Raw genomic sequence first — 251,255 nt, forward strand, 5'->3', positions numbered from 1 at the left:
GCAAACATGAAAATCTACTTTAAAGGGGTAATATTTGCTTTATAAAAAGTTTAATTACCAAAAGAATTGTATCTTTTTAAAATCAATCTCTCTCTTCCTTTCTCTGGGCCAAGTACAGTCCTCACAAAAGACAAATAACCACCTCTCACTGTGCTGTGAGAAGTGGGCGCTCCGCCTCAAGGTGACCCTCCCAGATTTAACTCCCTCTCCCCTCCTCTCCCAGTTTGGACACTTCGCCAGGTTGCTGTCACCTTCTTCTTGATTCTTCTCACCTTTCAGAACATTGTCTACTTTCCTTCTGCCTGGCTTATGTCAGGTGAGGAGCTGATCCGACTCCGTCACACCAGGCAACTGGCGCTGGGCCGAGCAATATTGTCCCTTTGCTGCTGGCAGGCGAGAGCAGGAGGAGAGGAGGGGTGACCTGCCTTGCAGCGCTGACAGCAGGGGAGGGCTGCCAGTGGCAGGGCTGGGATGGTGCCAGGACCCTTGCTGGGACAGCGCTGGGTCTGCATTGTGAGACCTCTGCAGGAAGAGAGCAACTTTGCTGATATCCCCGACAGGCACTCACATTTTATCCTCCCAAGGGTAGTCCTTGAGTTTAGGAGCCGATGAAGCAGCTTTCTGCTGCTGTCACTGCTTCTAATTACCAGCTGTAATATGGCTTCTTCCTGATTCCTTCTCCTTGACTTCTAAAATGATCTTGTGACCTCCTGGATGAGTGGGCTTTCCTTTCTGATAAGCCAGCAGCAAGAGCAAATCTACAGCACCTGTTTGAATATGAACCACACTAGCTTACGGCAGAATACAAATGCAGAATGCTGTGCAAAACAGAGAAATTAAGGTTTAATACAAATAGATGATGGGAATGCTATGCAATCCTCTCCCTCATCTGTGGTTTATTTAAATTAATCATTTCAGGGAAATTTTGATCAAGAAGAAATATCTTTATATGCTGTATACTACCCTCTTTTTTCTGAATATAGATTTGCTTAAATAGACCATTTGTCTTTGATAGTCATCTGAAGGACTTCTGATACAGTCACCTTGTAAATCTGCAAACTGACAATGCTACAGAACTTGTCCTGTAGTGCACAGATCTTTAGATGACACTCAAACTCACCCCATAGACTCTGTGCCATTAGATTTTCAGAATTTTTCAAAGTGAGTTTTCTTCTTTCTTTCTCAGTGACTTGATTCACCGAGTCACAGCATTTACTTCAATTTTTTATAAGATAAATCTGAAGGATAATTTAAATTAGCGCAAACCCTCCAAGACACGCCAATCAATTCCAAATGCCATCTGTCACAGTACACTCAAAGTGGAGGAGACAAGAAAGCACCCACTGGTTCAGTTCCTCCACACTAACCGGCAGGTGCCTGCCTGTCTGTCAGCAGCCCTGTGTTTTCCTGCTTTCTGAAGCTTAATAGGACAACCAGTTGTCCTGATTAATTCTGGGACCCAAAGCAGACTTTGTAAAAATTACATCCAAATCTAAGATTGAATTTTCTCTTTTCAGAGCAGTCAGAGCAGTAAAAAATCTCTTAATTTCTTTACCAAATATAGAGGGTAATTATCTTCTTATCTCTCCGTTCTTTACAATTAAACACATAAATATATCTGCCATGCAGTTGGTATGTACACAGCTCCTTTTTCAACCTCAGAGCATCTAAACTTTTCATTTTGCTGGAAGGGTGAGGTCTGCTGCCCCAGAGTATCATTCACCTTTCTACTTTTATGCTTCCAAAACAAAAGTGCTCAAGAATAATGGTTTCTGATGTTCTGTCTCCATGTTTATTTTGGGTTTGCAGCCACAAGTAAGAAGGGTGTCTGGCTTTTTTGGTGGGGGAAAGTGGTGCACATGTATAACAATTATTGTTTAAATACTGACATGCCTTGCTTTGCCTCCATTCTCTCATCTGTACAGGCATCATCTGTAACCTGGACGCTTGTGCCACCACCAGTACCAATGACACCAAGAGTAGATTACTTGGCAGAGATGGACCATATCCAAGATCATTGCTTCCTGTCTGTAAACCAGACTGCATTTAGTGGGCTACTCCTCAGAAATTTTTCTTCTTCTTTTTCCCCCTCTGCTGTTATCCACAGCCACAGTAACACTAATACTGCAGCTGGCTCTTCAGCAAGAAGAGCTTTTCTTAGATTTTCCAAATCTTTTCCCCAGGATGTCTCTGGTCTCTAAGTGGACCCCACCAGCAAGGCATTTTTCTGCTATTCCCTGACTATTATTAAAGGACAAACAACATATGAAACTCATGTCATTTTTATCCCCAACTTTCCCCAGCCAGCTCTCTTTATTCAGTCACTCAAGTGATCTATGAATTTATTACCTTCATTCCCTCATGAAATTAGGAACTTCAAAATCCTTTCCATCTTCTCTGAACCTTTGATGAGTGCTAATGATCAAAGCAGCATTCAGGTTACTGGGATTTTGGCAACAGCAGAGAGCACTGAAATGTCCTTTCTTTGCCTGAGAGGCTTGCTTGGAGTGGGTGAATTTCTTGATCTCTTTTTTCTCACAGGACCTTTAATCTAGGTTCTCAGAGGTTATGTCTTATGCCTCTGAAGGCAGGCACAGGGAATAAAAGTGTCCTCTTCCAAAGTCTTATCTATTTGCTAGAAAAAACTATCACTGCAGTGTCAACAGCTAAAGTCAGAGCTTCACTGTGCAAGGAGAAGAGGAAGAGCTAGGTATTGTCCTAAATAGTTGCACAAACAAATAAAACAAAAGAATGGTAGAGGAAAGGCTTATTAGACTCTTAAGAGTCTGACCATCCCTTCTTCTGAGTTTTTATGGATATTTTGTAGCTGTTGTCAACCAGATACTTTTTTCAAATATAAATATAAAACACAGTTATGCTGGAGATCGGGACAGCTACAGGTCATTAAACAGCATATGTTCACATGCACTGATGCTATGAAGCACCCACTTAGGGGATGATGTACAAGACACAAACTAATTTTATATTTGATAAGCAGAATGTATATTAAGAGTGGGCAGGTTGAAAACAGCATATTTTTAATAGCAGTTGTTTTTTCCTAAACAAATAATATCTGCTTTCATTAGAGAAGCAAAATATGCAAACCTTCAAAAATAATTTGTAGATTTTAATTTGTAGAATTTCACTAGACAATAATAAACTATCTTAACTATATTAAATGACATAGAAAAGCTTTTTTTCCTCTTAAACCTGTAGCTTCATTCAACTTAATATTAAGTAGTATTAATTATCCCACAATATTTAATTCTGTAGGCTTAAAAAAAATTTCTGCAGAACTTGCACAGACCCTTATGACTATTATCACTTTTGGAGGATTGTTTGAGAAAAATTCATAATGACTTTGTAAATCCACTCAGATATGAGTTTCATTACTGTTTGTAGTCACTTCATACACTAAATAAATTAACCTCAATTTCTTTTCTTCTCAGGATGAATCTCAAGTGAAAAGATGGACTCCAAGTTGTTTGTTCTTACCCTTTTGATTTAATTTTCCTTCCACAAACTCAAAATAAAATTAAAAATTATCTTGTGGAATCTTCATATGTTTGGATTGATTTTCATTAACAGGCATTTTCCATTTCCATGGATAAGGTGTCCACCTCAACCTTCCTCATCCCATCTGAACTAGGCATCACATTCCTCTGCAAGGTGTTCTCTGAGGGAAGGAGCACCTATGTATGTTCCAGCAGGTCCCCTTGCCCTGAGTCAGAAAGTTCCTGCACAGCATTCATTCTCAGCAAGGAAAGTGCTGAAACAATCTGATATAAGCATTTGTCAAAGGGATTATGTCTCTTTTTAGTATAGCCCTTCCTACAGAGACACTGCCTTTTCTTCAATTATTTAAAACTAATTTTCTTCATGTTCTTTTATTACACTGTAACATCCCCTGACTTCCTCTACAGAATTCCTTTATAACGTCAGAGAGGTCTAAAAAGGCTAACATCTATCAGCCACATATCAGGCTGACTGATGCCTTCCATGGTCTGCTATGAGCAGCCTCCTTCTCTGCTCCAGGGCTGCACAGCAAGCTTCTCAACTCCAATCAACTCCAAAAGCTGCCTGTGCCTACTGGTGCTCAGAAACTCCACAAGCATGATGTAAAAATATATTATCTGTAATCATGTAAATTTGTACAGTCAGAGAGTTGATTTTTATTTGCTTGGCAGGAGGCTTGCAACACTCCAAAGCTTTTAAATTGCTAGGTAGGACTGCTGTGACATTTCAATTCAGCTGTGTTCATCCCAAATGATAGAACGACCATCTCTGACCTTTCACATGCACGTATACGCATAAAGCTCGACAGAAAGTAAATGTTTGAAATCTCTCTGAGCACCAAAGGCAGCTTCTCCCCTGCATGTATATGTGCAAAGATTTAGGAAGTTCCCATTAATATTCTGCTAAAGTAAGCCTGGGAAATTTTACTGTTAGCAGTAGCACTCAGCTTCAGAGAAATAATAGGTGAAAGACAATATGTGTTATGCATTCACATCAAACCTTGACAGAAAGGCAAAGCATTATCTAGGGCTGAGCTCCTCATGAAGGTTCATTGCCCTCACCCCTGGGCAGAGCTGCCAGGCTGATGTGAAGCTGTGTCACTTGTGGCCCACTCCTCAGCTGCATTATACTGGCAAATGTCAGGCAGAGACCTGCATCCATACTGTGCCACTCCATTACTGCTTTCTTCACTCAGCCAGAGAGCCCAAAGCACATTCCCCAGAAGAGGAAAGTGCTAGCTATTGGAAAAAATGTATGAAAGCATAAGGGCATATGGCATGCAGCAAATGAACTGATTTAGTGCAGTTCCTAAGTAATCTCTTGCAAACACAGATCCTCAGAGGTTCTGCCTGTTGATCAAAGCTTGTTCCTCTACCAAACAACAGCATGTAAATAACGACTCAGTGCCTCTTTCTGGCAGAAGGCTGAAGGGCACCTTTGAGAGCTTTATCTATTAATGTACATAAATTTTCTGCTCACGGCCCCTCATAGGATTTGATATAACAAAAAGTGACCAAAAATGCTATCTTTTATTCTGCCCTCCATAACAAGAACATCCTTTTCTTTAATGTGAAGAATTGACTCCTTAAAGGAATAAAATAAATTACTTTTTAACCATTTTATGAGAAGTGTCTGGTCCAAATCTCTTGGCAATATGTCACACAGCTAAACTGAGCAACAAATCTGCAGCCTCCTCTGTGTGCGTGAATGGAGACAGGATCTTTGGATCATGAATAGAAGGGCCATCACAAACACTCTAGCAGCTCCCTAAAAACATAGGAATTCCAATAAAGACCTTGTCAGCAAATGCATTTTTGATTTATACCATTGCTACTTGTCCTAGAACCCATGCTTACACACAAAGTGTGATGCACATCAATCCCAATTACTTACTCTTGAATCACTAGAGAATAAAGCAGAAACTTACTTTCCTTGCCTGTGATACCTTTTGACACAGCTTTCCAAAAATCTTTTCTATTCTACAATGACAAAACCCCTAGATTTTGAGGTATTCTTACAGTATCAAGCAGACAAAAAACCCCTGTGACTGGCCTTAAAATGGCCCAACAGTTTCAAGTAAAACAGACTTGGCACTGATCCCTAAAGGAGTTCCACAACTATGAAATCATGAACTTTCTGGTTGGTTAGATTGCCTCTAAATTAGATTCTTATCTTGTGAAAAAATAAAACATTCCGGGAAAACTTGCTTTGGTTTTGAGGAATATTCATTTTATAACATAAAAATCCTTTTGGAAATAAAGTTATGACAAGATCACCAAAACAGAGCTTTTCAGAGCAAAATCCAAATAGAAAGTGAATAGAAAGTTCACCACAATTTTCAGCCATGGTAAAACTTGTGCACTGTAATAGTATTTTGGAAAAGCAGGACATAACCATTTAGGCAAATGTTGTTGTCATCTGTATTTCCTATTTAACATGTGACAAATGTGCATTTTCATCTAATTACCATTTAGAACGCAGGATTATTACCTTGATTTTAGCGGTTGAAATGAAAAATTGACTGAGCATTCAGCTGTTTGTCTGCCAGAAGCAGGTACAAAGGGAACTCAAAGATTTTAATTTAAAATATGAAGTGAACTTAGGCTGGCACTTCAGATTATTGTGCTGAGGTGGGGTCTCTCCCCTTTCACTTCTCCTTGCCAAGATTTTTATTCATGGTAGTGAGCACCTAATGAAGGAGGAACCTCTTCAATATAGAGATTTCAGAATGACTATAAGTAACTGCAAAAACTCCAGAAAGCATCACAAATGTCTCCTGAAAAACTCTAAACCCTGAGAGAACAGTCCATTTTTCTGTCACCCTTTTTACTAAAGCAAAAGACTAAAGAGAAAAGGATGGCTGGCTACCTTCCTGTAGCCCTAAAACTCAGAAACTCAGAAACAAGTATGTGAGAAAAAAAAAAAAATATTGTGAGGGCATTAGGAGCATTTTGGAACCCAAGAGGAAGGTGAATCCATCCTCCCAAATCTTAGAAGCAATATGGTTAAACACAAACTTTAACTTGTTGTTTTAACTCATCCATTGAGAGTGACTAGTCTAATTAAGCCATCTTGAACTGAACATACAAGAGAAATATTAAATGTAGCATGTTTAGGTATTTATATTTCTTTTAGGTAGAATAACCCCATGAAGGTGAATTGGGATTAAAACAATTCCATTGAATTAATAGAATAAACAAAAACATGCTCATGTCCTTCGGAAATACCATCTACAGAACTAAAGGGACAGCATCAAAACAACCTCAAACAAATGAAAAACCACGACAAAAAGCCCCCTCCAAACCCCATAAAGCAAAACATGACCCTGTCATGACAGAAATTGAAAAACAAATTTAAAAAATTAGCTTTTAGCGTGGATTGAAAAGAAAAGAGAAAGTAACAAATTATTTGCTACAACTGCAATAATAATAATAATAATAATAATAATAATAATAATAATAATAATAATAATAATAATATGGGGGTTTTGTTTGAAAAGTATCTTAGAGCTGAGGATAGCTTTGAAAAGGTGTATGTTTTTTCTGTTTGTTAGACAATTTTTGTCAAGGTACTGATTTTTGTGAATTCTGTCTACCCGCTGTGAGGTTACTGCATCCAGGTCTGACCTAGGCCACAGCCTTTTTCTACAGGAACATGAGAGCAAAAGTTCTGTTTCCTTGAAATTGTATGAAAGGTCATCATTGTGTTCTGACCACTTGCTCTCACAGTGGATAGTCAAACCTTTATAAATGTAGCCGGGAAGCTGAAGAGGTTACTGGGCCACCAAGACTCTCAGGGAAGTTTGTGAGCACGTGAAGGAGGAAAGCACTGCTAACAAGCACAGAGGTCAGCAGCTTGTCATGGAAGAGCTGCTAAATTATATCTATAAACATCCCTCTAAAACATGCTCTGAACATGCTATACTAGAAAGAGTACAGGAACATAAACATTTCTATAAGGAAAAAAAAAAAAATAAAAGCCATATCTATTCCTCTGTAGCAGATTTCACACCTTTAAGTATTTCTCCATGAGACTACATAAAAATTGCTGGGCTAAAGGAATAAAGGGATAGGAATGAAATTTAGAGGGCTGAACCTACATGGTATGGCTGTGTTGTTATCTTAAATGCTATGACATAACACAATTAAGTATCTGCCTAGATTTTAATTTAGTATTTTTAAATTCTATTTTTATTTGTTTTAATATAGCTTATTGGTTTGTCTCACAGTTAGGGCAAAATCTAACAATGATTAATAGCCACATAATACTAACCTAAGCTAAAGGTGGATTTGATTTAATAATGTGTTCTTATTATTTTCACTTATATTTACATAAATAGAGATTTTACTAATACTAAGACACTATATATTATAATAGCTAGTTGTGCAAGTAATTGTATCATCTATATCTCATCTGGTTGTCAATTGTGACATTTCCTTTATCCTCAGCATTCATCTGAAAGGCATGTTAATCTTGAAAGCAGTTTATTTCATTAAGTAGAAACTGTCGTGGTTTGAGAGGAAATGGTTTTTTTGGGATGGTGTGGTCACGCCAATCGGTGTCCAGATTTTAATATTGGCACCTGGTTTGTCCACTGAGGGCATGGATACGCCTCTGAGAACACAGGGGTTAAAAGCTGTGAACTCCCCCTGGAAGTTCCTTTTGAGTTCCGGCCCTGGACCAGAGGAGACCTCTCCCCTGTCCAGCTGTGAGCTGGGCAGGAGGGAGGGGAGCCATGCGGCCGGAGGGAGGTAGGCCAGGCCTGGGCCGAAGGGTGGAGGAGCTCTGCACTGCGAGGGCTTCGGGCAGCCATCCCCCATTCCCCCCCCCGGAAGGAGAGAGAGAGAGCAGACTGTGCTTGTGATAGCACGGCTGGAGTGAAGGAGAAGGGGAGGTGCCCAGCAGGGCAGCCAGCCGTGGGAGTTCATGAACCAAACCTGCAGAGCCTGGGACTTTTAACCCCTCTTGGGACGATGGAAACCTTGCAAATGCTGATTCCTCCTGGAGTTGGTGAGATTGAGAGAAGTTAGGAAGAATTCTAAGTGGGAGGAGATGATGGAGTGGCTTTTGGCTGGACTTTTCTTGGATAGCTATGGACAGAACCCTTGAGTTCCTGTGGCACAGAGACTGCATCCTAGGGGGAGGCAATGGCTCAGAGCCAGGAGAGTGCGGTGATGTGAGAGTGTGTGAACAGAGACGACGGGTGAGGAGGGTGGTGGTGGTGCCCTCCGTCTTCGATGAAGAAGAAGAGGAAGATGATCTCTGTTCGAGAGACCCCTCAGCCCCAGGGGGTGAAACATGGGGGGACAGGTGTCCCAAAAGGAGAGGGACTGTGCTCTTTTTTGGAACTGGACAAAGCATCCTTAAAGGGAAAAACCCTAGAAGCAGCTCTGGTCCATGTGCAGTGGTGAGAGCACTGGACATGGAAGGAAGAGGTCACGATGGCAAAATGTTCTCCGGGCGGTGCCACACGTGACACGGAAACACGAGAAGTTTCGACTGTTTCCTGGGTGAAGTCTGTAGTGCAAGAGGGACTCCTCTCTTCTCAAAGAACTGAGAATTGATTATCCAAAGGGTGGCAACGGAATTAAGAAATTTGGTGGGGGGAGGAGGAGGAAATTTGGAAGGTTTTCATCCCGTGTTCTGTGTGTTTTTTCCATGTAGTTTTATGTTAATAAAGTTTTTTTCCTTTCAATCATAAGTTAGAGCCTGCTCTTCTCTGTCTCTGATCACATCTCACAGTAGATACCAGGAAAAGAAGTTTTCTCATGGAAGCACTGGCATTTCGCCAGGCTCAGACCATGACAGAAACACAGCTGCTTTAAAGGAGAGAAAACAAGTTCAGAAACTTGTAAAAGTGTGTGTGTGTGTTCCTGGCTCCTGTTCTTCAATTGTGTTGAAAATTATTAAGTATTATTCTAGTAAATAAGATATCCACTAAGATGAGACGCTCCTTTAAATGGTGTTAAATTGATATGCTTGATTAACTACCTCTGAAATGACGCTAGCAAACCACCATACACCTGTACAAGTTAAACTAAATTGGTCATTTTTACTTACCTTGAACACTACTAACTAATATTACATAAATATTAATGGTACAAGGACAACAACTCAGCCTCCTTCCCTGTCATACAGGATTAGAACCAGATCAGTCTTTCAAGCATCCTTGATAACCTATAAACAATTCTTCTTCACAATTGTCATTGCACTCAGAGGTGAAAGATAAATTATTATTTCTACCAGGGCAGGAATGGGAGGAAGATTTTTTGAGATGATGTTATGAACATCCTTCACTTGATTGGGAATGATTGAGAGATTGGCTGATTCAAAGCGACTTCCTGTGTTGAATTTTATGAGATGGATAGTTCTGTGACTGCAGCAGGACAATGCTGACAGAATAACAACTGCAGATATTTCAATGTAAGTACAAAAATACACAGTTAAGTTGTGATCAATATACCTTTATTTCCTGGCAAGAACACATTTTTCTAGATATGGTTAGTGTCTAATCTACCTCCCACACAATAGTATAGATATAACAAAACTGGTACCAAGCTGGAGAGAGTAAAAAAATATACACTGATGGCTGAGCATTAAATTACAACTTTTGAGAATTTCAAGATAAACCTAAAAGAAAAGTATTTCATGCAAGCATGAACAAAATACTCTGGTGAAAACTATGTTTCTTTACACTATTTCATGTGTTTGAATCTACGTGCAGGCAGTACTGGTCTGGATGGCTTGGGAAGAAATTCACACCTTTCGATAAACTCAGGGAAGGCAATTTACACAGCCAGTTGATCCACTTGATTGACATTGAAGTTCATCCAAAACAAAGGTCATTCTCCATCCCCTTTGTGTTGAGATAAATTCAGTTTTCTTTACAACAGCTGTACTGATTCCCCATTTTTTTCAGTTCCATCCATGCCTTACCTTTTGACCTATGTAAACTGTCCACAACCTATCAAAAGCAGATGAACAGCATCATTGCTCTTTTCTCTATGTGTATTTGTAGTAGGTTAGTGCTGGCACCCAGCAAAGCCCCTCACTCACTCCCCTCCATAATTTGGACAGAAGAGAGAAAATTTAACAAAGGTTCATGAGTCAAAGACCAGAAGAGATAACTCATCAAATACCATCAAAGGCAAAACAGGCTCAGCTTAGAAATATGCACTGAATTTATAACTAACAAATCAGAGCAGGATAATGAGAAGTAAAATAAACCCTTAAAAAGACATTACCCCTACCCCTCCCTCCTTCCTGCTCTTCCTGCTACACCAGCAGTGCAGGGAGGGAGGGAAGGGGGGCTATGATCAGTTCATCACCCATGGCTTCTCCCTCTGTTCAGGGAGAGGAGTTGTTCCCCTGCTGCACCATGGGGTCCCTCCCACAGGAGACAGTTCTCTGTGACCCTCTCCAACGTGGCTCCAATCCACCAGCTGCAGCTCCCTGTGAATTGCTGCAGCATGAGTCCATCCCACAGGCAAAGAGTCCTCCCAAAACTGCTGCACATGGGTCACTCTTCCACAGGGTGCAGTCCTTCAAGGACAGGCTGCTCCAGCATGGCAGCAGGGCCCCTCTCCTTGGGTCTCCCACAGGTTTGCATCCTCCTCCCAGGCATCCTCCTGCTCCACTGTGGGGCTCCTCCATGGGCTGCAGATGGATCTCTGCATCCCCGTGGACCTCCATGGGCTGCAGGGGCACAGCTGCTGCACCATGGTCTGCACCGTGGTCTTCACCACAGCCTGCAGAGGAATCTTGGCTCCAGTGCCTGGAGCACCTCCTCCTCCTCCTCCTGGGTGTCTGCAGAGTTCTTCTCCTCACATGTTCTCACCCTGCTCTTCTCTGGCCACAACTAAAACTGTGCAACAACTTTTTGGTTTTCTTTCCTTTTAGACATGTTATCACAGAGGTGTTACCACAATTTCTAATTGGCCCATCTTGGCCAGAGGCACATCCATCTTTGGAGCCATCAGGGATTGGCTCTGCCAAACATGGTGGAAGCTTCCAGCAGCTTCTCACAGAAGCCACCCCTGTAGTGCCCCCACTACCAAAACCAAGCCATGCAAACCCAATACAGTGTTACATGAAGGGACAAGAATCCAATACAGAATCCAATACAGAATCTCAGGGAGCTTTGCCAGTGTATGGAGGTAAGCATGCACAAACACCATTTTCTCAGGGACAACATTTGTACGCTGCTCTGGTACAGGAGAGAAGCCTCTGAGACATCTATATAATCATCATTGCCATCACTCACATTTGGCCTCATTCTCCACCTACTTCTGACCCTGAAAAGCTTCTCAGTTTAAATCCATAGCTGAAATTCCTCTCAGAATTCTGGTATTTCTGTGGCTTATTTTCTGTAAAGCTACTTGCTACAGTTCAACTATGTTCTGCAGTGGGTTCCAGACTGCTCTCATCTAGCCACAGTTCATCAGCCACTCTGTCCTAATTAATTGTTTCAAGTAGTGCCAACCTTAACATTTTTTAAATTATCAGTATTTGGGGGTTTTTGTCTTTTTGGGTTTTTTATTTTCATTTTTATTTTTACAAGACACATCTGAATATGAAACCATTCTGATGAAGAAAAAGTAAAATATTCAGACTCCAGCAAGTTACTTTCCTTCAGTTTAAGAACTTTCCAGGATAATTTTATTTAGAAACATGTTTAGATCAGTGGCCGGAACAGGCTGTACTTGGCACTTCTTATCGGGACAGAAAGAACTGATAAGAACAGGCATTTGGGAATTTAACAGGGAATTTAGTATACCCTTCCATCTTTTTTTTTTTTCCAAGATGAGGAGAAACTGTTTTACATTTCTTATGAGATGCATTTGTTATTCATTTTTAGAGGACTAAAGATCGAAAAATGTGCTAAAACTTTTGGAGATCAAGCCCACCCCCAGCATGTTTTTCTTGGGTTACAGTGCTATATCTTCACCCACTTGATATCTACTGTGGGGAATGCCCTTTTGAAAGTGGGTATCTATTTTGAGAGAATAGCCATGGTTACAAAAAAGGCCCTAAATTTTGCATTCAGCACAGCAAAATGGTCTTCCTTCAAGAGCACATATGTGCAGTGACCTTCCTCCTGCAACACCACAGTCTTGCAGTTCTAACAGTTTAAAAACAAGACAGCAAGTATTTTAATATGTGTCACACTATGGAGAGCCTGTAGCTCAAGTTACTCACTTGTGAATTCACATGCAACTACACAAATTGTGCTAAAAAGGAGACTTCCTTTCCTTCTGTCTACATTAAACAAAGGTTCAGGTTTATTAAATGGGGAAAGGGTCTGTGAAGTTCTGAATTAGGGACACAGGCTTTTGTATAAGAAAATTTTACAGAATGCTTGGCTCCTTATACAGAGAAGACCAAGTGTCTTGCTCAGACATCTGAAAGCACTCTCTCCTCCTGCTCTGAAAGCCTAGGTAGCTCACCTTGACTTAGCAAATTATGGCAAAGAGCCTTGCATTCAGAACATTGTCACATCTGTGTCACAGGCCCAAAATTTATCTGTGTCTATGCAGATTCTGGTCCTGGATGTTTTTCCCCAAGACAGCTTCCACATTTCTCTCTCTGCTACGTTAAAATCTTCATTGCCCAACTGACCTCCTACAGTTTCTTTGACTCTCTAAAGGCTATTTTCTCCCTTCTGCTTAATTCAATATCTCTAACATTTGTCCTATACTTCCTGCTTTTAATTTTGAGGCACTTGGTGCTAAGAGATAAGCCTGTGGCAGATGTAATTATCCAGCAGTGTATTAGTCACTTGTTACTGCCACCTACCTGCCTCTTTCATACTAGTGTTTCCACTGGGAAGGGAGAGATTGGAAAGCCTTTCATCTACCTTGTAATTATTTCTTCATAAAAAATAGCTGTGTGGAAGCTAGACACAAAAATCAGAAGTTTAAACCAGAGACTCATCAGTCTGTAAATCAATAGATTTTATTGCAGAACCTACCTCATGCTTTATCTCTATTGCAGGCATCACCATGTTGACTTTTTAAACTGAAAATAGCAAACATAGTCATCTAGCTTAGCCTTAGTCTTTTACTATTTACTGCAGGCCTGTGCCTTCAGCTAGACCCAGACACATCTTTCAGTAATCCAAAGCTTAAAAAAGCTTAGAAAGCCAGATTATAACTGAAGTATAAGCTTTACTGTTTAGTCTTTGTAATACTTTTGCTTCAGTTCCCTAGTTTTAATTTGCTGTCTTTGCAGGTCTTTATCAGGCTTTTTATCAGCTGTAGCTGAAACTCACAGTGCATTTGGACAAACAGATGATGCATCTGAGAACCACTATTACTCTTCTATCCAGAGTAATGGAGTGGATTAGGACAGATGGGTAAGCAAGCAGGTGAACCACGCTAGATCATAAGGATCCTTGGCAATGCTCTACTGAGGCTTCCAAACACCTCTGTGTAGGCTCCAGTTCACAATAATCACTGAATCACTGGCTGGACCTGTGATTCAGTTGCTTCCTTGCATCAAGCTTCTGGTTTCACATGGGTTAACTACTTCTGATACAGCACTGCTTGTGTGTTGGTTTCATTTTCCTCATTCTGCACCAGAAATGGAAATTTCTGTTAGCAAGACTGATGCAAAGTGTTTCTGCAGAATTTCCCTCAGATATCCAGGACCTCATTCACCTTCCCTCTGTGCCAGCCCATGCTGGATCTGCACTAGCTTTATGCAGCATCACCCTGTGTCACTCTTCTCAGAGTTCTCAGTAATGGGAATGAGTGTAAGGAGACCAGGGCCTGGCTTGCATGCCACAGTTCAGGAGTTTCCGAGAGGCACAGTTACTGACTTGAGTTCCAAACTGTGCAAAGTGAATACTTCCAGACACACACAGCCAGATTCATATGGCACTGCACTTTAATCTAGAAGCCCAACTTACAGAAATTGGCTCTGCACTGAGTTAGCTCACTGTCTTTGCAAGGATTAATGGAGTGATTAATCAGGAACCGGATAAACGACTCGCAGATAATTCACAGTTGATTATAGTTTATCTGCCTCTGCTCCTGGATTGAAATTTTATGTAATGCACAATCTAAGAGTGTTTCTGCTAAATTCATAGTGGATATTTGCAATCAAGATCCCTTAACACAGCTTGGTATAAATGTCAACTTTTGCCCAAGGGAGTATGGAAATGATGGGGTTATTGTAGGTCAGTATAAAATGAAAGGATGTCAGAGGAACAGCCTAGCTTCAGCCAAAGCTGACACTGACATTTTAAAGATCCTGTTCATTGAAGGGAAATCTTGCTCTTTTGGAGATTGCAATTTGCAGAGGTATGGACTTATTTGATTTTAAAAATGAGCCTCCGAGTTGGAAAAAGACAAAAAAACTTCTCCACTTTGTAATGGAAACACATTGTCTGAAAAATATTTCAGTTGTTCAAAATCAATGATACTAAAGGATGGACATGACTTAAAAAGAACCTGTGCTCTCAGGTACACTTGCAGCTCTTTATTATTTCGTCCCCTGATGTTAACTCCAACAAACATCCTGTGGGTCCTCCCTTTGCAATGTTTGAGCAGAACTGATAGCCAACAAATTATCTTGAGAAATATCAAAATCTTACTTAGAAGTTTCTGTGAGAAGAAAAATTACTTTTCTAAATCAACTGCTGATTTTATGTACTTGCAAATAACTGTACAGACTCCAAGAAGATGGCTCAGTTAAAGACCATGCTGTGCTAAACTAATATCACAAGGGGAACAACCTTTAGACATATTGTATTAATGTAGTAAATGAGGGCAAAAGGGCCTTTAGAGACTGAAAAATAACCTATAAAAATTCACAAAAGAACTCAGGTTTGCAGCTGTGCCTATAAGCAGCTTGACAATATGTTTACTGCTTTATCACTCTTGTAGGCATTTGAAATGCCATGGTAACTATAATTTTATGGATAAACTTGCCCTAAATATCAGTTGCCAGCTTCCCCCAGAATCAACTGCAGCCCAGAAGCTGGTAGACATCTTGCTGATTCTTATGACCCATTAATTATATTGCCTCTCATCTTACCTCTAGAATCCAGTCTGAAAGGTGACATCAAAATTCACCTGCCCAAAGGAAAATAGAAAGTAGCGGTGCAGGGGGAGCTGCAGCTGATTGCAGCATCTCATACCCTGTGTGGTAAGCCCATGTCCACACTCCTAACAAAGCACCTCTGACAATAGAAGCAGGTATCTCAGCCCCTGTTTTTCATATGTTGTCCCCATGACAGGAATTCATGGCCTTGTGGAGGTTCTCTCCCAGGGGCATAAGGACAGAAATATGCAAATCTGTCTGAAGTTGGTATATTTTGGATGTAAAGGGAAAATGAAGATGAATGAGGAGTCCATCCTGAAACACCACAAAAAGGTGTTTTTCTACATGGGCTCTGTACGGTTTCCTCTGTAAATTACCTCATCTTATTGGCTGTATGCATCATGTATACATACATATTGGGCCAGGGGTCTGCTCTAGGAACATCTAGACTCTAGTCCCAGTGATTTTGGGTACATTAGACCCAACATATCTTAGGGCACACATACAGAAACAGCAGTCTTGGACCCCTAGTGGGCTGTGCAGTAGAGACTCAGAACTTCCACTCACCTCAGATGAATTATCAGAATTACCAGTTTGTTTTTACCTACTTGAATTCCATTTAGATCTTGTTTGAAAGTACTTCATATAAAAGGCTGTGAAATTAAAAGACAGTGGGATTCGTGGATGAAGATGGCTCTATAAGAGTTATGTGATTTGAGTTATTTTTGGCAATATGCCTTTAACTTGTCCATAAATGTCCCACAATAAGTTAGTACTGCAGTCTTGTAGCAGAGAAAGAGGAAGCATTGAAGAAAAAGAAGCAATAAATACTCAATTTTCTAATCTGCAAGCTTTTAACGCATTTACAGCAGTCGATTTCTTGCCCATTCTACTCATGTTCTTATTAACTAAGCTGCAGTCTTTCTTGGAAGTAAATATTTTATTTTAATAGCACATGCTACCACCTGCTGTAAGCAACTGAAACTGCCTTTGCAATTTCAGAGCTTAGGCATTAGGCAGCCAGCCTTAGATTTAAAATACAGCTAGATTGTTGGCATCTCTTTCTGATGCTAATTTAATCAGCTATTCATCCAAATATTTTCTAATCCTAAAAGTTTCTTAGTTATACATGATTTGTAATATCTAGGGTTCAGCAGTCTCTAAGAAGCATGGAAATGTAGGAAACAGTTCTGTTGTAGATATTAAACTGATAATAAATTATTTAAGTAATAATTATGAAGATTAACCATTTCCAAATAGAGAAAAAATAGTTCAGAAATTAGCAATTGATTCAAGGTGAGCAGATTTTTTTTAATAAATCAAGCCATGAGGGATCAAACATTCAGAATATTAATTATTAAAATATTTACGTTTTTTACCCAGTTGCCCATTTGACTCAAAGAAAGGCTAAGAAATGTGCAAGAAATCAAGATGTCTTTTTATTACTTGTTAGAATAAGAATATTTTAGGGAAAAGGCTATATGGCTATTTTAATATGTATTTCTCTGCGGTTTTTTTCCCTGCTATATTTGTCCAACTCGAAACAAAAAGCTAATTATGAGTAAACAGCTCTTTTGCCAAATCCTCAGCAGGTATAAATCCATGTAAGTACTATCAAGGCATTGGCTTAGGCTGCTTTCCCAGTCTGGAAAAAGGTTTGTTATATGCACTCAAGGTTTTGGAGGAGGAACAAAAAAAGATTGAGTCTAGGCTAGAGAAGAAAGAAGGCAAAAAGAGGTTTATGTTGTAGCAATAATTTGCATGTGTATATGTAGTGCTTATGCTACATTAGAAAGTACAAGTGCAGAAGGGGATAATAAGAGAAGCCAAACACATTGTCCTGCAGCAAATTCAGTTTTTGTTCTAGCTTCTACAGCTTGCTTTTTGTAAAAGAAAAAAAAAATCCTAATCATCTTGTTCCTGCTGCCAGTCATTCCAGCACGTGGCTGTCTTGCAGCCTGTACGATTTTCTCTCTTCTCAGTCCACACAGGGAGCCCAAATCCACACCAGGTGTGGGCTGCCAGGTGGTGATGCAGAGCAGAGTCAGCCCCATGCTGAGATGACCTTGGATGGACACTTGTGCTGCCCTGCTCTCTGGAGCTGAGGAACCCCCTTCTGGTGCTCCCATGGTGTAGGATGGTTTTGCCTGGAATGCAACAGGAACCACCAGAGCCATGAGGACAGCAGGGGGCAATGGCAGCTCCCTCTAGATTCCCTTCTCCTCCTGTCCATGGCAGCAGCCACTTTCCAACAGTGAAGCCCAGCAATGAAAACACTTTCCTAACAGCTGGCACATCTGGTGACACAGCCACATCAGCAGACTGGAGGGAACAGAGGAGTCTGTGCAATGTTCACCCAGACTTGCAGCACATCTTGCACGGAGGCTGATGTAGGTCAGGCCATGAGGAAATGGTTCTGCACCAAGTGCAGCATGAGCATACACACAGGAAAATTTGGGGTTAAGAGTAGTGCTAGAGCCAGGTACTAGTAGTGCTAGGGCCTACCTCTTTGTCTCATGACCTAGGTAGCCCCACACTGCTGAGTTAGAACACCAGCTCCCTCACCAGCATATGCAGGCATTCTCTGAGGTTTTACAGTAGTTAGAACAAAACCAAAGCACAGCATCTGGCCAAAAGCATGGAAAGGATTTCCCACCCCAGTGCAACCTACTGCTTAGGCCACTGTGTGCTTTTTCACTACATACCCATGCCAATGACAGGAACAATTTGTTTAGTTCTAAGTGCTAATATTAATAACAACAATGAAAGTAATTAATTATTCCTTTTCCTTTTATTTATTTTGGTTTTATGATCACTAGTCTTGTCACTTTACTTCTTTTCCTTGCTGCTTTTTTACCCATTAACCCCACCGAAATTGCTCCTCTTGCTCTTTTCTCCCTTTGTCCAGGTTGGGCAGCCCCTGGACACTTTTTCTTGGCAATTTCAGGCATCACTTCAGGCATAGTCTCTCCAAAATGGAATGCCTTCTTTGCTCCCCAAATATAAAACTGTTGTGTTTTTCTTCTTTTTTCCCCCATTATATTTATAGACTTCAAATCTTTCAGTCATAACCATTATCTTGCCAGACTTGATTGATTTCCTCTCAGTTTAGTAACTCTCAAAGCTCCCTTTTTCTAACTGTTACAATGTCAAAACATTTTGCCATATGTTCTTGTATTGCTTTCAAAAGCTCCATTGCCTTCCTCCTTAGAGTAGAACCTCTTTGTATGAATACCACTTCCACAACACTGGAACACACCTCACTTGGGACTTGTCTATCCTGAATATTGAGGAAAACTGCACATGTTGTCTGGGATCCACTGTGCTAGGAAATGTAAAGGTATCTCCTTCCATCTGTTGGAAAATGGGGAGAGGCAAGGCTGCTTGGGTTTGCTTTATTTGCATGTTTCCTTCAGTCTCACGCTGAGAGTCATCCTTCAGTCAGAATTAGCTAAATAAATTGAAGTAAAGAAAGATTCAAGAAAGACTACAAGCAAAGGGTCTGCTGGGAGACTCCAGGTGATTTGTGCTTCTTGTTACCCTCTGAGACAGTTCTGTCAATGAGACTTTTTTGTGAGAGAAGAAATTATGGCTGAAAATTTTAGGATGGCCAATTAAGCTAAGGGACTTTCCTTGTAGGATAAGATGTAATGGAGTTACTGACCATGCCTCCCTTTCCTAGCCATTAATAACAGTAATTCTTAACTTTCTGATCTCTTTTTGATGCAGTCTTTCCCCATTTCATTACTGACCTGTCCCTCTGGGCAGGCTGGATAGATTGGCTGAGACCAAAAGCATGAAGTTCAAGACCAGGCGATCAGATATCGGAATAGGCTGCCCAGGGAGGTGGAGGAGTCATCCTCCCTGGAGATATTCATGGAAAGACTGGACGTGGCACTCAGTACCATGGTCTAGCTGACAGGGTGGTGCTGGGTCATAGGTTGGACTCAATGATCTCAGAGGTCTTTTCCAACCTAATTGATTCTGGATGATTCTGTCCTTAAATTAATTTCCTTCCTTTTTTCCACTCTCCCCTCCATCTTTAAACACGTTTTCCAATGATTTTTCTTATCTTTACCATGAAGCCTAAAACTACTTGTTCCCTTAAGACCTTTCCTATATTCCTATATTTTGACTAACTTAATCTGGGAGTAAACCAAATGTTGTTCCAGGAAACAGCTAGTGCTACAAACTGCACTGTACTAGTAACAGATGCAACAATTAATTATTCAGGGTTTTTGAGTATGAAAAATAAAGATGGAAAAATTTTGGTGTAAGATTCTTTTAATATTTTTTTTTTTTATTTTTACAAAGAGTTACTGTAAAACAATGTGCCAGAAATCCCATCATGTCATTTGGGAGATGAAAATGAGAAACCCACACTTCTTTCATCTTTAGTGATTGTCTCTGTCTTACTCTAAAAAATCCTGCCTCTCTGAAGAGATGCCAAACCTCTTTAACTATATAGGCCATTTCTTGTCATCTTGGTGTCACTTAGAACCGTGATTTTTGTGGAGACATGCCTTGAAGTATTTTCCTTCTCTTTCTGCTCTTTCTACATGTGTCTTATAATTTTGAGGCATGTTTATGCAAGTGCCTCATAAATTCAGTATTTTCATTTTTATGGGTACACGTTTGATAACATGTCAGTGGCAGTGTATATACATCTAAAGCAAGGATCCCTTCTTTCATTTTCAGACAAATACATATTCAAATTATTCAAGAGAATCTCTCTTAATGACATTCTTTCCATCCAAATATTTTTATTTTACCTTGTATTTTGCTTTGGTTTAGTCAAAACAGAGTGACAAATAGACTGCATTTCAGTTTTATTGCTGCTTTCTCTGTTCTGCTGAACTCTGTGGGTTGTCTCCTAAATACTGTCTGACAAGGAAATTGTTTCCACACTGTTTTGTGCTTTCACCCACAGAATCTCTCAACCAAATCCACCAAAAATTGAATCTGCTGTAAACTAAACAAAACAGTTTGATCACAGCTAGCGTAAAATAGTGCCATTCAATCAAAGTCAAACTGTACCATGCTGACTCTTTCAAGTTAAAAGGTTGGCTCAAAACGTCACTTGTGTTTAAAGATGTCCAGAATAATCTGTGCATATCAGATGTGAAACCTAAAATTTAAATTTTAATCCAGTCCTGCAGATGCTTAAACACAAGCCTTCTAAAAATGAATTCAAAAATACATGAGTCAGTAAAGCCACTTCCACACTTAACCATATTTTTAAGCAGTTGGTAGGATAAGAGCAACAAAAATGCTACAAGCCAAAGCACTGAACTTTGGAGATTTTATGGCCTTTGATCTTTCATCTGCTATGAGGATAACACATGAACAAAATTGTTTGCTCTTGATGCACTAACTGATACAGGGGGTCTTTTTGCCTGTGTTGATTTGACTTAGCCCAAAGAGCAAATGCATTTTCAGCAATAAAAGAACAGTATATCTTCAGCTTTTTAAAAAGTGGAAAAGAGAAAAGGTCAGTTACTACTGCAGATGCACTGCTCCTTCACTGATGATATCACCAGAATAAAAGCGATGCTCTCGTCAAGTCAGCACCTAGATACAAAGCAGCATCCTTCTAATTTCAAAGCTGTATTTATACAAACATACAAAACCATAAAGAACATGATTATTTAGATATATTTCTCTTATCTTGTGATTTTCCTTTTCTTAAAATGCCATTTCTATAAACACAGTCATTTAGCTTTCTGCATGACACAAGGTAAAGGTAAATTTTAACTCTTGATTTATATTTCAAATATTCTGCAACTCTTTCAACCCATTAGTAATAATCAGATGGGTCTTCTCACTGAATACATCTTAAAAGCTCTGAGTATCTGTAATCCCTCTCTTGGTACTCATACAGGCATAAGAAAACAAAATTATGCACAGGTGCATGTAGAAAAATGATTGCTTCTTCTATTTTGACTATGAAGGAGGCAAGACACAGTAAGCAAGGATGTGGGCATGCCCGAGAGGTCACCTACCTCCAGGGCTTAGACACAGAACTCTAGGCTACCCAGAAGCATTTCCATCTAGTTAAAATGTACAGGTGGAATGTCTTCTGGATGAGGACACCAGTTTTATACATGTGTACCTATATATACACATATACAGAGCTAATATGTATATACAATATATATATGTGTGTGTGTGTGTGTACATATATATATATATACAGTGACAAATTAATCCATTAGCTTTGTGGTGTTTAAGGATGCAGAAGCTCTAAACTTGAATCTACTTGTGAAGTATTGTTTTTGAATTCTGCATTAACGTGTTAGAGGATTAGGTATATAGCCAGCTCTTGAAGCAGAGCTGGCAATGCAGTGCTCCTGCACAGCTTGCACAGGTAAGGTAAAGAATGCCCATAGCATTTCAAGGCCTCCAGCCTGCTCACCTCTGGAAAGCAGGCACAAGTGACCATGTAGCCTCTCAGCCACAGGATATTTAACACAGGTCACCCATATCCTGCATGTTAGCATTTGTTATAACAACAACCAGCCTCACTTTAAAGAAACAGCAAATTTCATTGCATACCAGGCTGAACCACAGCAGCAGGTTTGCTGGGAAGTGATAACTGAGCTGAGTCCTTGTGGAGCACTGGATGGAATATTATCAGCCTTCATCATCAACCATGCTTAGTGCTGTGAAAACTGACATGCTTCATATTCAAAAGTGGGAGACAAAATATTTTTTTTTAAGGTAAGGGACCAAGGAGCTTAGAATCATAGAATCACAGAACAGTTTTGGTTGGAAACTATCTAGTCTGACCCACCCTGAACAGGGATGTTTTCAAATAGATCAGGTTGCTCAGAGCCCAGCCCAACCTGACCTTAAATGCTACCAGGGATAACTTAAAAAGCATTAGTAGCTTTTGGTAGTAATTAGAGAGGCCTTGTAAATGCTAATTAGAAGTCTAAACTTTGTCTAAGGTGTGTTTGTAACAGCTAAATCCTATTTTTGCAACTTTAACAAAATGAAGATAACACAGGGCTTTTATGATAAAGGACTTGGAAAACAAGAATGATGCAAGGTGAAAATTCTCACATAATTGAAGCTACTCCAAATTAGGAGGTAAAGGCCAGCCTATGCAAGCTGATTGGTATCTTTCAAACATGCATTTTCTCATTAATTGTTTCACTCCAGTGGTGCCAGAGTTCATACTCCGGTCTTGTTCATTTCTGCACTTGGGAATGCCGACTGATGATTCAAGAACTCTGGACTGAATACTTCATTTATTTAACCTTTACAGAGCCTAGGTAATTTCAAAAACATAGAGTAATATCTTTCCTTTATTTTTATGCTCAGGAAGTTAAAGTTATGTTACTTCAGCAGATTTTTTCAGTTATATGTTAGCTAAATTTTCAGGTACAAATGTATTCCCTAAGTATAGTGATTGTGAGACTTTAAATGTCAACTCAGTATTCATGAGGAATCTTTTGTCTGCATTAAGAGCCAGCTGCTGTCAGCAATATTGGGTTACAGAGCACAAGAACAGCCAGCCAAAAGGAAAAAAAAACCCGAAGAAATCCAAAGTCATTGCTTGATTTGATTGTTATTCACTTTTAAGTATTTTCATTCAACTCTGATTGCTGTAGAATTTGTCTGCTTTATGAGTGTCTTTAAAAGGAGACGATGTTTTATGCTGTCTTAAGTGCTAACAATCATCACTGCTAATGAACACAGACTCATTAATGTCTAAATCATTCACAGCACAAGGGTGTTTCTTTCCCTCTTGAGTTTGCTTTTCCTGGGACAATTAATTTTATATTAGCGGCCACATCTGTTTCCAAAGCCATCCATTAATTTTAGTTTATCCTTTGGATTACAACACTAAGTTTTTTGCTGTAAAGGAAGAATTTTTTATTCAGGAGAAGAAGTTTTAGACCAACCCCCCCGCCCATCCATAGAAATACATATTTTTATTTAAAATTTTTGTTTAATTTTTGAATTCTATAACTTACAGCTCTGTTAACTATTTCCTAAATGAAAGCTGATATTATTTTATTGTAAATAACTTTCACTGTGAATCATGAAGGAAACAGAGATACCTCTCGAGCACAAAACTATTAAAACTGACAATATTACACAATGACATTATCAAATCATGTGGGAACAAGTTAAAGAAGAAACTTTATCCTCATACCTGGTTTTATATTTAGATCTTATATTTTGGATCCTGAAGAACATAGCTTTATTTAAAAAATACTTATTGATGACATATTATTGTGACCATTTCAGGAAAACCACAGCACTCCCATAGACTTGTACTGAACTATAGCTCTAAAATTTCTAAGGAAGAAACTTCAGTGTCCTGAGAAAAATGAATACTCTGAAACTGCATTACCAACAATTAATTATATAATTAATAGTCTTCCTGTAGGGTTGGACAGTGCAGCAGCCCTTCATCCCCCATGCTGTCCAGTAACCCTGGTGAAGCACCACCTAAACCAAACCATAAGCGAATCACATGGTTTTGCTGGGATTGTCTGTTGGCTATCAAATCACTATCCCTATGCTGTGAGTTTGGCAATTATGTAGTTGATGGAACTAAAAGGAAAAATCTGTGGAATGTTTTATCTATCTTTTCCTCATATTTGGCTCTTTCTGGTCAGGCAGAAATTGCCTTCTTTTATTGAGTACTGTCCTTTTATTTCTATTTGACTTAGATTCATTGAATATTCATAAAAAGGATGTGCCAGCATTGCATTTTTAGTATCTTTCTCACTAAATAAAAATTACAATCAGCAACATATTACAGCAGACAGTAACATAGCAGGAGTGTGCTAGGTTCTGAGAGTCTGAATAAACAATGCAAATAAAAATCATGGCAATTGCAAGAGTTGTGTGCATCAGCATATGCATCACACACTGCAGCAATGCTGTACATACAGAGTTCCCTGAGCAACAGAACCAGATGAGAGTGGTTTCAAAGAGTTTTGCAGATCAGTGATTAGATACTTTGATGCCTAATGAAGTATGAGATTTTCATGTCATTGGGCATTCACTGCTCCCTCTTCAGGTGAGCACTAAGCAGCAGACTGGAGCAGGAGAGGCAGTGTCACAACCAAAGAAGCTTGTGTTTCTTTTTCTGTGCCTTGGGTGGATTGACTTCATAAGAAAGTGAGAAAACTGGGACAAGTTCTTTTGGCGTCTGAAGTATTTTCTTTCCAGGATAGGTACACAGAGTCTTTCCCTCACAGAGGCCATTACCACCCTCTCTTCTCAGGCATCTCCCATACTGGAGCTTGGGCAGAGGAGTGGGCAAAGAGAAGTATACTGCTATTTCTTTGTGAAATTTGGATAGAACTGGTCCATTGGTTCAGAGGTTGCTATATATGAATAGACAGAGACACAGGCATTCACACTTTGATTGCTCAATGTTCGTTCTTTTCAGGCACCTTGATTGAAAATGTGAAGGGGGGAAGAGAGAACAAGAAAATAATCTGCTTTCTATGTAAAGAGGTCTGACTCCTAACAAGCTGCAATTCCCTTCATTTTGTCTCTGATTTCTCACTTTATGCTTAACAAAATTCTCATGGGGAGGAAAGAAAAGAAAAAAGCAAGTCTCTGGAAAGACAATTTTACTACACACAGCACTAAATGCATGCATCTTCTCTCTGAATTCAAAATAAGTGCCTTGCAAGTTCCATTACATACATACATATATATATATATACATATATATATACACATATATATGTGTTTTATGAATGTATCTCCTTCATACAACTTTTTCTCCCTCACACACAGGATTTCAGCTGACTGTGATTCAAGAATCCAAGGCTTACCTCTGGTAGAGAAACCTGGCTCAGACTTCTGAGGAAATTGCTAAGTTGGAAGACAAAGCTATGAAAACATCTACAGAGTGGAACCATGTGAGATAAGAAAGGTAAAGTGGACAGTGGAGGTAGAATTATTGAAACTGGGTCTATGGGTGGTTCAAAGATTCTGAAGGAAAAAATACCAAGGTGGAAAAGAAAGAATCTGAAGGAAGAAGGAGGTGAAAGAGAACTCGCAAAGAGATGAAATCAAGAGAGAATCAAAGGCCAACCTTGGTGCTTTTACCTGACTCAGGATCTTCCTGACCTGACCTCATTATTGATCCTTGGCAATTCCTAGCTGAAGTCTCTGAGTCAGATAGGAAGGGGTGAAGACTGAGCACACTAACACTTAGCCTAGCTCTTTATTAGGTAGCTAACATCCGTACATGCCAAGTGAATGATTGCTATGTACCTTATATCTGTATGTATTATGGTGTCATAGTCTCTTTGCAAATAGCTAAAGGTGTCCAAAGTGTTACAGTTACATCAAGCGGGTACACCAAACCCAGCCATGCTAAGTTTCTCTGTGTCACAGTCATACTTTTTGAAAAATCCCTGTGCCCAGGATTTTCTCCTGGGAAGCTGAGAAGGCTCAAAGAAAAAGGAAAACAAATTCTTATCTCATTTGCTTTTCCTGTGTTGTGCTCACATGCGGAATGTGTTTGGAGATTGTTTATCCAACAGGTGGTTGTTTCTTTGGTTTCATGTGAATTGTTTTGACTTACTGACCAAACAGGGTCAAGCTGTGTTGAGGCTCTGGAAAGTGTCATGAGTTTTCATTAATATCTCTTTAGCCTTCAGTAAGTATTCTTTCTGTATTCTTTAGTTAGTATAGTATAGTATTTTTTAATGTAATATAGTATCATAAAATAATAAATTAGCCTTCTGAGAACGTGGAGTCAGATTCATCATTCCTTCCTGCCACGAGGGACCCCACAAATACAATATCTCTGGATGCCACCAAAACCCAAACAGACCAAAAGCAATGGGTGTCAGAGCTTGGACAGGGAGAGAATTTTGAGGTATAACTTCTAAGAGGAAAGGAGTTAAATGATCTGCGCTCTTCACTGCATGGTCTGGTCTTTGAAATCTGGCTGTTGAAGGGGAAGGTCTAATTGTAACTGCCCCAGATCGTAATTTGTGGCTAATTAATGACCTGGAATGCAGGGCTAGAAGGAGTAACTCAAGAAAGGGTTACCCCTCTAGAAGCAGGAATGCCAGAGACAGATGGACTTCTTGCAAGGGAATAAAGGTTCTGTGAGTGATGAGTTCAGAAACTTCAACCTCAGCATTGCTTTATAAACCACCCTTGAATGGGAACATTCAGGAGCACAAGCTTAGGTTTGACCTTTGGACAGCAGAGCTGGGCTGGGGGACAGACGCAGAGCTGGGCTGAGGTGCCATCATGACACCACTATCAGGACTAATGCTGATGAAAGATTTCATAAGGAGTCTGCTTATGACACATCTATGGAGACTCCATGTAGACCTGCTTATACTGGTAGAACTCCGGCCAAACCATTATTCATTAACTGTTTCTCTTTTATATTTAAACCCACCTATGTGTTTAATTGAACTCTAGAGGCACCATCAAAGTTCCTGAACATTGTATATATCCCATTTTCACACTGCACCCCTGTACCTTTCAACATTTCCTAATCATTCAGGAGCAATATGGTAGTTGATCAGTAAGCTATTTCCCCAAAATGGAAACTGTGACCTGACACTTTGGAAATTTATATGTATTTTCAATCAGCAGAAGAACTGTGGTGTATGAAGTCTCTCTCTTTTAATTGGAGACTTTACTGGAAATACAGTATTCACATCAGCCCAAGACTTCTCATTGCATCGTGTGAGCCAATGGCTGGGGCATTTATATGGATTGCTGTATCAGTTCTTATCATGATTTCACTATGATGTCAAACAAATAAACAGCTTTGAGAGCAGGGACTGAAACTTCCCATGGCAAATACTTCATTAGTGAATCCAGGTTAAAAAGCCATTCAAAAATCTGGATGTTTACCAGTTCTTTTCAAAGAATAGTTTATGATCACCGAGCTTTAGGAAGAATTCAGGCTCTGTGCCAGCCTGGCTTTAGATATCTAAATTTGGAGGAAAAAAAAGAATGAAGTAAATTTCTTTCAGTTAATGAGATTTTTCTTGGCCCTTAAGAGTGTGTTAAGATCTAATTATTAAAATTATTAGAGAGATGCCACTGCCTAAAGTAAGGTGCAAATGAGACCATATGCTGAAGTCAATAATACAGATTTTTATTTAACAGTAATTGTGAGGTAGAGAGATAGATAGACATATAGATAGAAAGAAATAGGAACGAGAAAGAATAAAAGTAGAAAGGTCTATAGTCACACCCTGTTGGGTCCTGACACAAGACCTGATTGTTGCAACTTCAAAGTCTGTCTGTCAAAGCAATGGTTGCTGTCTCGATTCATCAGGGGTAGGGGAAATTCACAAAATAGCATCCACTGGGTTCAAATGTGCTCCATTCAGGTGGGAATGCCCAGGTACCTTCCCTGGGGCATGAAGGTAGGATTACTGCAGTTTCACACTGAAGGGTATAATGCTGTGGATCACGGCACACTTCAGGAGTTTTTGGCGGTTTAAGACCATACAGCTGCTTCTCAGGTCAGCACAGCTGAGTCAACAATAAACCATCAGAAGGGGCAAATACCTTCAGGCTACTTGTGACTGTCCAGATACTTCCCCAGTGGGGAGTTTTCACACCAGAGTCCTTATGTAAGGGAGGACACTGGCATGATACAAAACACTATCCTGACTCATGGGATTTGCCACTTACCAGCCTTCTCTTTATCTTGTTCAATGCCCAGCTGTAGCCTACTGTGATGAGTTTGCACTGCCCTCTGCACCTGGGCAGTTGAGAGGTAGATTGTTTCAGTCATTAACCAATCCAATCTCTCACACAGTTTTTCACCCAGTTTGTGAGGCTTCTAGAGGCCCCTTTTTGTAAAATGCTCCATTAGTCAGAGAATCAGGCAGCCAGATGTTTCTGTACAATACAGCAGTAGCCTGGTCCTCCCATTTCTGGGAAACACTCAAATCACAGACTGTAAATAAAGTGGGTGGAATATATAGAAGGGTGAAAGCTCTTTTAACTGTTCTCCCAAAACATGGATCATGAGTGATTAATAAAGTCAAGGGGAGAAAGAGGTATGAAGAGTCAAAGGGAATCAGATTTCACTTTTACAGATGTCTGTGAGACAGATTAAGACAGGGTTTCTACCTTTAAATTTCTGGGGTATATGCTGACCATTTTACAAAGAAGGAATCCTGGGAAGAGGACCCACATTATCTTAGAAAGTCTTCACAGGGTACTAAGCTTACAGCTGCAGTGAGCAGGCTGGACACCCAAATCATTGATCTGCACGATACCATAGAAGTGATGGAAGTTTTTGTGCAATTAAGTGGAGACAGGCAGACCTGATTTTTCTCTGCAGATCTCCAGAGGCTGTTTAGCAAACTCAAGCAGTTCTGCTTTGAAGCTAGATATGTCGATGGGTCAGCATTTAAGTTAGAAGGATATATTGGCAAAACTTTTTTCTTCCTTGTGATCATCTTGAACCTGCTGACAGTATATTCATGTATGTAAAACAGCCAGTCTAGTCTATTTGTCTTGTACACAGAAATTATTTCACACCATTTTCAGCACAGCACATACTGCTTAATGCTGGTGCATAAACTTCTTTATTTGCATTTAACTAAGTTCCAAGTCATCTTGATAAGCATATTAATTGGAATAGCTTTTCTCCCTCTTTCAACAGCATTTAAAACAAGACTTAGCACAGGATTCTGCAGGGTGCAACCCCACATAAAAGGAGTAAGTGAAGGATAGAAGAGAGGCTGGGGTTGGAGGTGGTTGTGGTGTGGAGGGGGAAATTAGGCTGACTAGTAATGCAAAGGCTGTTCCTACTTCAATACTGATGAGCCAAGTTATCTATGCTGGCCACCTGCCTAACTATTTCCTGCCAATGTTTGATTGCCTGTGCTGATCTTTGGGGAGCTGTTATTGTGTGAATGCTGCTAAATGATTTTAATCTTTATTTTAATTCCTGTAAGCTTTTAATATAATTGTAAAAGATAATATGTGATTTGTGTGTTGTCTGATTGCTAAAACCTTTGTTCAATAATAAATGAATATTGAAATTCCCTATGGAAATTCAGGAATATAGCCAAAGAGCAGATAACTGTGGGTGAAGGCTTAAGTAAACAGCAGCAAAGTCTTGCCACTGCCCTTGCAGGAGACAGAACACTTTGGTTACATCAACATAGCACTCTTTATCTCTCCTCAGCCTGTGTAAGAGGCAGCTGTGGTCCATTCTCCTGGCCTCTGTGCTCATTCTGTTTTGACATTACCTATAACTGCATGGCCAATTGTGAACGCTTACTTGTCTTCCCACCAGCTCAAATTCCCACAGCAGAGCTGTGCTTGTGCTCAGGCACCACAAAACCCAGCCACCTCCCCATGTTTCTTGTCTGCTCCTGAACATAATCCAGAGCATAGCATGTATTTTCCATTTTCTCTTCATGTCAGATGCTCAACTTCAGGCTCAATTCCTCATCCTGACTAGTCAGATCACCAGCACAGACCTGCCACTACCCTGTCCATAATGTTGTCCAGCTTGGTCTGGACCAAATAATATTCTCCAAAACAGTGATGAAGCACCAGATAGGATGGTCTGACCAGTGCTAAGGGCACAGCTTTTTATGGCCAGACTATTTTAAGAAATGAGAATTTTTGTGTATGAATGAGAAATAGCTGGTGGTGGTTGACAATACAGTTTGCAGAACTGGAACTGGGAACCATTTCTGCTTAGTGTAGGCAGCAGAATGCAAGAAATGGTCTGTGCTGAATCCTGGGAATTTCTTGTTTCTACTGACCAAGTAAAACTTCCACAGTCCATTTTCTGGATGGGGAGGAAGAGGTCTCTGTGTAAGGAACAGTCATGCCAATGGACTGTGTGTAGATGTGTTAGCCTCAGGCAGTCTGTAGGTATGAATTCTGCAACACCATCACAAATTCTTGTTGTCTAGCCTTCCCATCCACTTCTGGAATCTCAAAAAATATTCCTCAGCATTGCTAAAGATGAAGGAATAATAAAAATTGCGGGCATTTAGAGTATATATATATATATATATATATATATATATATTTTTTTTTTTTTTTTTTTTTTTTTTTTTAATATGTGTGTGTGTGTGTGTGTGTGTGTGTGTGTGTGTGTGCACATTTACACATGTTCTAGCAGGTTTTGGCTACTCTGGTTTAGAAATCCCCTTCCCTCCATGCAATTCCTGGAGCTCACTCACATGCTGGACAGACAACCATGCAGTTGCAGAAGTCCAGAGCAGGGTCATGACTGAGCCGCAGTCCATACCTGGGTAGCAGCCAAAACATGGGCCAAGGGTGAAGCACCCCGAATAAACCACAAAATTGTGTAAGTCTGACCAGAATTCATAAACAAAGACAACCCAGGACAAAGCATGTAATTCTAAAAGCATTCTGCACTGAGAGCAAATTGGAAAGGATTTTGGAAAGGTTGAATCAGTCATGTCTTCCAAAAACACAGGTCAGGAAGGCAGGTTATCCTAAACAAATACAGCAGAGTATTTCTCCTGTACTGTTACATATTAAGACCCAGGTCTCTTCCTAGTGGTAAAATGTTTCTTTATATCTCCCAGTCACTAAAAAAAGTTAAATATTTCATTCTTAAAAAATTAAATATTATCTGTGCACTACCTTCGATGCCTTTACTGAGTGTCTGCCAGGAATCTGTATGATATCTGTATGCAGCAGTTGTTCTGTTCATACAGCTCTTCATCATCAAGCATAAGAATTTAATAATTGATATAGAAAAAAAATTATTCTCAAGTTACCACATAATTCAGAGGGGGTAAAAGAGTAAAATTCTGAGGGTTTTACTGTTTTTTGTTTGTTAACTTTTTTAATGTTGTTACCGCACGTGACCCCACTGCTCTGCCCTGGCTGCTGCTATAGCAGTGTGTCATGCAGTCTACTCCCAGCACCTGCTGTGTTTCAGTTACAGAGAGATGTAATCAGCAAAACTGGCTATCCTGTTTATTTCTCTTTCCTTCATACAACCATGTTCAGACACCTGAACAATGTGATACCTGTCATCTTCATATTTACTTTTGCCTTGAATAATCTTTTTTTTACTCCAACAGTAGAGATTTTCAGTAAAAAAATTTTTTTAAAACCCTAAAACAAACAAAAATTTAAAACCCAACAAACAAACAAACAAAAACAATAAAACAAAACAAAAACCTAAACTAACAAAAAACAACCCAACAAAAAACCAAATCCGAGATGTATGTTTGGTACAATGATATGTGAATATGTGTACAGGGCAGACTGAAGCGTAACAGAGAGGTATGAGAACTATCTTTAAACTGTATGTATAAATTCATTCCACTTTGGCAGCACACAGGTCTGACATATAAAATCTATAATACACTAGTCAAAAGAGGCAAATTCAAGAGAGAAACTGTGGGAGATCAAGAAGGAAAAAAGCAACCACAAAAACATAGCTGAGACTAGCTGTGTTACACACCTATTTGCTGTCTTTTACTTGAATACACGTATTTATGCACCAACAGGAACTCCTATCCAACTGCCTTTGACCAGACAGTTATTGCATTAGCTGCAGGTGCAAGATGTGCAGGCTAAAAACATAGATTTCAGAGAACATGTTGGCTCTGTTTGTTGCTGTTGCTGCCAATGCAAAGTCTGCTGAGGCTGTAGCATATTAGCAGCAGGAGGAAGCTTCCATCTGCAAGAACGTGGAGAAATCCTACCTCCTCCTTGGATCTGTAATGTTTATGTTTGCAAAGTATACCATCACAAGGAGGTAGCTGTTACTTTAGCACCCCCAAATCAAGACTAGGCAATCAGATGAAAGTGGTTAAATTACTGGAGTCTGTTTTCACTTTCACAATTGGTACAGTTATATATCACCTCAAATTGAAAACCAGCTTTTCTGTTCTTCAAGATATGGCTAGTATTTAAACATTTATACACAGCACTTAGAGAGTTCTTTCCACTGCTTAGGAGACTGAACAACCTTGAGGTTCATTGTAACTCAATTTGGTTTATGCTTTGGGTTTTCTTGGTTTGCTTTGGTTTTTCCTCCAGTTTAATGTGTAGCTTTAAAAGTCATGCTGATAAAGAGAGTAAGCTATACTAATATCTGTGGTCCTGCAAATAAAAAAAAAAAAAATCCATTAAATTTGCAACATATATGTCACCACTTGACACTTTGACCATCCACAAGACACATAAAATCAGAATGAGAAACTTAGTTTAGACTTGGTTCACAGAACAATTAAGGCTGGATGGCACCTCTTGAGATCATCTAGTCAAACACTGTCCAGTTGAAGGGTCAGGTAGAGCAAATAGTAGGTGACTGCACATTGAATGTCACCAAGGATGGAGATTCCACAACCCCTCTAAATAACCTGTTCCTGTGTTTCACCACCCTTACGAATCTTCCTAGTTTAAGCAAAAGTTCCTGTTCCACTTTGTGCCCATTGACTCTTGTCTTGTACTTTGGCTGGGGATGACAACTCTTCAAGCATTTCAACCAGCTTTCAGTCCACTTCCCTGTTCATTCATCTAGCCCATCTTAGCTGTCTCGGAAAATATTACAAGAAAGTGTCAGGATTCCAAAGGCTGAGAAAAACATCTAGAGCTCTACTTTTCTCCATCAAGCTGATCTTGTGCTATAACAAATCAGAAAACAGTGGAGAAACTATAGAAATTTAAATTAGAACCATAAGGACTTCTATAAAAAATGAAACAAAACAACCTTCTACCTGAATCTATTTCAAAAGGTTAATTTGAACTTCACAAAAGCTCTAGAAATACCATAGTTAATTTATTCTAACTAGTACAACTCTATACAGAACCAGACTATGTGAATTAATTTTTTTCTGGGAAAGACTGAGGATAAAAGAATGGAATACTCAACCCCTCACACCATACCCACTCATTTTGTGTGTAACAATCTTTTTTTTCCCAATATCTTATTTCTAGCAATTTTAGTCTTGAAAAATGTATTTTACTTTACGTACAACAGGGAGAAAAATGAACTGTGGTTTAATAGCTTTACATAGGTCCTCTACCTATAATATTACCAGAATAACAGATCTAAATATATGTCTTTAATCTAGTGACAATTATACATGTTATAACATTCTTATTACATCAGTTTTCAAATACAATCACATATGCTCTGAACAATAATGCTTGCAGTTAGAATATATATTCAACTCCCTTTTATGTTCTCTCAAGATAATCTTCACCAAAATTACAAAGAAAGAAAAGCTACATTTGTTAAAAACATCCAAATATAATGCTAAATATATTTTTCCTAAAAGAAAATAATTTTGAGGTTGATGCCTTTTAATTTCCTTGCTTCTAGAAAGGAACATGGAGAAACATTATACCAAGTTCCTTCACTGTTAGGTTTGTGAAAGTCAAACATACAGAGTTCTCTCATTCCTATCCCCTCATAGCAAAAAATAGTTCCATAAAATTTTACAGGCCCATCTACTGTTTTGTGGTGCAACAGCTGTTACCAGCTGGAGATGCTTTATGCTCAGTTGAACTATGTTAAAAGGCATTTCCCTAGTCACCTTCAAACAAACCTTTTTTAATCTTTTCATGACATTTTATAACTCCAAGTCCCTCTTTTGAAAGAATTCAAGCTGCAATTATATATAGATTGATAAGATAAAATGGCCTTGGATTGTATTTTAACAGAAAGAGTGACACAAAGTATTGCAAAAACCCCACCAGCACACTATAGAGCTTTTAAAAATCTCTCACCAGATCATTGAGAGGCCATAAACAGAACAGTACATCTCACCTGTTATTTACTATAGCTGACAGATTTTGTCTGATTTCACCTGCATAAGTGGATCTTCTGCTTTTCAAGGATATTAATACAGACTTTTAAAACATACAGATGAACTCTTTCAGAAATGAGTAACTGGAAACTGAGCAACAGGAACCACACAGTTTTAAGTGTTTTACCAAGCAGACGTACTACAGTAAAAGGTGACAAGCTTTCCATAATTTTTTAATTTCCTTCTGAAAAGGAGTTCACATCCAAAATTCAGACCTCAATGAACACAGGGGAACAAAAGAAAGGTGAGGATTTCTGTAACAGAGAGAGGCCAGGCTTTCCTTCATTCATTCAAATCCCTGTTGGGTCAAGGGGTGCAACGGGGCTGCTCCATGAGGGAAAGCATGCTGAGGGAACAGCAAGGCAGGCACAAGGCAGGATCCTCACCAACAAAAAGCATGTCCCACCATACCAGCAACACTCAAGAAAAACAGCAAAGCAGGCCTGGTGATGGCAAATTTGTGGACAGTGACTAACACATTTTACCTATTGAGTTCATTTCAGATAATAAGGGAGCTGCTAATACACTAAGAGATATGAATACAATTCTAATTAACCAGTATTTCAATACTTCCATTAAACCTTTTATATAACAATTCCCAATTCTTTTTACAGGAACTTTTGCATGAACATGATCATGGAAAGCACAGAAGAAAGAGGTCAGCTAAAAACTGACTCCGTGTGGTCTGCCTAACTTAATTTCTGTTTGACACCAATGTTGACATAACAAGAAACAAGGCCTCAACCTTTCTCCCCCCAAAGTTAATGCATGAATTATCTAACAGTAAAAGAAAAAATTAAGTTTTGTGTTTTTCAAAAGTGACTGCTTACTAAAAATAAATACCAGCCAGACTTTAAAAATATATTTTATTTAGTAATTGGAAAAATATACATTGACCTGGATATTTGGAAATTAATCCTACAAAAACTTAAGGAGCATTTTTAAAAGATAAACTGATGGTTAATTGTAAAAGCCTAGTCCTGTCACAATTCACAGTTAAACTGTAATAAGCACAGGAGGTTATTACAATTCTTAAGTAATTGATTTCCATTTCATACATATATAGGTCATTATTAATCCATTCTCACCTCAATGAAAAGTTTTGGTTCTTTTGTACAAAGGCTATTTACACAAAGAAACATGGAATCTACACAATATCCTAAAATCAAAGTGCTTCTGAGTCTGTGTGGTGCTTAATGCTAAAACCAATGTAAGCAAATTAAAACAGTCCAGATGAAGTTTATAAATTACTGAATTCTCTAGCATATAGAATACATACAAAACAAGTCCAGAAAAACATGAATGTGACTGCAAATCGATAGCTAAATAATAAACAGCAGAATCTCCATAAAATAATAATTATAAATTATTATAAATTATTGTCTCCACTTTGAACAATGGAGGCAAGCATTATTAAAGCTAGAACAAACTAGCCAGTTTCAAACATATTTTATTTATGTAAAATTTTAGATCTCTCCTGAGACCTGTTTGTGGATTAAAAGCTTTAAATTATTTATCTTGTGGTGGTTTCTTTCCTTCCAACATAGCTTACCATCCTCCTACTTTCACAACAGTAAAATTAAAAGCCTTCCTCTGATTTCAGCAATTCAGTGTTATTGTTTAGCCAAAGCCAGTTTGTGTGAAAACACACAAAAAATTTAGGACAACCTCACAAAATCCAAGTCCAATCGTGCCTTTGTTCCAATCTTAAAAACTGCTTTAAACTAAGTACTGATTTTCATTCTTTGCGACTCCTTCCTCCATTGAGTGGGTTACCCACAGCTCGGATACAATTTTAAATTTTTTCCCAAATGTTCTCCTGAGTGCTTTCATCTCTTCTACCCGTGAACAATCTTCTCCCACAACAACATGGGAGACACCCTCTTCAAGGTGAGAAACTACTTTTGCACCATAAAAACGGAGCTCCAAAGCTCTAATTGAAAGTGTAGTTCCAGGGATTTTGCTTTGGGGCTCGTTAACAACAGCATAACAGTCCACATAAACAGTGCTTCCTCTGAATATACCGAGCTGACAGCTGCTACACCAATAACGCTCTTCTAGCTCTGCAATCAAGTCCAGAGGTATTGCCTTATTGTCTTTCATTCTTGAGAACACTTCCTTGAGCTGCACAACATCTGTGTTTGCTGTGTAGCTGTCTCCATAACAATCATACTCACGAGCAAAATGTTCTTTTGTGTCAGGAGACATGTGAATCATAAAGGCCGGTTGCCAAGGCACCAGCATTTTGGTTTGAAAACACTGAAGGAGCCACTCTGCACTCACGACATCGTATTTGTTGGAAGCAATGATGTTTTTCACTCTGACATTCTCAACTCCTACAATGACACAGTAAGTCTCTGGCCCCGGGTTCTGTACCACACTGCCACCACACTGGGCTATCCTGCTTTCCAGCTCTGATTTTGAGTATTTTCCCATTCCTGTCATAACACAAAACTCAACATCTTCAAATACATTTGAAACCTTGCTTACACTAGAAAGATCAGGAGCTTTAAATTGCTCAGCTATTCCAATTACCTTCCTCACCTTTGAAACAGTTTTCCTTTTTTTCTCATGTGGCTCATCGTACTCATCTATTTGAAGGTGCTTAGATGCCAGCTTTCCTTGAGCTTTGCTTCTGAGGTCTTCCAGCATGTTTGAGGTCATGCACTCATACCATTCTTTGTCTTCCCTTATCTTCTCAATTCGGGGGAATCTCAAAGTACAGTCAGTTTTATACATATCACTGTCAACAATCTCAGCTGCCTTGATCTGAACTATGACAGAGTTGCAAGGTTCAATGTACATTTCAGGTTTTTCAGCTCCACACAAAATGTTACCAGGAGGGTCCTTCCTATGGTAGGGCTTCCAGTGTTTAGACAGTTTCAAGCCTAGATCATACAACTCTCTCATAGTATAGCCAGAGCCAACACGACAAATGGAGTGGAAAACAGTCGGTTTTTCATTCGGAGGGGGCGTCTCTGCAACAGCACATAGAAAATGAGACATCATTCCACCACGAGACCCCTTCCCCCAGTAACCACCAACAATTAAAAGGTCCAGCTCATCCATCAGTCCATTGACATATTCTGGCTTGATTTTTAACCAGCCTTCCCCACGTTTGTCAGGCTTGTAGGTGGACATGGGATCTTTCACCATAATTCCTTCCTCTCTGTTATCTATGGCTTCATTTAAAGCATCAATTACTTCTTTTCTTGTTCTGGCACTTCTCTTATGGACAACATGTATCCTGCCCTTCACTGGGGTAAATACACTACTTAAGATTTCATATCTTTTGCTTAGTACTGCATGCCCCAGCTTCTGATCATTAACCATCAATACATCAAATACACAGAAGCAGGTCTGCAGATCAGAGTCCTCCACCATTCTTTTTATGTCAAATTTGTTTCCTTTTTGCATAAAAGTTTGTGCCTCAGGATTGTAAGCCATCATTTCACCATCAAGAATGCAATTTTGTATATTGCTCTTAAATACATTATGAATAAATGGCGTTAATGAACCTTCAAGGGGTGAAGCACCAAACTGCTGAGTATAGTCAAACCCATTTCGGGAAAAATACTTGTACACATCCCCATCTTTGTGCATCTGCATACGTTCACCATCCAGCTTAGTTTCTATGTAGAATGTCTGGTTACCCATTTGCTTCTCAATTTGCTGGACATCTGCAATAGCAGCAAGCATTGGTTTAAAGGCAGAAAACAACATGATAGAAACATCACTAAGTGAGACAGAGGGATCATGCAGTTGTCTGCAAACTTTTTCCAAATCAGTCGTAACATTGTGCAATTCTGCAGCATCAGGATGAAAAATTGAAAATATAGTTTGTTGACTAACACCAAGCTTTAGATCCTTTATAATCATTCGAATAAGCCATTTTTGTTCCAGTGCTGTGCTCTGGGTAATTAACTGAAGAAGACTTTTCTTTAACTGACCCTTGTTTTTAGCAGCATTATTATTAGCAATCGCATCTAAATGTTCATTGACTTGTTCTACTGTCAGTCTGCCTTGTTTTGGGCTCCTAGGTTTTAGCACAAAGTATGCGATCATTGCAAAATCTCCAGCATCTCCACGTGAGCCCGTAGGTGTTCTGTAATTTAAAAGCTTTGCAGCATCTTTTCCATCTTTTGGTAAACTAAGCAGATCAATATAGAGCTTTGCAAGCATAGTTTCTTTAATTCCATATGCCATCCTTTCTCTTTCCAACTGTGGGAGAATAAGCCGCATAGCTGGGTAAAAGGAATCTGTGACATCTTTCTCTTTTTGATGAAGTGCATTGTGGAATTTCCTCCAGGAATCCAGAAAATCCTTGAAATACTTGGTTTTCTCTGGACGAGTTTTGGACTTCTGTATTCGCTCCAGAGTAGAACAGAGATCTGCAAAAGGCACGTGAGAGGCCACCGTTTTTTTAGGAGGAGGCTGTGAAACAGGTGCAGAAGCCATCAGTCTGTTCTTCTGGGAACAAAACAAAGTTATATATTTGTAACAAAACGCCAGCAGGTTATCCTGTCTAAGAAAACCCCGTATCTAATTAGGATTTATGTTTTCTAATTTTCCTACCTAAGATCTAACCACTATCTTAAAGTTCGCCTGCTAAGTCCTCATTTAAGGGTCAAATTGAGCAGCGAGGCTGCGACATTGAAATCCCGGCATCACCTAGACATTGGTCTGCACGGCAGGAGAAGGCATCGCGCTCCCCTCCCGCTGCTGCTGCGGGACCTTTCAGTGCTCGGTAACCGATTTCCTCCTCCGCTTTCCCCGAGAACGCAGCCTGGCCCCACACCACCCGCCTCGGTCTCTGCCCCCGGCCGCTCTGTGCCGCCGGAGGGAGCGGTGTCCGGCGGGGCCGGAGAGGGGCCGCACCCCACACGGCCCAGCACGGCGCTGCCATGGCCGCAGCGCGGGGGGAGCGGGCACCTCCCGCTCCGCACGGGATCACACAGCCAGGGACACGGAGGAACGGACACCCCGGGCGGACTCACGGTGAGCCGCGGGTACCTGCGGAGCCAGGCTGACAACCGGCTTCCCACCGCCCCGGAAGAGGAGGGCCAGCCGGTGACGCCACGCTCCTCCCCCGGGCCGGGGCGGGGAACGGCGGCGGAGCCCGGGGCGGGGAAAGGCGGGGAGACGAGGGAGAACGGCCGAGCTGTGCCCTGGAAGCGGAACCGCGGCTGCGGTGACTTCCTGCCTCGGGAGGAAGGAGCGGTGGTTGAAGTTGCGCGTCGGGGTCTGCGCTGGCCCGAGGCACCGGCGGCGGCCGCCCGGGAGGATGCGGCGGGTGGGTCTGGCGGGCCTCGGACCCACCGCGGCCGCGGCACGGGACGGGGGCGGTCCCGGCCCCTGAGGCCGCGCCGGGCCGGGGGCGGCGGGGGCGGCCGGCGGGTTTGGGGTCCGGTTTGGGTTCTCGCCGGGGCTAAACGCGGCTCGTCCCTAGGGCGGCGGCAGGCGGGACATTGCCCCGGGCGGTGTGCGGCTCCTGTGCCCGCACGACGGAACGTGGCTGCCGAGGCGCTGCTCCCGTGACAGTGCCGATAAAAGTTCCTGCAGGTGCCTCTCTGCGAAGCCCCGGAGACCTTAAGGTTCTTGGCAGCACGGTCTCGCTCCACTGTTCGGTTTGTCTCCACTGCCAGATAGAACAATTCCTGCAAATGGGTGCCTGTCGAAGGCGGGGCCGATGGTAGCTGTAGTGTTCTAAATGGGCCAAGTGATTGTTTTGAAAAGGCTGAATTGGGTGTTTCTCGTCACTCAAAAAGGAAGCAATTTAACAAGCTTCGAAATTGCTGTGTTTTAGCAGCCTAAGTCCCTAGAAAGTTAAGGTTCCAAGTTAAGGTAGAGCCAATCTTGGTTTGTTGTTGTTTGGGTTTTTGTTTTTTGTTTTTTGGTTTTTTTTACACACTACCATCGTAATTCGAGACATTGAATCACGATGATACTTTGTACCGTTTGTCAGCTGGGAGGAGAAGTATCACGCCAGTTACGGGGAAAACATTTTCAGTTGTCGATATGTACAACTTGATGCAGAGCTGGGGATATTGGCTGTTGGAAATGAGCAGGACAAGTGACTCGTTGATTTTAAAGCCAGAGCCATGAAATGTGTGATGCTTAAATTATTGTTACTGTACTTTTTCCTTTTTTAGGAGTCGCTACTTTGCTGTTGTTTTCCTATTTTTTTTCTTTATTTTTTACTGAATGTTTCTGTAGGAATTTAGTACTAAGAAAGTGTATTTTTCTGGTCCTTATTAAGCTTGTAGGTTTTCTTCCGGATCACTTCCCCCCCTCTGAAACTAACTTCTTATAGTTGAGGACCTAATATTTCTACTTCCGGAGGTCTTCTGAATAAATATGAGTAAATGTAATGCTTGTGCAAATCTTGTGGGCATCTGGAGGAGGTAGAGTCTAGGAAAAGGAAGTGGAGACAAACAGATGTTGTTAGCTATTTCTTAAGAAATATATTTGATTTTGTTTGTTTGTTTGTGTTGAAATCCAAAGGTTTGCAGTGAGTGTTAAGGCTTTTTTTTTTTAAAGCTCTTCAATGAGGAAGCAGCCATTAAACACCTGATTGTGCTTCTTAGCACTAACTTTAAAGCTACTTATAAAAGTTAGTTTTAAGGAGAGAATGTAATGTTTTTAAGGACTATGTATAGATGCTATGTTATTGTTATATATGTATATTATTATAATATTACAGTATTGTAATTGTTATACTTTGTGTTGTGTATATAGTCCAGGACATTTCATTGTGATTCTTGAACTTCATTATAAGATGTTTTCAAGTTCATCAAATGTTTTAAACAAGCATTCAGCTTGAGAGGAGGAGCATGAGATGCACAATTTCATTAGTGAAGCAGTTGTACTTTTTAGGGGGTTTGGCTCTTATCACTTCTTAAACTTCTTTCAAGTAACAAGATAAGCAGTAAATTACATGTGTAATTCAAAACAATTTTACTCAAAATTCATAAATGGAATTGTCTTTCAGGCAGAGATGAAGCCTGGGAAATCATCACATCTAAAGGTAAATGTTTTATGATATGATTAGTGTATGAAAATAATACTGTTTAATATTAAAAATACAGACGAAGGCAAAACAACAGAACCTGGGGCAGATACAAGAGTAATTTCAGCTGCCATTCAAAATGAATGAAAAATTGTTCCCTAGTACTTTAAATATACACTTGAATTTTTGTGGGGCTTTTTTTTTTCAGTTGATAATGGTGTTAGCCATTTAAAAATAGCATTAGGGCAAAGTAGAATATTATTAAAATGCCTTGCTCATAAAGAGGTTTCTTTCCTGAAAATTTTTATTGTGAGTGATTTGTATTTTCAGTGGCTACCTAATTTTGGGACTTGTAGCTCATCTGATAGAGGTCTGCAATAGTTCCTAGGCTGTGGAGTCAGCTGTGGAGATGTACAGATACAGGGGGTGGGTGTGTATGTGTGTGTATCAACAGGTGTGTATATCCCAACTCAAAGCTGAAGCTCACCACTTCCAAATTTCCTTTCTGTTTTGAGAGACAATACAGTTCCATGGCAGTTTAAGCCAAAGGTACAGCAGCAAGTCTTACTTTCCTTAGGTTTTAACCTTGAGTTGGGCTGCATTGCTGTTCCTATGTGGCCATGGTTTCCTCAGTAAAGCTTTGTATTTCAGTACTGTCTTCTGCTTGTTTTGTAAGCTTACGAGCATCGCCAAATAAATAGTTGTAGGAAGTATCGGGATTCCCAAAGTCTCGCCTTTCTAATGCACCTTATCAGAGGGACAAGAGGAAAAAATTATTTTAGATGACATTATACTTATTTACCTAGCCTTTTACTTAGTTTAAATAATCAATGATTGTGAAATACTGTGAATGCTGTAAAATGGGATGTGACTTCTTGTTATAGAAAAATCTTATTTTCAAAGTTACAGCAATTCCATGAAATACAATGCTGTAATACAATATTTCTTCCAAAAACAATATATTTTTTTTTTTAGTGAAGCAAGAGTGCCCTCCAAAAACTTGAAGGGGTGAATGCTTCTTGGTATCACTGGGACATCAGGATGTTATGGGACAAATCCACAACTCATTGTTGTAGTCTAGGAACAGAAGCAGTCTTGTCTAGAGAGAGGATCAGGTTTGTCCAGGCTGGGTGGGTTGGTGGGTCTACTCTGTTTCTCAAGCTGACCGCATCAGACATCAATACACTGTTACATCAGTCTCATACACTGTTCTCCCACTCTCACACCTTTTCCAGATTATTCTGGCCCCCTGTTAGTCATAAAATCAGAGATGCAAGAGAAATGCACCACATGCTCTTTGCAATTCATGATAGAGTATTTGCATCATAAGATGTTACATTGTAAACTGCTTTGATGGTTTATAACTTCCCATCCAGCACACCAGGAGTGGGAAATAAAGACCAAGAAGAAATTTTTTGTGTGTGTGTGTGTGTGTGTGTGTGTGTGTGTGTGTGTGTGTGTGTGTGTGTGTGTGTGTTGTCTTGCAGTATGTTGAACAGTCTCAAATCTCAGCACTTCAAAAAGTGCTGACCTTACTGCTCACTGAATATTACTATATTAGCTTGCCCTTTTTATTTCTGTCCTTGAAATGGAAATTTTGTTCTATTTGTTTCATCTTCTGCTTTCCAAGATAGTGTTTGGAAGGTCTGTTGCTTGGAGCTCCACAAAAAGTGTGGGTTGTAGCTTTATGAAAATGAGATTATATTGATTTGGCTTAGGGTCTCTTCTAGGCTTGTTTGAGAAACCATCCTTTTCTGCTCTAGTGATCTTTTAATTGGTATTTAAAGGTGGGGAGGAACCTAGGAAAAAAATTTTATCATAGTTTCCTAACTTACAAATCTTGCAACAAGATGTGAAGGGCCTGGAAATGAATGGAACAAATGAAGTTTTACACAGATGGGAAAAACATTTTAGTAGTAACGTAATTGTTCAATAAGTCAAAGTGGTCACCTTTTATTTAAATTTGTAGTGAGCATGAAACATTTGTGGCTGTGTAGTTTGCTCTTCCCATTAACTACTTGCTGCTTGTTAAGCTTTAGTTGTAGGATGTACTAGCTTTGCAATTCCAGTAGCTAAATATTTGTTTATACCTATATATATATATATATATACACACACCTATACCTATATATATATATCAGAAGTAATCACACAGCAGCACTATCTCAGTAGTATAATATTTTGATAATATTATCCTGCTGAAATAAAAATAGAAGTGGTGCCCTGCTCGTGAAACTAACATAGCTTATAAAATCAGCTGTGAGTATCAGTCTTCAAATAATAATCCTTAGTGTACATGGGATAGCCATTGCAAAACTTCATCACTTTTATTAATTCTTTGTCTCTTAGTAGTTTTATTTAACAGTGGGTCTCTTACTCTTGCATATATCTTGTTGAGAAAACATTTTTGCAGTTTCTTTCATTTTGCAAGAAAGTCAGCAAAATGTTGAATAGTGTAGGTAAGGAGAAATGGTTTTACTGTCTCATTATCAATGTTCTTATACTCTTGAAATATAATGCAGGAAATGTTTGTTAACTTCTTCAGGAAGTTATCTTAGAAATTAAAGTAATTACTTTATATGTCTTGTAATAATTGTGAGTTTTTTTCAAGGAAAATGGATCACAAGAATTAAATTTTCCTATAGACAGTGTTTGTGCATACTTGGATATGGATAATAAGCATGAATTTATAAATAATATAAGAGAACAAAGTTGAGATAACTGTTCTTTTAGACTACTTTATATTTCACCAGTTTTATGTATTTGGAGTAGATATACTATAGAAAAGCTTAATATCACATTGGGTTTGGTTAATACAAGAATTTTAAGATATGACATATTTATTTTTATTTTGGATTTCTTTCTAATTTTTGCATAAAATAGAGATGGCAGGTTTTCCTGGTCAGATTGGGTGCTCATATCTGTAGAATGCAAAGGCTGTAGCTGCAGAGGTCACCTTTTATCACTCAAGCCTAACAAAATGGCTGGTATAAAATGCTTGCATGCATCTCTGAGTGTCAAACTCCTTTGGAGTTTGAATTCAGATTATTGCTGTGCTATATCATTTTAGGAGATTATAACTTTGTGTCAAAAGTGTACCTATTATATGCTTTATAGCTTAGAGCATATAGTGCTCTTAGTGTTCACACTAAGAGCACTAATCTTAGTGTTCTCAAACAAGTGAGTTTGTGTTGTCCCTTCCATGTAGTGTGATTATTCAGTTCAGTGGTGACTAAATGGTTCTGCAGTTTTTGTGTAGGTTTGGCATATGTTTCCATATGAACTAGGAGTGAATACTGCAAGATCTTGTATGGATGCTGGGAGACATAACTTTTGGTTGGAAAGAAGCTTTAATCCATTATTGTTGACATAACTGTCCTCATGTTATGCTGTGTGTGTGCTTTTGTCATGAGTCTGTTTTCATCTTTGGTATTTTCAGCAGTGCTTTTCATTGACCAGAGAATAATGATTGTTATAAATCAGAAGCAATCAAAATTCAGCAAAAAGAAAAAGCTGTCATAAATGTAAATACAATGTGGTATCTAGAGGAGTCTCTCTCTTCTGAGCAGTTCAGTTGTTGCTTTGTAACCTCAGTTGATTGAGATGCTGAAAGGCAGCCACTAACCCATTGCAGTGCTGGGATGTGTGGTGAGCTTCCACTGGCTGCAGAGTGACGTGCACAGACTTACTGCATGCTACTTAGCAACTTAGAAATAAGGGCTATTTTTGTTTGTGTTCTCTGAATTCTAGAGTTACTTGCATGAGCAGCTTTGACAAACTGGTGATACAGTCTGTGTGGTTGTTCCCTTGTTTTGTAGGAAAGTCTGAGGGAAAGCAGAAGTTACTGTGATCTCACTCAACCAGTCTTCTAGTGCTGTTAATGGACTGCCTGCAGAAATACTGTAAATGGGATTTTGAAGAGTTCTAAAGCCTTTCCTTATGATTGCATTTCTGCTTGTTTTACAGTCAGATGGTTTCCAGAAGTTCAAAGGGAGTTTGCCACCAAATTTTACGTTAATGCTGCAATACATTGACTTGCCATTAATCTTCTGCAAGTACAAATGCTTAAATTGCTACCTTTTTATTTTTCCTATATTTATATGTATACATTTGGGTTCTTTTGCAGGATTTACTTGGAGTAAAAGATCACTGACTTCTACAATGGAAAAATCATGGATGCTTTGGACCTTTGTTAAAAGATGGCTGCTAGCTTTGGCTTCCTGGTCTTGGAGTCTCTGCCGTATTTGTCTATTGCCCTTGATAGTGACTTTTCACTTGTATGGAGGCATTCTACTCCTTATATTAATATTTGTATCAATAGCGGGTATATTATATAAGTTCCAGGATGTTCTGCTTTACTTTCCTGAACAGCCCTCTTCATCACGCCTTTATGTTCCTATGCCTACTGGTATACCACATGAAAACATCTTCATCAAAACCAAAGATGGAGTTCTTCTCAATCTTATTCTGCTGAGATACACAGGGGACAATGCAGCGTATTCTCCAACCATCATTTACTTTCATGGGAACGCAGGCAACATTGGCCACAGGTTGCCAAATGCTTTGTTGATGCTGGTAAACTTGAAAGTAAACTTAATTCTGGTCGATTATAGAGGGTATGGCAAAAGCGAAGGAGAAGCAAGCGAAGAAGGCTTGTACTTAGATTCTGAGGCTGTCTTAGACTATGTGATGACTCGGTCTGATCTTGATAAAACAAAAATTTTTCTTTTTGGCCGTTCTTTGGGGGGAGCAGTAGCTATTCACTTAGCTTCTGAAAATTCCCATAGGATTTCTGCCATCGTGGTGGAGAACACCTTTCTTAGCATCCCGTACATGGCCAGCACTTTGTTCTCTTTCTTTCCGATGAGGTATCTTCCGCTGTGGTGCTACAAAAATAAATTTCTATCCTACAGAAAAATCTCCCAGTGCAGAATGCCTTCTCTCTTCATCTCTGGGTTGTCCGACCAGTTAATTCCACCAGTTATGATGAAGCAACTTTATGAATTATCCCCAGCTCGGACTAAGAGATTGGCAATATTTCCTGATGGAACTCACAATGACACTTGGCAGTGCCAGGGTTATTTCACTGCACTTGAACAGTTCATCAAAGAAGTAATAAAGAGTCACTCCCCTGAAGAAGTGGCGAAAACATCATCTAACGTAACAATAATATAATTGATATTCTCCTTTGGGGTGGAGTGGGGCAAGTACCTGCACTGTACCTTGATTTGTGATAAGTGGTAAAAGGATGTCTGTTTTTAAATGTATGTCATGTCTGTACTTGCCTAAAGAGTGAAATTAAACTTGGAAAGGTCTGATATTTTATTAAGGTGTTCCAGATAACTTTTACATTTGCAGCATTGTAAATGAACCATTTTATGTCTTTCTCATACTTTTTTGGTATCTCTGTCCATATATTCCACTTGTTTGATATGTACAACAGATGCTATTAAAGAAACTTGCTACAAAAGTAGTACAGAATGTATTTAGAACAACAGGAGGCTCTTTGGTATTCACTGCTGTATGTGTGAGCTTTTTGGACAGCCATGGTTAGCACAATAATTACTTGCTTCTCCTAGAGTTTATTTAAAGTGTGCCATGCATGAGATTAGTGTTTTATTTCTTGAAATTTTATATTATGCAAAGTGGGAAGATTTTAATGCGCTAAACAATATAAAATAACATAAATGGTAGAGTATACTTGCAGGTATACTATCCTGGGTTATTACTGGTTTCTATGGTTATGCAAACTTATATATGCCAAACTGCAGTTGAAGATGAAAAGATACTTTCCTTATTTTCATTTGCTGTTTGTATTATAATAGTGCACAGAAGGTTGTATGTGCCTGACATCATGACTTCAGGATTTTACCCAGGCAATTTCTTTATAGGAAATAGAAGTAACTTTTTCTGAAAGAGATCAGTGCAATCTAAGCTCCTTTCTGCCTCAAGCTCTCCTCACTAATGCACAGGAAAACTATTTGGTAGTACTAGTCTGCTTGTGCATTTGAGGTGATAATTCTTAAGGCAAAATGGGTGGTCATACAAGGTAAAAGTAGGTTTTTGTGTTCAGATTTTTATGCTGGGGTAGTTAAATGTTTGTACCTTTATTTATACCTCCTAAAGGAACAAATTCAAATAATTACCAGTGATCACATGATTAGAGATAAATGTGTACAGTTGATACAGTAAGGATAAAGAAAATGAGCAGATGGTACTATCATTGAGGGAAGAAAGGCTCTTCAGACACTGATTGACTCCAGCAACAAGCCAAGGCCAAGGGCACAAGGTTCAGCAAGATGAAAGGCAGGGTCCTGCGCGTGAGTCAACCCCATGCAGCACTACAGGCTGGGGAAAGAGTGGCTTGAGAGCTGCTCAGCAGAAAAGAGACTTGGAGGTGCTGGGCAACACCTGCCTGGATGTCAGCCTGCAGTGTGTCCAAGTGGTCAAGAAGGCCAATGGCATCTTGGCCTGTATCAAAATAGTGTGGCCAGAAGGATCAGGGCAGTGATCCCTTTACTTGGCACTGGTGAGGCCACACCTCAAGTCCTGTGCTCAGTTCTGGGCCCTTCACTACAAGAAAGACTTTGAGGGGCTGGAGCAAGTCCAGAGATGGGTAACAGAGCTGGGAAGGGTCTGGAGCACAAGTTGTGTGAGGAGCCACTGAGCGATATGGTGGTGTGTAGTTGAAAGAAAAGGTAGCTCGGGGGAGACCTCATTGCTCTACAACCACTTGAGAGGAGGCTGTAGGAAAGTGAGGGTCAGCCTCTTCTGCCACATTTCAATTACAAGGATGAGAGGAAATGGCCTTGCATCAAAGAAGGTTCAAATTAGATTTATAAAACAAATTTCACTGAAAGAGTAGTTAGCCAATGGACTAAGTTGCCCAGGCAGGTAGTGGAATCACCAGCTCTGGCATTATTCAAGTCATCTGGATGTGGCACTTGGGAATATGGTTTAGGGGTAATTATGGTTGTGTTAGGTTGATGATAGTACTACATGACCTTGAAGGTCTCTTCCAACCTTGATTCTGTGATCAAAGACATGCTGTTAGCTTAGTCTCTAATGGAGTGTGGGAACTGTTTAAATCTCTTCTGCAGGATTAATTACTCATCTGCTGCAGCTGAGTTTGCCTCTTCAAAATATTTTTTTTTAATAGAACAAATTGGAAAATCTTCCACACAATCTTTAAAGTTGCCCTTTGGATTCAAATTTTTAAGTAAACTTTTCTGCCATGTTGTCCTGATTCAGAAAAGCATCTCAGCACACACTTAAAATCTGTTTCCTGAGGGACAGTCATATTTTAAGCTTGTGCTTGAGTTCTCTGGTTGAATAAAATTGCTTTCCTGAACTGGTGCCTTAATGGTTATGCCTCCTAATGGAATTATAGTTCTTATGTACTTATGTGGGTAGTAGTTGTCAGCAGTTTGTAGACAGGATGATACATCTTTTCATAAACGTGATTTTTTTTTAATAAGCATTCACATACCAGAAGTTGCTGCTTTCTCTGGTAAGTATCTTTTGTGATACTTTTATTAAGGTTTTTGTAGAGTTGATTGGAAAAATTTGATTGTGGATCTATAGACATAAAAACATAGAGCATACTTTTCAATCTGAGTGAAACCAAAACTATCTTTTCAGCCTTACAGTGGTGGTTTTGGGTTTTTTTTCTTCTGGGGAGAGGGGTACTTGGGCACAGTATATTGGAGAAGTCTGGCTGGGGGCTGGGAGATGAGGCTGTGTTTGTACAGCAGAAAGGAGTTGATAGATGTCACATTGCCTTTCCCTGATGTATTCTACAGTGAGATGAGAGCTGCTTGCGTAGGTTGTTTAGTTTACTTTACATTGCTTTAGAATAGAGGTGGAGGGAGAGAAGGAAAACTAGCAGTCAAATACTGCTTTTCTAAAATTCAGTTGATGAAGCCAGAAGAGTAGATTAATTTTTGGAGACAGAATGAAGAGAAAGTAATTGTTTCAGAAGTTGTCATATCTTGACATTAAATACCATTGGGCGCAGTGGGGGGGTGGGGGAGGGGAGGGTGTTCACAAAGCATCAATTTCTAAAGTAACATGGCATTTAACCCCACTTGCCACCAATCAAAACTCCCAACCCCAGAATACCCCTAGTATTATGTGGTACTTGTATGCAAATGAAGTATTCCTATTTGAGCACACAGTTGCTAAGACAAAGGCAAATGGGTAGTGTTAGATTATGGCAATCTGAAACTTCAAAGTGGGCTGTATCTAAACATTACTTTTTATTATCAAGCCATATGTGTTTTCACTGTATTGTCTGCAGGATATAAGTATGAAACTTTAATTTTGCAGGTATTGTGTGTGAGTTGACTCAATTGTCATATATGCATCCTTTACATTTGTGTGGTTTCTTCCACCTTCCACATATGCACAGTTTTGTTTCTCACTTAATGGGTTGGCCACATACATTTGTGAGTGAATGTTATTATGCTGTTTTTCATTGCATTGGTTATGAAGTCCACGGAAGGAAAATAGGAGGGAAGTGATGTTTTTATGCAAGTTTTTCACTGCTCTGCATACAATTCTTTAAGGGAGGGAGGGGGAAAGAAGGGGGAGGAAATTTGTTCTGACAAGTGAAGACTTGTTTTTATTTCATGGACTGTGTGATGGAAACCACAGTTATCTGCTGCTAAAAACTGAACTGCAAGCAACATAGTAATAATAACTTTAAATTGCCAAATGGTGTGTTGTGATACTGTTGCATTTATTTTATTTAATTCCATTATATGTTTTCCCATAACAGTTATCCATTTGTGTATTGATGTTTCCCAAATATTTGTCCTGTGGATATAAATTTTTAGTTTGGGAAGAAGTTGAGTTCTTTTCACAGGTTTGTAAGAAAGTCTTAGTTTAAGTATCTTCATTAAAGGAATTTTCTGTTTTCTAAGAAGAAATTTAAGTTTAAGAAAAAAAATAAAAAACAAGGTAAAAACAAGGTTCCCAGGGAGGGGTCAGGAGTTGAACATCTGTAGCAGTAGAGTTCCTTGTAAGAAAGCATAAAACCTTGTGTGTGCACACATTGTGGTTTTAATTAGTGGAAATACTTGAGGCTTCCTACTAACCCAAGTTTACATTCCCAGAATTTGTTTCTGAACTGTGAAATGCAGAGTTAAGCTGTGCTTTCTTCTGGAGAAACATTAACTGGTTTAGCTGCCCTCATGTCCATTTCTCAGGTAAAATTAGAAATAGAGCACAAATGCGTTTGGTAGGCTATGGACAATCTGTCAGCTGAAGGGCAGAAGGATTTACTATTTATACAAAATATGCATATCAGCATCTCTAAGCTAATAATTGGGTCGTGTTGGATGTTCACAGTGAAGAATGCAAGGCAGAATTGAGAGTCCAAGGTATGGTCTTTTCTGTTAGCAAAAAGATGCAGACGTACCTCCATTTGTATTTCATCAATTCTTGAAAAATACATTTTTATTTTTGTTAATGACAGGCAATTTTGCTAGGGGCACTTCTGCCAAATATAAAATCAGTGCCTCTTGCATGTAGTGGGATCAGCCTAATGTATCCCATTAGGTATAATTTGCAATGCCATCCTGCTTGTATAATTTAGAGTAGAACCCCACAGAAATGTAAATAGAGATAGCATTTTGAAGTTCTAAATAACACTTATGTTTTGAATTCAGAAACAGTCACTGATTATGAGATGCAAGCTTTTTATTTGATTTTTCTTTAATATATAGGTAAGCCAAAACTGTCTTATGAAGTATTCTTAAGTTTTGTAGACAAAGCATAAATGTTATTGTATATGTGCTAATTGTGGCAAAGTTTTACATTATCATTCTAGTTGGTTTTTACAATAAAGTTAATTTTACAAAAAACACTTTTCTATTTTTATGTACTGACATATGCAATAAATTGATACATTAAAAGTGCTGGTAATGTCTTATTCTAGTTTGTGGCCTGTCTTCAGTGTGTTTGCATGGTAACAGATCAACCCCAAGGTATCATTTTCAGTCACTTAACTAAAGCCAGAGCACATGGACTAGACATCTGCATTGTTAGATGGGGACTTTGTGGAAAGCTATTACATCAGGGGAAAAAGCATATTAATAAATATGTTTCTAAGCTTTGTCATGTATCCTCACTTTCAGGAAGTGTTAGTAAGTAAAACTGGTATGTGGTGGCTCTCCATCACTTTCTAACACCTTTTGCATTTCAAAATTTCTCTGGGGGTCTGAGAGATGGTCTAAGTATTATGTCCATTAGAAAGTACGTTGAAGTGTTTCTGACTAGTTTTACCACCGATGCTGGCAATATTTTAAATGTCAATTTTAAATCCTATAATGCCTCTCAGATTTATAGTTAGTTCATACAGTCAGAGTGGGATACTCAGTCTGAAGCAATTTCTACTTTCTTACAGAGAAATGCATTACTAAGCTTGTATCACCTCTGCTCCCATTCAGCATGGTTAATATGCAATACCCAGAAAATAAGGGCTTACTGCTGTCTTTTATGAAGCTGCAAAATTTATGTCCTCTCCTGAATTACTGCAAGGCTTATAGTTAATTTTTAACCCAGTACCTAGGAAACAGGGCTGTGGGTGGGGGGTGTAGGTGTGGTACATTTGGACACTCTGTTCAAGATACCTATAATTTGGAATAAAAAAAAAAATCTTATTTTTGTAAAGGAAGAAATGGCAGTACAGGAACAACTCCAGATTTGACTACTTCATGTGAATTTTGCCCTGAATGAGAAGCAGGTTGCTGTCTTGTGAACTATGTCACTAAAACTTGCTCGTGAAGTAGTGTTCTGGAGATCACAAGTCTTGCATTTGCTTTCTCTTACTTGAAAATTGATAAGCAGCTGGGCTTCCAAGTGCAACATAAACTGTGTCTTGGAGTGTCTCATGATGTTATATTCATTTGCTTACTAGGTGGGTGTAGGCCTTTATATCAGGTAAAACACCATATTTTAATTTTCCACTGAATTTGTGAGTACTGTTTAAATCATAGTAAACTTTTGTGAGGACGTATGAACATCTAAACTAAAATTGGAGCAGCCCTGATGAGAAGGACTCGGGGGTGCTGGTGGATGAGAGGCTGGACATGACCCAGCCATGGGCACTCACAGCCCAGAAAGCCAAACATGTTGTGGGCTACATCCAAAGCAGCATGGGCAGCAGGGCCAGGGAGGGGATTCTGTCCCTGCACTCTGGTGAGAACCCACGTGCAGTGCTGCACCCAGTCTTCAGCACAAGAAGGACATGGAACTGTTGGAGGGAGTCTAGAGGAGGGCCACTAATCTGATTAGAGGGATGGAGCACCTCTTCTATGAGAAAAAGCTAAGAGAATTGGGCTTGTCCAGCCTGGAAAAGAAAAGGTTTTGGGGTGACCTAATTGCTGCTTTACAGTACCTTAGGGAGGCTACAAGATAGATGGAGAGGCTTTTTGCAAGGTCAGGTAGTGACAGGACAAGAGGGAAAGGCTTAAAATTGAAAGAGAGCAGGTATGGATTAGATATTTGAAAGGAGTTCTTTGCTATGAAGGTGGTGAGGCACTGTAACAGGTTTTATGGAGAAGTTGTGGGTGCCCCATCCCTGGAAGTATTCCAGGCCAGGCTGGATGAAGGTCTCAGCAACTTGATCCAGTGGGAGGCTGTCCCTGGCCATGACAGAGTTGTTGGAACATGGCAATTTTTAAGGTCCCTTCCAACCCAGGCCATTCTACGACTCTATGAAATGAAATCTAGACCAAAGACTTGCTGTCTGCTAAAAGGTCAAGTAGATAAGGTTTTGAGAAAATGCTGAACCATTGCCTTAGCAAAAATTATTTGCTCCCAAGATATTGAACATGCCTGGGTTTTAAATCTCTTGTTGGACCCTATTCAAGGTCTTCATTTTAGATTTTGCACCAAGTTCTGTCTCTGTAAGTAGATAGGAAGATACACTGATTATTTTCTGGATTTGTTTTGAAAACATTGATGTGATTAATTTGTTATGCTTCAGCTTGGATGGGGGCAGAATAACTCTTGTATGTTGGGAAAAACAGCAATTTTTCTTTCTCTGAAAGGCAATGCAGCTTAAGAGCAGACTTGGTTTTACTGTATTAAAGAACATGATTTCACTCCCAGCTGGAGATGTATATTTAATAAAGTGAAGCAATGAGCTGAATAATGCAAATCTGCAAGGTGGCTGACAGAAATGTATGTTCACATACCAAGTTCAGAGAGATGTTGCTGCTATTTGACGAGTAACTAAGGAACTGATTGTGCTGCTTGAAGGCAGAAAGAAAGGAAGTCCTACAGCTGGTTTGAATTACACTTAACGTCTAGTGTGGGCTAACTATTTACAAAAATTCAAAGAGAAAGGTCAGGCAGAGAACCCTTTCCTGTCCATCCTCTAGGACTCAGGGACAGGGTAGCAAATACAGCTACAAGGAAATTTTGAAAGTACTTGAATCCTTGTCCTGTGCCCTCTATTGAAGGTCTCCGGACTGTAGCAGCAGCAGAGCGGCCACTCCCACATGAAGGGCCTTAGCTCCGTGTTTATCTTGTTATCATACAAAAGCATTTTCAGCCCATCTGTGCAAAATCTGTTAAGTTGCATAGTGTCAAAGAGGTGGAGAAATGCAGTTCTCCATGTTGCTGGGTAGCAAAGCCGGTGAGACTGTAAGAAGAGTGGGCTTCAGCTGTATGACAGAGCTCCTTTTTCCCTGGGCAGTAAGAAGCAATTGCTGTAACATCATGATCGGGGGGGGGGAAGGGGAAGGGGAGGAGGCTGGCATTAAGCTGCTGCAGTACATAAATCCTGGGTTGTCTTTTAATATTTTATATGTTTTAAAAATTATTTTCCAGCTGGGTCTGCTGCATACTTTGAAAGACACCTATAATAATTGTTTTTCCTTTCTGTGTCAGTTCCTCTTCTCTTTGAAAGCACTGCAATAACCATGTAAAAAGTGACAGTGGCTGCAAGTCAGAGGTAGGTTTACTTTGTGTAGTATGCATTTGGACCCAAATTGTCTAGATATCTAGAGAAGTAATGTATTGCAAGGAATGAAACAAAGATGGCATACCTAAAATATGCAGACACATTTGTGTTATCCTCGGCAATTTTGAAATATTGAGGAAAAGAGAAAATATTACCCTTTCATCTCAGAAAAAAATCATATAATTTTTTGTTTTCCTTTTAACAAGATAATATATCAAATAAGGCTTAAACTGTTTGTATAGCACATCCTTTACTTGCAAGGTATTCAACAGCTCCCTAGAAGTTAGAATAATAAGATGTAAGATAGATATACAGCCACAGGAGTTTAGTATCCAGAAATAGAGTACCTTTGGGATCCATTTGCCTGGATTTGCTGCTGTGTAGTTGTAGTTAATGAAAGAACTAATTAAGTGTTCTTGAAGGGAATGTGTACTGTTTCAGAGAGGGGTTTCTCTCTTAATAATCTTAATACAGATCTCTTCATTAGCAAAAAATTATATACACGATTTAATCTGATCTCCCCCAAAATAGTCCTCCTGTTTTGTTCATCTTCAGAAAGGGCTCGTAATGAAATGGAAAATTTCAGAATGAAGCCTTAGCCTTTCCTGTGCTCTGCACTGTCTTGTGTGGTAAGGCGATATATCTTGGTTTCTTTCTTGGAATAACCGCAGGGAGCATTTTGCGGCTGCTTCAGAAGTATGTGAAGCTGGACCCTTGCCACTGGAGGCGTACTTTTAGTGCAGCCTTCGACACACTTGCCTGGATCTCTGGGCTGCAGCATCTGCACAACCTCCTTTTTAAAAACAGAACATTTGTTTTGAAGTATACTTTGATGTTTCTTCAGTAAATTGGGTTTTTATGCAAGCCTTCACAGTCATATCAACTGCTTCTCTTTTGTACACTGAACTTCGTTATGGGTTTTTCCTCTCCCACAAAGAAGATGCTTTTGTGGTTAAAGTACAAAACTGGATTTCAGGAAATCAAGAATTCAGTTTCTGGTTAAACCACAAATTTCCTGTATGATTTGTTGCTATCTCTGCCTTGGTTCCCCACCAGATGTAATGTTGATCTTGTATAAATTTTCAGATTAGCTGGACCCATCTTTATAATTTAATCTGATCCTCTGCATAATGGAAAAAAATTAATTACCTGAATAAAATTACAGGGCTTGTTTCTGCTGTAACATCTTGGAAGTTTTAAACAGCCTTAATTTTAAGTTCAGGAACTTTTAATAATGGGTTCAGGAGCCCATTTTCCTGTCTTGTAGTGAAATATTATCACCTTTCAGCATCTTCAGTGGTAATGTGTTGGGGTTTGGATTTACATTTATTTATTATTTTGAATTTTACCTAAATTTTTAATCTTCTTCCTGGAAGTAAAGGACTTGGTTAACTAGTATTCTTAGACTAGCCAAGACATTTCTTAATAGTTTTCCTTGGCTAAATTGAAGAGGCTTTTTAGTCAGTTAATCTGAGTGTTCAGCATAGCTCATACTTTGGGTTAAGGAGACACTGGTGTATGCACAGATTATGTACTTTGTATGCAAATTAGGACCATATTTTCAGAATACCTCTGTTATAAGGATTTATTCTTATTTGTTTGCAGAGTTTGATGGCCAGGGCTAGGTTTCTGTGGTTTAATCTAATGACATTTTCTTTTGTAGCAGTAGTTTGGAAAATGCTGCTTTGAACTGGTTTTGAGGCAGCTCCTAAGGTTTGCTGACTAGAGATGTGTTTCTTGAGACCAAAATTGTAGATGAGGTACAAAAGTTTGCAAAAGGATTTTTAGGAAAGCTGTCCAGTAGAAGCAAGCTTCTAGCCAAAACCTGAACACCATTTCTAAGATTAGATCTTTAGGTCTATTATATTAATTCTGGATTTTTGACCTTTTTCACAGTTCAGTTTTGTCAGTCTTAGCTATATGCAAATAGGTTTTGCCAATATAAAAGCACGATGCTGTTTCCCTGCAGCATACATATACAAATAGTATACCTCTATTTCAACAAGAATATTCCACTGACAGCTTGTGTTCAGCTGAAATCATCACCTTCCCATGTCTGCTAATGATTTGAGCAGTCCTTAGTCCTCTTTAGTCACACCTTAGTTTAAAACACAGCAGAAGCAGCATGTGATAATTTTACTGGCTTTGCTTTGCAGATCTGCCAGCAAGAGGAATCATAAGGAGAGTATGTTATGACAAGACATAGTGGCAAACATTGAGACACTGACTCCAGGTTCTAGGCTCTGCAGCTAACATGGGTTTGTTTGGTTTGGGGGCTTTTTTTGGGTTTGGTGATTTTTGGGGGGTTTTTTGGAAGTAATTTTTGTGATTCACTTTGATGCAATTAATAATCTGCAATTAACTAAATCTCCATTTGATTATATTAGAAGTTGTTCAGTTAAGTATATTTCTAGGTAATTCATACAGATTTTCATGATTGACCTCTTATTGTCATTAGCTATTGTTCCACTAGCTGTTATACCATTAGCTATTGTTTCTGTCATCACCAAAGTTGTCTGAATTACACTTTCTTTCAAACCACATAACTCCTTATAAATCTACAGAACAACAGAAGGTTACCAACAAAGAAATCCCTTTGATGCTTAGCTACAAATGCTTATTGAATTTAACAATTTCCCATTTGTGGGCTGTTGAGATTTTCCTCATCTCCCCTTTGAAATTGTCATTGATCAGAATTATGAGCAAGATGGAGCCAGATGTCTTACAGAAGTCCTCTATGTCACCACAATTACTTTGTCAGCCCAAATAATGACCCCATTTAAAGAGGCTGTGGAGGCTGGGAACAGCCTATTTTCTCTAGAAGTGGCTACAGCACTGCTATTTATATACTGGTCTGATATTTTCTGATACATTAATGACTGCAGAGACCTCACAGGCCAATAGTTTCTTGGTATTCCTGGATAGCTAGTTATAACTTTCGTGTTCTCACTCGGTTTCATTTTCTAAAATAGCTCTTCTTTTCCAACAGTCACATTATTTTTTATTTTTGGAACAGTCAGTACTAGGCTGGTAATGTTCTGATGTCTAGGGATACTTGAATGCATGTCTGCTTAGTACCAATAATTGCTTATTCTGTTAAAAAACCCTACAATAGTTCATATTAAATTTACTTCAAAATGCAGCCCCATATACAGCTTAACTTAATCTTTAAAATAGGAACAGATATGGTATGGCATTCTATTTTTTCCACCCCTCACTGATTTCTATGTAATTTCCTCACAGTATGTATGTGGCTTCTAGATGCAAGATACAGGATATGTATTTTTTCCTTTGCATTTAGGGACAGATTTACTTATCTGTGCAGGATGTGTGTGGTTGCAAGAGGTGGCAAAATAAAGAAAAGAGCGCCTTGCACCACAGCGGAAGAGGATAAAGCTTATAATCACATTAAATTTCTCGTGGCCTTAGGAAGCAGAAGAGGGAGAGGCTACGGAAGCTGTCACTCTATTGCTGTTCCTTCTTCCTTCTCCTTCCCAGCAGAATTAATTTGATCTGAGCTGCTCTGTTAGGTGTTGTCATAAGGATTTATTACACAGTGCTTGGACTGACCTGTAAAGTTTTCTCTTTTGCAAAGATAAAGTTTACTTACATGTTAAGAGGGGTTGACCCATTGATTTTAGCCATATTGTGATACTGTTTATAATTTTTCTTCTGCCCCAGGCCACGGGAACTTTTAACAAAGGGGTAAAAGTTGAATTTTTGTGTCAGAAGATAGTAAAAAAATCACATGAACATATGTGAGATTTCTCGCTATCCTTTCTGTTACAGAGAAGAAAGAAATTCCTAATATAGAGTTTTAAGATGAAAAGACTTACAAACTCAGGATTCACCTGAGTGTTGCCAGCATGCATGTTTAAAGTTTTGGGTTGTGTTTAATTTTAAATTCTCTAAATAAATATTTGCCCTTTTAGCCTGTTCTTATTTCCCCCTCTCTCATTCTTTTCATCCCCTAGTTTTCACCACTTCTGGTTCCACCCCACCAAATTTCCTCTCTGCGCTTCTTCACGTTCCCTTTTGCATTAGTGCAGGTTCTTGAGTTCTTTAGAGAGACTGTATTTCTTTTTAGAAAAGTTTAATAAAATGTCATCCCTTTTCAAGTGAGTTTGATGAACTGAACTGCAGAATTAGCATCTTCATACAACTGAGGAACCTGTAATTTGTGACTCATACCTGGGAATGTTTTCCATTATTGTTTTTAGAAAAGGACAAAAAATTATTTTTAATAATTTGTCTCCTCTGTAGGGAGATTGGCACTTTAGATATGAATATAAACATGTTAATTGAAAAGATATAATGTATATACAGAGTACATCTATATGCCTGCACACACAGAGGTACATGCCTGTCGTACGTGTATGTCTTTTAAATACCACTGGATGAAATTCTGCCAGGAAACTTTACATGGTTTCTGCCAGGAAACTTTACATGGTTTCTGCACTTCTAGATAAGGCTCAAAGTCACCGGTGGTATTGGCTGTGCCTGAATTTAAAGATTATGGGAAATGGCTATAGCAAGCTGCCACATAAATAACTGGTGGAAAGTGAAAGGAGGAAGGTAGCTTGTGAGAAAGTATTCATCTCCAAAATGCAGCACAGAGAGGTGGAAACAAAGGGAAGACAGAATCTTAGATGTTCACTCTGTACATTAAGTCTAATGGTGCTATCAACAGCTTCATATGACAGGAAATGATCTGGGCGTTTTGTTCACTTATTCTGGATGCCCTTAGTTTCAGAGAGCAACTGGTAACATGGATTGCACCTCGGAAGGGGACAGCTGAACTCTCCCTCTGGCTTTAGTAAGGAAAGAGCAGCGATGAAATCCGTGGACTGTGTGCACGTCATCCAACAGAAGGATACCGCCTCCTCTCCCTCTGCCCCTCCTGGTGCTGTTTCAGGCGCCACGGGACTTTTTCCTGTCACATTCCTGTGGCTTGCAATGCTCCTGTCCTCTTGTCTTGCAGCAGTGTCTCTTTACCATGTTATCATCCTGAAAACAGAGCTAGAAGCTCTGCGCAGCGAGCTGATCTACAGCATCCAGGCAAGGTCTCCGCTAGACCAACCCCTCGTGTCCCCTGATGAAAACAAAGCAGGTAGCCCTGTTTCTTCCTTCCTGCAAGTGTCTGCAGCTGCCTCCAGGCAGGTAAGCTGGAGGGGTGGGTTTTGACTTGCAGGGCATGGACCAATGTGGGGCTGCTCTCGCTGACTGTTGCTTCTCCTTGTTAGGAGAGCAGGCTTGCTGGTACTGGCACAGCTGAGAGCTTCCAAAAGGAAATCTGGAATGGGAGTAGAAACAGGGGCAGGCGGTCTGTTGACAACACAGAAGAAAAAGGTAAATATCAGCTGATGAAGTGGGTTGGGATGCTGCTGTTGGATACTGTCTAGAGAAATGCTGGAGTGTTTGATTTGTGTTTTCTTTCTCCTGTCAGTTGATTCGTGCTCCCAGAGCCTATTCTGGTTTTCAAAATTATTGGTGGATGAATGGTGTTAACCATAGGCATTTCTCTTAAAGGACAGAATATTAAATCACAGAATGTTTTGGTTTTGAAGGGATCTTTAAAGGCCATGTAGTCCAACAACCCTGTCATGAGTAGGGACATGCTGTTTAAGGTACCAGATATTTATGCTATCTGCAGGCTAAACTTTGAATGTTAGATCCCAAATCTGCGTGATGTGTTAGAGTTGAGAAAGGCAACTTCAAATCATTCAGATTTTTAACTGTTCAATTCTCTCTGATCAAAGCAGGGAGGGAAATCTATTAATAAAAATGCCAATTCACTTTTCTGGGAAACATGCTCACACAAAAAGAGAGAAGTAATAAGAACTTTAAGGAAATAGGAGCTTTTAAGAAGAAAGGCTGGCTTGTACCTGACAAAAGAGGCAGAATACAAGGAATTCAGACGTTTAGCATCATTTCTACATTAAAACAACCTATCAATAAATAGTAAAATTAATAAAGGAATGCCTATGCAGTAAGAGTATTTTGGTCATGGTTCTCCTTTTTAAAAGATTCTGCAAAGAACACTGAAGACTGTGCTCCATAAAAGACCTCTGATGTTTATTATAAAGCTAACATATTAATGGGATATATTTTTTTTTCCTTTGGGGATAAAATTCCTATATTGCATTATTTTTCCAAACACAATGAGGTCTTATAAGATGAAATGCAGAATTTTATTATACCAGTTTGCACATATACTCTAATTGCACTGAGTAACTAGAATATTCCTGAGTTGCTAAATCAGTTCACTCTTCTTATGTATACTTTTATATTATTTTAACTGATATCTTAAACTATTTAGAAAAGTTGAAATGGAGTAAATTATAGGTAAAGACTAAATGCAGCTTTGCATAATATATGTTTCTCAGTGAGCCACTAACATGAAATGTATTTCACTTGAGCTTCAGTAAGCTAAATGAAATTAAAGTTCTAGACTTTAATCACTCCACTTACTTCCAATATTCAAAAAAAAAAAAAAAAAACCATTCATTTAGGACATCACTTAAAATCCATAGGTTTATATGAGATTTATTCTATTTCTATTTCAGTCTTTGATTCAGGATCTTGGCTAAGAAAGATTTCGCAAACAGGACTGAGGTCATGATTGCTTAAATTGTATTTCTTGGAGCCTGTTTCTTACCACAGGAACCACAGAGCTCCCCTGCCCTCCCCACCCTAGGAACTCCCAAATAAAAACAAGTGATCTGAAGTACAAATACCATAAAAAATAAGGAGATGTCTATTTTAAATGAATGAGCATCAATACTCTGCAGGTGATCCAGTTTTCTGCACAATAGCTTTCATCTTTAGTCTTATTGCCATTTGAGGTGAGCAGGGTTTGGGGCTCCTCAGCTGTGCTTTCAGTAGCCTTTTGATTCTTCTCATCATGTAGCCACCTCTGATTATACCTGTTTACCCGTAATTTACCACATAAAATTTCAATTAACTTCTTTTTTTTTTTTTTAAGGCACAGCTGCCTTTAAAGTTGTTTAGGATGGATGAAAGAAAACACAGACTATGAACATTCATTTAAAAGGGAAAAGCTACATAAGTTGACCTAGTACAAAAATATTTTCTATCATGAAGCTCATATTTTTGTATATAAAAAAGAAAAAAGTCAATTGCAAATCTTGCATTTATATTACAGGTTGTCTGTTAGAATTAGCTTTCTACCTGCTCTAATTACAAACAATTTAGCTTTTCAGAGTTTAGTAGCATATTATATTTTCTCAGATCAGATTGCACTGATGACCATGAACCTATTAGTCAATGTTAAATTTTGTTTTAGCAGAGTGAGTTAAATAGAAGAACATGGTGTTGTTCATGGTGCTGAATCCAGTCTACTACTTGGTTATGTACACAGAATTTCAGGCCCTTCATTTTGATCTTTTGACATTCATACATGATTTCCAGAATCCCATCAGTCTCCAAATTGTCCTGCAGATGTGTGGCACTCATTCTGTTATCATGACAAATAAAACGGGATATTGAGTGAGGGGCCTGTTCTTGCTTTTCTTCTGTTTGCTTCAGCAAGGTCTCAAAGTAGAGTCTGATTTCACAATTAATTGTTGACCCATCATTTTACTTTTATATGTATGAATTCCTTAGAAAGTTAAGATTTGGAAACATCACTGGATATTTCCTTAGAAAACTAATATTTGGAAACATCACTGGTATCCAATTGCTTCTCTTGTGCTTCTACAGAGAGCAGAAGTAAAATATAGAACTAATATCTTGTTTATAAATAGAGTTATTGTTTAGTTCTGGGGTTTTTAGACTTTAATCCTCAAATTTCAGGAAAGGATGCCCCATCATTCTTTCTTTAGACCCACTACAGCTTTTCTTAAGTATACTGCATTTTCATTTTAATGCATACAAGTGGGCACAAATAAGCATTTTAATTAAAAGGACAATTGAATGAAAGCGGATTTAACACAATGTTGTTTCTTTTTTCGAGGGGTTTACATTTGTCTGTGCTAATGCATAAAACTATTAGTCATCAGTAGTTGCACATTTGGTGTCTTGCAAAAATTTCCAGCTTGGGTAGGTTGAAGAGAAGTGTTTCAAGCATCAATTCCAAATAAAGCTGCACAGTCAGCAGTCAGAACCAGAGCTGTTGATGCAGTGAGTAGGAGGTAATGGGTGATTTTGAAACGTACGCCTCTGGCAAATGTCATATCGGGACACGTTACAACAGATGTACTTTTTCTTTTTGTCTTTCTCTTTGCAAATTTCATCTGTGGAGGAAAATTGGTGCATAACAAAAGACCTCTCCTGAATTTTATATTCTATTCACAGTTATTGACTGCATTGCCTGTGTGTTTCTTCCTAAGCTGCATGTGTCCTTAAGCATAGGAACAAGATTTAGGTCCCATTGCCTAAGCCAAAGTACGAACGTCAGGTTTCATTTTCACACTCTTTCAGTGCCTCATTCTGATCATTATTGTGGGAATCTGATTCCCATGACCTAGGGAGGTGAGAATCAGGCCTTCTGTAAGCCCAAATGCTGGGTTCAGACTGGAGCCCCCATGGACTCCAGTCTGAACCCAGACTTTGGTGTACTGAGGCTGCCCAACTCCTTGCATGTATGAAGGAGCTGAGGAGCAATTCTATGTAATTCCACAAATCAATGAGGCAGGGTCGCCTGGAATGTGATTTGGCAATTTGTTTTTTACTAGCAATTTTCAGGTTCTACTCCAATAGCAGTCGTGTCCATGGGAAGTAACTATTACCTTCCAAGCATGGTGTTAGAATTTTGCCTTTGCTCTAGAAAAAATTGCTGTACTGGAAAATTGGTACATTTGTTGGATGGAAGTGTTTTGACTGTGTATGTTGTACTTTAGGTATCTGTGACAGAGGGATGGCAAGAGGTTTTACAAGTGGTACTTGGCTTTTGTGATCTTTGAATTGAGACATAAGTTTTTTTTACTAGCTTAAACAAATGCTACATATAAAATTCCCTTACCAAATATTCACAGTACTTCATATTTTATTGTTTGAAGAGGTAAAATATGAAATAAAAATTACAATCAAATTAAAAAGGAAAAAGAAAGGCCTACTTCTTAAAAATAAATGTTACCCTTATTTGTTTTGGCTAACAGTCTAACTCAAAAGGAAATAGACCCCTTTATGAAAAAGGATAGAAAAGTACTTAATGCAATTCCTGCAATTTTACATGAAGAATTGCAGTGAATGAATGAGTGAATAAATCAGTGCTGTGTGTTATGTAGAACACTGTACAGTCAAAACTACACCAAATAGGTTCTAAGTTTTAAACCTAACATTCTGCTATATACTGTATAATAGAAGTATTAATTCCTAGTAAACAATTACCTTGTTTTTCTAAATTTAGTATGTTATTGGCAATTCTGTGAAGGCCAAAATAATGCTACTAATTCTTTGAAGATGTTTGTTAGATCTTAGTCATACATGCAACTATGATCAAGGCTTTATAATGCAGGGACAGACTGAATCCATAATTAATGCCATATAAAGACACCTCTATTAAAAAGCACCAGATTGACCAGTTGTCCTGGTTTCTTCTGTGATAGAGTTCATGAAAACCAGTTCATAAAAATGCACAAGCAAAAACTAGGACATCTCTTGTGATGAGAAATCAAGAAGTTAAGGGAAGAAAAACTGCAAATGCTTCCAGAAAATGCTTGTCACTTATAAATTAAATTGTCTGCTGTTTAAATGTGCTTTGGTAAGCCTACAGAGAACAAATCTAGACAAAAAAGGAACCTATATAAGGAGGTCTGGGTTTGGTTTTTATTTTCAGGGTTAGGGTTTTTCCTAGGTTTTATTTCAGCAAAAATGGGCACAGATGTCTCAGACCTCAGATATCAAAACTTTAAATTTTATACATGAGCTCACAGATATTAAACTTGAAATTTTGTTTGGATTGATCATGAAGTGATATTGCAAAATACTAAAATTATTATGCAATTTTAAAAATAACAAAGTTTGCATGTGAGGGAAAATTTTATTTTACCAATATTAGTTCTTAAATCATGGAGATATGCAGAAATCTAGATTGCTGTCCTTCAGCAAAAGATAGTAGAGTTTTTTTAAAATTGTGACTACATTGCTCAACCAGTAGAGAACACATCATTGCATGAGCTGGCTGGGGTTTATAAAGGCATCTGGACTGTCTAACATCTTCAGTATTGGATCTGCTGTCCATGGAATAAGACAGACTCTGAAATGAGCTTCTGCCAACCCACAGCCAGCAGAGCAATTAAGATCAGCTGAGAAAAAGAATGTTCATCAAAGCAAAGCTATTGTACAAAGTCACAAGAGGATGGGGCATGCTTTGTTATTCTAGAGACACTTTTATAAAGATAGATCTCATGGTGACACTCAGTCTAGATATTTTTACACATTTTCAAGATGTAGTGTATTAATCCTGTATTTTGCTTTCATTATTAATCAAAAATTCTTTAGAGTACAAAGATGTTGCTCAGGTTTCATTCACACTGGGATAAAAGACATTAAATAGCAACTTTTCAATGTGTATTTTGTAATGCATGTATTCTTGATATTGTACTTAAGATTAGGGTTCTTCTTGGAATAGAATTGCTGATGTTTTTTAACAACATTTACTTTTTACTGAAAATTCCTGTAAATTTACGCAGAAAATGTACTTTGTATATTCCTATCTTCTCCTTCTTAGTAGTAGTGTTTACTTGGATTTTTTTTTCAATGAATTACTTAATTTTAGACATGTAAATAGTTCCACTGAAGTCAAAGTACTTGTATATACTAGGAATAGTTATGTGTCAACTTTGTCTTCTGAACATATTTTTGAAGCATGTTGTTCAATCCTTCAAGCACTCTTTTAGATATTGTCTTTTGTAGCTTTGGGCAAAATGGCCATTGTTTCTATTCATCATGGCTAGTTTCTATTGTCATGAAGGACACTATTGCATGCATTTTCTCCAAAATCAAGCTTACTATATTCTGTGGGGGCTTGTTCCTCTCTGCATATATTAAAAGAAAAGAGACAGATATTTTTTTAGAGATTAAGTGCATATCTGATGTCTGTAAAATGAAGTAGAGTTGGTGTGGTTTTTTTCAAAAGATGGAGATGATCTTAAACTGTACTGACCTTGCAGATTTTAATTACTGTGAACAGTTCTCAGCAATGCTGACTAGAATTCCAGGGCTGCAACCAGCTGAAACAGAAATCCACACTTGCAAACTGAGAATCAGGATAGTTTGAAGAATGCCCACCAAGTTTGCAGAGCAAGTTTAACAAGAGTTGCTAAAGCAGCCATAGCTGCAAGAATTAAAATTTTGTTTTAGCTTACTGAAATACTAGGTGACCACAAAATTCCATTCACTAGGAAGGCATTTTTTTCCAAAATGAATTAATAACTTGTGAAATTAATTGCCTGATGTGCTGTGTTGTGTGTCTCCATAAAATTGCATTTTAATTTTATTTAGAAGTTTATTATCCAGAAAATTATTTTGCTCACAAGTGTGATAGAAAAATGTATGAAGTATAATACCTTTATTAATTTTGTGTTGGCTTTAGTTTTTTTTATTTATTACCAGAAGGTAGATATTTCAGATGCCTTTAAATTCTTGGTTTGAAAAATCTATAAATTGTAGCACATCACTGATGTGTATTGATAAGACTCAAGGACACATTTCAGTGTAGGAGACAGGAGTTTGGATGATAGAATTCCTATTACCATGAGGGCTTGCAGATTGTGTGATCATTCTGGAATTGGTGCATTCCCAGATGTGCACTTGAATCCTTCTGTGCTGCCAGTTGGCACTGCTGAGTGCTGGTGAGCATCCAGCCCTCTCAAGCTGTTTTCAAGAAGGACCCCTTATAAAGGAGACTTAGAAACATAAAGAGACTCCTTTCCACCCAAATCCTCTGGCTACCTGCTGTGCAGAAAGAGGTTTGTGTCACTGGACACTTGGCTGCCTGTGTGGGTACCACTGACAGGTGCAGAAACGGACCCCACGTATCCATGGCATTCCCCGTAATAGCAAAATCTGTGTGGCCAAATCTAATCCACAGCCTTCTTGCTTGAAAAGTGGCAAACAAACTGGAGCAATCCATGGCAGAATTTTCTTCTCTTGACTTTTAATAAATTCATTTGGTCTTTGTTGTGTGCAGTAAGTATTACTACTTGGTTTTCCGTCCTTCAAAGTGGCATGAGAACCAGATGTTTCTATTAAAATCCGCTCCAAGCAAATGCAGGTTTTTTTTTCCTTTTATCCTGTTGCCTGACACTTATGCTTAGCAGGTTTTTTTTGCAAGATCTCTGTTTCACTTGCAAATTTATGTTTTAACGTTCTGCAGTATTTTTTTCTGAACAAATACCTAATTTGTCATTAGTGTCACCAATCTTTACAGTTCTGAGCAATGCATTTTGACACATACCAAGTTATTTGTTATGTGAGCATTAATTTGCTAAGGGTGGAATAATTTGCTAACTCTCTCTATTTTCCCTCTTACTATAGGTTGATCTAGTGTAGGTATCTGAAAACATATTGAAAGTATGTATATATGGCCTTTGAGAATTTATTATGGAAGTATGTGTGACTAATATTTTACAGCAACTATAAATAGAAAGTAATTTCTCTAAATGATATGTCAAACATATTTAGAAAATCTGCTGTCTATTGATGGGGTTGGGGCTTTATTCAAGCTTCTTCTAAGAAAATTAATAAGCCTAATTGACCTAATGATTTCTAGCTCATTTGACAAACTGCTACATAATTGTATAAGGGCCAGATATGAAAACAAGCAAGTGTTACTTGTGCTGCTTCCTGAGGCCTCTCACTTGACTCTCTGAAAGTCATCTAGTATATCTTGTGACAGGAATTTTCATTTTGTACATATGAGTAAAATCTGTGTTAAAACTAATATGTTCTGGTTTAAAATAAGTGGTGAGACTGAGAGATTTCTTCCATGACTCTTTTTTTTTTTTCCTTAAAGTAGTTTCATAAGCTTATTCTATTACTGACCTATGTTTCTTTGATTTCAAAATGCTTTCACTTTGCAGTGCTGCAGGCCTGCTTGCAACTGATTGCTGACAGCAAAAGTGATATCCAACAGAAAGGTAAGAATATGTGCCATGATTTATAGTTAACTATTCCATGGGATAACTGTTTCAACAAATTTTACCTAACTTCAAAGCAGTAACTGAGTTTTAACAGCAAATTTGAAAAAAAAAATTAAAAAACAACAACAACAGCAACCAAACAAACAAAAAAACCCAAGGAGGTTGGTCCCTGCATCTGGGAGGTCCCTGTATTTGGATGGCTCTTGCAAATATCATCTTTCCAGTGGGGAGATCCATCTAGGGAGAATGGAAGTTCTGTCTAGAAGACAGCCTTTGTTATTTTTCGGCAGGTGAAAATGAAGAAAATAACATTTCCAAATACCCAAAATAATTTTGTCTTTTAGATGACTCAAGCATTGTCCCTTGGCTCCTGAGCTTCAAACGTGGAACAGCTCTGGAAGAACAAGGAAATAAAATAGTGATCAAAGAAACAGGTTATTTTTTCATATATGGCCAGGTGAGAAAGCTCAATTCATTCAGCACCTGACTTTTGTAAGGATTTTTTAATGCCTCCATACAATAAGTTTAAAGTTTTCACCTCTTCTTTCTATAGGTTTTATATACAGATACAACATTTGCTATGGGACACCTAATACAGAGGAAGAAGGCTCATGTGTTTGGTGATGATCTCAGCTTGGTGACATTGTTTCGCTGCATCCAAAATATGCCACAGTCTTATCCAAATAATTCTTGCTATACTGCTGGTAAATATCTGCATTTTCCTTTTCTTTGTTTGCAAATAAGCTGTATCAAATAGAATCTGTAGTGCTGGGCAATTGTAGTGTAGCAGTCATGAAGAACAGGGTCTGCATTCATGGATCTGGCTAACTGAAAAATTACAGAATACCTTCAGGAAGAACACTTTTATATGAAGTCTCAGCAATTGGAGATTATGCATCTAGCTTGGTGATCTGAACAAGTTTGCTCTCTCCATTGCCTCTGTAATTTGGTTAGACATTTTGGTGCTTTCAGTTACATGCCTGAGGCAGGCAAGAGGAATACCTACTGTCCTCATTGAAGAACTCAGTTTTACTTAGGAGTTGAATTCCACATTTAGTCATCCCTAGAAAATATTAAAGTGATATATTCTCCTTTGAAATGTCATGTATGGATTTTAGCCATCCAATACTTACATACCTTACTGTGATATTTCTACTTCTTATAAAGGCCACTGGATTTTTAGTCTTTGGTTTGATGAGGACCAGTTAATTCCTATAAGCTGGTCTTTATGACTGCACAAATTAGAGACATCACATGAAAGACAAATTAAAATATTTAATGCAAGTCCAGCAGGCTCCATGGTCAATATAAGGGTCTATTCCTGCAGTAGCATTTAAGGAATTAGTGTTAAGGCCTATAAAACCCCACATATCATCTCTTATCTGTCTGTCTTTCCACCTTAATGGTGGATTTGAGGGTTTTCTCTTTGGTTATTTTCCAGCAAGATTTTTTTTTTTTCAATGCCTTATAAAAAGTGGGTAATACTGAGGGATTGAGTTGACTGTCAGCAAGTAATGACATTAAACAAATGGGATGGTGCAGGCAGCTATTTTTTTCCCAATAAAAATAATTCCAACTAACTAACTAACTAACTAACTAACTAACTAACTAACTAACTAACTAACTAACCAACTAACTAACTAACTACTTTGTCCTGGCAATTGAGGCTGTCCAAACATTTCCTTTGATTTTTTTGCCCCTTCAGTCACACATACTGGCAACATAACCACCTTCAATTTCGTCTATATTCTGATTTTACCTTTGTATTACTGCACCCCTTTCCTAACTAGGATCTCTGTCTTGCCACTTCACAATTCCTGCTTCCCAAATTCCCACTGTTCTGTTTTCACCTGGAAAAAAAAGTTCTGCCTGCTCTCTCTCATGCTGTTGGGCTGTGTCACAGCAGGTATTAGATGTGTTCTCAGCTCAACAGCTGCACCTCGAAGGCAACATGCTCTTGGTTATCATATCAGCTGATGTGTGTCTGGCAGGAGGCAAACTTTTTTGCTCTGCAGTTGCAGTGGATCAGCTGATGTGTGTTAACTTCTTTATGTTGGTAAAGCTCATAAGACCTCCTCCAGAAGTGTGGGAACAGAGTAGTCTGGGGCCAGTAGTACTCAATGCTGATTTTGACTGTCTCACCACCACAGCATGAGGAACCTGGGTACACCACTGTTAGAAACTTTTGCTGCATTTGCTGAAGTGAACTGTGCTATGCCGAGTGCAGTGTGGAAATTAAGTCCATCTTCACAGAAGATGTTAAGTGTCAGCTTTGGATAGGCTGTAAACTCTAAGATTGTACCTAAAGATAAAACACTCATCACAAGTAACAAGCTGTGCTTACATTTGGAAGATGACACATAATGACTTTTGAGTACCATTTATAAAGTAGTGTATTTGAGATATTAACTTGAAAATATTCCAAATCTTTTGCCAGGCATTGCAAAATTAGAAGAAGGGGATGAGCTTCAACTTACAATACCACGAAGAAGGGCTAAAATATCCTTGGATGGAGATGGTACTTTTTTTGGTGCAGTGAGACTCCTCTGAAGCCCTTCATTTCTGTTTTTATGCTTAATGCCAATTTCTTCTCTACCTATGCCTTTGTCAGAAAAAATATTGAATTGTAATAAAGCTTCCAATTCAGCCTCTCCCAATTCACCACAGGCTTCTAAGAATTTTTTTCACTTTAATATGCAAACCCAAAACAGGAAACATACCAGACATACTTGTGATATAACCACCATGTGATTACCAGAAAGCCAATTTGTTTTAGACAATGGGACACTCTAGATAGCAACTAAAAAACAATGAGGTTTTGGCTTTGAAACAATTTGTTATCCATATGGTAAACCAAAGGAGGAGTTGACCAAAAATAACAGCATGACCAGGACCACAGACTATCAAATTGTTATCAATTGAAAAGGAAATCTAAAATAAAATTGTATCCTAGATTTGCATTATTTCATCAGTAAAGTATTTAATACATAAAGTGTGGAGAAAAAACACTGAACAGTAGATTCCTCACCCCAAAATGAAATTGCCAGTTGTCGTGTTCTGAGTTTTGGAGTTTTTTCTTTCCCCAGAAATACTGGGGGAGGAAAAATTCTGAGTGTCTGGGATAATTAAAACAAGTATACAGAATTGTAGCCACCGTCTTGCTTCTTCCCTGTGAACAAAAAGTGAATACATTACTACAATCTATTAGCATTCACTAATTAGAATTAATTTGACTGGAAAAAGGACATGTAAAACACTTCAACAGCTCAATCTTCAAAGCATTGCTACTTGTCAAGGAATACATGTACACTTCTATGTAAACGAGGCTGGCACAGGAAGAAGCACAGTGAGATTAGACACAATGCCATGGTTGGAATTGGATTTCTGGCTCCATAATTTCTGCAGTCAAACATAGATGTGTGTACATATACACAGAATGTAGACATATCTGTATATATTTGAGAGTATGTATACACACATTGTCTTGGGCATTTAGGATATAGGCAATAAGAATTTTATCTTCTTTTGAGTAGTTTATCTGATGGAAATACCACTTCATACATATTTTTTATATTTCCCTCACTTCTTGCCATGATCCATTCTATGGAATATAGTAAGAAATAAAATCCAATAGATCTGGAACCAGCCATTAAACTAAGAAAATCCACTTGTATCTCAGAGGCTTATTCTGTGGTTTTGAATATAATGCTTAACTCTGTTTTACAAAAATATTCAGATCTGTAGAAAGAATAAACAGATGTCCTTTTTCTTTTCTTTTGTCTGGCTGCTTTGTTCAGTAGGTAATATTTATGCCTTTTTTAAACCCAAATATTTTATGTTCAAAAGAGCTATTCTACTTTTTGCTCCGCTCTTAGAGAAGCATTGAAGTGCTATAGGAATAGATAAAATGTAAAACCCCAAGTAATGAATTTTATTTTATTTGAAAAATATTTTTTAGGACCTTAGAATTGTGTTATATAAGCTCACTTAGTAAAGAAAAGATGCTCTGCATATTGCAGTTTCCTTGTCTGTTTTTATGAATTGTGATCTGATTGATTTCTCATGGTGATAGACAATAAATAAAAGAGATTTGGAGCTCAGAATCATAAAACATAGAATGCTAATGAAACAATTATTTCATCTTCTCTGGGCTTTGGGAAGACATTTCAGCAATAAGCATATGTGTATTGGATTTTTACACTGGGATATTTGTGAGGTTTAATGACAGTTTCAAAATATCTGCAAGTCCTCCTTTTTAAAAATGTTATTATTTGTTGTGGAGCTGAAGCTACAGCTGCTTTTCTTTTTCTTTTTTTTTTTTTTTTTGATCTTTATTATTATTATGATTAAACTTTGATGTGCTGAATTTGCCAAAAAGGCATTTTAAATCCTAAACAGGAGCCCTCCATTTAACCAGGGTTGTATAATGCTGCGTATAGGATATCTATGTTAGCATATGCATGTTAGCATGTAGCGAGTTGTCTGTTATTACTGAAGTACATTAATTATGCCCAGAATCTCTCATCTAAATTTTGTTGATTTTAGCATGGTCTGATTATAGGAAAAATGATGTTGCTACTGTTGCTGTCCCAGAGATTGGTGGCTAAACTTGCAAATCTAACTTTTATTGTGTAAGCTTCCCCAGTGGTTTTGGTGGGCTTGTGTGTGCTTAGCTTTAGCCATTTCCCAGGCTGTATTTCTTCCTTCTGCTGCTGACAAATGTGTAAAGTGCAGACATTTGGAAAGGGTCTGGTGCATGATTTGGCTTGGAGGTAAGCTTCTGTCTTCTGAAAGAAAAATTTTCAAAGGTGCTCCTTTCCTTAGAAGGTTGAAACTGAACTTCAATTTCTTCACAAAAAGCATGAAGCATGTTACTGTGAACCATGAGAACTCCCACGAGTGCAGAGTGCAAGCTGACAGACTGTTCAGATATTTCTACTGACAAATCCAGCAATTTTGTTGCTGTCAGATTAGCTTTTTACTGGCTTCATGAGACAACTTGTCTTTTCAAAATTAACCTGCTTCTGCACAAAGTTGAGTTTTAACAGATCAGCTTTTTCTGATCAAAGCATAAAGAAACAAAAGAATAGTTCATCCCCTATCATTCTGCTAAGAAGCTGGTGATACAGAAGGTAAGCAAAGTGCATCCAGACCACATCACACATATGTTTCAGTGAGTGGGAGTTAGTGAAGCATTCTGCATTTGGGAGATATTTAAATAAGCATGATAGGCAATAATTTAGTACCTAGTTGGTTCATACAGTATTCTACATTTTTATCAAGGATATCTAGCATTTAAGAGAGGTTTCTGCAAATGCAAAAAACTTTGTGCACATTCTGGTTCTTTTTCACATGGTGTTAAGTAGCACCACAAGGGACTTTTTCTTTCCAGTAAATTTTAACAGAAAGTGTGAAGTTGTATCATTCTTTCCTTTTTAATAATGTGCAGTTGACAGATGTATAGCTGCTTTGAATGTAATGTATTTCATGTAATGTGCATCTCATCTCTTTTATATGATGTACAGTCATACACCCTGCCAACATACAGAGTATATTCATTAAGTGACTCTCCTGTTTCTCAAACTGCTCAGCATTTGCCAATTTAAGACTCATTTCAGAGGTCCATTGTTTTGCCAAGCTCATAGTGCTGGAGCTGACAGTTTCTGTATCTCTGGTTTGTGTCTCAGGTTGAATTATCTTGGGTTGTCTTTAGCCCTCAAAGTTCTACTCTTCTAAAGATGAGGTTAGGAAAAATGCATTCTTTGGAATTTATTTTAAAACTTTGGCTATCTTTTCTTTGGAAAGGACTAGAGATTTTGCTTTAAAAGAAGGAATGTGTATAATGTGGGTTTTCCTTTGTTTTAAAAAGAGTTTTCTTTCTACCTTCCTCTCTTTCTTCTGGACTCTCACAGGGTATATGCTTTTGAACAATATTTTATGCTTTCTAATGTTAAGCATATTCTATCTCTATGGAACTTTCAAAATAAGAGGAAAATGTTCCCAGCAGTTTTGTGTCTGGATGACATCAGGAAGGTCTAAGATTGTTTTTCAAGGGCAGTCAAAACAGCAGTGAGAAGGAAGCTGATGCAAATACAGGGAAGAGGGAAGCTAGATATTTGATGTAAAAAGACTCTCATGGAGTTTGCAGGTTACACAGATCTCAGCAGTGATGGGGAAAACAAATTAGACTTGGAGCTGGATGGCAGGAATTGGAGAGACCTTAGCTAGGATTTAATTGATTGATTTCTAATTCACAAGCTCTCTTATTCATAGCTCACAACTCATAATTCGTGTACCTATGAGCAAAACATAGCTATTGGGAAGAGCTCTGGTTCTTCCTCCTCTGCCATGGCACAGGTGTCACACTGTGAGACATGAAAGCCTCAGCAATCCAGCTGCTGCTGCAGCCACTTCAAACACTGTTTGGGCAAGCTGACACCTTCCAGCCTGGACATTTGGTCTACACCATCTCCAGGAGTCAGCAGGTTTTGCCTGACAAGCAACAGGCAGAGGTGATGGCTGCAGGAGCCGGTGGGCTGCAGGTGACAATGGCTGTGTAAGGGCCTTTAGTCCTCTCTGGCCACTGTGTCGAGCACACGTGGTGCCTTTGCATTGGCCAAACAGCAGTGACCCCAGCATACACAGAGCATGAGCCATGTGTTAGCCAAAATCTGAGCAGGAAGTGAGGGGAGAGCCACACCATGGGGAGTGCAGTCAGCCACTGACACAGGTTGTTCACAGATTTCCAGCACTTTTTTTGGATAAATCTCTGAGCAACATGGTCTGAATTCAGTGTTGATCCTTCTTTGAGCAGGATGAAGTACAGGTCTCCCAAACGATCCCTTTCCCCTGCCTGATTCTCTGATAAGAAAGCAGGAGATGTGAGAGGCAGAGAAAGGACTGAAACTGGTGGGTCAGAAAAGGTCCTGCTGGGGAAGGAAGGTGTTCATTTCCCGAGTGCTAATGAAACACAGGGTCCTCAGTGTGTGCTTCAACAGGATCAGCAAACATTTATGTGCTGAGCAGGGCAGGTTCCAGTTAAGCACAGCAAGCTGCTAGTAGTCATCAGGTACTGCATGACCTCAAACCTAAGAGTGTAAATTGAATCAAACCATGCGGCCAAGTAATAATCTTCATTCACTCTCTTGCAAGTTTCCTTTGACTTTTTTTCCTGCCCCCCTCCCCAGTTCACTAAGTGGATAGGAGGAAGATACTTCATCTTGTGGAAAATAGGATATTGATGGAAAGTGTTTTAAGCTGAAGGCCAGAAATATATCTCAGAAATGTTGAAAGGAAGTAGTAAATGAGGCAGAACATGCAAGAAGAGACATTACAGTGTCCTGTTTGAATCAGAATTGCATTGCCTTTCTGTCAGTGAGAGCTGGCTGAAAAGTCATATTTACTTTCCACAGATGTTGATTTTTCTTCTCTTCTTTTAAGGCTAGAGTTTTTTCAGTTTTGACTTAAAGCATCTTCTACTAAAACTTTTTTTGGCCAATCTACAGGTCCTATCTGTAGTCCTGATGAATGTCAGTTATTCCAATGGCTGTGGGAAATCCTGTATCAAAATGTATGTGAATTCTCCTGACTGTGCTTAGGCTACTTGCCTCCCAAAGCTTCTAAGCCTAGGGAGGAGTCTTGATGAGCTCCTTTGAATCTAAAGACTTCCACTTTCAATTTCCCTGGCTTAGAAGCCAACAGCCCTTTTGGAAGTCTAAGCTCAGTTCTCCCCAGGCATAATTTTCAGTTTCATAAAAGTTTGTTCAGTCTGAAATATTTTAAGGAGAACATGCTGGCTCTACAAACTGTGGTTTTGACAAAGCTCTGTTTTGTCTGAAAATTTCCAGACTGCCCTACCCTTTGCTGCAGAGTTCCTTAAACAAGATTTTTCACAGGTGGTCACTGAGTGAATGTTCCTCATTCTCTGTCTGACTGACTGATGCCCTTGTGGTCTCATTTGCAGAAGTGTTGAAACACGCAGCTGCAACTGAAATTAGCAGGAGCATGCTTTGAATACTGGAGGGCTGTGTATTTCTGCTAGAATCCTCCTGTGGAAATACTAGAGCAACAAATATTCTGAAAAAGCCCCAGGGGAAATAAATTCTGATCTGGAGACAAACATAGTTAGAAGTGTGCAGTCAGCCAAGAGGCATGTTTTGGAAAAAGTGTGAGGAAAAGTTCTTAAATTATTGCTTGGGTACTGGACATTGTGTGCTTTGAACGTGATGGGGATCTTAACGGGAAGGGCGATGTGAGAGCATATAAAGTAACTTCTGCTTCTAAGAAAACTTTGTCCCATCTTCACTATGAGCATTTAACTTTGCATTGGAACATTTGGTGGAGGTTGGAGACAGAATATCTAGGGGTCTGTTTCTTTTACTCCACTAAAAAGGGAAGATCCACTCCCCACAAACCTAATAGAAACTACTCCATGTAGCTGTGGAAGGGTTAGTGATAGTTCTACCTGTGCTTAGAAAGTGTTTGTCTTGACATTAGGGGAACTTGAAAACAGCCTCTTCATAATTCCTTGCACCACTGGAGAGCAGACCTAGCATTTTTAAAGGGAGAAGAGTAAGGGGGAAAGTTTTGCCAGAGGACAGCAGATAAGCACTCTCTGGTGGCAAACTGCTGTCTCAGGATTTCTTACCCAGCTTTGTCTTCTGAACAGGAAAGTCACAAGGATGGCAGGGATTTGAAAAGCTAAATGAGTCTGCTTTGGAATAGACACAGTTGATTTTTTTTCTTTCATTCAAAGAGTATATTTTCCATCTCCCCATCAGCCCAAGAAGGGGATAATAAGAGCAAAGTGAGTGGATAGGGTGAAGTGCATATCTGATGAGATGGTAAGTGGGAGAGGTAACAGAGATGCCGTTGTGTGGAAAGGGTGAGAGAAGACGAGACAACAGCAAGAAAACTGTCATACTGCTGCTGCTGCCCACCTTCCCCCAGTGACTCCATTGCCCTGTGCAACATTTCAGTCCTGTGTTGGTCTGGCATTTAATGGCAACTGGTAATTTTTTTGAGAGGAAGTTCATGATGGGTCACACTTACGTTTCTATCCAATTATCGGTTGCAAATATCAGACAAATTTACCAGTGTTCAACCTGCAAAATAATACTGATGATGCTCTGTTGGGCTGCTATGCTGGAAGTGAGTCAGGGCTGATGCAAACAAGCAGAGAAGGCTGATGAGAAATGAGGTTGAGTCTGACATTCTTTGTCTGTAAAAGGATGATGGTATACCTCTTAGGCTGCCAGAAATACATCTTCCACCATCAGTGTACGCAATGAGCAGTGGAAACAGAAACATGTAGTCTGCTACTTTTTCCATCTCTTATTTTATTTCTTTCTTTACTTGTTCTTTCCAAAATCCCTTTGTCCAGCTTTATTTATCTCTGTACTCTCTTGCATTTATCACCACTATACTCAGAACATGCCAAAAAAAAAAAAAGGGGGGGGGGGCGGGGGGGAAGCAGACAATTTCACTGTTTTTGTTGGATAACCTCGCGCAGTCAGCAGCAGCACTCCGGGAGAGCTGGGGCGCGGTGCCGACGGTCGGTACGGCCGGTCCGTCCCCACCGGAGGGCAGCAGCGCACGCTCCGAGCCGCAGCCGCCGCCGCTCCCCATCCCGGCGCAGAACAAGCTGCTCGGGAAAACTTTCCCTGCTTGGGAAAACTCCCCTCCCTTCTAAACCCGGTGGATCACTTCTGACCCTGCCAATGGAAAAACAAAACGAGAAAAGCAGAAAGGAAAAGAGAAAAAGAAACAAAAAGCTTCTGGAGCACCAGTGGCAGTGAAGGAAGCTTTTCTGCCAGATTCTAGGATTAATTATGAGTTAATTCTATGAATAATCATAGAATATCCTGACTTCAAATTGACTTACAGGGATCATCAAAATCCACCTCCTGGTCTTGCTCAGGACAGCCCCAAGAATCACACCAACACATACAAACATTTTAGGAATTTTGGTCACTATTCTAATTGGATTAGGCCCACCTTGTTATTAATTCTCTCTTCCCTCTATTCACATACCTATGTCTACACATTCTCAAAACACATGTAAGATCAGCCTGGTATGAGAAATTATCATTTATTCACCCATAATTTCTCACCATGAATGGATTCTTCTCCAACCTCTGAACAGCCAAATGCTTTGTTTTGTTTTTTCTTGCTAACCATGTTGAAAAAAAAGGGTGGAAAGATAAATTTTTTTTTCTGTAATTTAGAAGCCAATGTTTTGAGAAATTTTCTATAAATCCATTTCTTCACCTTGATTTAATATCATAGAGGCAAGAAGAAAAAGGAGTCCTTGTATTGCCCTAAGTATCTTACCTCTTTGAAGGCATTACTTGAGTGCCTGTAGCTACCTTCACATTTTATTAGTTTCTAATGCACCTTTCATTTCAGCTGAAAACCTCTTTTCTGTTAGACTGGGAATAATGCAAACCCCATCCCTTTGATTCTTCTCTCTAATTCACAGCTTTAGAGCTGATATGTTGTTTTAGTCTGCTCAAATACTTGCTTCTTTGGAGATAGTGATTGCCTATATGTATTCATTAGTTCTCTTCACAAAGGAATTGTACTAAAACTGATCCCTTGGGATGCACAAACTTCTGGTCGTGCAGAGGAGCCAGGCAGAATGGCAACATTACACACCATTGTGGCTAAACAGTGCCTCATTGTTCAATTTTCTTACCCTAATGGTTATGAATATAGGAGATCACACTGACTTTCTTTAATCACTCAGGGAAAGGTACTTCTGAGTTAATGAAGACATCAGCATCTGCCATGAGGAGGCCCCCATGTTTTGAGGTAACTCTCTGGTACCTGACCTTAGCCCATGGGGAGAAACAGGCACTTCTGTGTCTGTTTGACTTTTACTTAAGTAAATGATTCATGGCTGAGGTGAATCATACTGAAAATTACCTTTTTTTTTTCTCTGTGACCAAAAGACACTCAAGTTAACACCTCACACAATGTAGCTATCCAAATTGAGAATAAGCAGATAATGGCATATAAAAAACAAATGAAAGAGGATAGTCTTCATGGCATGCTTTGTAACTTGGCATTTAAAGGGATAAACAGGTCGAGAGCAGCCTGGCTGAAAAGGACTTGGAGGTGGTGGTGGGTGAGATGCTGGACTCGACCCATCACTGTGGGATGGAACCAGTCCACTTATGGGGCCCTCAGTTCCCCTCAGAAGGGAGTCAGTGCTTATCTCAAGCTGAAACCTCTTTGACATTCACAGACCAGTCACCCCTCCTGATGAAAGCCCAGAGCATGACACAGTTTCATTCCAAAACCTGGCCCACAAGAGGAGGAAGTGGTGTGCTGACCTGATTTCAGATAATAGCCTGGTGGTTAGCGCACTTGTTGAAGAAGTAGGGTGCTGTCCTGAGCCTGGGAGGGGAATCAAATGTGTGCCTCAGGTCTCCTCTCTCATCACTCCAGCTCTGCAGAGCAAGCCCAAGACATTCCATCCCAGCTGAGGGAAGATTTAGCTGCGCATGTGAGGACAAAGGCAGCAATGGTGAAACTTGGCCTTATTAGAATTCCAAAAGCAATGATAGAGATAAGTGTCAAAATCCTATCTGAGAGTTCCCAAATTTATGGTAATGGCGATGAGAAAGCTGAATGTTTACTGCTGACTGCTGTGAGCCCCACTCTGCTCTGCCTACCTGTGTCTCTCCTAGCTCTTTGCTTAACCTCCCTCAGCTGCAAATGGTGAAGGGTTAAGATACTTTCGGTATGAGTTGCTTTATCTTTAAACATTATAATAAAAACTTTTCCTACAATTCATTCATTCAACCAAAGTAAAATCAAAACCCAAATGTTTATTTCAAGGAAATTCACAGATCTCTCAATCTCTAAATGCTTGTACTGGCACAGCTACCAGTGGCTAACAGAGGAAATTAAGAGAGAATGTTTACACTATGGAGATGAGAAACAACTCATATCTGGTAGTAGGGACATTTTTTTTTATTATTGGGAGCCATGATTTCTTAAGTAGGTTGCATTTATGATGGGCTTTGTTTCTCCCAAAACTGATCTCCTTGTCTTTAGGTAGTAAAAAATCAGAGGAAGAATGTTTCCCAGCAAAATCTGTCTCATGTAACTTCCAGAAACTCTTTTCACTGTAACTATTTTCATTATTTTGTTTATATTGGAACCCACACATTCCCACTCAGACAGAGAATCAAATGATTGTTAAGGCTGGAAAAAACCTCTAAGATCATCTGAGTCTAACCATTAACTCAGCCTGCCAAGTCCACCACTAAACCATGTCCCCAAGTGTCACATCTACATGTCTTTTAAATACCTCCAGGGGTGGTGACCCAAGCATTTCCCTGGGTAGCCTGCTCCAATGCTTGACAACTCTTGCAAAGAAGAAATTTTTCCTAATATTTAATTTAAACCTCCCCCGGCACAACTTGAAGCATTTTCAAGATCTTCTCTGATTATTTAATTTGATGCCTGGGAGAAGACCAAGTCCTCTTGCCTTGCTACAGCCTCCTGTCAGGGAGCTGTAAAGAGCAGTGAGGTCTCCCCTGAGCCTCCTTTTCTTCAGACTAAACACCCCAAGCTCCTTAGCTGCTCCTCATCAGACTTTGCTCCAGATCCACCACCAGCATTGTTGCCCTCCTCTGGTCATGGTCCAGCACCTCAATCTCTTTCTTGTCATGAGGGGCCCAAAACTGAACACAAGACTCGAACTGAGGCCTCATCAGTGCTGCAGGAAAAAACAGTGATGTTTCTCAAAGTACTCACATGGGGCTCCCTTGATCTCATGTATGTGTCACTGCCTTTTTATGCCTTGAAGTTGGATGCTTTGAGAAATACACACCAAGAATTCAATGCAAAGTATATCTTCCTCCAAAGATTAACTTTCTAGTCTTCTGGAATTTTAGGTCATGCTTATTTCCATTACAGTTCAAAATATAACGAAATACTTCACTTTTAACAGCTTCAATTCCAAGAGAATAAGAAGTATACAGGTTTTAGAAATTAAATTAAAGGCATCTCCTTTGTTCAAATAGTAAGATTGTTTAATTCATATCAGATGATTTTCCTTAAACTTAAAAAATAAAAACTCACCTTTCAGAATATTATTGGAAATGTTGTAATAAAAATAGCTTTCATAAATTTTTTTATGGTAGTACTCATTTATTTGATATCTTACTAGAATGACTAACTGTATGGTTTGGTATCACTTTAACCAATTCCAATCTAGCTTAAATATAGAACCATACAAATTCTCTCTATACAGGTATTAAAGACAGACTGGAACCTTTAAAGGATGTTTCATCTAATCCTAGAACAGTACTATAGGACAGCTGGGCTGCCCTCAATGTGACTGTCTTTCCCCATTCATCACAGAGTCTGGAGGGCAGGCTTAGATGTGAACAGGTAATTTTTTGTAGTGAAACCCAGGTGATCTGAACCCATTCTGTGGTGCAGGAGTAAACAGCACTGGATTATGTCTCCTGTTGGAAACCATGTGGACAATTAATTGCAATACAGCCTTCTAAGTGCATTACTCACCAGCTATGAGGTAAGCCCTTGGAAAGGAATTGGGGTATCTAAGTTACTACTTTACACCAGACCAGGAGAGCAATTTTGAAGCATCTGTCCCACTCACCCCCACCTCCTGCAGTTTGGCTCACATGTCAGAGCAGTCCTGGAATACATGAGCCAGGCTTCTTCCCAGCGTTGCAAACCCAGGAAGACAGGAAAGGCTCTGCAATTGGGCATCCTTGAAGACCTAGTGTAAATCAGAGATCCAAGAAATAACATCACATCGTCATTGTGCGATGCATTTTAGAGAGCTGAGCATGGATCCGCTGTGCTCTGAAGCAAACCGAAGGCAGAAGTCGCTAGAGGGAGCCCCTAAATCATCAAATCCTACACCAAACCCCACTCAGCTGTTAGCTGTTGAAGCACTTTAATAGTGTCACACAGTGTTACTGCCTGCAGTACTCAGGAAAGAAAACAAGGGGGAAAGACAGGAGTATGCAAGGGTTCTGCAAAATTCGACATTCATTCCAGCTTCTGAAGAAATACAGGATTTTTAAATACTTCCCCACAGAAAACCAGCAAGTGGAAGTTCAGTGCATTAGGAACAGAATTAGCTTTGCCTAGACCGTTTAAAAATGTCATCTTCAAGCAGCACCAGTGAGAGTGCATTCACCTTTCCCTCCTTCAAAGATCAAACACCAAAACGGGCACAAGTTGTCACTCTGAAAATCTTTGAGCCACAAGAACAGCACTCTTTCCTTTGACTTCATAACACCATAGGTGTGCCCAGTGGCAATTCCCAGCAGCCAGACTTCAACAAGTGCTCCTTAGAGCAGCAAACTGGTCTGGCTCTCTCTGTGCTTGAAGAGGGCTGTGCAAAAGCCAGCAAAGGCATGTCCCTGTTGTGTAACTGCAGGCATGCATTCAATCTTCTGCTATATTCTAAATTTAGTAAATAACATAGCAGTTACAGCTTGTGGTTTTCTCTGTTACAAACTCTACAGAATTTTCAAGAAGTCCTGGAAAAAAAACACAACAAGGATATGAGAGCTGTGGAGACAGCCCCAGCTGCAAAAGAAGCTCTCACAGTCAGCAGGGCCCTGCAGGGATTGATTGCAACCTGGACAGAAAAACCCAGAAACAGCTCAGAAGGTGTTTTTGTTAGAAATCATGCAGCAGTAGAGGGCATCAGACAACAGGAAATGCTGTAGACCTTAGTGTATCCTTGAAGTGCTGAAGGCCCAAAGAGGGGAATGGGCACTAGAGAGGTACAGATTGGGATTCTGTAATGCAGGTGGAGACCAGAAAGCAGACACTGAGAGAAGTCAAAACAGACACATCGCTCCTTCTGGGCATGTTGGCTGTAACCACCCCAGCACCTTAATGCTGTGGTTGGAGGGAAGAGAGAAAGGATCACCTATGGTGCTCTAACTTGCCTCAGAGGTGCTCCACTAGCAATCCAACCTGAGCACTGCCATTTATACCACCAACTCACCACAACATCTTCCTTCTCTATAAGATACAAAAATGCAGGAAACGCTTGGTAAAGCAAGATTGCTCTTGGGTAATGCCTCATGCTGTCCCAAAACACTCAGTACAAGAGGACTCACATAAGAAAAAACCAAGAAAGTAAGCACTAGCCAGCATGCAACCTTAATTTGTCCCTTTGAGCGATGGCTAGGAAACAGGCAGCACTCAGAACAGAAGCTGAATGACTCATTTTCTGAAAAAGAAAATTCAAGCCTCTTACCAGCATTTCCTCCCCACCCTAGAACCATTTGTCCCAGCATGTGCAGAGACAAACACCTCACTGCACCATGCACTCAGGTTGGCCATAAAGTGAAGAAATTATCTCAATTTCTGTTTCTACAACAAAGAAGTGCTGCTCCGTAAGTACAGCGATCTTCTCTTTTCCTTGGCGGAAGTGAGGAAATGTTTATTGGGAACTGTTATTTATAGTACTTTTCATGGGAGTGTCTCAGACTTAAAGGAGATCATTCCCATCCCTTGAGAAACTGGTGGTTAGGCAGAAAGCCTTTTAGCTGCATCTGTGGTGCTCCCCAGCCCGACCCTCAGGTCCTGTGTGAATGTCAGAGCTGTGCAAACAGCAGGGGGAAGTGCAGCTTGGGACTCCATGGGAAGCCAGAGCATGCAGCTGCTTGGAAGCTCTGGCACCACATGCTCTTCCTGTGGTGAGCTGTGGGACGAGCAGCTGGGGCACATTTCGGGACTGCCTTCAGAAACGCTGCGCAGTAGCAGCAGTCCTGAAAAAATTTTTCAGCAGTGCTGAAAAAATTTGGAATCATTTTAAGTCACCAGTCTATCAGCTGCCTGCTTTGAACACAACTTGACCAGGTACTGTATTCCTCCCTTACTGTGTTGGGAAATACACAGCAAAATGTTAATGGCTATTTGGATTATTTTTTTTTTCCTTCTGTAGATAAAGATATCTCAAGGGAGTTTTTTAAATACAAAAACAACATTCTTTAGAACAACATTCTTCTCATACAAGGCTATGTACAAAGTGAGAGCTGCAGGCTATGTGTTTACAAGTCTGGGTTTGCTTTTATCTGTATCAAGTCTACCAAATAGGAATTTTTAAAAGAAATTTTCACAGGCTGAACAGTACTGAATTAAGTGGTATTAACTGTGTGACTTTTCACTGAGTGTTGCCAAACTGATGCCACAAATGTGTACTGTTTTTAAGAAAAGTGCATATGAGTATGTCTAAAACAATGAGTATTTCCTCCTATGAGATTTTAGTATCTTGTAAGCATTTTGTTAGAAAGGTAAAACTGATTATAAACTTTGAATCAATACAGGAAAACAATTGATAAAATATGAAAGATATGCAAGCTATATCCCCCAGGATTATTAAAATAGATGAAGAAAGGGACAAAAAACTAAATTCCTTTGGGGGAGGGATTAACAATGGGAGAGGGAGGAAGAAGTTTTTCTTTAAGCCAAATTCAGTTCAGAGAGCAGTGGGGAATGTTTGCTTGTGATTTCTGTGCCTGGGCTCCCATTACCTTTCACAGAGGAAATGGCCTGACAGGGATAATGCCAGTCAGCACAATAAATCAATAGCTGTTTTCTGTATAGGGCCTGCAGAAGGCAGCTTCTGGGGAGGTTCAGCCTTGAGCTCCAGCTGTGCTTTAAATCTGTGTCTCTCTACTGTGTGGCAACCAACTGCACAATCAAATCTGATTATGTCCAGCTCCCTTTTACTTCAGCTGTTTTGGAGGCTTATAGGATATAAATGTTAGAGATGGCTGAGGTGCTCTCTTGTACTTTTCCTATAACTACTTAGGATGTAGCAAAGGCACAAACTCACATGCAGAGGAGTGAGTATCTCTAGGTAGCAATGCTGCCTCAGCTCTGGTTCTTGCAAGTAAGTGTTTGGATGCCAGTTTTCTAAGCACAGAAATTTAACTTTTCCCACTGAAGCTTGTAGTATTGATGGATAAAATTCAAGAACTATGAATATTAACTAAACTGCTTAATACATCAATTCTGGAAAACAAAAATACATATGAAACTAACAGAATTCATAAAATTGAGGTGCTTGGGACAGTCGAGCTAGGCATGGGATAAATTTCAAAGAAGTCTATTTTAAAGCTTTAGAATGAAGCTCACTCAGCCCCTACTTCAAAGTCTTCAAATAGTTTATCTCACTGTCCTGACAGTGAAAGGAAAACCCCCAAGAGAAACCTCTTCATCCTCAGAGTTAAGTAACAAGAGGCCATGAATTCTTCCAAGAAATTATGATTGTTGGAAAAAGATGACTAGAATTTCTACAACTAAAAATTCCTCTTAGAAGCCTGAAAAGAAATTTAGCACATTATGTGGAAAAGCACAATGCTGCTACTGTCTATGGTTATAGAAATGTAAATGATATTGAGGACTGGATTTTAAAGCACTATTTTTACCTTGCTGAACAGTAAACATTTTTTATATAGATGATTCATGTAAGAAAATATAATTATTTCACTATTTTGAGATAAATGTCTTTAGTCAAAAAGAAAAATCCCTCTAATAAGGGACGGGCTAGCAATAAAAATAATATTAATTCCTTTACTCTTCTTCATTTAGGGTCTGATCTGAGGTGCACTGTAGTAAATAAAACAGAATGTTAACAGGCTTTGAGTAAGCATTTAATCTATTTTTATTGCAGTTACTACTAGGAAGATGTAACTATGACAGAGTACTCTTGGTTTTGCAGGATTTGAACACTCCAAATGCAGAGATGATTTGGCAACTAACATCTCACTGGTAAGAAAAAAAATCATGAGTTACTGTTGTATCATACTTAGATCTAAAGTGAGTGAAGCTTAATAATGACATAATAGTGTGTTATAAAAGAGTAGTATTGTTTATCTCACAATGTGATTTTTTCTTTGTTTTTCTTGTAATTAACTTTTTCACGACCCAAAGATCCCAGTTCATGCAAAAACCATGTCAGAGGAAGTTGATCCCATTCTCAGCTTCCCAGAACAAACCCTTTATAAACATCCAAAGCCATGAAGCAAAATCACTTGTATTCCATCTGCTGCATGAAAATTCCCATGTGAGACTGCTCACAGGAAACTTGGAAACAATCAGGAAAGGAGACTTTTAAACTTATGGTACTGACATTTTCATCTTCATGACAATGGTTTGGGTAAATGATAAACACTCAGCACACCCTCTGTGTCTGGACAGAGTGGTCTGGTCTGCAGCCAAGCTCACGGTGGAGGGCGTCTGGCCACGTGCAGGGAGAGTGATGAATGGCCAGGTCACTGGCTTCTTTTACTCTTCTGTGTTTCAGGTCAGCCCTGGTTGCATCCCTGATTTTTGCTCTGCTTCTGCAAGCACCATTCACACAGCCCTCCACCATCACACAGCCAAACTTTGTCCTGTTGCTGGCTGACGATCTCGGCATAGGGGATGTAGGTTGCTATGGGAATGATACCATCAGGTAAGGAAACTGACCCTAAGGGTGAACAGAGCTGGTGAGATATTTAATGCTAACCTGAAACCCTCTGCCCAGCATTATCTCATAGCCTGGAGGGCATTCCCAGGGCCGGCTCTGCTGTGGGGTGCTGCTTTACTGTGGGAATGTGACAATCATTCTTGTGTATTCCTTAACTGCCTAACACTTAAGAAACAGCTGCACCCAAAGGTAGAAACATTGTCCCCTCTTCCAACACACAGGCCTCATTAACTCATTTTAATTCTGTTACCATTTTTTCCCAGTCTCACCTCAAAATACAGTTCAATGACTGCAATGAGCAATGTTACCAGGAAATATTTCTCTTTTCAGCTTCAAGGACATAGAATTTGCCTCCTCTTTGAAAATTGTGCCACACTATTGCCTGCTGGCTTGTAACATGCATGAACAAAATGAAATTTGCTACAATCCCTCCCCTCATCCAGCAAAGTTCTTGGAATCTCACTCTGAAAGGCTTCAGTCAGCCTGACGGACACCAGGTGATCACAGGTAGCTGATAGGGTTCTGCAAAGCCAGGCCTCCACAGCATCATCCCCAAGGCAGGGAGTTTCTTTTTGCATCCAGGGTGCCCTAGCAGGGTGAGAAGCATCTGGGCTCTCTTAGCAGCTGGTTCTCTGCAGTGCAAAGAAGGGCAGGATTTCGAAACAGCAGTTTGGGACTCCTAGTGCTCCTCTGAGGAGGAATGTTTATCAGCTAACTGAGATGGCAATTGTGCTGAAGGGAACCACACCAACTGCTTTGCCAAGTTACCCTGGACTGCACCTCTGACCAAAGGCTGTAGAGAATAAGAAATGTTGCAGATGTTGTTTCCTGGCAGTGTGTCTTTGAGGGAGGAATCCATAACTGTGCAAGTACAAAGCAAAAAAACATCCAGGATCTTTCAAAATCCTACTGAAGGTTTTGACTTCTTGTGAACACCATTCAACTGTTAATTGCAAAAACAAAATTGTAAAACTGAATCCCAATCTAATCTAAAATAGAAGTAGGCACACCTTGAATTGGAAGAGGGGGATATTGTATTCTGAAATGTAAGATATTGCCTGGTCTGTAACTAGTGTGCTAGGCAAGCTTGTTTTTGTTGGTTGCCAGTCATTTGCAAAACATCCTCTTCTCACCTACTTACTGATGTGTGGCTTAATTCATATTGCCTTGCCACCAGTGTGAAAACATGCAGGATTTCTTTCCCTTTTTCTCCTTCTCCCTTCCCTACAAATGTCACGAGAAGCACCTTGTTAGCTCCCTTATCGGTACAGTAAGTCATGTAGCACCTTGTCTAGTCAAGCACCCTGTGGCAACTGAATTACCATTACACTGATGCACTGGGGCTGATACACAGCTCTGTGGGAAGCTAGGGTAGGAAAGGCAGCTCTGGGGAAATGAAAGCCTTTGCTGCGAGGGTGGTGAGGCACTGGGACATGCTGTCTGGAGAAGCTGGGGATACCCCATCCTTAGAAGTGTTCAAAGCCAGGTTGGATGGGGCTCTGAGCAACATCATGTAGTGGAAAGTGTTCCTGCTCATGGCAGGGGGGGTTGGAATTTTGTGATTTTTAAGGTCCCTTCCAGCCCGAACCATTCTCCAATTCTATGATTTCTGTAAGACTCTTCATAGGGCAAGGGAAAAAAAAAAGGTCTCAAAATTAATCCAGATACTGATTTTTAATGAAGAAAGAAAAAGAGAAATATTTCTCCATCAGTTGAGAAAATTTAAATAAATTACAAAAATATTTCCTGGCCATCTTCAAGTAGAAGAAACTTCTGAAAATAAAGATAAGTATATAATTTCTTATTCCCCTGAAAGACTCTCTGGATGATACATGGTGGCGTTGGTTGCTTTTTTAGGACCCCGAACATTGATGGCCTGGCAAAGGAAGGAGTGAAGCTGACCCAGCACATCGCTGCAGCCCCGCTCTGCACGCCCAGCAGAGCAGCTTTCCTCACTGGCAGATATCCCCTCCGATCAGGTTTGCCTTGCAAAGCCTCACACCCTTGAAACATTGCTCTCTTGCTGGAGAGAACAGTGTCCTACAATGGACACAGAAGAAATGAGGCTGTGCAAACAGGGGGGTCACAGACACTCCATCCTCACTGAGACACATGAGGTGTCAGGCTGTGATGTGGCTTCTCTGTTTATAGAGTGGACTGGGGGGAATCAGAGCAGAGAAGAACCAGCTCCTCAAAGCATCTTGGTCTTCCCCAAAGCACAATTTTGGCTACATTTTGACATTCTGTGGTACAGATTGCAGCCAGAATGGAGTTAGAGCAAGCTGTTACATTCAAAAAGTCATTATGCAAAACAGGAAAAATAGTAACAACACACTTACAAAGCACTAGTTAAATTAATTTCTGTCAGAGGTGACTCATAATCAGAGGTCAGAAGCAGCTCAGCCCTGCAGGGAGCAGAGTAGACCCGTGCAGATATGTGTCCATTCCCTCCAGTCAAGGTGCAGAACGAGTCATTCTTTACGTAATGAAAGCTTCTTTACGTATCTGTCAAAATTAATCTGTCCTAGGAGATAAGAGTTTGACAGCAATATTATTTTTCCCAATTGTGTTTTTGAAGAAAAAGCACTATCCTGTCAAACTGCATCCCTGAGATGAAGAGGTATGAAAAACAAATAGCTCTACATGTTTCTAACAGCAACCCTCAAATGCTTGTTCTATTGCAAATTATCTTCGGAGCTTTCATTCCTGAGGCATTTTGAAGCTGATGTGTCATCCTACTTTTATCATGACAGCTCCCACTGAGACTGGTAGTTTGAAAACACTAGTAGTTTGAAAGGGCTTGTGCAGACCTTTTCCCACTCAAGCAGCAGGGCCAGAGATGTTCAGTGCTACAATGACAGATTGAACTTTACACAGCGCTGTATGATGGGGTTACACCAGGGTAAAATACTAAATGGTAGGGTGTAAACCTGCAGGTGAGGAGAAGATAGCTACCCTGCGGGGCTCAGAGATCAGATACCAGCCATGCCACTGTGCAAGGAAACCCTGAGCTCCCTGGCAGCCCTCAGTGGGCTGGAGTCTGAGACTGACAGGGGGCTGAAGTCTCCTTGCTCTCCTCCCTGCCCTCACACACCCTAAGGAAGGGCATTTCATACAGCCTAGATGCCCCTGTGACATATAAAATCTCCTCTAAAGCCACGTAATTCCAAATGAAATTAAATTAAAGAAAAAAAAAAAGTGTCAATATGAGATACAAAGATGAAAGGGTAGGCACTATGGGTGGGTCTTAACTCTTTCTTAATCTTGTCCAGGGTATTGGATTCATTTTCCCAAACAAACAGCATTACGACAAATGTTTAACACTACCATTTCAATGAAGTCAGGAAACAAAAAAGTATGTTGGATTAAAGTACTCAGCCTTTCATACTGACTCAGGTTGTATTTTATTTGTAGGGATGGATGCTATAAACGATTACCGTGTTATATTTTGGAATGCTGGCTCAGGAGGGCTTCCTCCAAACGAAACCACTTTTGCCAAAATACTACAGCACCAAGGCTACAGCACAGGACTGATAGGTATGGGAACACCCCTCTTCTAAAGATGTTCTTGCATGTGTTTCACCAGCATATCTCACTCAAACCATTTGTTTTAGTTAATAACTGCTCATACTTCAGTTGTAATATTTTAATTTGCTGAATAAGAATAATATGTAAATAGAAACTCTGACCAAAAAACACCTCTCTTGAAAGAACAAGCATATGATAAAGAGGGCAATTTTACATTGACCCACTTTCAAGCACAGCTGTGGTTGTTAAAATACATAGCAGAAAATTTTATTCATTCATGAATATTATTATGTCAGGTATAAAATACTTATTCCAATACTATTTCATTTTAACAAAGTAAAAATATGAGTGTCATATAAATATGCATGATGATCTTTTATACAGTTCAGAGCAGATTCACACAAAAGGGAACAGCTGCTACTTAAAACATCAGAGATAGTTAACAGTGTCACAAAATTGGGCCTTTCAGAAAGAGAAACAAAGCAATTATTTCCTTCTTCAGTCACAGCATGTCACTGTAGCGCACCACGATTTCAGTACAACCCAAAAACACTGCCTCCTTCAGCATCAATGTGGATTTCATTTGACTTTCTATTTTATAGTGCTTTTTTTTAGTACAGTTGTAACTTTTGGTCATGATCTTGTTCCAAATAATTATTTATCTTAGATGTGTCACATAGTTCCACAGACTGATAAAGCACAAACATTCTTGGCTGAGTTTTCAGCTATTTGCCCTACCTCAACGGAGCATGCAAAATGTCAAAATCCAAAATCTATATCTGGGACATAAAAATATTAGCTGCACAAACCAACTGAATTTATTAATAAAACTTCCTGCAGAAATAGATTTGTATTCATTCAACAGAATAAATCTAAACCACCCCAGAAAAAACTAAAAGAAGCCTTCCGAGCAATTTAAACTCTGCATTACTGAAGTTCCATCTCCTGTTAGTTTTGTAGTGATATTATTTTAGTTGTTTAAATCAGCTCATAAAACAGATTGTGCATGCATCATCTTGGTTTCAGCATGTTATCACCAGCAAAACAATCAGATTTGTCTCCACTCTCCCCAGGGAATTGCCCTGCAGCAGAGTCATGCTGCTTGCCTCCCAGAAGAAAAACAGGGAGGCATTTTCCCTGTGGGCATCTCAGCTGAAATCACACCACAGGTGCCAAAAGCATCACTTAGATTAACCAGATTGACAGATCCTGATTAATTGCACCATGGGGGATGATGGAAAGCACCAGTGATGGGTGACACGCAGAATACCACAAGAATTTTACATTCAAGTCATGAAGCAAAAAATCTTAACACAACATCTACTCATGTCACCACAGCTGAATGAGCACTAAGTAGTCTCACCTGAATTGTTTGTGATTGTTTTGCCCTGAGCACAATCAGTTTAATTGCAAAGGTAAATCCTATTAATAACCTGCCGCCTGAGGTGATAATGAGATTTTTTGTTGGGAAATGCTTTGAAGGTTCTTTGCAGTCAGAAAACCAATGCTGTATAAGTAATGCCCTCAGAGATTAATTTATCTTAATTATACACGTAGTTTAGCTTCTGGAGATTTGATTCTTTTCTAGCATGTCAGAAACCTTTATCGACCTCAGCTGGAGATTTAGGTTTTGGAGTGCATCTGAATTCCAAGAATACTTTAACTGCACCTGTATTTATGACCAATGCATTTATGTATTGATTACAAACCTGTTTCATTTCAACAGCTGGCTCTAAATATGTCAGGAGTAGAGATTTTAGCTGAAAGCAATTCATCCACCTACTCTGGAACTTCCATTCTTCCTTTATATTTACAGCTGAGAAACAGCAATTTTTTCTCCTCTGGGGAAGATTTTCTGCTCCTATTGCAATGCACTGCAATTCTATTGAAACCCACTCAGGGTTGGCTGCTATTACACATACTGATAACATACTGAACAATTTCTTGAAGATAAGATCATCCTGGAAGTGCACAGTTCCTCTCCCTACAATAAGAATTAGTTTCAAATTAGTTTTCGAGTAAAGTTCTTAAATACCTGGATGCTCTGGCATCCAAGATCTGCAAAAAAATGCATTAAGCCTCTGCTGAGTGGTAGATTTTATTCACTCAATTCAGACATTCTCAAACCACAGTGTTTGAATCAAACAAGCCAACTTATTATGTCACCACATAAGTGCCTAACCAGGCTGTTTGAAGAAGCTGGAGGGGAAGCAAAAGCAAGGTTTTGATGCGCCATTCATGAAAGTAGTTGGTATGCTCATAATGAAGAACAAATTGTGTTCTAAAAGGTCAAGAGATGTTCCTTCTGATAAATGAAGACTTCGGTATTTAAAAGAAGTAGGCTTTCACTTTTTAAAATTTGATTAAATCCAAATAAATGGCAAAAATATTTATTTAAAAAAGTCTTTTATTCTCCATCAGTATGTGGAGATATACTGATCATCAAAGTTACTTACAGATGTACAGTTTCATGAGAAATCCTGAGCTCAAGTTTTCTGGATCCAGTGGTTTGTCTGGAAAACAGTTAGATGAGCTGCTAGTTTAACTACTCTATCCATATCTCCCCTTATCAATCTGGCACTGACACAGTCTTGCCATAGTCCTGACACCAAGCACTTCAAAACCTCCCAGGAACAAGTCTGCATAGCACTTTGAAGGTAAAGGGACAACAAAAGAAGGTTATTTCCTCCTATGATTAACAAAGGAAAGCTTCCTTCTATTATCCCTTTATATTTTAATAACCTCTATTTTCAGGGAAGTGGCATCAAGGTGTTAACTGTGAATCCCGTAATGACCACTGCCATCACCCTTTAAAGCATGGATTTGACTACTTCTATGGGATGCCTTTTACACTGATAAGTGACTGTCAGCCAACAGAAACACCAGAGATGGACAGAGCCTTCAGAAGGAAGCTCTGGCTTTCCACTCAGATGATTGGCCTCATTACACTCACTGCTGTCCTTGGGAGACTGACCGGCCTGATTTCAGTCCGCCGGAGAACACTGACCTGCCTTGCTGGGTTCAGCCTCCTGTTCTTCATATCCTGGTTCTCAAGTTATGGATTTGTACGGTACTGGAACTGCATTATGATGAGAAACCATGGAATCACTGAACAGCCAATGGTGACAGACAGAACTACGTCCCTTATCTTGAGAGAGTCCATTTCATTTATTGAAAGGTGAGGTGAACTTGCTCTGATCAAAAATTTTCTGGTTCTTGCACATTTTGCAACTTGTAAACAGCACTTTCCTCTTTCGTGTCTTTATAAGTTTTTATAATTTTTACAGTATTATGTAGGATTATAAGTACTGTTATTTTTATTATTTTTAAATAATATCAATAGGTATATCATGTATTTAAAAAGGGAAAAAAGCTTAAGCTGCTGCTTAAAGGTGCCCCTTATTCCTAGTTTCACTAAGGCTGATAATACTTCCCGATTTTCATGGGTTGTGTTGAATATTTCTAGGCTATATTTAAGAAATATGTATACCTATCAATGAGAGCAGCATTGCAGCTTTAAGGAAAGCAGGTGATGTCAGAAATGTGTGTGTGGGCCAGGGAAGGAGAAGCAGAGCTGTGATGTAGCCTTATCATATGGACTGATAAGTGGGCAACAGCTGGCAGGGGATGAGCCTGCTGACTTCACTTTGGTAGCACAGTGGTGCTTCACAACAGCAGAAAGTGGATCTTCAGTCTGGAAGTTTTCTATGATTCAGAGTAGAAAAATAATAATTTTATATAGACCCAAAATTATTCAATGGGATCCTTACCACTGGGTTAAAGTATCTTACAAAGTAAGGTTTTTCTGAAGGGACTGTTGAAATATCTATACAAAAATAACACCATTTTTCACTGCAACTGATCTGCATTGAAAGCCTTCCTCCCTTATAACACAGTGTTGATTTCTGTTTTGTAGAAATAAGCACAAGCCATTCCTCCTCTTTCTTTCCTTTTTGCATTCCCATACCCCTCTCCTCACCACAGAGAAGTTTCTTGGGAAGAGCAGACATGGTTTATATGGAGACAATGTAGAGGAGATGGACTGGATGGTGGGTAAGTCAACAAGGTATCTAAAAATGTCTCCAGCTATCAAATACCTAGGTCTAAATAAACAGATTTTTATTAAAATAACAAGGAAGATGATTAAAAGCATGTACCAAAAAATCATAAGCATTTAATGAACATCTGTCAGTCTTGTGTGAGCACTGATGATTTATAGTGTTGTTTTTTTACTTCTCCAGTCTTGGGCCAAATGTTCACTCTTTTTTTTTTTTTTTTTTTTTTTTTTTTTTTTTTTTTTTTTTTTTTTGATCAAGTGTTTACCACTTTTAACCATGTTCCCTTAGCTCCTGTCAAGGAGCTCTCCTGTTCTTCTTACAAAAATATGTGACAATTATTTCATTTTCTATGATTAGTAAGGACCAGGTCATTTCAGCCTCTTATGGCCATTTCTAAGCAGAACATGTCAGAAGGTGATAAAATCGATCAGAAAATTAATTTAAGATGAAAAACAGTGGGTTATTTATTTGTGACTGCTGCACTAAGCAGAATACTGGATATTTTTCAGCCATGATCATAAAACCAGAAATGTTCATCAGTGTCCTCCAGTATGCCCCCCACAATAAGATTCATGCTATTTTTCAGGCTGTTTTCTGTAGGGGAAGGAGAATTATTTATCATTCAGTCATGATGGACAAAAAGTACCCACATTTGCAAAAGAGTGAAAAGTCAGGTACACATACAAGAAGAATTTGGTTTCAAATCTGTCAAACATTTACATACTGCAAATATAATTAGGGATGTCAAAAACAGCTCAAAACTTACTTTTAAATTTAAAGGCACTTTGTTATTAATGCATATTATATCCATGTTGTAATGTAATGCAAATCCTAACTGTGGTCTAGACAATATAAAATAAGGGTAGCTATGTTTTTCCATATTTTTCATGATGGCCACCACTGATGCAGACACTAACTTTCAGATCATAATTTCTTTCCATGTTTTTACAGTAAATGGTATTTTTTTTTGCCCTTGACAATATAGGCTCTTTGTCTGTGACTGTGGTTCTTGCACTCCCTGTTAAAACGCCAATAGTAAAGTGGTTACAACACATCACAAATTTTCTGTGCTTTTAGAGACAATGAAATCATAACAACAAATATCAATCTTAAAAATATTAAACAATGAGCAACCTTACATAGGTAAGAAATTACACTGGTAAATGTTCACGAGTCAGAGGTTAAAATTTATGTAGTACGAGGTATATTTTTCCTTTTTAATACACACATCTTCTTGCATTTACAGGCCAGGTTCTAGATGCCATTGACAAGGAAGGCTTGAAAGAAACTACACTAGTTTACTTTGCCTCTGACCATGGTGGATGGCTGGAAAGACAAGAAGGTGAAAGGCAGTTGGGTGGCTGGAATGGAATATACAAAGGTAAGAGCTGTTAGGGACAGTGACAACCCAGTGTCTTGGTTTGGAAAGACAAGTGTCTGCTATGGAAAGCAGGAGCCTCCCCTGAAATGGAAAATGTAAACCCCATCCCTCCAAATTGCTATAAATTTTAAATTAAAGGGCTCTCAGGTAAAAATATGGGAGCAGGAATAACAGTTCTTTACTAGGGAAGAAAATAAAAAGATAAAATAAACAATGCAGTAAACCAAAGCAACACTGACAGAGTCAGAATACAACCTGCCACCCTGTTGGTCAGGGTGTTGGTAGCAGTCCAGTCGGAATTGGGGCTGCAGTCCTCCTGGAGTGTCAGGTGTGGTTCTGTTGGAGCAGGGATCCTGTAGAAAAGGGTGTAGTCTTCCTCTGCAGATCCAGTGGAAGAGGCAGCTGTTCCTCTGGGAAAACGCAGTGGAGAAAAGCTGTGCTGGTGTTCCAGAATCTCGAGATTATGTCTGGGTAGGAAATGCTTGGCTCTTCCCTCTGGGCAGAGCATCCCAGGATGGAATGCTGTAGTTCTTCTCAGTCATGCAGTCACATTCAACAGCCTGTTATCAGCAGATGTCTCCCCAGAGGGAGGGGTGGCTGTGGAAGAGATAAGGAAAACTGCCCACTTAACAGAAAACAATTGCCATACAGATGGCAAATAGAATACAATTTACTTGGCAATCCAGGACACCCAGCAACTACTAGTAAAGAATTTAGGACACCCCTAAGGCTTAAGTAAGATTACACTCTCAGGGAGTAACACTGGTTTATTAGCAAGTAAATATGTCTCATTCTAATTAGGTATGTAACAATGTAGTAAATTCTAACCTGGGCAGGTGTCCTTTGTAAGCATGAGTTCTCAGATTGTCAGGGTCTGGTATACTGAACACACTTTCACTACTGCTCAGTAGTAGCTTAGCAGAAAAAAAAAAAAAAGAGTAAAAAAAGCCTCATCAAGGTAACATGATAATACAATAAAGTTTGTGCAAAAATTATCTTCATTTCAAATCAAACTTATTTTTTGATTTTTCTTTTTATTTAACAAAAGGTGGAAAAGCTATGGGAGGCTGGGAAGGAGGAATTCGTGTCCCAGGGATATTTAGATGGCCAGGAGTGTTACCTGCGGGCACAGTTATTGATGAACCTACAAGCCTTATGGATATTTATCCTACAGTAGTTCATTTGGCTGGAGGGGAAGTGCCTCAGGACAGGTACAAACAAAAGCATCCTTATTCCTCCTTCTTTCCCAAAACAATGGAAAATCTAGCTTGGAAACACATTCTAAGAGTTTGATGTTTTCTTTTTCAGTCATGTTGCTTTTTTAGACACATCAATGTCTACGAGTTCAGTCACCTCTTCTCTACCTTTGAGATTCAGCCCCTACCTGCCATCTTCTGCAATCCCCTTTCCTGTCCATAGCTGCCAGTTCCAGCGAGAGGTGTGCAGAGGAAGCACAGTGCTGTGCAGCCCACCTCAGCCCTGTGGTGTGTTTCTCGTGCCAGGGTGATGGACGGCCGGGACCTGCTGCCTTTACTGCGAGGAGCGGTGGCACACTCGGAGCATGAGTTCCTGTTCCATTACTGCGGCGCGCACTTACACGCCGTGCGCTGGCACCAGAAGGACAGTGAGTACACAGCTTTGTCACAGACATTTTTTATGAAAAATCCTTTTGCTAGGATCTTTTTCTCCTAAGAAATTGAGAGGCTTCAGAAAAGAAATGTAAACAATAACTATCTGCTGCTGTGGAATGCAACAGGTGCATCTTTGATTGATCTCATGTCGTTGTTTTTAATTAATGGCCAATCATGGTCCAGCTGTCTCGGACTCTTTGGTCAGTCACAAGATTCTATAATCATTCCATTCCTTCCCTTGTTAGCCTTCTGATGAAATCTTTTCTTCTATTCTTTTAGTATAGTTTTAATATATAATTTTCTTTTAATATAATATATACCATTAAATAATAAATCAGCCTTCTGAAACATGGAGTCAAGATTCTCATCTCTTCCCTCGTCCTGGGACCCCTGCAAACACCACCACACAGCTTCTCCCAAAGAATTATGTTCACTCTACAGGAGGGCACATTGTTCTAACACATCATTGTTCTGGGATTCTGTCTTCCCAAGAACATTGGGTGTAACATGGCAAAGAACTTACTGGCATTGCCTGTGTTGTACAGCACCAGGAGAAATTACTGCATTAGCTAATAAGTGTAGAGCTGAAGTGCCTCCAAGAATGAACTCTAGAAAAACATTAGCTGTTCCTTGGGATAACTGGCATTGTTATAACCAGCCTTCTGTGATTCTTTCCTTCCAGCTGGAGCTGTTTGGAAGGCTCATTACATGACTCCCATTTTCAGTCCTCCTGGAGCAGGGGCTTGTTATGACAGAGGATTTTGCCAATGCTTTGGGGAAGGAGTGACCCATCATGAGCCTCCATTGCTGTTTGAGCTCTCGCAAGACCCTTCTGAAGCCAAACCTCTCTCGGCTGACACAGAGCCCCTCTTTGACACTGTCATAAGGAAGATTGGCAGAGCCATAGAGGAGCATCGCAGGACCCTGACTCCAGTGCCAGAGCAGCTCTCTGTGTCCAACGTGGTGTGGAAGCCGTGGCTGCAGCCGTGCTGTGGGACGTTCCCGTTCTGTTGGTGTGATAAGGAAGGTGATAATAAACTTGCTGACATATAAAGGACAGAGCCTGATACTTTCTCAAAAATGTATTTAGATTTAAGAGTGTTTCCTTTGGGAGTGTTGAACCATGGGTCATTTGTTTTATAAAGGCTAAATTAAGCCTTTATAAAATAATTGTTCCAGTGAATGGCATAGTATTTAGCAGAGGTAGCTTTAAGCTGGACACTCTCAGAGAGGGATCAAGACAGATGATCTGAAGACCATGTTTGAACTAGCATCTGCTGACAAGTGAAGGAATAGTTCAAATGCACTGAAGCAGGCCAAGATTAGAGCTGTACAAGTAATGATTCTGAATGTATATTCAGAAGCTTTCCTTTGGGTTTTTGCACTGAATTTCTAAGTGATTCCTGGACTGAGGTCTCCCTTAATTTTGTTATCCTTATCTCCCTTTTGTTATCCTGGCAATGCATTTTGTTATCCGTATCTCTCCTTTTGTTATCCTGGCAATGCAGAAGGCGACCCTATAATAAATTTTTGCAGACTAATGTTTCCAAAATCATTAGAAAATAGTCTTGCCTGCAGTTCCTCAAAAAATCTTTCTTAGGAGAGGCTTTCTTCTTCCCTTGTAGTTAGTGACACCAGCAGCAGTGATGATGACAGCCAATTGTCCTGGACAAGGTACAGAGCTTGGAAACATGACAACCTGGGCAGTGGCTGTCTGAGCTCTCTGAGAAGGGTGGGACTCCTCTGGTTGGAGTCAGCCTCTTTTCATGGAGTGGAAATAAAGGAAAGGATTGTCCTTTTCCAAAGGTCCCTTTGCTTTCAGCTCCCTAAACAGCACTGGCAAGGGCCTTTTGACACTGATGACCACAGCAGTGCCACACTGATAACCACCAGTTCAGTGATTTGGGCACAGGACTGCACAAGATACCCTGCTGCCCAGATCTCAGTCATAAGTGTTTCCTGCTGACAAGTAGTATATTCAGAAAGATGGCAAACAGTAATTATGAAAACAAGAAATAATTTGCTATGAAAAAAAGAAATGGAGAATTAAGGTATTTTTTTGCTTCACATGTTACATTTTGCCTCTAAAGAGCTCGTTTTACCTCACTGTTTTTAATTATTCTTTAACTTCTATGCTAGGACCAATTTATCTTCTTCATCTTACTTGGTAAACATTTGGTTTATTTTGGTTTTATTTCCTCTCATTTCCCTCAATTCAGTCACCAGGAAAGCTGCAGGTAAACAAAGCCCTGCATCTTAAAAGCAAAATTTTATTTTATGCTGTGACCTCAAGCATTTCACATGTTATAATTCAACCAGATGCTCCATCAGTGCTATTGATGAGAAAGGTGCTTAGTCTTACTGTGAAAAATTCAAGACATTCACTAAATCCATTTCACTAAATCATTTCCACATGTTCTGATTGCTGCTACTTCCTCTATTCCTAGAAATATCTGGGTTTTTTCCTCATTTGACTGTATTCTGTTTAACTGGTTCTTTCTTGGAGAGATTTAAAGGTCTTTTCATATGCAAAATGAAGTGTTTTCTTTAGCTGAAATTACTGTAATCAGACTGGAATTTTTTAATTTTCTCAGTCATTTCCTAGGATATCACTTCCATTCTCAAACCAGTTAAGTATGTGGGATTTTATGTCCTCTCAATTCTTCAACACCTTTAGGAATGTACAGGTGTAATATCTGTGAATACGAGCAAACCAGTTTTTCTTGTGCTGAAATAATTCATAGCACTGTAGGATAAGTATATCCATTAGGACCAGGGGACACTGGAAAACATGTGAGCTAGGATTTGTCCTGGACACTGGTGCCAGCACATGAAAGCACAGTGATCATCCCTTGCTGATCTCCAGAGTGCCATGGGATCAACCACCATTCAGGGCAGAAAGGACAATACACTTGGAGTGATGTCAGGCAGTAATAAAAGCTGCCTTGACAATAACATACTTGGAAACACTCTAGCAAATACTAATTAGCTGGCTTATATACTTGCTCATATTTCTTTTTCTGTTTCCTACAAGACTCATGGGCTACTATTTCAGTGTAAATAATTTGGTAAGACTGACTTTTTCTGCTTAGTCACAACACAGTTTTCATCTCATTGATTTATGCTGGTGATAGCCTAAGATGATGTTGATAATGTTCAACAGGATTTCAAGAGCATCTTACAAAACTCCTAAGATCTAAATTTGGTTACTGAAAATGTTTTCAAACACAGTAGAAAGCAATATTTGAGCATGAAAATCAAGCTGTTAAAAACATAATTATCTCCTTTCATTTGAAAATTGGACATAAAATGTTTGTCTGTTTTACTAAAAGGAGATCTGTGAAGAACAAGAAAAAAAAAAAGAAATCATTCTATAAGTAGTATTGTAGTATTTGATCTTTTATGGTTTGCTTGTTTGTTTCTTTTTTGCATAAGAATAAGAGCAATGTTTTTAAGCTGGTTTTGAACTCTCCTGGACACACACTGGTCAAGTGCTTCAGCTTGACTTCAGGACTTAATCATCAAAAAGATCACAGTTTTCAGTATTTCAAGCTAAGCCTCTGTGGACACCATGATAGAATATTCTGATAATTTGTCAGGCTTAAGTAATAGTTTTGTCCCCAGAAATGCAAGCTGGTATCAGCGATGTCTACACTTGAACACCATCTAAAACAAGACTGTCTGTGCTGCTAAATAGCATTGCAGGGGCAAACCAAAATATCAGTAATCAATGGCAATACCTGGAAATGTCAAAATCAGGATTATAAATTTAAAAACTCACACAGCATCTGTCAGTACCATGAAACTGAAGGGGCACAACGTTGCCTCATAATTTTCACTACATGCCATACCATCACATGTGTTTTACAAATAAGCATTTTTATCCTATCTAAAAGAAGCAATTAAAGTTATAACTGTAAATTACTAGTAATACATAAAGAACAAGTTCTTACTTGTCCTGCTTTTCAGGATTTCACTTCAGTTTTCATTGTTTTGTCACTGGGGCTTCACTGTTTTGTTCTTAGCATCCTTCACAGTTTGTTGATAGTTTTATTATAAAGGAATTTACTAATCTCAGCAATACTTGAGATACTTGCAACATTCAAACACGAGCCAGTTACAGAGTTGACTTTCTACTATTAGGCAGTTCCTTTATTTCTTACTAGTCACTGCTACAATTAATGAATTATTTTTAACACAAATTTGCAAGTATTTTTAAAATAGACATTCAATCTATATAAAAGAAGTTGAGAAATCAAGAAAAACTGTTAACAACCCAGAGATGATACATAAGTTGATTTATTTCACCCTTTTTCATTTTTTCTCTGGAGGCAAAACTAAAGATGTTGGTAACAAAAAGTGCTTTAAAAGCATCACATCACCTTACTATGCCTCTGATTCTGGTAGATGGTCAGAGACACAGGATGGAGAGCCTTTCTAGCAGGACAGGGTGAATTTCCACAGATGTGAGAGTTGGAAATGGTGTCATCAGATCTGCCCTGGACTAAAAGGGCCAAACCCAAACCCCTACTTTCTTCACTGAGTCTTTACAGAGTGGATCCTTCCCTTGAGTCTTGGTTTGTAGTCCAGGAATTTTCTGCTGCCTCCTGAATTGTATCATTTCCACCTAGTTTTTCCAAGTGCCTCAAAAAAAAGCAAAAAATTATCTTGTTATTTCTGAAGCTCTCCTTTAATATGTTCTCCCTAATGCAGGCAAGCATCTTACTCTCAACAGTGGATCTTGAACCTCATTCCTTGCACTCTCATTTTTTTGCCCCTTTTCCCAGCTACCAATTACTTTTTTGGGCAGAAGTTTTTAGTGAAAATATTGCAGTAACTACTGTTATATGCTGATACTATTTAGGACCCTAATGCTCCCCTTGATTTCTGTACACCACACCCACCAACGATGCTGTGAATACCATTGTAATTATCAAGGGTAAATTAGTTAGTAGTAAACTAACTAGTAAACTAGTTAGTAAATTCTGTTTTCCCCTTCTTGTCATAGTGTTTTTTATTAATATTTATTTTGGCCTTTGAGCAAGAATATGTCTACATCCAGAATCTCTCTCCTGTTTTCTGCCTTTCTTTGAATAAAGCCCTTATTCAGTGTATTACAGTGTATTGCACCTTTATACCCTATTCTTACACCAGTATAAGCACACACAGCCAGGAAAAAGAGGGGTCCAGTCCCCCCATGGGACTGAGAAGATACATGGCAAGCCAGCCTGTGCAACCACATGTGTATTAGTGCTGGCCCAGGAGAGAGCTCACAAAGAGAGGAACTACAATAACATCAGAGGGAATCATCCAGGCTGCCAGGACTGGGGTGTGCACACCAATGTGACAATGCAATGATGGATTTTCTTCGATCCCGAGGGAGCTGGTTGGCTCATTCTGCGTTAGGCTGGGCTCTTCCACTTCCATCCACAGGGTGGTTCTTCACACGGTGTGCTGTGGCTGACAGTCTCACTGCCTGGGATTTAAGAGCCTCCCCTCAGCTGCTGCTCAAGCTCTTGTTTGCCTCGGCATTTACAGCAGCTGGATGTCCAACATCTGCTTTAGAACAATTCTTCCTTACTCAACACGTGTTCCCAGGGGAAGGCAGGGAAGCCCTCCCCTGCAGCACACAGGATGAAGTAAATGCCTTTGCCCACTTTTTTAAACAAGACTGACATCTGCCAATTATTCTGATGCAATGATATCGTGATTTTGATAATCCCTCCTTGGAAGCAAAGTTCAGAAAGCCTGAGGTGAAGAGGGAAGTGACAATAAGCTCCTGCAGTGAGTGAGCATGGAGTAAGTAAAAGATTGGGGGATTGTTTGAATTTTGGGATGTTTGGGTTTCTTTTTTTTTTTTTTTTCTCTTTCTCTTTTTGGTTGGGTTTTTTTGTTCAGTTAAAAAAATCCCAAACCAAAAAAAACACCTCCTCCCCCCAGAACCCCCACCCTTGCCTTTGTTTTTGGAGACAACTTCTTTTTTTCCTTCTTTCAACAGAGCTGAGCCATCTTTGGCAAAAGAGGAATTTGTCATCAATTGCTGCCGAGCCCTGGGACCCTGGGGCTCGGGGTGGGAGTGGTCACCAAAGCTTTCCAAGGCAAATTCCATTGCACTTCTCATGGGATAGTGCTGGGAAGCTGAGCTGTAACAGCGAACTCTGCCCTGCAGAGCCGTGCTCTTTTTGGGGGGCGGCGCCCAGCCTCTTAGCGCCGTCCTCCTCTGCCGAGCTCTCAGCCTCCACTGCCGGTGGAGCTGGTCCAGCAGGTCGGAAAAAGTGAAAAAAGCAAAAGCGTTTGATCAGAGTTGCAGCAGTGTGTGACAGAAAGAATCAGCAGAGCACTATAATTAACAAGCAGTGCTTCCCTTTCCTTCTGTTTCAAACCCAACTCCAGTTTTTGAGGTTGTTATTATTATTATTACTAATATTACTGTTATTATTAATTATAATAATATCAATATTATTATTATTTCATAGGGATAGACACAAAACGTGATTTACCTCCGGTTTGCTTCCCTGTGTTCTTTGCTCTTCCTCTAGCAACCATGCCCCTAGTTGCTGCTCTTTTATTCTCACTCCTCTGCCCTCTTTCTTTCTCTGATTTTCCAGCTGCACATTGCCCTTGTCCTGGCTGGAGGAAAGTTCTGTGTGCCTGGGTGAGTACTCTGAAGCCAAAAGGCACAATTAGATAATTTAGACCAGGGATAGCTAATCATAATGTGAAAATGCTCAAGGCAATTTGCAGCCTAGGGCCAGACCATCCCTTACTGCTGTTGCTCTGAAGGCAGGGTGCTGCCATAATAAATTAAAAAATTTGGGTCACTTGCCATGAGAGTATTACTAACAGACATTGCATAAAGCTAAGTGGTAATATAAGCAATACAAGAGAGCAAGGCTTGATATTTTGCAGGCCACTAAAAACTGTATCCCCCCCTAGCCAGCACTATTGAAGCTAGTCCCCTGAGAGTGCAGAATGGAAAGGGGAAAAAAAAAAAAAGAGTCTACTGATGATCTCCTGCTTTTGGCATCCTTGCAAGGGCATCCCTTGTATTTTGGTTGATGAGCAGCACCTGTTTCTGGCTCACCAGCTGCAAGCACTGAGAAACTGGCTGTGCTCATACCAGCTGGGAGGTTTTAATTTCTTCCCTCTGTCTTTCCCCAGCTGATACTTCTCCTCTTCTGAACGTCTGTATACCTAGAAGCTATGGAAGAAAAGGGGTCAACAGGGTGGAACAGTATGTGGCATATGCTGTACTGAATGTGATTCCTTCAGAGCCATAATGTAATATGACATTAACATTTGTACTTAACATTTTAATATACTGTTTACTGAGATGAAGCTGCTCTGTAGCATGCTTTTGTATAAGGTGGAAAGCAAGCATCTATTTTCAGCCAATAGCTAAGCAGAGAGAGGCTCCAAGAGAGACTTTTGTGCATCACCAGTAAATATTTCTATATGTGTCATAATTGTAATTCTCTTTTTAAATATTTAAATGAGTGTTAAAGAATTTGGAGTTTTGCTCTGGTTTTTCAGCAGTGTGCAAACTATTTCTTCCACCATCTGAAGTCAGACAAAGAAAACTAGAAGACAAATTCTTTTCCTGTATGTAAATACAGTCTTTAGCTTAATTAACAAGGATTTATTCCTAATTTTTCTGCTGGAGTTGGATCTCTCTTGGCATTTTTAAGACTGAGACATTCCTTTCACTCTGGTGGATTCCCAGTGAGTGGTGGCAGTGCTAGGCTTTTGGGGATGATGGTGAAACATGGGATATGCCTGGCTTCAATAAATATTCTGCTAATGAGGAGATATTTTTAAAGTGGAGGTTTGTATGTTTTTATTCTCTGTAACTTTATCTCTCTTTTTTTTTTCCTTCAATTCAACACATCAAGAATGATTAATTCTAATCAAGGAATACATTCAACAAGTGAAATAGAGGATGGGAGAGCTACCCAATGCTAAGCTACTGTTGGGGAAGAAGGGACTATTTTTCTAGCAGTTTCAGGCTTGAAGCTTGCTTTCTGTAAAGCAAAGCTGAAAAAAAAAGCCCAAACCAGAGCCTGGACAAGGCTGCTGGCTAGAGAAAGTTGTCACCAATCCATGTTTAGTTAGGTCCACTTGCTTCAGCCCTGCAATAAACTCAGCAAAACTTTTTTGGCTAAATCTCTTCAAGTGACTGTTGAGGCAGCTGCAGACTTTGTGGCATTACTGGCAAGTGGAATGAATTTTGTTGAAACTTGATTCATTCATGGTTGACAAGTTTGGAGAAAGAAATGGTAGAGCAGTCACATGTAGTAACAGCTGCTGAAAAGAATAAGTTTTGGATAAATTTTGCAGATAATCAAAATTGTTTAAAGCCAGTGTGTCCACACAAAATTTGCTGGCCAGTTTCTGCTGTTTGGGCCTCTGTGGGATTTGGGCTCATTTTGCAGAAATGTGTAGACTGGATTGTTAGGGTCCTCTGATCTCTTATGTGGAGGTACCAGATTTAATAACTGATGCTCTGCATTTCTGGTTGTACCTTTAAAACACTTTCCTGGACAGCCTGTTTCAATGCTGTAGATTCCTTTCTCTGAAAATTTTTTTCCTAATATCCTGTCTAAACCTCCACTGGCACAACTGGAAGTCATTTCCCCTTGTGCTGTCACTTGTTATTTGGGAAAAGTGACTGACTACTCCTTCACTTCAGCCTCCTTTCAGGTAGCTGTAGAGCTGTCTCCCTTGTAAAAAGTTAAAGAATTTATTTAACTCCTCTTTAACCTCTGAAATCAGGCTGGTGATTGTGCCCAATCTGTTGTTTTCTATAAGTTTAATTTATTTCCAGGATTGCATTGCTACAGTGCAATGCTATTTCCACCATTCTCTTCAGGTTGGCAAGTTTCTGGCTCCTTCCTGAATGCATTTGTTTGTACTTGGACAAATTAAAATTGTGTTGTTTGCATTGACCCTCCTGGGTTTTTTTCCCCAGGAACCCTGGACTCAAATGAATCAGTTTTCCTGATGTTTCATTTGCTTTAAGTTTTTGTTGTTCCTTTCTTTACCATCATTTAGGAAATTAAACTGCGTTAAAAATATGTCATTATTTCCCCCCACCCTTTTTTTTGATCATACCCTGACTGTGAGTGCCACAGAACTAAAATTCTCTTTTCCTTTGTACAAGCCCTCACAGAGGTAGTCTAAGGTGTAAGGCTCTTGCACAGCAACAGCTTCCCTGTGAAATCTTGAAGGAGCAGATTTCTTGAATAGAAGGGTGCTATAAACAATTTATAATGCTGTCATTCTCTAGATGCACATTGAACACAGCAGTGTCAACTTAGAACATAATTATAAGGAAAGCATAAGCAGCAATTTTTACAGTGTAGTAGAGTTCCTTCAACATCTGATTGCCTGTGCCAATGGCTTCTGATCTGTGCTCCAGATCATTGTTAATAAACCTCTGTGAGCCATTGTTAATGAGGCTCTCAGTTATTGTGTAAGTCCATATTGACTCTTGTAAACAGAAGTTACATAATAGTAACATAATAGTGCCTGTATTTTTCTGATGTTTTGCGCTTATCTGATTCATTAAGCAGATGTTGTACAATCCCTCAGTAATACTAGCTGCCAATTTTTTTTTGCTTTGAATGTTTTCATATTGTTAAGCAATGAGATCCGTTTCTCGAGTGGAAGTCTCTGGCTGTGCCTCTATCCTAATTTCCAGAAATATCATACTAGGGAATTTTGAAAAGGTTTACAAGTGTATGTATCATATGCATGTTTTATACTCTTTCTTTCCCTGTTGCTTTCAAAGTTCACTGGTGTTTAGTAACTGAACATACAGTCTTTCTCCATGGATTGCTGAAAAATAATCAGTTGGAGCTCTAGGCATGGTTATTTTATACTGCACAATACTGCTGCATAACAACTTGGAATATGGACTTGAAACAGTAAGCAGTATGTTACCTGAGGTGGAATTTGTCCTTGACCTTCTCTTAATCCACAAGCAGGATCACCACAGGGATCAGCAAATATACAGCACTTAATACCATGAGAAAATAAAGTGCTGGGATGGGGCTGAAGACATAGGTAAAAGCAGATTATTTGCACCTTTTTTTCTTTTAAATATGAGACAGACGGGTGGAGAGCATTCCTCTTGTCCCCATCTTGGAGGGAAGAATGCCTGAGTGACTCAAAGGGGCTGTCATAGACTGCTTATTTCCAAGGTCCTTTTAGAGACCTTCCCCCTACAACTCTACCTAAATGTATTAGTGCTCTGAAAGGATTCACTGTGCCACTGTAATTCCCTGCTACTCTTAAGTGATACCAGACTGGCAAATAGATTTGTTTTTTCCCCCAATGTCTGAGATAGAAGTGATCTTATGGAATTTTATGTGTGTCATATCAGTATTTATGTTCACTGAGAAATGTTGTCAAAAGGAGAAGGAGCTAAATGAATGCTCGTGCTTGATTTTAGTACTTAAGCATGTGTAAAAAGCCAGAAAAGAAACAGCAGTGTAAAACACACAGTGACTCAAAAAAAAAAAAGTTTTTCCTGGCAGAGAATTTGTTGCCTGTTTACAGCAGGGGGTAAACAGCAGCGTTTTGTGCTCAGGTGCAATGAAAATTTGGTTAGTTGAAGAGGAGGAAATACTGCTTGGCTCAAGCTGCAGAGATAAAAATCATCTTCCTTCTGCTTTGGTGTTACTTATTTACTTTACTTTTTTTTTTTGTTAGAAAAAGTGTTTAAAATTTACTTCTGTGGAAGACAATAAGTAATCGTAGCTGTTAACTCTGTCTTAGGTCAGTAACCTAGTGGTGAGAAACAGAATGTGAGGTCTTTGCTTCCAGATAGAGTTTTGCTAGAAGGGAAAAATGTGAAGGTGTGAGGGGTTTTTTTGTTTTTTTGGTTTTTTTTTTGGAGGGGTGGTGGGGGTTGCAGGGGAAGTGCAGTTTCAGTTTTCATTTTTAAGTCATGCCAGCAGCAGTACGGGCCCATCTTCAGTAGTGAATACATGGTGTGAAAGATGTAAATAGTCAAAGAAAAGTTTAGTCATAATTTGGATGAAAGCCAGTGAAAGTTAATACTCATATTATTGGCAGTTTTCAAAGATCAGCCATTCCCAGAGCATGATGTAATTTTTGAGAAATACAATTCTTTCAAGTCTGCACCAGAAGCATCACAAGCTGTTAAGCAGTCATACAAAATAAGTATTAAAGTCAAATACATGTGAATAACAGTGGCCAAATGTCACAACATAAAAATAACTGTGCATAGTCATAAATGCAAGGAGGTAAAAAAATAAAAAACTGTCTCCAACCCTGGTTATTCCTGCCGCTAGATTATATGACTCTGATAGTTTTAGCTGCTTCATCTTTCCATCTCACCAACTCCTACTCTCTTCTCTAGAACCCAGTCTTAAATTGCTGTATTCAAGTAGCACAGAGAGCCAAAATGTCAGCAAATAAATAAGGTTACTCCAAGTAATTGCTCAAGAGTTTCTGAATTGTAAAATGTATTACAGCAGAGCTAAGATCTGAAAGAAGGGGATGGATAGTAAACACCAAAAATAAACACATCTTCAGCACAGGTATGCCTGCCTTTCTAGTAAACACAATGAAAACAGAAAAAACAATGCCACAGAAGAAAAGGAGGCCAAGCCAGTCCTTTTATCTCCTCTGGAAGGCTGGAAAAGCTGTGTGGGAGAAACAAAACCATTTGTATAATATTTTTTTATTATATCACCTCTTCTGAAGCACTGAAATAGAGCAGTGACAGACTTTATACAAATGTTCTCAGAATTAACCAGATTGGAAATGGAGAAGAGGCAGTAGCCATGCTGTGCTAGTATTTGAACAAGAAGGACTTTGTACTTTGCCTGGAATTCATGTAAAACCTGCATTGCTGTTCCCATTTGATGGCTGTTCCAGTTTACTGGCTGCTGCTGGCAGGGATCCCAGTGTGTCCATGCTGGAGAGAGGGGGAAGGGAGAGCAAGAAGAACAGGAGCCAGCTCCTGCCCACTTTCACCCCCACACCTTTTACAGAATCAGGACTGCTCAGCACATCCAGGAGCAAGAGGGATTTCAGAACAAGAATAACTGACAAGAGGGTTTGTTTTCCACATTGCTAAAAGGGGCTGGCCTTTTTTATTAGTCCTAATGATCATTTTATTGTGGCTTACTGGCTTTCAGAGGGAATTGCTGTCCGATGTATTATTGGATTTCTGTAAGAGATTGCTGATTTTTAGAGGCTGCTGTTAGATTTCTAAATCATGTTGGGTTTTCTCATTTAATAGCTAAGGAAACTGGACAAGCCCTAGGGCCCAGTAGTGGATTCATCACATCCTAGTGCTGTCAGAGAGAGTTCTGCTTTTAGAAAGAATCAAGCCCTAACAGACAAATGTGAATATGCATATTTAAATTGGTGGTTTTTTTAGTATGTGTGGTCATTCTTGTAGTCCTTCAGTAAGAGAAGTGCTCCTAAAATGGCTTACAGTAAATCAGATAGCACACATCCAGTGGTACTTAGATCTTTTTAATACCACCAGTACTCAGTTCAAGTTTCTGGTTTTTCTGAGGGCCTCTACATAAATTTCTGTCTAAACACTGATGTGCCTGCTGTGACCAGCTGGATGTGATGCAAGAACCTGTGGGGAGAAAGTGGGAGACAGCAGAGCTGTTGTAAGAGCTTGGAAAGCTGAACAACACCCTTAGTGAAGTCAAGGGGTTTCTTAGATGTTCAGATCTGTCTGGTTCTTTTGCTCCACTACTGCTCACAGGGGCTGATCCTCAGCTACCTGGTGTACACTGAGGTGTTTCACTGTAATAATTTTGGCTTAATCCTGTACCACAAGCTCTTTAAATGAAATGCTGCCTAACAGTGGCTGGGAAGGCAGAGCTCTGCCTGTTGTTAATGCACCATGAAGATATTGCCATTGTAGGTGATGACCAGAGCCACCAGTGATCCTTTGTTGTCACAGATTAATGGCTTCAGGCACTTGCCTCATCATTGCCCCAGCTCCCTGGGGCCCGGAGGAGCTGCCTGCAGGCTGTGACAGTGAAGCACCACTGCACTGCCATCCCAAAAAGACTTGAGATCCTAGCAGCAAGTCCTTTTCTTCATGTTAATACAGCCTGCTTTTTTGATAGTGGGGTCCTGGCATCTGCATTCACAGTAAGGTCTTGCTTCAAACAGCCACTGCACGGAGTCAGAGAGGCTTTGCTGCCTCCCCATCAATCTCTGACCCATGCACTGGGCAGGGAGGATGAGCTTTCAGTTCTTCCTTGTGGAATTCTGCCAACAGCAAAGGGAAACAACAACACTGTAGAAAATTCCATACCTAACAGTGCTCGAGTTTGTTGGGTATTTTGTTGCTTTGTTGTTGTTCTTGTGGGTTTTGTGGTTTGATTGAGGGGCTTTTTTTTTTGTTTGGCTGGGAGATTTGTTTATTTGTTTTGGTGGTAGTGGGTTTTGGCATTTTCTCAGGTTTGTTATTTCCCTTATTGTCTCAGCCACAGCCAAAGAAGAATCTAGATGTTGCTTGGAAAAATCATCAAGGGGCCCCAAGTTCTGACTCTTTTATTACTGTTTTCCTGATCAGAATAACAATATCTGCATTTTTTTTTTGTTGTATGGCTCATCCTCTGAAATGCATAAGGCAGGATTTACTCTGCTCTGGACAGTTTAGTATTCCTCAGACATTCCAGGTGAACTCTTGTGTACTAAAAAGAAGAAAAAAAAGCCCTCAGAAAATGCTGTATTTTTATTTTTGGAGGAAAAAACCCAAGTCTTTCATTAGTCAAGATAGAACTTTTCAGTTCTCTGCGTTTAGAAGTGACTCTGTGTTTACAAATGTGTCTTGAGTTGTTACAGAAAGTAAATGTTCCTATTACTTTCAATCTGTTCCTTGGTACAGCCAACAACATCTTTGTTCTTGAGCTGTTTAGAAATAGCAAGAAGTGTGGAAAAGTAGGGATATTGCCTGGGTGGGATAGTTCCAATCTTTTTCTCTCTTCTCAGTGATGGAATGAATGGCATCTCTAATTTAGCTCAGTGTACTCCCCAAAGTGCCAGTCTCCACTGGAGCCAGTTTACCATGTACTTCTGCAGGACTCTGCATAATTCCAGTGCAACATTATCTGTAGATCACTTAGGTCATTCACAAGGAAAATAAGTACTTTCCCAAGCCATTCTTTTTTCCAAAGTGACTCTATTTCAGCAAGCAGAGAAAATCACTTCCACTCATAAAATCTGCTTTGCCAGACAAAAATAAATATTTAACAAATAGATTATTTCTAGATTTTTAAAGTCCAGGTTGACTTCATAGAGTTGGCAGGTAGAAAAACTGGCTTGTTAAATTTACAAATGGCATTAAGGTTTGGAGTTCTTTAAGGAAATAATCATAAAGGTATTTATGTTTCAAATAACTTCTAGTTTCTAGAAGTTTTTAGTAACAATTCAGATAGAAACCCTGTCTTGAATGTACTAGATGGCATCTAAACCAAAGAACAATACAGCGACTTTCCTAAGAATGAAAGTGACAACATTAGTTTTCAGGATGGTTTTTATTTGATATATTTTTTGTAGTTTATAAGCTCACAGTTAAGGTTAGATTCTTTTTCCTTAAGTTGATCTCAGGTTAAGAAAAAGTAAGATAAGAGTTTTACCTAGTTTGTAAAATGATGAAAACATTCCTTTCAGTGAACTTCAACAGTTCTGTGCATGTATTGAGTAATAGGCACCTCTAGCACTTTTTAAAAGCCATTAACATTTTGCCTTCTTTCCAAATTCTCACAAGTCCCCCTGGAGTTAGCAACAGCTGTAAACAGACCAGACTTTGCAAAACTGCATGTAAAATCAACAGAAGTTCTGGGTTTGGATTTCTTTCTTTTCCTTTTTCATCAGAATTTGTATGACTGACTATGTACCTGTTTCATAAAATGGAAAGCTATGAAGTTTACCAGGAAAAACAACGGTAAGAAAGACATTCACTGAGGCCCTTTCCTGGATTTTAGGTGTTGTGCTCAAGGAAACATAAGCAGATAATCTTTCATTTTCCCTGCTACCGCCACCCCAGAGTAGCTAATACAGGTTTGGCTCTGTTGGTATTCCAAAACCTATTAGCCCACTTTTTATAAGACATGGAGGTTTGTTTAGGAGTAAGTGGTGTATGGTATAGTACACTCACTACATATTGATCATATTGTAGTGTCTACTAATGAACTAATGTAGTATCTGCTAATGAACTAGCAGTCAGAAGATGTGTTCTAGCACAAGTATTTTACTTCAGGTGAGCATCTGTAAGCTTCCAGTGGCAAACACTTTGAGCAACTAAAATGTGCAGAGATATTCTTAGGGTCTCCTAGAAGATAATCAAGTTTAAGCCTGTTGCTGCACCTTGATTTTGCAGGTGGCCCCATGGCTTAAGAAGCACTTTCCAGACACTGTGTGTAGCAGGGGGTGCAGTAAATGCCACAATCAAATGCCATAATGACCAGTCCAATCACCTTTGTGCTCCTGTCCCACTCATTCCAGGAGCCCTTAGCAGGAGCATCCTGCAGCTCCATACAGGGCATGCCTTGGGACACTTGTAATTATCCAACCACTCATTCTGCTGGGAACATCTGCAGAGATCAGTGCAAATGTCAATAAAGAAATTCAGACACAAAATTCCTGTGTGAAATAATAAAAGCAAGAATAATTACAACCCCAGAAAATTATACTGATTTTATAAAACTCAAGGATTTCTATGCATATTCAGGAGCTCCACCTGCTGGCATTGTTTGATTGCTGTTTACAGCTATACTGAGTCCCCATAAATCTTTAGTAATAATAAAGTCTATTGTAAAACTTATAACTGCTTTTTTGTAATGTTATCTCTATTTTTGCTTTTAGGAGATACTTAAACATTTGGCTAATTTTATGCCTGTTCCCAAGAACCTGTGTATCAAATCCTTCAAAACCTAACTTTTTACTGATACTGGCAGATGACCTTGGTATTGGAGATGTGGGTTGCTATGGCAATGATACAATGAGGTATGAAGTAAATTCTCCCTTCCTGGTGAACTTCATTGAAAAAAAAACGTACTGATGACACTTATCATTAAAATTCATTATTAATTTATTCATTCATCTAGATACACTTCTTTTCAAACTATGTATAAAATTAATGTTTTGTAGTAATTCCTGCTGGAGTCATAATTATACAGGCATGCCTGAGAAACTTTCTGGGACTTTGCAAATGTGTCTGTGCACTGTACTTGTCAGGCATGAGTATAATACATAAATTTCCATAATTCCAGGGTTGAAATATGAAGGAATGAGATTAGAATTTATTATCAGTTAACATCTCTAGTAGACTTGTTATGAAATGACACAGCAGTCTATGCAATGTATTTATCCCTAGTGCAGTTATCAATCTGTATATAGATTTATTGAGAGAATGATGTGTCCTTGTTCTAGCCTGTTATTTTCTTGGATGTTGTGTTGTGCACAGACCTTTGTTCCCTATGCTGCATGGGATTTTGTTTCTCCCCCCCACCTTTTATTTTTTTAGTTATTAATAAAAGCACATATACCCATGAAAACCTCATTTCTAAGGAGTCAAGGTATCTCAAAAATACATATAAGACACAGATTTCTAGCTGAGTTCTAGGTAAACAGATTTTTTGTAAATGTGATGGCGATATGCTCAACAAAATTAGGACGAGCAGTATGCCATGAATTTCTGTGTAATATGTTTTCATCAGAGATGGTACTTTTCCCTTTAGGACCCCTAACATTGATGGCCTGGCAAAGGATGGAGTGAGACTTACTCAGCACATTGCTGCAGCAGCTGTCTGTACTCCAAGCAGAGCTGCTTTCCTGACTGGCAGATACCCCATCAGATCAGGTTGGGCCTCTCTCCAATGGTTTGCTGCAGTTGGTCTAGTCAATGTTGATGTTAAAAATCCCCTTAAATAAACCATGTTAAGGAACAGTTAATCTTGGGATTTTGAGTCTCAGTGAAATGGGAAAAAGTTAGAGATGACTAAAGATTGATTTCTATGGGAAGATCCCCATATAAAACATATTATGTGTGGCTAAATGACAACACAGAAATGGGCAAAAATCCAGACACTACATAGCACCCAGAGGTAGAAAAAGAAAGAGGCTTGTGTGATGTTGTATGTTCAGTGGCATTAGGATTACATTAAATGCATTTTTTTTAATATCCTGGCAAATGTTTTCCAGTGAAATGTGTCAGGCTGTAGAATCGTTCTCAGCAATTGTGTCTTAAACCAGATTTACTTCAGCCATGTAAATTTATGACAGAAGACTTTAGCCACTGCATATAGCAGTAATAATCAGTGCAGGTTCTGATGTGATTCTGACTTCTGGATAAAACTTATTTGGGGTTTTTCGTAGGGTTTTTTTTTTTTGTTAACATTATATTTTGATAGAACTTTGATTGTAAGAAGTTGCCTAATGTCCAGATGGAGGTGTCTTCCTGTCATTTGTAGACACTCCAGCATAGCTGAGGCATCTGCACTGGAAAAGTATATGATGACATGGAACTTGGAAAAGACATCATTTTGGAGGTCAGCAGAATATCCTAGGGCATAGGAAATGCTTATAAAAAGGCACTAGGCTTAGACAACTGTGTCCCTTTCATTAGAAAGCACAATCTGAGAAGACTGGAAATCTGAAGTCTTGCTTGTTTTATTCCAAAGACTGTTATTCCTCTCTAGGCATGGCATCCAGCACTCAACGGCAGGTTCTCTTCTGGAATGGTGGTTCAGGGGGACTCCCACCAAATGAAACTACCTTTGCCAGAATACTCTACCAGCAAGGTTATTCTACAGCACTTGTAGGTATGAAACAAAGTTGTTGCCTTTTCATTTTTTGTTATTCTAATTAGGTTACTTCTGTAAATACATTTTTTTGGTCAAAATTTCCAGGATCAGTTAAACTAGATTTTCTTGTATGCATAACTTTCAAAATCAGCAGGGTTTTCAGAACACTTTCCACAAGTCCGATGTGAGTACAGCATATCTGGTAAATCCAAAATGAGGTGTATGTAATACATAAATACACACTGCAAAGGGAAGTAAATTCAAAGGAAAGAATCTTGTTTGCCCAGTACAGATTGCTTTAGGATGAACCAGCAGAGATATTTACTGATGTATTAGAGCAGAAAAATGTCATCTGTCAGTTGGCACCGAGACACCACAGTGGTCTTAATTATATCAATTTCAGCACAGTGGTCTTAATGATACTGATTTCAGCAAGGTTTTTAAAACTGTCTCTCACAACATCCTCATAGGCAAACTCTGAAAGTGTGGGCTGGATGAGTGGACAGGAAAGTGGGTTGAGAGCTGGCTGAACAGCTGATCCAGAGTGTTGTAACCAGTGGCACAGAGAAAAGTTGTCCACAGTGGTGTCCCTAAGCACTAAGCCCAGTATTGTTTAACTTATTCATCAATAATGAAGATAATTAGGGGACTGAAGTATCTCTCTTATGAGGAAAGGCTGAGGGAGATGGGCTGTTCAGCCTTGAGAAAAGATGGCTGGGAGGGGACCTCATCGATGTCTGTCACTGCACTACTGCTGCACTGCTTCTCCCTGAGTCTGTCCCCATTCCACGCCAGCTCCTCCCTTGGCTGCACCTTAACAGAGAAATACAGGATTTAAGATTTTTGTTTTTTATTTCTAGGGAAGTGGCACATGGGTGTGAACTGCAATACCCGCCATGATCACTGCCACCATCCTTTAAATCATGGTTTTGATTATTTTTATGGCATGCCTTTTACCCTTCTCAATGAGTGTCAAGGCTCAGATGACCCTGAATTGGCCAAGTCTTTGCAAGATACATATTGGTTTTACACTCAGATGACCATCCTTGCAGTATTTACTCTTGTGATTGGAAAATTTGCCAATTTATTCCCAGTAAAATGGAAAATAATCATCTGTCTGGCCATCTGTGGTCTCCTTCATTTCATCTCCTGGTTCTCCAGCTATGGTTTCACCAAGCACTGGAACTGCATCCTGATGAGAAACCATGATATCACTGAACAACCAATGAACCTACAAAAAACTACTTCTAATATGTTGAAGGAGGCAATTACATTCATTGAAAGGTAATCAGCAGAGGTGAGCAGCAGACTGAGGGGGAACAAGCAGCACTGGGGGGGAACAGGCAAAGGGGTCCTGGCCAAATACTGTGCCTTCTGCCAGCAGGAACAGAAAAATGATCTCAGGGTGATGAATGTCATACAAAGTGTCATATGAAGTTAATGTTTTACAAACAGGAGAGTGATAGTGAGTTTGTTTAGTTTTGTGGGTTTTGTTTATTTTTTTTTCCCAAATATGTCCTTCATTTATTATCAGTAACTTCAATTGGAATTGAAAAAACTGCTAAGTCTTTAAAAGTATTTGTGTGCTAAATTTGTGTGCATACCCATATTTTTGTCAGGATTTAGGGACTGTGTGTTTGTTTTTTAAAGGAAATGTGAGATAATATAAATTCTTTCTCTAAAACTTTGAGCATAGGTAATCTCAGGTTCCTAGGATTTCCTACATGGCTTGATGTTGAAGCAACTGTGGGTGATATCTGCCTCTTCCATGAGGACACCTCAGGTGCTCATGGTGCACATCCATGTTTAAGTTTCGGCAAGTGAGTCCTGTTCTCCTTGCTTCTAGGAATGCGTCAGTCTTTTGGCTATGACCTCTTCTACTTGTTTATTTAATGTTTTGCATGTCTAATTTGGAACTGGAAATAGAAATGACCCATTACTCTTTTGGTCTTAACAGAGAAAAAACATCTTTGAGGGGTATGTTTTAACCCTCTCTGCTTCCCAAAACCTCAAAGCCAAAAATATGTCAAAATAAAAATTGTTTAGATCTCAACAATATAAATATAAATTGAGAGAGTAACTGCAATACCACTGTTATATTTTGGGTTGAGTGACAGTTTGAGGAGAAATGACTGCTGTTTTCTTTTATTTCAGAAACAAGCATAGACCATTTCTTCTCTTTGTTTCCCTTTTACACGTTCACACCCCTCTCATTACCACAGAGAAGTTTCAGGGAAGAAGCAGGCATGGCCTGTATGGAGATAATGTAGAGGAGATGGACTGGATGGTGGGTAAGTGCTGGTCTTGAAGAAAATTCTTCATTCACTTGGATGTGGAAAAGGCATTGAAGGGGTCATCACCAAACTCCCTCTTAGCATATGTAAAAATCAGTGAACTCACCTTGGTTACCTAGTTGATTTCAGAGATTGCCATACCACAACCATACAATGTATCTTTTTTATTTTCTTAAGATAAAAGCTTTAACTTTCCTTGTAAGGATCTGTTCATGATTTTTTTTTTTTAAATTACATGCTTCTACTCTGAAGTGTTAAATGCAGTCAAAAACCAAATGTGTCCCTGATCATATTGTTAATCAAATGTGTGATATTTCTCCAGCTCTGGTCTTAGAAGATGTAGAGAGTCGCTGCTGAATATTACATTATATGATGGTGGTTTTGTGTGCTTATGCATTTTTGTTGGAAAAAAAAAATCAGAACCCTCTTCTACCCAAAATTTAGAAAGATATGGAGTTTCACTTAATAAATTGTGTGAAGTCAGTGATGACTCACTTAGCTCATAGTCTAGGCTCTTGAGTACCAATCAGGTTAAATTTCTGATTGGTTAATATTGTTTAAAAACCTAACTTTTACTTACCTTTTCTTTTCAATGAGAGAGATTGCTACTGTTCCTATTTTGTCAAAAATGGAGGCTCTATTAACAAAGTAATTGCCTCCTGTCAAGGCCACAATTCAATCACTGAACATTTTTTCCCCCAATAAGCATGTCTTCAAAGAATAATTTGAGAGGAACCTGATTTCTCTCAATAGAGAGGCTGAAAACTCCTGCAAGATCCCGTTGAACCAGAGGACTCAGCCATGCTCCTCTTTCCTCTTTTGGCACGAGTCACATTCAAACACAGGTTCTGTAAGCAAAAATGGATAGCAGAAGTCAAGATATAAATAATGTGTTGTTGAAACAGGATAGCAGCTAATGAGGACAAAACTTTGCAGGGAAAGGAAGGTTCCGGGAAGGTTCCGGGAAGGGAAAGGAAGGGAAATGAAGGGAAAGGAAGGGAAAGGAAGGGAAAGGAAATTGAGCAAAAGTGGTGAAGCTTGTGCTTTTTTCTTGTGCAGTTCAGCTTTTGCTGCTCCTTCTGTAGGTATGGAAGCTGTTCTTGGCAAATATATTTGATGCAGAAGATGATGAAGACAATTAATTGGAGAAAAATCACATTCTGTATAAACATTTGATGATATCTGTAGAGAAAACATTCCTTATGAAGTTAGGTTTGAATTACAGTCTATGAAGTTTTTATTGCTTACATCAGGAAATTATTTTGGTTGATAGCATGCAGCCTGATCTCAGAGTCCTTGTTCAGTTCCTGGTGAGACACAGCAGTTTTTTATGGTTAGCAATCAGAGCAGCACTATTAGTTAAGCTTTTCAAGATGTTTGAGGCTACATAGTGAAGACAATTCTTGATGCAGAATCTACAGAACAAAGCTGACAGAGTATTTTGAGTAGCTTGAATAAAAGTATCACTCAATTATTTTCCAATTTTTTTCCTGTTTTTATAGACACCAGAAACAACTGTTATAAACATTCATCAGCTTTCTCTTGGGCTCTTATTGGCAAATGGAAAGACAGTCTTCACCGAATGTGGAGTGAAGACCTAAAAAATCTTCATCTTCTGATGTTTTGCTTTGTTTATAGGCAGGCTTCTGGATGTTATTGACAAAGAGGACTTGAAGAATACCACATTCATTTATTTTGCATCTGATCATGGAGGATTCTTAGAGGCTCACAGAGGAAATTCTCAGTTGGGTGGATGGAATGGGATATATAAAGGTAAAATTTTAGTAGCTTGTACATGTATAAGACTTCTCTTAAAAAAAAAAGAGTGGTAGAAAAAATATATACAAAAATACTACATTTAATAAACTATATGATGGGATTATAATCTTGGATTGTAGGGCTGAAACAAAGTCAGGGCATCTGCTCTTCATAGGGCTGGGACTGTGTAGAGGGGCAGGACCACTTCCCTCAACCTGCTGGCAATGCTCTACCAGCATTATCTACCTAATGCACACCAGGATACCCTTGCTCTTCTTGGCCCCAGGGGCACACTGCTGGCTCAGGGAGCACTTGCTCTTCACCAGGACACCCAGATGCTTCTCTGCAGAGATGCCTTCCAGCAGGTCAGCCCCAGCCTGTAATGGGGCATGGGGTTGTTCTTCCCAAGATACAGAACCTTCATTTACCTGTGTTGAATTTCAAAAGGTTCCTCTCTACTGATTATCTGCGTCAACACTGGAAGATATCATGATGCCTATTTTTCTTACTGCAGTTCTCCAGTTTTTCACCCATCCTATACGAGTTTCTTCTAGGCTCTCCATGGCTGGCTTGCAACACAGTGACAAAAGCTCTCTGGAATCTCTCGTATGTACTTCCTCCAGATTACTAAACCTTGAAAAGCCACTGTGACATCTTGGTCAGCTTGGCACTTACTGTATAATGAAGACTGAAAACTGTATCCATCACAAGTTTCCCTATAGAAGAGTTATATGCACACTGACCTTGCTCAGCATCACAATGCACATGTGATGAGCCACACAAGCAATGTTTGACACAGCTGGGATCCACCCCCACACAGTCCTAAATGTAAAATTTGCCTTTAGTTCTTGATATGAAGATTCCATGTCAGTAACAGATGCAAAAGAGGCTCACTCAAATAGCTTACAAACTAAGGAATTCACTTCCACTAGCTGAACATAAGTGTATTAGTAACAAGAGAGTCCAGAGGGGAATGAAAAACGTGACTGGGGAGTTCAGGATGAGAGGACAATGATGAAATCATGCCTGCTTAGAGAGAAGGCAAGAGGGGATACAATATCAATTTAGATATCAATAATAGAAAGACATTACTATTCATGTCCACATACAGCAGAAAAAGGGATATCCCAGTGAGACAAACTGACAAAATTTTAAAATACAGTTTAATTAATAAATATCTGTAAAACTCACTCTTGCTGTTGGGAACTGCATATTAAAAACAAGCAGATAAATAAGACAAACATACAAATAATGAGAAGAGCCACCGCTGAATGATGGTCTACTCTTTTCCAGGATTTAGTGTGTTTTCATTAAAGGTGCATGAAATACCCTGAAAATTTTAAAACGTTTTCCTATACATGCACAATAAACATCTGTTATCTTCAATTTTTTTTATCTTTTTAATACTTCTCCCCCTTCTATAACAGGTGGAAAAGGAATGGGAGGCTGGGAAGGAGGAATCCGTGTCCCAGGTATAGTTAGGTGGCCAGGAGTGTTGCCTGCAGGGACAGTTATCGATGAACCTACAAGCCTTATGGACATTTATCCTACAGTAGTTCAACTGGCTGGAGGGGCGGTGCCTCAGGACAGGTACAGAGGTGGCTTCATAAATCATATTGCTTCTCTTTCTTTATTCAGACAGAATCTGTCTGTGTCGTGCTTCCTAACAGCCACATGTTAAATTCTCTTTGTTTCTGAACCAGGCAATTCTCTAGTTTTGTTTGTTTTTTTTTTTTTCTGCACAGCTTTCCCCATCTTGTCTGCTTATGTGAAAAAGGCAAAGAAAAAAAACCCGTGTCTTATCAAGGGTCTTGTAGATAACTCTGTTCTCTTTTCACTGAAAAGCAGCTTGGTTGATTTGGGACACTAGGATGACTGATCAAACCAGACTTCTCTAAAGGACATGAGAAAGTGTGGGTGGTTAAGCCATTTCAGCAAAAAGCATAGAAGTACTGGTAGATTTCTGAAAACCCAGTTACAACCCAGATTGTAACTGAATTGCTAGGCAGTTCAGTAAGTGGCTTCTTTTTTTAAAATTATTTTTACAAAGCCTGGAGCTCACAGAGCTGTCAGTGCTTTCTATTTCAGGTGGCAAAATTAAAACCTGTGAACCATGCCTTCACTATTGTTATCACTTCCAGGAAAATTACAGTAATGGTGTTTGATCTCCCCAGGCAGGATATGTGAACTAGCTGTAAATGCCAAAACTTCTAGTAACTGCTAATTAGTGGTCTCCACACATTCATCCAATTAAAAATCTCAGGGCTCATTAGCTGAACAGCACCTTGGTTTAGTGATGACGCTTGAAATCTTAACGCTGCACACAGAGAGCGAGTACTGCTCATGCTTCAGCTGCAGACTTAAAATTCTGAAGCTGTTTGGTGACTCTGGTGCTCTCCATCAGGGTCATGGATGGGCACACCTTGCTGCCCCTGCTGCAGGGGACAGAGCAGCGCTCCAGGCACGAGTTCCTGTTCCACTACTGCGGGGTGTTCCTGCATGCAGTGCGCTGGCACCAGAAGGACAGTGAGTATAAACATCCTGTGGTGGCATTCACAGGGGTCCCAGGACGAGAGAAGAGATGAGAATCTTGACTCCATGTTTCAGAAGACTGATTTATTATTTTATAATATATATTATATTAAAAGAAAATTATATACTAAAACTACAATAAAGAATAGAAGAAAGGATTTCAGAAAGCTAGCAAGGAAAGGAATGGAATGATAACAAAATCTTGTGTCTGACCAAAGAGTCCGAGACAGCTGGACTGCGATTGGCCATTAATTAAAAACAACCACATGAGAGCAATCAAAGATGCACCTGCTGCATTCCACAGCAGCAGATAGTTATTGATTACATTTCATTTCTGAGGCCCCTCAGCTTCTCAGGAGAAAAATCCTATCAAAAGGATTTTCCTAAAATATGTCTGTGACAACATCCCCCTCCTGCAGGCCAGAAATGATGTAACATCCTCTAGTTTCTGAGAGAATATAATGTAAAAATGTACATATACACGTATATACACATTTACATGTATGGAATTAATTCATTGTCTGAACCTCTCAGTTCTTCTGCAAGGCCTGACTGTTCGTTGTCCTGCCTCGCCTGAGATGATGGGGTTTGCTTCCTAAGAAGAGATTCTTTGCTTCAAGAATCTCTTAATATTCTTAGGGATCTCTCTTTGTTTCTCTGTAATGCACACCAATTTTTGTGAACACAGAATGTTTCTCGGCAGAGAAAGCTGTGTCTGACTGCCCCAGTTCCTGGATAATATTCCTGCTGGAAGAGTCATGCCACACTTCCTTAGGGAGAGGCTAAATTCATACTCCAATCAAATGGGGCATTTGAAGAATTGCTTTTCAGGTTCTCCTGATGTTTTCCTTGCCTAAATTACATTGCTTGTTCTTCTAAACCATGTAAGTTCTACTTAAGTACCTATGCATACAACACGTAGATGCAAGGTGGATTTTGTGGCATTTCATGTTCCTATGAAGCCATGTGCACATTTAGATTTCTTATGCATGCCTTTCTACAATTTTTCCCATTGAACTGTTTATGGTAAGGGGCCTAAAAATAATACCATGTTCTGGATATAAAACACCAGCTAATCAAAAATGTAGCTCAGCTTTCAGGGGGCCAAACATTTTGGTTTTTTGCTGTACCTGCAGTTTCTTCTGGTTGGGCTGACAGACCAGGCTGTTTTAGTTCATTTACAAGTATGTCACACTCACTTTACTTATTTATTATCATCATTCATTTCATTACTTATTTATTAACATCTGTCTCTTGAGCAGCCTGGATACCTAGATATCAAGCCATTGTGTCTTGATGTCACCCAGGCAGGACCTCTCCTTTAAGGCCTCCACTGAAGCCAGAAGAATCCTTTGTTTCTATGTTAAAGAGTCCTTTCCTTTACCTCTGCACCATAAGTCTTATTAGTGACAGTCCATTTCTTTCTTCTCATTAAACTGATGAATTGTTACGAGGTGGGTTTGAGACACATTTGGATTGAAGCAGCAGGTTTCCTTTCCCTTGGATATATTAAATCAACACACTGCCTTAACATGCACAGGCACCCTTCAGATTCTGTCAGAACTACTTCAGTAGCAAATTGTATATCCCTCTTTGCCTCTTGGAGATGAGTGAAGTCCCCACTGCTTTTATCAGCACTGGTTTCTATCTTTTCTTTTTTTCTTTTACCCTTCTGTAACCCAGCTGTCTACTCAGCTCACCAATGCAGGTTAATTAGAATCAGCCTCTCTCTATCCTTCTAAGTGAACTAACAAGGACTTGTCTGTCTCCCACTCTGCAACTCCAGTAATTATTTGCAGCTGGGAAAAGTGAATGTTAAAATTTAGCAGAATCAGAACAGCTCTCCCCAGACACTCTACACTCACCACCATAGTGTATAGATTATAAAGAATTCAGCTCAATTACTTATGGAAAAGAATGACTACTTAGTTCAGTTTTTCTGAACACTGATCACTAATTTCTATGTACATCTAGGTAAGTCCATGTGTCCATCACATATAGTAAATGGTTACTTTAGTAATATCATACCAGCACTCCAACTAGAGCTAGATACTCAGAAAAAAATGCATGCCCCAGGGAGTGCTTGTTTAAGTCCTTGTAAGAAATATCTATGCTGCCTGACCAACAGACATAAGAAGCAAATCCCATGCCCTGGGCACCTTAATATCACAGAGGATCCTTGCACTTGTGTCACCAAACAAACATTCTTTTGGTAACAAGACAGGGATAAGCTTGAGGATGCACTGGACATGCAGCCAGCAGCAAAGCAAATACTCAAACAGACCTAAGGAGTATCTGTCTGCCCTCATAAACTGTCAGAAAGTTGAAAGATTTAATTTTTATTTCCAGATCCATGATATTCTGAGCTGGAAAGGGCCCAAAAGGATCATCAAGTCCAACCTTTAAGGAAATGACCCATCTGGGGATTGAATCTACCACCATGAATATCACCACCATGCTCTTACCCTTCTTCTTTCAGAAAACATTCTTTATCCTTTCTTTCACAATTTCAGAAATTGAGATATCTAAAATTTATCTTCATTTTCTTACACCTAAACATTTCAGAACCATTGAGACAGCATCCCTCCAAAAAGTGCAAAAGCAGGATGTGGAAACTGTGTGGTGAAAATAAAGAAATACAGAGCCAGCCAGCTAGCCAGCAACTGGATATTTTAATCTAAGATATTATCTAAACCTTAATATGTCTTATTCGTTCCCCTTCGCCTTTTAACAAGTTTTAAAATTCTATTTATTGACAAAATATTGTTCTAGGGTAATGACAAGAGAGAGCCTGAAGAATAAAGCTGCTGGCTCCAGACAAAAAGAACAGCTCTGGACACAAGAGAAGAAAGGAAGAAAAGTTCAGCTGACTCCATTGAACCAAAAAGAAAATTCCATGTAGGGACAATGCAGTTGTCAGCTCTTTAATGTTTTGAGCACAGAAGTGACTTCAAGTGGTGAATGTCCCCTTTCTTCTTGTCTCCTTTTTCAGACATAGTGTCTAATTGCTGTCTTCTTGCTGGGCACATCCTTGCCTCTGAGTTCAGTGTAGTGCTTTCTAAATGTGGGGTAAGGAATAGGAGAAAAAGGAGAAGGGAGGGAGAAGTAAAATATCCTGATGAACTACATTCAGCTGTAGTCCTAGTAATTTACCACTTTTTCACCACAAGTTACAAACCTGTTCTTATCCCATGGTCAGTACAAGAGCTTGATGAAGTATAAGCTCTAAAGCTGTGAGCTATTTGCCTTCTTCATGTTAACTTAAAAACTAGACTCCAGATTTTAAAGGCCTGCACTAACCACCCTTTTTGGAAGTGTGCTGGAACATGAGCAGAGAAATAAGCTGTGGTCAATTTCTGCCTAGATGTACTTCTTCACTCAGATGTACAGGGCCAGAAGAAGAACCGCCTAACAATATATACACCCAGAAATTGGGGACTATGTTCTCCATTTTCCCCCCTCCAAGAGGCATAAAAAGTTTTAAAGGGGAACAAGAAAGTGGCAGACTTCATCTGAAGAACTGAAACTGTGGGGCTAACCATCCATATACTGCACATGGTACCCAGAGCCAAGAGATATCCACGAGCCACAAAAACCACTTGAATCCCTGGCAGCTTCCACAACACCTCTTCCCTGTATGCAACAACCACAACATTTGTTCCCCTTGGAACAACAAAGCAGGTCTCTTAAACATGAACCAGCCTTTCAGGGACCACCCCCAACTCCTAATGACATTAAGCTGTTCAAATATGCTTCTCCTGTGACAGGTGGCACCGTGTGGAAAGCTCATTATGCTACTCCAGTGTTTCAGCCAGAAGCCTCTGGGGCCTGTTTCAGAAGAGGAATTTGTCCATGTTTCGGGGATGGTGTAACCCATCATGACCCTCCACTGCTGTTCAATCTCTCACAAGATCCATCTGAGGCAAATCCTCTCTCAGCTGACACTGAGCCCGTGTTTGACGCTGTAGTGAGGAGAATAAGAAGAGCTGTGGAAGAGGATCGCAAGACTCTGACTCCAGTCCCACAACAGCTGTCTCCTTACAATAATATATGGAAGCCATGGCTGCAGCCATGCTGTGGGACATTCCCATTCTGTGGGTGTCATGAAGAAAATAACAAAGTCTAATACCAAAGTCAAAGTACAGTTAGCTTTAAAGAAATTATTAATTTTTCACATTCACATGACTACAGTCATAAAGAGATTAAAGATTAAATTATACTGGGATAACTAAAAGGGACATTAGTGATTGGTTTTTTCAAACTTCTCTCTTATCCACAGAAATTAAGTAAGGCTGTGGTTTAAAAAAAATTAGGGGTCATCTGTATAATCCATCCCTCAAGTGAATAATTCAGGATTAAATACCAAATAAATGAATCAAAATTTATTTTCTTACTGGCTTACAATTCAAGCAAATGATGATAGCTAAAAAAGCAATTTTTCAATAGCAATTGTCCATATAGAAAACATGCTTGTTGAGAGAACTGGATTGAGCCCAAGAGGGTACCCTGTTCATGCGTTATGTTTTTAATGAAAATTAACCTTTTGCACAAAAATGAAAGGATTATGACAATGAAAAAATAATTAAATGTAGAATTGCACATTTAATTTGGAAATATACCGAAATGCATTGGCCTCTCAGAAATAAGCACCTATTAAATTACAGCAATTTTTTTACCTCATTATCTGTGGATTGATTTGTCTGTCAGGCAAGATTTCCCAGAGAAAACAGAACTGACAAGGATGTTTCAAAAATTAGATAGCTAAAGTTAGCATCTCAGGAGCAGTAGCAAAGTACCTAGCCATTCTGAAATGTTAAACCACAACAATTCTTACTGATATGTGTTCTCCATGTAGTTAGGTCGTCTCACTTGTGAGAGCATTGAAAATCATCACCCCTCTGCCTTGAGAAGATTGCAAAATTTCGGACCTATTTATGAGACCACTTCATAAGCCTGCATGTCCCACTCAAGTGACAATGCCTCTGGTTTCATAGGAATGCCATTATGCCTCCTGAATAATATTCTTTGTTTATTGAAAAAAACACTATGTATTTAGTAGGAAGTGTTAAAAAAAATTCACCTCGCAGTCTCATCACTTCTGTATACAGGTCATCTTCCCCAAGCCAAAGAAGTGTCAGCACTCTGTACAGTCATTAGGGGAAAGGAGGGTATTAAAATACCTAATCCTCTCCTGCTGCCCTTAGGTTAAATAAATTCATCTCTCAAGATATAATCCCAACCATGCTCTTGCAGGGATTTTGTGTCAAATCAGATTTTCAAATGGATGTTCCTGTATTTTTTCCTTCCCAAAAAAAGTAGATTGTGGGCATGAAACTCAGATTCAAGCTTCAAAGTCTTCCTGAACACTGTATATTCAACTCCTCCTGTACAGGCAATGGTCACCCAGGCTTTAAATAGTAACAAGGGGTGGTAAGAGCTGCAGAGCAGGTATTTCAGGTGATGTATTTCCTTAAAGCTTGCTGTCTCGAGGAGCCACACCTGTGCAGCTCTATTAAGGACCAAGGTTGCCTGTGTGTAATTTTGTCTTTTAGAAATAGGAAGAGACAAGAAGGCCCATAGCAAGTCTCTCTCTCAGCACCTGAGCTGCCCTAGCAGGTCCCTTTCACCAGCTCTGGGACAAAAGTGGATGCATGTCTGGATTACGCAACCTGTGCAGTGTCTCAGGGAACCTCCTGTCTTACACCTTAGTGTGCTAGGTTGGGGTGTGGTGAGTCACTGCTCTTTAAACAGCACAGGTTGTGACCATGATGCAGCACCAAATGCAAGTCTCTAAATAGCTGACCAGGCAGTTCTCCAGGTTATTTGCCATTTCACCTGTTCTCTAAAAGGTCACCAAGAAAATTATGTGGAAAACATTCCACATAAATCATAGGGCATGCATGAAAAAGAACTGAGTGGATGCCTCAATGTCACACTTAATAGAAGCATCCAAAAATATGTTTGTTTTCACTTCTTGATAGTGTTTAAATTTGAACCAGCATTGCCTCATGCTTGTCAGCTTTGACACTTCTCTGTGGCTGACAGGGACTGAAACCAGAGCAGCAGCATTTCACTGGATTCATGCAGGGAAAAAAGAGCATAAAAGATCACACATTTTAAAGCCAGTTTGGCTGATTCAGAGATGGAGGACAAATCCTACTGCTCAGTGGGGAACAAGGCCAAAAGCTGTCAAGCCAGTCAGCTCAGTAGCATCTACATTATCAGTTAAGCACAAGGTAAAGTTTTTTCTCTTTTCACTTCACTGGCTTCCCCACTCACCCACTCCAATTATTAGGTTAAGTATCAGGAAAAAGTTTTTCACACAGAAGGTGGTTGAGCACTGGAACAGGTTCCCCATGCAAGTGGTCACAGCACAAAGCCTATCTGAGATCAAACAGCATTGGAAAAATGCTCTCAAGCCCGTGGTGTGATTCTTGGGTAGTCCTGCACAGGGCCAGGAGGTGGACCCCATGATCCTGCTGGGTCCTTTCCAACTCAGCATGTTCTATGACTTACACACAAGAACATGCCCAGTCCCACACTAAGCCATGATGAGAGCACTTACCAGGGGCTGGGATGGTGTTCAAGCACTCACTCAGGATGCGAGCATAGATCCAAACTTTAGGAAGCCAGACTAGGAAAGCCAGCACATCAGCAAGACCCAGAACTCCATCTCTAAACACAGTGTGAAAAAATCACCCTGTATAAATGTAAACATTAAACATTGGTCTAACTCCTCATTCCTCTGAAAATTAAATTGGCTGAACTGCTGTATGGAGTCAGATGCAAAGGAGTCATGTAGATATCCATGTTGCCTTTCTGACATCCAAACAGATAATTTTATCTTGGCTGGCATCTGTGGAAAACCAGAGGCACTTTCAGGCAAAAGGAGGAGAAATTAGGGCTGTCAACATAGAGAACCAGTTTTGTCAACTGTTAGGAGACCTCAGCCAGGTACAGGGAAAAGTGCTTTTCCCACACACAGAGGGAGAGGGCAGACAATGCCCACAGAGGATCTGCAGGCGAGAAGGAGAGCAAAGTAATGGGAAATTGCTGAATTGGATGCATATCACTTCAAAAAACAGAGAGGACAGGAGAGAAAACTATTTTAAGTCCTAAGTTCCTTTCGCTACCTAAAGCTAAATGTATCTTAAAATGTACAAATTTTGAGGAGACAGTGGTAAGCAGGAAAAGGAGGTTAATTATTTTACATGTTTCATGCAGAGCCTAGCCATGGGTTGGTTGCAAATTTTTTTGTCTGTATCCACTTTAATAAGAAAATGTAAGCTCTGCAAAAGCTGTACCTCTGATCTTCTGGCAAATGTATATTCCCCATAAAGCAGATGAACCCAACATCACACTCAGGTTGTCCTCATGAGGCCTTTGATGTAAAATGCACTTAGAGGCAAAAACTCTATCAGAAAACCTTCTTGAATAGCACTGGAAACTCTTAATTCAGTTCTGTAGGTTTCCTTGAAAAATCATCCATAATGATATTTTTCAAAATATATCCATATAAGAATAAAGCCTAAATTGAATGCTTTCTCCCTTCTTTTCTCATGGTTTCTCCCTTTGTAGCAAGGCACAAGGACTACATAAAATGGCCTATTAGGAAAACCTGAAACAACTGGCCAATCTCCAAGCTATACAAGAAGAATGTGCCTACACATGGCTTAATATAGACACCATAGAGAGGGAAGTATTACTCTGTAACAAATGAAGTTTGTTTTACTGAAAGAGCTGAGGTTGTATTGTGTAAATGTTTGGCATTCATGTAGTATGAAGCTGACTTCCACTTTACTCGTTTGATCATTATTAAATGACATTTGGAATTGTTGCATTAGACTGAGTCAACAGAGTAATTGTCAAGTCTCACAGGACAGAGAGACAATAAGCTTCTAAGAAGCCTCACTACACCCTGTTTAAATATTAGACACATTGCTTTGCTCCCCGCTGGGACTCAAGGGAGTGCCAGAACACAGATCACAAGATCCCATCCTCTTAGTCTGCAAAATTGTTGTGTAACAAATAAACTGAGAAAAGCAATTTGAGCTCAAATTTATCCAGCTTAAAATTCCCTCTGAATATATTTGAGAGGCATTTACATAAATGACCAAGGAGTAACAAGAAACCTTTTTCTCATTACAGATTCTAGGTTAATATACACATACACAGGCATATATTTAATGTTGAACTCAATACGACACTGCAAGATTTTTGTAGGATGTTTTGATTGCAATGTTACATCTAATCAACTCAATTAAAAAGACTCAGATTTATTCAAAACCTTGTTTCTCATTGAATTACCTTACTACTGCATTACTAAGATTTTTTGAATGCCAGAATAGAAATGGCAACTCTCCATTGACATAAATGGGGTTACTAGAGGATCCAAACAACCCTGGCTTCTGCTCTGCCATTTCTCTAAAAGCTGTAAGTAAAAGGTTTGGAAACAGAAAGAATTCATGGAGGATTGAAAAGAAAAAAAAAGCCTCTAAACTAAACAAAACAAAACAGGTACCCATCCAGGACATGCAATTAGTTCTGTTCCAAGTACTTAATCCTGTGAGAAGGCTCTGAAAATCTTATTGCCCTAAAATAAAATAAAATACCTGGTTTATGTATTTATCATTGTTCAGAATGATGCACAGTGCCATAAAATTGAACAAACACTTCTCCAAGGCAGTTAAATGTTATTCCATCCTGAAAAGTATTAAAATATTTAGAACTAAGAGACTGGTTGTCTTGGATTTTTAGGGTTATTATACCTCCAGTTTGTTGAAGTTGAAAGACTTTTCAACAGAGAAGGCTTCTCAACAGAGTAAAATTCAAGACAAAAATACTTGTAACTGTATTTCTTTCCTCTTTATTAATATAACTCTCAGTTTTCTAGAAATTATTATTTATAAGTTTAAATCAATTATACACTACTGCATTTTTTTTACCTTCCTTTGCTGTAATTATGGTATGATGCTATTACAAAACAAAAGTTTATACGAGGATGCAAAACATAACTTGAGTGTCACAGCTTTTAATTTTTAGCACAAAATAAACTATTTATGAGCCACCCATCTTAGGATGAACAGAATTTTAGCTGAAACATTTTGCAACCAATATGCTGACAATGCAGACTTCTTCAGTGAGCAGTCTTAAATGACACATATTTTTGGAGGCTATTAAAAAATTTACTACCATGTGTTTAATCTCATATATTGGGTTGATAAAAAACCAACCAAACAAAAAACCCCAAACCAACAAAAATCCAAACCACAGAAATAAAATCCAAAATAACAAAAAGAAAACTGGGGGGAACTGGAATGTGAGATTTGAATTAATGAGATATGAATTAAGAAAACAGGTCCATTTAATGTTATGTTCAAGGTCATAGGAATCAAAAGAGTTTAGATCAGGAAAGCAACAGAATCAGATCCATTAAGAAATAAGCAGACATACTGCAGACTTTCTGGTGAAAACCAAGCTGTTTATAGAGCACACAAAAGTCCCAAGCACCTGCTACTAACCCAGCCTCCCATTCATGAATGGAAAAATCCAGGTGAAGAAAACCAAACAAAACAAAGCATTTTTTCAAGCACCAGCTTTAGAAGAACCATTGCTGTGAGCTGACTGATATAGAGAGACAAAGAAAACTTATTTCCCAAGAACAACCTAGATGGAAATGTCCTCACAAAACACTAGACAGTAAATAAATAAAGAGATATTTCAAGAACACCAATCTCCTTTTCCTGTAGGCTAGGAAAGTTCATTAACCCACACGTCTAAAATTTTCAAGAATTTTCCTTGTGCACACCCACACTATCTCCTTCTTATACATGAAGAGCACCCAATAAAATTGTTGTATGGCAAATAAAAGCTGTGAATAACTCCAAGCACATGACAGAAGACTTAGCATGTTTTGTTTCAAACACAAGTTGTCCTCTCTAAATACAAATTCTACCCCACAACAGTAAGTCATAGTCTGGCCTGTTCAAAGATGAATAGCACCACCAAAAAGATTACACTTCTTTACCCTAAAAATACTCGAGGCTATACCACACTTTAATGTGAGAAAAAAATTCAAGGTGAAGCTCGGCAGGATTATTTTCTCAAGACACATTTCGACTTAGCAAAGCTCAGCACTGTGGTGTAAAATAATGAAGGGTTAGCTTCTTAGCTAAACAGCTGGTTCCCCGTAGGGTTAAAGCACCCCAGGCAAGTGGTCTCAAGGCCAGATACCTCAGCCCTTTGGGGGCTGAGTGCCCTAGCCCAGAATACCACACAGCCATGGCCTCTTAGCAAGCTCAGTGACTGTCAGCTCTTAGTGATATCAGCTCCTTTATGGTTTCAGCTCTTAGCTTGCTAGAGGCTCTGGCTGGCCATGGCTTCTGAAGGCAGACGAAGGAGAGAGGAGAAGGAGCATCGGTTGTTCCACGATGGTTTATTCTGAGGGTTTTGCGAAGAGTCCGAATGCAGCTCTTCTAACAAAATGGGCCAAAACAGCCCCTTTTATAGGGTTAGGGGGGATTGGAAACTGACCAATTGTAAGGGTTAGGGAAACTAGCCTATGGGGTCACAGAGAGATAAGCAGGCCTGGAGGACCAGAGTGAGGACTTCTGGTTCAATTCCTATGACTCAGTAAATACCTATCTCTAAACATTTCTCCACGGAGCCGTAGCCAGCCCTGTGCCTGCTACACTGTGGTTCATGGCCACACGTAGCCCATAACACCCCTGAGACCTGCCTGTGACTCAGGAGCTCAGAACTGATGGCCATAAAAGCCCAGAATGCTGCCTGAAGGACAGCACTGGATTCAGATACAAAATTCTTCCTTTTCACACCCTGGTGGCAACAGCTGTGTGCTACATAAGCCTCTGCAACACTACATTACCAGTAACTGGTTCAATTTTTTGTGTGTGAAGACAGGACACAAAAATTAGGGCAAGGCTCTTAACAGCTATGCTTTTCCATGAACTACAATAAGCCAACTACTGTTTGCTAATACAAGAGATCCTAAACATGATAATTATGTATGTCTGTAGAAATAATTATTACTCTCAACTTTTAATTCTGCTCAGCAGATAATGCTAATGTCTCAAAAGCAATTCAATAAAATTAAAAAATATAGTAAAGTAACTAGTTATTCACAAATAATATTCCCTGGCATAATGTGAACAACCTTCATTGCTCTTCATTGTCTGTTAAGCACATGACTTCAGATGTCTTTTCCATTTCTTTTATTTCCATTACATTATTGTACTACAATTCTTTGCAAAACATTGTATATGCCACACAGAGTACCATTGTACATATTACAAGTTTGAACTGTACTCAATGACACATTTAACTAAATTCATATGCCTATTTTTAAAACCTTTCAGTTACTGATTTCACATCAGTAATTTTTTTTCCATGATCTAATCAGTGTATCAAGTAAGATCTAGTAGTTAATATAAAATGTACAGCTACATGAAACATGAGTCCACATTGCTGGCCACAGCTTTACATAGTCTTCAAAAGCGTTAGGAGCATATTAGCAGCAATGTTCATAAAAGAGAAGACTTTCTCAGAATGCATAAGGATCACTAAGAAACAGGGATAACCAAACGCCACATGAGTAAGGGCACACGGCAGCTGCTGCACTGGGCCACAGCACCAAGAGGTAGAACACACCTACCTGTGTTAAAGTGTGAGGGTCACCTACCCAGGAACACAGGCTAGAGAGGGAGCCAGGGCTTGGCAGAGGGAGAACTGTTCTCAATTTCTCTGCTGCCCCCAAACACTAACTGGACCTAGAAGCTTGTGTTTAACAGACACACCAGTGGGATTCCCCATTTAAGAGTTTAAGGATAAAGGAGAATTAGATAAAATCAGAAATATCCTACTGAAGTGAAAGCAAATTCACTAATGGGAATATTAGGAAGTAATTCTAAGATACTCAAAGATTCTTTTACTTCTTTTAAGGGACCTTTTTACTCTTTCATTCCTTTCCTGATTTGGGCATTTATTCCTTCCCCTACCCTCTCATCCTTTTTGATGGGAGGAAAAAGAAATAAAATTTTCTTCTTCCTTCCTATCCTGCTATCATCTATGCATAATGGTACATCATTGCTTTTAGACAGGGTTCCCAAGAAATTTCATTAGGTATCTCTCTGCCAAAATTTGTGATGTATTTAGACCAAAACTTTTCAAGCCCTGCAACATCACTGCAGAATCCTTATTCCAATATTGAGCAAGGTCACAAACAACTGTCAAATCTATTATTATATTAGCATAAATGTAAAGACTCTTTCTTTAAAAGTTTTTTCTTTTTAAAAAAATTATTTTATTGTTTGTTAAAGTAAACTCACTGAGATAAGTCAAACTTAAGAACACAAATACACAAAACACTCTCTCATAAATGTCCTCAATATAATGCAGTCTCATCACTAGATTTTTTTCTAGAGTTTGGAATTCAGTGATTTATTGATTCCCACACACAGCTATTGTTAAAAGATCTTCAAAGGGCCTGTTTATTAAAACAAGTGCCAGTTTTGTTTTCAGTTGCACTCAAATTGCCTGCAGTATGGGGCGACAATGCTAAGCCAAAGAAGGCCTTTATCAGCTGCAGTTTGAAGTACTGTAAACAAATTTATAAAAAGCACCAGAAGGTTTACACCATGCTGTGCGTGTTTCTTCTTCTGAGCACACAACTCAGAATATGCAACTAAAGCTTACAATATTTTAAAAGCATCAGTATCCTATGGCAACAATATAAAAGGTTAACATACATTATCAATCTGTCCTAAAGAGTTTTAAACCATGCTTCCTCACACTAGTTATGGAGCTGAGCAGCTGCCTATATCTGGGTAGAGCATCCACTAGTGATCTCAGATGAAGTCTGAAGTTCCTCTAATGCTAAATGTGTTTAAATTAAAAAGTTTTGTTTCAGATTCCTATGAGGTCAGGATTTCATCACTTCTTTCTCGTATGGAAGTCTACATCACGGTCACCCTTGAAGGTGTTAATTTGGTTTCTAGAATAAGTTCTTTTTATTTAAATACTTTATTGCAACTTCTGAATGTACTTTGGGAATAATATCAGCTTGGGAGAAGTTAAATTTCCAAAACAATCTTAACTTCCAACATGTTTCCTACACATGACTGTTTCTGTAGAATGCAGATAGGGTGCATCAGGGAAGAGTGATAAATACATGAGAGTTTAAACTCAGAAAGGTACCATTCACTATTCTTTAGAAGGCACTGTGTAAGAACAATGAAGATGAGACACATGTAACAATAAAGTCGAGGCACATTTATCAGTTAAAAACCAAGATTCTGTATCTGTTAAGGTCCCCCAAAAATGTATGAGGATCCATAATCACCTCTAACTGATGTCACCTCTAACTGGTGAAGACAGCCAAGTATTCAAGAATTGCATTTATAAAGAAATCTATCATGATGGGCATAGCAGTACACCCTGTCTTAGTGTAAAAATGCATCCAATTTCTTTTTGATATGTTCAAAAGCATCTTTCCCCATATAGTCCATGCGCCCTTCCTCCCATTTTCTCCGTTCATCTTCTGGAGTTGGTTCTGCTGGTTTGAAGTGAATAGACAGCTCTGAAACAAGATGTGCAACCTCATTCTGTGGAAAGAAGGAGTAGGAAAACAGTTATCTGGTTTTTCTAATTTCAATACTGTGATGTTAAACCTTAAATGGTAAATTTCTGCACTGTACACTCCCAGTTAAAACAATAAATAAAGATTATTCAAACGTTCACTCCTGTTTTGATAATGTGACCTCATTTTCCCTTGGTTTTACTACTTTCCATGGGATCTTTGAACATACCAAACATTTACTTTACTGATCTTAACTCAGAACTTGGCATACTCAGCAACAATACAATGAAAATACTACAAATAGTGCCTGGTTAGAATAAAATATCTGCTGCAAGGAAGAATTTATAATTTATCTGTTATAATCTTGTCTCCAACAAGCTTTCGTGTGAACATACATTTCTAGGATTTTTGGTAATTACTTTAATTTGAATAAAATAAATAAATAAAACTCTCTCCAGTGAGATCAATATAATTTAGCAGATGTGAGACACATTGTTTAATAAATTAATTCAAGATATGGACACTATTCATTATACCAACAGCTAGTTCATTTTGAATGATACTCCAAAAATGTAAATGCTGGTTCAAAGTCAAATCATCAAAGGTGCACAAATGAAAGACACATTATTAGTGATAATTTCTACCATGTAAAAGGAAAACTGTGTCCCCAGTTGACCAATGCCAGCAAAAAAAGGAACATCCCAACAATTATAACCTGTAGTAAAGATGAAATACAACAAGGACGAATCAAGGCAGCCACTAAAAACCTTTCAGTGGTACTCAAAGAGGCTCATAGGAAAACAATCCATCTCATGTTGTAAACAAAACTGAAATCAACAAGAACGGCTTTCTAGTGAAGTCTTCACAAATTCAAGGTAAAAATGTTTCAGAATAGAATTTAATGGGCAGGAATCAATGTCTTAAACTGCCTAAATGCCCTGGAATATCCATTACATCTGCCAGTTTGGGGCAGATAAGTCATAGGAGTTGTGGAAGACAAGGTATGGTATTTCATACAACCAACATGCAGTAAGGTGTCAAGATTTCTTTCTTTATCATTGGCAAGTTTTATCAACAGCTTTGGAAGCCATTAACAAGATGACCAGAATCATAATAGTTTTAGAAATTAAGAATTTTAGCCCCTGGCTGCACAGGAGCTACAGTTTTGTTTCTCAGTCTTTAAGTATTTCACTACAGTGCTTCACAATGATACAAAAGCCCTCATTAGGAATATGGCTGTGTGGTGTACCTTAGAAATCCTTGACACCCTGTCAACCCCATCCACACCAAGTCTGCCCCTGTTGTCACACTGCCCACACGTACAAGTGTCCATAAATGCAGTGCAAGACCACAAAGGAAAGCCTGGTCACTCAGGCTCCTCCTGCATGTTCCCTTTCCACTTGCTTGGAAACATCACTTCAGCAGGTAAAAAAACCCACAATAAAACAAAACATAACAGAACTAACAAACACAAAATACCCAAACAGCTTTGCTTGTGTTAGTATTGGAGAACTAAAATTAACACCATGCATTGATTACTCAGGGGTTAGCACAGGAAAATACACATTTAAAACTCCAAAGTTTTGAAAAGAAAACTAGAAAGGGATCACAACACAGTATTGGAAATTTAAGGAATTACATGGCTAAAACATGAAGGAATTTATTTGCATATTCTATTATAATTAGTTGAGCTTTCCTAAAATTATGTTGGCAGCAAAGATGCACATGCACTTATCTATAGATGTTGAATGCACAAAGCTGTATGTACCATTTCTGAGGTTTCCTGAAATGCAGGTTGAAATGCAGGTTGTTCTGAAGGTCTGTCAGGCTCAGAGGGATGGACGTTAGAATCTCTTGGTTCGACTTTGTGTACAGGTTGCTAAAATACAGCCACTGAGGTTTTACTAAAAGAATATTTTCTCATAATATCCTTTTCATGAGAATTCTCACAATACAATATAATCACTTTCAGTCTAGGGGGAGGGTAAAGCAATAGATGGGAGGAAAGCAAGGAAGCACATTATCATCAAGGAGAAAGTTCATGTCACCCAGCTTTAGCTATCAAAAATGGCATTGAATCAAAGCTCCTACTACAATCAGTCTAGGATAAGTACCTCCAGAGGGCAGCTCATCTCATCCTAAGATAGGTTCAAAATGGCTGTCATTTTTCAGTGACTACACACAGCCTGGGAAACAAGCTTACCATCCATGATTCCTACCATTCATGAGGCCAAACTTCAACAAGAACCATCTCATTTCAGGATAGCTTGCTCTCACATAAGCCTTTTATATGTATGAAATGAGAACAGAACAAAGTATTTCAAAACAGGGGCAAAATACATTGCCCAAAAAATATTGTCCCAAATATTTGCTTTTGACAGATAGCAATACATAAATGACAGATCCCATTCTAAAGTCTTTTCCCCCAAAACAATTCCACAAGTATATTGAAGCTAGGCAACAAAAAGTGGAACGATGGTATTCTTAAGCAAGAAGGGAACCAAGCCATTAATTTCCAATTAATATGGTCTTCTGATAAGCCAATCCTAGTAACCAAAATATTAACAGGAATTTAAATTTTAATTAGACTGCTTTAGGTAAACATTATGATTTTTTTACCCCAAAGAACCATCTTGATAATGTATCCCTATTTATTTTAGCCTTTTTAGCGAAGTCAGATGCATAAGGCACACAAGAAAATACACCCTTTGCAAATAAATGGTTCTTAAGATATGGAACTGGAAGGTTTGCAATTCTCCTTCAGCTCCTTCACACTTGGAGGGGAAAGGGAAGAAGGGGAAGAAGAGGGCGAATGAGAAAGGAAAATTACAGTTTTACTCTATAGAGTCACTATAGGCTAAAGAAATGAAGGAAAGAACATCTTGAAAGTTGTCTTCATCATTCTAGAGTGCAGTTCACAAATTAAAATGCAGATGACATTAGAACACTAATTTTATTTTCTCCCAGTTGTATCATGGGGTAATACAGTTTATCACACAATATGTAATGAATGGCTTACACCTGCAGAGGCATTATGCTATTATGTCCAACTTAATTCCTGCATAAAATAAGGAGATTCAGGGGAACAGAAACACACAAATACAAAAAAAGTGACAAAAGAAGCAGAAAGACTGCAAAATTCATTAGTGGATTTTTTCAAGGCTCTCCTTGTTGCTCAAGTCACAGAAATTTGAGAAACAGTTTTCTGGGTCAACACTTGTGGGAAAAAACTTTCTACAGAGGAATGATAAGAAAGGATTCTAGTTTTAAATATATTAATTCACAAATGTATTAATATTCAAAATACTGCTTTGCTAGTAGATATTTTTTAATACATTTGATTAAGTGCTTACAAACTTTGAATAAATTTCCTCTTCCTAAAATGCAAAGCAAACTATTTCAACTTCCAGACACATCATACATGCATAACTAAAGATTAAAGAAAATAAATAGGCTTCTGATTATTTTTAATGCTAGTGAGAAAATTCAATAGCTGCAGCCAAATTGAAGATATGATCTTCCAAATCAAAAAGAATCTCCTTTTAGTATATAATTTGACTTTGTTTCTGCATATAATAATAAACAACAAACTCACAGCTTTGAAAGCGAGTTCCTCAGGTGAGCATGCTGTGGGATTTACTTCACTTGTCTGCTCTGGGATCTCAGGCTTTTGTAGAGAACTGGCCACACAAGGACTGACCCTCTTCAGAGTAACTTCAACTCCATTGAAAGCGTGCTAATGAAAACAAGAACATCTCACCACTGAAACACAATTTTTCAGGACAGCAATAACTTATTTACAACAGTTGCACTTTCTTAGAGGGTTCTCATATTTAAAGGAATAATTTATTAAATGCAAAAAAAAAGTATATGGTCCAAGATTTAGAGCACACTGCAGTTTAGGTTTTTGCTTTTTTACTCTCATGAACACACCAGCATCATGAGGTAAATCTAACAGGTATTTCCACCTTCATTTACCATAACTGAAATATTTCTTTAATACACAATGCCTTAAAAATTAAAGCATGTTAAAGTATAAGATCAAAAACTACCCACTCCTTCCTCTGCTTTCCAATGTGTCACGAGGTTAACAAGCCAAATTATTCTCTGGGGCTTTGATGGTAAATATTCAACTGATCTTAAGGAGATTATGCAATTAGTTCAATTATGCTAATAGTGTAATATTACAAAGCACTAAGAAAATATTTACATATGCATAAATGGGATCTAATTTATCATGTCTATCCAGACAAAATTGAAAATTGTATTCTACACATTTCTTTATGCTACTGGTCTCTAAGAAATCATCTATTTATAAACAGAGGTTTTTTAATTCTATTCATGAAAAGCACACTGCTGCATTTCCTTTGAAGAAAAAAAGCATAAAGAGATCAATAAATGTTTGATGATACAGAAGTACTGTACATAACATCTTAAATAACACAAAATGCAATTAACACTGCTTTTGCAAACCTGATTTATTTGTTATGACCTCATGAAACAAGCTATAGTGTAGTACTGAAAAGGTAAATTTTATTACAGTTCAGAACCTAGTTATATGGTCTGTATCAATTTAGTTACAAGAAAAACAAAAGTCTGTTTGTTTCATGGGCCAGGTTATCCCTTCTCTGGCTAATTTGTATCATGTTCTGCATGCACACACATTACCATAAAATTAAGAAGATGGCTGCAGGATATCTTGGAAAGCAGATAATACAAGAAATCCTTCTCAAATGGCTACTTAAATGGCTAGTAAGTATTCCCACACATATTGGGATTACACAGCAAGGTTTTGGTAGCAGGGTGATTCCAGGATTAGCTTCTGTAAGAAGCTGCTGGAAGCTTCTCCCAAACCCAATGGAGCCGTTGCCAGCTGGCTCCAAAATGGACCTGTCACTGGCCAAGGCCAAGCCCATCAGCGATGGTGGTGGTGCCTCTGGGATAAGAGGTTTAAGAAGGAGGAGAATCCTCCTTCTTAAAAGGAGGAGGAAGGAGTTGCCTTGCAACTGGACAACTGCAGACAAAGCTATGAGAATATGTGTGAGCTACATAACCCTGCATGCACTAGGGTCACTGAAGAACTAAGGTGAGGAGGTGCTCCAGGTGCCAGAGCAGAGATAACCCTGCATCCATCCCATGGTGCACCAGGATGTCCTTCTGTAGCCCACGGAGGTCCCTGGTGGAGCACAGATCCACATGCACCCCATGGTGGTTTCCACACCACAGAAGGTGGATGTCTAAAGGAGGCTGCGACCCCATGGAAAGCCCATGATGGAGCAGGCTCCTGGCAGCACCACTGGACCTATGAAGAGAGGAGCCTGCAGTGGAGTAGGTTTGCTGGCAGGACTTGTGACTCCATGGGGACCCACACTGGGACAGGCAGTCCCTGAGCGACTGCATCTCACAGCTCACAGGAAGGACTCTTGTTGGAAAAGTCCATGGAGGACTGTCTTCCATGGGAGGGACTCCACACCCAGAGCAGGGAAGGAGTGTGAGGAATGAAACCCCTGAGGAGGAAAGAGCAGCAGAGACAACACGTAATGAACTGGCCACAGTCCTCATTCTCCATCCCCATGTGCCATTGGTGGGGGGGAGTCAGAGAAAACAGGGAGTAAAGTTGAACCCAGGAAGAAGTGAGGGATGGCAGTAGATGTTACAAATTTGGAGTTATTTCTCGTTCCTCTACTCTGACTTGATTGGTAATAAATTTGATTAATTTCCTGAAGTTCAGCCTGTTTCACCTTGGATGGTACCTGATGGGAGATCTCTCCCTGTCCTTACCCAGACTCATGAGCCTTTCCTTACATTTTCTCTCCCTTGTCCATCTTAGGAGCAGAGCGATAGAGTGGTTTTGGTGGGCACTTGGAATCCAGCCAGAGTCAGCCTACCACATTATGTAATTTCTTCCTCTACCAATTTTCAGAATTTTTGGTTTTGATTCCAGCATATTTCCACTAACTCCTTATCAGTTACCTTGCATTCCTCAGATTCTGCTTCTTCCATCTTTTGAAGTTTTTCCAACAAAGGCAATATACTGGCACTGTATATATTCCACCAGAGGGCAAGAAATGACAGCTGATGAGAAGATCCAGAGGTGGTGCCATCCTGCATAACTCTCTTTGTTTGAAGGTTGTATTTGTAGTTCCAGGGCTTTGCTGATCCCAAGAAGTGAACAACTTTGGCATCTCTACCAAAACTGTAGAGATCAAATATACAGATCTGTACATAAAATATTTCTTAGCTATATAAACTCCTAGAAGAAACATGCTTACTCACAGGTGAGGTAATTTAACATTTTGCAACAGCAACACATTTGAGATTATATGTATTATTATTTTATTTCTATCTTCCTGGTTTAATTCACTTGTTTAACATACAGAAAACAAATGTTACATTGCCATTTGTTTTCAGCAGCTAATTCTAGTAGAAAAGTTCATGAAGGAAGCTGACAGTCTCATGCAGTACTATTTCCAGTCCTCCTTCATGCTCTATTCACAAAAAAATACATATCACTTCAAATACTTAATCACCAAAATTGGGTATTACTGATAGCATATTAAAAATTACTAATAAATACACTGGCCAAAGTTCATCTTCCAATGAGAGTGTATTGTGCAACTGGAACAGAAATTCATGACACCCCAAATCCAACTTGCCTTTTACCAGGTAAGATTCTCAACTGCATGGTCTGGAATCATATAATTAGTAGCACAAATTTCATTTCATAGAAGGACTTAAGGAATGGCTCAAAAAGTTTAAGCAATGAAAATTGTTTCTCTAAGAAATTATTTGAGAACAAAGGAACAAGCTTAAAAGTAAACTTGTCAGAACCAAAATAATTACATTTTGTCAAAATGAAAGAAGCTTCTTTGAAAGAACATAAAAGACAGTGCAGCCAACTCTGGGACTCTCCTTGTGCCCAGACATTCACATTAAATTTAAGCTTCTATTGCATGGTTTCTACATAAGATAATTTGTGATACTGTAATTTATAATTACCAGAATATGCCATTATTAGACTCTCTTACAAAAGGATGTTCTTTAACAAACTACAGAGGTTTACGGAAGTGTTATTACTTACTGATTGAAAGCAGGAACATAGGTGTACACAGAGCTGCTGCTCAAGTTATAGAGGAAAGGCAAGTGTTTGCCAATATCTGCTGTTGCCCAGCTGCTGAAGAAGCTGTTCAACAAGCCTTGATCACCTCCTAAAGAATACATAAAACAGTATTACGATAACATGTGTACACTCAAATTTGTCTCAAAATTTGGATGGGAGTGAGACTGGGGCCTGAGATTGGTGTGTTCATGGGACTCCAACTTGGACTTGAAAATATGGCCATGTGAGCATGTACAAGTGAATAATACCTGATTCCCTCCGATGTGAGCTCAGTGTAAATGGAGTCCTATTGTAATATAAGAAGAAAGGAGTGTTTGGTCTCCCTCAGAGCAGAAGACTGAAGATCAGGTGTGTTTCTCTCTCCTAATCCAGACAGCAAAATTAAAACTAACCAAGCAAGACTCAGATACAATGTCCCTTCACTGCCCTTTTCTGGGAAGCACAGTCCAGAGTAAGTCAGCAGGTCTTAATTGCAGTCTAAGAGGCAAAGTTCTCCACCTTGAATTCTTGCACAGAGCCCTGAGAACTCCAGCCTTCCTCTATTCTGCCTGATAGCATGGAAACTCTCTCGCATTTCATGCCTTCTGCCTTGCCCCTTACCATCAAAGCTGCCGTGCTCAGCAGCAAACTGGAGCAGCAGGTTGTAAGTCTTCAGGGAGGGCTGGAACACAAACACACCACTATTGAAGCAGTCAGGCCAGCCAGAATCAGGAGCTGCAGAAAACTCTTCTCGATCAAACAGCTCATCAACATTGCAAAGTACCTTATGGAGAGTAGGAAAAGAGAAAAAGATGCTAGAGTACATGTTTGTCTAGAGCAAGAATTGTCAAATTAATTCCAATGGAGTAAATTGATAGCTTGGCCTAGTACATGGCTTGCAGAACATAAAAGCAGTGCCATTGTAAAATGTGCTAGAGGTCAGAACCTCTATTTTTGATATAATAAGGCAACAATAATTGTGATTCTCCATGATTTCTCTGATAAAATCCAAAGCCTGTGAAATTATTTCATGAAGCTTGAAGACCATCCAAGGTCCCTTTAAATATTATACCATGAAAACACACAATTTCCTTCTTTCTTAACTCACCTTTCCATAGTCCATTATTTTTGATAACTACAACAGAACTGAATGAAAATTGGGAATCTAAATCATTTTAGTAAGCGACAGACTGACTAAAAGGTAGTAGAAAAATTGTCTCTTGCTGCCAGCTTTCTGATATTGCTTAAGATCAGATATTTGCTTTTCTGTTTTCGTTTAAGCTTCACAAGGAAGTGGGAAAATCAATCAGGTTAAGGCAGAGATAAAGTTGGTGGAAAGACAACTGTGCAGTCAGTGAAAGTCAGGACCCCCACCTTTCACAGTCACTGTGAAAAACAGAAGAAAATTTTTTAAAAGTAAAATTACTTAATTGAATTTTTAAAAAAGACCAAAAATTGCCTCCCTCCATTAACATTATTATAAAGCAAGAAATCATAAGACTTCTTCCTCAAGAAGAATAACTTAATTTGGTTTCTAATTCAAATACAATCCTATTAAATTAAAATGCATCTCAGTCTTTCAGAGTGAGCCATGAAAGCACAAGGGAAGGCTGACATGATTGTCCTCAGCAAAATTATGACCATTTTAATCTCTATACTTCTAAAAACTTTAAAAAAAATTTAATGTCTGGAATTTCTTCTTTTTTTATTTTAAAACCATCCAGCCTTCCTGAAAGAATAATTCCAAACAAAAGTATGTGAGAGAGATCTATTTTAAACTTCTGTCAGAAGACCCAGTACATAGAGTTTGTGATCTCTTTTGAGGACAGTCCTGAGGCTACTCTCCAAACTGAATATATTTTTATGTAGCCAGCACAAAAATTGTGAGAATTGCTAAATCGTGCCAGGATGGGGCTCCTGCAACCTTGTGACCGCCAGCAAATCCGGTCACTTCACAGGCCTGAAGGCTGCCTGGCAAGGAAGCATCCCACAGTCAGAGACAGACACAAATGTTTCCATGGCTCCCTCTCCACTCACCAAAGTGTCTGCATCCATGAAGACACATTTGCTGTAATGAGTAAGAGTCCAACAATGAAGCTTAGTGAAGGTTACACCCAGCTCTGGCCTCTGCATCAGAGCCAAATGGACTGAGTCAGCACTGTCAAGCACACCCACCTCAATCACCTCATCAAACACACTGCTGAGGACTGACCTGCCAGAGAGCAGTGGAGAGAAAGAAAGGGGTTTAGACAAGTTCATCAGAGTTCACTTCTGGCATGACAACAGAGACACACAGCATGACATTAATTATGACAATAACCAAAGCTAGATTGATTGCTTAGAGTAAGAAGTCAGAAGTGAAAAGTCTTTGGAAACAGCCTGCTGAAGAGGCAGCTATCAGGCCATAAAAAATTGTCTTCTCCACTGTGGGGGCCAGCACATCTCAAAAGTGGGAGCTGCTGTTTTTAGGAAAAAACAATCCTTATTCTAGTCACTTATCTCTTAAGGAAACACCAACAGAAATCAAAGCAGCTTTCATCCTGCACCAATGATTCCGAAGGACAGCACCATACCGTGTTCCCTCTGCATTTTACAGGATGAGACATGCAGGGCCAGCACACTCATTTGTACCTACTGTGGCCAAGTAAACACTGCTTCAAAACTGCACCCTTTATAAGGTGCATATATACTTGCTCACCACATACAGTTCCTCACTACTATGTAGCATCTCAAATGAGACTTTAGGCTAAACATTTTATTTTTTCTATGCATGTATTTACTGGGAATTCTATAGGTAACACCAAAGTAGGTAATTTTCCTTCAAGTAGCAAGAAAAAAAGTCTTTAAAACACAGTTAATTTACTTACACTATGCCATTATAATCAGAGTCCTCAATGTCTCACAAGCACAAAAAAAGAAAACCTGTTCTGTTCAAAAATCTAGGTTTTGGGATTATTAGCTTTTGCCTGATTTATCTTCAAGGAACAGGAACTAACTGGCAAAGAACTAAATTAACAGATTATTAGAAGTTTACTTCAGTGTTCTGCTTTCTTCTTTTTTTTTTTTTTTTTAATGTTATCCTTGATTTTAAATACATATTATAAATGCTTTTCTTCCCACTCAACAGAAATGAAAAGAATTACAGATTTAATATCAACCTATGCATCAAATGGATACAGTATTCCCTCAGGAAGGTTATAGTGTTCTGACAATGTCCATACTTCAAAAGTCTGTAAAAACAGATTTTTGTGCATCCAGTCAGAGCAAAAATGTGAAAATTTATTTCCTGAGCCACATGCATTGCAAATACATCCACATAGCACACAGAAAATGAGCTTGCACACTTCCTAAGACATAGCAGAACTAAGAGTTTAAGTTGCTATAGCATGGCATGCCTTTTAACAAGCCCTCCAAATAACAGGGCTTGAGTTCAGATGTAATAAGATTTCTGTAAATGCTATTCTGCAGTGTCTACAGAATCACAACACAAATTGCAAAGTGATTTATACAAAAAAAACCAAAAAGAAACTAATTTCTTATCATGATAGTTGTGCACCAATATTTTAAGAACATCAGTCATGTAACTGGGCCTGTAGGTCTATGGAGAGTTCTGATGTCAATGGTGGTTATGTATCCCTCTCTAAGAGAGAAAAAATTTGGAAAAAAACAACAGTAGTGCAAGAAACTAAAACCTTCATTCCAAATTTTCAGGTACTCAATTATAAGACAAATTCCAGCCACAAGCTCTACTTCTGCAAGTGAATTCTTAGTAGGCTTAGGAGCTTATAATGGATGTTATTTGAGACTCCTCTTAGAAATCACTAGCCAAGAGGGAAGTTCTAGGCCTAATGCTGTGAAATCCACAGAAACCTATTAAAATATTTCATGCTGTTGCTTATTCTTCCACTATTTAAATCTCCAAATGCACATTAATACTTACCTCATCCCACTGGAAACCTCTGGAGTAACTAGAACTGCCAATTTCCTGGATGTCTTATGATTCCTCAATGACTGTCCAAGAACGAGAGCGCCTTGACAGTACACATCATCAGTAGCAAGGGTCACAAAGGCTTGATCTGTTACTGCAAAAAGATATTCAGAAGAGTCATTTTCCAACTTTAATGTAAGCCCTTTTAGCTTGCTCCCTCTTCTTCCAGATAAACAACTATCTGTGGCTTATAACAACCACATTGTGATTATAAAAACCATTCCTGTGATGAGACTCCCCCCAAAAGTCACAATTGAATAGAAAACCCAGTGAATGTGAGTGCAGAATGTATGCTTCAGATTTTTATTATTTTTGTTTGCCTGATTTACACAATAGCAGGTACAAAATTTTTGCAATAAATTTTAAACAGATAATTCCCTAGGTCTTATTGCCAAAACACAATGTCAATCAAAAAAGATGATCTGCACATATTTAGATTTTGTGTTTAATGAACACAGTATAATATAACCAATAAGGAAAATGTTCTTGTTTATACAGTGCTGGAAGTTAAGGAAAAGAAAAATATGCATATTAGCCAGAAATGTTCTTTCCATAATGCCACTGAATCAACCCAACATTATTTCTGCTCTGCCTTTTTTGTACTAGGTACCTGGTGCTGGCTGAACAAGTGCAGAGAAATTCCCATCAAGAGCAGTACACCTCCCAGAAGCTGAGAATCCCTACCTCAAGTAACTCCAGGGAATTTAGGAGTGTTCCTTATTGTCAGGAAACTCATGAGGAAACAAGTTACAATAAAAAAGAAAGCAACCTACACTCCTGCATAACAGGAGAAAATGTATTTTATAGACACACCACTCTCATGGCAGGATCATAAGGGGCTGCTTCTTCAGCTCTGCCCTGTGATATAACCACCACTGTCAGAGCTCTTCTGGGGAGGACCTATACCTCAGCAAGGTGAACAGCCTCCTTGGAGCAGAAGGATGATACACACTAGGCTGCAAAATTATTCAAAACAATATGAGCAGGTCACACAGATGAAGGGAATTCCACTAAGCTCTACAGAACTTCAATAAACACTTGTGTTGAAATACTTGTTTAGAATCACCATCATCTTAAGGGACAGGCAATTGCATTAAATAAATTAAAACAACCAAACAATACCAACATAAACAACCTGTCATACAGTTTCCAGGGCTCGTGAGAAACACTGAGAAAGAATCTCACAGAGCTAGATGCAGAGAACTCAACAAATGACCTCATGGCTGCTTCAGCCAGAGGCTGCCAAAATGAATGACTTCTAGCCCCTAACATCATCGAGGTATGCAGCAAAGTATGGCTGATGCCCACAATAAGCTAACAGATATTAAGCATTTTTATTTTTCACATCCTCCAAAGGCAGAGTAAAACACATGCCCACTGGTGTGCTGCCTTTTCCCCCCACTTTTTGCCCTCTTTCACTTATCTCCAGCCAGCCAGCTTCGTCTCAAGCACACATACTTTACATTTGCTGACATTGCCACACATCCCTGCACCTCAGGAGAATCCCAGCAAGTGCCAGACTTGGCAAAAAAAAAAAAAAAACAACCAAAAAACACCCCCCCCCAAAAAAAAAAAAAACCCAAATCACCCATCAATCTTAAAATAGTTTGCATAGCCCACAGCTGAGCAAACTCCAGTAACATTTCTAATTACAATTTCCAGACAAAGCAAATGACGAATTGAACTTTCAAATGTCCCATTATAATAACAGCCTGAGCAAGTTACAGGTGTTCCAGAAATCAGTGAATAAGGAGTTGCTTTAAAGCAATAGATGTGAAGTAAAATGCTTCTACTGCAGTTTCCCAGGGGGTTAAAAAAATAAATATAAGCATCCCTAAAAACCAATGTAAACCAGAAAACAGCTGAAGGCTACTTCAGCAAGAAAATTACTCTGAAAAGATGCAAAAGACCAGGAAAGCAAAGCAGTTTTGTGTTAGGCAACAAGCATCTTCAGCCAAAGAAAGGTAATAAAACAACTACTGAGAGGAATGTGGGAGTTAGGCAAATATAAAAAAAATATTACATGAGTGGGAGTTCCAACTCTAAAATATTGTTTTAAATAACAACCACAAAACTGAACATAATCTTCACATGGCTTTTGCAAATTATTTTGGCTACAGAAGCTGAATCTTTATGTAATACATAGAAAAATACACAAACTACTAATTAAATGGTTCATCAAATTGGTATGGAAAGTTATCACATTCTCCAAATTCTTTTGTGCCCTGTACCCCTGTGGTCATAGCCACAAGGAGCAAGCTGCCAAACAACTGCTGCTTCTAAGAAACTCTTGCTGATACCTCACAAAGAACAGAAGTTAAGTGTCTGTTTTGAGAATCAGACGCTGGGATCAGGGATACATGTTATGGCCTTCTTAATACAGTGAACCATCATAGAGATAATTGAATAGATAATCAAAATATTGACTGAAAATATTTAACATTAAAATATTTCTGGTGCTAAGAGAGAAGCAAATCCTAATGATTTTAAAATCATACAGGGGCATCACTAATTCATTAAGGATCCACTGGGGGTTTAAAATAAAAATATTTTATCATTACCTTTCCTTTCATCTAATCCTTGCTTTCAAGAAAGGAGTGTTATTTGTCTTGCCTTGTTTACAAAATTCTTTGGAATACAGCATAATAAATAAACATTTTATTTCTATAACTGAAAGAAAGGGTCAGGTTTTCATATACATTTTTGGAAGTAAATGGTTTACCTGAAAGTTTCCATTTATCTGACACATTAAATCTACTGTATACAGAGTTTCACTCACTGACTTTAAAAGAGCAAATCTTCTTTAAGTTTGAAAGCCAGAGGTGTAGATATTTAAATTCATTACAACTGTTTTTTGGTTTGGTGGGGTTTCTTTTGTTGTCTTGGTTTTGTTTACGGGGTTTTTTTTAAGTGTCAAGGAGACCATTAAGCATAACTTAAATTCTTTGTGCTGAAAGACAATATGTTTTTTTATGGACAACACCTACTGTTTAGGGTATTAAGTTTTCAAGCAAATTGTTTTCAAGTTGGGGATCCTTATGGCTACAAGTGAAATATGAGAAAAGAAAGTGTATTTTTAGAAACCCTGTCATATGAACTTATAAATCTGCTCATTTCTCTTGTCTGGATTACCACGAAGCATATGATGATGCAAATGGAGAAATCATTATCATCAGTAGTGGCTCCTCAGTTTTATTACCTAACAATACTTTCTTAGAACAAAACAAGGATCTTCAAGGAATTAACTTGCTGAGTTATATTAGAACCTGCTCTGCAGCTAAACAGAAGAGACAGCAAAAGCAATGTGAACCACTACAGTCAGGGTGATCTTAGGTGGAACTTGTAACAGCTTTTTTAGCCAAGATCACCAACTTCTTATGCTACTTACTCATAGAAGTAGTACCTCTGACACTGCCAGAGGCAAAATTCTTTGAAAGGAGTGGAAATTAATTCTAGGGCACTTAAAAACTTTACTTAGAATACGAACTGAGCAAGCAGACAGGGTGGTGCTCACTTTCATGTTCAGAGAAAAAGAGGATTAAAAAACACCAGGTACCCATTTTGAGACTCAGGAATGACTGATAATAGCAAGTGACCCAAGTGCACCTTCCAACTTCAAGACAAGTTTAAGTAGGGTAGGGAGTTTTTTTTTCATAATCCATTAGACATAGCTTTTAAATAATATTTTTATATTTCTTTTGATAGACAGGAAGCATAAATTTAGTCCAGCTGTAGCTCCTAGTGTAACAATTCAAAATTGCCAAGCTGCCCACTGCAAAATGGCAACAGGAGACCAGTCACTCCTATGCTATGATTTTTCTGTAAGAACATTCTAAGTTACACATTGTCATCTTATGCATAAAAATAAGAGCAGATAAATAAATAGCTAAAAGCTTCCAACAGGCTGGTTAGGTCACCAGGGCCTACTGCCATTCATACTAACCAACACTGTACAACTGCTTTCCTAAATTCCTCCCCAGTGCCATCTGTTGCTCTCTTGTCACCTCCCCACTTCTATTCCAGACAATTTGCAGGATGAGCAGGCTGCAGCCTTGACCTGTTCCCACTGAGCCAAGCACCTCTCTGAGATCCCAGGTGACAATGACACAGCTCCAAATCACAGCATGTTTCCTGACACCAATTCTGCTACTCCCTCTCCTGCACAAGGACCCTGTGGATCTTCCCCCAGAAGCACCCTGTGACGGTGTGTTAAACTGCCTAAAAGAGAGAACACAAGCTGTGGGCTTCTCACTTCTCTGGCCTGGCACAGCCATATCCTGGAACAGAAAGCTCTGCTCCTCCTGACACCCACACCCTTACAAGCAATTCAGAAATATTTCATTATAAGTAGATAAAATGAACAATAGTGTCAGACAGTAGAGTCAGAGCCCTCTTAAAAATTATTATGCAAGTTTCAAGCAGAGAGGCAATTCTTGCCCTCGTAAACAAATGACAGCTGGCAGTTTTAATTCCCATGCTTTCTTAGATCCAGTAGTAGAAACATTGATGTTACCAATGAGGATAAAGAAGAAACACTCTACACAGACTTTTTTATAACAGAATTTAAATTGACATTCAATGGCATACAATATTTCTCTTGGCCTAATGAAGTTCTGCCTCATCCAAAACCAGATTCTCTCTTATCTTTTATTAAAACAGTACTGAATTTTAGCAGGCAGGATTACTGCTCTTGTGTTAGAAGACCACTTGATTCCAGTCCTTTGTAGCTTTTCTTATGTGTCTTTCAGTTAAAAACTGATACATTTTACTTCAAGACTCTGCAATGTTGTTATTCAACAGATCATAATTGATCCTCATGAAAATTCAAAGGCAACAATATCATAAGTGCAAACAAGCACAACACATAACACCCAAAACTAGTCCCAAAACAGTAATAACACCAGTTTGAAAATTAGTAATAATTGGTAATAATTATTATAAATAATTGCTTAAGCAATCCAGAGGCAGCACAGGGAACTTTACGGTACATATCAAGTTAGATGTTTCCAGTGTTTCCAGTCTTTCCACACTTTCCTTTCAACCAAAAGAAAAAAAAAATCACATTTAAAAAAAATCAAAAAAACCCAAGAAAACTGAAACAACAAAAAAAAAAAAACCCTCAACCAAACAAAATCACTATGCTCTAATCCCTTCATTTGCAGATTCACTTTCTTCATCTTCCCAGTGCTGAAGTGCCACATACATTAATTCAGACTTTGCACCGTTCAGTCCAGATGACTGACACCCTTCAAATGGTTCAATAAACCAAGATGTGTGGGAACTGCTGCTCTCAAAAATGAGAAAAAAGGAAAAAAGTTGAGTATGCTCAAGAGACCGAACAGCACCTGCAGGTTCTGTGATTACCCTTAAATCAGCACCTCATGGCTTTAAGGATAACTGACCAAGACCAATACCATTGCTGTGTAGAAGGGGCATGAGAAAGGTTTCCCTGAATCTGCCTTAGCCTGAGACAGCCAGCCCCAGCCTGTCACCCTGGGGATTCCCCAGGAAAGCACGCATAGACCTAAGCAGGCCAAGCTGGACATACAAGCAGAATACATAAATGAGTTCACCTATTTCACCCCATCACCCAGACAGTTAAAAATCCTCCTCTGGAGCTGCACATTACAGCGCAGCACTCTGCTGATAAGAAAGCAGCAGGGACCCTCGCCCTCACCGGGATGTGAGAAGGGCAAAAGCCGCGGGGGGCTCCAGGCTGCGCTGCCGATCGCTCCCGAGAGGCTGCTCAGGGCAAGCCGGGCGGGGTTCAGCGGGACGGGGGTACTCACCGGACATGCTGGGCAGGCGGGGGCCGGCCGGGCAGGGCAGGGCAGGGCAGGGCAGGGCAGGGCTCGCTGTGCGGCGCCCACCGCTCCTGCCGCCTCACCTGCGGGCGGGGGGGGCCGCTAAACCGCACAATGGGATTAGCCTCCTTCCTGCTGGAGGCACTGGCAGGTGAACTACATTCGCAGGGACTCCTGCGCAGCAGCAGAGAAAAGGCATTAGCGGCGGAGACCGTGGCGGGGGGGTTGGTACGACCCACCCCGCCCCTGCTGCGCTCCGGGCGCTGGCTTTGCTGCGAGGGGGACCTGCTCCTGCCTCCCGCTCCCGGGAGGGCACGGCCCGGGGCTCGGCTCGGCACCTCTCCCTGGACAGGCACACCCCAGAGCTCGGCCCGACACGGGCACAGCCCGGAGCTCGGCCCGGCTCCGCAGCCCGACACGGGCACAGCCCGGAGCTCGGCCCGGCACCTCTCCCTAGACAGGCACACCCCAGAGCTCGGCCCGACACGGGCACAGCCCGGAGCTCGGCCCGGCTCCGCAGCCCGACACGGGCACAGCCTGGAGCTCGGCCCGGCACCTCTCCCTGGACAGGCACACCCCAGAGCTCGGCCCGGCACCGCAGCCCGACACGGGCACAGCCCGGAGCTCGGCCTGGCACCGCAGCCCGATACGGACACAGCCCGGAGCTCGGCCCGGCACGGGCACACCCCAGGGCTCGGCCCGGCACCGCAGCCCGACACGGGCCCCAGCGGGCGCGGCGCTCTGCTCCATCGGCCGCCGCACGGCTGCCCTCACCCCGGGATGGGAGAGACCCTCCCTCCCCTTCCTCCTTTCCCTCCCGTCCCGCTGCCTGCCCGATGCTCTGGGTGCCCTCCGCGTCCCAGCCTCTGCGACAAAGCCTCCCCACCACGCACACGTCTGTGTAGAAACCGAGAGGAAGGGACACAGGTTGGGGAGACTCCGCCGCGCAGCGCCCAGAGGAAAACGCCAGCTTCTATGAAGGAGCGTGGAAAAAGGTCTCAGCATTAGTAGGATGATTCCAGCGTGGTATGTGGTCACACAGATACACGGGATTCACCGTGAATGAAGGGGGTCTGGCCCTAACTCCCTGGGGCCATCGTATCCCCTCCAGATACTCACGGTCTGATCACTTGTCACCCAGATAAGCAAGCAGATGTTTCCAGTGTCAGGAAGCTCATGCTATTCAGAGGGCTGTAAGTAATTTCACAAGTGCATAAATAAATGCACATTTACTTGCAAAGCATGTTTTTTTCACTAGCCTAGAAGTCATGTAATTGTGACATAATTCACCCATACAACGTCTCTGCAAGGTAATTTTTGGCTGATGTGGTACAGCTGAGGCATTTTTGTTTCAAAATGTCCTTTGAACATCAATATCTATGTAGCAGAGGTAAACAACTTTCAGGTAGTGTGCCACTGAAAAAACTGCATAGTGGTACCGCTCAGCTATTTAAAACTTTATTTCCAACAATTTGCAAGAGATCTCTGTTGCCACTCCAGGCTGCAGCATTTGTTCTCTTACACCCTGGAAGAATCCTAAAGGTCCGTCTGTGAAGAGGGTGTCATTGTTCTGTAGTAATGGTGAAGTGTTTGAAGGATGGAAGGATGGACGTAAACACAAAGGAAATTGAGTTTTATTTATCCCACAGAAACAAAATTCTCAGGGATCTGTGTTCACCATTGACTTACATAGATAAACCAACTAGACAACATAGTTAGCAGTACCATGATTACTCTTTAAGATAATTTACTGGCAGATCTATTTCAGTTGGGGGACTTGAAGACTAAGAAAAGTTTCTCCTTGGTAATAAAAGTGATGTCAATATTTAGATGATAATCTGTTTTACTTGTGTGCCAGCAACTTTTTTTACAGTATAAAATAAATTTTAAGTATCAGAGCCAGTAACACAAGCTAGAGTTCAATGTTCTAACAGCCAGTTAACCAACCTTCCTTCCTTCCTTCCTTCCTTCCTCCCTCCCTTCCTCCCTCCCCAAATTTAAATACACTAGAGCTTTGCTACATAACCCCTCAATTACCTGAAACAATAATACTAGAAATAATTTATACAAAAATTATAAATTTGTTTTTACCATCATCATCATTCTCATTAAAAGGGAAGTTAACACCTAAAAGTGTATCTGCATGCTGGTATATTGATATATTAGTATGTGCTGACAAATTAGACCAAAGAGCTTCAGAGGGTTAAACACTTGGGTAGTCCGGATTTATCCATTCAGATTCATGGGGTTTGCTCAAATTCTCCATAATAAATCTGGTTTTGGGCTATTAATATCAACTCAAGTAATAAATTATTTTGAAAATATTATGAACAATTTAAAATAAATTGTCATAGACAGCTAAACTAAAAATGTTGCACATGTCTCTAGACACGTAGTAAAATAAAAAATAAAAGAGAGAGAAAAAAAGAATAGATTGTTGAGCTGTTTTCATTTTTTTTTTTCTGTAATTTTTCTTTAGTTTGAAGCATTTCCTTTTCTTGAGTGGGACATAGTTGAACTTGTATACAGAATGTATCAATCCTCATGTGTCCCAGAAAGCAGCAAAAAAAATGAACAAAACCTGGGTCATCTTAGATAAAACACAGTAGGTGTTTATTGAAAATTTTGAAGAGAAAGAAGCAAAATATATGTTTTCATGGTTGAACAAAAAATTGAGGTTGTAACACAAAAACACTTGTTGTAACACCAAAACACTTGTAACACCAAAACACTTTCATTAATCAAATCTTTATGTCTATCTGACAAAGTATACATCAATCTGTTTTAACTGTTAACATGGAAAATTAGTATTTAAAAAGAAATATTAAATGTCCTTGAAAACCATATTAAAAATATTTTCTCATTTATAAGTTGAAAGTGATAGCCACAAAGGTGTTCATTTGTTTGTATGTTGTTGAGGTGTTTCTATGTTTAAACTGATGAACATTATATTTTTTTCAGGATCAAAAAAAAAAAGGGGTAGTCTAAGCAAGCAACTGATATATATCAATTTAAAAAATAATTCAGATAAATAGTATTTTATTATATGAAAAATTACTTTTTTAGTATATGTCTTCCTCTCAATGATGTAACAAGCAAAAAATCATTTTCACCTCCATACATGTGGAAGTGCAGTAACAAAACCCATGCTTTGCATATAAAATGAAGATAAAATCACACAAATTTCCTTATGCTTTAAGTGTCAGTTAAAATATCTCTTTTGCAGAATTATGTCAGTAAACTGCTAGTTTTGCCAGCTGTCATCTGTACTTCATTCGCTTGCTAGTTTTTTGATCCAGTTAGCTAAATGAAGGCAGAGAGACAGGAAAAGTGTCAATTTTCATTATAGGTTTGTCTACATAGGGCATTTTTAGCACAGCAAGGTCAATCAGGAAAGAGGGTAAGAAGTGAAACAGTCTAGCTAGAAAAACTATGTCAACCACACCTCCACATAGTACAAAGTTGAAAAGTCTTTGTGAGTTAGATTTTAGAGATTAAAGCATCACAAACTCATTCTAATTGAATCAGAAAAAAATTCTGTACCCATTTTCCCTTTTCAGAAGTATGAATAATACTTCTTTTTAAAAAATCCTCTCTTTCTAGGGTAGTGCCTTCAAAGGTTCCTAGAGTCAGGCCTAAGTTTTCAAGAACAGAAATGAAACTCATGTAAAATTCTAGTTCCCGAGAAGAGCTAAACACCAGTTCAGTAATTAATCAATAAAATAAATAAATAAATAAAATTAGCATGTATTCCTCTCTGTTTTATTTTAAACAGTGGTTTGTCAATATACATAATCTTTTCAGTATATCATAAAATTAAGAATGGATTTGCTAGCTATAGTTCCTTTCACTTTGCTAAAATTCAGACATAAACACAAAGTAAAGGCATTCAAATTTTTAATCCTTTGGACAACTACAATTTTTCTTTAAACATAGTAAACATTACAGAAATATACTGGAGAAACCCAACAGGTGTGAAAGGAAATGGCAAACTCCTCTATCAGAAGGACGGTGTTTTTGGCAAATTTTGAAAACAGGAAAAAAATATTTGGTGACTCAAATCCTCAGAAACCCAAATCCTTCGATTTTTATCTTATATCAAACTTGATTTCTTTGTTGTTTATGATAACTTCTGAGTCAAAATCTGTATCCAGCCTTTATGAATGCAGGTCAGAGAGTGCAATACAATCCCTGGATGTCTTAAGCATATTTTTGATGACTTAAAGCTCGAGGTGAAAAAGTGACATCAGGTTAGAGAGAGCAGGATTGCAATGTCTCAAGAAAACATTTGTTAGAGAAAGATTTTCTTCTGTCAGAGTGGCAGTGTAGAATGTCACCAACCAAAGGAGCCTGTGATCAGACAGCAACTCTTCTTGCAGTGCTTCACACTGCAGCCCCGCCTGAAAAATGAAAATTGAACATTCAGTATTTCCACTGTGGGTGTTCTTTGCCAGCTTTTCTGAGGCTGATCTGGGCCACCCTGGCTGGTTTCCACACACAGAGCCACAATTGCCAGGCACCTCTGTGCTGGCAGAGACAATTGTTTGTCGAGTTCCCATCAACTTCAGCACTAAATCAGTGGAAAACTGTTTGGGCCTTACCACGTGGTTTGAAACAAAGTTTCTTATTCTTGTAAGCAGTGTAGGCTGCTATGGATCCAACAATCAGTGCCACGAAAGCAGAAATTACAGGAGATGTAACTCCAGCAATTAAACCCGAATCTGTGGAAAAAGAAAGAGAAGGGGGGTTTTCAGAGGCATTTAAATGGTTTAAGTGCATTGTCTCTTAAAGTGCCTTCACCAAATTATAAAAATAGTTTGGTGAAACTACAGAATTAAGCAGATGAATAAAAAATTGTGTTATATTACAGCTGATGTGAAAATTATGTCTTAAAGTCTAATTTTTAATATCTGCTACTGTGTAAGGTTATCATTGTTTTAGTATTTCATAAAGATCAGAAATCAATTGCAGAATAATGTAAACTATTTACTATACCTGTGTTCCCTCCATGATTGAAATGATGCTCCTCTTCTCCTGGAACAGAGGATGAAGCTTCATCAAAGAAATGTTTGTCATCCTGTTTTGAGAGCTAAGTCTGTACATCACACTTTGCTGAGTAAAAAGGGCAAAAGGGGTGGCCCAACAAGACTGCAAGAGAGGAGCTCCCCTTCTACTCCCCACTGATGGCTGTGCTGGCCAGAGGAATAACTGCTCATCATCTTGACACTTCCCTTTTGGGGGAAGAATGTTATCATCTAATAGAAGGACCATATACAAAAGAGTCTACATCAAGCTGATTTCACAGGGAGGCCAGTATACTCTATCTCTACTGCCAGAAAACCAGATCATTTATCAGTAGTTTACATCAAGGTCTTAGTCTTGGTCCATCTATTTCAGCTGGCCCCTTGCTTTTGGACTTTTCCTTGCTGAATTCAAAGGGATAAAACCTGCAGTCTTCTGACATCTAAAAAATGTTTTGGAATATGATTCAAGTTCTAGCTTCAGGCTCAAACCCATGGTTTTTCGTGAAGGATAACTAACTTAAATGAAAACAGTGGAGTCTTGTCCTATACCTTCAGAGACAAACAGATTACCCAAAAAACAAAACCAACCAGCTCCAATTTACAGGTGTTAGGAACATGTTGCAAGGGAAATAGGCAAGTGTTACCTGACGGTAAAGGCTTTCCATCATTCAGATCTGAGTCCTCAAAACCTCCTGCAAGATAAAGATTCCAGTTGCAAAATTATATACAATGGTAACCCCTTCAGCTCCCTTGTCCACTCCTTTTGTAGCATTCTAGGAAAAAGTGAAATCCCATCCTTGACATGGTGGATGGGTCACATGTCTTACACTGAACAGTCACCTACCAAATTCACCAGAAAGCTGAAGTACTGACATTGTTGGTGTCTCTGTATTCTGTGTCTGTTTTGGATACTTGTGGGATATGTGGGATTGGGCTCCCAGTAACACAAATCCTTATATAATATGGACATCTTGAGTGCCAGTGACCCCTGAAGCAGAGAGTCAGTGGGTCCTTTCCAGGAAGGACTCCAGAAGGACCTGTCCACAGCTCACCACTACAGCCATACCCAAAGTAAGTACAGGTACAGGGTGAAAGCCAGAGTAGATATGCCACATTTACTCTATTAAAGCAAGTGTCTGGAACCAAATTCAAAAGCAATACAGGCTGCCCAGCCCCTTCTGCTGTATGCCTCAGGGCCATCTCAGATGCACACCTCAAATTGATTTGAGCACAGGTTTATCCCTGCCCTGTGGCTAGATGTCAAATTTGAGCCTTTGCATAGTTCAGTGTATACACACCCAAAATGAAAACACGAACAAGATTAAATGTTAGTCTCGTGCCACTTAAGATGCAGTGTCCCACATTTTGAAAAAAAAGAAAAACTTTATGGTATCAACACTAATATTCAGAAAAAGCTTTCTCACCTCTGGGTCAGAAACAGTGACTACAAAAGGATATCATGGGAAGAGGATGATAAAAGCTATTACTAGAGAAATAAGAGATTAAAGTATTCAAAATGCCTGCTCTGAACAGCTGATAGCACCACATTTTCTTGTGAGCAAGTAGTCTTACCAGAATTTCCATAACTTCCTGGGCGTGGTGGAAGAGGTGGGTATAAAGGTTTTCTTGAGATGTCACCTGTTGATAATTAATACTGTTAGATGATTGAACAGGCAAAACTGGGAAATTTAAATAAAAGCATTTTATACCTAATTCTAATTTGTCCTGCCATGAATTAATAAAAGGACTTTTTCATCAGTTAGGAAGATTTAAGCACTAAATCAACAAATCATTAGCTATAAAAACCGACTTGGAAGTGAATAGGGAATAGTTTTGAAAGAAGAATTCACAAAAAAACCTTGAAGGAAAATTTTTTACATATATCTGGCAAGTGCTAACATTGATTAAAGCTGACACCAATGTCAGTGGTGCAGTTATTCAGAGCCAACAGAGAAGCTGGTGTTCTAGGCTGGGCAGGAAGCAACAGGTTATCTCATTGCCATCAGCAGGTTTTAATAACGCCTGCAGATTAGATTCATCTAACAGATGCTGAATTTATCTAATGCATAATGAATTTTCTGCTCTTGAAGAGTGCAAAATGATATCAGACTTCAGCTTTGCTGTTTAGAAATTGTGCTAGCATTTAGCCTTAATTTTTTGCCAAAGGATTAGAAAGAGATGCATTGGATAGAGCAGGAGATCTGATCACTAAAAGCAGTTTCCAAACTGCATACACAATGCTGAAGAGCTCACTCAGGTCAAAGCCTGCCAGATTTAGTATCTAGGGTTTCTGCTCTGTGTGTATACAGTCGGTTTTCTCTTGCTACCCTTTACTCAACCAATTCAACCAGGTATTCAGCTGTTCTTAAAAATGCCAGACAGTGTATTTTTCTATGCATAAATCAAAATTAGGTCACAGAAATATATAGAAATTTCCCTCCCCCTCTTTAAATCTTTCACCTTCCAAACATGCCAGATACCCTTTTGCTATGTTTTTTCTTGCTTGGCTGCTAAATACAGTGCTTGTGTTTCTGAGCACCATTTAGGTTCTGATCCAGAAAATTACTTAGATATATGCTTAACCTCAAGTGAGTTTAGTCTACAGCCAATGGATTTTAGGTAGAGTCATAAAGCTTTGCTGAATCTGACTTTGCCCAATTAATATATTCAGCAGAGGAAGGACTTGCTCATTTCTAGCTCTGTGTAATGAACTAAGACTCACTGGTCCTCAAAAGCAGAAAACCACCAATCCCACATTTAATTTCTATCATGGTGCTGCACTTAAGTCTTCTCTAAGCAGAAGAAGACATATTGTGTGGCACAGCTGGTGAAAAAATAAAGTCTTCAGAAATACTGATAATGAGATACATAACTTTAACCTTATTATTTCATGTATGAAGGTCAATTAAGAACCTAAACAGGAAATGGAACCAAGAAATAAAACCCATGGAAATACAATTTTCCATCTTGGAATGAAAAGATGTGGTTCCGTTAAGATACTTAAGCTATTATTTAACACTTTAGCCAACATATTTAACCTATCCTCTCATAACACTACTCAATAAAAGCTTGCAGGAATGGAAGAATTATTACAGGGAAGAATAAATGAAATCATAAACATGGGAATTATTAACAAAATAAGATCAAGTTTTGTTAAATGTGGACTAATGTATCATTCACACAAAGGCATGAAGTGCCACAAGGGAAGTTAGAAATAGAAAAAAACCCCTTAATATAAAAAGTGTCATTCTCTAAGACTGAAATGTGAGCAAACCAGACCACTGCAGCTGATTCAGAGGGTCTGTGCAGTTTTTCTTTTGTGTGGCTGTGATTAAAGTGGAATTTTAGGCTTTGATTGAATACTAATTGCATTTTGGGTAACTGCAGTATTTAGAACCTTTTTAGAGTACTTCACATCCTTGGTATATCTCTAAACACACTAAATAAAATTTGGTGCACAAATTCCCAGCCTCAAGGATTTCATATGTGTGCACAGCTCAGTACAGTACTGTGAGTACTTCCAAGGTCAAGTCTGGGTGTTATGGGAATATCTGGAAGTTAACAGCATGTTACAACAGCTTGACTGCTTCAAGTTTAAGCTATATTCACCAGTGCTGATCTCTGAAACATTCCTTCCTGAATTTCTAATTTGCCATCAGCAGAGCTACAAGAAGTTCAAACCTCCCCATCCAGTGTTACCTCTGATTTCCAATCTTAGGCAGGCTCATTTTTGGTAGCTGAAGAAATTACAGCCATCACCTGCTTTAGGCTTCTGTCAGAGGACTCCACCCTGAGCCATCCCAACTGAATGGGTGACATTTGCTCTCCCCAGCCACGCCTGGGATGTTCTCCCATGGTACAGCAAGCCCCAGCTAACTGCAGTTCAAGCAAGGCAGGGCAGCTGGAAGCTCTCAGAGGTCACTGGTGACCAGCTGCTGTCCCCACTCTGTGTGATGGCCTCAGGCAGAAGGGCTGCACGTACATGAGTTGTAATGACTCTCATGACCGTAGCACCTCCTGCAGTACTGAGATCTCTTTTTACAAATTAGGCAGAGTTCAGGAAAAGACTATTAAAGAAGAAAATGCCTTTGTATTCCAGGAAACAAGGGAGTACTCACCCCCACCAAGAGCATCTCCTAAATGTAGATCATTGTCTAAAAATGAATAGGAGGAAGAAGTAGAAAAGTGAGTTTCACACAATTCTTGACGGAAATGAAATGTTATTTTCATTAGAATGTATACAACTGCATGTTTGACAAGCACCTTTTTCAAGTCAGTGCCACAAATTGGAATAACTTATCACACTTTTCTTGAAAACTCTTATAGACTCTAACATTTTCCCCCACAATAATTGACAAATAGCACAGTATTTTCTACTCAAAATACAAAGGCTTTTTTTTCCTGTTTGAAATGATGTCAAAATAAATCTTAGAGTTGAATCAAGATCAATACCTCTTTAACATACCTGCAAGTACAAAAATAAAATTAGCTGTGTTATAATATGTAACTGTACTAATTTTTAAAATATACTTAATTATTAACATTTATGTCTGTGGTTAAAATTCATATATGTATGTTTGGCTTAAGTGTAATTTATTGAACTAGGAAAACTGAATATCCATTTCAAGAGCAAATATTAGGAAGCAATAAACCTGCTTGGGGAGACACTGAATCAAATATCTATGTAAGGGTCATGATGACCTCTTGCTTCAGGCAATCATATTCTGTCTGAGGCTGGGAGACAATCTTTTCTTATTTTCTTGAGTTATGAAGGTTTTTAGATAGAAATAAACATCCATATGTGAAAGTTACCCAGTAAATCACCAGGCTGTGACCATTGCCCAGCACCATACACGTGTCTCGCTGTACCTGGGATGAAATCTTTCCATGCAATAAACAATTTGTCCATGAGCTGCAGATGCATAAAGAGGAACTCTGTTTCTAACATGCAGGTGTGGATGTGAGTGAGTGGGTGGCATTTTAAGGTGTGTATGGAATGATGGTGAGTTCTGAAAGAAATACATTAGATGGATGCTTTAACTCCAAGAATCCCTTTTCTTGATGCTTATATACATGGAGTGGTACAGTGAATCAGAACAAAAGGGATAGCAAAAACTATCTGAATTTTGATAACAGTGCTTGCTGCCACAGACAATTAGATAGACTCTCAATTAAACAATTTTTTAACTTATAGATGCGACAGAATTCCTGAAACATAGGAAAATCACCATGCAGAAATCTCTTTTCTTCTGTTCCCTATACCTAGGAGGACTAGAAAGCTGCTTTTGCACAGTATCTAGTCTCATTTGAGTAGCAACTCAGAAATGCTTTGATGTCACCAGGAAATCTGGCAGGAAAATAAATAAATTCATAATACATGACTTGGTTTGTTCTTGTCAGGTATAGTTCCTCCCTGTGTCTGCCCAGCAGTGAGGTGCATTTCAAAAATACCTTTACCTGACAAATGTTAAAACTGTAAGAAGCAATAAATTGAAAACTGGATTCAATTTGTTATCGACATGAAGAATTCCAGTAAAATGCAAGTTCTGCTCTGGAGGGTTCATGTAGAGATTTGTTGCAGAAATGGTCAGATTTATATGAATGAAATAAAAATGGAAATGCATGTGTGTGTCGGGACCAGAAAAACCAGTAAAATGTTAAAAGAACAGACTAAAGGTCACTGTTCCAGCAGTAAAACTGAGGAATGTGTTGCTCCTGTCAAAACCAGCAGGCCTATGCTCTGATGACAGCCCAGATGACTTGTCAGCAGAGGAAAAGCAGAAAGGCATTCTAACACCAAAATTGCAGCATATCACTACTTTTCTGATCATCCACCTAGAAAATAAGTCTGTGCACACAGTCTGGGAACTCCAAACAAGTGAAAAAAAAATATAGTGGGCAGCAACCTGACCAAGGGTTCAGAGGCACTGGAGTGAGAAATATTATGAGACAAAGGACCTCTCTATAATACCTGATTACTCCTAAAGGACATAAAAGATCTGTGGATTCTACTTGTCATTTCTGATCAAGAAGAAGCACAGACAGGATAAGAGCTCAGTAGCTGGCAAGCTTTGTCTCATGTTGCACATGATGCTCGCCAGACCACCTAAGCACACATGAGCAGGGTGGTGCTCATGAGCAGGGTGTGAGGGTATGGCTGAATTAAACAGAATGCAGGAACAATGTCAGTGGGTAAATACCAACTTTCTTTGAGGTTTTGTAAATAAACATTGCCTTCCACTAAATTTTGTGATGAATATTAAATTTTATTTGTGATGAATATTAAATTAATATAAATTTTGTGATGAATACTAGGGAGGTGCCTACAGGAGAGCTTTAATTCAGGCAGAGGTGCATGGGATGCCCAGAGGACACTGCCTGCAATTGGCCTCAGCTGAACAAAAATCTCAGCAAGCCTCACTTCTGAAGGAGACATGGAGGAAATCCTGAAGTTAAGATGAAGCATTAGGCAGCTGTTAGAACATACTTTTGTACCATCTTCCTGAACTTTCCAAATCCAATAATTGATTTGTAACATTGTGATCTTGGGTTTTCTAATAACTTTTAATTGCTTTTTTTAAACTTTCTGCAGTCATCTGTAGCCCTGAAGGACACTCTGAAATAGTCTGGAAAACATAGAGTTATTCCTGCCCAAAAATTAGTGAAGTGGATTTGGTTAGGGCAGATATTTTTCTGATGTTCATATCTCTAACAGATTTAGAAGTCCCTTAAAATAAAAATTCCTTTCACCTGACTGAGGCAGCTTGAGTTCAGATATTGGCACCCTAAGCTACCTTTAAACATGACCAAGGATAAAGTATTTTAGGGCACAATTCAAGTAACTTGAAATTTTGTTTGCCAAATGAAGTGGAAAGGAAGAATGCAACCATTAGAGTATACAATAGCTACCACTTTCACAAAATACTGCCCCTATTTGTTCAAAGAGGGAGCCAGAGAATTGTGTGGAAAATGTAAGTACTTTCATGCACCTAAAATCTTATTTCAAAGTTTGTCCAGAAAAAGACCTGAAGTTGTTGGGGGTTTTTTTATCTAGCATTTTCCAAGCATTTTGTTTGATAGACAGAAAATTATTCCAGTGCAGTTCATGTTAAAAAAAAAAAAAAATCTATGCTGTCTTAAACTGTTCCATCACAAATGCAATTTAGTTCTTGTTTGGAATCTGGATTTTTTCAATATTAACAAGTGTTCATTGGAATTCATTGTTTGGCATTCTCAGGACTACAGCTTTCCACTGTTCAGAGCCTTTTTTCCTTTCTGACACAGGTGGTTGCATCAATCAATAGTAGATAATATGAATAAATACATGGTGAGGAGAAAGAACAGCCCCAACTTCATTCTGATTCTTTTCCAACTCTGTTATCAAGAGTCATGAATAAATATACAAAAAATAAAGATAATAGGGGAAAAAAGTAGAGAAACAGCCAATTTTAGCACCAGCTACCCATTGTTATACTCCCCAGGGAGTTCAGAACACTCTAGAAAAGTGTGAAGGAGGTCTTCAGGAAATAAAATACTATCACTGGCCGGCCATGCTCACTGGAAGAAGTAAAGACATGTAATTGGTAATTGTCAAAAGAGCACTTATTTTACTTTTAGATGACAGCTGTTAACACATTATCTCGGCTAAAACACAGCAGCAAATATGATAAAGAACCTCATGTGAAATTTTCCTACATGTACAAAATCAGTTTTCTGACCCATTATTTATTACTCACTGAACACAGGTCTTGTCGGTCTTCTGATCACTGTGGGTTTCCTGGTGATGATGTCATCTGTTGAACACAATGACATGCCAATAAACATTACCAGCTTCAACTGAACAAAAACAGGTATGTGGAAGTGTAGAAAGCTGTTTTCAATAAATATTTATGCATCACAGCAGAAGCCAAATATGTTTTCAAATCTAGTTTTTTGTTTGTTTGTTTTAAAGAAGATTTTCATTTTGTGATAGAAACATCGAAACCTAGCATTCTTCAGTTCTGTGTATCTTTAACAGAGGCAGTAGCCAGGTAATGTTCCACTCCTCAAGGAAAAGGACTTAAGATTTACTATTAGATGTAAATGCCATAGTAAAATAAGGATAGAAAATTTACATACCAGGGTGATCAAGGGCATCAGCTAAGTCAAAATCACCTTGACCTAGAAGGAATGTGACAGAAGACACAAAGTCAGCAGGCAGGTTTCCATCACCTCCAGTCCTGAGGGCTCAGTACAGAAGCAGAACACCAGTAAGAGGCAAAAGAAAGACCCATCCAAACAGCAGCAGGCTGTCAGCTGTCATCCCTGCACAGCACAGTCCTGAATGACCGTGAGAGATGGGCTCATTTAATCAAGGAAGTTATTTGTTCAGGTAGGCCAAAGAGAAGCTGCTCTCTGCTGTTATCATATTCAACTGCTATACAAACAGCCCTTTGAAGAATACAGGTTGCCAGCTAGAGGGCACAGGGCTATTGCCAGGAGACAACTGAAAGTAGCATTCAGCATAGTACTTGTGAATCAAAATCATTAGGTGAGAATTTTTATTATCTTCATTATTATTTTACTGGCTCAGCTTAGCAAGCAGCTTTACTGTAAAGCCTGCCTTGTGATCAAAGCCTGACTTGCAACACAAATCAACTTTGTTTTTTTAATTCTTACTGTAACATGGGCCATAAGTAAAATACATTAAGATGTGTTTATCTAATTTAGTTTCCTCTGTAAATGAAAAAATCTGAAAAGGGAAAAAAAATTCTTCCGGTTCTCTGGTATGTGACAACAATATCTTTGAATGTATCAGCAGAGTAATTAGCATCTGTACTTTGGAAGTTAGCAGGCAAAGAAAACTGGAAAATATTTTAAAAATAGAAACTGAAATAGATGACTTTGAACTGAAAACACACAATAATTCATGTGAGTTTTTCTTTCAACTCTGCAATCTGTCACTTTCCTTGAATATATAGGCTTCATGAAACACATTCTTGGTGAACATGTACCCACTGGTTTTCATCCAGTGTGGTGCATCATCCTTGTGTTTGCATTCCAAACATAAGATCAGCCTACACAAACCCTCAAGAAGTCATGACATGCTATGACTTCCCTAAACAGAAAAGCATTACTGTGCTCTATCGAGTAAGCCTCAAGCTGCACTTGATCTGCATATGTTTATTATCCCTTCTAAAAGGCTTAATACCTAACTGTTCATTAAGGAGTTTTTCTTGGCGAGTCTTGGACACTTCACAGCAAGAAAGGCATCACTGTTCAAGTGAAGGAGCTGAGGAACAGAGAGAGGCTGCCAGATGTTTGCCAGCTCAGCAGTGCTCAGCGTTCAGCTCAGCTCCTTCATCTTGACAGGTCCTGTACATCTTCATGGCATTCTTCTCATTAATCACTGTTCCTGAATAATAGCTCTTGCCTGTGTCAAAGAGCTTCCAGAAAGATTAATTATCAGTGGTGAAACACTGTGTGATCCTCAAATAACAGTCAGGGCAGGAATATAAAGTAGAAATGTTTTGATTCCCACGAGGATTTTAATATAAGTCTGTGGACTTAATTATAGATGGGGTCTGATGAAAAAGATAAAACAAGGCTGGAATGCAAAGTAGGAATGGCTTCTAAAGCAAAACTGTCCCAATAAAATATTAAGAGGAAAATGTTTGATAAGTAAAACCAGGTAACCATAGGACTTTCCCAGTAACGTTAGCAGAGTGGTAGGTTATCTCTTTATTATTTGATTTGTTCTTGGAGAGTTGTCTCATCTGGCCACCTCTCCCTCCTCTGCCCTGGCCCCTCAGCCAACATTGCCAAGCTCAGTGACTTTTGGATTGGGTGTTCAGGTAGATAATCGTGGAATCATAGAACCACAGAATGGTTTGTGTTGGAAAGGACTTAAAGACTATCTATTTCCCACTCTCACTGCCATGGGCAGGGACACCTTCCACCAGAGCAGATTGTTCACTGATATATTTAACCCTGAACACTTCCAAAGATGTGGTATCCACAGCTTCTCTAGACAACATGTTCCAGTGCCTCACCACACTCACAGTAAAAAAACAAGTCTTCCCAATATCTAATTTAAAACTACTCTTTAAATTTAATGTCATTATTAAAGCCATAATCTAAGACTCTGACAGGTTTTAAAATATGAATCAATTAAATACATAAATCTATTAAATAAACAAGTTGCTTCATCAGAAGATATTTTCTGTTTGATCCCTGGGTGCCACCAGCCCTTACTGGCCCTGGGCTTCTGCCCATGGGCTGTCACCCCAGCCATGGGACACTTTGATCTTGATGCAGACACGCTATGCACAGGCAGACATCCTGGCATTGCCTGGACTTATATGGTCAAGTTATATTTTTCTGAAGCATTTCTTCAGTGCCAGCAGTTCAAGCAACATAAGCTTGACAGTTCTTCAATTTTGACCTCTGGCAAAATCCTCATTTTCGATCAGCATCCTGAGTATTGTAGGAGGCTGTCTGACCCAAACCCCATTGCCTCAGGACACCACAATCAATGGCTAAACCCTTTTCTTGTTGGAGTGAGTTATCAGGAGTGAGTTATCAGGAATAATTTTGTAACCATAATCAGCATAAGAGTCAGGAGAAATAATTTTGTAATACTGAAGAGCTGCTGGCCAAACCAGCTTCTTAGTTACAGGTCAAGACAAGCAGGAACTAACAATACGGAAAGCAACTACTGAGGTCGTAATGCTGCAAAGAGAATGTGACAAAATCATTTTTGAAGGAAGACTGTGGAAAACTTTCAGGTAGAATATTTCTTTGGAGTTAGGGAAAAACAAAAAAAGAACGTGGGAAATAATCAGATTATGAAATTCAAGCACGATGATGCAGATGTTTTCAATTGCATGAGAACTAAAGCAAAGCAATGGACTGAAATATTTACTGACCCCTGCCCCTCTTCTGGACAATACCAACATTTCCCTCTCCTATTATTATGTCTGTTCTGTTATGGAAAAGGCAAAAGGTGCTGTTTTGAGACTTCAAGTTAGAAACAGAAGAAAGCTACAGAAATTCCAAGAGAAAAAAGAGGACTGAAAATCTTCAAAAATTATTCAGATTGATTTTTGAAAAAAATATTTCTAATGATTAACCAAGCAATAAAAAGAAAAGGACATCAACACAGAATGGCTGCCTGGGAGTAAGGCAGGAGTCCACAGTGAAGTCTCTTTGACTATGTAAACATAAACCTTGGGAGATGGGCAGTTTGTATGAGGACAGCTGAACAGCATGGTAAATTATACTGCAATAAACCTAAAGACTGCTTGGATTTCAATGCCAGCTTCCTCTGATAATAACATCAAATGACCACAAGGAGTAAGATTCTGTGGAGCAGAATTTTAAATTATTACCATTCCTGAGACCGTACCTAGACATTTTTAAGAACCTAATTTAAGGAGGATAGTTGGTTAAATAGCTGAAGAGCTCAGACTTTATACACACCATGATCAGTCTAAAAACAAAACAACATCAGAGTCTCAGAAAATATTTAGCTCAATAGGAGCTGCAGTTACTTCAGAGAACTCTGAAGATAAATGACAAAAGAAATAAATTAGTGAAGCTCTCCACAGAAAGAACAACTGGAATAAATTAATTTTCCACATATTTTTTTAATCAGCTTCCATAATAGAAAGAGTTGGAAATATACTGATGATAACAAGAATGAAAGAAATTTTAGTGGGGCAGAAAGAGCTTTGTTCTGCTGGGTTTTTTTTAATTGGTTGGGTTTTGTGTTTGTTGCTGTTGGCTTTGTTGTTTGTTTTAATCTGGATAAAGTTGTGAAGAGATTTAGCTGTGCAGGTGGTATTATCTCCGAGTTATCTGTGCTATTATTGCTCTTTGGCTAGTATGCCATTTCTTGGCATTACTTCTAACCTTTCTTCTGGGAGTATCCCTGTTTTGACAAAGAAATATAATTACTGTAATGATGTTTTTTGTGGGTGGTCCTTAAAACAGAGAATTTGAGAAAATGCTTGCAAACTCGTGTCCTCAGGCACATCTGCACTTAGTGTTCACAAATTTTGAATATTAGTTTTCTGAAAATATGACCCAAATATCCAGTCACTGAAATGCAGACAGTAGCATCTTTTGTCCACGGTTTAATTTGTTATCTAAATGTTGAGTGGATTCACCACCCTTTTACCATGTATCTGTTTGATCAGAAGTGTCTGAGGTCCCACAGCTTTTGAGTTGAATTGATGAGGAACAGGGCTGGATTCCGCAGGTGAGTGTTACCAGTTTATCATGACAACAGCAGTCAAGTTTTCTGACAAAAGGCTACCACGACATCTCTCTACAATTTTCAATCTCCAATTGAACACAACTTGTGCCCCCTAAAATGACACGGATTTAAATAAGGCAGAAATTAATATTTCTAAGTGAGGATCAGGTTATGTGACAAATGAAATTAACTTCTCAGGCTTTTAATATGCATAGACTAGTATTAAAAAGGAAGCTAAAATCCATGAGAAAATGTGTTTGAATGTGTTTGTACATGTTTCTGGACACACAACTAAAATGCATTTATGTGTGTTGTGTTAGATTAATAATTTTGTAGTTAAAATGATTAAATTAATTGTTTTTTGGTGCATTACTAATAGTCATATGTTTGGGATGAGTTTACATGTGTGACAAATAAATTAGAAGCAACTAACTTTTAATTCTGAGCAAGAAAGGGAGAATAAGTTGATTTTACAGTATTTAAAGATTTGAACAAGTATGATTTCTTCAGTGTAATTAAAAAGGAATTGTTCTGTGAATACAATGTGCTTAAATCATTATGAAGCTGATAGAGACTGAGAAAGAAGTCTGTGACTTAAAAATGAGAACAAAAATTTTATAAAAGGGAACAATATGTTACCAAAATCACTCCTGAAACTCATTTTATGGGTTTTTTCTAGCTGAAATTGTGATTCTTTGCACAGACCATTTCTGATTATAATACAATCAAGAAACTTATTTACTCCATAATGAGAAAATAGCATGTATTTTCTCATGCATGGGACTTGGAACATACCCCTGTACTGGTCCAACTTTGTTGAGGAAGCAATTATGTTTGTTTAAAGGAAATTACTCATTTCTGGGAGAACACAAAGGTTTACACCCCAGAGTGGACATTGTGGACAAAATCTCAATGAGCAGGTACCATTTCTTTCATGTAATAGCCCCATGATCCATATTTCCTGATGATGTTACTGTAGCTTGTTTTTCCTTCAAGGACCTTTAGTTTCATAAACAATGATTGCCATTACAACCCCTTGATGCTGGGGTGGAAAATGAGTATGCTTTAAAATCTATAATTAAGATCCAAGGCCCAGCATATAGACCACAACATATGGACCTGATTATTGGCTTCATATTTTTTGCTAGGCCATTTCTGGTTTTAGTTTAAATGCAGGGGAAATGGAAAGGACTCTTGCTTATTCATACAAGAATACATTTAAATAATTACCAGCAACTAAGATGCACTAATAAAGTAGGAGTGGCAGTACTGCTTTAGCTCTGTGCAACATTGTCTCACCAAACACAAACAAAAATCTTATAATTCCGTGATATTTGCCTTTCTGTTCAAAGGTAACTGATGTTCTTTATGATCTGATATGCCCTGCATACATAAAATAAAACAGATATAATTTTCTGTATTTTGTTAGAGAGTGGGTGCTGAAGAAGAAGGTGTGTGTGGTAAAATTGCAGGCAGAGCAAAAGACCTGGGATCTCCCATGAAGGAACAACACACACATTCCTGTGCACCTTACTCAGATTTTCAGCTTTGTGTCCTGAGGCAGAAGAGCTTAGCCCACGGTGTGGGCTCTTCATCCAAACTTCTCTCTGTCACTACAGGTTCACAAAGCCACCAGCCCTTTTCAGCCATTTGGTCTGAGACTCTCAAGGTTAATGATGGTCACATTACATGAGAACTGTACTCAAGCAAGAGACCTGTATGAGTATTCCTACTGAAATCCTCTGTGTGGCACAGACAACAGCTCTGTTGGGCTCTCAGAGTGACCACTCGCTGCCTAAGCACCAGCTGATAAAATGCATGCAAAAGAGCTCTTGACCTTCAATAGCCCCTGGCTCATTCACCACTGGTGTAATTAGACCAGGGATGTAAGGAAGGACTTCAGCTTGTCTGCTAATCTTAGTGCCTACTTAATGCCTTTGCATTCACTTTTTTCTGTAGCATTGTTGCCCTTTGAAAATATATTGCTGTGATTTAACTTTTGCATGAATTCTTCACAAATTAAAAATCTACTGATAACAGAAAATGCTTGGAAATGGGACTGTTATATTTTCATAACCCATCCAAGCCCATTCTTTCAGCTGGGATGGTGTGCTTGCCTCCAGAAGATATTGTACTTCAGGTCAGATTTAGTTGTTTTAATATTTTCCCATACCATTTATAGATGTCAGCCTGTGGAAAGGAAGGAAGACTCTAATCAAAACAAATTGAATCTCTCTCCTCCTACTATGAGGCAAAATGCCACAGAAAGGTCCATTTTTATTTATTTCTAATCTTGAAAGAATTCTGACATTTATTTGTTTTTTATTACCCTCAGTGGGATGGAAAGGGTTTGACAATTGATGGTGCAAATAAGTCAGTAATACACACTCAGGCAGGTTGGTCACTGCTGCCAGGCTTGCAACAGGCAGCAAGGTTTGAAAAGTGAACCTGGGAAGCTGAGTAACTGCACCAGTTGTTTTCTCTTCCCAAGCTCTCTGATGTTGCAACAATTCTGCCGTTGTTAGTGTTTCAACCAGCTCAGGTATGTGGATTTTTCAAACTGCAATTCCACCCTTAGCTGATAGCACTGATGTGCCTGAGGACAATTGCAGCTCAGGTCTTGGGAGTGAAATAGTTTTGGCAGTCAGTAAAAGAGAATTTGTTGCCTGCTGAATGTGTAAGTGCTTCAGCACGTTCACAGGGACCTCACACAGAACAGTGAGGACTGCAGATACATGGAGCAGTATAAGAAAAAACAGGACTGTGTTTGTAATCTCTCTCATTCGGTCTTTTAACTCCAGTGAAAACTACATTATTCACAGCACTAAGTCACACAGGGTCTCAAATTTAAACTGGTCTACAATTTTCTCCCCATAAAGGGCACAGCTGATTAACTGAGACTACAACTGATTTTGAGTCAAAAGCTTTGTAAGCCTTAGCTGAACAGAGGTCCTTGGTTTACTGACTAGCAACAAATGCTGTTCCCTTTACCTGTGTAGCATCCAATAACTCATGGAGTAAATGTAAACCATCTCAGACATATCAGTCTTTGCACTGTCTTTTTTACTGGCTAAACATGTGATCCATCAGTCAACCTTAAAGACCATGGGTATATAGATTATATCTACACAGGGAACCTGAGGAGCATTCCAAGCAGTCAGGTCTAAGTGGAGTCTCAGTTGCCTTCCAGGTCCATGAAGGGGAGAGCCCCCAGGTTGCAATCTCTCCCATTGCAGGTGCGCACACAGATTTGTGGCCCAGGTGGGACCTATGTTTCAAACAGTTTCATGATCTCAGTTACAGGGGAGCAAGCTGAGCTGTGTCTGAGACCCTAAATGGGCAGTGCAGACACAGCCAAACCTGAATTACCAGAGATCAGCCAAGCTGTAGGAACTCATGAGGGATGTTACCATGAAATTCAGTGGAAGAAGTTTCTGTGATGTTTATTTCATTTGGAATGGGCTAAAAGCCTCACAGACAATTAGTTGTTGAAGCTCAAATACATAGGAGTCTTCATGTAACCTACCCAAGTCTGGAAATTTCAAAAGCTAGAGTGTAGCTAGGAATGGAATACTGCAGTGAGCATATGTGTTTCTAAATTGCATCAGATTTCACTTTCCTTCTGCAATACTGGTTCTGTTATGCTTCTGTCAAGATATGTCCATCGAGGTAGTCTGGCTAACTAACTTAAGATAGCTGGACATAGAGGAAATGCTGGATGGTAAGAGGAATGATGTCATCTGGTCTGGCCGAGGTAGTCCAGTAGTTTATAGATGCTATCACAGAGGATTACAATTTGGAAAAGAATTAAGCTGCCTATAAAAGAGTGAATCATGCCATAGACATTCCCTTCATAAGTACTTGGACCAGCTTTCTACCAGCATGGCCAAGCATTTCTCAGTTCATGTCTTGGTTGGGACTGAGAGGTGGTTCTTGTAAATATCCCTGAAACATGGTAAATACTTTGATGATAAAATTCAGTCGCTGTTGCCACAGACTTAAAATAATTAAGTTTATTTAATTAAAGTGGACAAAATAGTTTCCAGAGTCATAAGACTGTGCCCAAAGCCCACAGCAACTTTCAGCAATGACTTCTCCCCCAAAGCAGAGCCTGAACTGGCTCTAAATTAACACATGTATAAATGAAGAATGATTAGGCTGACTACCCTTGTAATTAAAATAGTAGAATATATGCAAATTGGCTAGCTCATGCTTGGATTGTCTAAACAGAACTATTCAACATATGACAGCTACAGAACAAGAAAGTCTGCATGCCAAGAGATGAGAGACTGGATGAATCACCACGGCCCACAGCACAACATGCAGGCCAGTACAGTCCTGTGCTGCTCTGCTCTTTCTAAGCCATGCTAATTGCTGAAAATCTCTAAATAATTCCTCATTTGTTAAAATCAAACTATTAAACTAAATTAAGACAAGGTGTTTTTCACTGCTCATCACTGCAAGATCTCCTAGGGACTTCATTTAAATCAGGGGTGGTGGGAGGATCAGCAGCAGCTCCTATTTTGGAACTAGTGATTAATGATTGATTTGTGATTAATGAGCTAGTGATTAATGAATGATTCCTGCAGCCAACACTGTACAAAAAGTTTCTGCAGTATAGCCAATATGCAAAAAAGAAAAGGTTACACCACATGGCAGTTGCACACAAAAATAATTCTCTTTGGTTTTACTTCAACAAAAATTTTAAAGAATATTTTGCTCAAAGAAGTTATGTTTGAATATAGAAAAATGACTCAGTATGAAAAGGCTATGTTTTCCCTATTGCTACCCATTCACCAAAAATATATACAAAATTTATTCAATTCTTAATTAGTCCTGCATGAAAAAGTATGCTTGTGTGTGGAATATGCTTACTAAGGTAACTGAACTATTAGTTTATAATTATTAAAGCAAATGCACAAATATAAAAGCATGAACACCTTTAAACTGCATCAGAATTTTTTTTTACTTTAAAACTCATAGATTTCAAAATACCAATAAACAAGAAAAGCTTTAAGACATGAAGTCATTATTTGACTACAGATCCCTTTGGAAACTCTTAAGTTCCCCGGAAGCGCTCATTTTACAGCTTCCATTTCAAGCCCAATCTTGTGAATTATTTTAGGGAAGCAAAACTCGCAAGAAAATAAGAAATTATAATAAACAAACTTCAACTAGCACAGCTGTTATGAACAATCAGTCAGGAGACATTTATCTCTTTAGAAACTGGTGAAGTACATTTAAACACTTTTGAATGCTTCTCATGAAAGAGTAGCTCCAAAAAAAACCCCAAAAACCTAGCAAACATTTCCAAGTAAATAAATATCCATTTTAAGGGTTGGGAGCTTAGGTTTTTGTTTTTTGTTTTTTTTTCTTTTTTAATAAGCTGGCCTTTGAAATAAGCCAAGGTAAATGTCACTTACCTCTTACATGGACTAGGAGGAAGCCAAGACACAAAAGTAAAATACTTCTGAATTTCTCCATGCTCTTCTATGCAGTGCCTTGATTGCACCAGTTGGTTTTTCCCAAGCAGTGATGGCAGATGTTGCAACTGCAGTGCCAAGGTTTGAGGAAGACACTTGGATTCAGCAGCTCTGTCCAAAAGGGTCTCTCACCACTACACCCAAGCTCTGCAAGAGAGAGAGAAACCTTCTTGCTTACAAGGCAAGTAACAAAAACAAGCAACCCTGCTAGAGCCAAGCTGTGAGCAGCACATTAGGTGCCACCTGTGATCCAAGAAACTAATTTATCGTCCAGGCAGGAAGCACAGAGAGCTGGGGAAGCAGTGGCAGCACCCAATGAGGAGGGTGCCTGAACTCTCTGGATCCACCTCCTTCCCAGAGGGGAAAGCCAACCTGTTTGACATCCTCGCCTTCAAAGTAGGGCGTGGTGCTGTGGGAGCTCAGGTAGCTTGTAAGAGGAGACTGTCTTTCTCTGCAGCATGCTTGAAAGGATCACTCAGACATATTCTGTCCTCAAAGCAGCACTTTCCTGCTTGTTCTTTGGCTCAGCAATAACAGCTGATAAAAGCAATCCTGTCAGACTTAACCCCTCATTCAGGCCACCAAATAAAGGAAGTGGATGGAGATTAGGAATCCACTTAGCAGCAACTTGGAATTGGCTAAAGAGGGATGACATAAAAACTAGTTTTATAAATTTAAAATGATGTTGGATTATTGAACTGAAGCATGCTCCACTCCCCAGTAGCTGCTTATCTTCAGAGGTAAATACTGCCCATCATGACTGTTTCTATTGATCTAGTTTGGTTTTTTTGTTTGTTTGTTTGTTTTTTAAATATACAAATATCCATGCATATCCTTCATGGGGAGAGATGTCAGATAGTGCTGACTGTGATGGTACAAAGCTTTGGAAAATGAAAAAAAAATCATGCATCTATCTGTACGTGGACTTACTTTTGAATTACTGATGTGATTTAAATCCAGTTTTGTCATAGCATCATAGCTATCTCATGCATCTTTCTAGCAAGCACAGCCTTGTCCTGTTAACTGGATTGCAGCCATCACCCTGGTGCCCAGCACCAGCAGGGTGACTGGTGTGCATCCTCCCTTGTGCTGGGGGATGAGCTGCAGGGGTTTTTGTTGGAGCTGTTTTGTCTAGGGCAGCAAATAGCTCAGGACTCTGCTATCATGAGTGGCCAATCTGAGCACTTGTGGTGATGCAGAGTGATTCAGTCTGGTGTGGGGCACAGGCTGCCCCCAGCTGCATTTCTGTTGAGTTACCCAGAAGATACAACAGAACTCATACTTTTATGGTAACTACAGAAACCAGATGCAACAGCATAAGATAGACTGATAGAACTTGGTGGTACTGGATCCTCAAGAAGCTTGATGTTCAAGTAGGTCAGCTGCCTCCCTCTCCCCTGCCCAAATTTGAAACAGCAGAATGGTTTATAAATGTCTGGCTTAAAGCTAATAATAGAAGTTCTAAAGTTCAATTTAAGTATTCTCCATGTCAGAGCCAATTGTTCAGTCTCAGAACAGCTAAGGCCATTTAGGCTGAAGAAGTGACTTTTTCAGTCAGTTAAAACAAGAAATGAGCAATCCCAGAAATCCACTGGTAGGTTGGGGGTTTTTTTGGTTGGTTTTTTTTTTTTTGTTTTGTTTTTTTTTTGTTTGTTTGTTTTGTTTCCAGAATGCCAAAAGCAGGGCTAATCCTCATACAAGTGATGAATTTGCCTGAAGGGAACGGGAATGTTGGCAGGGTTAGGTACTAGTCCCAGGCAGGTCTGAACAGCTTACTCATATTCAGTAGCTTTACTTCAAAACAGTTGTTCCTGCAAGTGAAGTCTTCCCAAAACGCATTGTCTCACCTGCCTGCTGGCACAACTTCATTATGATATTGAACATTCTCAGGGGAAGTTTGAAGATGATGCACATCTTGTTCAGTTCTTCTGAAGATGCATATCTTGTTCAGTTCTTCTATTGCCCTGTCTAGCTAAATAACAATACGAAAGTGGGCAGCACGGGAAGGGGTGGATCTAGTGTAGGAGTCAGGATGTCTTGAATGCTTATCCCCCTCCTGTTCTTGGGAGCATTACAGGAACTTCCTAATCTCAGTGCTGTCAAAAACAGCTTGCCCAAATTTGCAAGTACTGTATATAAAAAGAAATATATGAGCTAATACCTGACCATAACTAGCAGTTTTAGTACTTGAAAAATCATTGACCCATCTTTTTCTGCATAAAGGAAAACAAAATTCTCTCAACTATTCACCTGAAAAGGTGGACGAGTTGTCTACTTTTTTTTACTTTTTTACTTGTCTTTTAAGGGAAACTCCAATATTTTAGAAACTCAAATGGAGGTAGAAAAGGAGACAGTGTGTCTGTCCATTCTTTACATCAAAAATTTTACCCTATCAGGCCTTTTTTAGATGAGACAAGCTAAAAGGGAACAAGAGTTCAGTCACAACTCATCACAGTGGCAGAGGTCAGACATTGCTGTCTTTGGTGTGGGGAACCTACTGTATGTGTCTGTTGGAGATGAAACAACTGAATTATACACTAGAACTACTTGGGAATGCCACTAATATCCTACACTACTCATCTGCTTTTTTCATAAAACAGAAGTACTTTAATTAAAATATTGAAGCATCCAGTAATATAAGCCAATTATGTAAATGTAAGCCAAACACACAAGTGAATTGGTGATACAATTTCTTGACAACAAGAGAATAAAATTACTACGTACTAGCTAAAGCTTCAATGACTTTTCACAAGCAGATGGAGCATCATGTACTTCATTCTTGTGGTTACTAACATACTCCAGATACAGAGATTTGGGAAAACTGTGGGTTTGCTCCATTTAAGTCCTCTTCCCATTGCTAATAATCTCTTCACTTCCTTTTAAACATGTCTTGTTTCTGTGTAACAGAAAAGAGCAAAAAGGAAGTAACATTTTCAACTTGCCTCTCAAGTGAAACACACATAGAATATGTGGTTGAGATTGTGGCCTAAAGTGAAAAAAAAAAAAAAAGCCAACACAGAAAAGCAGCAGCGAAAGTGTAATTCAGCCCAAGATACACTGAAAACCGAGTGCACTAAAATGTTTTTCTTAGCATTCAAAACTTGGCACAGACACTGAAATATGCACAGAGGTGCTACAGCAAAGAGCTGCCAAATGTTATGCTTAAGATTTACTTGCTTTCATTTGCACAATCCAATGAATTCATTTGGATAACTTTGAATAAGTATTTGAAATGAACATTGCATTTGAAAACCATCAAAACATTTTTCAAGCAGTCTTTTCCACCAATAGGATGAATAAACTGCACTGCAGCTACCTTGTAGAAGCTAAAGTAATGTATTATTCGACAATAAGATCCTGCTTTGATTATTTTTCCTCCTACTACTGATGGTAACCCCTCCTCATCCTCAAAGGAGGCAGACTGGAGTAAGAAATGGAAGTGAAGAGGGTGTGCCAGAGGAATGGGACAGCGCTCTTTGTTGCCACCCGTTTTAACTCAGTGATGCCAAAGGTACCTCACAGGGATCAAGTTGCAGTTTGGACTCAGAAAGGACAGTATTTTTTTCATTCCATTGCACAGTCTGATTGAAACCTGTATAGAAACTATGTTAATTCCCACATCTGAAAGTCAGTGGCAGCTCATAAGGCCATGATGGGCAGCAGCTGATCTGTGGGATGTGACTGCAAAACCACTTCAGCAGAGTGGTCAATAATGGTTAACTGATAATGTTTCCTGTCCCAATGTGTGGGAGAATTAATGAACTGGAATATTTAGCTCTGTAACATAATGGCAGTTGAGCGAGAAAGACACAAGATCAAATTTCCTCTGGGTAGTGAGGCAAATAGCAATGCAACAATTAATACCCCAATAACTGCAAGTGAACTGCTATGCTTTATCCACGGGGAAGTAACAGAAACCCATAAACTGGCACACACTCACAAGAGAACAGCCTGAAATTTCAAGTCTTCTGTTTAACCTTTTATATCCAGGTGGCAGCAGCCAGTCTTTCTTCTTTCTTCCACAACTCCAGACTGTGGAACCACAACTGGACAAATCAGTTAAGTTGGAAAAATCAGTAAACTTGTTACTATTTAGGCACTTGGCAACCCCTGCTTTGCCTTTTCCTTCTCCTATGGTCCTCCCACATCACAAAGTGAGAACACAAGGCCCTGTAAAAGCTTCTACTGTTCCAGGATCTGATGATAATTGGATAAGGAAAATTGAACACTATTAGGTTTGCCCATACTAAGATGTCTAAGTGGATCTTTTCAGTAGATCCTGGGTTACCAAATCTTCTTCTTCAAAAGCCATGCCTGTCCTTCACACAGACAGATGTCTTCTCTACACTTCACATAGGTAAGCAGTGCAAAGCTCTGCTGCTTCTGGCTAACTTCATTCCAAAATGATTAAAACATCTATAGGAAATAAACCTGAGCTCCTGATGGTAGACAACCTATTTAAAGGATCCTTCCCTAGGTGAGTGAGCCCCAAGTTTTTTTTATTTTATTTTCAGAACTACTGAGGAGAAGAACACACAAACCTTTTTTTTAAATTTATTTTTAGAAAAATCACAATGTTGATAGGACTTAGTAAGTAATTTTTAGGCTCACAAAAGCTGAAAAAGGATTCAACAGTCTTGGTTAGCTAAAAGCTAGTTTGAGCTCCTCCTGCCATTTTATCCCTAAAAAACAGTTATTTTTATTTACTCTACACGAGGCATAGATCTGTTTATTCATGTAGGCAAGCAGTACATTTCTTTGTATTTACATAAACCAAATGCTTATGTAGGAATCACCTTTGCACTCTCAAACACACTTAAAAGCTTTAGCATTTTTACACTAAAAGCAGACATAGGGCAAAAACAGACTTACAAATTAATTCCATTAAGAAAACACTAACATTTGTGTAAAGCTTTGTTGCAAGCTAAGAAACATGTACAAGAAATTCTCAAATGAATTATCCTTGGCATACATTCACATTTGAATGTACAGATATATTTACAGGTTTAATATCCAAATTCATTAATTTCTAAGTTCTAAGATGTTCCATGAAATGTCATCTCCTGTAGAACTTTGCCAGGGGGCTGAAGCCCATTAGTAAGACACATATGGTAAAACTGCTTGAAAATTTAAAGCAACTAGAATGAAAGCCAACAAAACTGGTCAGACCATTCCTTCCTGACAGAACTAGTTATTATTCTAGATTTAGTCCTTTAGCTGTTATGAGTTGTAGTTTTCCATGTTTCCACAGATCCTTGAAACCTTCCTGTTGCTTTCAAGAGCCACAGCACTGGTCACAAGTGCTTTCAGAGGAGAAAGCAACCACGGCTGATCACCCTAGGGGAATCCTTCACAAGTCCAAAAGCACTTCTCACATGTTTGCTATTTCTACTGCTCAGTGGATGCTTGTGGAGTGAGGTTGGCTTGTTCTGGTCACTCTTGCTGTTTGTAGTTGGAACTGTTTCTGTCCCTTACACATATATAATAAGCCTTCTGATTTCAACACTATTTTTACTTAAGCTTTTGGCTATGGAAGTCTGAAAATGTTAATCCCCACTCCCAAGTTCTCCATCCACAACTTTTTAGATGATGCCAAACATCAATGTCACCAGAAATACAAAGTCCAATTATGTTTCTGATCTGCAAAACAGGCTTTTCCACAACTGACCAGCTCAGTACTTGCCAAGCAGGAAGAGCCAGAAAGGATGAAGGCTTGGTGTGCATTAACTTTGGGTTTTCTCAATCTGTACCAGACAGATGCAATGAAAAAAAAAAATCTAAAAACAAACCAAAACTTTTTGTCTCCTGAATGCTCAAGCACAAGCAGCTCTTCCCTGGCAGCTGGCCCAGGCAGCTACACAGATTGGATCAGCAGCACCCATACCCAGATCCACTATCCATCCACAGTGAGCTGTTTGCTTTCAGGTGCCCACAACATACACAAAGTTGGTTGGTTGGTCCACTCACTGAGTTCAGGTTATTTAAAAATAGGTTTGCATTGCCTGAGAGCAATAACATAACAGAAACCATAACTGCATATTGGTTTTGGAGAGGTAAGGAAAAGTTAAATACACTGAATGCACTTGAGACACACCTATTTGTCAGAGGAGACAAGGAAAGAATGTAAAGGCACAACATACTTCTACACTCCTGTCATTAAGGCCATGTATTGGTGTGCAACAATGCTTCACAGGGCTAACCATACAGAAGTACTCAGGTCTAAGTCACAGTCCCAGAGGTGCTTCAAACAAGAACTGTTTTCTCATGAAACTTTGGGCTCTGCTGTTTGTTATGCTTTGTTTCCTTTTTTTTTTTTTTTTTTTTTTTGGCAGAATGTAGGTTGTTTATCCAGTTCCAAAGATCTGTTCTTCACCACTCTTCCTTTTAGTTCTCCAGAAGCGTGCGCTGAACTGAAAAGTGAAAACCAATTCAAGATTAGTGCACTAAGTTAGCATACAAAGCAAGTTATACATTACTATGTAACAGTTTATGCAGTCAACAACACTCAGCAGATGCTTGACCCCGTGTAATAAATTTAGGAAAGCAGAGGCTTGATTCTATGAAGCCAACAGGCTGCATAGCAAGGAATATTACATCCAGATTTCTCACATAAACAACCACACAGGGAAGCTATCTACACTTGCACTGTAACCCAGCATTCAGTTCAGGCTGGCAGGTCTTGCAGATGCAAACAGGCTGCTCATACAAAAAGTAAGCTACTGAAAATAAGCTCCTAGGTTCAGGAAGTCAAAGGTAGGCTTAGACAAAATTTTAAAAACACAGACCTATTCTGCTATGCCATTTGACCTGGATTAATGAGAGACTGCTTCTAACTGGAAGCCATGTAGGCACATCTATTACCAGAAGCAGACCTAACATCTGCTGACTCCCAGAACTCGGATCAGGAGCAGCACCATGATGACCATGGCTGCCCAGTCTCTTAGCTCAATACATGATCATGCTTGTCTGCAATATATAACAGAAGTATGAAATCTGGACATAATATGACATCAATATTAGATTAGATCAATAGGTAGAAGTAATAATATCTGACAACATTACAAGTGTGACTTTACTGGTTAAAATAAGGTTGCATCATCTGATGCATTTCACTTTTGAGTGCTGGTGAATCTTGGCCAGAATTTCACCATAACCCAACCACAGGTCATATTTTAATATTTTAACTGCCTTTGGTAGAGGACTTTAAATGATATTACTTGCTTCCCTAATGCACAGCTGAGTTGAGGATACCTGAGTCTCTTCAGTGCTTACAGCCAGTCACAAGAAAATGTTTTGTACTTGAGAGTTTTATATATTTAACAGCCTAAAGTGTTTATAAAGAAGATAATGAACCAGATGAAAGTTTACAACAAACAGATGAAATGCCCAAGAGAAATAAGGCATAATTATTTTTCAATTATAAAAAACCCAGAAATAGTTCCGCAGGTTTAAGATTAAACTCACAGAAGAATATACTGCAAATATATATTGCTTTGAGATTTTAATACTCAATACTTCAAAACCAATGAACTTCAGCATGAGGTTATAGTGCTTTTTCCTTTGTTGACCAGTCACAAGGACTATAAGGCCAAGTTTTCAGCTATACCATTTCCTCCAGCTCTATCCATGGATTCCTGGAGCTTATCACCTGCTCCATCATCCAAATCCCCTACACAACCATATGTGGAAGGGTGAGGTTCTCAGTGTCCGTTGTTTTAAATGAGATCCTTCCACAGCTCTCACCTTTGTACAAAGATTAATTATGTGATGATTCTTTCATACAAGAATCATATTCTGTTCACAACAGAGAATGCTTTAATTACAACATACTAGTGAGTTCAGTCCTCTTTACTTCCAGTGTGGTTTCATCTCTGTCCAAATATCAAAAATTTTTTTACTACACCTTCTTGCAGTGTTCTGTATCAGTTTATAATTAGAAAACATTTCAGATTCTAATCAGAAAAAATGTGCACTAATAAACTTTCAACTGCAGTTATTAATCACACTGATGGAGCAGGCTTGTGTTTTCACAATTTTCTCTGATGACACTTTTGCAGAGAAAATTCAATCCACCTTCTCTAAGCTTCTACATTTCATTGCACTCTCAAGGCAATAAACCAATCTGTTCAACAAAAAACTCAAGAAAAGTGGCCATATTGTCAGAACTGAATGCTTGATTCACTTCTAAGTTTGTCATCATGGTAAAATCATAGAATCACAGAATCATTTATGTTGGAAAAGACCTTTTAGATCAACCATTTTAACTATTACCCTAAGACTGCCAAGACCACCACTAAACCATGTCCCTGTGTGCCATGTCTTTTGTGTATATCTTTTAAATACCTCCACGGATGACAATTCCTGTGCTTTCCTGAAGAGTTTCTGAGCAGCCTGTTCCAATGCCTAAAAAACCTCCTCATGAAGAAGTTTTCCAAATATCCAATCTAAACCTCCTCTGGCGAAGTTTGAGGCCATTTCCTCTTGTCCTATCACTTGTTACCTGGGAGAAGTGACTAACATACACCTGGCTACAACCTCCTTTCAGGTGGCTGTAAAGAGTGAAAAGATGACCCAGAGCCTTCTTTTCTCCAGGCTAAACATCTCCAACTCCCACAGTCACTCCTCATAACCCTTCCCCAGACCCACTGCCCTTCTCTGGACATGCTGCAGCACCAGAGCCAAGTATGAGGGGACAATCACTGCCCTGGTCCTGGTGGCCACACTATTGCTGATACAGGCCAGGATGGCACCAGCCTTCTAGGCTACCTAGGCACACTGTCAGCTCATATTCTGCCAAAATTGTTAACTGCTTTTTTTTAACAAAGGAGCACAATTCATTTTCTCCAGTATGGTCAATAAAGTGCATTGAATAGGATCCCCAGCGAAGAGTTGATCTTCCATCTAGATTCTTGCCTTACCAGGTGGCTCAGATTGCACTCCCCTGTGGCTATCCATATTCACATTCTCTTCATCTGCTGGGAAAAAACCCAGATATTTAGCATTCAAATTCTCTTATATTTGAGGCTCTTGATAAATAGAGATAATTTGAGAGAAGAAACAGCAGTGAAAAAAATGGGCTACTGATAGTAGTTGAGTTGCCCTGTTTTGTCTACACATTAATTTTAGCATACATGGTAGAGATCTTTTTCGGTTTCCAAACTTCCCAAATTACAAAACAGCAGTGCCTGGCTGAATGACTGCTCTATCCCTTCACTGAACAGTCAGAAAGAGTGAAACAGACAAAACCAAAGCTTCTGCCCATCCTGTCACCCACAGTACTCCCAAAGTTCTCTTATCCAAATTATATCTTACTTAGGTGGAAAGGAAGCAAGCAGTATATCACTGCAGAAGAATAATTTGGGGATGAATATTGGGGTAAGTTGTCATAAAACTAATAAGTAGGCAAACATCTTGTGAAGACAAAGTCAAATTTTATAAAAAAAGAAACTACGAAGTATTTTTCAGCATGAAAAATCTCTAATCCCAACCTTCACTTGATTCTACTTATAATTAGTTTTTGCAGTCTCTCCTGCTTAAATTTTAGCCAGAGTAGGAAACAAAACTAATTTGGAACTCTTACCGCTTTGCTTGAAACAGAGTTTCTTCTTCTGGTAAGCAATGAAACTACTTATTGATGCAACTACAGTAGCACCCACAGCACTTATAATTCCAGCTATTGCTCCCGGAGAAGCTGAAAAAAACAGAGATGTTTATAAACATTTTTCAGAACTGAAAGCCAAATCAAAATATTGTCTCAAAGTAAACACTATGAACACTTCCAGAAAACATTAAACTGAAATTACATGAAATTGTAATAGTCAACTCTGTGCACAATGAAAAGTGAATCCTCTCATTTTATAACCATTGATTTCTTAGCAATGCCCATTGTTAAAAAACTTGAGCATGCCTGTTTTAAGTTCCACTAATAAAGCAATCCTTTCATTGCCATATCTACTTCGTATGCATGCAATCACTGCATCAGCATCTCTGAGACCTTAACATTTGGGAATCATTTGTAACACAGGAATGTTAAAGGACTATGGAAGCAGAGCTTAAAAGTAAAAATTCCAGATTGCACAAAAACTTTTTAATTGTAACCCACTCCCAGCAGTAACCGTTCTAGCAGAAGATTAGCAATCAGAAACCCCAAGAAAACAAGCTTCATACATCTAAACACCATCATACACACACACTCATGCATTTACCCTTGTCTTCTTGGCCACTATTTGGAGTTGGATCCTTCCGTTCTGTAAAAATAAATGGAGAGTTTACATTTTATATGTCTAAAGAACACTCATATCATAATTGGCAAACATTTTGTCAATTAATTATGCAAAAATACAAGCCATCTATTATCTCCATGCAGTGCTAAACTGGCACTGAAACTTTCTATTTTCAAAGCATGGCTCAGAGCAGTGCCAACTCCAGCCTTGAGTGCTCAGCACTTCTACAAAATGAGCTAATAAATCTGGTTTAATTCCCCTGTGCACAACCACGGAGAACACATATAATTTCAGAGTAACATTCAGCTGTATTTCCACAGAACCAACTATCTTTTCCTAAAATCCCAGCCTCATCTACTTTTGCAATTTTCTTCACAAGCAAGCCAGAAGTTCTACAAATACTAGCTTTATTTGCCACTGTGCAACTCATACCACTGAGGCAGAAACCTGTGCAGATGAAACCACCACACAAGTCTCCACAGATGTTCCTTGCCCCTTCCAATTTTCAAGTACTGCCCCAAAGGAACCTTGGAAGGAGGAAGCTACCCAAAAAAAGTGGCATCAGTAGTCTTTACCTAGGACAACTCAGAGAAGTCAGTAACCATTAGCATATCCCAAACCCTATCAAGATACTTATACTAATTCTGATTTGGAAATAGTAAAATTGCAGTGAAGCACTAATTTTAGACATAGCAACTTACCAAAAAAAGTTTGGCAAGCTATGAAATGGTTTTATACTGTTCAGAGTTTAGAATCATATGGTGGTGAAGGGACCTTAGCGATCACCAAGCTTCAAATCCTCTGCCATGGGCAGGGACACCTTCCACTAAAGCAAGCTGCTCAGAGCTCCATCCAATCCAGTCTTGGACAACTTCATGGATGGACCATCTCCAACTTCTCACTTCCTCACCTGCCTCACTACCACCACAGTAAAGAAGTGAAGGCTAAGGATCACTTGGAAGTGTAAATATCAGTTCATCCTGTGGGACAAAGGAAATCTTTGAGAATATAAGGTGGACCCTCTTCTGGCACACTCCTAGGCTTCCTACCTACAAGAACGAAAATAAACTAAGAGTATGTCATAAAAAATAGCACTTGGATGACCTTAAAAACTATACTCACAGTGAAGTTTGAAGTAAGTAGCACATTCACATTTCAGTTTTAGAAGCCGTATTTCTTAGCACAACAGTAAAAAAATCACTGAAAATGTTTGCTCTAGACCAGTTTTACCCCCTAAGTATTTGGGGCTTTTTTTTGGCAGAGACAGAACATGTTACTTTTGAACTCGAAAATATGCTCTTAAGTTTCAGATACCAGAACCAAATGCATTACAAATTAGAGCATATCTAAGGAGCTTGTGAGCAAGCCTTAATCAAAAGCTCAGGTAGACATAGAAACAACAAGAAGCACAACCTGCTATCTTACCATTGCCGCCACTGCCATCGCTTCCTCCTTTTGGGAGACTGCCATCCCATAGATCTGAATCATCAAATTTGTCTATAAAATAATGCAAATAACATTACCATGTTTTAAGTTCAGTGAATAAGACACACCAAGGCATATAATAACATGGAAATTTTCTCAAGACCATTCAACTGAATTTGTGGTGGTTTTAGGCTCAGCACCAGAGTCAGAACATTGAACCTTTTAAAAGCCCTCACAATGTCAAGTCCCTTCAGCTCAGCACTACAGAGTTTGACAGCAGCACTCCTTTCTCTGGACTTCCTGAACAACCGAGAGAAGTCAGTGTCCGAGAGCAGGTAGCACTGCACAAATCAGGTTAAGCAAGCAAGGAGCCCCATAAGCTGCTTAACTCTAATAGCCCAAATCTCACTGTCCTGTGAAAGCAAAGAAACAATGTGGACAGAAAAGGACCATTCATTTTCAAGGCTGCAACTGTGAATGATTCTTCAGAGTTGGGTCTCTAAGTCTCAAACAGTCCATATGTAATTCCCTTCTCTGATTTATTGCAGGACATTGAAGTAGTCCCTCTCCATTTCCAATGAACCCTACCTCATGCAGCCTGTCTCCCTCATGGCACCTTCTCCTCCTTCCCTCTGCTGCCAAATGAATATTTCGTTTACACAACGCAAATCAGTTTTTCAGGCAGAAAAACTAAAAGTATTGAATCAGAGGATGTTTTAGTTGGGTGCCAAAAGCAGTGTACTGAGGCATGCAAGAATCAAATTCAAGTTATCTACTACAAATCAGGTGAAAGAACAAGAACTGAGGCTTGCATTCCAGGGCTCTTTACCACCATCTTTGTGAATAATGGCATCATCACAGCTGCATCTTTCTGAATCTGCTTTTTTTCCTGGGTTAGGCAAAGATAGGGAAGCCCTCTAAAGCAGAACATCCAGGAAAGGACATGTATTTAAAACCGATCTTTCAAACACTAAGAGTTGTATTTCTTAATGGGGCCTTTAAATAAAACAAAACTAAACAAAAAAAAAAAGCAGCAACCCTTTAACTTAGAGCTTTCGCTTTAATTTAGATCCTTTAAGAATAAAGATCATAGGCAGCTGCTACTTAATTTTGAGCATGACTAGAAGGTATTCAGTTTGTAAAGAAGAAAGGACTCAATTCAATACATGGGTGCTTCACCACAGGCAGCTAAGAACAGCACTGCCCCAAGAACACACACACACACACTGTCCTATCCTGCCTCTTCCCCATCTCATCCTGTTTTTAAGTGAAAGTGACTCAACAGGTTTGTTATGGAATTTCAAGACTGGTACAAAGCTTATCTGCAAGACAACTTTCTCTCAATCCTCAGTGTTTGATGTATGCCACACCTGACATCCGTAGCAGGCAATTAACAAGGATCAATTATTGGAAGTGTAACTGAGACAGTAAAACCAGGAGTTTGTGCTAGAAGCCTTACCAGAGCCTTCAGGTTGATCTTTCTTGGGGTTATCTAGTAACAGAAGAGGGATTTAGGGAAAAAAAAAAAAAAACCAAAAGAAAATGTTAAGATAACAAAACCAGACTATAACACAGTAATGTTCAAAGGGACTAGGACAGATTAACAAATACTCTTTTACTGTTCAAAAATTCCTGTTAGATCAGTCTTACCAGTGTCTTTAGGATTTTCAGGAGGATGTGGCTTGGGATCACCTGTAGACAAATAATGAATTAATTGAGCAAAATTACTAGTGTGAAGAAAAGCAGAACATGGAGTGACCTTGAAAGATGATCTGACTTAAAATACTGTATCAAAACTTCCCCATGTAATTTTCTTTTCATTAGCTAATGCTGTGTTTCTTTGGCTATTTTAGCTAAATACTGTGTTTTAATGCCAATAAGGGTTTTCCTGCTACATTAACCAGCATGTCAGATCCTTGCTAGGATGGAACATACACGGAAAAACTCATAAAGTCTTATGAAACGTTTTAGTTTGCACACTGATTTCAAAGGCTGAGTTTCTTTAAATTTTTCTACCAGGTACAGATTACTTGGCTGTTTTCTTTTTTAAAATTACCATGTTTTAATAAAACATAAAGTCTAGTACCTCACTTGAAAAAAAGACAGAGAATAGAACTAGACTAGGTCCCCACAATGACATTTCATTTGGCTTACCACAAAATAGGAAAATAAGAGATCTTAGAAATTATCTCTGTACAGCTTTGTCACAACCTTCACATTAGAAAAAGTACTTTACTTCAAATTATTTATAACAGATTAATGTTTCCTTGTGCCACTAAAAATACTTCCTGAAATGGGAAAGATTACTTTGGAATTAACATTTACTTCCATAAGTAATAGTTTATGGAGTCAGTGCCATCTAGTGAAAAAACAGCAATGAAACAAGTAAAAGCTGGCTAATAAATTATTGAAATTCCTACAGTTCTGGTGATCCAGAACCTTAAGATTAACAAACATAACTAGGCTGCAGTTATTTTTATCAACAGTCTGCTACCTTAATCAACTCAGTGCCCTATTATACTTAGGTCATAAAGGATGGATAGACATTGCACCAGGTACATCTGAGCAGTATCCAGGAAAATATGATTCTTACCAGAATCAAAAGCATCAGACAAGTCCAAATCACCTACAAAGAAAGAAGGGAATTTTTAAATGTAATGCAAAAACTGCACTCTTAGACTACTTTTTAAACAAAATGGACTTCACAACGTTTTTTCCACAAATGAAAGATGTGCTCATGCATCAGAGATTCACAGAAAAGCCCTACAAAGTGAACCAGGCATTACCCACCAAGTGACTTGCTGCTTTTGGAGACGATGGGACCTGTCAAGGGCCAGCTCAAGGTGAGCAAGCTCCAACCATGTAGACTGAAAGCCAACAGAAGGCATTTTCACAGGGTTTTGAAGCTTGTGAAATCCCAAAATGTATTTCTGAGAGCACATTCCAAAATGAAGAAATCCTTTTGCTGTTAGGGAACTGCTTTCTTTTATAGAAATATCACAACCCTGTGTGCCACTAAATTGAAAAATTCAGGATCTCAAACTGGTATGTACACTACACTTGATTTTGCAGTAAAAGGCATTACAAGCCAATTAGATCTCACCTGATGATGGTGTCTTCTGAGTTACAGGAGGCTTCTTTGTACTTCCTGTCAGGTATGGTTAGGGAAAAAAATAATTAAACACTATTTAACATACTGTTCAGAAGCTACATGAAGGACAAAGGACAAATCTAAGTACACGTCTATACACCAAAATGCACAAGATCAAATCTATACAGCAAGACAATTTCACCTCAAAGAGAAATCTTTCAAAAGACAAATTTGAGTTCTGTGTGGTCAACACCTTGACAAACACATGGCTGAGAATTGTTCCATTGAGGTTTAAACAAACCATATGTGACAAAATTGTCATGCTTGGTCATGCAGTGATACTAAGAAATCAACAGGTGAAGGAAACTTTTTTACCTTCTGGAAGTGCATCTTCTAAGGAAAATTCATCTTGGCCTGTAGAAGATAAAAGAAACAGTAAGGACACTGCTTTTTCTTACTTAAACCCAACATTTTAAAAAGTCATAAACGTGTCTGTGATCAATCTTGAGGTATGCTTTCTGCTTCCTGAGCCAATCTAGAAGAATATTTTGAGTCAGGGTTGAAGACAGACATTCTTCTCTATTTCTCCAGGTCACTATCCATATGTCTTTTCAGAAAAAAAAAAAAAGGAACCACATAAAAAATTTGCTCTATAGAAATGACCTGAATGGTTGGAACATATATTCCTGCAGCCAATAAAGCACTTTATTCTTGCCACTGCTATTCCATGTTTCCTTAGTGCCATCAACAGCATACTCTTTCCCACCCTTCTTTCCACTGGACCACAAAATAATTGAGGGGACAGCTCCAATGCTTGAGAGCATACAAGATTCAAGTGTAAAGAAAAGCTTTGGAGCACAAAGGCCATTATGAAAGTTATATAATGGAGTTAATACCTTGGCATTAAAAATTAATTTTCATGGGTTTGGTAAGACTTACTTTCCCCCTAACTAGGGTTAGCAGCATGGAGGTGGTTAAGATATTAGCACGTATGATCCTGAGCAGCTTTTCAACTTCCTAAAACATAGCTAAATGCAGCTGGCACCACCATGGGGTCTCCACTACAGGAGATCAGATTCCATTTTCAGTCCTTAGGAAAAGAACACTGTCTGTTGCTGTATTAAATCAGCTGCTAGAGCTTCTGTGGCTTACCCAGCCAACTGCAAACACACCAACTCAAGACATACAAGACACAAACTGATTTCACAGCACAAATATAGTGGTGTGATCTCAACAGCAGAGCCTTGTAAGATAAGTGGATAGCTAAAACAACTGCTTGAGGTGTTACTAAGTTTTCATCATCCCTACTTTCACTGAAGTATGGAATAAGAAAAAGGCCTGAAAGTAGCTATCGGCCATTCCAGAAAAATATATCTAAAGATACTGCTTCAGCCCCACAGAAGCTGAAAGACTTCTTCTACCTACTGAGGATCAAGCCAGCCAGAGCAAAAGTTACATCCAAACAGAAACCACCTTAATTCAGAAGATACCTGCATAAAGTATTATGTGCCTGGCTTTTCCTCTAAGAATGTAACCAGCAAAGAGGCATCAGAAGCAGCTACTGCAAAGTCTGAAGAGAGGAATAAAAACAAACATCAAAATCAAACTAGAAGCAGAATGCACCTTTCACTTACATGACAGACTAAGTTAAGACAAATCATGAGTCTAATACCAGGAATGATGGATGCCTGGTGACATCTTTTGACATAACTAAGGTCAAAACTGAAATGCCTTTTCCTTCTCAGGTAACTGCATCAATAATGCCTTTATTTTAAAGAAAAGAAATGAGATTAAGATACTTCCTTTTTTTAGTTTGGAATAGGGAAGCAACTGGAATGGAATAAAAAAAATGTGCACTCTGGCCAAATGAACTGCTACAGCAGAAACTGAAATCTGAAGTCTAAGAAGTGATTCCCATACTGTAACATCTGAACTAAAATCACCTTGCTCACAGCCAAGCAAGGAGACAGGCCTACCTGGTCTCAGACAGAGCCCTTTCATGGAAACAGAGGTGGTTGATGGCCTTATTGAGCTGCACAAGCAAAGTACATTTAAAATCTCCTGGATAAAATAAGTAGGTATAGATCTTGAACAGAAAGCAGGAAGATATTTTACTTGGTATCCCTTATTGCAGGTGGAAACCAAAACCTCTGTTAGATCACAAGAATGCAAAATATTTGCAGGTCATTTATCTGAAGTCTACATCAACTTGCAACACAATTTTAAAAACCTCTGTAAAGTTAGCAGGTCCTAAGACACAAATGCCAGTTACTTCTGAAGTTACTCCTTTGGTCAGACTACACCAAGAAACCTCTGTACCGACAGGCAAAAAAAGGTCAAAGCACTCATTAGAAATTTTAACAGGCATTTGCATAGCTGTTCCTCAAACTTGAGTTCTAGTTTGCTTGTGTTCTCAAGAACATACATCTCTCAGGCTACAGTCCTTTGGGAGGTATGCCTAAGACAGGACCTGATCAGAATTTGGTAGTCTAACTCCAAGAGGGCAGGCAGAGGAATTTGTTGAAAATGCACAATCCTCAAAACACTCTACCAGAGCAGCACCCAGAGGAGGGACCATCAAGAACTGTTAACACCATCTGTCTCAAAGTCAAAGGTATAGCACTAACACAATGAACATTACACTGGTTTGTGTATATTTCAAGAACCCTCTTTCTTTCCAGGCAGATGGAAAAACAAGCACATACACTCTACTTTACAGAAAGCTGGTGCAGCTGAAATTTTACCTGGAGCAGAAAAGAGGCTATATGAAGAGTCTCCCACTGCCAGCATAAAACTCAGTCCAGGAACTCAGAATGGCTTCAGCTGCAGCAGTTTCCCTCAAGAGGAGGAAACCTTTGTAAAAGGGTGTGCTTTCAGTGACATTGCTATTTTAACGGATTTTGCACATGAGCTTCACAGAGAAATAATTTAGGATGAGATTGCTCACTGCCAAGTTCATGTAAAAAATGCTCTGACAGAGGAATAAATAAAATTGAGAGTCAATAAAAGGAAAAATATAATCATGCTTTATTGACTGGAATTACTATTCTGAAACCAAAATTCTGCTTTCCAAGCATACAGCAAGCATATCAGGCTTCTCATATACATTACTTTTTTGAGATAAGGTAGCAAAAAATGCCAAAACTTAGGTTATGGAACTCATTAAAATAAAAATCTGCCCTCTAAGGTGCTGGAAGTCAGCTTTCCCAGCAAAGAAAGGTATTTCTCCTCTGTTCATGACAAACCTTCCTATGTCTTTAAAGCAGTTGCTTTTATAAATGTACTGACTCCACTTTTGGTATGGGTGGGTCCAACTAAAGTAGAAGTTCAGTGACTTAGTCTAAAAGGAGAAAAGCTCAGTATGATTCAGCTGGTTCCAGGAAAAAAGTAATTAGAAACAAGAGATAAATCTAAAGAACAAAGGTATTATCAGGGCCCAAGATGGAAAAGTCAGCAAGAATATGCTGCACTCCCTACAGATTTAAGGAACACCCAGAGCAACTGCACTTATGAGCATTTTCTTAGTCTAAACAAGGATACTTAGAAATAAAGCAGATATTGTATTGCATATGAAGAACAATACAGCAGGTATTTCTAGTTCCTAGGAGCATGAGCAGATTCAAGAATACTTTAGAAATGTCTACACTAATTTCCTTTCACCTCTGTATCTCAAATATCTGGATCTCAAGAGACAGATCTGTAGCAATGCATCTGAACCACTTAGACTACAGTGTGCACCAGCCATTTCGCTTGTATATGCTCTTATCAGAATTTTCTCAGGGCTCTCTCGAATTCATCAAGATTACTAAGACAAACTGTGCTAAAATAAGAAAGAAGAAGCTAAGAAACTGAATTCCAAGACCACAAGAAGGAGATGGCAGAGAGCTGTGAGCCACCTGGGCTGTAACCAATCACATATTCTGAGAAGCGCATGCAAAATGCATGGACAAGCAAAGGCACCAGTAAGAAATGCATGATCAGCATAGGCAGTAGAGTTAAAATGTAAGAAATGCATGATCAGCATGGGCAGTAGAGTTAGAATGTATAAATAAGCGCATAACGTAAACAATAAACAGCTTCTGCTTAATCATATTGGTTAGTTGTCCGGGAGTCCTAAATTTCCCATACAGATCTTCACCAGACTGTCTCTAGTAACCAACACAGTTTGTGTTAGCTAGGGGGAACACAATAAGTAAAAGAAAAAGAGCAAACACAGCCTTTGAATAGCTGCAGAACTACAGGGTATCCAAGAGATCCAAGTAAGCAAGTAAGAGTGCAAAGACCTGTGCAAAGACCTGTCACTGCTCTCAGATACTTCCTGCTACAGTATTAGATTGGTAATACTCACATTCCACGGCAGAAGGCAGAGAAGTACCACCTCCACACACTCAAAATAAGCAAAACCCAGCTGACCACAGTCCTGGGCAACCTGCAGAGGCTGACCCTTCTGAAGCAGAGGGTGGGAATGAAAGAGCACCAGCTTCAGCAGCCTCTGGTTCTGTCACAAGGGCCAATCCTAGCCACTGGACTATACCCCTTGTGCTGCAAAGTCATAGAACTAAAGATAAAGTAAATCACTCTGTCTGCAATTCTTTTTATAAATGAGAACTGAAATATATTGCTCTGTATCCTGAAGTCTGTAAGCAGAAACCTAAGCTACACTAACAAGAGCTGCTAGAAGAACATTTGGGTGATGGAAGCATGACACTTCCACCAAGAAATGACAAGTTTTGGGGGCACTGGGATGGGAAGCAGAAGGAATGAAAAAGTGTTTTTCAAAATGTAACAAAGGTACTGAATCCACACGGCAAGCAATCATAAATAATTGGATGTATTTATCTGATTTTTCTAGTCAATTTTTCTTACCTGTAATTTCAGGAGGGCCTGACTCCAATTGAAGACTGCAAGTATCATACACTATGCTTATTGCTATTTCACCTATGTACTTGCCTTTACCAAACATAAATGCATTACTAAAATTAGTGAGCATTTTAATTATTACTAAGTTACCTTTTGTGTCAATTCAGGGACTAAAGCAACACATAACTGGCAGACAGAAACAGGGGCTTGTCTGCATCTGTGTGCAGCAGTTCATGCCACCTTCCTCACAGCAACCCTAAACCACGCTGAGGTCACTTTGTGCATTAAACATGAAGTTACTTGATGTCATCAAGGCCAGCTCAATAGCCACAGCTGCCACTGCCTTCTCTTCCACCAACAGAGCAAAGCCAACCCTGTCCTTCACCCTCTCAAGCAGGCAAGGAGTACCCCTGCCCTTCTTCCCAGGTCTCAGGGTAATCACTGTTCCTCTAGGGAGGCTCACAATGGGCCAAGAACCTCTCTGATCTCCACCACTGCCTCTGTGGTCATGGGGCTGGATCAGGAGCTCTGAAGCAGCCTTAGGAAAACCTGTTCTCAAATCTCACCAAGATCAAGAAGGACTGTGCATCTGCTTTGCATTCAGACACTTTTGAAATTCTGTCTTGGCATAAGAAATGTCAGTAGTTCATTTTAATAAGCCTAAGATACCAAAATTCTTTAATTGCATGTTGCTCACAGTCTACAGCTTCAAAGTTTAAGCTGTTCAACAGACAGGATTTTAAGCTTTCACAAAGCTGACAAGCCTTGCAGCTACTACTCACATACCCTAAATTTCCATAACCAGGTGCATTCTGACCACAAGGTTCACATTTACTCTTGCTATGTAAGATTCCTCTCCTAACCACTATACCAATCAGTTTTTGTAGCATAAAAATATATTAACTTTGTGAATGCATATTAGTTCACATTTTACATTACAATGCAATCTGGCAGTGGAATTTTACTGGACACTTTGGCATTGATCATGCTAAAGCAAAAGAAACCAAAAGACAGCTTGGCCCTGTAAATACTGACTTTATTTCTTAGAAGCTTAGAGATAACAGAATATATGGTTGGGCAACGAACATAATGTCAGCATCCTAACCACTCTAACACCTCTTAGAAACCCTCCCAATATTGGCTGGCATCATAAATAATTAAATAAAGTGAATCTGATTCCAAGAATGTCTGGATCAGTTGAAAAGCAGTAAGAAATGCAAGTGCTTTCTAAAGTTTTACCATTATGTATTCAGTACTGTGGGTGTCAGTGACTAGCCAAACAAGAAAGCTACAAGAATCCTGTGTAAAACCTCATGGATGGCCCAATTTGGCTAGGATACCTCATGCACATAAATCTTTACTCTTGTAATTCTGCATTTTGCATCCCAGCCCTCCTCCTCAGTCCTCAACGGTCTGTTGCAAATTTTCATAACATCCTCCAAAGGTCAAAGCCAGTATGTCAGCATCTCTCCTTCTTCCAGTGTCAAAGACTCTTGTTACTCCTCAAGGTTTTCGGCACTTACATCTAGCAATAGCTTCAGCAGTTCTTGACAAGAACCTTTCTGACTGACATCCATGAAGCCTCTCGGCCTGAAGTGTGTACTTCAAAACAGTGGCCACATCACAAGCAGCCAAAGCTCTACATGCATTTCTAGAGCTCAGTACCCTGCCCAGTCTAGCGCAGAGAAAGGGTGAAGTGTTTGCAGGGCAATTGTGTGATGTCTGGGGCATGACTTCAAGGGCTGTGTGCTTTTCCTGCTGATCCCAAATCAGTAAAACACTTTATACAGCAATTAAGTGTGTAAAATGGTTTCACTTCGCAACAAACAGTCAGAAATTTGTTTGCAATCAATCAGCATATTGTTTGGTCTGCATCCTCATACTCTGCATCTCTGGTGGCCTCTTGGGTTTGGGCAGGAAGGAATGAACGAAAGAGTAATCCTGGTGTCGTGGGGAGCTCAGAGGAAAAAAAAGCAAGTCTAGCATCAAGGTTCAGAGACCAAAAGATTGGGGCAATCTGCATTAGATGAAATATGGCAAAGTTTTAGCACAAGAAATGAGGAAGTACTAAGTACTCAAAATTTGTGATCTGACAGACATTGGGTAATTATTGGTATGGGCATTGGTCCCAAAACCTCAACTGTTGGACTGGTAAATAATCCTCACTCTGATCGAGGAAAAAAGTTAGATTATAATTTATGTTGAACAAATTAATGGAACTTGGATCTTCATTTATAAATTCCTTCTTTAAAATAAAATGTATTTGAAATATACACTTGCAAAGCTTACAGAGCCAGATCAACACTGTTATTTTTATAGCAGTACACTGAAATGAAGATTCACAGTAAGAATTCCTGTGTCTGCTGATACTTGTAAGATGACAATTTCACAGCTTGTTTCTTTTATCTTCCTCACCACAATTCTTAACAATTCAATACAGTTTGTTTGCTAATAGTAAAGTCCAAACAAAATCTGTAATCTAACCAAAAACATTAACTGAACAGTAAAACTGACTTTGTTTTCCAGACTCTTTATTTTCATTGTGGCTTGCTCAGTTATGGCTAAAAAGACTCTTCAGCCTTTTTAATCTCTGTACTTGAAATGAGCTACAATCTCCCGTGCGAACAGAAAGAGGAAGACTTTGGGTTTTATGATGAGGGTTTCCTGGGGGGCAGGTGTGGATTGAGGAAACCAGACTCAGTACAGCATTTGCAATGATTTGAATCACAAGAGTTGGCACAAATATACGGCAAGCCAGAAACATGGTATAAGTTTTGATTCTCATTTAAAATAAGGTTGAGAGATTTTCCTTTCAACTTCCTATCCTTTAGTACTTGAGGAAAAAGGCAAGTTTTCCCTTTTGTACCAAGGCTATGTTCTTAGTAGTTTCAGTGTGTTCATGAGCCCAGAAAAACAGCTGGAATGTGTTCACAGTGGAACTGTAAGCATTTCCAGTTCAACTGCATCTTGTGAAATGACAACTGCTATATTTAGACAAAACCTTTAACAAGAATTCTCCATGTCCGCTTTAAGAATTATTTTCATAATCTTTGCTTTGATTATGTAGTATCACCTCCTAAAATCAAATTAGATTTTATGTTCCAGTGTTAATCACTTGCAGGCTGCCTTTATACATGCCAGACTTCAGTTTGCACTATAAATTTACTTATTTTTAAAAAATTTAATAATTTCATAGGACATCCCAGGAAAGCAATAAGAATGGATGCAGGACAGGTAAGAATTGCAAGCTGAAGGAGCTGTGCCAGGATATAGGACTGGCAATGGAGCCAGTGACAATGGGATAGGAGTAGAAGCAACAGGGAAGGGGAAGGAGAGGGAGAAATCTGGATGCAGAGGAGTTGTCAGCTCACTACAGCCACAAGCTTCAGAATCTTAAGTCTTGCCTGAAGTTTGGGGAAAAAAGGTCCGCATCTCTGCTTAGTATACAAAGAGCTTCACAGAAGTCCAAATTAGAAAAGAGGAAAGCTGAAAGTTTTTGTGAGAACAGCGGAGAAGAATATTGTAAATCACACTGCAAACTTGCTGGCTAAGACAAGCAGAGACAGCTATGAGGTGAAGAGATGTCTCAATAACCATTTGCAACATTTGGGGAGGGAGAGAGCAGGGAAGAGATGGTGAAGTAACTACTGAATTTGAGATCCAATTGCAGGAGGCCTGGCATCCAGAATAGAATGAGAACCACAGAGGAGGCAGGAAGGCATTTCTGGTGTTGAAAAAACAGAGACAGGTCTGGGTAGCTGGAGGTGAGGGAAGAATCAGTAAGAATCAGACTGAAAGATAATGATATAAAATGTAGAAAAAGACAGACTTATCTAAAAGCTTTCTGCATAGAATTCCCCAAGCCCCTCCCTCAAAGCATATCCCAAAATCTCATTTCTAAATTTAAGAAGGACTTGTGTGACTCTAGAGCTGTCTGGTTTGTCCAACCATAGCATCAGCTCTAATAAACACTGCATACTACCCAACACAACAGCCTGACTTTTTATTCACATCTCACTTCTACTACTGCTACTATCACCACTAGTTCCTTTTCACATAGTTTACTCTTCTCCTCCAAATCACAGGGAACAAAATAAAATATAAGTCTAAACATTGTAACTGCACTTTTTCCACAAACAGAAGGTTTAGAGTGTAATATTTCTGTGTCAGTCATAAAAACAGTAACCCTACCAATCATGCTTGAATTTGCTTTCCTGGAAATATTAGAGTTTCAAAATTTTTCACTTTATGTTATCCTCAGAATGTTAGATTTCTTCACAAACAGAAAATACACAAGCAACATTTTTCTGTGGTTAAGCAAAAAAGCATGCAAAGACAGTTTGATAATTAAAATCAAATTTTTACTAATTAAATTGATGGGTGTTTCATCAAAAAGAACTTCTGTTTCATGGAAAGATTAACTTAGTATACTGAATTGAACTTTTAACCAATGAAAAAACAACTGCTATCCTAAAATAGTTTGATTTTGCCACGATTAAAACTCTTGGGCTCAGAGTGAAATGAGCTTTGTGGATACTTTACTCACATCAAGAAATGCATACCATTTCCTGTGAAAAATTTGGGAGCAAGAAGAGATCCGGTGGGAGTTTTACAGGAAGCAACTATGAAAAAAGCAGAGCAGAATTAACATCTGCATTTAACTAACCACTGCTCCAGTCAAGAGGCCTTCCTTTCCTTTAACAAGTACTGTTAAGGATGCCAATTTCAGATGTTTATAGCATGTGGACACTTCATAAGTGACTGAAAGTGCACAGAGAAAGCCAAATGCATTTGTTATGCAAGCAATGACGCTGTGTGATCAGACCTGACTTAAAATGTAAATGCTTTCTTTCAAAATCATCTTTTTCCCAAAACATGTTTGAATTACTCTTGCATTTGACATGTCAACTATATATTTTGAAGGCACTGTTCTACATTTAAAAAACCCACTCAGGATTTAGAAACACTACTGTAAACAGGCCTTACACCACAAAGATGTAAGTTCTTGTACTTTCACAGGAATTTGCCTTATGACTTTTTGGAATTCTTTGTAAAAAAGTCCTCTGGATCTTATTATTCTGGGCTTCACAGTCACATCAAATGCAGAGACTAAACCAGTTTAAAAGGAATTTGTGATGACTATCACTGCATTTCTTTTCAACAGGTGAAAACTGTACCTGTGGAAGGAGCAACCAATTTTCTTCAGCAAGCTGGAAAATCTTTCCCAGACTAGAATTTACAAACATATAGAGAAACAATGTTTTTAAAAATAAACTCAAACTACCTTGTATGATACCAAGCAACCTTCCAAACACTAGCTTTGGGTCTGCCTGCACCTGTAATGGTGTGCAATATATCTGGAACTGGCTGTTACAAAGGTAGGAATGCAACCCTACCATCTTCCATGCCACTATCCACAAAGGTTCAAGGCAACATCTCTGGAGAATTTTTCCATGGTATTGATGCTATATTGATTGAAGGAAAAACCTTCAAAACTAAGGAATGGGCACCATGTAATCTTTGTCTTTCCCCAGCCTGAAATGCTTAATCTGAAGCCAGCAAATCAACGTGAAGGCTGAACTCCTCAGGCTATAAAATGCCCCAGCATATGACAAGTTATATGCTGAAGAGGCTGCCATGAATTTGCAGAAGTGATGGGCTCTGTTAGCCTTAGAACATGCTTGGAAGCTCCAGTGGCCCTGAGAATACTTATACACAGCCTCCTGAGTGATCACTAATGTAGTCCAGAAAAGGCTCAAAGACTGGAGTCATGGTAATCAGCAGCAATGAGGAAAAGCATTTCCAACATCAGAAGAATGGAAAGTAATACAACAGCTACTCAGAGAAATAATTTGAACATATGATGTAAATAAGATTATCTGAAATTCAGAGGCAATTTAAGAAACATAGTAAACAGGTTGATCAGTTAGCCAGACTTGCCAATACAGGCTTATGGTGTGGGCACAAAGGAAAGCTATTTTTAGCCAGGTAGGACCATGAAATTTCTGCTTATGTACTGAGGGAGAAAACACAGCTTAGACTTGTCTCAGGAAGCCACAATGCAAGCAATAAGGCAGTGTGAAATCAGTGGAATAATACGACATGCATGAAATGTTGTTAAAACAGTATAAATGATGGGAGAAAGGAAGTTTGAAGAAGCCTGGCACGTAGAGCAGCCCCTTTATCTTCACAACAGCAGTCCATGCAGGAATAAAGTCAGACAGGAGTTGCCAGAAGATTTTCTACTTGGAAAGATAATGTAGGCAGCACCCTAGATGCAACAAACGTATGTGTGTGCTGGCATGACGGAATGCAGCCTTGGCTAGGCTCAGCAGTAATCATTTCAAAACCACAGCTGTCGCAGAATGAGGGGAAGATCGTGGAGCAGGGACGGGGTATCATATTCCTCCTAATCCCCTAGCATCTAAAAAGGTAGAATTGCACAATGTCTCACTCCAAACCACACTCCAGGAAGAGCAAACCTCAACTATATGAAGCTGGGGGGAGCCAGTCAACACAAATGTAGGAACTCACCATAGCAGTCTCGCAGATAGCCATTTATCCCAATTTCAGCTGGGTGACAAAGTACCAGCCAGCTCCTGGGATGCCAGACTTAGAACACAATTTATCCTCCTGCAGCAATTGAAATCCCTAAGGAAGAAGTCCTTATCACTTGAGGACCAGGAATTACCTACTAAGAGGCCTTTGAAAAAATAATAAAGAAATTAGATATGTGCTGTTACATACCATAAATAGTCTTAATTTACTTCAAAACCATGCCATGTGTTTTAGAGACACAAGATGTACGTATTTGAATATTTATGTCCAAACAATTCCTGGGTACAGGCTACTCAAGAATGTGTTGCATGGATGATCCATTCCTGGAAGTGTTCAGGCTGGATGGGGCCTTGAGCAACCTGGTCCCATGGAAGGTGTCCAGGCCCATAGCAGGTGATTTGAACCAGATGATCTTTAAGGCCTCTTCCAACCCAAACCATCCTATGACCATTCCATCAGTCAATGAAAGTACAGGACATGAACTTGGCAGGGTTTCAACAGCAGGCTGCCCTGTCTGGGAAGAGGCCACAAACTGCCCAGTGTCACTTACAGTTCTGTCACAGTGGCACTGACACTGCTAGTGCACACCTGTCTTGGTTTGAAAGACAGGTGTCTGCCAAGGGAGGCAGAAACCTCCCTTGGAAAAGAGACTATGACCCCCTTCCCTCTGAATTATTATGACTTGGAGATTACCGGGATTTCAGGCAATGTTACGGGAAAAGGATTACCAGTTCTTTACTAGATGTGTGTGGATAAGAAGACAAGCACGCAAGCACACCGGCAGCAGACAGAGCCAGGGGGAGCCCAGGCTCAGCCCCCTCGGCCACAGGCAGGCGCTTCCCTTCGGAGCAGTTCCGGTCACAGCCAGTAGGGGCGCTGCTGGCCCCCGGCCGGGCAGGGCGGTGCTGTGATCCCCCGCGCCTGCAGGGGGCGCTGTGGCCCAGCTCAGCCGCGACACCCTCACCCAGTAATGGCGCATGGGATGGATGGCAAAAACGGGCTGCAGCAGGAACCTCGGAGAGGCAGCTGGAATGGCAGGGTGGGCTCAGCCGGGGGAGCAGGAGAGGAAGCAGAAACTCCACAGCTGTTGTAGGGGCCATGGGGCGTCCCAGCAGGCAGGGGTGTGGGTTACAGTGCCACGAAAAAGCCCGAGGCAGCAGCAGAAAGCAGCAGGGCCGGGCAGTGGCAGCCGGGCTCCTCCTCAGCAGCTGCTGCATGCAGCCAGGGAGACACACCCTCCAGGAAAGGGGACAGGGTTGGGGTATCGGTTTTTTTCCCCTGAGGCACCAGAGCAGATGGCAAGGGTCCATTCCAGTGAGGCAGGTCCCAGTTCAATGGCTGCCCTCATGAGCAAAGGCTCACCCATGGCAGGAGAAAGCAGGGCAGGGCTGGGCTCTGGCAGCAAATTACCCCACCAAGCAACAGCTCGACCATCCTCCTCCAAAGTCGAGAGAGCAAGAGAGCTGGGAGCTGCCCTATCCCCATTTTTCCCCAGCCCAATTCTCGTGGTATCTCTGCCCCTCCAAAAGAAATCCCCCAGCTAAGGGAGTGACCAGCTACACCCTTCCTGTGGAAACTTCCTTCATCTCTCCTAAGTATCAGTCATGCTTTCTTAGTGACAGATGGGACTAAATTCCATGAGAGAAAGAAGCAATAGGAAAGATCCCAAACTCCAACAACACCAAACTTTCTACTGGTCTCAAAAGCACAGAGTATTCCTGCTGGAGCACACATGAAGAGTCAGCCAGCAGGACAGGAGACACAGAAGACATGGTTTGAGAGACTCACAGAGGGAGACGAAAGGAAACATGGCTGTAGATGTGCCTTGAGTAGTAGAGGTTCCATGCCAACAGGAGACCTCCTGGAGATGCTACAGCAAAGACACCCCTGAGGGAGTGTGGCCGCTCACACCAGGGCCACCCACAACAGAACAGTGACAGCCCTGAGGGACCATAAGTGACCATCATAGTGGGTGGGACACTGAAAAGCAAAGAGGAGAAGAGGAAGATCAGCATGAAGGAGAAGCACAAAGACACCATTAAGCTCACTACAACCTTCTTGCTCTGCATGTTAGCCCAGCAAAGGAGCAGAAGATGGGCTGAGCACAACCTGCAGTGAAAGCCAGGGAAGCTGATATAGAGTAGGGTTGTTTGGGCTTAAAATTAAAGCAGGGAAGAGGGAGGGCCTTTAGGGTTTGATGGATCAACTTTTTTTTCTCCATTCTCAAACCCATGATTAGAAGTTTGCATTAACCAACAGCTAGTTTAAGTATAAGCCCATGAATTGAGACTGTTTTGCTCATAATGTTCTCTCAAAACATTTTTACTAGACTCCAGAGATCAGGTTTCTGTGCCAAAAGCAGTTTGCAGAAGGCTAGAAGAAAGCGGAATGCTCCCATCAAAATGATCCTAACCAATGACTACTACTATCATTGCATTTTCTAACACAGCTGACACCTGATGAAATACAGAGTCATTTCAGTGGGAAGTTCAAGACAGCAAGAGTTAAAGTAGGCAAGAGTCTCAAGCACAAGCGAACCAATCACATGAACCAGAGTAACATCAGGAAAATATTGAAATTGGTCTTGGCTAGATGGCAGTAGGCTGAGTCACACTTAGCTCTTGCCAAGCTAAATCACTGTAACTAACAGTTATAGCGTAAGGAAAGCTTATGGATTGTTGCAGTGACATCATTTTGATATAACAGTGCAGTGGCCATTTTATATAACACCACATGAAAAAATTATTAGCTGTTTCACATTAGAGAAAATAGATGGAGAAACAAGCATTTCAGTTTTAAAGTTCATGCTGCCATGTATGCATTCTAGCACTGCTACTGAAATTTTTCAAGTGAAAACTATGGGGTGGCTTGTTGGTCTACTATTGGTTTTGTTTAGGTTTTTAAAATCAGATTTAAAAGGCAAACAACTCCAGAGCCTGCAAAGCAGAGCTCAGCCTCTGGGAGTCCCTACAGCACCTCCCTGTCCCAGCTGAAAGCTCTATCTACTGGATTACAGACAGGATCATTTCACCATCTTCCATCCAACTAGTCATCTCTCTCAACACTGAATTGCCTCAGCAAGAAGTCAGGAGTTCAAGTGCTCCCTTCCCTTCCTCAGGGCCCTCTGACTACACAGGTCTTAGAAAGAAGGGATCTCCACCCACACTTCACCCCAGGCTACTGATCTTACAACATGGGTACCTCATTTTGCAGCCTGTGTTTTGCTCACCTCCTTTTGGCAGCTGTGTTTCAATCAACAAGGTCTCCCCAGTTCTCGCAGCAGATACTTAAACCATATATCCCAGTCCAAACTCCAGGCCTGCAGTAAGCAGACAGCTTCTCATGCTTTGATCTTTCTGCAGTAGATAAAGGGAGACTTTTGAGCCTTGTGGCTGAATACAGCAGTTTCTTGCTGCTCATCGTGCACAGAATCACAGACAATCATTGAGCTTAGCTCAGACCTCTAAGATCATCAACTTCATGGGTGGAGTATCATGCAAGGCTATTTTTGTCTGATTCTTTATCTGCTGCGGTCTTCATACACATTGTTTTGCATTGTATTTTGAAAACCACACACCTCAAGTCAGACATGGGGAGAACCTGATGCTTTTGCAGGTATAAGATGGCTGAGTTGGTCTCACACCTCAGAGCCAGCCACAGCAGGGAGCCTCTTGCTCGTTCTTCCCTGTCCCCACTTCATTTCCACTCTCCCATGCTAGGCCCTGCCACTCCCTTGTGCTGGCAGGAATACCCATCAAACACTCCGGAGAGCAAACTCAATGCAGATTAGTCATCTGCTGATTTATCAAGCTGAATCATCTCAGCGCACGCCTAGATGGGTACCAGACCAAAAAAAAAAAAAAAAAAAAAAGGAAGAGAAACAGAGATCCCGCGCCTCAGGAGGGGCAAGTTGCCAGACTGACTAGACTGGTGATATAAAAACTCACATTTAACCTTCCTATGGATACAGCCACAACAGTATCTAAATTCCAGCTCTGCCAGACTGGTAGAGTTCATACTTGACACATGAGACAACACTTAAATAGCAGCTTTGAGGTTAAAACTGCAAGCTCTTTCTCTAATCAAGCTCAAGTAACACAGTACACATTTGCTTAATAATACATTCAAATCCTTGTTCATATGTTGAACAGTGATTTAACACTAAGAACTTTCCTGTGCCTAAAATGGATGACCCTGTAAGAAGTTAGCAGTCCAGAGCACAGATTCTTCTGCATGAGTCATGAAAGCAAGCAGTCCCCCAGTGAAAATAGTCAACTCCACACAGTTTCGTAACAGCTGAATTGCTGATAAAGCAAGACCCTTAACTTTCTATAGTAGTTCTGTAAATTCAGACTACAGACAGCCCACCAACAATGAAATTAAGTTTTTCAAAAGCATGCAATTCAGGTTTTGCTTTTGTCATTTAAGATGGCACGAGCACAAATCTGAAATTCTCCTGGAGGGCCCCACCCTCTCCAGGCTGACATCCTCTGCAGTTCTCAAATTCTTACAGATTTTGTTTAAGGAAAAAGTGTCCAAACTAATTATAACCTATCTACTCAGCTGGCATTACTGACATTAACCAGTACTCATATAAATTAACTAGCTTTCTAAAAGCAATCTTTTAGATTGCTTGTAGTAGTAGTGCAATTTTCCTCAGAATTTTGCAAAACAAAACCTTTAGAGACAGTTGGTGTACACCTTCCCTCCAGTAAAGCACAATCCTGACATCTCTTTTCATCTCCACACTTCTCGGCAAAAAGTGTAAGAAGACACTGTTTCTCCGTGGCCCCAAATACTTCCACATGTTAAGACCATCTCAGCAAAGATCTTGCTGTCCACAACCATGAGGACTACTTGCAGAAGTACAGGAGGAAATTCTCCACACAAGTAGTAAGATGATAAATGTAAGCAGCCTGAGTCATCTGTCAGTTTTAAAGGTGGCTTCTAATAAATTGTATTATTTTTTCCAAGAGCTCAGCTTTCCCAACCTGCAAATCAACAGCACAATAGGGCCACAACAGAACTGAATTCAAGCAGCCTTGCTGTCAAACTGCTCATCTGGCATCACGTGTGCACTACCTACAGCTTCCAATCAACATTAAGAACATGCATTTTTCCTTCTCTTTCACAGTGAAGAGGTAGATATTTAAGATTTGAGGTGTTGCTTTTATGAAGTACCTGAAAAAAAAACAAACAGCCTAGGCATAGCAACAAGTAGGCTTATTGTCACAGTAAAAAGAAATAAATGTCTTAAAAACAAGTCATATGAATGGGAAATGACTCTTTGGACTGCATATTCCAGTTCAGCAGTCCTCCGCCTGGAAAAAACACCTTCGTACTGGAGACTTTACTACTTTCTCCACCCCCAAATGTTTCCTTTTACCAAATACCAACTATTTGTGCTATTACATATAGACTTTTTTTTTACATACTATGTGCTATTACATACAGACTTTTTTTTGATCAGGGTTCAGGAAAATTGTCCCTGATACATACTGAAGCAACGAGAAGCTTCTCAGAAAACATACCAGTGTGTTTCACCGTGCGGTTTTGCCATAATTATTTTTTAAAGGCTGTCGTGTGACGGCAGACTTTCTGGTGAGTAACCATCCGATGCCCTGGGACTGCCGTGACTCCGCTTTCTTTCCTAAAATGGAAGCTGCGCTCCAGCCGAGCTCCCCAGGACCCGAAACACCCTTCGAGGACCATCCTACACCCAGGGCCCTATTGGGGCGAGGACCATGTATGCACTGCAGATGATAAACCAGTCCGTTTCCAGTGCGGAAGGCGGGCAGAAAGCTCAGAAAATTTCCAGCGAGTAAAATGAAAAGAAAGAAGGGAAAAAAAAAAAAAAAAAAAAAAAAAAAAAAAAAAAAAAAAAAAAAAGCCGGAGGGGGGAGAGCGCTCTTTCCCCGGTCTGATAGACAGGGCCAGGCTGAGACCCGCCCGGCTCCCTCCCGGGACTGCCCGGCCGAGCCGCACTGCTGCCCCGGCTCCGTGCGAGCGGCAGCGCTCAGCCCCCGCCCCAGGGTCTCAGGGCAGGGGAGCGCTGCCTGCCCGAACCGCGGCAGGGCCGCTCCGCAACTCCCACCCCTCCTCACCTCTGACGGAGACCGAGACGGCGAGGAGCACCGGCAAGAGAAGGAGCCTCCAGCGCCACATGGCTGCCCGCCCCACAAACTCACAGACAAACACACACACCACACGCTGCCGACAGCCGCTCCCAGCACCGCCGCAGCTGTTCCCGTGCGGCAAGGGCGGCACCGCCCCAGGGCCGGGCCACCGCCCCAACGCGCTCAGGCCGCCGCGCCCCAGGGCCCTCCTTCCAGCTAGGAGGCGGGATAGCTGCGGGAGCCGTGGGGCTGGTGCCAGCAGCTGGGTTTCCCCTGCCTGCCGACATAAAGAAGGCGTGGGAGTTCGTCGTCGGCTGCACGAACCGCTGCCGTGCAGCCTGACTGCGAACCGGAGGGAGCTCCGAAAGGAGGCTACGGGGCTTAAATCTGGTCCCAGGTTTTAATAGCAGAGATGAATGCTCAGGTGCTCAAGTACCGCTGCCCTCTCTTAAGCCAGGCACTCCCATTCATTGCTTTTCCTCAGGAAAAGTCACCCAACACAAACACACCAGGACGCCTAATGATGCTGCTCATGGCAGGCTTGCTATTTCTTTAGTCAGAAGAGTTTTGAGTTTTGTATTTGACGCTCGTGCTGAGCTGTGTTGAGGGGCGTGTATGAAAAATACTCTGCCCCCAACTTCTGGTTCTTCAACTGCCGGGTATGCACTGATTATTGGCTGGATAAGAAACAGTATAGCGACACGTACAGTGTGATTTAGAAGGTAGCTGACTTGGATTCAGTAGTCATAGACCTATACTTCCTCAGAGAGGTCCATACCTGTTATTTAGTATTTGTAGGACCTTGCCAGCTGGAAGGGTGGAATGTCAAATCATTGTCACCAGTTCATAAATTGATGGGTGTTTTTGGTTTGTTTTTTTTTTTTCTTTTTTGACAGTGCCTAATCATGTTATTTTCAGATTTACTCTAAGTCAGAAAAGAGTTTACTAACAAAAACACTTAAAATTATGCTGTGTTTTAATTTAAGGATAGGCTTTTTCATTAAAATATCTGAGTTTTGCAGGAGTCATATTGAAGTCATCATTATGTAGTGGTTAGCAGCTCCCATTTTTGCCAGATTCCAAGCCTAGAAGGTAAGACTGAATATGTACACATGCATTGTGTAATCCATCAGTGTGGATCTTGCTATTAATGCTATATGCACATATACAGGAAATTATTAATGTTGCTCAAAGGATGTCCTTTAACAGCGTGCTTATGGTTGTTGTTAAGAATTGCATAGGAAGTTGGTCCCTTGCCCAAAACAACATGAATTGGTACTCCTTAGACTACTGCACACTTTAATCACATCATACCAAAACATGCTTCCTGCCTAAGAACTACAGAGCTAACAGAGAAAACCTAGTTATCTCTCGGATATTACCATGTCAGAACAGGACCCTGTAGCTTCCTGTTGCCAAAATTACTCTTCATCAAAGCTTTCTTCTTCAGATGAAGAAAAAGCAACTTCCTGTTAGAACAGACATGAAATAACTGCACTTTGTACTACAGCTTGTTTTCCACCTGGTTCAGTCCTTGAGGCAGGGGCACAACTAGCTGGCACTAGCCACTTTATGGCTAATAAATTTTCCAAATTTTTAGACATCTGGTAATTTTTTTTTCAATCTTACTAATCTTAGGATCTGAAATATTCACAGATATTTTGTGAAAATGAGGTTCCTGATTTGTTGTTACCAGCTCTTCTATGTGTGGACTTGATTGAAAAAAAATCCAGGCTTTGTTGTTTCACACATAAAGCAAACTTATCTATAAAAAATCAAAATCAATAAGGCTGTTTTTCCTATTGTGTGAGTAATAGTCATAATCTGAGACCCACTTCTTCCAATAGCACCTATCTCTGTCTTGCCCAGGCTGCAATGGTTGTCCTAGCAGGTCTTTTACTCTCTCTGTACTGTCCACTGCCTCTGCCAGGAAGTCCCTGCACATAGCGTGGGCATTTTTCTGATCTGAAGATGCTGTAGTAGGAGAAAAGGTTGCCTTATGGCTTATTTCTAAAGAACAGGAACTTTAAAAGGCATGTGTGGTCTGTGGTTTGACCTGAATAAAAATGTGACCTATAGAGCATCACAATGAAGGTTGGAAGTTGTAAACCTTGGTGAAACTGTTCCAACTTGAATAAAATCTGTGGTGTGCACAACTGAAGAGCTGTCTCTGAGCAATGAAGGTAAATGTTCTTTCTTCTCAGATTCCCCCAATTCCTCTTCTGAAATAAGATCCTTGTAGCTCTTTTACTGTCTCACCCTAATTTTTTCCCCTTTTACTTGTGAGTTTTCCACCTTACCAGAAACATCATAGCTCTCCAGGTGTCTAAAGAAGCAGAGGAAAATCAAATAAATTTTCATTTGCTAAAAACCAGATCTTCGTGGTGCAGATAAAACCTTACTGCTCTGTCCCCCAGGGACACCCTTTGCAATCAGAGGACCACTGTCCATGGATGGTGAAGCAGATGGACAAAGATAGCACTAAGGAAAAAATAAAGGAGATGGGCAGGATTGGCAAACTATACTTTGATTCACCCTTGTGTTCTGTTATGTGCTATAAAATTGGTGTAAGCATGAAATTAACCCTATAAATTATGTTGTCTTTTTTGCTTTTACAATTCACCAGAATCTGGCAATACTCTGTAATGACTATATTTCAGGTACAATGCTTCTGAGGCTAAGAACACACATCTAAGGAGTGGATTTGGGTGTGTTGATGCTGTGGCTCCATCTTACAGCATGTATTAGAAGAGTATTTGTCATAAGTATCTCACATTTTTTACTCATTTGGAAATCAAACTGAAGGGCAGGGTTTCATCTCTGGTTTCTGTCATGGCATCTACTGAAGTATGTGCTCTGATCTTTAGGTTTCTTCTTGCTGTGAGGTTATAAATGTCTACCTTTGTATGTATTTTTAACTTAAAGTCATACATGTAGCACCTTATTTTCTCCCAGTGTTTCATCTTGAGCTGTGACAAGGGGCTAGTTCCAACAGCAAAGTTTCCTGTAATATTTTATCAGTAAGGGAAGTTTGAGGACCACAAAAAATTTGGCATGGTATAGTCAGTCAATACAATCATGATTTTTTTTTTTTTAAGGATTAAATATAAAGAACTTGTTAAACCCTATTTGATCTTTGGCCAGAAATTATAAAAACTTTATCAGTTCTGTTTGGGGTTTTTTTGGTTAGGTTTTGGTTGGTTTTCGTTGGGTGGTTTTTTTTTTTTTTAAGTGACAGTAGTATTCCCAGTTCTGAAGATATATTCATAATAAGCAAGAGTTCAGACTCCAGAATCTCTGCTGACTCCCCCTTGGATGCTATTTTCTGATGCTCTCTGTCTTGCAAGACAGCAGACATTAAGATACAGAATGACTAGGTTGGAAGAGACCTTCAAGATCATCAAGTCTAACCAATGCCCTAATACCTCAACTAAACCACTGCACCAAGTGCCATATCCTTTTTTTAAACACATCCAGGGATGATGACTGCATCACCTCCCTGGGCAGGCTATTCCAGTACTTTATCACTCTCTCCATAAAAAACTTTTTCCATACATCCAACCTATATTTCCCTTGGCGCAGCTCAAGACTGTGTCCTCTGGTTCTGTCAGCTGCTACCTGGTGAAAGAGACCAGCTCCCACCTGACTACAACCACCTTTCAGAAAGTTGTAGCCTAAGTGTTTCTATCTAAGGAAGCAAACTATATTTCTCTAAAACAAGCTGGTTGATAACAAATAGTGCTTCAGAAAGGAGTTTCTGCAGGTGGTTCTGAACAACTGCAAATTACCTGATCTTTGCCACCCCGAGTTTTTCCTTCAGTAAATGTCCTCTTTGTGGTGGTACCTCTTGTTCCTTCCAGTAGCAGCAATAATTGCAGTGTACTTACATGACTTTCAGCACTGACTTTTGTGCTTTGGTACCAAAGTCTATGGCAACTGAAAGCCCATCTCCTTTAAAGCTCAGCCCATTTCTCCCACTATAAATACTAGCTGGGTATTATTTCCTTTTCAGATTTTCCCCAAGTGTTTTTGTACTTTGTTATGTTGGTTTTTATCTTTCAGTAATTATCCAAATACCTTTCTATGTCCAAAATCTATTACACCTTTTTTTCATAACAGTTCATAAAAGGAAATATGTTTTTTAGATCATTTTTCTGCACACTGATCTGCATTGGAAGAGACATTAGGCAAAAAGTTATTCATAAAGTAACTGTTATTTTATGACATGGATGCCATCAAAGATTAGATCCATAAGAGAAAATGCAATTTATTGATTAATTAAATAATTTGTATCTCTTAAAAGAATTGTCTTAGTAATATTGTGTTTTATCTAAAACAGATACTGTTTTTCATGGACCTCTTTCAAAATCAACCCTTAACATGTTTTTTTTTTAACTCCTGTTTTATTAGACTAGAGAATCTTCACTGACTTCTAGAAAGTTGAGCTTTTTGATGTCTAGAGAGACATTTATGTCAGTTTTTCTTCATAAAGTGTGACCTAGAAATATCTAGTCTAGTATAAATGCTGTAAGTAGTCTGGTTGTAGCAATAGATGGTATAGACCTCTACACAGGCCTATAAATTAGAGTGAAAAGATTGTTTTGGTGGGTTTTTTTGTTTTGGTTTGGTTTGTTTTTTTTTTTTTTAAGATAAAGCCTTTTAAAGCAGGCTATGGTATAAATTTTTCCAAGGAAAGTAAAGTAGGTCTTTTGCTGATAGGAGCTCTTGATTCTTCTAATAATGTTTCAAATTTATGCTAATTGTATAAATTTGTCTTTGTATTTAACTGCTAACATTCAGGTTTCATGGTTTATTACATATCTTTTCAAACCTGTTTCTTCTATCTCTTCATTTTACCATGGAAATTTTGTTTTGAGTATTTTAAGTCATTTCTATTTAATATAAATGTTTGATTTACTGAAAAAAAATCTAAAATATCTTTCTTTTTGGCAAAGTGACATTTTTAGTAATGAAATGTTTGTTCCTTTTGAAAAAATATCTGATGTCCATTTTTTTTTAAATTTTTGTTTCAAGAAGAAAATAATTAAATTTTAAGATAATAACTTTATGCTGGTTTTGTCTGTTGTCTCTCCTGATACTAAGTTCTGTTTGCTCTTCAGAGAGAAAGGAAAGAGAAAACTGACTGAAGCTGTTCTTAAACAGGCAAGTGCCACATTCAGTTAATACTGTTTGATTGAGCTGCATCCTTCCAAGTCTAAGTGAATGTGATTTTGGCACTCCTGACATATATTAGCAGTCTTTTATTCCAGAAAACAGGAGCATATGAGTATATGTTTTAGTTGTTCAAGTACTGCTGCCATTTGCCAAATTATCTAAATATTTCCTGTTTAAGGCTTTTGTTCCCATTTGCATTTTCTCCTCAGAGGAAAAATAGCTCATTGTCATAAACTGTTGTATTCACAAGCAGTAAAACAGAGTTGGAATGCCTTCATAGTCAGTAGCAGAGCAATGTTTGTGGTATTCCCAGTACTGACATTGTCTAGACAGTAAAAAAAGTTCCCTTATTCTGAAAATCCTCCTTTCAAGCTCAAGTCTGCATGTGTCATTGTTTCAGAATCAAGTTGCCTCAAACATATTTCCTGTAAGAATGGAAGGAAGCAGTCATACGTGTCACTGCATGGGATGCAATTCTGTGTATCCAGGGCTTGTTAGGGCTTTCTTTCCTGCATGGCCTCTGTTCCATGCAGCTGAAGCCTCCTGCAGTGTGGGCTGCAAGGCCACCTGCCCCAGGGACATGAGCTGGACCAGTGGCCTTTGAGGGGCTTTTAGTTTGATACCAACTGCATGAACTCTACGACCAGGATTTAGGAATTTCCAATGAGATAATCCCAGGTTATGTGCTGTGCTGATGGCTCGGGTGAAAAAAAACCCTGATTTAGAACAGGGAAGAAAACTAAGGTTTAATGACTGCTAACAATTCTCCCATGGTTTGTTGTCTTCTGTATCTCCACCTCTGTTATGAAGGATGAGTTATGTGACTGCTCAGTTTCGTAAACACGGTGAGGGTGTAGCTGGATTCTTGAAAGAGCCCAGCAGATCTGACAAACATGGCAAGAATTTAGCAGCCATCTGTGAAGGCATTTTGTTCATAATGACTTTTGTATATGCATGCAAGATGCATCACATCAGGGCAAAATCTTTTGAGCTCCACTGATAAAACAAAACCATCTCTGTATTCCTTGCTTAGATCTCCTTCATTAAGATGCTGTGGCAAATGCTGTTGGCAACTTCAGCCATCTACAGCCTGACAGGAATAAACTATTTTAGTCCTGTGTTGCAGCTGCTCCAGTATGTTATGAAGTGTACTGTTGTTGCCCTTAGCCTTAAAGAGGCTATGGGAAAGAGGGGGAGCAACTCTTTATCAGGGAGTGTGGTGAGAGGACAAGGGGTAGTCTAGGAGAACCTGATGTAGCAGAATGTGTCCCTGACCTTGGTAAGAGGTTATAACTGTATGATCTTTAAGATTCCTTCCCATCTAAACCATTCTGTGATTAAAGCTTTTAAATTTATGCTTCAAGCCCTAATACAGTTTGAAAGAAAGTGGTCTTTGTCACAGTGTAGCCTGGCTATGGACTAAGAGACTAAAAGAAACTCAAGTCATGTATGTGTTGGGAAAGATGCTCAATTTGGTGCCTGTTCATGAAAACAGGAAGACACTGATCTAGAAAAGACATAGTTATAAACATAAATGCAGAATGACAGCTGTGAGAAACTTGCAGTGCTTTAAATATGGGAATACCCAGAATATATTTGTTGTCATGCAGAAGAGAACTAAACATTGCTAGTCATGGATGGTCTGAGGAACAAATGAATCCAAATAGTCAAATGTCCTCACAGTGGGGTTGGTGTTGAAAAGGTATCTAGGAAACCATAGTTCTTATTTCCCTTTGAAAACTTGAACATTCTCCTTTAAAAAATAATTTGCAGCATTGCACTGTATTTCCTGCTTTAGGATCTTTCTTGTGGTTTATCTCTTCATCTGTTTAGGAGCAGATGACACTCTGTATCTTTGTGCTCCATGATGCTGATGAGCCAGCTCACAAGGTTCCCTCCCCAGCCCAGAGAGGTTTTTTTCAGATCATGACACAGAAATACATGGCTGTTCTTGTGCATTTCATTCGTGAAAAGAAGTTGGTTTCCTGAGTTTGGCTCCCAGAGGGGGCTGTGGGTATCATTTCCCTTGCAGTGTGTACCACAGTAGTGGAAAGAACAGTGTAATGATAGGGAAGTCTAGATATTTGTCTGGGTGGAGAAAGCAGAGAGTTGAGGAGTTGCTGATATTGATATTGTGGTCCAGCTGAAAAGAAAACAAAAGCAGTTAAAATTATTACATGATTCAACTTGCAAGAATCAATAATTTGTTTCACAAATTAATCAGCTGATTCATATTTGGACTTTTTTTTGTTGTTGTTGTTTTTTGAAACTAGTGATTTAAATATATAAATTTAGTTGAAGGTCAAGAGTAAAACTGGTTGGGGGTTTTCTCCATACTACAGACAACAATAGTTTTTCCTCCTATTCTCTACTAATTATTGGCTTCCTTTTCACAGAAGTAAAAGCCTTTCTCCCTGTGCATGAAAAATAAAAGCATATATAACAGAAAGGCACTTAGTACAACTAAATAACTAATTTTCTCTTTTATTTTTTCCCCTTAAAGTATAAAAATAAAAAAAATGAATAAAAATATACATGTTAATATGTGGTATTGTTGCTAATGCTGGGATCTGGGGAGGCAGAGCTACACTTTAATTCTTATCAAGAACATTCCCAACTGTATTTTTATAATGTTTTCCTCTTATTATCTAAGGTAAAAAAGAAAGTGCAGCTTTCTAAAGTAAATTTATAATGTTCTTGATTGTCTAAATTTTACTACATTGCAAAATTAAAAAAAAAAGATAAATACAAGGCAAAGTGGCAAACTGGTATGTATGTGAAATACAAACCACACAGCTGGAACACCCCCTTTTCCTGCCAGTGTAATTTAAGAAAAGCCATTCAGTCAAGCAATACAGCATTTTCCATTTGAACTCATAAAATTTGAGTTCATAAAACAAGCTAGCATAACTCTTCCTGCCTTGGGAACACTAGCTGTGAATAACTTCTCTACAGAACAGGACACATGGAAAGCAAGCGTCACTTGAGAAAAATAGCTCATGCATTTGTCATTCCCACATCCATTTTTGTGACTCATTAATTTTTATGCTGCTGTTTTCCTAAGTGCCTGGAGTGCTATCAGAAAGTTTAAACAAATAACAGCAAATCCTCTTGCCTTTTTTTTCCAGGACTGGAGTGGGGAATTGGAGTGACATCTTATTTGTCCGTATAGAGCTGGATTTTCACTTATGGGGTTTGTTATTGCCAGGTTTAAAAATCTCAGTTATTATTCTTTGCTATTCTTATCATTGCTTTGCTTTCTTTTCCCAAGATGCTGTTTCATTTTGTTGCCTTGTCTCCTTCTTCTGCATCTGGGTAGTAGGAAAAGTCAATTAGACTTGCCCTTGCTGTCAGCAGAAAGCACTAGACAGGAGCCAGCAAAGGAATTCACCACAGCTTTAATGTTAAGCACCCCCAGCTATGTCTGGTACTATGAAGTCAGAGAGAAGAACATGTTGAAAGAGAGATTAACTGCAGACCTTTCCCCTGCAGCCTTCTAATGTAAAATCTGCTTGCCAAAATTTAAAAGAAGCTAAAACTACATAGTGATATCAGATGTCGAGTAGGGATCAAAAGCACAAATGTGTATTGATGAGTTCTTGCATTGCTACTGACTACGTTGCATCTCATTTGTTGCCAAACCCTAATGACTGGGATGGTTTGTTATGCTTCAGCCTGCACTGTGTTAAGTGCAGTGACAGACTTCAGTACTTCAAAACCAGATAAGAAAGTGGAACATATCAGTTGATCATATCTTTAATCTCAGAAGGGCAGTAAAGTTTATAGATCTGAAAAGGGCATTTCTACCTTAATTATATATTTTATTATAGGTGGTCCCCAGTTCTAGTTAGCATTTGCTGATATATGTGCTAGGGAGAATCTTTTTAAAGGTAAAAAATACTACAGAAGCCTGTAATTACTTTCTTCCTGCTTATTAGTAAGAACTAATTGTGTGTTCACATCTGTGCTTTGTGTGCCAAATATATGTATTTTACCCTTCCCTCCATATGCATCCTGTTAGCATGGGTTCCTGTAGGAGACTACCATGTAATGGCACACTGGGGACAGCTGCAGCCTGTGATTTAGATGAACATTGCAGAAAGGTAGAGAAAGGTGCCCTTAGCCTCTTTCTGTGAGTATTCTGTGAGGCAATGTGATTATGGGGAATGAATTGTCTTTTTATAATTAACATAACCCAATCCTACAGACCTCCACTGCTATATTAGGGTACAGAATGTACAGAATTATTTTTGGTTTGTATAAAGGTTCAAAGAGGACTTTCCATATTTTGAGCGAAGGCAGTGATTGTTTAGTGATGCAAATAGGGAGATTACAAACTGAGATTTCTATTCCTGGTTTGTGATCTTGAAGCACCAGGATCTCTGCTTCTAGTTTCTTTCTATAGCTCTACATGTGGACTGGCACCCTTGAAACTTCAAAACTTTAGCTCAGATTTTTTTAAAAAGATAAAATGTACCTCGTGCTGTCCTTGGATACAGCTTATGCAGATTCATTGCATGAGTTGAACAAACCACAGGTAGCATAAACATAATTTATGTCTTCCTGGATACAGAACCAGAAAGGATATGTGTAAGGCTGCATAGCTGAAATTAGCACAGCTGAAAAACTGACCAAAGCTTTATTGCAACTTTTTTGCAGAGGCTGTGTGAGCAGGAGCATGCAGCACACTGAGCCTCAGCTGTGTTATGTTCTGGTGCTGTGAGACTTGGCATCACGAAACCGATACCGCCAGAAAAAGCACATGCTTACAATCTCTGACATAGCAGCAACAACCCATTGATTTCCAGAGGCTTCACTTTGTACAAAGGTCTCCTCCCTGCTCTGCCAGCCATTTTCTACATTAGCTTCCCAGCCCACTTTCTGAAGACAGCACTGAGACAGAGGTAGAAGAATCGCTTCTTTACTGTCTAATGCACAGCTGAAAATATTTTGAAACACCTTCAAGTTTCACAGCATTTTTCTCTGCTGCATTAACTCTACTCATTGGCCTTAGTCTTCACATCTTTAGACTCGCTAATGAGAAGGAAAATCAAGATTTGCTTGTTTGTCTTAGAGTAGGGAATTTTCTGCTTCAGAAGTAATGCTGGGCAGGAGAGGATGCATTTAGAGGGTGAAGCAATGGACAAACATGCTTCTGACCCCACAAGTTCTGTTCTCACCCAGCACTTTTGCAGTGAACTTTTTAAACTCAACACAATGGGATTTCAGAAAAACATCAGCTCAGCACATCAGTTTTGGCAACAGTTGAATGTCAAGTTTATGCCGTTCTTGCACATGCCTGTTAGCCTTTATTTACAAATAATAATTTATACAACTTTAATTTTTTATAATACTCTTTAAGTTTCCTGTGAATTTACAAGTATGTTTAATTACCAATGTAATTTACAGTATAATATATATGGTCTTCTGCTCTGTGCTCAGTATGTCTTCAGTGAAGTGTTTGTACAGTGATAGAAAGGATTTTAAAACATAAAAGATGAGGTTAATACACACAACTAATTTGCTATATAAACAAAATATAATATTGTTAAACTGGACTAAGTTTACATTGCTTAAGTTTTTACATCCTCTTTCAAGTGTTCTAGTTAATCATATAGGAAGGTAAAAATCAAGACTTGATCAAATTGTCAGGCATCTAGCTTGCAAACCCTTTATTATTTCAACAACATTAATTTTGTGTGGGGCTATTTTAGGGCTCAGAAACATTCCTTAGTAGAGAATGGAAGAGTGGAAGAAAATAATTAACTATACATCCTCAGAAGTATGCTCCTTCAGAAGCTTAAGTTGGACATTTCCTTTTTGCTGAGAGGAGGATGCATTTTTATGTTGCCTTGAGGGCTTTAATGATTGTGGTTTTGAGCTTGTTTTCAAGAAAAAATATAATTCATTTATGCTAGTGCCCTCAAACTCTGTTTGGGTAATGTCTGTGAAATGCCCACTCTTGCTGGAAAAGTCAAGAGGAGTAGCCCTGAAATGATACCTGATCTCCAAACTGTGCAGGAAAGATTGCTGTTCTTTTTCCATAGAAAGGTGCTTTCTCCAATCAAAAACCCACCATGACTTATTCCCCAACCACAATCATTGTATTGGTGATCCAACAAGGCAACATTGATGCTAGATTTAATTACTTTCTTTATTAGATGCAATTTCCTACACCTTATGTTAAAATACTAATCACCTTCTCAGTTATTCCCTTTTCTTACCAAATCTGGGCAAAGAGGAACTGGGAGTTCCAGCAGGCACAATGAATGAGCAATAGGAGCTATAGGAAGCACAACTCTGTAGTTCACATTAAGGGATTTCCTGCCTGAGGTTTTCCAGCTAATTTCAGCTGCAGAAGTATGTGGTAAAGGAAGGTGGTCTTTTGGGTAGGGCACATGCACTCTGCCAGAGAGAACTTACATGCAATTTGGAACTTTATACAAAGCACGTTCTCCACCCTCAGACAGAGGAAACAGTCAGCAAAGCGCACAGAACAAAGATGCTTATGACTCATGAAACAGATGAATGGAGTTTTACTGGCATGCCTAGTTTGAGTTGAATATGAAGGATAAAAAATGCCTCAGACCATCCCTGGTGAATTAAGCAAATGCTGGATTCAGCTGTGATTATGCTTGCTGCTCATATTTGGAAGCTGATTTCTGTTGGAATTTGTCATATCTGTTGTTTTTCTTCATAAAATCTTCTTTTGTGTAGCCAGTAACCGTGGGTCAAAAAGAAGGCATGCACACACACAAAAGCGGTGGGTTGTATTTTAATAGGGATCCCTACTGCTTATCATTGCTGGTTTATGTAATTGTCTGGAAAAGGTCAGCATAGTTTGTGCTGTGAACAACTGAAGCTGAAAATTTCTGTGCTTCTTTTTTTTTTTTTTTTTTTTTTTTTCCTGCGCTGGACTTGTAATATTTTGACTAAACGCAGTATGAAAAAGGAACTGCAGGGAAAAAAATACTGAATTCTAGCCTCAGGCTATTGCACCTTTCTTCCTAAATTGTACTGAATCTTACTAACAAAGCTTGTCCCAAATAACAGTTGGTCACAAAATATTTAGTTTAAAGACCAAACATTTTCAGATCTTTAGCTTGAAGGCAACTCCCACAGTGCTTGGCTGGATTATTTCTGTATCTCTCTTATAAATTCTGTGCTAGAATATCTATAATTTTGATTTTGTTTTCTCTGGTGCATACTCAAAAAGTCATATTCAGTGTGATTTTTTTATGCTGCTTATACTTTACTAATTATTTCTATAGGCTTTGCATAGAATTTAAAATATTTTCTTTGCTTTTAACATTGTGTTGCTCAAAGCATCTGACTGGTTGCTTAAATACATCTCAGATGAGGATAGGGCTGAGGGAGTGTTCCTGCTCTTGGCTGAGTGTAGTTAGCCTCTGCTGTCTAGGGGAAAATTGGGAAGAATAATTCAACCCCAGCTTTTATTTGGATTTCAGAGCTCTACAAGAAGACTCTGAGAGATCTGGGCTTGCTGCTTGGTCCTTGAGGTTCTGGGGAAGGAACCAGAACCTTGTGTTGTATTGCGAAGCTGACATGTCACCTGCAAAGCCAAGACCTTTTGTTCTTCTTTAGAAATGGGGAACCTGAAGAGATCACTGGCAGTGGTGCTGTGTAATGGAGCTGCAATCTGAGAAAACTTAGAGCAAATGCAACAGGATCAAACTGGAAATTGTCCAGGGAAGACACTGGCAGAGAACATTTGGGTTCTTCAGCTTTTTTTCCCCTTACTAGTAAATATGTAATAGATGGAGTGCAAAAGATTTTATTCCAATGTTCCTGAAAAAAGCAGTATTAATTTCTTCAAATTACAAGGCTATATGTTGTTATTCCTGCTGTCTGTCTTTGGGAAAGCAGGCAGATAGAGAGATATGCACAACAGAAAGATATTTAAATTGTCTAGGAAACATGCACTTTCTTCTCAAACAGATGAAAAAATTCTGTCAGCAGTTGCATAAGCTGCACTTCTACCAGAGGAACCTGGGAGTGATTCCCACCCCTTGGCTTCAGATGTACCTCTCTGCACCATTTCTGTATTGACTAAGGTGAAGACCTGGATATCTCTCCTGAAAAGTTAAGCATGGGTTATAGTTGCAAGGTTTTTCAGGAGATCCTGTAATCAGGGTGACTGGGAATCACAATATGTTATGGTCCTGCTGTGGAGTATGTCTGTCCTTTGAGGTAGATTTAGTACAGATGCTCAGAAATTGAAGGCATGTTTATTACATAAGGAGTTCATCTACCCGAGTGAAGAGAAAATAGTATCTAGGAGACTTGCTTTATAATTGCAGAAGCAGTCATAAGGAGTTCCTTTTGACACACCTGATGTCACTTTCATAAAATATTTACAGAAACATGTGAGTAATGAGCTATAACCAAAATAAGTTTTACTTTTGAAAGCAGTAGTCTGTGAGTGAATAAATCTGCCAGATTTACTCTGAGCAGCAGAAGCTGCAAGACAGCTGTCCCATCAGAATTAAAATAGAAGTGAAGTCTTTGTTTCAGTAGGGTCTATGTGCTTGTCTTTTGTTTCCTCTTTGTAGCCTTGTTTTGCCCCAAATTGGACACAATAAAGTAAATTAATTATTCATATTTGAATTTTATTTCATAATGAGTATGGTTTCTGGGAACAGAACACCTATATGTGCATTAATTTCATTTAGAGAATAAATAAACCTAAAATAGGGCAGGCAATCATACTTTCCCTTTACCTCATTTTATATTTTTCTTACCAGTATCAGGTATTTGCATGTATGAGGCTACAGAGGTGCAAAGACCAGATAAAATTCTGTAACAATCCCTGCTGCACTTGTGAAGAGGAATATCCCTCAGCAGATGTCAGTCAGGAGTGCTGTAGTTAACAGAACTGCAGAGATACTCACTCAGCTGACATAGGTGTCGCTTCTCCTACAATGTCAGGAAACACAGAAAGCTAAAATCTCAGTGTGGGCAGGAGAGTGCAATCTAGAATTTGCCCTAGCAGCAGCTAGGGTTTTCATGGGAAAGGGAAAGAAAAAAGAGGGCCATTGACCTAGAGTGCAGTTACAGGAAGAAGGTTGGCTCCTGTAGCCCTCCAGAGCCAGGGACAGTCATGCACTGAAATGCAAAGGAGTCCTGCAGGGTGGGTAGCCAGTGCTGTTGGTGATGTCTTTCTGTTGACTCCTGAGCTTGTTTGAATAAGTTTGTGTCCCAGAGGAGAAGCCAGAGGAGATGTAGGCATAGAATTTAATTCTGTGTGCATGAGGGAACAAGGCTGGAATCTGCATAAGAAACAGGGAGGATCTGAAATTAGTCATGACACAAGAAGGCTTTTATGTGATATAACCAGCTCCTCTGTGATTGCTTAGACAGGAGTTCAGCTGTCCTAAAACTGCCTGCTGGGGACCAAATGCTGACTTTGTCAAAAGATCAAATGCTAAATAACAGAAATTAATGTCAGATATGTTACCCTCTGGAAGTGACTGAAATATGGCAAGACAAAATATCAGAAAAGGGCAGTCTTGTCTAAGTCAAACTGGAAGTAATGCAAGGGTGTGAGTGGCAAGTATTAGTCATCAGTATTTTCTGTTCTCCTACACTCACAGATCCCAGCTGCCTGCTTAGGCCAGATGCAGCTGTGCAGGGCAATGTACAGCCTCAGCTGCATCTGTGGAGGGGTCTAAACTTTCTGGCTGAACAAAGATTGAACTTTCTTCCCTTCATCCAGAGAGATTCACTCAGCAATAGAGCAACTGTGGAGTATATGTTCTGCTGACAAGGTGGAGGATCTGACTTCTCACAGTAGTGTGCATACTCTGGATTTGGTAAAATATGGATCAAAACCTCTAAACCTCAGTCAATTCTGACTGTTTTCTGAGTCCTAGCTGGTACTGACTAAATGTCTGCAGAATAGCACTATACCAAGCACTACAGTTTATCTTATCCCCTCAGAAGGAGATTTGCTCCATTGTGAAACAATGAGACTTTAAAGTTTTGTCAGTTAAGTCTTTGAGAGCCTTTTAATCAGCAGAAACCTGGAGTACTACACTGGTTGACTGGATTCTGACTTATCAACAATAAGAAAACACTGCTCATCTTTTCATAGGTTGTGATTTATTTATTCATAGAGGCTAAAGAAACAGATAACAGGAATTCATGGGCCATCCATTTAAGACTGCATACTCAACAAACACCAAATAAATAAGCCTACCCCAGAAAGTTTGCCAAGGTACAGGTTTCTTTCTCTTCTGCAGTATTTACGCATGTCAAAACTCTAACTTCTACAGCACCTGTGGTTTGTGAAGAATCTTTGCTATTTCAATCTCTAGCCCTGCTGCCATGGATGGTCTCTGAAGAGAGCTGAAGATCAGCACAGCTGCAGTCAATAGGCTTCCTATTTTCATTGTTCCCAGACATCATCCAGATAACAAAATTACTTTATTACCACCTGATAGCATGGAAAAATCATAGGCAGTTTGGCTTTGTTGTTTGTTTGGGGTTTTTTTGTCTTAGGTATTGTGTTCAGAAGAAAATCAAAACTTCTGTGTCTAGGCCAGGACTTGCAAAGAGAGGAAGGGGATCTGTTGCCCAGTGGACATTTTATTGCATGTTCCACCCTTTCTCCCTCAAACTGGAGTGAAGCTAATTTTGTGTTTCTGGGAGGAGCATGCAGCACACTGAGCAGAATACAAAAATACTGCTCTTAGGTAATAGGATATTAAGTAACAGCCTAGGTTCTTGGAAGCATTTGCAAGCAAAAAACTTGGTGCTTGGGGCAGGGTTAGGCAGTAGCAACCCATTTCCACTGCAGTTGAACTGGTCAGATCCTTTCAGCTCACGGAAAATCATAACATTTAAACCTTATTCCTGGGCCTCCAGCTCTTCTATACATGCATGGCTTTTTTGGTGTGTTGATACTGTTGAGGTTAGTGAAACACAGTACTAAAATATATTTTAAAGCTACAATGACAGACAGGGTTTAGCAGATTTTTAGTACAAACAGCACCGAGTCCAAGCTTTTCTAGTCCTCTTTTCAATGTAATGTTTTGTAAATGTAGTACTAATGGAGTACGAAACATGAGCCTATTTAAATCTCTGGCCTTATCTGGTCCTAGCCTCTGGAATCCTGAAATGTTTGTCTGGTATAGTTGTACAAATCGGGCAAATCCAAGTCAAACACCCTAGGACCTGTTATTCTTTTCACCTCATGTAAATGTAATTAGGGAAAAAGCTAAAAGAATAGTTACACTGAATTATAAAAAAGTTCTGCTGAGTAAGCATGCCCATCTGTCTTCTGTTTGCATGCTATGACTCACAGATGTCCGGAAATCATCCCGCTTCCTGCCTGCCCTGAAAAAGAAGTTTTTACAATTAGAGTGTAGCTACCTTCTTTTAGAGTTAATTTTGATTCCTGTGCAGAAAATTCATTCTAGAGAAAATAAAATGGATGTAATTTGCTAACTAGTTAAAGAAGGAAGCAAAGTCAAAAAGTGTACTTACTTTTTTAGCTTTTATCTTTTTCTATTCGTTGCCTCTGTGATGCTTTCAAAATCATTCTGGAATAGTAAGATGTGATATATCTGCTGTTCCTCATTGTCTGTGTGGTCACCACCAGGAAACAGGTGAGGCAGCTGGTGAAAGAGCTCAGGGAGCCACTTTCCATCATTTACCAGCAGTCCTGACACACTAGGGAGGTCCCAGTTGACTGGGCCTTAGCAAGTGTGACCCCCATCTACACAAGAAGGGTCAGAAGGAGGATTCAGGAAGTTACAGACCTATCAGCCAGACCTCGATGCTGGGAAAGATCAGGGAGCAGATAATTTTGAGTGCCATTGTGAACACACAAAGAACAACCAGGGATCAGGCCCAGCCAGAATGGGTTTAGGAAATGCATGTCCTGTTTGACCAACCTGATCTCCTTCTGTGACAGAGTGACTCACTTGGTGGATGAAGGAAACCCTGTAGATGTTGTCTGCCTGGAATTTAGCAAAACTTTTCACATCAATTCCCACATGATTCTCCTGCAGAAACTTAGTCCACGGCTTGGACCAGTTCACTTCATAAAAACTGGCTGGATGGCTGGGCCCAGGGAGTGGTGGTGACTGGACCATCCAGCTGGAGGATGGTCACCAGTGGTGTTCCCCAGGGCTCAGTGTTACGGCCAGTCCTGTTTCATATCTTCATCAGTGATCTGAGTGAGGGGATCGAGTATGCCCTCAGCCAGTTTGCAGATGACACCAAGCTGGGCTGGACTGTTAAATCTGCAGGAGTGTATGAAGGCTCAGCAGAGGGATCTGAGTTGATGGGTGGTGTGAGGTTCAACAAGGCAGAGTGCGGGGTCCTTCACCTGGGTCACAACAAGCACAGGCAGTGCTACAGGCTGGGGGGAGAATCTCTGGAAAGCTGCCCAGCAGAAAAGGACCTGTGTGTTTGTGTTGACTGCTGGCTGGACATGAGCCAGCAGTGTGCCTAAATGACTAAGAAGACCAGTGACATCCTTCCTGGCTTGTATCAGCAATTAGAATTTGTTCCCAAAATACAAGAGAAAGCATTTTGTAAATATTTACTACAAGTGCATTGTTAGCACTTGATTAATATGACAGAACAAGAGACAAACATTGTTCTGTTTAATGTTGTGGTCCTTGTTCATTTACACTACTTTGTTTTCTGAAGGCAAAAAGACACAGAAAAGAGTTTAAGCAGTTTAGAGAACAAGGTTATCCTTGCAGCTAGAATAACTGCTCTGTTTTTCAGAAAAATGATAATGCATTAGCATTCCCACTAGATGAGTGGAAAATAAGGAAGATGTCATACTGCAAAACTTTCCATACAGATAGATTGAATGTGTCAAGGAAAACAACCTACCGTTTGATAGATGATGGTTTCCAAAGAGATCATTGCATTCACCTTGCTGGATTTGTATTGGAAGAGCCAGATGAAGTTGATGCTGTTCCACATGCTGAATATGAAAACTTTATTGAAAGGCTCAGATAAGTTGTATTTCCAGCCACAGACCTGCTACTGAGGTACCAGCTATGTCAGTTTTGTATACTCTCCATGCTGAAGCTCAGCAATGCACAGTGTAATACATGAAGGAAATGCTAGTCTTGATGTCCCAGATAAACATTCATTTGCAAACAGTCCATAAGCTTAGGGCAGTTTTGTTTAGCCATAGATGTAAGGTTTTTGTGGCCAACTTCAATAGGCATCTAAGCTAACACAGCAAGGACATAAGTAATTATTAGTGCAAGCAGTTGTGTGAAACAGTTTGGGTAGCTTTTCAGATAAAGAGAACTGCTAGTGAGAATGCTGATAGACACTGACATTTGTTCTCAGCTTGTGACCTTTCCTTCTGTGATGTTATTTAGTTGAACTTGAGAATTTGAAATAACATCCTTCATTTTGAATGAGAGGAATGGTAAAATACATCCATTAAAGATGAGCAGCAAGTGCAAAATAAACTTCACAGCTTCGTGAATACTGCTTCCCCCTCCCGGCAACCATCCATTCCTGAGGTTTATGGTTCTGATACTTTTAATAAATGCCTACTTTATTCCTTTAACTCTGTCTAGTCTCTGTTCCAGATCACCCTCTCTTGGCATCAGTTCTGGCAGGGTGATGATTCATTAGTGTGCCCTTGACACTCAGTTGTTTTACAAATGCCACTAGTTTTGTAATAGCCTAGGATTTCTATAAAAAGAGGGTAAAAGCAACTTAAATTAATGTATTCTATTCTCTCACAGTATTGTGTAGGAACTTGAGTTTTGGTGTGATACCTATGGATTCTGAATTCCCAGTTTTTGGTAATTGCATTTATTGTTCTCGCTCCTGCAGGATTTCTTTACTGTGCAGTCAGTATATTGAACATATTGTAACAGCTTTAAATTAAGGAAAACTTAAAAAAAAAAAAAAAAAGCCTATTAATAGGATTTCTTTCCACTGTCTTCCAAAAGTACATTACAGTTTCAAGTGTCCTTCATAGAGGGGTTTGCATTCAAAACAATTCTCCATGCTTTTATCTTTAAAAAAAGATTTTGAGTCTTCCTGGTAAAATGCATAAAATCTGACTAATAAAAGGCAAGTAGACTACTCTCCTTAGTCCTGCAGTGCTCAGAGCAGAAAGAAAATGCTGGAAAGAGCTGCTCTAAAATTAATGGTATGTGTTGGACTATTTACAGTTTCGCTGTAGCTCTGGAAGCCACTGGCTTCAGCAACTTAAGAGACACTATGAAAGATATCTTTTGAAAAAAATGGCAAAGTGTGATGGCTTGTCTCAATGCAAGTAATACTCTATGATTTATCTTTTCCATAGAATGAAAGTGCAATTGATTCTACCAATCTCTTACTGTGTTTCAGGTTTACAATGCTCAGGCTCTGTAGGTGATGTACTCAAGGCATGTTCACACATGGCTGCTTGGGAATGGTGCCAGCGTCCTCTGAAATACCACTCACACGTCCACAGACTGGCATGGTCATACTGGGATGTGGGGGCTGCTTATGAAGGCTTATTTCTCAGATCTCCCCACCTCCTTGGTGGGGGATGTGACATATCAGAAGTGCATTCTTTTGTGAGAATTAGGAGATGGACAACTTCATACTTGTCACCTTTGTCCCTGACTTAAAACAAGTAATGAAATGTCATCTTCATATTGGCTCAAATTATCATTCTGACACAGGTATTTAAAAGAAATTCCAATTCTACTTTTTATCATATCCAAGTAATTATTCATACTTGGATATTAAGTAACTATTCATTCTACATGAGTAGATAAGATCAAGGACCATCTAGTTTTTTGTTTGTATGTGAGGGTATTGCACTCACACACTCACTGCTACAGGGAGAAACATTTGAGAAATGACTGGCACATAGCAACAGAAAACAATAGGTCTTTTTTGCTATTTAGAAGATGAACCTTTCTACAATCATAATGAAGAGTCTGACATTGCAAACGCAGAATCTTTGAAATCAGAAGGCATCTCTTGAAATCATCTAGTAAACAGCCCATCCGAAGCAAGGTCAGCCAGAGCAAGCTGCTCAGGACAAACCTCATACTGATCATCAAATGATACTGGGTTATTAAAAAACTACAGTAGTTTATTAAAATCATGTACTTTGTCTTACCAAATTCTGTTCTTAATATTCATGGTTCCTGTTTGTAACTATTTCTCTAAAATCATGACAGTAAAGAGTTGTAATTGTTAAAAAACAAAAAAAGGTCTGTTCTTAATCACATGATTCCAAGAGCTGAAATTTTAGGACCAAAAAAAAAAAAATATACAGAGATTTTTAAATTATGCAAACAGCATGTCACCACTATTCTAGACTCCACACAAAGCTGTATAGAATCTAGATCGAACATCTAGCCTTGAGCAGAGCAGTGGATACTTTCACAGTAAGTCCCTGTACTGTGAAAATAATGTATTTTATAGTCAAGAACTTCCTCAAACTTTGCTCATCTCAGGGATGAAAACTAGCAACTGATTTAGGAAGAAACCACAGCTGATCTCAGCTTCCATCATAACTTTTTAATGAAAGGGCCACTCTACTTGTTCTTGGCAAGGACCGGTTGCTTCAAAAACAGAAGAGGAGAGGGAAATGTTGATGAAGTACTTTGAAATCGGCAAATTGTCATAAGGATTCTTTGCTTTCTTCTTCTAGAAGCTTCAAATTCTTTCTTATGTCATTTGCATTTCCATCACATGACTCTCAGTGATTCATCCCCATCTCCTGTTTGTCATAATTCTCCTTTCACCCTCCTTGTTTACATCTACCCCACACTGAGGTTGCTTGTTTGTTTTTAAAATAACATGTGCTCTTACTCATTTAAGTACTCCATAAAGGTCCTGGAGACAGAAGACTTTTTCCTACTCATGTGAGTAATGTCACAGGTATAATCTACCTAGGATTGTCAAAGGATCCAAAAAAGTTGGTTTCTTAAAATTAACGAACAGGTAGAGCCAGAAGATTCTTTGGCTGGTTGGTGGTTGTTTTTTTTCAAAGATCCACTGATGGGCTTGGTTTGGCTGCAGGGGTCAGTAGGGGTAATTTATTTTTTTTTTACTCTTCTAACTTTTCTACAAGCATAGTATGTAATTTCTGAGAAAGCTGACACTGTTTTAAAACTTCCCATGGGTACTATGAATTCCTTCATCTCACATCATATTGCCAGCTACCAGTAGGCATCAATCAAGGGTTCTATTCAACAAGATGCTATTGACCTTGAAAATGGCTTTTTATGTCTTATTGAAGTAAGCTTTATATGACTTTAGAAGATAACCTTGAAGAGGTTTTTTTTACCAAGAATGGGTTTACTTCTGGTAGGTTATTTTCTCTTCCTATTTATTTTCAGATACAGGGCATCTTATCTTGGGCTATGTTTAGGGAAATATACCCTCTTCTAAAAGCTGCTTCTTTTAAAATCTGATTTTCTGTGTTTTCTCTTCTGACTACAGTTTTTTAAAATAGAACCCCCACAGATGAACACTACTCTAATGCATAACTCCCCAATATTGAGAGGAGAGAGTTTTGAGAGATCTGCTAATATTCCTATTTTCTCTGTAGCCCTGTTACAGGACTACTGCACTGCTGAGTGTTGTCTTTGCAGTGGTACTGGCAGCTTTCCTATCCATAACTGAGCCGTAGAGCTGTTGTCATCTTATTGCAAAGCTCCTGTACCTTCTTGGTGATTTCCTCATGGGCAGCTCTTCACAGCACTAACTCCTTCTTCTTCTCAGTACAACCAACAAACCCCAATTCTCTCCTCAACCAGCTAACCCACTCTTTTGTAGCACTGACTTCTTATTGGACACAGCTATGGCCTATTAAGGGCAGGCCTGTTCCTAATCTTTGGTGATTAGTACAGCTAATCACCAGGTGTGAGACTACCTTCTGCACTATCTTTATTTTCTTACATTCTATCCCCCCACACAGAGCTACATAACCTCAAGAGGTTTCTAGGCTGAGTAAAAGCACAAGGGGCAGGGGTGCAGAGTCCAGATAAAAATAAGAATAATGGCCACCAAGTAACTACATGGTGATCAGGATTGCTGAGGTTAATTTGGATTTGGTTTTGGAGTGTTTAGTTTTGTATTAAAAATATTTGTTGAAATGTTTTATTCCTTTTTTTTTTTCCTTGAAAATAACCATATAAAAGCCAATCGATAAAATCTGAACATTGCAAGTAGAAGTTAATTTTCTACTAGAAAGTGGATATTGACCAAAAAACACATCTGTGTCAGAGTTGAATGAACAGGGGAAAATTAGAAATTATAATCAATAAACACTTACTTAAAAAAAAATCATCAATTTTAATAGATAAATTTTATAATAAAGTTTGTGATCTGCCAAGTGAAATCAAAAGACAACATCCCAGTGTTTCTGAAGGAGTCATGACACTTCAAATCACAAGAGTGAGCATCCTGGGTTTGGCTGGGACAAAATTAATTTAAATTACAGTGCTGTGTTTTGGATTTTTGTTGCTCAGTAGTGCTTAGACTAAGTCAAGGACTTTTCAGGCTTCCATAGTCCCTGCCAGTGTGCAGCTACAGAAGCAGGAAAGAGGAAGCATGGCAAGGACAGCTGATCCAAACTGGCAAAAGGGATATTCCATACCATAGAATATCAGTATATAAACCGGGGGAGTTGGGCAAGAGGGGCTAATCACTTCTGGGGATGGGCTGGGCATCAGTCAGAAAGTGCTGACAATTGTATTGTGCATCATTTGTCTTTCTTTGGTTTATTCCTCCCTTTCTCTGTCTCTCTCTCCATGTCTCTCCATTACAACTACTGTGATGATTGTTATTAATTATATTTTACTGAAATTATTGAACTGTTCTTATTTAAACTGATCAGTTTCATCTTTTTCCAATCCTTCTCCCCATCCCACTGGGGGTGGGGACAGAGCCAGTGGCTGTGTGGTACTTTGTTAGTGACTGTGGTTACACCATGGCAGCAGTGCAGTAGAAAATATAGACTGGGCTTCCTGGCTTTAAGGAAGAAAACACACCTATGTGTTGACTGATACCTTCACTCAGATCCTTTTCCATTATCTATTGCCAGGAAGCTGGAATGTATGACCTGATTCCTGGAGTAGGTCCTTCAATTTTCCTGTTAAGAATAGCTTGTCCAATAGATGTGACTCTTGAGGAAGGTTCAGGAAGCCTCTTAAAAAGGAGAGAGAAAGCTAAGCAAAGTTCCTTTTCTTCATCTCCCTGTTTTAGGGGTGCTTCCATCTTTTTTCCTCTGGGCAGTGCTCCTGCACTGCTTCCCTTCTCAATACCACTTGAGTCTTCCAAAGCTCCATCTTGTTTCCATCTGACTGGAAAAAACATAATGGATGCAGAAGCCTGAGAGAAGGATAATGAGCCACTTGTGTCCTTTTCTCTCATCAGACAGCTTGCAGTTGGATATAGTTGGTGCATTGAGCCCATCTTGTCCTTTACAAACCTGAAAACTGTGACAGATCTTGGTTATAAACCAGAAAAATCCATACTGCAAATTGCAGCTGTTCAGGAGCTGACCCAACAGCACTTCAGATCTCGGCTGTTGCAATGGGAAGACAGTTGGCTGTGGCACAATACCCTATCCCAAGCAAAGTAACCCTCACATGAGAGCCACCTGCATACAAACTACTCACTGATCTCCCTTTTAAATGAATACACAGCTGCTGGGCCTCAGGGGAGGAAGGAAGGGGCTTGTGATCACTGTAGAGGCTGGCATTTGTGGGGCCATGGGATGTGTCTGAGCTAGAGGTGAAGATGCAGATGGTGATTTTTGACATAGTGGTGGGACATGGCAAGCCACTGGCAGGAGGGGTGGCTTCAGTTTCCTTTCCAGAACACCATTTCTCAGAGAGCAGGCAGTGGAGGGGCAGAGTAGGAGACTACTTCTCACTCCTCTCCCATATCTCCTCAAGGGATGTCTTGAAGAGCCCCTACCTTTGTGGTCACATTGTCTACTTATGGCTACCTCTGAACTCTAACTTGAAGAGATCACTACTAGCATATTTTTAATAATAGTATATTCATGTATATTAATACGTATGAATGTATATTAATAAAAGGTGCTGCCAAAAGCAGTACAGACATGAATTTTATTAGTAAGCTTTGGATACATAAAACCTGCATGTGACCTGTTCAGTGACCCCAGAGCATGCTGAGGTTATCAGGAAGATACAGCTGGCAATGTTAGCTGATCAGAAAACTCTCTTAAGAGTTTCTAATCAGAAACTAATCAGAAAACACTCTTAAGAATGTTGAAGATAACAAAGACAATCTGTCAGGGGAGAAAAGCAAGCAGCCATGGTACAGAGGTCACATAACTCAACCATTCACAGAGCAGTTTGTAACAACCTGAACAGGCAGAGACTGAGTATTTAAGATCCTGATGAAAACCACTAGTTCTGCACACACTTTTGCTTCAGCACTGGGTATGCAGAAATATTCACTTGCTACCTTTTATTACTTATGTATAAGTGTTAGAACATCACAAGAGGGAACAAATAGCCCATGTTTATATGCTTCCCAAGGCTCTGTTATACTTCAGCTACAATTGCCTGTCTTACGTATAAAATAAAAAATCCCTCTATTTCCAGCCAGGTAATTTTTCCTAGAGATAAAGAGGTAAATGGGCCTCAAAATTAGTTGATGACTTTGTTGTCATCACTGGTGATTGTAGGGCCTACGTGATAAACACTGATGGCTCATATGATGAGTGAGGATGCATTGAAAAATAATCATGATTTATTTCCTTTTCTCTTACAGAAAGTTATTTCACACAACAGCCACGAGGGGAAAGTCACAGGAAGGGAACAGCTGTTAACAAGCCTTTAACAAATCTCTTTAGTGGCCTTTTAGGTGAGACTTGAGAAGAGTGATGGAGGGAGGAAACTAGTTAGACTTTCATACAGCAAAATCTTGTTATGAGAGAACTCCAGGACAAGATAATTTGTTCTTTCTTTTATAAATAGAAAAAATATGACTTTACTAGCATGCATCACAAGGCCAGTGTTAATAAGACATGCAGTCTCATCTCAGATGCAGAGCAGAACCTGTAATAAAGGACTAGCTGCTGAGCTAGCTGGGATGTCATGTTAACACTAATCCCAGCTCCTTGGAGAGCAAGTAAAGAGCAAAAGGACACACAGTCAGAGTACTAAGCAATCACTGTAATGAATGCATATTCCCAAGGAAATAATTGCTGGATTTTTTTATAAGATTTTTTTTTTTTTTTACTATGCAGTGGCAGCAAAGATGTAGCAAGACTGAGCTTAACAGAGGTGTGTTGATTAAGGAAACATAAGCTCTGCTTGGTCTTCTCACATTTATTTTGGATGAGCTCAACTTACAATTAGACAAATTCTTCTGTATTCAGCCTTTGCATCTGGCATTTTCATCTAACTGGCTTTATAAGCTAAACTTGGCTCTAGGTAGCAGTTGATATGCAACAACTTCACAAATTTTTTGATAACTAGACTGTAAGGAAGTCAGAGAAGCAACTGATGTTGGTAACAATAAGGACTGATAAAAATATCTCTTTGGAGAACTGAAGTTAAAAGGAAGAGATTATAAAGAAATGAAGAATAGCAAATATCTTCTGCTCATAACATTTCCCTTTCTCCTTTTTCCCTTACCCCAGTTTTTCAAGCAGTAGTTGCATTAGCTTCTGGTTATCATGCTGTTGAATCTTCCTCTTCATTAATTCCTGGCTCATCTTCTTCCAAATCATGCCAGAATTTAACCCAGTGTGAAATTTTATGATGAGGTTGCAAAGTAGAAACTTAGCAGGTGAAGCTGATGTCAGCATCCAAAGGAGTGTATACAGTCCTGTTCATCTTTTAAGGGAGATTTTTGGGTGGCAGCTGCTCTGATCCAGCTCTACACATTGGAGATTAAATTAAAAACAAACAAACAAACAGAAACAAAAAAAAAAACCCAACCAAAACCAGCCAAAACCAGCAGAAAAAGTACTTCCTCCATAATTCAGCCTCTGTTTTCCAAACTGTAACTGGCTTCATGCCAAAGACTCAGAGTTCTTTCTTCCAAAATTAATTTTTCCAGTGTTATAATCTCTACCTGCTTCCAACTGGAATACCAGTGAATTTTGAAGAATTATTTTAGTTACAGCAGAAAGAAGAAAGTATACCTAGGCTACTGCAAACAATATAACTTAATACTCTAAGTGTCATATCAGCAGTGCCTTCTTTCTCCCTCCCTTCTTTGTCATTGTTATGAATACATCATGATGCCTCTCTCCCTGGCCTCACAGTTTATATTCCATATAAATAAAATCTCCCTTTTCCTGAGTATGTCTTTGGGCTACCAATAAGTTGTACAAACTGACAATTTTTTAAAATAATGATTTAAAATAAAATTTCCAGAAATACAACCCTGCCAGCTCTCCACTTCCTGTATCCTCATTCTATTCTTCATGCTTTTCAGCCGATGATATCTCAAGACAGTGTTTACATGGAGAAGCTGAGGCATGGTAAATCTGCAGATGTTTGATGATATCAGACAGATCCAGCAACTGAAGCAGAAGAGCTGTTCTGGCCTTTCAGCATATGCCAGAAAAACAAAGTATGGGCCAAACAAAAAGGGAAGAAAAAAATGCTTTCTACCAGAATTAGAGCATTTGTCATATGCTGAAAACCTGACAAAGAAAACCCCACTGGCTATTAATTCCTTCTCTAGCTTTACATATGAGGGAGTCTAAAGAAGACCAAAGGAAGCTGAACCAACATTTAAAACCTGCACTGCAAAACTCTCATCAGTATGCAGGAGGCTACCCTTCCATAGTAACACTCTCATTGCCATCTTTCAAATTTTGGTGTGGTTTTTACCTCATATAAAATGATTAAAGTTCCTCATCTTCAGAAAAAAGAGCATGCCTCCTGCAGATGCAGTGTAGAGCCTTCTGCATTACTCTACTTCTGATTCCTCATTTTATCCAGTGAAATTTTAAATAAACTTTAGTAAAAGAGCTTTAGAGACCCTCACAGAAGCATATCTCACAGGCCATGAGGTACTCCAGGGATGCAGGTGCTGTGAGGAGGACATTTGGACTGGAGCTCTCTCTATATCAAGTGACTTGATACAGAAGACATGAAGAAGGGCTGTCACCTTATACTCACCCTTCTCTGAAAAACAACTAAGGCTTTTCTAGCTAAAGCAAAACAATATCTGCAGATTCCACACAGACTTAGGAAGTTGCCTGCATGTCCCTGTAGGCAAAGCTCATTTTATGTTTGTACTTTGAACACTGGCATCTGTGGCAACACAAAGTGCCTTATTCTCTCTGAAGCTTGTTGGGACTTGTTGGGAGAGCAGCACAGGCAGCACTGAGCATTATGCTAAGTTCTCTATGTGAATATTTCCCTCCCTACTGTTCAATAGAGCCATTTGTAAGAATATCAAAGCAGGATACTTCTTTGCATAGTATTAGTCAGCAAAAACAATAAGGAAATGGTGTGCTTCTGAGCCCCTTGTCAATGAAAATGTGATGAAGGTGTTTAGGTTCTCTAATGTCACGATTACCAGGACACAGCTGTATATAACACACATCTCCTGTTGCAGTGACACCCACAGCTTAGGTTCTTTTATCCTTTGTGAAATGTAATTCCCATTGATCCTCAGTTACTCACTGTGGGAATGCACATGATAAAGGTTGGGAGCTGGCTAAATAAATTTTCAATGTGTTTATCAAATTTTCCTACAGAAGCAGTCCAAGTCTTCATAACCTTATATCAATACTGATAGAGCAGCACATCGTGCTCAGCTTTTCCAGTGCAAAGCTGTGAGCATCTTTCCAACAGGGGAAAATGCACAGTTTTGGACTTGCAGGGTAAACACAGCTGAGAACTTCATTTTAATCAGGGTGATCTGTGTAGAAGACTCCAGTTTTTAGTGTTTTGAGGTTGTGTGAACAGAAGTTTTCAGTAACATTAATCAAATTGTTAATGGTACTTTGGCAAAATTACAAAATTACTGTCTCAAAAGTTAAGATATACCGGGGGGTAACACATTTTGCAGCTGCTAAATGATGTCTTGCACCATTTGAGAATCTGTAGTGTGATGTAAGTCTTAAAAAGATTGGGGTTTTTCCCACTGGTCCTGGTATATCACTCTGTGGCCAGGGGGGAAGGAATAATTTCCTGAGCAGCTATTTCCTTTGTCAGCATGCTGTTCTGTGGGAAGTCTCCTGCCTTGTTCACTGGTCATTATTTCAGCCCAGCTTGTGTGATTTGTCTGTTCTCCATGACTCTTTCTGTGTTCCATGATATAGGTGCTTCAAGAAACTGAATTAATTCACCATCACATTGTTCCCATGGGAGAGGGAGATTGTACCCTTCACATTTAAGCAAGAAGCAATTGAGATGCAGGGGAATCCAGGGAAATTTTTTCCACTGTTTTGGAAAGCCCAGCCCGAATCCTCTGCAGCCTGATTTTTTGAGAGCACCTTATATTAACACTTGGGTTTAAGCTGCAGTTTGCAAGAAGCAGGCTGCTAATACTCACTTACAAATTTTTATGATAACATAATTAGTGACATACACAATTTCAGATTCTGTGAGAATATTTCTTTACAAAGGCACTGTACTGGTATGCTGATACTTCAGTGACTCAGTTGGCTCCACTAGAGCATAAAACAGGTATTATATGAAGGCCAAATTGCACCATTTCTACCACATATTTATAGAAATTTGTTCTTATGCTAGCACAGATAATACAAGATTCCAAACTAGCAATCAGACTGCCATCATGAGGCTCCACGACTCGTATGTGCCACTCTATCACTCTGATGATAGCTATTTATCTTAGATCACAGCTCTCCTAGACACAGTCTAAATTATTTGTCTCTCAAGAGACAGCAGTCAGGCTTTCTGCAAGTGATAAAGAGGAAAAATGTGCTGATCAAGTACAATGCATAAGCTGCTTTTAAACACATCCCTGCACTAGGCTTTGTTTTGGGTGGCTTGATGCTGAGAGCTTGTTTACTGACTCAAACAACTGATGGCAAACCTTTATATCTGGGAGGGATTATAGAATAACAGCATTATCCATGTTGTTTTTTTTTCATTTCTTTGACTTCAAGGGCCTTGCTGGTGTAACTATGTGTACCTCAAACCATATTGTCTTGTGTTGTATTCCTCCCCCATTTTGGCAAAAGACTTTGATGACTCCTAGTGGTTCTAAGTGTCAGGAGCTACAAGTGGAAAAGTTTTTCTATATTTTTATATATTTGTCACTGTCATATTTTCTGAAAAATCTCTTCACCAGGATTTCTTCTCCTGGGAGGATGAGAAGCCTCAGAGAAAAAACAATATTCTCTCATTTGCTTCTCCCTATTTTGCTGCTTTGGAATGTGGCTGGAGATTGTTTACCAACAGTTGCATGTTTGACTGGTTTCATGAGAATTGTTTTTACCTAATGACCAATCACCATCAGCTGTGTCAGACTCTGAGGAGTCAGTCATGAGTTTTTTATCATCATTCTTTGTAGCCTTCTGTCTGTACCTTTTTCTCTATTCTTTAGTATAGTTTTAGTGTAGCACAATATAATAAATAATAATATAATATAATATAATATAATATAATACAATACAATACAATACAATACAATACAATATAATATAATATAATATAATATAATATAATATAATATAATATAATATAATATAATATAATATAATATAATATAATATAATATAATATAATATAATATAATAATATATATCAGCCTTCTAGGAACATGGAGTCAGATTCACTCATCTCTCACCTCATCCAGGGGACCCCTGAAAACACCACAGTAATTCCTTGGGAAATTAGAAAGACTTGTCCTTTTTCTACACAAACAACTATGAAAAATCCATTCCAGAATAGCCCAGGATAGCTAACAGTCCCCTAGACAATAAAAAGTTCTGGTCAGAGGACCAGGAGTCAGGCACCTTGCCATCATGAACCCAGTCTCAGACATGTATGTCAGCTCTCTGGACTCCTAGAGATTCTGCTCAGGCCTTGAGGCAGCAATTTTTTTTTTGTTTTGTTTTGGTGAAATTGTTGACAGTGACTTAAAAATTCAAACTGTCTTACACCATTCACTCTTTCATAATGGGATTCTCCTTCTAGCACCTTCATTTTCAAGATTATAGCAAAAGATTGTTGCTGATACAAACTCACATTTTTACCAAGAGTGCAGCCATCACGACCAAGAAAGGGATCATCCCCCTATTCTCAGCATTGGTGAAGCCACACCTGAAATGGAGCATTCAGTTCTGGGCCCCTCACTGTAAAGAAGGACATTGAGGTGACAGAGCATGTCCAACCAAGGGCAACAAGGCTCATGACAGGATGAGAGAATGTCTGTTCTACTGTGCCTGCAGTGAGATGAGCAGGGGAAATGGCACTGTGCTGGCATTGCAATGGGCTGCCCAGGCAGGTGGTGCAGTCACCATCCCTGGAGGTGTTTAAGAGGTGCCTGGATCTGGTGCTGGGGCTGGTTTAGTGGTTTAGGGGCTGCAGTGGTAGGGCCAGGTTGATAGTTGGACTCGATGATCCTAAAGGTCTCTCCCAGCACTGATCCTAAAGGTCTCTTCTGTGACTGTATATTGTTGCTTTCTCTTCTGCTGTGTTTCTTTCTAGTACACAGCATGGCATTGGGTGAAAGTTATTTGCAAATTAGGATTTGTTTAGATTTTTCCCAGAAATAGTAGCTCTGTTTCCTTCCTTTTCTCATCAATTGTTGTGTCCTTTTTTGAATAAAAGACGAAGCAGCCACCAGGCATAACCATTCAATTCTGTTTTCACAGAACATGCTAATGAAAGTAAGCCTAGAAGTTTATGTGCCGTGTCTGGCTATAAACCTTTAATCATAAGCAAGCTGTGTTTTATAAGCTATTAAAGGATTTTGCCGACTACACTTTTATGAGCAAGGGTTTTGAGGGCAGCACTTCATCCTGCAGCCCACCTGTCCCCCAGTAGCCAGCATAATCAGGGTACATGCTCAGGCATGAAGAGGTACAGTATAGACAAGTGGGCATGAGGATACATCTGCAGTCCCACACATATTCCTCTAGGTTATGCTCAAAATTCCAGCTGAACACAGAAATACTCTTCCCCTTTTAATCCTTTAGGCTGGAAGTATGCTGCTCTGGCATGCCAATTGCAAGCTAGGCACTCAGAGGATGGTAGAAAAATGAAGAAGAGAGGATTTTTAGAAATCTAGCACCTTCACCATCGATGAAAAAATCCCTTCTGCAGCTGGTGAGGTGTCACAAACAAGAAATCAACCCTCTCTGTTAATATTATCATTCCATGCAAAAGAAGACACAAGAAAATGTCTTCAAGTGGCATGAAATTTCTGTTAGTGAGTTGCTTTCTTCCAGCTTGTGAGATGCAGTAAACCAGAGTCATAAACATTCTAGTCATGCCAGTGGCAAGATACTATATGGAAAAGATCACCTGTAAATAAACAAAGATAAAAAAACCATAAAAGAATAATGAGTGATTATGTGATTATGATCTTAGAAGCAGAACTTTCCAACCCCATTTGGTGCGCAAAGCACTGTGAATATTACTTTTCCCCCCTTGGCTTTATCTCTTATTGCTTCTGAAGATGGAAATTGAATTTTCACCCTTACTTTACAATGACTTTGGAGTAATTGGTTAACAAAATACATAAAGCTGAGGTAGAGAAAGATTTACGGCAGCAGTTTTAGTTGTATCCATACAGAGTGCCATCTAGGGGAGCTCAGTAAAACCTCATTCAAGATTGATAACCTCCTCTGTCCTTAAAAATCCAACTGGAAAATTCTTCACCTGTAGGATAATGCTCCAGGATCTTGCTACAGCTACTGAGCACACTGCTTGGAGCACATAGGGTGACATTAAAATTATAGGAAAATAAATTGGCAAGAGATTATGACAGGATACAAACTAACTAGGTCCATAAAATCAAAAATCCCTTGTTCAGCTTGTGAGAAAAATTAAGAGCTTTAAAATCCTAACATGTAAATGCAGTGATTAAATCAATGAAGAAGATTAATTTTTTTTTCTCGGATAGGTCAGAAAAGAAATCTTTAACTCTGACAAACATATAAGGAAATTAGCAAATTTTTGTTTAATTTTGTTGGCCTGATTTGATCTCCTGTTCTAACTTTATATATTTTTAATCAATATATACTTGGAGTAATATGATCAAGTCCATAATTGCACTTCTGCCTAACATTTCCTTTACTTAGGATTGCTTGAGTCAGCCTAGAGAAGTCTGTTTTTTCTCCTATCTTTCTGGAAATTGTGATAGGCGTCAAATAAATTCTGAAGGTCTCAAGGCAGCTAATTATGCTGAGCTACTTTGATGACGCTTGAATTTCTACCATTATTTAATTTCCCAAGATAAACTTGCTAAAGAAAATGTGCTTTATTTTTATTCTTTTAGAAAGACTCCTAAAATTCTTGTAAGAAACACTCAGAATGGCCTGTGCCTTTCAGAACAGCTCTTCAGTCTTCAGGCATGGAGCCATATGTAGACTAGGTTCCTTTTTCCTGCAGGAAGCAGCATCTGTTCCTTACACCATCCCTATCTTCTCAGGCTTGCATGTTCCTTTGTCATCTCTTTTTGGTCTAACATGGTCAAAAAACTGTCTCTTACACACACCAGTCTCACAAGGCATCGCTCAAAAAGTTAATTTGAGTCCAATAGCCTTGCTGTATCTCCTCTACCACATACATTTCCTAAATTCTTTGGGTTAGGAACAATCTTCAGACTCTATTCAGCTCCTAACTCACAGTTCAGTCTATGGCTTGGCTTCTCAGTGCTGTTAAAGATACACATCTGGAAGACTTCATTCTGCTTGCATCTCTTATGCAGCATGATATCCCATTGTTTTCCTGGGAAGAGCTGCCATAGACTGTTCTATGTTAAATTAGACAATGATAGAAGTTGTTCTCATTTTTCCTTGAGCAGCACAGTGTTTTTTCTCTACAATATTAACTTAACAATTTATACATATGTGCTATTTACAAGTATCAATGAAAGTAAAACTGAGTTTGCAAACATATCAATGTCATTCTGTCATTTTGTTGTCCCTTTCATGAATTCCTAGCACCCATTTTAGCAGCAATCTCCACTCACATAACTTCAACATGAAAATAACAGTAAGTTCCTTTATTTTTTGTGAGCATGATTTACAGAAGGGGTGATGAAAATCAATTATAATTATGGCTAACACACTAAAAAAAAACTACTTGAGCTGTGATACTTGGAAGCAAACTAATGGTAGAAATTGTATAAATGGTTAATAAGTATGTAATCTGTTCCTGCTCTAACATTTTTCACATTACTAACTTGGAAAACTCAAAGAGTTCATGGTAGCAGTGGGCAAAATTCCTCCCACTTTCATCCCCTTCCAAGTCAGTGTCAGTATCCATTGATTTCTGTAGGTCTCAGACAGTGGGACATAACACATACCTAAGTGCACATAATACCTAAGTAGGTATGCATATTTCTGAAGCCAGGGAATGGTAAAGGATCTTACTTTTATTTCTCACTGAGTAACAGTGGGTGAAGTTGTGCTGTGAATTTTTTTTCCTAAGTAGCCAGCCCTCTAATGCAAGCTCTCCTTCCTCCAATTTCCAGCTTTTATCAGAGAGAGGAGCTGTTATTTAGCACATGGCTTCGTCTGCTCTACTTCATGATAAAATTACAAATGTAGAAGAATAGTAAAAAAGCCAAAAATTGCAATGATAACACAGCTATTTTTTTCCTTTTTAAACAACAATGTATGAATAAATAATCCATAATAGCACATGAGTATCTTTTATAGTATTTACATTATAAAAAGCATAAAAGCACAATAAGCTTCAGAAAGGTAAAAATGAGTTTTGCAGCGCTTTTTATTTTGTTGTTCAAGGTATACTACACTGTATGGAATGGAATTAATACCTAATAAATGTATAAAATAAAGAAGGGAAGCTTAATTCTTCATAGTGGATATAACTGATAAGATTGTTTAATTTTCTTGACCAACAAGTTTTTGCTTTGTGCTTTGTTTTTCTTAGAAGCATTCAAGCTTTGACATGCCTATATACAATTGCAGGACAATTCTCATTCACCTGGCACTAAATTGCAGTAAATCAGAGTTTTAAATGGAATAATCTGTCATGGGAGAATACTGCATGTGGTTAAGCCCTTGTCTCTTTGAAGTGTTCAATGTTAAAATGCCAAGATGGGAAATTGTATTATCCAAACACCTCTCTGTCTGCCAGTAGCTGCTTTGAGTGGAAATCAAGTGATATGAAGAACCTGAACTGGGGCAAATCCCTTCCTGAGTGAGGGACTGGTACACAAACATCCCTGTTCCTTTCTAATTAGCTCCAGCAGTTACTGTGCCCATGATTCAATTAGCACTTTGTAATTGTAATTTCATTCTAACCCTATTTTTGATTTTATATAATGCCTCAAGCAGGCTAAAGTTCTTTTCCTTCTGTCAGAAGGGAGTTGCTAGCAGGGAGCTGGAACGGCCCTGACAGACCTCCCCTGGCAGACACTGTGCCTGCTATGTGAAAATGTACATTTCACCCTTCAGCTAGATCTAATTTAGAAATCTTTGAGCTCCTAATGATTTCCTATAGTTTGGCCTAATTGAATCTAAGTGCTTTTGCATTAAAACTAGAATGCCCAGCTGGGCTGAAGCTGAAAATCCGTGACCCTGAAACACAGTCCCAGAAACACAGAAACCCTCCCCTATGTTGGCAGTTGCCATCCACTGCAGCAAAGCCACAGCCATCTTCCATTTAGACCCAGTGCATAGATGGCAAAAATAGTTTGGTTAAGACCAGAGTCTTCTGCAGAGCTGGATTACCACCACCACGTGCAGCAGCTGCTCTATGCAGTGATGCTGCTGCAGCCAGAGGGACTCTACTGCAGGAGCTGCTCTGACCAAAGTGTCCTCCTCGGACAGAAAGGGGCCCTGTGTCTGCTGGGAAATGTGCCACCCAGGTCAGCATCACAGTGGGGAGCTGGACTCTGGAGCTCTTCCTTCTCTGTCTGACTTGAGGTGCTGTCTATGATTGACCAGCACCTCAAAAGTTCTACCTCCAGCAGGTGATGGGAGCAGGGGGACACATGATGGCAGACTCAGACAAAGCTGCCTGGGCTCCCCTCTCTGTGTCTTCCACCAGGGTTTGCTGTTGGCTTTTCTCGAATCTATTAAAGCCACTACTGAAATCTCACTAGTTTTTCTATGAAATTCTCTTATTGAAGGTTTCTACAGTAGAGGACTACGTACCATGCAGGTTGATCCATTATCAGCGTTTTGTTGGGGTTTTTTTCCCCAAATTCTGCAGTTCACTTTAATGTTCAGGCAGGAACAAGAAATATTTGCATAATGTCTAATCTGAAACCTCTTCTAAGACTACCACACCACAAGTGCATAGTACAGAATTTCTTATTGGTCTACTAATAAACATAAAATAGGAACAAATAACTTTCAAGCACAAATACAGAATATGAACTCATAATCTTATCTTCAAGCAAAGAATAATTCAAATGATGGTATGAATAATATCTAATAATTGTCTTGCTACTCAAATCGTATCCCTACAAAACTAGACAGACTTGGTTTTTTATTTTAAAGACTAAGTTTAGGTAAAAAGCACTGCTGGTGTGTCCAGCAATTAGCCAATTGCTGTCATATATTCAAACTAAATCACTCTTAGACTCTAATATTTACATTTCACAATTTCTGGCCTACTGAATTATACTTCCAAAGTAAATATCATTGCAGTATAGCTAATTACTTACAAAAGATGAGCTAAGGAAAGCAACTGCATCATTTCTGTTTTCATTGAGGTGAAAAATACAATCATCTTACTTAATCCTATGCTCCATTAGCAGGAAATTTTCCACTGAAGTCAGCACAGATCTTGGTTTCACAGGAAAATGTTGTATGCTGTAGCAACAGCCCACTTGCTATCAAAGTCAGTGGAAGACATGCTTCTGAAGGTGATGGTGTAAAGTGGGGTCTTCAGTGGTGTTTCCTAACGTGCTACACTGCCAGGAAAAGAAACATTGATTTCATAGAATCATAGAGGTTTATCTCAAAGAACAGATTTGCTTCTGGTTAAGAGCTACATGGGAGTGGGTCTGAAATTTAAGAAACTTCAAAGTAACCTGCACTGCAGCATGGAAAGAATGTTAGACCTTATGAATTTTAATAATCCCCACAAGGACAAATCAACTCATTCATTCAATGACTTTTGTGCTCCAGTTAATGTCAAGTTGCATGCAATATAGCACTTTAAATTGATGATTTTGAAGTTTACTTCTGTTTTTAACAAAAAACCCTTTGTTTCTCCCAGAAATGTGATGGGGAAAAAAATGAAATATTTTCTTCTAAATGAAAGATGTGTCATTTGACCAGACAGAAGTATTTTTTTTTCAACTTTTAATTTGGCAGGAAGCAGGAGAATCCTCAGTTTTATCCATATTTATTTGGTTTTGACTGTGGCTTGTTTGCATTTTCCTTCTTTGAGCTCTTTCACAGATGACCTTCTGAAATGCATTGAAGTCAAATTTGACAGTTAGAGACAGCCTATAGCTCCAAAATCACTTATTCAGTCCTCATGGGATAGTATGTAGGACCATCCTCTCCCTGTTTTCACATGCAAAAGCCTTTGGACCTCTCCATAGAGATATTCACAGTGGGCAGTTAAAGAGGGGTGGTGCATAGATCTCGCCAATTTGCCTGCATATTTCAAACAGAACAATATTGTCTCTGGATTCTAGCCAGGGAAATAATTTAACTTCTCAGAGCAGACAATTTTTGTCTTTGGCACAATTGATACTCCCTAAAGAAATAAAAAGATTGGCCTAGGAGCTATTGACTTAGAAAAAAGAAATTATTTTAACAAAGTGTGTTGCAGTAATGTTACTTTTAATGAGTTTAATCACAAAAATTTTCCAGTTCTAAGTTCATGCAAAAAATACTCCTCAGGGCAGATTTATAATACCAAACATACTTCCATATTTATGGAATACATATTTCCATAAATAATTGGCAGAACAATCTACCAATTGTTCATAGTTTGTTGCAGATATTCCCATGTCTTTATAAATTTTATTAATTTAATAGATTTTTAAGATTAAAGACTTTATAAAATTGATCACTACAAAAGAAATTTTCACAATTTGTTCTCCAGTTTGAGGTTTCACTTTTTTATAAAGTTTCAACCTTCATAAATTTTGAATTGATGGTAATTTATGAGCTGAATACCAAGATTAAAATATAGTCACTTTCAGGATTCAGCAATAACAGTCACTTTCAGGATTCAGCATAGTTTATACACAGTTTTATTTTCCCCAGGACTGCTTATTAAAGGGGTGGACAAGCACCCCTTTACCACCCGACCCTGCAGTACAGCACTTGGGTGACTGTCACACTAGGTTGGACATTGAGGCCACGTGCAGGCTGTTCACACTAAACACACCTTGGAAATGTGTTGTTAAACTTAAAAAATGTTTCAGGTCATGGTTTTAGCCTGACCAGATGCCCAGAGAATTTGTAGGCATGGCTCAGGGGTCAGCATGGGCCATTGACAAGTCCAAACACACTGTATGCAAGTAACCATGCTGCTGTCAGTGTCTGCGAGCTCAAAGGGTGCAGCTTTTTGGGGTCAGTTGCCCCCTGCCAGAGAACAATCCTCTGCATATTTAATTTACTAACACAGCTGAAGCTTTAGAGGCAGCTGAACTAATTTTCAAGTCAATCATCAGTGGATGAACAATTTTCACAAAGATGCAAGAATGAGCCTGATATTTACAACTCAGCTGACTTCACACTTGTATTACTTTCCTCTTTCTTAAGTAATGGTTGCAGCATTTACTGATTTTAGATCCTTAGCAGAATAAAAGCAGGTAAAAAGATCAGTCCATCTTCTACAATTTTTTTTTTGAGATCCATAAAACTGTATCTTTGCACTGCTGCTGATTCTCATTTTTCAGATGCTGTCTCTCTATTTCAGCACTACCCCAAAAGACACAGCCACCACATAAATGATGCATAGGTCAGTACAGTAAGGAAAAGCAGATGAAGCAAGGGGCAGGGATAGGAGGAAAGCAGGAAATGCATGAAAAGCATGGCATACAACATAGCAGAAATCATCTCGTTTGAAGTATTAGCTACGACAGGAATCCCATGAAATGAGTTCTGCATCATCTGCCAATTTTAACATATGTCCTATGGGACTTCAGCTGGAGCACTGAATCAGCATCATACCGTAGTCAAACTCCTTCCCACAAAAATTTCCCTCCACATTCCACTTGAGGGGAAACCCCAGAGAGCTGAAAGGATAAAAACTTCACAGCATCTTGAGGAACTTGTAGGCCAGAGCAAAAGGATCAGCCTGGCTGTGGTGCCTCATGAAGCAGCTGTTGTCAGTAGAAGTCATGGCGTTGGCCAGTGGAAAAACTGAGAAGTAAATCTCAGCAAATTTTATTCACCATCCCTTCTTTCCAGACTTCTCACTGGGTTTTTCCTCCTAAGCTAAGGCCGCTTTAACCCCTGGCTTCTCAGCAATATCCAGCTGAAAGTCAGGCACCTGGAACAGTCATGCTGCTCTTCCAAATGGATATGGCAGTCTAGTCTAGGCATCAGGAGCATGATTCATCAGACCAAGGCTGGACATAGATATCTGAATTAGCTGTCTAGAATCCATTTATCATATAATGAAAAGGCTGCTTCAACAAAATGACACACCTCAGGCTAAAGTTGCTTTCTGCAATGAATGGTACACTAGAAAGTGTTTGTTTCCCTCCATTGATAGCAAAGGGAGTTCAGATATCCTTCAGACATGGTCACAAGACTGCAGAAAAATAAAGTTAATGAGGTGAAGTTCAGTCATTGTTGCTATATTTAAGGAACAAAATAATCCAGAAAATAGACTGTCACAGTCCAATATGCCTTGTTGCTGAATTAACACAATCAAAGTTTGATTTGAAAAAAATTTCCATTTTCCACAACATGTTTCAGTTTCTATTTAATATAGAAAACACTGTTGAATGAAATATTATTATTTGTAGTATTGCTCTTGAGTGTCCACTTGACAAATCAGGATGTACCACAACTAGAACATGAGATGTTACGTAGATTTTTAGGCACAGGATTACTTAAAATTTGTCTGTTGCTCGAAGTAAGTGTCAGCTTGCTTGTTTCTAGGAATCAGCTAAGCCTCCTTGCCAAGAAGAAAGCTTATAGTACCTGTAGCCTTTTGCTTCCTCACAGCTTTTTGGGAGCAGCCTTTCCTAGCTCCAGCCTGAGGCAAGAAGCAGTCATGAGCAGTGGTGTTCTGGGAGACTCACACCCTCATGTTTTTTCTTCACCACGTTAGAAGTGTAAGCATGGCCATATGTGTCATTTCTGAGTTTCCCAGAGCAGAACAAATTTACAGTGACATGTAAGGAAGGCCTTCAGAACAAAGCCTTATTTCTGCACTTAGCCACAGGTCAAACCACAAGATTTAAAAGGGATGTAGAAATACCCATCTGGATCACCCCAGTGGTCCCTGGAACCATTATTCTGACTTCAGCAGTGGCAGCATGATAAATTCTGTGGGGCAAGTAGGTGAATGACACATAAAAGGGGGCTTTCTTGAACCATTCATGTTTGTTTGGTCTGTGGGTGCCCCGGGAAATCTGAGACCCTTGTGCCTGCCCAGTGTGCCTGTGTCCTGTTACAGGGACTCCACTGATTAGTGTGCTGTATTGGAGGGCAGTTTGGCTGACTTGCTCAGGGACTTGTGCTGATAATCTGTCAGAGCTGAATACTTTATAAAAATTTAGGAATAGGAACCTTCTCCTGGATCTCCCCATTTTATCAAGTATGACTGCTAACACCCTTGAAGGATACACACTAAATAGTTCATGGAACAACACACTATCAATAAGCAGTCTGATAATAGAAAATTGTGAAAAGCTAAGTTTTGAAGGTTGCAATTAATAGCAAAAACCAAATTTAAAGCAATAGACAAACTGTAATCACCAATGAAAGCTATTTTGAGATAATGGTTCAGCACACATACAGTAAGTTTCTTCTCATCCAGCAGGCATTCCTGTGGAGGAGAAGACAGGTTCAGCCTTGTCAGCTGATCTCAAAAGTTATGGTGGAGTCCTCCATAACTTCTTCCCATTCTTAGCTTTCACACTATTTCTTTAAATTTTGGGTGGACCTTAAGTGACTCCAGTCATACATACTTTTGTTACTGATGGCTGTAAAATTCTCTTGCTTTGCTCTTAAATCCCAGAACCACAGAATATTCTGAGTTGGAAGTGACCCAGATAGATCATCAAGGCCCGCTCTTACATACATGGGGCTCAAACCCACAGCCTTGTTGTTTTTAGCACTATGCTCTATGGTCAGGAAAATATTCAGCACATGTCCAGTGAGGAGTGGTTGTACCTTGGAGGCAGGCACAACTGGGAGGTGTGTGTTAATATTAAAATTAGGCTATAATGAACCAAGTTCACCCAAAGAGAGAGATTGTGCCACAGTGGCTGGTTCAGCAGCAGTACCTCAGGCTGGTTTAGCAGCAGCTCCCATCTCCCCTGGCTGGCAGGGGCCGTGCTCTTCATTGGCTACACAATACCATAGAGTTCCCCTCCCTGTAAGGATTTCAACAGAGCCTGGCTGAGATGTCTCCACTGTGCTCTACCCTCCATTTCATCCCTCTCAACATGTGCTTAAGGTTGCAGGTTGAATATGTGGGGAGTCACTGTGGAATAGGTTTCATGCATGCCAAACCACATTCCATCCAGGAAGCAGCAATTGCATTTCACCCTAAAACTTCAATACTTTTACAACTTTCAAATACAACTTCCCCATTTTCCCTAATTTCAGCCCAGGCATCTTCCTACAGTGAGTTTGCCATTTCCCACATATTCCCTCTGTACATCCTCAGAATCCAGTAATTTCATTCAGAAGTTGAAATTTGCAATAGTGTGACCTCCTTACCTTTTCTACCAAGTCAAGCAGGGATTTTATTTGAGTTCTTTCCTTTTTGAATTGAGGCAGTTTACCATGTCTTATAATACAATATTTGTAACAATATCAATACAATAATAACACTACTGTATGAGTCCTAGCATACTGATATGGTACTTAAAGCATCACAATTGTCTGGATATATTTCCCTTTACCTGACCTCCAGCCATTCATTGCAACCTTGAATACAGAGCATCTGACTCAGCTGCTCTCTTTCTACACCAGTAGAAACTGCCTGTCTGCTGATGGCCTTTTCTCTCTATTTCCTTAGACACCTGTCAGCACCTACAGTCCTCTTTCTAATGTAACATCCATTGGCTTATAATTAGAGGAGTAAAATGATTTTAGTCTGACAGGTATCAGGAAGCCACATTTCTCAGCAAACAGCATCCTTATTGCATTTCCAAGTATTCATGTTGCTTTGCTTTTCTTGCTGGTCCTGTTACATCTTCTGTTGGGTTTAACTCTCTGTGCTGAAGCAAAATAATGCCTTGTCAGTAATAGTATTAAGCTATTAAAAATATTACACACAATTGTCTTGGTTTTTATAGGCTGCAGGTTTAATGATGTTCTACATCATGTCTCTCAGGTCTTGGACAGTAAAGGATCTTGCTTACTGTGAGGATCTCAGATTTCACTGCAGAAAGGGGAAATATCTACCCCTCCCTATTGCAAAGAAAACCTTGAAAATATGATTGCAGCAACAACAAAAAAAAATCTGGAATAAATGTAATATAAAAGGTAGGTCCATGATTTTTATGATTATACATGACTTTGGTGAGGGCAGAGGGAAGGGACAGTCATTCATTATTTCTGAATGTTTGCAGGGGTAATACTGATGGTAGAAATTTCATCTTTGGGAATGCTTTGCCACCAAAGACTTTAGAGCAGTAGCAATAGCATTCTCTCCTGAGTTTGTGTAAATATGAGTAGTCCTACATTCTCATTAATTCTCTCTGCAGATTCAGACCTTGATCTTGAAAGCTGGCCCTGAAAAGTGCTGCAGTAATATGCAGTAGTGGTATGCACAGGTAAGAAGCCCTGACTGTGCAAGATGACAGATCTTGCAGCTAAGAAAACTGAGTGCAAAAATTCAGAGACATTTAGTTTATCTATATTAAATTTGCCTTTACAGAAACTCAGTAAGTTGAAATCCTGTGCTACTAAAAAAGGAGACTGCATAATAGAAAATTCCTTTCCACCAATTGTCCTTTACTCCAAAAGTCAAAGGATGCACCTCCTCCCACACTCCACCCTGGCGATTTGCTAACACCAGTATGAAAGTAAAGAGAAGGATTTTAGTGGAAAATCTGAAAGGTTGATACCTTCCTTTTGATTCCATTAGGTGGAGCTCTCAGACAAGAAGAAATTAATGAAAAAAACAACCCAGCAGAGGCACCCGTAGGAATTATTAGTACTGTACTATGCGGGTATTTTTCTCTGCTGAGAGCTCTCTTTTCTTGATAGAATTAATTTTTATCCAACTAGAACTCTTATTACCATTTTCAAAACTGCTATTATTCAGCAACCTGCCTCTACAACTAGGTTTTAATTAGCTCAAGACATTACTGAGATCAAGTTGCAAACTTTGATCTATAGCTGCAGGTCTCAACGTAAGTAAACAGACCGACAATGAAATAGCTATGGAACAGGAAAGAAGAGCAGATACAGAATTTAAGAGCAATTTATAAAAATCAGAACATTCTAGCAAGCTATTGACTATTAATGATAGAAGTTCACTGACATTAATGGTGCAGGATTCAGCTGAAAATGTTGCTGTGCAAATGCAAGGGCATAAATCAAACAAAAATGGCAAAGTGCTTGCTACATGATTTTCTGCCCCTTTCCCATTCTAGTTTCTACTTTTGTTTTGATGTCATACTTAACATATACATTTTTGAAAAGTTTTGGACAAGCTCTCCCAATTCCTACAGAAAGGGAAGGATGAAAATAATGCTGTTTAAAATCCTGCTCACTGTATGAGCAAAGGACAGAATGCTGGATGCACATTTTCAAGACTTTTGGCTCTTCTACTACTTGCTTGTTAAGTGTGGTAAGTTAGAAATGTCAATACTTTTGCCAAATAAATTCCTGCTTTTGACAAAATTGGAAAAAAGTAAACAAGATTATAAAGAATATTATCTGCATTAACAGAAATTAGCAGAGATTGTCCAGAGATATACAGAAGGAAAGAGTCCAGACTGTTTCCTATTAGATTCTACACCTTAGTTAAGAGAAATGATTAACTTAATTTAATCCATTTAACTGTAATCAAATCTTGCTAGTTTTATCTTTTATGAAGCCCAACAGGACACATTTGTAACCGACAATTTCAGTAAAGCTTAGCCTATCTCCTAAATTTATCCTTGATACAAAAATATGATCCTCTAATGACTTCTGAGGTATGATGCTGGAAGGTGGTTGGTATTTGGTGTTTGAATATCATGTCTGGTTCCAGATTTTGCAGCAAAATATTCTGTGGACACTTGAACAGTCTGCAAGTCTATTCCATTTTCAGACTTTTTAAAACCTGTACTCTGTTGTACCAAAACCCCCTCTTAGCACATAGTGCTAAAAAAAAACTATACAATGCCCATGAGACATGAGAACTTACAACTTCGTTTCTGTGTTGAAATCAGTTGGCCTCAATATTTGGCAGGCTTTACTTTTACACATTACTCTAGATTTTTTTCACAAACGTAAAAAGAAATCTTTTAGTATTACAGTCTACTGTCTTTCCCCAACATTGAAGCTTTCTCCCTCACTTCCATATTCTTCTCTGCACAATTCCTCAGAGGAATGTTTCTCAACAAGGAATATCTTTTAAACTTTTAATTTTTCCCATGGGCACCTGCCACTGACATTAGAAAGGAGTCACAGGTCAGATTTGACCTTTCCTTCTTGGCACAGACGACATGGAGCAGGATTGTTCTGGTCATACTGGGCAAAGAACACTGCTTCTGGTGCCTGGTAGCTTCCACAGCTTGTTTCAAATGCAGGAGGCACAAAAAGCCAAAGCATCAGGAGCATGTCTAATTTTGCCCTTGCCTGCCTTCAGGATGGCTTTAATGACTACAGCATGGGTAGGCAGTTTTCAAGCTCTTGTCTCTGAATCTATTCCCCTTTCAGATTACAACACATATCTGTGCTTTGATATGCTCCATTTTTGGTCATATATGGCTACTCGTAGCCTCTACCATACTTATCCTGTGACCCTTACCTCTAATAGAGGGAATTATTCTTATCCCTATTTTATACCTTCAGGCTACTTGATTTCTTTAGCATTTTCTTGTGGAGCCCAGAGCAGAGTAGGAAACTGAACCCAATTCTGATCCATTCCAGCTCTGCCCATTGAACTACACTGCAAGATAAGGTGACGTCACACAAAGAGGTGAGTGTAAGTCTGATTTAAACTTTAGGTGTGGGAATGTAGGTTATGGCAGTCTTACCCCATTTGCCTAGATTCCAGAGAGAAGTAAGGGCCAAGATAGTGCAGAACTGAAGCATTTTGGTGCCCCACAGTGAGCCTCTGATAAAGTCCTGTAGGCAGAGAGCACAGCTGGTGAGATTCATCTGGCTAGGAATGGCAGAACCAACACGCCCATT

At 39.3% G+C, this 251,255-nt stretch overlaps 8 protein-coding genes across 38 annotated transcripts; 4 read left to right on the plus strand and 4 right to left on the minus strand.

Moving 5' to 3' along the window:
- Window positions 1-35,213: 35,213 nt before the first annotated feature.
- LIG4 (DNA ligase 4) lies at window positions 35,214-39,494 on the minus strand. Of its 6 annotated transcripts, none has more exons than XM_059839318.1 (2): window positions 39,375-39,494; window positions 35,214-38,831 (listed from the first exon to the last, which is right to left on the minus strand). In XM_059839318.1, exon 2 carries the CDS (start codon window positions 38,817-38,819, stop codon window positions 36,081-36,083), a length of 2,739 nt encoding a protein of 912 aa, XP_059695301.1. In that variant the 5' UTR covers window positions 38,820-38,831; window positions 39,375-39,494; the 3' UTR covers window positions 35,214-36,080. The 6 variants fall into 6 exon arrangements, with proteins under 6 accessions (XP_059695301.1, XP_059695307.1, XP_059695305.1 ...); XM_059839324.1 differs by having other exon boundaries at window positions 35,214-38,828; window positions 39,359-39,449; XM_059839322.1 differs by having other exon boundaries at window positions 35,214-38,828; window positions 39,375-39,445.
- A 4-nt stretch (window positions 39,495-39,498) lies between these two features.
- ABHD13 (abhydrolase domain containing 13) lies at window positions 39,499-46,865 on the plus strand. 9 transcript variants are annotated; one of them, XM_059839326.1, is made up of 4 exons: window positions 39,501-39,654; window positions 41,353-41,388; window positions 41,701-41,796; window positions 45,497-46,865. In XM_059839326.1, the coding sequence occupies exon 4, from the start codon at window positions 45,532-45,534 to the stop codon at window positions 46,543-46,545; it is 1,014 nt and encodes a 337-aa protein (XP_059695309.1). In that variant the 5' UTR covers window positions 39,501-39,654; window positions 41,353-41,388; window positions 41,701-41,796; window positions 45,497-45,531; the 3' UTR covers window positions 46,546-46,865. The 9 variants fall into 9 exon arrangements, with proteins under 9 accessions (XP_059695312.1, XP_059695309.1, XP_059695310.1 ...); XM_059839327.1 differs by lacking the exon at window positions 41,701-41,796 and adding an exon at window positions 42,346-42,485; XM_059839333.1 differs by having other exon boundaries at window positions 39,516-39,654; window positions 41,357-41,388.
- A 7,054-nt stretch (window positions 46,866-53,919) lies between these two features.
- TNFSF13B (TNF superfamily member 13b) lies at window positions 53,920-71,218 on the plus strand. Of its 8 annotated transcripts, none has more exons than XM_059839352.1 (9): window positions 53,931-54,075; window positions 54,271-54,334; window positions 56,500-56,601; window positions 59,091-59,503; window positions 59,587-59,692; window positions 67,390-67,446; window positions 67,794-67,906; window positions 68,003-68,153; window positions 69,887-71,218. In XM_059839352.1, the coding sequence occupies exons 4-9, from the start codon at window positions 59,177-59,179 to the stop codon at window positions 69,997-69,999; spliced, it is 867 nt and encodes a 288-aa protein (XP_059695335.1). In that variant the 5' UTR covers window positions 53,931-54,075; window positions 54,271-54,334; window positions 56,500-56,601; window positions 59,091-59,176; the 3' UTR covers window positions 70,000-71,218. The 8 variants fall into 8 exon arrangements, with proteins under 8 accessions (XP_059695334.1, XP_059695336.1, XP_059695338.1 ...); XM_059839354.1 differs by having other exon boundaries at window positions 56,500-56,576; XM_059839353.1 differs by lacking the exon at window positions 54,271-54,334 and having other exon boundaries at window positions 53,928-54,075.
- An 11,511-nt stretch (window positions 71,219-82,729) lies between these two features.
- On the plus strand, window positions 82,730-98,086 carry LOC132323752 (arylsulfatase D-like). 4 transcript variants are annotated; one of them, XM_059839336.1, is made up of 11 exons: window positions 82,730-82,853; window positions 85,187-85,236; window positions 85,772-85,921; window positions 87,794-87,915; window positions 89,351-89,473; window positions 92,219-92,642; window positions 93,381-93,517; window positions 94,769-94,903; window positions 95,952-96,114; window positions 96,406-96,527; window positions 97,217-98,086. In XM_059839336.1, the coding sequence occupies exons 2-11, from the start codon at window positions 85,211-85,213 to the stop codon at window positions 97,585-97,587; spliced, it is 1,773 nt and encodes a 590-aa protein (XP_059695319.1). In that variant the 5' UTR covers window positions 82,730-82,853; window positions 85,187-85,210; the 3' UTR covers window positions 97,588-98,086. The 4 variants fall into 4 exon arrangements, with proteins under 4 accessions (XP_059695319.1, XP_059695320.1, XP_059695318.1 ...); XM_059839337.1 differs by lacking the exon at window positions 82,730-82,853 and adding an exon at window positions 83,043-83,319 and having other exon boundaries at window positions 85,139-85,236; XM_059839335.1 differs by lacking the exon at window positions 82,730-82,853 and adding an exon at window positions 83,043-83,319.
- Window positions 98,087-101,961: 3,875 nt separating this feature from the next.
- On the plus strand, window positions 101,962-125,611 carry LOC132323753 (arylsulfatase D-like). Of its 4 annotated transcripts, none has more exons than XM_059839339.1 (11): window positions 101,962-102,333; window positions 111,418-111,487; window positions 112,408-112,548; window positions 113,283-113,404; window positions 114,243-114,365; window positions 115,208-115,631; window positions 116,502-116,638; window positions 118,280-118,414; window positions 119,827-119,989; window positions 120,804-120,925; window positions 124,699-125,611. In XM_059839339.1, exons 2-11 carry the CDS (start codon window positions 111,435-111,437, stop codon window positions 125,055-125,057), a joined length of 1,779 nt encoding a protein of 592 aa, XP_059695322.1. In that variant the 5' UTR covers window positions 101,962-102,333; window positions 111,418-111,434; the 3' UTR covers window positions 125,058-125,611. The 4 variants fall into 4 exon arrangements, with proteins under 4 accessions (XP_059695322.1, XP_059695325.1, XP_059695326.1 ...); XM_059839342.1 differs by having other exon boundaries at window positions 123,281-124,842; XM_059839343.1 differs by having other exon boundaries at window positions 123,704-124,842.
- Window positions 125,612-132,147: 6,536 nt separating this feature from the next.
- On the minus strand, window positions 132,148-152,609 carry GYG2 (glycogenin 2). Of its 4 annotated transcripts, none has more exons than XM_059839346.1 (9): window positions 152,536-152,609; window positions 145,565-145,706; window positions 143,662-143,836; window positions 142,246-142,408; window positions 141,607-141,733; window positions 140,499-140,721; window positions 138,121-138,261; window positions 136,294-136,404; window positions 132,148-134,550 (listed from the first exon to the last, which is right to left on the minus strand). In XM_059839346.1, exons 2-9 carry the CDS (start codon window positions 145,567-145,569, stop codon window positions 134,389-134,391), a joined length of 1,107 nt encoding a protein of 368 aa, XP_059695329.1. In that variant the 5' UTR covers window positions 145,570-145,706; window positions 152,536-152,609; the 3' UTR covers window positions 132,148-134,388. The 4 variants fall into 4 exon arrangements, with proteins under 4 accessions (XP_059695329.1, XP_059695327.1, XP_059695328.1 ...); XM_059839344.1 differs by lacking the exon at window positions 152,536-152,609 and adding an exon at window positions 151,402-151,551; XM_059839347.1 differs by lacking the exon at window positions 152,536-152,609 and adding an exon at window positions 151,402-151,555 and having other exon boundaries at window positions 134,413-134,550; window positions 136,294-136,418.
- Window positions 152,610-154,007: 1,398 nt separating this feature from the next.
- Window positions 154,008-174,538, minus strand: XG (Xg glycoprotein (Xg blood group)). Of its 2 annotated transcripts, XM_059839349.1 has the most exons (10): window positions 174,405-174,538; window positions 174,102-174,308; window positions 164,559-164,600; window positions 164,177-164,233; window positions 160,559-160,594; window positions 158,013-158,078; window positions 157,085-157,132; window positions 156,412-156,450; window positions 156,018-156,137; window positions 154,008-155,816 (listed from the first exon to the last, which is right to left on the minus strand). In XM_059839349.1, the coding sequence occupies exons 2-10, from the start codon at window positions 174,160-174,162 to the stop codon at window positions 155,800-155,802; spliced, it is 486 nt and encodes a 161-aa protein (XP_059695332.1). In that variant the 5' UTR covers window positions 174,163-174,308; window positions 174,405-174,538; the 3' UTR covers window positions 154,008-155,799. The 2 variants fall into 2 exon arrangements, with proteins under 2 accessions (XP_059695332.1, XP_059695331.1); XM_059839348.1 differs by having other exon boundaries at window positions 174,102-174,453.
- Window positions 174,539-178,701: 4,163 nt separating this feature from the next.
- On the minus strand, window positions 178,702-223,728 carry CD99 (CD99 molecule (Xg blood group)). Its single transcript, XM_059840314.1, has 13 exons — window positions 223,528-223,728; window positions 208,837-208,915; window positions 206,423-206,821; window positions 189,276-189,314; window positions 188,913-188,957; window positions 188,403-188,435; window positions 187,460-187,501; window positions 187,269-187,301; window positions 185,810-185,881; window positions 184,367-184,408; window positions 183,742-183,852; window positions 183,080-183,133; window positions 178,702-180,571 (listed from the first exon to the last, which is right to left on the minus strand). Exons 1-13 carry the CDS (start codon window positions 223,726-223,728, stop codon window positions 180,546-180,548), a joined length of 1,176 nt encoding a protein of 391 aa, XP_059696297.1. The 3' UTR covers window positions 178,702-180,545.
- Between the last annotated feature and the right edge of the window lie 27,527 nt (window positions 223,729-251,255).

The sequence above is a fragment of the Haemorhous mexicanus genome, chromosome 2, assembly GCF_027477595.1.
Source record: "Haemorhous mexicanus isolate bHaeMex1 chromosome 2, bHaeMex1.pri, whole genome shotgun sequence".
Taxonomy (NCBI): Eukaryota; Metazoa; Chordata; class Aves; order Passeriformes; family Fringillidae; genus Haemorhous; species Haemorhous mexicanus.

What these genes read in the sequence shown, in the direction of transcription:
- LIG4 (XM_059839318.1), bottom strand. Translation starts at nt 38,819, where the DNA reads ATGGCTTCTGCACCTGTTTCACAGCCTCCTCCTAAAAAAACGGTGGCC.
- ABHD13 (XM_059839329.1), top strand. Translation starts at nt 45,532, where the DNA reads ATGGAAAAATCATGGATGCTTTGGACCTTTGTTAAAAGATGGCTGCTA.
- TNFSF13B (XM_059839351.1), top strand. Translation starts at nt 59,177, where the DNA reads ATGAAATCCGTGGACTGTGTGCACGTCATCCAACAGAAGGATACCGCC. An exon ending in AAGTGATATCCAACAGAAAG is followed by an intron (nt 67,447 to 67,793) that starts GTAAGAATATGT and finishes TTTGTCTTTTAG; the next exon opens with ATGACTCAAGCATTGTCCCT. An exon ending in TAATTCTTGCTATACTGCTG is followed by an intron (nt 68,154 to 69,886) that starts GTAAATATCTGC and finishes ATCTTTTGCCAG; the next exon opens with GCATTGCAAAATTAGAAGAA.
- LOC132323752 (XM_059839336.1), top strand. Translation starts at nt 85,211, where the DNA reads ATGATTTGGCAACTAACATCTCACTG. An exon ending in TGGCAACTAACATCTCACTG is followed by an intron (nt 85,237 to 85,771) that starts GTAAGAAAAAAA and finishes TCTGTGTTTCAG; the next exon opens with GTCAGCCCTGGTTGCATCCC. An exon ending in TATGGGAATGATACCATCAG is followed by an intron (nt 85,922 to 87,793) that starts GTAAGGAAACTG and finishes TTGCTTTTTTAG; the next exon opens with GACCCCGAACATTGATGGCC.
- LOC132323753 (XM_059839339.1), top strand. Translation starts at nt 111,435, where the DNA reads ATGTACCTGTTTCATAAAATGGAAAGCTATGAAGTTTACCAGGAAAAA. An exon ending in TATGGCAATGATACAATGAG is followed by an intron (nt 112,549 to 113,282) that starts GTATGAAGTAAA and finishes TTTTCCCTTTAG; the next exon opens with GACCCCTAACATTGATGGCC. An exon ending in GCAATTACATTCATTGAAAG is followed by an intron (nt 115,632 to 116,501) that starts GTAATCAGCAGA and finishes CTTTTATTTCAG; the next exon opens with AAACAAGCATAGACCATTTC.
- GYG2 (XM_059839344.1), bottom strand. An exon ending in AGGAACTCGCTTTCAAAGCT is followed by an intron (nt 136,405 to 138,120) that starts GTGAGTTTGTTG and finishes GCTGTATTTTAG; the next exon opens with CAACCTGTACACAAAGTCGA. An exon ending in TTCAGGAAACCTCAGAAATG is followed by an intron (nt 134,551 to 136,293) that starts GTACATACAGCT and finishes TTCTTTCCACAG; the next exon opens with AATGAGGTTGCACATCTTGT.
- XG (XM_059839349.1), bottom strand. Translation starts at nt 174,162, where the DNA reads ATGGAGAAATTCAGAAGTATTTTACTTTTGTGTCTTGGCTTCCTCCTA. An exon ending in CCTCCTAGTCCATGTAAGAG is followed by an intron (nt 164,601 to 174,101) that starts GTAAGTGACATT and finishes CATTCCTTCTAG; the next exon opens with GTCAAGGTGATTTTGACTTA. An exon ending in AGGAAGTTATGGAAATTCTG is followed by an intron (nt 157,133 to 158,012) that starts GTAAGACTACTT and finishes TTTATCTTGCAG; the next exon opens with GAGGTTTTGAGGACTCAGAT.
- CD99 (XM_059840314.1), bottom strand. Translation starts at nt 223,728, where the DNA reads ATGGTCCAGTCACCACCACTCCCTGGGCCCAGCCATCCAGCCAGTTTT. An exon ending in TCAGAAGACACCATCATCAG is followed by an intron (nt 188,436 to 188,912) that starts GTGAGATCTAAT and finishes CTTTCTTTGTAG; the next exon opens with GTGATTTGGACTTGTCTGAT. An exon ending in TAGTGGCCAAGAAGACAAGG is followed by an intron (nt 183,853 to 184,366) that starts GTAAATGCATGA and finishes TGTTTTTTTCAG; the next exon opens with CTTCTCCGGGAGCAATAGCT.